At 49.5% G+C, this 263,893-nt stretch overlaps 79 protein-coding genes across 79 annotated transcripts; 39 read left to right on the top strand and 40 right to left on the bottom strand.

The window, feature by feature from the left end:
• Positions 1 to 665: 665 nt before the first annotated feature.
• Positions 666 to 1,958, top strand: ABOM_006383 (putative C2H2 transcription factor (Crea); the record flags this gene model as incomplete). Its single annotated transcript, XM_022533512.1, has 1 exon — positions 666 to 1,958. One exon carries the CDS (start codon positions 666 to 668, stop codon positions 1,956 to 1,958), a length of 1,293 nt encoding a protein of 430 aa, XP_022389162.1.
• A 1,428-nt stretch (positions 1,959 to 3,386) lies between these two features.
• ABOM_006382 (uncharacterized protein) lies at positions 3,387 to 4,280 on the top strand (the record flags this gene model as incomplete). Its single annotated transcript, XM_022533511.1, has 1 exon — positions 3,387 to 4,280. One exon carries the CDS (start codon positions 3,387 to 3,389, stop codon positions 4,278 to 4,280), a length of 894 nt encoding a protein of 297 aa, XP_022389161.1.
• Positions 4,281 to 6,099: 1,819 nt separating this feature from the next.
• On the top strand, positions 6,100 to 6,874 carry ABOM_006381 (U6 snRNA-associated Sm-like protein LSm1; the record flags this gene model as incomplete). Its single annotated transcript, XM_022533510.1, has 4 exons — positions 6,100 to 6,265; positions 6,349 to 6,417; positions 6,488 to 6,603; positions 6,701 to 6,874. The coding sequence occupies 4 exons, from the start codon at positions 6,100 to 6,102 to the stop codon at positions 6,872 to 6,874; spliced, it is 525 nt and encodes a 174-aa protein (XP_022389164.1).
• Positions 6,875 to 7,717: 843 nt separating this feature from the next.
• ABOM_006380 (mRNA-binding protein RRP12) lies at positions 7,718 to 11,605 on the top strand (the record flags this gene model as incomplete). Its single annotated transcript, XM_022533509.1, has 3 exons — positions 7,718 to 7,780; positions 7,830 to 9,737; positions 9,797 to 11,605. The coding sequence occupies 3 exons, from the start codon at positions 7,718 to 7,720 to the stop codon at positions 11,603 to 11,605; spliced, it is 3,780 nt and encodes a 1,259-aa protein (XP_022389163.1).
• Positions 11,606 to 12,771: 1,166 nt separating this feature from the next.
• Positions 12,772 to 13,885, bottom strand: ABOM_006379 (uncharacterized protein; the record flags this gene model as incomplete). The annotated part of the gene is made up of 3 exons (XM_022533508.1): positions 12,772 to 13,260; positions 13,328 to 13,493; positions 13,551 to 13,885. The coding sequence occupies 3 exons, from the start codon at positions 13,883 to 13,885 to the stop codon at positions 12,772 to 12,774; spliced, it is 990 nt and encodes a 329-aa protein (XP_022389169.1).
• Positions 13,886 to 23,365: 9,480 nt separating this feature from the next.
• ABOM_006378 (60S ribosomal uL3 domain-containing protein) lies at positions 23,366 to 28,853 on the top strand (the record flags this gene model as incomplete). The annotated part of the gene is made up of 12 exons (XM_022533507.1): positions 23,366 to 23,540; positions 23,618 to 23,821; positions 23,878 to 23,960; positions 24,020 to 24,199; positions 24,258 to 24,350; positions 24,400 to 24,556; positions 24,619 to 24,863; positions 24,920 to 26,345; positions 27,506 to 27,563; positions 27,634 to 27,790; positions 27,862 to 28,535; positions 28,598 to 28,853. 12 exons carry the CDS (start codon positions 23,366 to 23,368, stop codon positions 28,851 to 28,853), a joined length of 3,708 nt encoding a protein of 1,235 aa, XP_022389178.1.
• Positions 28,854 to 29,312: 459 nt separating this feature from the next.
• On the top strand, positions 29,313 to 30,168 carry ABOM_006377 (uncharacterized protein; the record flags this gene model as incomplete). Its single annotated transcript, XM_022533506.1, has 2 exons — positions 29,313 to 29,796; positions 29,894 to 30,168. The coding sequence occupies 2 exons, from the start codon at positions 29,313 to 29,315 to the stop codon at positions 30,166 to 30,168; spliced, it is 759 nt and encodes a 252-aa protein (XP_022389183.1).
• Positions 30,169 to 34,855: 4,687 nt separating this feature from the next.
• ABOM_006376 (SKN1/KRE6 family beta-glucan synthesis-associated protein) lies at positions 34,856 to 37,103 on the top strand (the record flags this gene model as incomplete). The annotated part of the gene is made up of 6 exons (XM_022533505.1): positions 34,856 to 35,493; positions 35,550 to 35,730; positions 35,783 to 35,884; positions 35,938 to 36,460; positions 36,517 to 36,994; positions 37,052 to 37,103. 6 exons carry the CDS (start codon positions 34,856 to 34,858, stop codon positions 37,101 to 37,103), a joined length of 1,974 nt encoding a protein of 657 aa, XP_022389184.1.
• Positions 37,104 to 38,442: 1,339 nt separating this feature from the next.
• ABOM_006375 (uncharacterized protein) lies at positions 38,443 to 39,431 on the top strand (the record flags this gene model as incomplete). Its single annotated transcript, XM_022533504.1, has 3 exons — positions 38,443 to 38,575; positions 38,697 to 38,857; positions 39,015 to 39,431. The coding sequence occupies 3 exons, from the start codon at positions 38,443 to 38,445 to the stop codon at positions 39,429 to 39,431; spliced, it is 711 nt and encodes a 236-aa protein (XP_022389185.1).
• Positions 39,432 to 40,439: 1,008 nt separating this feature from the next.
• Positions 40,440 to 41,886, bottom strand: ABOM_006374 (alpha-ketoacid dehydrogenase kinase family protein; the record flags this gene model as incomplete). Its single annotated transcript, XM_022533503.1, has 4 exons — positions 40,440 to 40,819; positions 40,882 to 41,437; positions 41,532 to 41,680; positions 41,775 to 41,886. The coding sequence occupies 4 exons, from the start codon at positions 41,884 to 41,886 to the stop codon at positions 40,440 to 40,442; spliced, it is 1,197 nt and encodes a 398-aa protein (XP_022389198.1).
• Positions 41,887 to 45,904: 4,018 nt separating this feature from the next.
• On the top strand, positions 45,905 to 47,484 carry ABOM_006373 (uncharacterized protein; the record flags this gene model as incomplete). The annotated part of the gene is made up of 5 exons (XM_022533502.1): positions 45,905 to 46,212; positions 46,289 to 46,470; positions 46,594 to 46,899; positions 46,973 to 47,397; positions 47,458 to 47,484. The coding sequence occupies 5 exons, from the start codon at positions 45,905 to 45,907 to the stop codon at positions 47,482 to 47,484; spliced, it is 1,248 nt and encodes a 415-aa protein (XP_022389179.1).
• Positions 47,485 to 48,606: 1,122 nt separating this feature from the next.
• ABOM_006372 (adenylosuccinate lyase) lies at positions 48,607 to 48,973 on the bottom strand (the record flags this gene model as incomplete). The annotated part of the gene is made up of 2 exons (XM_022533501.1): positions 48,607 to 48,857; positions 48,922 to 48,973. 2 exons carry the CDS (start codon positions 48,971 to 48,973, stop codon positions 48,607 to 48,609), a joined length of 303 nt encoding a protein of 100 aa, XP_022389180.1.
• Positions 48,974 to 49,097: 124 nt separating this feature from the next.
• ABOM_006371 (exocyst complex protein EXO70) lies at positions 49,098 to 52,913 on the bottom strand (the record flags this gene model as incomplete). Its single annotated transcript, XM_022533500.1, has 10 exons — positions 49,098 to 49,180; positions 49,230 to 49,302; positions 49,352 to 49,468; positions 49,602 to 50,248; positions 50,305 to 50,391; positions 50,453 to 50,505; positions 50,948 to 51,146; positions 51,219 to 52,295; positions 52,355 to 52,572; positions 52,630 to 52,913. The coding sequence occupies 10 exons, from the start codon at positions 52,911 to 52,913 to the stop codon at positions 49,098 to 49,100; spliced, it is 2,838 nt and encodes a 945-aa protein (XP_022389181.1).
• A 483-nt stretch (positions 52,914 to 53,396) lies between these two features.
• ABOM_006370 (putative phospholipase A2 (PlaA)) lies at positions 53,397 to 55,880 on the top strand (the record flags this gene model as incomplete). Its single annotated transcript, XM_022533499.1, has 1 exon — positions 53,397 to 55,880. One exon carries the CDS (start codon positions 53,397 to 53,399, stop codon positions 55,878 to 55,880), a length of 2,484 nt encoding a protein of 827 aa, XP_022389182.1.
• A 329-nt stretch (positions 55,881 to 56,209) lies between these two features.
• On the bottom strand, positions 56,210 to 59,304 carry ABOM_006369 (putative phosphatidylinositol-3,4,5-trisphosphate 3-phosphatase; the record flags this gene model as incomplete). Its single annotated transcript, XM_022533498.1, has 3 exons — positions 56,210 to 57,822; positions 57,900 to 58,101; positions 58,906 to 59,304. The coding sequence occupies 3 exons, from the start codon at positions 59,302 to 59,304 to the stop codon at positions 56,210 to 56,212; spliced, it is 2,214 nt and encodes a 737-aa protein (XP_022389202.1).
• A 1,194-nt stretch (positions 59,305 to 60,498) lies between these two features.
• On the bottom strand, positions 60,499 to 62,657 carry ABOM_006368 (pentatricopeptide repeat protein; the record flags this gene model as incomplete). Its single annotated transcript, XM_022533497.1, has 2 exons — positions 60,499 to 61,929; positions 62,004 to 62,657. 2 exons carry the CDS (start codon positions 62,655 to 62,657, stop codon positions 60,499 to 60,501), a joined length of 2,085 nt encoding a protein of 694 aa, XP_022389201.1.
• Positions 62,658 to 63,042: 385 nt separating this feature from the next.
• On the bottom strand, positions 63,043 to 65,263 carry ABOM_006367 (U6 snRNA-associated Sm-like protein LSm4; the record flags this gene model as incomplete). Its single annotated transcript, XM_022533496.1, has 3 exons — positions 63,043 to 63,213; positions 63,264 to 63,455; positions 65,054 to 65,263. 3 exons carry the CDS (start codon positions 65,261 to 65,263, stop codon positions 63,043 to 63,045), a joined length of 573 nt encoding a protein of 190 aa, XP_022389210.1.
• A 192-nt stretch (positions 65,264 to 65,455) lies between these two features.
• hat1 (histone acetyltransferase catalytic subunit HAT1) lies at positions 65,456 to 67,200 on the bottom strand (the record flags this gene model as incomplete). Its single annotated transcript, XM_022533495.1, has 5 exons — positions 65,456 to 66,138; positions 66,201 to 66,430; positions 66,499 to 66,763; positions 66,830 to 67,105; positions 67,182 to 67,200. 5 exons carry the CDS (start codon positions 67,198 to 67,200, stop codon positions 65,456 to 65,458), a joined length of 1,473 nt encoding a protein of 490 aa, XP_022389209.1.
• A 722-nt stretch (positions 67,201 to 67,922) lies between these two features.
• ABOM_006365 (putative 3-hydroxyacyl-CoA dehyrogenase) lies at positions 67,923 to 68,915 on the top strand (the record flags this gene model as incomplete). The annotated part of the gene is made up of 1 exon (XM_022533494.1): positions 67,923 to 68,915. One exon carries the CDS (start codon positions 67,923 to 67,925, stop codon positions 68,913 to 68,915), a length of 993 nt encoding a protein of 330 aa, XP_022389208.1.
• A 2,080-nt stretch (positions 68,916 to 70,995) lies between these two features.
• ABOM_006364 (Mn(2+) transporter ATX2) lies at positions 70,996 to 72,317 on the top strand (the record flags this gene model as incomplete). Its single annotated transcript, XM_022533493.1, has 3 exons — positions 70,996 to 71,045; positions 71,114 to 72,073; positions 72,134 to 72,317. 3 exons carry the CDS (start codon positions 70,996 to 70,998, stop codon positions 72,315 to 72,317), a joined length of 1,194 nt encoding a protein of 397 aa, XP_022389207.1.
• A 1,947-nt stretch (positions 72,318 to 74,264) lies between these two features.
• On the top strand, positions 74,265 to 76,418 carry ABOM_006363 (F-box/WD repeat-containing protein; the record flags this gene model as incomplete). The annotated part of the gene is made up of 4 exons (XM_022533492.1): positions 74,265 to 74,684; positions 74,782 to 75,407; positions 75,470 to 76,181; positions 76,236 to 76,418. The coding sequence occupies 4 exons, from the start codon at positions 74,265 to 74,267 to the stop codon at positions 76,416 to 76,418; spliced, it is 1,941 nt and encodes a 646-aa protein (XP_022389206.1).
• A 1,714-nt stretch (positions 76,419 to 78,132) lies between these two features.
• ABOM_006362 (putative C6 transcription factor) lies at positions 78,133 to 79,567 on the top strand (the record flags this gene model as incomplete). The annotated part of the gene is made up of 2 exons (XM_022533491.1): positions 78,133 to 78,708; positions 78,761 to 79,567. 2 exons carry the CDS (start codon positions 78,133 to 78,135, stop codon positions 79,565 to 79,567), a joined length of 1,383 nt encoding a protein of 460 aa, XP_022389205.1.
• Positions 79,568 to 80,317: 750 nt separating this feature from the next.
• On the top strand, positions 80,318 to 81,505 carry ABOM_006361 (putative mitochondrial phosphate transporter Pic2; the record flags this gene model as incomplete). Its single annotated transcript, XM_022533490.1, has 4 exons — positions 80,318 to 80,408; positions 80,566 to 81,216; positions 81,280 to 81,403; positions 81,454 to 81,505. The coding sequence occupies 4 exons, from the start codon at positions 80,318 to 80,320 to the stop codon at positions 81,503 to 81,505; spliced, it is 918 nt and encodes a 305-aa protein (XP_022389204.1).
• A 648-nt stretch (positions 81,506 to 82,153) lies between these two features.
• Positions 82,154 to 82,970, top strand: ABOM_006360 (uncharacterized protein; the record flags this gene model as incomplete). Its single annotated transcript, XM_022533489.1, has 2 exons — positions 82,154 to 82,534; positions 82,614 to 82,970. 2 exons carry the CDS (start codon positions 82,154 to 82,156, stop codon positions 82,968 to 82,970), a joined length of 738 nt encoding a protein of 245 aa, XP_022389203.1.
• A 559-nt stretch (positions 82,971 to 83,529) lies between these two features.
• On the bottom strand, positions 83,530 to 85,154 carry ABOM_006359 (YagE family protein; the record flags this gene model as incomplete). Its single annotated transcript, XM_022533488.1, has 2 exons — positions 83,530 to 83,606; positions 83,669 to 85,154. 2 exons carry the CDS (start codon positions 85,152 to 85,154, stop codon positions 83,530 to 83,532), a joined length of 1,563 nt encoding a protein of 520 aa, XP_022389165.1.
• Positions 85,155 to 85,961: 807 nt separating this feature from the next.
• On the bottom strand, positions 85,962 to 87,096 carry ABOM_006358 (uncharacterized protein; the record flags this gene model as incomplete). The annotated part of the gene is made up of 2 exons (XM_022533487.1): positions 85,962 to 86,460; positions 86,519 to 87,096. The coding sequence occupies 2 exons, from the start codon at positions 87,094 to 87,096 to the stop codon at positions 85,962 to 85,964; spliced, it is 1,077 nt and encodes a 358-aa protein (XP_022389166.1).
• Positions 87,097 to 87,503: 407 nt separating this feature from the next.
• ABOM_006357 (CTD kinase subunit gamma) lies at positions 87,504 to 88,272 on the bottom strand (the record flags this gene model as incomplete). Its single annotated transcript, XM_022533486.1, has 2 exons — positions 87,504 to 88,052; positions 88,114 to 88,272. 2 exons carry the CDS (start codon positions 88,270 to 88,272, stop codon positions 87,504 to 87,506), a joined length of 708 nt encoding a protein of 235 aa, XP_022389200.1.
• A 655-nt stretch (positions 88,273 to 88,927) lies between these two features.
• On the bottom strand, positions 88,928 to 91,876 carry ABOM_006356 (chloride channel protein; the record flags this gene model as incomplete). The annotated part of the gene is made up of 7 exons (XM_022533485.1): positions 88,928 to 90,400; positions 90,458 to 90,549; positions 90,597 to 90,711; positions 90,765 to 90,917; positions 90,970 to 91,073; positions 91,133 to 91,671; positions 91,728 to 91,876. The coding sequence occupies 7 exons, from the start codon at positions 91,874 to 91,876 to the stop codon at positions 88,928 to 88,930; spliced, it is 2,625 nt and encodes an 874-aa protein (XP_022389167.1).
• A 299-nt stretch (positions 91,877 to 92,175) lies between these two features.
• On the top strand, positions 92,176 to 106,913 carry ABOM_006355 (AAA family ATPase midasin; the record flags this gene model as incomplete). Its single annotated transcript, XM_022533484.1, has 3 exons — positions 92,176 to 94,722; positions 94,785 to 97,291; positions 97,334 to 106,913. The coding sequence occupies 3 exons, from the start codon at positions 92,176 to 92,178 to the stop codon at positions 106,911 to 106,913; spliced, it is 14,634 nt and encodes a 4,877-aa protein (XP_022389186.1).
• A 240-nt stretch (positions 106,914 to 107,153) lies between these two features.
• Positions 107,154 to 108,389, bottom strand: ABOM_006354 (PRCC domain-containing protein; the record flags this gene model as incomplete). Its single annotated transcript, XM_022533483.1, has 1 exon — positions 107,154 to 108,389. One exon carries the CDS (start codon positions 108,387 to 108,389, stop codon positions 107,154 to 107,156), a length of 1,236 nt encoding a protein of 411 aa, XP_022389187.1.
• A 951-nt stretch (positions 108,390 to 109,340) lies between these two features.
• Positions 109,341 to 110,276, top strand: ABOM_006353 (uncharacterized protein; the record flags this gene model as incomplete). The annotated part of the gene is made up of 1 exon (XM_022533482.1): positions 109,341 to 110,276. One exon carries the CDS (start codon positions 109,341 to 109,343, stop codon positions 110,274 to 110,276), a length of 936 nt encoding a protein of 311 aa, XP_022389190.1.
• A 353-nt stretch (positions 110,277 to 110,629) lies between these two features.
• On the bottom strand, positions 110,630 to 111,904 carry ABOM_006352 (legume-like lectin family protein; the record flags this gene model as incomplete). The annotated part of the gene is made up of 6 exons (XM_022533481.1): positions 110,630 to 111,058; positions 111,107 to 111,367; positions 111,423 to 111,504; positions 111,561 to 111,631; positions 111,719 to 111,742; positions 111,803 to 111,904. 6 exons carry the CDS (start codon positions 111,902 to 111,904, stop codon positions 110,630 to 110,632), a joined length of 969 nt encoding a protein of 322 aa, XP_022389191.1.
• A 564-nt stretch (positions 111,905 to 112,468) lies between these two features.
• On the top strand, positions 112,469 to 112,859 carry tim13 (protein translocase subunit TIM13; the record flags this gene model as incomplete). Its single annotated transcript, XM_022533480.1, has 2 exons — positions 112,469 to 112,588; positions 112,641 to 112,859. The coding sequence occupies 2 exons, from the start codon at positions 112,469 to 112,471 to the stop codon at positions 112,857 to 112,859; spliced, it is 339 nt and encodes a 112-aa protein (XP_022389188.1).
• Positions 112,860 to 113,761: 902 nt separating this feature from the next.
• Positions 113,762 to 115,347, bottom strand: pkaC (cAMP-dependent protein kinase catalytic subunit pkaC; the record flags this gene model as incomplete). The annotated part of the gene is made up of 4 exons (XM_022533479.1): positions 113,762 to 113,789; positions 113,850 to 114,224; positions 114,292 to 114,545; positions 114,610 to 115,347. 4 exons carry the CDS (start codon positions 115,345 to 115,347, stop codon positions 113,762 to 113,764), a joined length of 1,395 nt encoding a protein of 464 aa, XP_022389189.1.
• A 1,961-nt stretch (positions 115,348 to 117,308) lies between these two features.
• Positions 117,309 to 119,210, bottom strand: ABOM_006349 (Sin1 family protein; the record flags this gene model as incomplete). Its single annotated transcript, XM_022533478.1, has 1 exon — positions 117,309 to 119,210. One exon carries the CDS (start codon positions 119,208 to 119,210, stop codon positions 117,309 to 117,311), a length of 1,902 nt encoding a protein of 633 aa, XP_022389133.1.
• A 134-nt stretch (positions 119,211 to 119,344) lies between these two features.
• On the bottom strand, positions 119,345 to 119,997 carry ABOM_006348 (stress activated MAP kinase interacting protein; the record flags this gene model as incomplete). Its single annotated transcript, XM_022533477.1, has 2 exons — positions 119,345 to 119,882; positions 119,975 to 119,997. 2 exons carry the CDS (start codon positions 119,995 to 119,997, stop codon positions 119,345 to 119,347), a joined length of 561 nt encoding a protein of 186 aa, XP_022389132.1.
• Positions 119,998 to 120,598: 601 nt separating this feature from the next.
• Positions 120,599 to 124,103, bottom strand: ABOM_006347 (replication factor C subunit 1; the record flags this gene model as incomplete). The annotated part of the gene is made up of 5 exons (XM_022533476.1): positions 120,599 to 121,224; positions 121,278 to 123,691; positions 123,753 to 123,843; positions 123,897 to 123,918; positions 124,011 to 124,103. The coding sequence occupies 5 exons, from the start codon at positions 124,101 to 124,103 to the stop codon at positions 120,599 to 120,601; spliced, it is 3,246 nt and encodes a 1,081-aa protein (XP_022389137.1).
• A 331-nt stretch (positions 124,104 to 124,434) lies between these two features.
• Positions 124,435 to 125,266, top strand: ABOM_006346 (mitochondrial 54S ribosomal protein uL16m; the record flags this gene model as incomplete). The annotated part of the gene is made up of 3 exons (XM_022533475.1): positions 124,435 to 124,492; positions 124,561 to 125,025; positions 125,094 to 125,266. 3 exons carry the CDS (start codon positions 124,435 to 124,437, stop codon positions 125,264 to 125,266), a joined length of 696 nt encoding a protein of 231 aa, XP_022389136.1.
• Positions 125,267 to 126,351: 1,085 nt separating this feature from the next.
• Positions 126,352 to 127,696, bottom strand: ABOM_006345 (replication factor C subunit 5; the record flags this gene model as incomplete). Its single annotated transcript, XM_022533474.1, has 6 exons — positions 126,352 to 126,376; positions 126,429 to 126,484; positions 126,543 to 126,641; positions 126,695 to 126,863; positions 126,920 to 127,542; positions 127,610 to 127,696. 6 exons carry the CDS (start codon positions 127,694 to 127,696, stop codon positions 126,352 to 126,354), a joined length of 1,059 nt encoding a protein of 352 aa, XP_022389199.1.
• A 625-nt stretch (positions 127,697 to 128,321) lies between these two features.
• ABOM_006344 (cytochrome c oxidase assembly protein) lies at positions 128,322 to 129,244 on the bottom strand (the record flags this gene model as incomplete). The annotated part of the gene is made up of 4 exons (XM_022533473.1): positions 128,322 to 128,371; positions 128,429 to 128,870; positions 128,934 to 129,003; positions 129,054 to 129,244. 4 exons carry the CDS (start codon positions 129,242 to 129,244, stop codon positions 128,322 to 128,324), a joined length of 753 nt encoding a protein of 250 aa, XP_022389197.1.
• A 5,246-nt stretch (positions 129,245 to 134,490) lies between these two features.
• ABOM_006343 (uncharacterized protein) lies at positions 134,491 to 135,593 on the bottom strand (the record flags this gene model as incomplete). Its single annotated transcript, XM_022533472.1, has 2 exons — positions 134,491 to 134,613; positions 134,766 to 135,593. 2 exons carry the CDS (start codon positions 135,591 to 135,593, stop codon positions 134,491 to 134,493), a joined length of 951 nt encoding a protein of 316 aa, XP_022389195.1.
• Positions 135,594 to 137,875: 2,282 nt separating this feature from the next.
• On the top strand, positions 137,876 to 139,275 carry ABOM_006342 (basic helix-loop-helix domain-containing protein; the record flags this gene model as incomplete). The annotated part of the gene is made up of 2 exons (XM_022533471.1): positions 137,876 to 137,939; positions 137,999 to 139,275. 2 exons carry the CDS (start codon positions 137,876 to 137,878, stop codon positions 139,273 to 139,275), a joined length of 1,341 nt encoding a protein of 446 aa, XP_022389134.1.
• A 735-nt stretch (positions 139,276 to 140,010) lies between these two features.
• On the top strand, positions 140,011 to 141,023 carry ABOM_006341 (uncharacterized protein; the record flags this gene model as incomplete). Its single annotated transcript, XM_022533470.1, has 5 exons — positions 140,011 to 140,267; positions 140,358 to 140,442; positions 140,493 to 140,657; positions 140,712 to 140,816; positions 140,871 to 141,023. The coding sequence occupies 5 exons, from the start codon at positions 140,011 to 140,013 to the stop codon at positions 141,021 to 141,023; spliced, it is 765 nt and encodes a 254-aa protein (XP_022389135.1).
• Positions 141,024 to 142,159: 1,136 nt separating this feature from the next.
• acuM (gluconeogenesis transcription factor RDS2) lies at positions 142,160 to 148,429 on the top strand (the record flags this gene model as incomplete). The annotated part of the gene is made up of 15 exons (XM_022533469.1): positions 142,160 to 142,373; positions 142,941 to 143,123; positions 143,185 to 143,942; positions 144,008 to 144,049; positions 145,990 to 146,077; positions 146,135 to 146,186; positions 146,238 to 146,273; positions 146,319 to 146,544; positions 146,594 to 146,721; positions 146,767 to 146,912; positions 146,961 to 147,239; positions 147,300 to 147,436; positions 147,493 to 147,585; positions 147,690 to 147,977; positions 148,052 to 148,429. 15 exons carry the CDS (start codon positions 142,160 to 142,162, stop codon positions 148,427 to 148,429), a joined length of 3,048 nt encoding a protein of 1,015 aa, XP_022389196.1.
• Positions 148,430 to 151,498: 3,069 nt separating this feature from the next.
• ABOM_006339 (uncharacterized protein) lies at positions 151,499 to 152,229 on the top strand (the record flags this gene model as incomplete). The annotated part of the gene is made up of 2 exons (XM_022533468.1): positions 151,499 to 151,944; positions 152,010 to 152,229. 2 exons carry the CDS (start codon positions 151,499 to 151,501, stop codon positions 152,227 to 152,229), a joined length of 666 nt encoding a protein of 221 aa, XP_022389192.1.
• Positions 152,230 to 152,651: 422 nt separating this feature from the next.
• Positions 152,652 to 154,982, top strand: ABOM_006338 (Zn(II)2Cys6 transcription factor; the record flags this gene model as incomplete). The annotated part of the gene is made up of 7 exons (XM_022533467.1): positions 152,652 to 152,800; positions 152,857 to 153,149; positions 153,208 to 153,521; positions 153,573 to 153,653; positions 153,731 to 154,338; positions 154,389 to 154,571; positions 154,628 to 154,982. 7 exons carry the CDS (start codon positions 152,652 to 152,654, stop codon positions 154,980 to 154,982), a joined length of 1,983 nt encoding a protein of 660 aa, XP_022389168.1.
• A 135-nt stretch (positions 154,983 to 155,117) lies between these two features.
• Positions 155,118 to 157,066, bottom strand: ABOM_006337 (putative 3-hydroxyacyl-CoA dehydrogenase; the record flags this gene model as incomplete). The annotated part of the gene is made up of 3 exons (XM_022533466.1): positions 155,118 to 156,226; positions 156,285 to 156,920; positions 156,982 to 157,066. 3 exons carry the CDS (start codon positions 157,064 to 157,066, stop codon positions 155,118 to 155,120), a joined length of 1,830 nt encoding a protein of 609 aa, XP_022389150.1.
• Positions 157,067 to 157,904: 838 nt separating this feature from the next.
• Positions 157,905 to 159,373, top strand: ABOM_006336 (cytochrome b5 reductase; the record flags this gene model as incomplete). Its single annotated transcript, XM_022533465.1, has 2 exons — positions 157,905 to 157,980; positions 158,043 to 159,373. 2 exons carry the CDS (start codon positions 157,905 to 157,907, stop codon positions 159,371 to 159,373), a joined length of 1,407 nt encoding a protein of 468 aa, XP_022389151.1.
• A 1,667-nt stretch (positions 159,374 to 161,040) lies between these two features.
• On the top strand, positions 161,041 to 162,827 carry ABOM_006335 (cytochrome P450; the record flags this gene model as incomplete). The annotated part of the gene is made up of 3 exons (XM_022533464.1): positions 161,041 to 161,173; positions 161,233 to 162,069; positions 162,139 to 162,827. The coding sequence occupies 3 exons, from the start codon at positions 161,041 to 161,043 to the stop codon at positions 162,825 to 162,827; spliced, it is 1,659 nt and encodes a 552-aa protein (XP_022389152.1).
• A 1,305-nt stretch (positions 162,828 to 164,132) lies between these two features.
• On the bottom strand, positions 164,133 to 166,299 carry ABOM_006334 (carnitine O-acetyltransferase CAT2; the record flags this gene model as incomplete). Its single annotated transcript, XM_022533463.1, has 4 exons — positions 164,133 to 164,265; positions 164,331 to 165,993; positions 166,082 to 166,127; positions 166,210 to 166,299. The coding sequence occupies 4 exons, from the start codon at positions 166,297 to 166,299 to the stop codon at positions 164,133 to 164,135; spliced, it is 1,932 nt and encodes a 643-aa protein (XP_022389153.1).
• Positions 166,300 to 167,456: 1,157 nt separating this feature from the next.
• On the bottom strand, positions 167,457 to 171,765 carry ABOM_006333 (uncharacterized protein; the record flags this gene model as incomplete). The annotated part of the gene is made up of 4 exons (XM_022533462.1): positions 167,457 to 168,498; positions 168,580 to 168,913; positions 168,976 to 170,280; positions 171,321 to 171,765. The coding sequence occupies 4 exons, from the start codon at positions 171,763 to 171,765 to the stop codon at positions 167,457 to 167,459; spliced, it is 3,126 nt and encodes a 1,041-aa protein (XP_022389154.1).
• Positions 171,766 to 173,753: 1,988 nt separating this feature from the next.
• Positions 173,754 to 174,884, bottom strand: ABOM_006332 (uncharacterized protein; the record flags this gene model as incomplete). The annotated part of the gene is made up of 1 exon (XM_022533461.1): positions 173,754 to 174,884. One exon carries the CDS (start codon positions 174,882 to 174,884, stop codon positions 173,754 to 173,756), a length of 1,131 nt encoding a protein of 376 aa, XP_022389155.1.
• Positions 174,885 to 177,146: 2,262 nt separating this feature from the next.
• ABOM_006331 (uncharacterized protein) lies at positions 177,147 to 177,468 on the top strand (the record flags this gene model as incomplete). The annotated part of the gene is made up of 2 exons (XM_022533460.1): positions 177,147 to 177,334; positions 177,408 to 177,468. The coding sequence occupies 2 exons, from the start codon at positions 177,147 to 177,149 to the stop codon at positions 177,466 to 177,468; spliced, it is 249 nt and encodes an 82-aa protein (XP_022389156.1).
• A 1,679-nt stretch (positions 177,469 to 179,147) lies between these two features.
• Positions 179,148 to 180,802, bottom strand: ABOM_006330 (MFS transporter; the record flags this gene model as incomplete). The annotated part of the gene is made up of 4 exons (XM_022533459.1): positions 179,148 to 179,276; positions 179,342 to 179,420; positions 179,490 to 180,611; positions 180,681 to 180,802. The coding sequence occupies 4 exons, from the start codon at positions 180,800 to 180,802 to the stop codon at positions 179,148 to 179,150; spliced, it is 1,452 nt and encodes a 483-aa protein (XP_022389157.1).
• A 3,459-nt stretch (positions 180,803 to 184,261) lies between these two features.
• On the bottom strand, positions 184,262 to 189,056 carry ABOM_006329 (uncharacterized protein; the record flags this gene model as incomplete). The annotated part of the gene is made up of 5 exons (XM_022533458.1): positions 184,262 to 186,503; positions 186,564 to 186,648; positions 187,583 to 188,019; positions 188,080 to 188,830; positions 188,912 to 189,056. 5 exons carry the CDS (start codon positions 189,054 to 189,056, stop codon positions 184,262 to 184,264), a joined length of 3,660 nt encoding a protein of 1,219 aa, XP_022389147.1.
• Positions 189,057 to 189,548: 492 nt separating this feature from the next.
• On the bottom strand, positions 189,549 to 191,099 carry ABOM_006328 (acetylornithine transaminase; the record flags this gene model as incomplete). The annotated part of the gene is made up of 3 exons (XM_022533457.1): positions 189,549 to 190,616; positions 190,683 to 190,916; positions 190,971 to 191,099. The coding sequence occupies 3 exons, from the start codon at positions 191,097 to 191,099 to the stop codon at positions 189,549 to 189,551; spliced, it is 1,431 nt and encodes a 476-aa protein (XP_022389146.1).
• A 376-nt stretch (positions 191,100 to 191,475) lies between these two features.
• ABOM_006327 (succinate dehydrogenase assembly factor 4) lies at positions 191,476 to 191,928 on the top strand (the record flags this gene model as incomplete). The annotated part of the gene is made up of 1 exon (XM_022533456.1): positions 191,476 to 191,928. The coding sequence occupies one exon, from the start codon at positions 191,476 to 191,478 to the stop codon at positions 191,926 to 191,928; it is 453 nt and encodes a 150-aa protein (XP_022389141.1).
• Positions 191,929 to 192,537: 609 nt separating this feature from the next.
• On the bottom strand, positions 192,538 to 193,676 carry ABOM_006326 (hydroxymethylglutaryl-CoA lyase; the record flags this gene model as incomplete). The annotated part of the gene is made up of 2 exons (XM_022533455.1): positions 192,538 to 193,335; positions 193,422 to 193,676. 2 exons carry the CDS (start codon positions 193,674 to 193,676, stop codon positions 192,538 to 192,540), a joined length of 1,053 nt encoding a protein of 350 aa, XP_022389140.1.
• A 341-nt stretch (positions 193,677 to 194,017) lies between these two features.
• Positions 194,018 to 195,390, top strand: dph1 (2-(3-amino-3-carboxypropyl)histidine synthase; the record flags this gene model as incomplete). Its single annotated transcript, XM_022533454.1, has 2 exons — positions 194,018 to 194,168; positions 194,231 to 195,390. 2 exons carry the CDS (start codon positions 194,018 to 194,020, stop codon positions 195,388 to 195,390), a joined length of 1,311 nt encoding a protein of 436 aa, XP_022389139.1.
• Positions 195,391 to 195,650: 260 nt separating this feature from the next.
• Positions 195,651 to 198,431, bottom strand: ABOM_006324 (uncharacterized protein; the record flags this gene model as incomplete). Its single annotated transcript, XM_022533453.1, has 1 exon — positions 195,651 to 198,431. One exon carries the CDS (start codon positions 198,429 to 198,431, stop codon positions 195,651 to 195,653), a length of 2,781 nt encoding a protein of 926 aa, XP_022389138.1.
• Positions 198,432 to 200,746: 2,315 nt separating this feature from the next.
• Positions 200,747 to 201,334, top strand: ABOM_006323 (uncharacterized protein; the record flags this gene model as incomplete). Its single annotated transcript, XM_022533452.1, has 3 exons — positions 200,747 to 200,793; positions 200,858 to 200,947; positions 201,046 to 201,334. 3 exons carry the CDS (start codon positions 200,747 to 200,749, stop codon positions 201,332 to 201,334), a joined length of 426 nt encoding a protein of 141 aa, XP_022389145.1.
• A 783-nt stretch (positions 201,335 to 202,117) lies between these two features.
• ABOM_006322 (FAD-binding oxidoreductase) lies at positions 202,118 to 203,760 on the bottom strand (the record flags this gene model as incomplete). The annotated part of the gene is made up of 3 exons (XM_022533451.1): positions 202,118 to 203,053; positions 203,120 to 203,526; positions 203,583 to 203,760. 3 exons carry the CDS (start codon positions 203,758 to 203,760, stop codon positions 202,118 to 202,120), a joined length of 1,521 nt encoding a protein of 506 aa, XP_022389144.1.
• A 2,070-nt stretch (positions 203,761 to 205,830) lies between these two features.
• Positions 205,831 to 207,444, bottom strand: ABOM_006321 (amidohydrolase; the record flags this gene model as incomplete). The annotated part of the gene is made up of 1 exon (XM_022533450.1): positions 205,831 to 207,444. One exon carries the CDS (start codon positions 207,442 to 207,444, stop codon positions 205,831 to 205,833), a length of 1,614 nt encoding a protein of 537 aa, XP_022389143.1.
• A 2,315-nt stretch (positions 207,445 to 209,759) lies between these two features.
• On the top strand, positions 209,760 to 210,410 carry ABOM_006320 (class I SAM-dependent methyltransferase; the record flags this gene model as incomplete). Its single annotated transcript, XM_022533449.1, has 1 exon — positions 209,760 to 210,410. The coding sequence occupies one exon, from the start codon at positions 209,760 to 209,762 to the stop codon at positions 210,408 to 210,410; it is 651 nt and encodes a 216-aa protein (XP_022389142.1).
• A 1,168-nt stretch (positions 210,411 to 211,578) lies between these two features.
• Positions 211,579 to 213,161, bottom strand: ABOM_006319 (putative feruloyl esterase; the record flags this gene model as incomplete). Its single annotated transcript, XM_022533448.1, has 2 exons — positions 211,579 to 211,899; positions 211,977 to 213,161. 2 exons carry the CDS (start codon positions 213,159 to 213,161, stop codon positions 211,579 to 211,581), a joined length of 1,506 nt encoding a protein of 501 aa, XP_022389193.1.
• Positions 213,162 to 215,326: 2,165 nt separating this feature from the next.
• Positions 215,327 to 218,896, top strand: ABOM_006318 (uncharacterized protein; the record flags this gene model as incomplete). Its single annotated transcript, XM_022533447.1, has 8 exons — positions 215,327 to 215,473; positions 215,581 to 215,674; positions 215,734 to 215,851; positions 215,903 to 216,002; positions 216,061 to 217,507; positions 217,561 to 217,657; positions 217,708 to 218,493; positions 218,551 to 218,896. 8 exons carry the CDS (start codon positions 215,327 to 215,329, stop codon positions 218,894 to 218,896), a joined length of 3,135 nt encoding a protein of 1,044 aa, XP_022389194.1.
• Positions 218,897 to 220,215: 1,319 nt separating this feature from the next.
• On the bottom strand, positions 220,216 to 221,244 carry ABOM_006317 (F1F0 ATP synthase subunit 5; the record flags this gene model as incomplete). The annotated part of the gene is made up of 4 exons (XM_022533446.1): positions 220,216 to 220,329; positions 220,388 to 220,477; positions 220,567 to 220,878; positions 221,080 to 221,244. The coding sequence occupies 4 exons, from the start codon at positions 221,242 to 221,244 to the stop codon at positions 220,216 to 220,218; spliced, it is 681 nt and encodes a 226-aa protein (XP_022389173.1).
• A 445-nt stretch (positions 221,245 to 221,689) lies between these two features.
• ABOM_006316 (Mob1/phocein family protein) lies at positions 221,690 to 222,729 on the bottom strand (the record flags this gene model as incomplete). Its single annotated transcript, XM_022533445.1, has 3 exons — positions 221,690 to 221,931; positions 221,980 to 222,258; positions 222,330 to 222,729. 3 exons carry the CDS (start codon positions 222,727 to 222,729, stop codon positions 221,690 to 221,692), a joined length of 921 nt encoding a protein of 306 aa, XP_022389174.1.
• Positions 222,730 to 223,699: 970 nt separating this feature from the next.
• On the bottom strand, positions 223,700 to 226,323 carry ABOM_006315 (putative intracellular protein transport protein (Sat1); the record flags this gene model as incomplete). The annotated part of the gene is made up of 3 exons (XM_022533444.1): positions 223,700 to 224,583; positions 224,644 to 225,717; positions 225,786 to 226,323. 3 exons carry the CDS (start codon positions 226,321 to 226,323, stop codon positions 223,700 to 223,702), a joined length of 2,496 nt encoding a protein of 831 aa, XP_022389171.1.
• Positions 226,324 to 227,148: 825 nt separating this feature from the next.
• rrg9 (mitochondrial ribosome assembly protein RRG9) lies at positions 227,149 to 228,003 on the bottom strand (the record flags this gene model as incomplete). Its single annotated transcript, XM_022533443.1, has 1 exon — positions 227,149 to 228,003. One exon carries the CDS (start codon positions 228,001 to 228,003, stop codon positions 227,149 to 227,151), a length of 855 nt encoding a protein of 284 aa, XP_022389172.1.
• A 1,789-nt stretch (positions 228,004 to 229,792) lies between these two features.
• On the top strand, positions 229,793 to 233,057 carry ABOM_006313 (WD40 repeat domain-containing protein; the record flags this gene model as incomplete). The annotated part of the gene is made up of 3 exons (XM_022533442.1): positions 229,793 to 230,332; positions 230,392 to 230,663; positions 230,717 to 233,057. The coding sequence occupies 3 exons, from the start codon at positions 229,793 to 229,795 to the stop codon at positions 233,055 to 233,057; spliced, it is 3,153 nt and encodes a 1,050-aa protein (XP_022389160.1).
• A 1,407-nt stretch (positions 233,058 to 234,464) lies between these two features.
• On the top strand, positions 234,465 to 235,747 carry ABOM_006312 (inosine-uridine preferring nucleoside hydrolase; the record flags this gene model as incomplete). Its single annotated transcript, XM_022533441.1, has 4 exons — positions 234,465 to 234,642; positions 234,700 to 235,208; positions 235,262 to 235,508; positions 235,572 to 235,747. 4 exons carry the CDS (start codon positions 234,465 to 234,467, stop codon positions 235,745 to 235,747), a joined length of 1,110 nt encoding a protein of 369 aa, XP_022389170.1.
• Positions 235,748 to 240,599: 4,852 nt separating this feature from the next.
• ABOM_006311 (uncharacterized protein) lies at positions 240,600 to 241,652 on the bottom strand (the record flags this gene model as incomplete). The annotated part of the gene is made up of 3 exons (XM_022533440.1): positions 240,600 to 240,754; positions 240,829 to 241,222; positions 241,314 to 241,652. The coding sequence occupies 3 exons, from the start codon at positions 241,650 to 241,652 to the stop codon at positions 240,600 to 240,602; spliced, it is 888 nt and encodes a 295-aa protein (XP_022389158.1).
• A 3,462-nt stretch (positions 241,653 to 245,114) lies between these two features.
• On the top strand, positions 245,115 to 247,005 carry ABOM_006310 (putative MFS multidrug transporter; the record flags this gene model as incomplete). The annotated part of the gene is made up of 2 exons (XM_022533439.1): positions 245,115 to 246,591; positions 246,650 to 247,005. The coding sequence occupies 2 exons, from the start codon at positions 245,115 to 245,117 to the stop codon at positions 247,003 to 247,005; spliced, it is 1,833 nt and encodes a 610-aa protein (XP_022389159.1).
• A 1,625-nt stretch (positions 247,006 to 248,630) lies between these two features.
• Positions 248,631 to 249,441, bottom strand: ABOM_006309 (4a-hydroxytetrahydrobiopterin dehydratase; the record flags this gene model as incomplete). The annotated part of the gene is made up of 3 exons (XM_022533438.1): positions 248,631 to 248,813; positions 248,885 to 248,947; positions 249,076 to 249,441. 3 exons carry the CDS (start codon positions 249,439 to 249,441, stop codon positions 248,631 to 248,633), a joined length of 612 nt encoding a protein of 203 aa, XP_022389149.1.
• Positions 249,442 to 250,859: 1,418 nt separating this feature from the next.
• Positions 250,860 to 251,339, top strand: ABOM_006308 (short-chain dehydrogenase; the record flags this gene model as incomplete). The annotated part of the gene is made up of 2 exons (XM_022533437.1): positions 250,860 to 250,935; positions 250,984 to 251,339. 2 exons carry the CDS (start codon positions 250,860 to 250,862, stop codon positions 251,337 to 251,339), a joined length of 432 nt encoding a protein of 143 aa, XP_022389148.1.
• Positions 251,340 to 255,086: 3,747 nt separating this feature from the next.
• Positions 255,087 to 257,480, top strand: ABOM_006307 (peptidase family M20/M25/M40 protein; the record flags this gene model as incomplete). Its single annotated transcript, XM_022533436.1, has 1 exon — positions 255,087 to 257,480. One exon carries the CDS (start codon positions 255,087 to 255,089, stop codon positions 257,478 to 257,480), a length of 2,394 nt encoding a protein of 797 aa, XP_022389176.1.
• An 876-nt stretch (positions 257,481 to 258,356) lies between these two features.
• Positions 258,357 to 260,235, bottom strand: ABOM_006306 (Lectin C-type domain protein; the record flags this gene model as incomplete). Its single annotated transcript, XM_022533435.1, has 2 exons — positions 258,357 to 260,093; positions 260,170 to 260,235. The coding sequence occupies 2 exons, from the start codon at positions 260,233 to 260,235 to the stop codon at positions 258,357 to 258,359; spliced, it is 1,803 nt and encodes a 600-aa protein (XP_022389175.1).
• Positions 260,236 to 260,633: 398 nt separating this feature from the next.
• On the top strand, positions 260,634 to 261,936 carry ABOM_006305 (Sec62 family protein translocation protein; the record flags this gene model as incomplete). The annotated part of the gene is made up of 3 exons (XM_022533434.1): positions 260,634 to 261,090; positions 261,150 to 261,706; positions 261,763 to 261,936. The coding sequence occupies 3 exons, from the start codon at positions 260,634 to 260,636 to the stop codon at positions 261,934 to 261,936; spliced, it is 1,188 nt and encodes a 395-aa protein (XP_022389177.1).
• Positions 261,937 to 263,893: the final 1,957 nt, after the last annotated feature.

Here is a 263,893-nt window from a genome sequence, read left to right as displayed (position 1 = left end):
CTCCCCACACATAGTACATACTGCGTAACTTTTTTTTTTTATTTTTCTTTTTCTTTTTTTTTTCTTTTTTTTCCTTCTCTCTCTTCAAGGTCTCCGATTCCGATAACCCCCTCTACCACATTCGCCCTGCCTTTTTCCTCCCCTCCCCCGAAGCTCCATTTCTCTCTTCTTCCCCTCCATTCCTCATTCTTCCTCTTCCGTATTTCCTTTATATGTTCCTATCCCCAGACCGTTTCTCCAGATTTCTCTTTCTTCCCCCCCTCTCCCTTTCGACAGTTTGTTACTTGACTACTACATCCATCTCGGGTTACCTGCTTCCAGTACCAATTCCGGATATACTCTATCCCACACCCATCACCACATTCCACAATATCGTCCGTTTACTGGGAAAGTCACTCTTCCTTGAAATCAGTTACATTGCGTACCATCGCACCTTCTGTGATCGCAAGGCTTGTGATACTCCTTGCGGTGCTCATTTATCAACTAGTTCTTTGCCAAGAGCAAGTCTCCGTCTTGTCGGGTGGTGATCGACTTTCCCCCGATTTACCTACCCCTGTTGCGACGAATCCTAATTCGCCTCGGCTCTTCAGCCCTCCCGAGCTTCCTTAAATACAGGCTTCGTCCCCTCTTTAGCTACACCTTTCGGCTAGGTTAGGACGAGTCACATGCCACCACCGGCTTCTTCAGTGGATTTCACCAATCTGCTGAACCCTCAGAATAACGAGACTGGTTCTGCACCTTCCACGCCAGTGGATAGCTCAAAGGGTCCCTCCACCCCGTCTAGTACTCAGTCCAACTCTACCATGGCCTCGTCTGTTAGCCTACTACCGCCCCTCATGAAGGGTGCCCGTCCCGCAACGGAAGAAGCGCGCCAGGATCTCCCCCGACCATACAAGTGTCCCCTCTGTGATCGCGCCTTCCATCGTTTGGAGCACCAGACCAGACATATTCGCACACATACGGGTGAAAAGCCACATGCTTGCCAGTTCCCTGGCTGCACAAAACGTTTTAGTCGCTCTGACGAGTTGACCCGCCACTCCAGAATTCACAACAACCCCAACTCTAGACGGAGTAACAAGGCACAGCATCTGGCCGCCGCCGCTGCCGCTGCCGCCGCTGGACAGGAGAATGCAATGGTGAACGTGACCAACGCGGGCTCGATGATGCCCCCGCCAAACAAGCCTATGACCCGCTCTGCGCCTGTCTCTCAAGTTGGGTCTCCGGATGTCTCTCCTCCTCACTCCTTCTCAAACTACGCCGGTCACATGCGTTCCAATCTGGGACCATATGCTCGCAACGCCGAGCGGGCATCTTCGGGAATGGATATCAATCTACTTGCCACCGCTGCATCTCAGGTTGAGCGTGATGAGCATCTTGGGTTCCATCCTGGTCCACGTAACCACCATTTGTTCGCCTCGCGTCACCACACCGGTCGAGGCTTGCCTTCCCTTTCCGCATATGCCATCTCGCACAGCATGAGCCGTTCTCACTCTCACGAGGACGAGGATGGTTACGCTCATCGCGTCAAGCGCTCGAGGCCCAACTCGCCCAACTCAACTGCTCCGTCCTCACCCACTTTTTCTCACGACTCTCTTTCGCCAACGCCAGACCACACCCCGTTGGCAACCCCTGCCCATTCGCCACGTCTGAGGCCATTGGGAGCCAGTGAACTGCACCTTCCTTCGATTCGCCATCTGTCCCTCCATCATACACCTGCCCTTGCTCCAATGGAGCCCCAACCGGAAGGCCCCAACTATTACAGTCCCAGCCAGTCCCATGTTGGTCCCACCATCAGCGATATCATGTCCAGGCCCGATGGGACACAGCGTAAGCTGCCCGTTCCACAGGTTCCCAAGGTCGCCGTGCAAGATATGCTGAATCCCAGCGGTGGATTTTCGTCTGTTTCCTCATCGACGAATAATTCCGTCGCAGGAGGTGATTTGGCAGAACGTTTCTAGCCCGGTGCCGCTGCGAAATCCTTTCCATGTATAAAATTGTGGACTCAAAAAATTCTTGACTGTCATACGCGCTACGAAACGAATAGACTTTGTGCATTTACAGTGTGTGGTTCATGGGCATCCTTGGTGTCGGCTGATTGGCTTTCTTTGCTTACTTTGTTCGAGTACTTTTTTTGCGAGGCGTCCATACTGATAGACGGGTGGGATATTCTTGTGGCTTTTTCCGTACTTGTGCGATTCTCCCCTTTCGCTATCCTTCATGAAAAATACCTTATCCTATAACCATCATTTGTTTCATTACCCCAATGGGAATTGGCTCTACAGCTACTATTCATTTTGTCTACTCCTCTCCGAGGCCGGGTCCTCTGATAATTCCTGGTACTACCATATGCATTTCATCTCGGCTATGTCACTTTTCGCTTTTATTTAGACCTCGAGCAGGACGAGAGGGTTCCTCAAAAACGAGCCAAAAAAAAAAAGGCTAAAAATATATAAATAAATAAAAGTTTCAATAATCTCGGTGTTTTACTCTGGCATAAATCAGTAGTCACTACTCCGTACTTTCTGAACATAGGGAAAATGTAGATAGTCATCTCTCATCACTTGCCCTAACCTCCTGCCCATCTGCCAACAACGTGCTGTGAGCCGTAAAGCCATCGTCATATTTATCCGAAACCCAATTCACTGAGATAGATGGATTGACGAATAACGATTTGTTGTCCAGCGACGTGCATGATACATACGTACGTACATATATACTAGTAGTAGTGTCAGACCAGTTCATCGCATCCTGGTCTAGGATCTTCAAGACCGGAAACGGGGGAATGCGTAAGACTAGGAGGGTTTAAGAAAAAGCAAAGACAAAACAGAAAAGAAAAGAAAAGAAAAGAAAAAGAAAAAGAAAAAGAAAAGGCCAAAGTTAGTGCTGGCTAGCGCTCTCTCTTTTCGTCTGTGATCAATGTTATTGTTGCTGGTACACTGTTCATTCAGTTGTGGACGTGGCTCCAGTCAAGTTGTGAATTATGATAAGGATATGATTGACTTGACAAGTTGATCCTGATGGAACATGCTTTGATTCTTGCGACTTCCCCCTTTGCCATTGCCCAAACACATCCCCCCGCCGGATTCTGACGCTTTGAGGCTCTCGGATCGAATGAACAACTCCTCCCTGCACCACCACCTCAACCGATGGACGCGTGATGCTGGAGACCAACCAACCCAAACGCCAAGGTAGGACGGAGGATAAGTTTGCTGAAAGGCAGCTGATACCCTAAGGGAGAAGACGAAGAAGGTTAAAGGCCGCAGAAATCATTTCAGTAAAATGGCATCTTCTCCCACCAATCCTTAACCATTTTTTTTCCTTTCAAGCTGTGTTGCCCCGCTTTAGTGCATGGGCTTGGGTAGTGCGGTCGCAAAACTACTAATTTAATGACCGATGCTGCTGCTGCTGCTGCTGCTTTTTCACTCGCCGCTCACGGACTAAGCATGTGGGAACAGGATCGCCCCATCATTTTTTCAGATCGTGTCGTATCAAGGTGTTCGCCCGGTGCTGCTGGCACGGACGCCGGCCATCCAAAATCATTGTTCTCCTTCGAACTGGGCGGCAGACGTCTGGCCGCGGACGTAAGCACGAAGAGTGTGTATAGTGGTGGGAGTGAAGCCGTTGCCGAAACGATGCCGTCCTCCACGGCCGTCCCGTCTCTATCGAGCGACGCCGCATCCGCTTCATCCTCGTCACCGGGCGTATCTCTGGAAACAAGATGGGCGGAAGGTCTCACCGGCCAGGAGATATTAGAAGATGATGGAACGGGCGCGCTCGTTGTCCCACCGTCCCGCCCTGCTCGTCAATATCATCATCACACCTATATCTGTCTGTTCTATATCTTAGATTGTCACCACACCTTCGACGACGTCGAGCAATGGAAGACTCATGTACTGAGCCACTTCCGAACCCACGAACCCCCGCGAACAGCCCGATGCCCGCTATGTCCGGGTGAGCGGTTCAGCGACACTCCCGAGCAGAAAGGATGGGATCGCATGCTCGACCATGTCGATGTAGCACATTATCAACGAGGCCAGACCCTAGCCGGAAGCCGACCGGATTTTGAATTGATGCAGTATCTCTACCGCTTGCGGATTATCAGCGTGGACCAGTTCAAGGTGATGCAGCTGCCGCCGCCGCCGTCTAGCCCTGCTTATCATCGATCGCAAGAGCCCGTCCGGGCAAACATAGGCTCCTCAGATGAACCATACTGTGCTCCGTATAGTCGACGGCGAGAACAAAGGATGCGAGGACAGCGTCGAGGAGTCAGCGTCGGATGATGTCGTGTGCTTCTTACCAGTCCACAGACTGCGTGGCGTGACTTCATGTAATGATGGTCTGTTTCACTGGGAACCAGTGGGGCCTTATCCCCTTCTTCTTCTTCTTCTTCTTCTTCTTCTTCTTTGAGTAAACTGACTCGGGATGTTCTATCTGGTCTCTCTTTCTGTCAGCTTTCTCCTTTGTTTCTTCCGGACCTTTCTGTGTTCCTGTAACAACTTTTTGATACTGATGGCCACAGGACATGTTAACGAACAGACATAATGTCTCACGACAGATTGTGTATTATCTCTTCTTCTTCTGCAGAGTGTCATGAATAATGTTATCTAGCGAAAAAGTCAAAAGCGAACGATAGCGATCTATTTTCTTCTATTGCTTCATGGAGTAATCCGAGATGCAGTAGAATGCTTCGCGAAGCAAGGCCACTTGCATATGCGAAGAACCCAAGGTATCTTCAGGAATTTTATAACCTACATAGTACCTACTCTTATCACTCCTTGTCTCTTCTCTTCAAGGGGTAAGAGGATATTCGGTGAGTCTATTTTTCGATACATCGCATTTCCCCGCATGACTCGTAAACTGCTGCATGGTAGATGCTGCAGGGACAAAAGTACCACCCCCCCCCCCCCCCCAAAGTATGGACCTTCCTCTGCACATAATGGATGGGAGTACGGAGTATGCTCTGCTACAACTCATATGGATGATGAGGTATACTGCGAGCAATCTCTGTACTATGCTTCGTATATTGTGAGCGGCTGAACTAGCTGTTCTATCATCGTTTTCATCGTGAGGCTGTTCTTAGGTATTCAGATCACACCGTTTCAGAAGTCGAGAATTAAAGAAGTAAAAATAGGAGAAAGAGAGAGAGAAAGAGAAATAGAGTATGACCTAGGTTTGACTACTGTACCATTACCTGCAAACTCCTTACAAATATCGAAGTATAACAGACAATCTATGATCTAAATGCTGCAGCTCATGCTTGGAAATTATGTAAGGAAGGATTGTAACCTCACTACTTGATACTAAATATACATAAAAGACGTCTGGAGTAACTATGTTAGCTGGTACACTCTGCAAACCCTATCCAAGTAAGTGGGAATGGGATCAAATCTCTTGTGGGCAAACTCTGAAGGACGAGATCATAAAGGCATCGGAAACGATTTGAGAGAATCATAAGCCACGCTTCCAAGATCTATACTAGTAGTACTATGCCATAAGTAATTTTTCCCCCCCGGAAATGGAAGACAGTTTTGGCAAATTAGCCAGATATTCTGTCTCTTGGGGTATCCTATTTAAGATCTTAAGATCCTGGGCAATAAGGGTGTCAGATAATTTGAGGGGCCGGCTGGCAAGACGATTTAAAACTAGTGAGCCCATGCCTAGGAATACCATACTGCAGTCGTGAAACCTGCTCTAAAACTTGTCCTTTATGGATCATGTTAAGAGCAACGTTCAGGTATATTGCCCATTAGATCTAGACTAGGGCTACGGAGTAGACACGGACCCATTGTGTCATGAACCGGCGGCGGTTGACAAACAGAACAAACATGCGGTCCAAGCAGCATCCATATTCAATCATTCATTCCCACCACATCGAAGTAATTCAGCACGGGGTTGCTTACAGAATAACCCACACTTTTATTTCTTCTGATAATCACTATCGCAGTATGCGATTATCACCGTTTGTCTATTGTATTTGAGAGTATCTTACCAGAACCAAGCTTCCGAGCCTCGTCCCACCGCAATTGGCAGCGGAATTGTCACCTCTCCCTCCCCCACCCTTTCATTACCTTTCCCCAGACAGCTCGTGCCATAGAAGACATGGAACGACTCTCGATTAATGACCCCTCTGGTGGTCACCAGCAAGGAAATGCTCCTCCAGGGTTCCCACCGCAGAATAATCTACTGGGTCCGATGTCACAAGGTCCGCCGCAGTTACCGCCGCAGATGTTCACGACCGCTGCTCAATTGCTAGATTTGACGGATAGTATGTCTGCGTTGCCTTTATCGTTTCGCCGTCGATTGTATGGCAACTATGTTTTGTCGGGGACACGGATTAACAACGATCAGAGAAACTCGTCCTAGTGCTACGAGACGGTAGAAAATTGATTGGAGTCTTGAGAAGTTGGGATCAATTCGGTATGGGTTAATTAAATCGGCTTCAAATGCGATCGGTGATCTAACGCGCTCCAACTCTCGATTTCTGCAGCCAACCTTGTCCTCCAGGATACTATTGAGCGGTTGTATGCTGGCAATCTCTATGCTGAGATCTCACGGGGTATTTTCTTGGTCCGAGGAGAGAATGTGCTGCTTCTTGGTGAAATTGTATGCTGCCCTCGGAGATCTCTACCTTCTCCCTTCTATAGTTCTACATTGGCTTCTTCCATTCGGAACTTTACTTACATGGGTTGTGCCGCAATAGGACCTCGATAAGGAAGACGATATCCCGCCACATGTGCAAAAGGCTCCATTCGAGGAAGTCTTTAAACTAAAAAAGAAGGAAGATAGTGAGCGAAAGACTGGGGACAAGAAACGTCAGGGCAAGCTACAGGGTCTCGGCTTCGAGGCTGAACATAGCGGGGAGATCCTGTTCTAGGCTAGAGCAAGGGCTTTCTGTCGGTTGATATCTGTCTACGGTGCCTTTTGCTGGGACAAAGACAGAACGAGACACTGTTTGCTCGTGAAGGGGAATAGAGCAAAGGTCTCGAAGTGGATTGATTTGATATGTCGAGGCTAAGAACAAAAGGGCCTTGCAGCATCGTCGTGGAAGCCAGGCTATTGTTCTTCTGGGCTCATCGCCATACGGCGATACGATGAAGAATGCGGTGGATGTAGCGGCTTTCTTGACTTTCCTAAAGCTTAGGAAGTGACCTGTTCTTGAGTTGACGGAGTCACTGGAACTATTGGACTAAATATGGCTGGTATGATGGGTGGTTGAGAACAAGATGCAGGCTCAAGCCTGGTCAAATGATTGGATGATAGCGGCCATGTTTGACGACTCTGATGTCTCATTACGCTTTTCTTTTCTTTTCTTTTTTTTCTTTTCAGTGTTTTATTTCAAATATACGAACAAGAACTCTTTGGCGGATGAGGCATGATACAGTTTGCCTTGTCGCCCGGACTCTCAGGAAACCATGAAATTCAAGTCTTGTGACATCCCTAGATAAGTTTGCTGAATGGAACGCGTGTAGTTTGGTTCACTTCATAAGATGAAATTATGGACATGGGTTGGGAGCTGATAGTTATCGATAGCTATCGATAGGGCCCGCCAAGAATTTATCTCCGTACCTTTTTTCCCAATTTTTTACTTCACCCAAAAAACCATTCACCACTCCAAAAAAAAACTCCGCTTTCACCACACATCTTTCCCACTTCCTCACCTCACGAGTCGCAATTTTTGAAGCGACTTCTCTACTTCCTGTCGGTTGATCCGCCCACCATGGCGACCCTGGCGGAGAAGCTCGAGAAAATCAAGTCTCCCAAGTTGCAGAATCAGCACCATGTAAGTCCCGCGCCGTCGTGCCGCAAAACCATTGCTAACTTGGTATAAGACGGCTGTGGTACTTTCTGCAGTGGAAGACACGCTCCGGGATCAGAACGCAGACTTTTCACCTACAGCTTACTTCGCAGCGCTACTTGCTTTGCTGTCGCAGTCGATCTCTGCCGAGCAGGGCATTGTCAACAAGGATCTGGCAACCTCAGTGGTCTACCTCCTCGACATTACTACCGCCTACGCCCCCGCCCCAATTCTCCGTTCCAAGTTCGCCCAGATTCTTACCAGCCTTGCCCCCGCTCTCTCGTTGCCCGAATCCGAAGCTCCGTTGCTTAGACCGTCGATCGGCTGCCTCGAGTCGCTACTCATCGCTCAGGATGCCGCAGCATGGAATCTCCCCCACACCCAGATCAGCCCGCGCCGGGCCACTGCGGGCTTGCTGAGCTTGTCCGTGGATCACCGCCCTAAGGTACGCAAGAGGGCCCAGGATGCTTTGATCAAGGTCCTGAAGACTCCTCCTCCCAGCCCGTCGCTTGATCACCCGGCGGCAGATATGTGTGCCGAGTCCGCACTCCGCACATTGGGCGACAGTATCGCCGCCGCAGCCAAACAGAAGCGAGGCCGTAACGACCCTCACACACATAACCATGATCCGCTGGTCATCCACTCCCTTCAACTGGTGAAGACAGTCGCGACCGCCTCGGGAGGCTGGCCGAGCAAGAAGATCGAGCCGCTATGCGAGTTGCTGATGAATGCTTCCCGGTCGAGCAACGAGTTCATCACAATGGGTGCGTTCGAGGTGTTCGAGGTTATTTTCTCCAGCATGGCCGATGATTTCTCGTCGTCAAAGCTGCCCCGTCTTCTTGAGGCGATTTCGGAATTGAAGCCCGCACAGAACGATTCGCAATTGCTCCCTCCATGGATTGCCGTTCTGTCCCGCGGGTACGATGTGTCTTCGCAGATCAGCCCCGAGGATACCTTCGAGAAGCTGCCCTCCTTGTTCGACATGATCTCCAGTTATTTGGCATCGCCATCGAAGAACATTAGGATTTCGGCATCGGAATGTCTGGTTTCATTCATGGCCAACTGTATTCCTAATAGTGTGATCATTGAACCATCGGTCTACGATGAGAAAACGCTCGAGAAGTTAGCCAAGAAAGCGACAAATCTGCTTTCCGTGAAGTTCCAAGCGGCTTGGGCAGAAGTGTTCAATGTGTGCTCGGCAATGTTCGATAGCTTCAAGTGGCGGTCCAGTCCGTTTTTGAACGACATTGTGAAGACTGTGGGAGAGCTCCGTAGTAACGAATCCTTCCATGGCAAGAAGCAAGCCGATCAGGTTCTCGGCAGTGCCGTTGAAGCCATGGGCCCTGCGGCCGTCCTTGAGATTCTGCCTCTTAATATTATTGAGCAAAAGGCCGGTCAACCGGGTCGCGTTTGGTTCCTCCCTGTGCTTCGAGACCATGTTACCAACACAAACCTCGCTCATTTCCGTTCCGAGCTCGTTCCTCTGAGTGAAGCTCTGTATCAGAAGGTTATGGCCTTCACCACCGCAGAGAAGCCTGTGGAGACAAAGATCTTCGAAACACTTGTTCAACAGACCTGGTCCATTCTTCCTGGATACTGCGAGCTGCCTTTGGATCTAGTTGAGGCTTTCGATCAGAGCTTCGCCGAGCTTCTCTCCAACGTGCTCTACAAGCAAGCTGATTTGCGTGTGGACATTTGCAAGGCTTTGCAGAACCTAGTGGAGTCAAACCAGGCCATTCTGTCTCTCGAGGCGGAGGGTGACGACTTGGTTCTTCAGCGAAGAATCACCAAGAAGGATGCGGAGAAGAACGTCGCCCATCTTGCCGGTTTTGCCAGCAACTTGCTGGCTGTGCTTTTCAACGTGTACAGCCAGACACTTCCACATTACAGAGGCTACATTCTGCAATGTATTAATGCTTACTTGAGTATCACTCCCGAGAAGGTTAGTCGAGTTCGCTTATCCCACTACTCTTGAGCTACATACTAATTGATATGTTACAGGAGCTCAATGATACGTTTACACGTGTTACTTCTATGCTGGAGTCATCGGTGGCTTCGGAGAAGGAGGCTGCAGAAAAGCAGGGCCATCAACAAGGTGGTGCTGGTGACAAGATGCCTCCCACTTCTCACACTTTGATCGACTTGGTTATCGCCATGTCGATTTATCTCCCTCGCTCCAGCTTTGCAAGCCTGTTCGCCATGGCTGCGGCTGTCCTAAATGGACATACTAGTGATCAGCAGCTGATTAAGAAGGCATACAAGTTGATTCCCCGTTTGGCCACCACTGAGACGGGTGCTGCTGCTCTCCGTGAGCGGAGTTCCGAGCTCCAAACCCTCATCCTTTCGACAGCGGATAAGACACCAGCCTCTGCTCGCCGTGATCGTATGCTTGCCATTGACGAGCTCATTACGTACCTCCCAACCTCTGACCTGCATTTCATCCCCTCTGTCCTTTCTGAGGTTGTCTTGGGCTGCAAGGAGAGCAACGAGAAGGCCAGGACTGCTTCCTTCGATCTACTCATCCACCTTGCGAAGAGAACTACCGACTCTGAACTGAACCCAGCTGGAACCAAGATTCGCAACTCGCTAGTACCCCACATGCCCGACAATGCTCCCGATGCTCCTGCAACCATGGAGGAATTCTTCACTATGGTGTCTGCGGGTCTGGCAGGTAGCTCGCCACACATGGTTGCTGCATCCGTGACAGCCTTGTCTCGCTTGTTCTTCGACTTCCACACCGAAATTCAACCAGCTGTGCGCTCCGACCTGGTGCAGACCGTGGAGCTGTTCCTTACCAGCAACAACCGCGAAATTGTCCGATCTGTGCTCGGCTTCGTCAAGGTTGCCGTTGTCGTGCTTCCCGATGATGTGCTTCGTACACGCATCAACACTCTGGTACCAAACCTCATGGTATGGAGCAAGGAGCACAAGGGCCGTCTCCGCAGCAAGGTCAAGGGTATCCTGGACCGCCTGATCCGCCGCTTCGGTGCAGCCCCGATTGAAGAACTGGTTGGTGAGGCCGACCGGAAGTTAGTCGTGAACATCCGGAAGCAGCGCGAGCGTAGCAAGAAGAAGAAGCAGGCTGAGAAGGGTGATGACGACGAGGAGGACGAAGAGGCCGCCGACAACAAGAACGCCAAGGCCCAGTCTTACGGCAGCAACGCCTTCGACAGAGCCGTCTACGACTCCGACTTCTCCGACTCTGACGACGACGCTAGCGAACTTGATGTCGACGAACACGGCGACACCCACGCCATCAACAAGGGTGGCCGCAAGGGCAAGAAGCCCAACAGGCAGAGCGAGCAATACATCCGCGAGAACGACGACACCCCGCTGGATCTTCTCGCCCCTGACGCCCTGGCCAGTATCTCGACCACCAAGCCTAGCGTCCGCTTCCTCAACACTGGCCCCGGATCCCGCCGCAAGCACTCCGCCAAGGTCGACGCAGAAGGCCGTCTCCTCCTGGGCGATGATGACAACAACGACGTCGAGATGTCCGGTGGACTTGACGGCAACGCTGAAGGATGTGACAGCGCCATCAACGCCTACGTCGCGGCCGTTAGTGGACCCGACGCCGTCCGTCGTGGCCAGCGCGGCAAGTTCAAGATGGCCCAGGCCCAGAAGGGCAAATCCAACCGCGGAGACGACATGGATGTGGACGAGGGCGACGAGCCCGCCCCATCAAGAGGCGACAACCGACAGCAAACCGGCCGCCGTGGTCTTGGAATGCCTAAGAGCCACGGACCCAGTGGAGGACGGATCCAAAAGCGCAAGCCCATGCGCGGCGGCCGCTTCGGAAAGAGGAGATAAAAACACATACACACACACACACACCATCCCTTCCATCTCACATAATCAATTCAAAACTCCTCCCCACATCCGTTCTTCCTTTCCCATACTTCCCAATTCACAAAATAAAGACATATCTAACCTGTATGAATTGATGTTGATGAAACAGGAAACTGATGAAGTTCCTAAGTTACAGTTTTTCTGTATTTGAAAGCATGGCTGGACAAAATTGAATCCCTTTCTTCTTGTTCGTTTGTGGTACAGTTTCAGTTGCACTGCGCAAAATTCTCTCTGGTTGCATTGGAAGTTTCTCTGTAGTTGAAAACTTATTGCTTTTTTTTTCCCTCCGGCTTTTCTTTTCTCCCCTGGTGATTACGTACATAGGTATCTTTATACCCTGAAGTTGCTGAAATATTATTGGTTCTTGGGAATGCGCTGTTCGTATCGTGGAAGGTGGTGCAATTGATGCAGTTGTGGGTAATTAATTGGGTGGAGGAATATGAACTATACGAGGGAAAACTCCTGCTGGGTAGACATGTCAGATCGGCAAGTGCACTGCGTACCCGACGACGACGACACCAAACTCTATTCCATCGGTCCAGCCGCGGTCACTTGGTCTAATTGGAGATCACATTCTGCACGGGAAGCCAAGACTTTAGATTACGGGTCGCCATGGATTGTGTAAAGTTTAGATATTTCAGAGCAATAGATGGACGCATCACATAAAGAAGCAAAGGGTATGAGACCAGCCCGGGTATCAATTCGTGTGAATAGTAGTACAGTACACAGGATTTCCTGATTCGTGATTCGATGATAATCCCTGTTGGCCTGCATATTAGCTGAGGCACCGTGAGCACTTCCGTCAGGAGCCGTCTTCCGTTCTTTCACAGCGCACATTTGGATATTGGAAAGGAGGGGGAAAAAAAGTAACCAAAAAATGAAAACTGCTCCTGGCGCCTATGCGACCAACCCAACTCCTGTACACATGAAGTATCTCATCAAATCGATGAGAAGGCGAAACAAAAAGATATAAAAAGAACAAAGCCCCTCAAAAATCATTCCACATATCCCACATATTGGTATCATGTCAACATCGAAAAGAGTCCAATAGCCAAGACGGGATCACGCTTAATAACAAAGAACGGAATAAAAGTGGGAAAAGGCAACAAGGATAATTTACAGACAGGCTATTCGCGAGGCGGTTTTCGGGCCTTGCGTAGCCATATCTGCCACCATCGACAAACACCAAGTACAGCAGCACGGCCGTCGTCTTTGCGTTCGGTGCCATCGGGATTGCCAAGTACCATGGCGAAAACCCAGAAGAAGGCCGCGGTCCAGACGAGGAGGAGAAATGCGATGGAAAGAAGTGATGATAGCAAGAGGACCGCAATCAATCCAAAAATGGAATAGTGTTCGCTCGGGTCCGAGATGGATGACCCATCGGCGTCATTGTATACCGATCGAGTCGCGGAGCCCCGCAAACGAACTAATCGCTCATGAATATGCAATTGAGGTACCAGAAGATGGCACAACTGCTCGCGAAATGACGTTGATCGAAAGTATGGGATGCAGGGACAAAGGCGGAAAGGTGAGACGAGAAGAACGAAGAGTAACCCGAAGACGGTATACAAGGATGCGCAAAGGGAGAAGATGGGCACCGGGACGGATAATCGAAACTATAATTGCGAAGTGGTTAGCCAGGAACAAGAAAAAAAGAAGAGGACATGAAAGGCTAATCCTTACTAGCATCAGCAGGGCATCCTGACTATCATCCGCCAAGGGTTCTTCCGTATGAATCGCTCGTTTCTGAAGGCGGGTTACTCCGAGATGATGATTGTCGCTCGACATGTACGACGAATGATCCGTCCAACTCCTCCGGCCACGCTCTTCTTTACGAGCCGCTCCACCACTATACGAAGTTTGTGTCAATATGGAACCGTTGTCCAGATAGGGCGAGGATACGAACGTCATCGGGGCCACGATCGGCACCTCAGAATCCGGATAGATTGACTCCACCGGAGGCTGACGGTGGGGAGGCTTATGGGCTTGTTGAGAATGTCGACGGGGATGCCGAGAGTAGGTATTATCCCATGAATCGGGGGGATAAGCGTTGGGTATTGTATCCTCGACCGAATTGAGTTGCGGATGACGGGAATCATGCCCGTGATTAGGCAATGATGGGGGCTCCGGGGGAAGATGTGCGGCCGCAGGAGCAGGAGTCGAATCGTGGAGATATGCCGTCACGCGATGGTCCTGGTCCTGGTAATAGGCGGGAGAATGGGACATCTCCGGTTGCCTCATCTTGGAGCGGATGATATGAAGGGAGACGAAAGAGTCGGTGGAGAAATCAAGGGCGTGATAGCGTTTCGTCGACCCCCTTCAGAAATGCGACACAGAGTGGTACAGAATCGTACACAGGGCGACAAGGTTATGCTCACCGCATGGCTCGCAGCGCAAGGGGCATACCCGCTGATAAAGACCAGTGACGATCCCACAGCGAAGGTGGGGGGGGGGGAGGTAGTGTGGTAAGAAGGGGGAGAGAGGATGAGATATGGTGAGGAGGGCTGATCGGAGGAGGGATGGAGGCGACGGACAGAGGAGCGGAAGAAGGGGAAACTTATAAGCATGCCATGGAGAAGCAATAGTAGGACAGAGCGGAATTCCAAGACAAGGACAAGAAAAAAGGCAGAGCTCAAATGCAGCGGAAAGACTCTCCTTCTTCTGCTTTTTCTTCGCTGCCAAGACGCCCAGATGCCGAGCCCTTGGCACCCTGGACGACGTCAATGGATGCTCACTGTGTTATTTTTTGGGTCTTTTCTTATTTTTCCTTTCACTTGTCTTCCTCCCCTCAAAAGTTATGAGGATATCAACAAATAAGGAAGAAGACATGTATATATATATATCACGGAGGTGGACTGAAGTCCATGGCCCGGGAGAAAGGACAGAGGAAGGATCCTCGGGGCTGAGAGAAGACCCGCGCCATTTGGGCGATACAACGAAATGTTGAAGATGCTGTGTTCGTGTCCCGTCGAGTAAAGAATGAATGGGGGTCAATACCGTAAACCCATGGAGTCATACGGGCCTCGGTCGTCACTGCAGTATTGGCACTTTTCCTTTTCTGGCCACTCCGCCAAGATGCCAAGAGCCCTGCGGGGATTTCAACAACACCTGCAGACACCGTCATTGGTTGTCTGAACAAAGGAAAGTGTCTATGATCCGCGTTCGGAGGTGGATGAGCGGCTTGGCAGTAATACACCAGATCTTTGGGGGGGTCTAGTTTTCTTACGGCGTATGCACCATTACACACCCTAATACTTTGGTGGTTTTTTACTGATGTTTCGTTTGATTTGTGTCTTTCATTTGTTGAACCTGTTTCATCTTCCCTTTCGAAATTGATTCCACATTGTTGGTTATCTTGCACATATTGACATGGATCTCGACTAAGACGTCCCCATTGTGTGGTGGAGCCCCTTTCATGATAAGCCAAATCTCGTGATTGCATGAGAGTTACGAAGTCGATCGATGGCTGAAACCCCAAAGAACGACTCGCTCTTCCCACAACCATGCCGAGCCAATTGCCCAGAGTCGCCGAGAGATTGGCAATTGTCCCCCCTACCTCATCACTTTCTACCGTGTGCATCGTGTCTAAAGTGGCGCAGTAAACGATCAATATATTAGGTAAACAGCAACTGTACGACTGCTTTTGTGTCCCGGATTGTCAGACGTGGCCTGTCTGAGATCGTCCCAACTACTGCCGCCGATCGACAAGGAGAGATATTTTAATAGGGGAGTTCCGGCGGTAGTGTACCCCGATGGGGCTCTCCTACAAGCTCTTTATCGGAGTGGACTGCTTGCCAGCTTGCCCCGAGAAGATGTCGATCCCTGGCAGTATCCGACCAGCTTCTCCTCGGATCTCCCACCGGCTCGAGCACAAATGACATGTGGCGCTGCACGGCATAGAATTATAATCGCTGGCACTCACAATGAAAATCTTGTCCCTTCATTGTGATCAGCATTCTCTGGGCAGCAGTTGCCGTTGGCTCGTTATATCTCGCAACAGTTCCAGGCGCCTTGGCCACACTGCCGAGAGAGCCCCAAGGATGAAGCGCAACCTCGTGCTCTTGGCCAGGAACATGTCATTTGCCATAACTGTGCCTCCCGTGGCTGGAGCGGAGTAACGTCTGGGGAAGCGGGTATGACCGCTCACGATTCCTAATGTTGTTACCTATAGAGTGTGTACCACAGAGCATACGTACTCATAGCTTGGCAGTAGGGTCTCTGTAAAAGTGGCGTGCGATGGGGGTTCGTTCTTACCAGGGTAAAACCGAACCAGAGATATGACAACCTACTCATACGTAAGTATACTAACTATATCAATATATCTCGGTGACAGTTGTGCACAGTTCATTATATGCTGCTGTAACACGCCATCAAGCCACGTTATATTAAAGTCGGGTCAAATACATAATTCCGTCAATCTTGGCGCCGATAAAATCTCAGTGAAATGAATGCCCAACCCACTACTACTAGTAGTAGGATCATCATCAGTCTTGCGTAGCAGTTGGCCTGCCTGTACTCCGTAGCGGTGTCGGAAACCCCACGATAAAGATGGGCATTTGATTTCCGACCCCTATTATTGGGCCATACATGGCTATGAAATCTACATAAATATATTTCCTTGAATAACCGTCCGTCGGATCGTGGGTCATGTGCGTTATAGGAAATCTCGCTGCAAGTCCAATTGTCCAACTTTAATTATATTCAAACGGTTTCGATACACATTAGCGACGCACTTAAATAGATTGTCAGAATCGTTTGACGGTGCCGGTTAGCCGAGTGGACACATGAAATCTCGCGGCCTTACCGGGCTGTCCATCAACGATCCCCACTCTGTGAAAACCAAGTGTTGGACCGCTGTCTCAGCCTTAATGCAATGATGGACACCCTGGTTCACCCCACAGGCTCGACCGTTTGTGCAAGTCAACAGCAGATGATGATCATAAGTGTCTCCCAGATCTACTATATAAGGATCATATATCAGATAACAAATGAGCGATATTCATCCAAATGATCATACCCAGGCATGCAGATCTCCGCCGATGGGTATGAGCACGGATTGTCTTCAGATCTGCATATGGGGGCCAATCGCGGTTATCCCGTACACCAAATGGCCCGAGGTTCTTCCGCCTACGGTGTACATACATCGACATGAAATGGTAACATTATGTATCTACCCCTACATTGAAGCAAGATTCCATCTAAAAATATCATCACTTACTTGCAAGTGTACATATATATATATATATATATATATGCACATGACGCCATACACATAACACAGGCGAAGAGAACGAGAGGTATCTACCAAGAAAATAAAGACATACCTCAAGTCCCGCCACACCACAAGAGCCATCGCCACCCCCCCCAGCTTAATACATCCACTGACGCAGATTAAAGACCTGTAGAATGTTGTCATCCAGCGATGGGTTTACTCTGTTTACCCACCTACATACCACGAATGCTCAGTCCACATGCAAGGAGGCAGTGGAGCCGATAACACATCAAACCCACATATGTATGCGGTCCCCTGCATCTGAGAATGAGTACGGACCCACCCACCGAAGTAGAAAAGCAAAATCAGCTTCACAGAGATACCATAAAGATAGCCCCATCATAGGGCTCTCGTTGTGACAATATGTGATACGGCAGATGTCATGTTCCTTGTTTTTTCCTTCTTTCCTTCGGGGGTGGTTTGGGGGAACTATTGATTTTATTAACTTTATCGTGCTTCATTGGGCTAGCTTGAGGCCGATCGTAGCGGGCATTTCTGATCCGTTCTGATCGAACTGGCTCGTTGATCTTCATAGGGTTGGTATGTGTCTGATGGGTGAGTGGATGGTTGAGTCATGGAACATTCCTGTGGGTCTGATATCACCCGTCATGACGGAAGGGGATATGGAATGGGTCTACTATTGTCCTGATTCCGTTGATCTCTGAAGTTTCACTTGCGATATGCCCGTATATATTGTGCCGAAGTACCGCGATTCTGTTAAGGGGGCATGGTAAGTGAACCAATGGCGTGAGTGGTATGGCTGGTTTATTGACGCCATATGAGACGTGTACAAAGGCAGAATCTCGGACATGGATTCACATACGTTCTGTGGCTGGACATTCTGACGACGAAACTTGGCAGCAACTGGGGATTCGCTGAATGCATCTGGCGGAGCTTCTCTAGTCACGTCATTGGTATGAACCGCCGACAATGATAGATACCAAGTATCTGTCAGATTGTGGATACTACTGAGAAAAGCCTCCGGATTGCTTGTGACACTCTGATATATGAACCAGCGCGGGCTTAATGTACGAAAGGACTCAAAGCCTCATACAGATCAATTTCAATCCCCAAAACGAGTCAACAATCTACTCAAAATACCAAGTTCAGAACCCATACACCAATGCCAGATAGAGCAAGCTCAATATAAGGTCTAAGTACTCCTTCAGAAATACCCCTTCAACGCAAACGCACGATCCGAAACTTGGATACCAAGTTCCTCCCCCCTCTATTCCACTTTTTCAAAACGGCTATAGGGCTGGAATGCTAGCAAGAGGTTCCCAGATTCCTCGTATCTAACATTCCACGTCGCTCTGGTTCGTACGTTCCCGGACATTCCTGTCCCTTAAACCGGCATCGCAAGAAACCTGGCCCATTTACTTTATCCTCACGATTTCCGTTGTGGCCATGCTTCCCGGCGACATTTGACATTTACTAGCGGATATATATTTTATCGACTTACCCGATAAACACCTGAAAATATAAGTTCCTCTTAAAGTAAAAGGACAATAAGACGTGATTACCGGAAGTAACCGATCGAGATCGCCCCGGGCTTTACTTCCCGCCATTAATTGAATGCCACATTACAAACCCCGAGCTCACTTCAATTGTGGAGTTCCCGAAACAAGTGCAGCAGAAGCAAGGACCATCCCGATCGGTCTTTACCCGGAAGACTAGAGCGCAAGAAGGGGAAATGTAAAAAAGGGTAAAGAAAAAGACGGGAAAAGAAATGGGCCCTTCCCATGGCAACTGTCAAATAGTCCAGAACAGACAAAGATCCCGAAGATGAGATAAATATGTGCAGCGGTGGAGATTCCAGTGGCGTCTGTAATACAAATGTACAGTAGGGACCCTTGCCCAGCGCTGTGTTAGTTGCATCCCTGGAGTGCAGTTCGATGCAACACACGCACACACAACAGGACAGATTGGAATCCTGATGGGTGAACTGCAGGCTTTGTTGTGTAACTAACATACAACAGTTAATAAGCGGGAGACGAAGAAGAAGCGGGAAGAGCAAGGAAGAAGAAGAGGAGGAGGAGGAGGAGGAGGAGGAGTAGACATTCAAGGAAAAGAAGGAAAATGACACCTGCCTTTTTCCATCTTTCTTTTATTTTTTGAAGGTTACTTTTTGCTTCAGACGAATTAGTGAATTAGTGATAACGTTAATAATAGCGCGCCCATTTGTCTTCTCGCCCGTACGCTCGCATATATGCAGAATCAGCAATCAGATCCTTTCTGTCAAATGTACCCGAGTGACACGGAGATGGGCAACTGGACCGTCGACCTTCCAATCCCAGTCCGCAGACATGCATTGCATTGCAGCAACAGGTGGTCCAGAACAGCAGGGATGGGCGTTACATCCTTGCCGATGGGAGTTATTCCCATGCTGCAGTTTGTAAAGCTTAAAAAGATTTGTTGGGGGAGGGGGGCGTGTGCCGTTTATGCACCTCTCAATTTCGTTCGGAGGAGATTGGTTTGATGGGGGGGGGAAGTGACTACGAGGTCCTTGGCATTCATTGATCGCCATTCTTGTATTCGGTCAGTTCGATTTTGGCTCGGATGTGCTGGAATCGACTGGACTCCGTTTTCGAAACTTTTTTTAGGACCATCTGTTTCAGGTGCGTGGCTATGCTGGACTTGGCTAGGTATGTGCTCGGCATAGTGGATGTTACATTGCCCCGGAGCGGGCAAAGAAGAAGATCAGAAGTGTTATCTAAGTATGAGGGATGGTGCATAAGTGTCAATATATAGATGGGTATGCTGGGAGGATGCAGTGTTGGCTCTATTGTTATTGTTACCAGCATCTGTAGTGTGATAGGGGCATCTGTATATTTCAAGCACTTCCGCCCTGCTCCGTTCTCAATCAAGATCGTCGACATGCTCACAAGTGAAGATCTGAGACTAGCGCGATCCTTTGCTATAGGTGAAAATAGAGAATAAACAACCTTTGGGCTTAACGGCGCTATGATGGTTTTAAAGAGAGACCACTAGTCCTGATTAAAATAGAGGTCGACACACCCAGGCTATGGCAGATTGCTGTCATGAGAATTGCATGGTTTGAAATACAGTGCTGACTATGGGGGAGCCAGTATATGAATAGTATGGTATTACTTTCTGACTCTCCTCGTCACGAATCTGGGCTGTCCGTCGGTTATTGTTTGGGGCCGGTGTAGCTGTCACCTGAAGGGTCATCACGTGATTTCAGTACACGCAGTCCAAGAATGAAGGCATTCCCCACGAGCAGAATGTTCTCGGAATGGGAAACTTTCCCCCGGCTACGTGTTCTTATTCTTATCTCTATACTACGTACTCAGTATATCACACAGAGCACTAGATAGCTTGAATATACTAGTGGGGTCGATCATTCGATCATAGTCAAAGTCTCAATCCCTGGAGATGAGATGGATGGTGCTCATCGCTGTTCAGGGATTCAGGGCTGAGACTCGGCCCCGAGAAAACGGAGCGCCGAGATATTCAGTATAGGGGAGCGTGAACGACGGAGCAGACTCACGCTAGGAGACCGCTTGCCCCCTAACAAGGGAAAGGGTTAAGGATGTCGGGTGGCCCGCCTAAAGTTAATTAGGATTCCCGGCGTTAGAAACTTCAAAGTTAGTGACCCTCTGGTGGGAAAAAAGCACTACTAACCTAAGCGAAGGAATGGGAAATAGTGTGGGTGTGTGGATGTGCTAGTGGGGAGTCTGGCATCTTTAGAACGGCCCATTATTCATTGCTGTGGAAGGGGGGTCAATCACAGAAAAAGGAAAAAGAAAAATAGTAAAAAGAAAAGAAAAGAAAAGATCGGCCCACTCAGGTGATGTATCAAGTTATCAAGATCAACTGAAAGCCGACGGATCAGCATCGGAAAGGCCCCACTTGATGGAATCTGTGGCTGCCGCCAGGGTGGCTGGTGGCATTTCCTGTGCGTTGTCCTGTCAGGTGACTAATGTATTAAGTAAGCACGCTTGCCGCACAGTCTCAGTGATCCATGACGGAAGAGGCAAAGTAAGAAGCGAGTGAGGAAAGGGTAAAGGGGGAAAAAATTTTAAAAAAAGAAAAAAGCTTTGGGTAGTATCAACTCCTGTAGCCGCCTGCATCGTCTTTCTAAAGGAATCGCGACGTCTTGGTGTGGATCTGGAGCCAAACATAGAGCACAACTACCACTATCCCCATATTATGGACCTAGCGACTTCCTCGTACAACTTCCCAAGGCCATAGAGAAAAAAAGGGGAGGGGGAGTTTAGATGGCAAACAAGAAAAAAGCCATATCAACATATGCAGCAGTCCCCTGCAAGCGAGCACTGACCGTTCACCTCAACCGTACCCCATCACCGGGGATATGCAGGCCAGGTTGACGTACTCTTGTATGCCAGTGTCAGATGGTGGAGGGGGGAAGAGACGTTGAAGGAGGGTGGAGGAAGAGAGGGGTTGGCCCGGATATTGGTATTGAGATCCGTCAGTTGTTACTCGCTCCTGAGTTTGGGAGTATGGGGATTGGAGAATGGGCCGCAGAGGGTCCTACTCCATATGTGTGTATGGTCCGGCACAGTCTAAGATGCAGACGGTTAGTACGGAGAAGGGAGGCCAGTTTCTGGGATTATTGGGGGCCACTGCAACATTTGCAGGTGGTCCAAGTGGAGTCTGCCTCATGCCTAACTAGGCTGCCGGGAGCTTAGGTAGTTGAGCTTATGGCCATACGCCAGTCATGTATGTCGGTTGAGGACCCACTAAGGCAGTCAGGATTTATTGGTGGCACTTTCGTAAATACTGCAATATTTTATTAAATAATAAATAATGGCACGGGGAAGAGAGGGTCGGTGGGTCCATGTTCCATGGTCCACCCGCAGCCTCTCGGCGAGTCACAACCGGGGGTTCGTGCTACTCGACTTACGTCCTGCAATCCCTGGAGTTGCTTTTCTGGCTCCGGCGCTTGCATCCTCGTCAGACACTGCCCTGTTTCGGGACGGTTCGACTCCATTGAAACTAAAATAAAAAATAAAAATAAATAAATAAAAATAAAGATTTTTGCTGAAATTTTCTCTCTCTCTAAACCCGCTTAAATCATACTGACCTACTCCGTTTTCCTACAGTTAATATTTTAGTCTACGTTGTCTACTAATTTTAATAAAATTTAATTTGCTACTCTTCTCTGCACTAAAGTCCATGCTCCTATTTATCACACTTTGTGCCCCGCTTGCCAACGTGAGCCTCCTCTTTCCATCCCTCTCATACTCCTTTGTTGGAAAAGCCACACGAAAATCTAGAATATTAGAGTTGCTGAGTAAAATATATATATATATATATATATAATGGTTTATCCGCAAGTCGATGGAGTCGCTGAGATCATAATGAACGTACATAGGAATAGACTGTCAATGGAAGACATCGGGCTTTGTAGAAAAGAGACAGAGAGAAAATTAACGAAAATCCCCATTCGTGTGAAATTAAATTTGTGCACTGACTCGACTGGGATCTATCAAGACCTTGGGTAAGACAAGTCAACGAGGGAGACGATCTTCCCTGTACCCTGTTGTACTTTGCTCCTGCATTCAAATGCGCACACCTGAGATTCCGGTGCCCGGAAAATATTAACTGTAAATACCCGCGGACACGACTCCAGATTGTCCCCACCCACTAGACCGTTCCTGGTCGTAAGCTGTCTGTCTTCGGCTTGGCGCCGGACGACCGCCATCTCACCTTTTTCCGTGCTTTCCTTTGCTTTCGCTGACTGCTCGAGAGCTGCACAACCACTAGCGCCGCTTGGCAAATTTCGCCCTCTACCACCAGCCCCTCGACCTTTCTCTCCTCTTCCTCTTCTTCCTCCTCTCTCGCTTTCCTCTGCTTCTTTCCTTTTCTTTTCCTTTTTCTTCGCTTTTTCCTGTTGGTGACTTTCCCCTGTTTCCTATACATTTCCTTGTCTCTATTTGCATCTCAATTCCTTTCCTCTCCCCTTCCGTTACCCACCCTCCCTTTCTCGGCTATTGGGTTGTGCCTTACTCATAGCGCCAACTCTTGCCGGCCGAGGCCCTCCCCCTTTTCATATTACCTTCGCATACTCTCACAATCTTTCTGTCCCACAGTGCTGGCCTTCCAGCGCTACGTCGGAACGATTGCCTGTGCGCGGCCCTTAGCGCTTCCGTCTTCCGTACATCAGCTTCACTCCCGGCGAAGCGCGTAAACGGAGCTTTCTACCATTCTGGTCAAGGCGCCAAGGCTTTTTTTTCAGTTGACAATCTCGACTGAATCACGGTTGTCATCGATAGTGGCCTCGAAAAGAAAAAGTCGCGCTTGCGGGAACCGTTGGGCCTTGGTACGCGCGAAGACATACATCGTGGTTCTGTGAGTGACACGGACTCGGATTGCATCATTGTGTCGCAGGTTTTATGGGATCCGGAGCTACAACATCTCGATATTCGGTTGCGTTGCGATTCATCTAGTGTTTGACCCTCGCTATGGCTCACACCCAGCCGTCGCCCACAGGCGGCGTCACACCTCACCATGGCCATATTGCTGCTCACCCGCAGGTTAATGGCCACATGCCTTTGCAGTCGCAAGGCCAGAAGGGTCCTCCCATGAGCACTGCTCAAAAGATTGCCGCACTGAATGAACAGGTGTGGCTTCAAATTGGTATGTTGAGACATTGCGCGGGCTTTTCAATAGCCACTTTAGTTTATCCCGCGACGTACACTGACCGCTTCTCTTAGGTGGCCTAACTGAACTCATGGGGGATCTTGACGGCGCCATGAATGCGTATGAACAAGCTTTGCGGCATAATCAATGGTCTATTCCTGCAATGAACGCGATCTCCTGTATACTACGGACCAAGGAACAGTTCCCAAAGGCGATTGAGTATTTGCAGAATATTCTGAAGCTGGACCCAACGAGCGGCGAGACATGGGGCAGTTTGGGTATGTGCTCACTAACGACATGCCTGCAACGAGCAGTTGACTGACTAGCAGCCCAGGGCATTGCCATCTCATGATGGATAACTTGCAAGAGGCGTATACCTCTTACCAGCAAGCGCTCTACCATCTGCGTGATCCGAAGGTATGTTAGCCCAATTTGTCATATGGAACGACATGCCTAATCCACGATCGTCTTTGTAGGAACCCAAGTTGTGGTACGGTATCGGTATTCTTTACGATCGCTATGGTTCTCTCGATCACGCCGAAGAAGCCTTCTCCCAGGTTATGAGAATGGCGCCTGATTTCGAGAAAGCCAATGAAATCTACTTCAGATTGGGAATAATCTACAAGCAGCAGCAGAAGTTCAATCAGAGTCTGGAGGTTAGTATCCATGCGCCAAAGTCGCCATTGGGCCAGTTTCCTGATTCTTCAATTCTAGTGCTTCAAATATATTGTCACCGATCCCCCACGTCCTCTTACGGAGGAAGACATCTGGTTTCAAATCGGTCATGTCCACGAGCAACAAAAAGATGTGAGCTTCTTAACCCACCATGGTTTTAGACTCGGGCTAACCTTGGCAGTTTGATTCCGCACAACAAGCCTATAGACGGGTTCTTGATCGCGATCCCAATCACGCGAAGGTCTTGCAACAACTTGGGTGGCTGTATCACCAACAGAGCAACAGCTACGCCAGCCAAGAAAAGGCAATCGAGTACCTTGAGAAATCAGTTAGCGCAGGTAGGTTTCTACTTGGTTTGAAACGCGAATGTGAAGAGTCTAACGTTCTGTGCTTGTGATAGACAACACTGATGCGCAGAGTTGGTACCTGCTTGGCCGATGCTACATGTCCCAAGCCAAGTATCCCAAAGCCTACGAGGCCTACCAACAAGCCGTCTACCGGGATGGTCGGAACCCAACTTTCTGGTGTTCCATTGGTGTGCTTTATTACCAAATCAATCAGTACCGCGATGCGTTGGATGCTTACTCGCGTGCTATTCGCCTAAACCCTTACATCTCAGAAGTTTGGTATGACTTGGGAACTTTGGTAAGCTCACAGATACCTGAGAATACGCCAATAGACGAAACTGACTTTGTATCTAGTATGAGTCCTGTAACAACCAAATTGCGGATGCTCTCGACGCGTACGGTCGTGCTGCCGATCTGGATCCGACCAACGTCCACATCAAAGCACGCCTGCAGCTCCTTCAGAGCCAGTTGTCGGGTAGCAACCAGAGCAATGCCCCGGCTCCTCAACCTCAGGATGTCCATCCCCAGGCCTATCAGACTGGCGTTGGAGGTCCTCCCGCTCCTCAGTGGGGTGCGCCGGCACCGACTGGGGGTCCTCCTCCCCAGCCCCCTGCTCCGCCGAGGCAGATCGCTGATTGGAATCGTGGAATCAACGAACTTCAATCTCAGGCTCAGGCCCAGGCGGCTAATGGATTTGACCACAGGGATGCGGTTCGAGCTCCCGCAGCTATTCAGCAACCCAGCCCACGCCAGGAGCCAGGGAGGGGCTTCCCCGATGCTGTCCGTCCTCCGCCCACAGCAGCTCGTTCCCCAAAGACTGCATTGGCCGGCCCAGGCGTGTATGCGCCTGCACATGCACTTCCTCAGATTGCCAACCCGCCTGCGCCGTCTCACGAGCGTGCCCCTAGTGGTGCTGGCGGTTTCCCTTCCGCCACTCGAGGACCGTTACCTCCTGCTCCCGCAGGGCCCCCTCCTGCTCCAGGTGCGCCTAATGGTGCTCCTACTTCTGGCGGCCCTCTACCCCCTTATCATCGCCCATTCACCCCTCCGACTGAGATTAGGCCTATTCGTGATGAGCGGCCCTCGTCTCCTGGTTCCACTTACCCACACCAGCAGTATCATCATGGTCCTAGTGTGCCTCCTGTACAGGGCGCTGGTAGCACTGGAATTGCGGGCGGTGCACCCCCACCTCCATCTGCGATCACTGCCGCTGAGGCCGCTGCTCGCGAACGTGAAGATCGTCCCGCCTCTGCAATGAAGCGGGGCCGCGAGTGGGAAGCCGAGTCCGCACCCGTTAAGAAGATTGCAAATGAGGAAAGCCGAGCTCGTCTCGACGAACAGCTTCCTCGTCGTGTCACTCCCCCAAACCGCATGCCTTCCCCCGGCGAGATGCAACGTCGCAGCTCGTCTGAAGTTCGACGCGAAGACCAACGTCGTATCAACGAAAGTTACCATCCTTCCGAGGCCGCTCATCACCCTCCAACACTTCCATCCATTCAACACATGCCACAACACGCCTCTGGCTCCGGCCTTCCTCCAATGGCTGAAGGGTCTGCTCCGGCAGCCAACGGACCACAGCCTGGACCTTCTGCCCCTGTGCAGGTTAAGGAGGAGCCGGCCCGCAACGAGCAACCCCCGGCTCATGAACCAGCTGCGCGGAAGATGGACGTGGACGAGAACTATGATGATGATGGCGATGATGATAAAAGAGCCAGCGCTGCTGTAAAGGGTAGCCCTTCTGCCAGCGGGTCGGGCAATGCCAATAATGCCACCAATGGCAGTCAGACTTCACAGTCAAAACCGGAGTCTACAGCCTAGGATACCACTTCAAAAAAATGAGTTTCCTGCTGTTTCCTTTGATGAATGTACCATGTTGCCTATGGACTGAGCCTAAATCCAAAAGCTCACATGAAGTTATCATTATGAGACTTCCTGTTGCCTTCGCTTACTTCTACTTCGATTTCTTTTTCCATTTTTTTTTACTATCTATATACTTCACCCCTTACTTCCCCTTTCCTTCATTTCTCTACTTTTGGGCCTGCCCTTTCCTGGTGGCGTTCATCCTTGTCTGCTATCTTAGCCACTTGGTCTGTATTGTATGACTCCGAACGGCACAGTAGGAAGGCGATGCACGTTTCCCACTCTGTGCTTTTGTATCTATTCCATTTTCTAAACGTTCCTGTTTTACATTTGTATGCCCTGCGACAACCCATCCGTTCTCATCTCTTGTCTTAGTCTTTTAACTCTTGATGATTGAAGGTAGCAACAACAGAAAATGGCAAACTAGGTCAAGTAAGATACTTTCATGAAATAGTAGTTTTCGAGTTCACGCGTAGTAAGGCGGTAAGATGTGGTGGTGGATGCTACTGAGCCTTGTGCACAACCCTTAGGCTGTGTTTGGAGCGCCTGGAGCCGATTCTCCATGTGCTACGGGAGAGGTACTAACCTAGTGGTATGGTACTGGTAGAGCTTTCACTGGAGAAACAACGTTACGGGGGGTCAGGAGGAACCGCCGAAGTTACTAAGAATGGAATAGTGGCCGAAATATTATCAATGCCTCAGGCACACATGGAAGTCGCTTACCCTCTCGGCGGTACCTAACCTGAACAGGATTAGCGGTGGCATCGCTTAGGTCAGCCCACACTCGTTAAGCGGTGCAAAATATGACTTTGCGGCCGACTCAAGAGATAGACACTGTCACTCACCACTTCGACGACTAACGACAACAGGGTCAAGATGTGAGTTCCCACGCTGGCGCAATGCCATCATGACCTCACAAGAATCAAATCGCTGATTTTCATTCTCTGTAACAGGAGTCACCGGAAGTACGAAGCGCCTCGGCACGGTTCGTCAATCTTTGTTCAGTTTCTTTCGGACGACCTCGAATTTTGAGGTCGTGGGTGTGTTTTGTGTGCGTCCTACTGACACAGCTCTGCACAGGCTCCCTTGCCTACCTGCCCCGCAAGCGCGCTGCCAGACACCGTGGAAAGGTCAAGAGGTTAGTTTTGGATGAAAATTTTCATGTTGAATTGGGATATTGGAAGGCAGGATACTGAGACTCGCGATAGCTTCCCCAAGGATGACCCCAAGAAGCCCGTTCACCTGACGGCCTCCATGGGTTACAAGGCCGGTATGACCACTGTTGTCCGTGACCTTGACAGACCCGGTGCCAAGATGCACAAGAAGGAGGTTGTCGAGGCTGTCACCGTCATCGAGACCCCTCCCGTATGTTTCACCTATCAATCATTTCGCCCGAGTGGGCGCGGAAGTGCCACGTACTCACGAGTTTCATTTAGCTTGTCGCTATCGGTGTCGTCGGTTACATTGAGACTCCCCGTGGTCTCCGCTCTCTCACCACCGTCTGGGCTGAGCACTTGAGCGACGAGGTCAAGCGCCGCTTCTACAAGAACTGGTACAAGAGCAAGAAGAAGGCCTTCACCAAGTACGCCAAGCAGCACGCTGAGGAGAGCGGTGCCTCCGTCACCCGCGAGCTTGAGCGCATCAAGAAGTACTGTACCGTCGTCCGTGTGCTCGCCCACACCCAGATCCGCAAGACCCCTCTTAAGCAGAAGAAGGCCCACCTTATGGAGATCCAGGTCAACGGTGGCTCCGTTGCCGACAAGGTTGACTTCGCCCGCAACCTCTTCGAGAAGACCATTGAGATCGACTCCGTCTTCGAGAAGGATGAGGTGATCGACGTCATTGCCGTCACCAAGGGTCACGGTTTCCAGGGTGTCACCAGCCGTTGGGGTACCAAGAAGCTTCCCCGTAAGACTCACAAGGGTCTGCGTAAGGTTGCTTGTATCGGTGCCTGGCACCCTAACCACGTCCAGTGGACTGTTGCCCGTGCTGGTCAGATGGGTTACCACCACCGTACCTCCTGCAACCACAAGGTCTACCGTATCGGTAAGGGCTCCGACGAGGCCAACGCCTCCACCGAGTTCGATATCTCCAAGAAGCAGATCACTCCGTAAGTACTCCTGTGGCACAACCTCTGTGTCGATTGACATGCCGTGACTAACGATTCCGCAGCATGGGTGGCTTCGTCCGCTATGGTGAGGTTAAGAACGACTTCGTTATGCTCAAGGGTTCCGTCCCTGGTGTTAAGAAGCGTGTCATGACCCTGCGCAAGACCCTCTACCCCCAGACCAGCCGCAAGGCCACCGAGAAGATCGAGCTCAAGTGGGTCGACACCTCTTCCGAGTTCGGCCACGGTGCCTTCCAGACCCCCGAGGAGAAGCGCGCTTTCTTGGGTACCCTCAAGAAGGACCTTGTTACTTCCGCTTAAGGTGTTTATGGATATGATACGGTGTAGTGCAAATTATTTATTTTTTCAATAAAAAAGCGAATACCTTCCAAGTCTGGGGTCCGACTGGAGATCGTTAGTTTCTTTCTATTAGCTTTACGTAGCTGCAAGGCAATCTCATGACATTCAAGAGAACGGAATCGCAGAACACAAAATTCTCCTGTAGGAATGTCAATGTCTGGCAACTTGTACAGTAGTGTATCCATTTGCCATTTGTGCGGCGGGAAAGCCTTGGCGTTTCTCTGGCACAAGTCTAGAAGAAATGCCTTTAACTTTAGAAGACATGGCTTCTTTCAGGCCATTAACTCCTCCCTGTTCTAGGGTAGCGCTCATCATCATCGAACTCTGGTGGCCGTGCTTGGCCCTATAATCTGACCGTCCCCAGCCCCGAACTTCTTCCGTGGCAAAACTCCAGTACAACTGCTGCAGCATCCAATCCCGATGCCGCTCAGCCGCCGAGGGCATTGCGTCATTGATCGCATCTGGTGTTGGGCTTCAATCTCATCGCCAGAAGTCCACAAACTCCCCCTCCGCCCTTCAGTCATCCGACTTCCGCTCCAGAACGGTCCCCAGTCCTCCCGCCAAATCCACCATCTTCATAGAACACTCTTCGTGAGCCCTCACCGAACACGCGACAACACCACTGTTTCACCACCTGCCCCTCTCCGAACCACCATCTCGCGCACCATGTCCGACGACGCCTACATGAACTTCCTGAACAAGGCCAACGCGGACTTGGCCACCGCGCGAGCTCAACAAGCGCAGGACTCCCCCGCCGTCCGTACTGAAACAGTCGAAACGGGTGTCCACGTCCCAGCTCCACTGACCTCAGTTGACGCCTACTACATCTCTGAAACTGACGAGCCATTCGAACCCGTCGCACTGCGATGGGAGGGCGCGTCTCAAGGAATCTTCCCTGATCCTTGTACGTGAGACTTCTGATTTCCACAACCTCAAAGAGCAGTCCACCGAAAAAAGGCATTTCCACGTGGTTCTCATGCTAACTACTTCTTCTTCTAAAGCGCATCTATCCAGGCTGATCTCGCCGAATGCGGATCTTTCATCATCGATCACTACTCTATCACCATCCTCTTTTGATCCGAGGAATCAGTACCCGTCTGCGCTGCGCGCGGTTCGCGCCGCCGTCGCGGAGTCGTCGGGAGGGGATGAATCGGCGGTGGATGTGAAGGTTTATCGGGTTGAGGTTGGGTCGTCGCTGATTGAGTATTATATCCTCGCGGTGGATGCTGAGAAGTCGTTGATTGTGGGATTGAGGACGAAGGCTGTTGAGACTTAGTGGTGCTCTTTTACTTGGTTTGTCTTCGCGGGTATATGTGTCGTGGATTGGGGAATCGTAATGGCTGAGAATTATCTATGGGAATGAAATTGTATACTTACACCTTTTGAGTCATGTTATCCTCGTTGCCCCCTCTTTCTAACAGACTGTCTACGGTAAATCCGGGCAGGGACAGAAACATACCATTGAGTCCCTTAGTACTCTGGAACCATCGTAGGGGGAGAAATCAACATTAAACATGGTATCCTCTAAACCAATTGGTGTGGGTCGACTATTATATACACTACATACTAAATCACCCAACACCAACACAACGACCAAAGTCTGTTGGTTACTTCTCAACTTTGTCGATCCTCCAAACAAATCATGAACAAATACGCACATAGCCTATAAATAAATAAATGCACCACTAACAAGTCCAAACCACAACAAAAAACAAAAAAAAAAAAAGAAAAAGAACTACACATCCGACCGACGAGTAGGAGTAGACGGAACCCATACCAGGTCCCCCCAAGATATCCATAACGACACACACCCTGCTAATACTACCTAAGCAGCCCCAACCAGCAGCAGCAAAGGCCCGAGCCACACTCATTCATGCATTTAATTTAGTACTGACTACTACCAGGAACCCAAGACTCGAGACACCCACCTACCCCAAAGCCCGCAGCACAATTATTTCCAATCCCATTCATGCAATTCCAAAGAACCACCCAAGAAGAAATACTCGAGTACTACCCACACCACAGTCAAGATAGCCTCGTGGTCCGAACAGCGCCATTGTCTCAGGGCGCAGTATATTTAGCGCCTAGACAGGTAGAAAGAAAGGACAAGCAAAAAGCAAAAGAAAGGATTCCTTCCCCACCGACGGAAAAACAAAAAGCACGGTTACACACGAACGAGGAAACAGATCTTTATGTATGTTCTGCACTGTGCATTAATGGCTTAGTCTCTTGGATGATAAAAAAAAGTTGTTGTTGGATGTGGTACTGTGTGTGTGTGTGTTTTTTTTTTTGTTTGGTGCGGGTGGGTGACATGCATGTAACCCATTGATTTAAGTACTTAGAACTGGGGTTTGGAGGGCCTTTGAAGAAACCCCGTGAAAGGGGTCCTGGTGGGTGGATGGATGGATGGATGGATTTATGTATGTATACGTATGTGTGTACTCCGGTGTGGAGTTGGGGTTTATGGAGATCTGTAGGGGTTGGGCAACTAGTTATGGGTTTCTATTACTCATTGTCGGTGCCATTGGAAGTCTTTTTGAGAGAGGGACAACTGATATTTTGTTGTTTTATTCTAGGCATCAATAATGCTGTTGGCGTGGTTGTGTAGCACAGAGAGGGAGAGGTGATAGGCAGAAAGATAAAAAAAAAAGTAGAATAAAATAAAATAAAATAAAATAAAAGAGAACAAAAAAACAATAAAAAGAGTAAAATACAATACTAAGAGAAGATATGAGCAAGGGGCGGTTCGTCGTCCCTGTTGTTGGTGCAGGATAAGAGAGGGAAGAAAGAATATTCTTTATGTATTTTATTGTATTTTTGATTTATTTCTGAATCGCACATGGAGTACAATCGCATAGTGCTGTACAATTTGCACAATCAACAACGCAAGCTGTCTCAGGCGAGGAAGGAAAATCTGTACTGGAAACAAAATCAGCCCCACAGGGAGGGAAAAGCGCTGCTGGTGTTATTTTTGTTCGGACGGTTGTTATCATGGCGCATGGGACCATCGAACTGGGGCATGTCTCGGGATGGATGGGTTTAACACGCGTCCCCTGCCAGGCTAAGTATATTAGGGTTGTCCTGCTAAATTACCAGGGTAAACGGCGAGCCGCGCTAAGGTATTGCTTTGGTATGACCGTATATTGAAGGACGTGACGGTGCAGGGGAACAGGAGTGCTTAAATACTCATGTATACCAAGAAGCCAAGCATTGTTGACCTCTGATCATTACTGGAAAGGATTTCAACTGCCCGAATGGTGCGGACGGTGATTGGGTCGTGGGTGTTCTTCCCCGATGAATGAATGCATCTCAAGCCGTTGCCGACGCTGCGCTGTTCCGGTCCCCAGGAAGGTTTGGGAACTGACACATCATCCTTTGGAGGCTGATCGAAGTGTTGTAGCTTATTTGCAGCTCACAGGTGATTCGGTAGATGCGTCACTGTCATCTGTGTAGTAGATGATGTGGCTGACATCAAACGCATCTCGGGTGATCTGCTGATGATCTTTTGTCTCAATTGACAGGATGAAAGATCACTACCGTACTTTACAGGTCGTGACCACCGGTGTCAGTCAAAAGTAATGATCCAAGGAAAGCAATTGAAGTGTCCATGGAAATCTCTTGGTCTTCATACTTCTCACCTTGTTTTGAGGGTTCTAGCGGGGTGACAGAAGGTCACCAGGAATGGCGGAAGGTTGCTATGAGCTTTGTCCGATGGAATGAGGGGAAGAGGAAACAATGGGTTCCAAGATTCCGGAACTCAGACAATTAGCCATGGAGTATGCTATACATTTCCTCCAGACTCCACCGCTATTCAGCCTCATTGCCTTCCTTCTTCTGTCTTGCCTGGTAGCCTGTCTGTTGCGATGACGACAGGGTCGTGCTTTGCCACTGGGGTAGATCTGATCTATCCAAAGCCTTAAGGTTAATGGCCAGGACGCGTGTTCAGGAATGATTTATATATAGGAGCATCCATGTGAGGCACTCATTGGAGAGAATATTTTCCACCTTGTGTTTCTTTTTTCTTCTTTGTCTTTCTTTTCTTCTCCAAAAGATCGATCAGTGGTCGTCCAAGAGCGAAAACGGAAATAGGTCTAGGGTTAGGTTCTTCTGGAAGGGGGTCTCGGCGTGTCAATCATTGAATCCGAGGGTTGGATGCAAAGGAGACGTCTTTCAGAACGATCTCAAGAGTCTGTGAATAGAGGGCTCACTTGATGATTGGTAAATAGTAGGGGGGGGGTGCACCAGTGTACATCAGTGTACTGTACATCTACCATATCACCGTCGTAGTACTGTAGTAGTACTCTGTAGTAGTCAGTCTTTAGCCGGGACGATTACCATACGATACCGAATCCACCGGGTTGATGAACCCTGCACTAAAAGCCTTCCATATGACGCTAGACGGTCAAATAACGCTTAGTTGCCGAGTCTTAGGGTTCGCCGGTCCACTTGACAACGATCTTGAGATTCCCTGGAACAGGCTCCCATTTCTCATGGTCTGTAGCAACGAAATTCTTCCTGAGCATTCCTGAAACTCGCTTGGTGGGGTGGATGCTTCGGTTTGAGGCAGCTATGAGATATCCCGGTGAACCACCCAAGGGGTTCAACGGGAGGAGAAAACAAACGGTGGGAACTGGAAGATTTCCCCTGAAGGGTCAAAGTCTAGACCGCCGAGGAGACAAACATACTCGCCGGGCAGTACCTGCGTTTTTTCTCGCCGCCGTCGAACCAACGTTAGCCAAAGAGGACCTGCAGACGCCACCGGGCCACCTTCTGTCCTCATTTCCCTCGGTCGTCAATCGCCTAAGAAAAAAATGGGCGACGATCTCCACCTGCAGGGGTCCTAGTGGCCAATGATCCCCAGAGGGGACCTATTTTAAAGCATTCTTGTGGTCTTGTATCTTTTTGATAACAACAGGACCGTCGGTGGTGCCTTTCATGCCGATTCCTGCTGTCTTTGGATGGTTTCATGATGGTCCAGTATTCTGCTATGGATTTTTATTTGTCCTTTTCATTCTACGGCCCTGCCTGTATTATTACTCTGGATGATAATAATTATTATTCCCAAGATCATTACTGGTAACGGTTTAGGTATAACTTTGGAGAAGGAAAGTAAACCTTTTTTTTTTTTTTTCTTTTTTTCTTCTGATTTCTATTTTCTGAAAAAAATAATAATAATAATAAAAAAAAAGCTTTGCCATGCTATGTAGGAATACGCCAAACAGGGATTGGCATTGACAACCTGAACGCTCTCCACTCCCTTTCCTTACTGTGCTTCTGTGGTAGTTTAGGTCTTTGTGGCATCCTGACCTTCATTCCATTGCGCCCGCTGGTGCCTTTTCTTTGTTTCTGTCTTCTTTTCTTCTTCTTCCTCTCCCCCTCCTCTCCGTCCAAACGTCAATCTGCCCCTGCGCTGTCGGCCATCACCGCCCATCCATCTCACTACATGCACGCTCTCTAACCCTGTCTGATTGTTTTGCTTCTGCTACACTAATACCGCCTGTTCTCCTATCCTCCTCCAGCCTTCCAGAGACAAATGCGCATCGGGATCTAGCGTCCCGTCCACTCGTTCGTAGTCTTGTTTCCCTCTTGATACCCATTGCGCATCATTCATCGCTCTTTTTCCGCTTTTGTCTCGGAGCCAGTCATTACCGAGCGTCGGGGTGTATTAATATTTAATTAATAGCATCGGGGCACGACTGCAGTCTGCTGGTACATATCTGGATGGAACCCTGGATGGCAGCTGTGTGATCGGTTGTATACCAAGGGCTTAGGGATATACTGGTCATCCAGAGCGCGCATCATCGATATCGTTTGGGACGAGGCCAGGATTCACGAAGAAGCACTGTCAAGACTGTGGCCGGTGAATTAGGCTCCACCTTTCCATTAATTTTCCAGATTCGCGTGGGCAACAGCGCAGCGTTTACAGCCCACCCTCAGCGCCATCTCTACGAACGTATTGCAAGATGTCGGACAATCCAATGGGCCAATCGGTGCGAGAAACCCCTCATATTCGACTCAATTCGGGCCAGCATGATCCATTCAGTGATCCAGACGAGACCTACCCTCCGGTCCCTAGCCATGCGGGCATTGGACGCGCGTTGACACCGGGCATGTCGAATTCAACGTCCACAGGGACATTCATGACCATGCAGACTGGGATGGGCTCACCGACCCCACAGGATTCAACGGATTTCTTGTTGCCGCCGCGGCCACAGAGGCACCGGGAACAGTATGAAGGGTTTCAATCTCCGGATTTGTCTGCGCAATCGTCGAGACGGACAAGTTGGAGCTCGGAAGGTGGGAGTGAGAGCAGAGGCTACTTCTATCCCCGTTATGAGGACCTGAGATCTCCCTCACACGGAGAGGGTGATGGGGAAGATGTGAATACACAAACGGTTACAGAAAAGTTCAATATCATGCCGTCAGAAGGTCTGCTTTTATTCCCAGAGGATGTGGAGAAGGACGATTATTTGCACAACCCGGATCCGAACGACAAAGAACGGGACTGTGACATCTGGAACCGACGAGGAATAATCAACGGTGGAGGTTTAGTCGTGTTGACGCTGGGTCTCCTGATGCTGTTCATTGGGTATCCTGTTTTGTATGATCTATAACTCCATTTTCACAGATGCTGGCGCAGAAACTAATCTTTTGTAGTACGGCCGTTAAAGGGATGCAGAACCAAGAAGGCTCCGTCTGTAAAACGGGGGACACGTTATGTCTTGATGTGGGAGAGAGGTCATTACTGAAAAATGTGCGGAGCGGGTTGATAGACCCGGACACTCCGGCCTCCGCCATGACGAAGATGTCGGCTGATGGCAAGGAATGGAAGCTGGTGGTGAGTTGAGATACTTTGACGAGTTGTCTGAATCTGTCCCTGATCATCATAGTTTTCGGATGAGTTCAACACACCGGGACGGACGTTTTATGACGGTGACGATGCTTTTCTTCAGGCGGTGGATATCTGGTACGGTGTGACGCAGGATCTCGAGGTTTGTTCTGCTGGATAGTTTCCTATGGTTTGTCCGCAGCTGACACCCTGCAGTGGTACGATCCTGATGCAGTTACTACGAAAGACGGTGTATTGGAGCTTCGGTTCGATGCATTCCCGAATCATGAATTGAAGTATAGATCCGGTATGGTTCAGAGCTGGAATAAACTATGCTTCACTGGCGGTCGTTTGGAAGCAAGCATATCCCTTCCAGGAAATGGTGAAGTGTCTGGCTTCTGGCCTGGTTTTTGGGCAATGGGCAATCTAGGCCGCCCGGGTTATGCCGCCACCACGGAAGGAATGTGGCCGTACAGTTACTATGATGGTTGCGATGCTGGAATCACGCCGAACCAAAGTTCTACAGATGGTCTGAGTTGGTTACCTGGAATGCGTCTACCTGCATGCGCCTGTGACAATGCAGAACACCCTTCCCCTGGCAAGTCAAGGAGCGCGCCGGAAATCGATGTCATCGAAGCTAGCGTTGCTGCTTTGAACGGTGACGCGGCGAAGATGGTAGGGTCGGTTTCTCAAAGTTTGCAGATGGCCCCATTCGATGTTTGGTATATGCCTGATTACGGTACGTGCTCGTAATGTATGGGTTGCGGAACTTGGGCCTTGCTAACGGTATGGCAGAATACGCAGCTGTGTACGATCCCAAGATCACAGAGATTAACACCTACCGTGGTGGACCCTATCAACAGGCCATGTCTGGACTCAGCAACCTCAATAACGACTGGTACAACGGATCGCAGTACCAGGTATACGCCTTCGACTACACGCCAGGAGCTCGTGGCAATATCACCTGGTATGTCGGTCAGGATAAGACATGGACTCTCGACGGTAGAGCCCTCGGGCCCAACGGCAACATCGGCCAGCGGACGATTCCCCTGGAACCGCTGTCTATTATCATGAACCTGGGTATGGCCTACAGTTTCGCTCCAGTAGATGACAACATCAAGAAATTTATGCCTGGGTACATGCGTTTCGATTACCTTCGAATCTACCAGGATCCAGACAACATTAGCCTTACCTGTGACCCACCGGGCTATGAAACAACGGAGTATATCGCGAAACACCCCAAGGCGTACCAAAACGTCAACAAAACTACATGGTAAGCCTACCGCATTCTGGAAAGTCTCGGGCGATAATTTTTACTGACAAGTGCAAGGTCTGATGCTGGATATGAGTGGCCCAAAAACTCATTCATGCATGAATGTTGAGTTCTATCGTTTCCCCTGCCAGCTATCGTATCCCTTCAACCCCCAAGACTTTTGCCTGAAACATCTTCACACCCTTTGGCTACACAGCGAGCCCCTTTTGTATCAAACTTGTCTCATCACTGTCTCGGTGGTGAATACTACCACGTTCCCTTATATCCCCTCTTGCTAAACGGCGTCTTTGGAACCTCACGAGTCGTTTTAGCGGCATTGTGCTTTGGCGTTCGGCGGGCATTATGATTTCCATTCTGCACAGAGCTGCCCGACCTGGAATTGGTCGCATTCGTGTGCGCGTCCCGCTCGGTCTGACGGACGCATGTCGGGCTGATTTGTTTTGTCTTCTTCACTCTGCATGCTGGCATTTACATGTGTATTATCGTTGCCATCTTCTGTCTGTATACCTTTCGACATTTCCCTCCCTTCCAACTTTTCCTTTTTGTTAACAGAACTTGTGGGGGCTCGAATCATTGCGCCCTTATTTTACGATAGAACACGTTGTCCGACGATTCATGGACCGTCTTCTTACCGACGAAAACGAGACTGTGGTATGTACGAAATTCAGGGCGCAAAAAAGCGCTTCGCATTTGAGAAAGATAGTCATGTTGAGGTCCCTACTCATTTTCGCCTTGGTTATGAAAATAGAAGCATAGTATTGAATTTTAAGCTGTACTCGGTGCAATTCATTTGATTCCATACTAGTACTACTACTAGTAGTACTAGTAAATCCCATGTAAACAAACGACTTCATCGCGATGTGATTGGCCATGACTAAGCAGCGTTGGCGTCACATGGGCACCACATCCATTTCTTAGCGTTTCTGCTTTATCCAGAACAAACTGACTGGTGGTAATCAAGAGTCGCCTCAATCAGCTTATCGATCTGCCCTGCTGGACAGCGGTGGTGTTTTCTTGTTCTCTTAACATATTCCCCCCACAACTTGTCCAACGCACGTCCCCCTTTCTTGTCGTTTCTGGTTCCAGGTGGAGAATACCATCTACTCGCTTCTTAAGTGTATACCGTGAGTAGACCATTAGTAGACTGGCTGTCTGTCTTAGCTTAAACTAATTATGAAGATATACAATCTACACTACATAACTGGAAATCTTTGCACAATACCATCTTGCGCACATCCCTCTTATAAACATCAAGCACTTTCCTAGTGCTAGCGTCCATATTGCGGAATTGCCCATCTTTCGCTGTGGAAGCCCTATCAGCCAACAGGCTACTCCCACTAATCTGACCATCTGCTGGCAATCTACTTACTACCCAATCTCGCACATCTCAATTTTGCATCGCACTATATCGGCCGTGCCAAAACTCGTTCTATCCCTCAACAACCAAAATGTTCAACCGCAACATCCCAGTTCCTGGCCCTCGCAGTCGCGATCCAATCGTGATCGACGACGAAAGCGAGGACGAAGACATGAACGTCGATTACGACGGACGCCAAAATCATCCACGTGGGATCGACCCCAGTAAGCCCCCCTATCTCCTTACATGAATCCTTACAGAGCACCCATCTTATCTTCTGGAGCCTACCACAACTTACCAACCACTATCGAACCGATAAAAAAACACACAAGCTAATCTCCCCAGGATATGACCCCGATCGCCTGCGCGGCCCACTAACAACATACCACACAACTATCGAACAGGAAAAGAAGGTGCGCAGTCGCCTCCGCGAGGAAAGACATGCGGCGCTTTGTGTCCTGATGGACCGAGAACTTCTCACTATGCAAGCGTTGGCTGCTCAAGAGGTGAGTAGTAGTGGAATTGGTCTCAAGTCATTTGTTTGTTTCTTCAATGAAGTTTCGTCCTCATTGGGAGGGTTTCGCCCTACTTGGAGAACTATACACGACTCATTTTGTCAGATGGTTTAATGTCATGATTTGTCTCAATTCTAACTATATACAGACCCTTCCACAAGCGCGCCGTCGCTTCCTTTCTAAGCTCATTGCCCCGGAGGACCCCGAGGTAGCAGCTTCTATTCGCAACGACCTCTTCATTGTCCAGAATCACTCTTCTCCATCTCCAAGTAATCCACCTCTAGTTGTGCACCGGAATGTTGTTGATGTCTACGAAACTGATGATGCGGGGTGGCGACGCCCCGCCGATGCCGGTGGGTTGTCGTCAGCGTTCTCGTCGCCTGCTTCGTCGTCGAAGAATAAGGGGCGTTTGTCGACGCCCGATAGGACAAGAGGGAAGGGGAAGGCGTCGACGCCGTCGAGTTCTGTTTCTGGGTCGGCGGGTCGCGGGCAGCAGTTGCGAGAGAGGGAGAGGAGGAGATGGAGTGGTGCGGAGAGGGAGGATGATGGAATTTCGTCGCCTTGAGTTCTTTCATATATCCCCCTTCTTTGGCGCTCGACCCTGTTGTCTTAGAAGTTCCTGAGATGCCGACTATGGATTATACGTCTCCTATGTGGAGTGATTTGATTGGGCGACTAACATGAATGAAATGAAATGAATATTCACAATGGCTCATGTATACATCCCTAAGACCGTACCATCCATAAAATATCCTGATCGTCCCATAATCTACTATACAAAAAAGACAGACAAAAGCATAGCTAAGCAAAAAGAGAATAAATAAAAGAATAAATAGGAAAAAAGCAAAAGGAGCAATATAGGCTCTACCCTCTATGAAGTGTAGATCACCAGAGCCACCTTTCCAAAATTATCTCCTGAATGGGTACCCAAGGGTATCAATAGACCAAACCGCCTCTGTTTCCATCATTCTCAGAAGGTCGTTCGTGGTCGTCAAATGTACCCGCATTCAGACAAGATTGACCAAATTTTAATCAAAACAGAGAACATACGCTTTTGTCTATCCACACACGTGTGACAAAGCAATGAGTAGTGAAGGCGATGGTTTCAACACTCAAAAGTGATCGACTCACAGGGAGCTGCCAATCAATAAAGCTCGCTGCCAACTGCGATTGGTCCACAGGTGTGCCATCGATGGGAGCATTAACACTTCCATTAGTGTTCGAAAGCAAGTGGTTGGCCTAGTTTCCAGGCCTTTCAGCGTTTAGACGGCTATCGGCATCGCCAACTTGCTTACGCGTAGAAACTTCCCTGTTATGCATGCGTGCACGCACGGCTCGAATGTTCATCGGCGTCAATCCTTGAGATGGTGGTGGATCCGGTTCTGAATAGAAAGGATGAAGTCTATGGGAAGTAGAGAACCGGACACGACCATCCCTCATGACTGGTAATTGTCATTGTAGGGGCTCCGAGCTCGAGGATAGTCGATTCAGATGAAGATAGACATCCGTACCATATCTAAACTAGTCAGATCTAGCTGGATAAAAATAGGTCGATAACGGAACGGAAAAAGACTTACCCTTCCATGCTGATTAACTTCAAGTCCCCACCAAAGTACCGAGCGTACAAACGACTGATAGGTAATCCATACCCGAAGCCGGCCATAGGGGCTTTGAAGTCGCTTTTGTCAAAATCGGGATCCAAATTGGGTGTTTGCTCAACCGTAGTGTACATGTACGTCCAAACCAAAGGGATGGCAGAACGGGGAATTCCTCCACCCTCGTCGGACACCTTGATAGTGATGTCTTCTTTTCCTTCGGCAATGATGACTTTGGTGACTGGGAAAGCTTCCTTGTCTGCCCCATGGGTCTCTACCACTGCACGCAGGGAGTTCTTCAGGGTTTCGAAAAGCATATGAGACAAGTGACCTGGGACGTACATGAAGTTCAGGTCATCTTTGCAGACAAGCTGGACTTTCGGAGCTTCAAAAAGACCATAGTAATCTTCACACACGAACCGGGCGTATCAATAGCTTCGAGGGCGACTTCACGAACATTTGTCTTCGTACAGATAATACCAACGTAGTTTGGATGGCGGACGTGCGTTTGTTCTGTCAAAGCAATATGTTGGCCAATTAACATACGTATACCTATCCGAGACATATAAAATCGATCGAGGAAGGACTGCACGGTCGAGTCAATCTGTAGTCTTTGGCGTTTACGCTTCCATTCCAGGATACCCTGAGCCACCGTGGTTACAACGCTGTCGTGTCGTCGTTTAATTTGCTGGAGAGTCTTCGCGAAGCGCTCGTTGTAGTCATTCAACTCCGGAGGCCAATTGCCTTGGTCATCGGAGGGTACAAAATATCTTCGAGCCGCGGCGGCGGCAGCTTTTCCATTTCCATTATGATTCAATGCCGAGGAGGGAGAGGACCGATATTGCCCTTCCTTGATACTAGGGTTCTGGGTGGTTTCCGAGAGGATCTTCGAAGCACCGCCGTTAATTCTTCCTGGCCGTAGCAGCCGGGATTTCACTTCCTGGGTAAGAGTTGGCCGAGGCAGGTTGATGATTTCCTTCATTTCACGTTAGATATAAAGAACACCAAGAGGGGTTTGCTTGGGTACAGGGCATTGTGAACTACGGAAAGGAGCGGGCGATGAGTCATACCTCGAACGATTGCGCATACCAGTCCTGGACCTTCTTGATGGAGGGCATTTCGCTGAGTCCATCAGGGAGTTCCCCCAGGTCCTGGACACGGTGAGCAAGTCGAATTGGGAGTTCCTCGGAGAGGAATTGGGATGCGCGAAACAGAGTCCCTACTTTAACAAAGAGGTCACGCGATCAGCACACAAGTCCACCAGTCATGACTTATGACATCAATAGGTTCCAAAGGGCAAAAGATGGACATACCAGTCGAAGGTCTGTCTCCAAATTGGACCATCTGCCGAAGCGAGACACCAGTGGCGGGGAAGCTGGCATAATGTCTGATGGTCTCCATCAGCCTCTCCGACGGCTTCCACATGGTGTCTGTAGGTAATCAGGCCAGAAGGCCCGAGAGAGTCACTTCTATAATCCCTGAATAACGTAGCAGAGAGCAGATCACTGCGTGGTATAGTGTATAGCTGACAATACTGGGCGCCTGTCGCTGGGAAGATAGGAGGCGTTTAAAGTCGGGATGACTACTGCCGAGGTAGACTCCTCCGCTAACGGATGGCGGAGTGCAGATGACTCGGGACCAGTGGAGTAGGAGATGAGGGGGTCGATAACTAATGAGCAAGACGAAAGGGGCAAAACCTGATAAATAGAGCGAACAAATTCAGCAATACATGTGGGATGAGCTTCGAATTCCCTAGATATATACTAGAAAGGTCGATGCAAAGGGCCGCAAACGAAGAAGTGGAGGAGCTTGGTGAATGACTCTTGTGGCCGTTGCGGAGACTCTCTTTCCCGGGGAGTCACGTGTGGGGGGGATTCCGTGCTTGGCCGAGGAACAACGAATATCATCCGATCCTCAGGCAATCAACCAACCGTCAGTCACCACCCGATTCACCCTTTAATAATAATGGACCTTTCTGCTAACTACCAAAAACAATGAATAATTTCCTTTGTTTTGGGTAGTACAGCAGGTAGACAGGAAACAAAGTGGCGGAACAATGGTGTTTTGAAGCGGGATCAACCCCAGATCGGACTCCGTGATGCTTATCGTCCAACTGGAATTGCCGATGAGAATGTGAAAATTGGTCCGGGTTTTTCCCCTTCGCCCGAAAATCATTCGACTTCTCCTCACGGATGCTCCGATAGGTCTGGATCTTCCAACGGAGATACGAAAAAGAGCCATATAATCGAATCCTCTCTAGTTCTGACAAGTCTTCGTCAGGCTGAGGGACAACGGGCTTTTAGGTTTCTCCCACCCGCGGTAGGGTTCCTCCATCCGCGGTTCCCCCACGATCCAATAACGCCCATATCAAACTCCTGGATTATGCCCAAACCGAACGACAGATGCCTTGATGGAGTCTCCCATGTTCTTTAGTTGCATTGTGTGTTCCGGTAGTCAAATGTGTTGCCCTTTGGGGTTTACTTTCAGAATCCGAGGGGTGACGATAGTTCCTCAGATCGGATTATACTTTCTCTCAGCGTGAAACACATTGCCCTTTCAGCTTATATTCGTTCTTGTTAAGGGTATGACAAGCCAAGAAAAACCGAACCTTAACCCCATTGCATTCAAAGAGCGACAGAATGGCATTGGCGAATCTGTCTTTCGCGGGAGAGTCCGTAATGAGACTAAGTAGATCGTACTATTGTCAGCGACAGAGTGTTGACTCTTTGTCACCTGCATGTGTCCCGTGACACAACAGCTGTGAGATTAAACCTAATCTTAATGGGGATGAGGAGTAACTACTAGTTAACTCGAAATCCATGATGACATAAAACCCAACCGATTGCCGTCGTGTGCCCTGTTTCCTGTCCTTTTGGGTTCTTGACAGGTAAAAGATGGTTCGTTTCCCTTTTTTGTGTAGGTAGCCTAACTGGTTCTAGAAGCCCAACGCCCCCTCCAACACCTAGTCTATTGTGATAGGACCTACTAGTACTAGTATATAACATCCTAGTTTATTACTACTGACGTTGGGAGGATTTTTTTTATCCTTCTCGGAAGCCGGCCCAGATACCGATCTCTGGCACATCTGTTCAAACACCTGTCTTTGTACTGTATACCTGGTGCTATGCACAATGCAATGGAACTAGAACTCTGTTTCACTTTGATATTTCTGCTCTAGCAGAAAATAAGAGAGAACTTGGGCTGAACCATTTCCCTTTTACGAAATTGAATTTCTCGTACCTTCCACGACACCTCATCCAAAACGGAGCTTCATACTCCTCATCACGAAGTAGATCAGGCTCTGAAAAAGAGGTATTCTATATTTGGAAGCGACAGGGCTCAATTGAGGGAAGAGTAGTGTGTCAGTAGTATATTGGAGGCGTTGTTCTGGAAGAGACCAATCTACAGGGTACATTACACGGAATTACGTTGACATCCTTCATTTGAGGAAAGTTAGTACTAAGAACTACGAATATATTCCGTAGTTTGGGGTTAGTAATAGTAGTAGAAGCCCCAAGGGGAGAGTCCTTCATGGCGATTGCCATACTGATGGCATAGATCGCAATGTCATCATTGACAAAATTGAATGGAGACTTGGAGTTCTCTTATTCGTAGCCTTGTCTCCCCTTTTTGTGAGATATCAACCGACGATAGCATCATGGTGAGCAGATCATATTCCACACCGCTTCCACGATCTAGATGGCTTCCATTCCTCCGATGCGGCAACTTTGAACCAGGGGTTTAGCGAACGGTTTTCCACGCGACGAGGGAGGTTGCGCAAAGGCAGCGTCAGCGTCTGTAATTCCGACCTGTCAGATCACAGTTGTGGTGTTCTTCCCCGAATGGAGTCTGAAGGAGAGATGCAAGCTGGCTGGCCAATAGGAAGAATCCGCAGTCCAGCACACAGTTCGGAGGAACTGTAATTTGAAGCTGTGGAGAACAGCTGGAAACGCAAACTGCTAAGCCCTAGTTGGCCTTAGTGGGCGCCTGTCAAGAACACGCTCGAGGGCACGATTCTTCGGTGGAGTTTGTCGCACCACGACGATCACCGCCGGCAACCCGCTTAGGGCAGCACTGCCCATTTGCCAGAACCGGAACGAGGTACTTAGGGAAGGTTCGCTGTTGTTGTTGTTACATGTGGTTCGGAAATGAATGAGTTGTCTGGATTGTACTCCGTACCGGATAAACCCAAAAACAAAAAAAGAAAAGTTTACAAATCTATCGAGATATAACTAGATCATTATACCTCCTGCTGTTATATCAATGGCCCACTAAAATAAAAAAAAAGAATTGGTTGATCAAAGTTAACTTGTACTTCCGAATTGATGTTTTCTTTTTCCTTTCTTTGTATTAGTACCGATGTGTGTCTCGCCTTGTGGATTGTCATCGAAAAACGGTGAATAAATGAATGAATTAATGATGATGCAAACGTTGCTGGCAATCCCCAATTTTTAAATGGGTTTTTGTATTCGTGTTATTTTCCTTCCCAGGGTATTTTTCTTTCCCACCAATTTTTTATTCTTCTTTGCTCCGTAGTTTGAGATTTTAAATTGGGTTGCGTTTAATTTTCTCGGTTGTAGTGTAATCACTAATGTAATAATTTAAGGGCGAGCCGATAGTTTGGAAATAATAATGCAAAAAAAAACAATATTTGACAGAGAGATGAGGCAAGAAAAAAAAAAAAATTAAGGGATCCGCAACACTCCATGAGATTACCTTTTTCGCCCTCATGCTGGCTGTATGCCATTTTTCTACCCGTCACTGGCTCTCTTCCTGAACCACGGCCCCTCTCGCCGTTTTTTTTCCTTTCCTTTTTCTTTTTGTTTTTCTGTTAGTCTTTTTTTTCCCTCCATTTGTTCTAACTGTGTGGATTTGTGTATCGTTCCGTATTATCGTGGCGTGGCTGGGGGATTATAATCAACGGTTCTGCTTCGTTAATCTCCTAGGGTCGTTGAAAACGTGAGGATTTAAAAGGGGGAACCTGCTTACAGTCAAGAACAAGGACCAAAAATTTCTACTTAGAGTCGCAGATCTGGGAGAAGGAAGTGGAAAGGAGGTTGAATTAAACAGAGACGTGAAAAAAGGACGATTTGAAGACGAAAGTTCCCAATTGGGAAATGCCAGAGGACAGTGACTGAACCGCACGACTTCCTTATTGAATACTTTCCACCAAGTGCCCCTCCCCCAGTGTCTTCCTCTCACGTCTAACGATTCACGACAACGATTACACCCCTCCTCTGCTTTGGCCCCAATTTCCTCCCCTCGGTTCCTTTTCCTTTTCATTTCCCTTGTGTATTCCTAAAATTTTTGCCACTAAAGAAGCCCTACTCCTGAACAGATGCATCATTTCTAAGATTGCATCTTTTTTTAACTCATACTTCTGCACGGCCCTTCTTCCCCCCCCCCCCCCCCCTCCATTCCAGAACTGCACGTGCATATCAACATGCCGGCTATGTCTCGTCGCCGTACATCTCATAGTGAACCAATGGCTTCGTCGTCGGCGAACGAGGCTTTTGCATATCCATTTACAAGTATGCAGCAGGGTAACCAGCCACAGCGGCGTGGTCCAATCGAAGGCCCCAATGGACGCAGGTTGGTCCGGCGAGTCACCTGGCGGTCCTCTACTTACAAGTTGATGGCATCCCTCTGGGTCCTCGGGGTCTTCTATATCGTCTGGCTCATCCGTGATATTTTCTTTCTTCCCTTCACCTCGACCCAACCCAGTGTGATCGTCACCGGCACCTCCCAGGAGTGAGTTTGATACCCGTGAGATCCTGAGAATCTAAGAGCTTCGATAAAGAATCGAACTGACAGACCTTGCTGGCAGTCTTCTGGAGCAGTACGTAGGATACCAGGAGTGTGGCATCTCATCGTCTGCTCTCTACCAACCCCCTAAAACGGAGGGCCAGGGGTCTCTGAGCCATCCGTACTGCCAAACTCGAGATTCGTTGCTCAATGCAATGAGTAATGGCGGAAGACATGGCTTTGACGAGGCATACATTTCCAAAGGTGAGCGAGACGCTGATTGTGGTCTGCTAATGCCACGAAGCAGCGGTCAACCACAGTAGCTATTTCCTTATGTCCCTTTTTTCTTCCTTAATGTCAGGAAACCGACTAACTCTGGTTGTTCAGGCTGCTTCTATCGCTGGTACAGTAACGCTGAAATATGTGAAATTCTGCAAAAATTGGGCGCTCTTGTTTTCGTTGGTGATGAATCTCTCGCCGATATCTACGCCGGGTTTAATATCCTTCTTCGAGGGAACCTAGCAACTGGTGCCCTGAGAGAGTCGGAGATGACCAAGGGGCAGATTGAGAAATGTAGATGCGGCTCACAGTTCACTAGCGCCTCCTGTCTACCGCTGAGAATTACCTCTAGCGAGCAGGCGGAGAAGCAAAACGACGGCGAAATACTTTCAGGCCCAAATACCTGTTCATCTTGTGAGCATACACCCCCTTAATGGCCATTTCAAGGTTTGTTCTGCCCCAAATGCTGACCCCGTCTACCTTGCAGCTATCCCCCACTCTTTCGTGACAGCAACGAGCTCGCCTGCTTCGAAGAGCGCCCAAGAGAGATTCCGCCAGCTCATCAACCGAGCAGATAGTCAGGGAAAGCCTGTTCCCGTGATCCAGAGTCTTTCTCTTTCCACTTCCTACTCACTAGAGATCGCTGGAAATAGCATGGATGAATGGCTAGCATTGGCACAATCTAGTAAACGTGATATGCCCTTCCTCTGGATAGGCCCAACTGCACCGGGCCACCAAAAGCATTCGGGTAGCAACATCCACGCGAGTAGTTGGCAGTACACGCTGGATACATCTGAGGCGGCACGAACCAGAGGGATGGAAACGTTGGGAATGTACAATGCAACGCTACAAGCAGATAGCTGGGATGGGATGCACTATGGTGAAAAGGAGGCACTGATTCAGGCAATGATGGTAAGTTTTCCTACCTTTCATTGAAGCAAGTGCCTAGCTTAACATAGTTACTTTTCTTAGGTCATCAACTGGTTGTCGATGCTCTAAACGGTGGAACTGGATCATAGTGTCATAGGCGTGATACGGCATGCTAGACGACATGTCAAGGACACATGATTTCTGGGTTCCATCCTGCTCTATATATGGCGTGGTGAGTTATGCAAAACCTCTTCCTCTACGGGTGCAACTCCCTTGCTTTTTCATCTTTCTCTTTCTCCGTCTAGTCATCTTGCTAAACTATTTCCATAGTTTACATAGATTTTTCCTTATACGAGATTGACGCAGTTAACGACAACTTGATTTCTGCATGCCTGTTGCTTCCTAGCGCTACTCATCCTGTCTCTTTTGATTCCCAACATGTATTTTCAAATAAGTTTGAACAGAGAAAAAGTTAGAAAGAAGGACCCGGACTCACACTTTCATATTTGAAACCTCACATAGCATATTAAGACACCAATGGTTGTTTGGACTGCGATTTCCCTTTCTGATTTTCCTTCTCTCATGTACATTACCAATTTGTATCTTACACATCAGATTTTGTATTTGTAATACAGCCCACTCGCATTTCCTTGCGTGCCTTTTTCCTTTACATTCCCTTGCTTGGTCTTACGAGTACCCCTCATTCCGAAAGTGGGACGGCGGGGTCAAAGTGCGAATAGACTGTGTTATGGTTTACCTTGGAGGTAACACCTAGTGGATCTTTGCTTACCATCAGTTGGTTGGGTACTTTTGTGCAGCGGTGATGGCCGTTTGATAGCCCTAACCTAACACACACGTATCCATAATCCCACTTAGTGCAACCGCAAATGAACTCAAGGCTCGACCCGGCGTATTATATTACAAGTACTGTAGATACCTAGACAGAAGGTAATGCGCCATGAAAAGAAGAAGAGTGCAATAAACGTCTCAGTCATCGATTACTATATACATAATTTGGTGTTCCCTTTGGAAAAACTGAAAACTTTTGCGCAATGTGGTTTAACTCTATGGTTTTTTCACATGTGGTTGCATGAGACAAATAAACCTCCTCTCATGCTGGTCACATTGTCTTCATACTTCACAGTAAGGGGGTGCACAATTTAGTAGGTATCATTCCCCTCCTTGGAGTCTGGCCCGCACTTTGAGGAAAAGCCATGTATGTATGTGTTATATGTATGCATGTCTGCAACCTTAAACGCTGAGCGTAGAGGTCTCGGCCTTGGCAACGGCAGAGGCATATGGCTCAAGGGCCTTCTTGACCTCAGTGGAGGTGAACTTCTCGACTTGCTGGGGGGCACGGCCGACGAAGGTGCTGGGGTCGAGGAGGGTGTCGAGTTCGCCCAGGATGGGGTTGAAGAATGCGGTGCGGCGGATGCGCTCGAGCAGGTCGTTGTCCTTGCCGTGCTTCTTGACATTGTCTGCTGCCTGGTGGGAGAGGACACCTGTAATGGGATTTGTTAGAGGGAGTGAGGGGGCACAGTGTTCTTGTTCATAAGAGTCACTTACGGATCTCCTCGTGGGCGTCCTGGCGGGAGAGACCCTTCTTGACGCAAGCCATGATGACCTAGATTGGTTTATTAGTATATTGTTGTGTTTAGTATATGTGATCGTGGATAGCTTACGTTTTCACTAGTGAGATGGTTAATATATAACATCTTGTATTTAGGGGGACATTGGGGGACTTACGTGGCCATGAAGGGGAGCTCGTCATTGACACGACGCTTGATAACCTCGGGGTAGACAACGAAGCCGGAGGTAACGTTGTCTCGAAGGAGTTAGTTATCGTCTCGAGAGTGTCTTTGGCTTTCACTTACTCAGGAGGATGAGACAAGCATCGGCAGAGAGATAGAGCTCGGGAATGCTGATACGACGGATGGCGCTGTCGTCCTGGTGATTGTTAGTGAGAACTTCTTCGGCGTAAGGAGTGTTGTCTTACCAGAGAACGCTCGAACCATTGCGCGGAGTAGGTGTCCAACGCATCCTTGGGGAGGTTCTGGAGGTGTCTTCCGAGCGAGCACAGACGCTCAGAACGCATGGGGTTACGCTTGTAAGCCTACGATTCGGTCAGATGAAAGAGATCTTCTTGTAACCATATAAGCCACTAACCATGGCACTGCTGCCGATCTGGTCTTTCTCGAAAGGCTCCTCAACCTCCTTAAGCATGGCCAAATGGCGAATGTCGATACCGATGCGCTCGCAGGTGGATCCGAAAGAGCCAGGGCGTTGCCAACATCAACGTCGATCTTCCGGGAGTAGGTCTGACTAGAAATGATGAATGCGGAATCGAAGCCGGCCTTCTGGGTAACAAGCTCATCCAGCTGTTCAACCTTGGAGTGGTCTCCGTCGAAGATCTGGAGGAAAGAAGCCTGGGTACCGGTGGTACCCTTGACACCACGGAAGCGCAAGTCATCACGAGCCCTCTCCAAGTTCCTCAAATCCATGAGCAAGTCCTGAATCCAGAGGCAGGCTCTCTTTCCGACAGTAACAAGCTGAGCAGGCTGGCCGTGAGTGAAACCAAGACAAGGCAAGTCCTTGTACTGCTGAGCGAACGAGGATAGCTTGTCAATGACGACAGCAAGCTTGGGAATGAGGATATCGAGACCATCACGGAGGAAGATCAGATCCGCATTGTCAGTGCAGTAGCACGAAGTGGCACCCCAGTGAATGATGCCAGCAGCGGCGGGTGCAACCTGACCGTAAGCATGGACGTGAGCCATGACATCGTGCCTGCGACGCTTTTCCTCCTCGGCAGCAACCTTGAACTCTTCGTCCTGAATGGTAAGGTGGGCCTTCATCTGCTCAATAGCCTCATCGGAGATAGACAAGCCGAGTTCTACCACGGGTTAGGGGGGAAGCATCATCTGGCGCCTGGACTATGCAAGATTATACCTTTCTCAGACTCAGCAAGCCACAGCCACAGCTTTCTCCAGGTGGAGAAACGGTTTCTTGGAGAGAAAAGGTATTTCATCTCATCGCCTACAAACCCCGCGGTATTAGTACGAGCCGCTGATGTGGGAGCATATTGCGGGGCACTTACTCGCATAACGCGAGTTGAGAGGGGTCTGGTAAACATCGTTGCTCGAAGACATCCTGCCAGAAATGAAATTAAAGCACTGCCACAAGGAATTGAAAGGCAGGAAGAGAAGTAGAAGGAGGTTTGGGGGTAGGATGTGTGCGTGATCGACGGAAATTTTGCTTGCGGTGGCCAGACTTAGCGGGGCTCCGCTTATCAGTCACGTTATGAGTTAAATCCGGAGGGGCTATCATCACATGATATTTGACAATATTTGGGGATGAAAAGATAAGCGGATACTCTGTATCTGTAATTCAAGAATTATAGCATTAAAAAAAATAGTAGAACTCTCTCGGAATCCTAGATATAATCAAGTATAGACATACTAACAACGCTTTGAAGCGCAGCGCATTCGAAACCATCACATCGTCCAAAATGCTAAGTATCAGGACGTGGATTTAACCCAGGTATACTTATCCCAATGCTGCTAGCTGCGCAGAAAGGCTTCCCTTGTCATACTTGACGTACTTGCCTCTTCCTTTATCGATTTCATGGTAGCGGTCCCAGAAACGCGCATACAAGGGCTCCAGGACAGTCTGCACCTCACGAGACAGGACACCTCGCACTTCTCGCTCCATATACAGAGCCTTGTGACGAGAAACCAGGTCATCGAAGCTTGTATTGAACGCCTTGAACTTATCTTTAATTGCGTCTTTATCTTTTGATGAGAGAGATTTGACTATGGCGCTAGAATCAACAATGCCCCCAGACGTTGGCCTAGTTGACGCACCGGCACCCCGAGATGTGTATTGCACATCAAGCAGATACTGCGAAGTCTCCTTCCAAGAATCCAAATAGGTCGAAGTGGCGCGCTTGCGAAAGGTATCTATCCGCGCGATACTGTCAGGAGAGCCGAGGTATCGTGCTAGTTCGCCATTCGACCGAATAGCGCGGTCAACATTGCAAAATACATTCGATAGGAAGACGCCCTGGACAGCTTTCGTGCGATGGAATGCCCGGCCCCGCGACTCCAGGGCAATCATAAGGGCTTCGATCATGTCAAGAATGAAGTGCGATAGAAGTGTTGAACTGTCTGGGCTGACATCTAAAGGAGCAGTACCCGACGTATTAGTAGTAGAGCGCCAGTTTCCATCTCCTAAGGAAGTTAAAATAGATGCCAGCGGTCCAGAATAAGCAGTCAACGTGACCAAAGAGCTCATGACTTCGTTGACAAGAGGCACGGACCCACCATCTGGTGGAAGAACCTGGATGGATGCAGCTTTTCGTTTCGTCTCTTCAAGCAATTCTGAGAGGGATGACTTTGCGGTTTCGCGGATAGGCCTAAGAGCTTCAATAAACATACTCTTAAGCTCGCCTGTCTTTGAATCAACACGATAAGACATTGCTGTAATAATCTCAATGATTTCGAAAGCTAAAAAGCAGTCTGTCATGAGATTGGCCTTGATATATTGATTGAGCTCACGCAGAGTCTTCGAGAATTCAGCCATAGCCGACTGACATGTCGCTTGTAGAGCCAACCCTCGCTGATCTCCAGTAAAGATTCTTGAGATGATATCGTGCTCGGCGTATATGAAGTTCTCCAAAGCATTCGAATAAATGCCAATTCCATTGGTGCCTTGTCTGTACGGGCCATCATCAGCTCGCCTCTTAACAGTATTCAGCGATGCAATGGCAAGATTTTGCAGGCTTGAGGTAATATACGGTGCCCGGACACCAGCATATATTTTAAGGGCGGGATTTCCGCCGTCGCCATGTTGTGGGCCGTGGATTGCTGCGGAGTTGATTGCGGCACATATAGATCCCAGCTCTGTAACAGTTTCTTCCGGAATCGAAGGAAACGGCAGTTCTATATAGAGATATTATTATTACCAATCGAAGGGACGCACACATGATGTTGAAACACACCTTTTGTTAAATAATGCAAAGGCTCAATAGTACTGACGTCGTCGCTTAGCTTGCTTCGTAACAAGTCCTGAAGTCGAACGGTCCCGGTACTCAACAAAGCATTGAAGTCAGAAATAGCCTTCTGGTTCGATCTCAAGTTTGTAGAGTTTAGGTCGACGAGGGCCTTTTCTACACGTTTTATTGCTGCAAGATATTGCGACAACTCAACATTTTGCGGCCTGACACTGGGTTAGCTAGATTGTTCACTTTAAGAACATAGCAAGACATTCGCTTACCCAGAACGGATGATGCCTTCCTCCCGACTCTTTGCGTCGAGCGGTTGGCGCAGACGGTCAATAGCGTCGTTGACCTTATCAATGTTATTGTTGGTGATTTGAAGCGATTGGGTATTACTGTAGATGGGCCCAATGGCGTGTTTCACGACGTTCCCTCCAGTCTCAAGGCGGACAAGGGAACCTTGGATTTTCTTGGTAAGAACTTTAAGCTTCTCAAGATTGGCATACAACACCTCCACCTCCGCGCTCTCCTCTGCGTAAGCCGTGTTCCTTGGGGCTACCATGGTCAGGGAGTGCTGGAGCGGCAGGTCCCACAATCATGAGAGACAATCAAGAAACTCGAAAATATGACAGTTTCACTAGCGCGGTTCTATCCAAAAGACGTCATGTCTTTCTGGTCGGAGCCAAAGCAATATTCCAAAGTAAGGGCGATTCCAAGGAACTGAACAGCTGGCCGATGAGGCACCTGGCCTCATGGAGCGAGCATAATTAATTAGGTTGACGGAGCTTTGTTACTCCCCAGACCAACAGCAGCAATTCATAGGTTGCTTTTCACACTCCGCAACCACCGCTAGCCCCAAAGAGGCATGCAGCCGGTCCGTCTACTGCGCCGAGGAATGCACGTGATATGATGTCACCCTACCTGCAAGTCGGGTAAAGTCGAAAATGCTACGAAAGGGATCGCCGTGGTCTGGCCCACTCGCCATGGCTTTAAAGGTTGCATGCTGCCCTGTGCCTCTCCTCTCCTGCGCGGTACCTGTCACAACATGGGTGCTGCGAAGGCATTGCGTCTTCGCTGGACTGTCCCTCCAGCTGTCCTGATAGCTTTGGGCAGTGGGGCACTATACACCACTAGTGGTCAGACCCGTTACTACAAACGCCCAATACTACAGACCGATCAAACAGCTCAATTTTCCACTTCGACGACCTATCAGGTCGACGACCGGTCCGCAAAGTCGTCATCTGCTAGCCCACAAAAAAGCCCTTGGGACTGGAGCTCTGAACACAGCTCTGATCACGGCGACCCGAACTCAATATGGACTAACATCCTACATAAGTTCGACGGGGTAAAGCAGACGGTGGGTTCAACCGACTGGATCGAAATCGACAGCCTTAAGAACTATATCATTCCGGACTGGACCCGACTGCTTCCAGCGACAGTGCAAAAGCTCCAGCGTGAGCTCTCAATGGCCCCCGGTTCCCTTGCAGATGATATCTGGAAGGAGGCTCACGACCCGGATATCAATCCGGAAATATTACGGGATGCAAGAGTCCGTGTGGGAGGCGATCTATGCCGTGAGGAGCTGGAGTTCAGGCGGAAGAGGAGGGAGCATGGGGTGAAAGCACTTGCATCGTACTTGGGAATCCCTGAAGAGGATATCCACCCAGACGACGTCCCTATCATTGCTATGTGCGGTTCAGGAGGTGGGCTGCGAGCGCTTGTCGCTGGGACTGGGTCATACCTGGCTACGCAAGAAGCTGGCTTGTGGGACTGTGTGACGTATACTGCTGGCGTCAGTGGCAGTTGCTGGCTACAGACACTGTATCATTCATCCATTACGGGGCGCAATTTCCAGAAACTGGTGGACCATCTAAAGCATAGGCTTGGCGTACATATAGCTTTCCCGCCGATGGCTCTCAATGCATTGACAACTGCCCCTACGAATAAATATCTTCTTAGTGGGTTAGTTGAGAAGTTAAAAGGCGACCCTGGGGCAGATTTCGGACTGGTAGATATATATGGGATGTTGTTAGCCGCGAGATTGCTGGTACCCAAAGGAGAGCTTGGAGTCTCAGATCGAGATCTGAAATTATCCAACCAGAGATACAACCTCACCGATGGGGCTCACCCACTTCCTATCTACACTGCCGTTCGACACGAGATCCCAGTCCTTGAGAGCCTTGAAGAAGGCCATACCAACAAACAGCCGACACCTGAGACATTGATGAAGGAGGCTCGGGATGAATCGTGGTTCCAGTGGTTCGAGTTCACGCCTTATGAATTTTTCTGCGAGGAGCTCGGGGCGGGCATACCCACATGGGCTTTGGGAAGGCATTTCAATGGAGGGGTCAATTCAATTCCCGAGGGACAGTATCCGATCCCTGAACTACGTGTTCCAGGCCTCATGGGAGTTTGGGGGAGCGCTTTCTGTGCGACCTTATCTCATTACTACAAGGAGATACGACCACTGGTCCGAGGCATTACTGGGTTTTCAGGCATAGACTCTTTAATCCAAGGGAAAAATAAAGACCTGGTCCGAGTTCATCCAATCGACCCTGCCACTATACCGAACTTTGTGCTAGGTATGAAGGATGTCTTGCCACCTTCCTGTCCTGAGTCAATCTTCCGAAGCTCGCATCTGCGGCTAATGGATGCGGGAATGAGCAACAACCTACCCATATATCCACTATTACGTCCCGGCAGAGATGTAGATATCATCCTTGCATTCGATGCTTCAGCTGACATAAAACAAGAGAACTGGCTTTCAGTTGTCGACGGGTACGCACGACAACGAGGTGTCAAAGGCTGGCCATTAGGCGCCGGTTGGCCAAAAGCGGATACAAAGTTGAAGGAAGCAGAAGAAAAACTCCGAGAAGCACAAAACATCTCCGAAGCGGAACTCAACTCAAAGATCAGGGAAGCTCAAGACAACGACAGAAACCCTGCGAGCAATGGACAAACCCCATCCACGGACCCGGGACAGAACCCTAGCAACGGAGAGACCGATCTAGATTACTGCAATGTCTGGGTCGGCACCACACAAGAGAGAGTCTCCGATGAAGAACCACCGCCATCAAAGCGTCTTTTCCAACCTAGGAATAAAGATCACAAAGAGTCCGATTTCCACCTGATGCGCCCTGATGCAGGTATTGCGGTCGTATATTTCCCTCTCATCCCGAACCCAGATGCCCCGGAGCTGCCTCCCAGCTCGTCGCTGAAAAGGTCCCCAGCCCCCGCGCAACAGAAGGAGACAAAGTCCTCGGTGAATGTTACCGACCCAGCGAAACCGCTAACACCGCATCCTGGCTCCATTGATCCGGACATTGACGACTTTCTCTCCACCTGGAATTTTGTGTACAGCCCTGAACAAATCGACTCGGTCGTTGGACTTGCCAAAGCAAATTTCGCTCAAGGCGAGGAACAAGTCAAGCGCGTCGTCCGGGCCGTTTATGAGCGCAAGAAGTCTGACCGACTACGACGGGAGGAGGAAGAGGCCCGACGACGGATGGAGGGGTTTGTGCCTCTTTGAGATTTCTGAGTGCTAATTCTGTCCTTGAACAGACCTTTACGTCCAATTAAAGTAGCATTAGAATACTGGTTGTGTATATATCTAATTGTCGTGAAATTTGTTACAACTTTGTGCCTTCTAGTATTAATCATAATAAAGCTTTTGTATGGGGTATGTTATATGTACACGAGCATATATATAATGGCCCGAAATAAATATCTCCCAAGGCAATTGCCATGAAACCGGTTATAAGCAGCTTCAATAGAAAAGGGGGGAAAGAACAAAAGAGTAGAAGGAGATTCGTATATCATCCAGATCACATGCTATCTACATGCCAAAGGACGGGTACATCACGAAGCTTTAGTGGTCTTCAGGGAGCTTGTAGCATCGTCTTGATCGCCATTTCCAAAGTAAGATTGTACGCCTTGGAAGTCTTCACTTTCTGCTCTGCTCAGGGCTTGTCTTTTCTCGTCATCGCCTTCCTGCTTCCGGTGAGCTAGCACAGACTCATTGTCGTCACTTTCAGCGAGACTGACGTCTTTGCTCTCGTCCGTCTGTCTTCTCAGCCCTAGCTCCTTACTTAGCATCTGCACCGAAGTTGTAGCAGCGGCAGTTGCGCTACTGGTGGCAGTACTGAGGCCTGTGAGGATCGGATTTGCATCCTCGGTTTCTTTTTGGTGCTCTGGGACGTCAGGGGCCCGCGTTGGAATGTTCTCCTGATCTCGTACAGCTTTCTGCTCTCCCAGGTCATGGCCTCGCCAGTCAGCAGCATGGCCTTCGAACATGGGTTCGCCGGGTTTGGGCTCGGTGATGATTTGGCCCGGCGTGGGGGCCGTCTCCAATTTCTTTGTTCCAGGTTCCGAAGGTGGGTATCTCCATACTACTTTAAGCCGGTCGAGAGCTCTAACCCCTTTTCTGGAGGTGCCCTTAATCCCGTCTAACGTGTCCCACTCTGCTTCGAAGACGCCTGAATCTTGCTTGTCGCCTCCTTCGAAGTAAGCGTTGAACCACACATGCGCAATGGATGTCACCATTGCCCAATCTTTGTAAGCTTTGCTTCTTCGTTCAAAATCGATGTTTATATCGGATGTTGGGAGGATGAGGGGCTTGCTCGGCTTGAAGAGGACGGCCGATGTGCCCTTCTGGGTAGTTGAGTCCTCATCGGATGAGGCCGAGCTAGATGAGCTGGATGAACTTGATGAATCTACAACAGATGAGAAGGCATTTTTGATGCCGTGTTTTTGGCCATTGGCGTTCTTTTTGTCCGTCTTCTGTGAAGAATTTATCTTCACTCTTCCATCGTCCACAACGATGCGTTCACTGCGTTTGAATAGGTGAAAGTTTTGAATCTTCTTGCCTCCATCGACGAAGCCTTCCACTGCAACCTTGACGCCATCTCGCAGACCCCACACATGAAGCTCGAGGATCTCCACCGGTCGTTCGATGTACTTCTTGCCCATTTGGTTCACCCAGCGATCGACATACCCGACCCAGCGCAGCTGGCTCGGGATACTCACTCCAGGGCCAAACCCAGACCGCATTCTCCGTTCGGTAAACCGTTGCAGAGCATCCTCCATCTTCCATCCTTCATGCGCCATCAAATAGCTACACGCGACCGTTCCACTCCGTCCCTTACCAGCCTTGCAGTGGACCACCGCAACTCTCTTCCGTGTCTCCTGTGCCTCCCCCTGAGAATCCTTGCTATCTAACCCATGAAGCCAGTTATACATACACCCCATGAGTGAGGGGATAAGCGCAAATGGCGGGGGATGGTGATCCGGGAATGGGTAGTGATGTATCCTCCCGTAGACAGCTTTATCGGGGTACCCTGTCCCCTCAGCCCGGAACTCAAAGACACACCAATCCTCGCCATGTTTGGTATCAAGGTATTTCACTAGATCATGTAGCGGGTTTCTGTAGGCGCGCTTCGGATAGCTAGGGGACGGGCCAGACGTTGCAATCACTGCATGGTACCGAAGAAAAGAGAACGCGTTAGCGACAGCGAATAGCGTGCTATCGGAAAGACTGTGAAAAACTCACGGTTATCGGTGACATAGCATAGATCTAGACCTGCTTCTGGGTGCTGTAATCTAGGACCAGCCACTATTTGTCGTAGGATCGACGCCTGCGTTGGACAAGAAGCCAAGCGCCAAATGTCAGTCTCGGCAGTGGGCACGGGGAGCTTTATCTTGACGAGGTGATCATACCATTGGCTTTGAGTATGCAGGTGTGTCTGCAAGGTCTATAGGCCTGTCTCAGTGAATGTAGCTCCTCGCGCTAAACTGCAGGACCCGAAAAAAAAGTGTGGATGTAAAATGTTGACCGATACGTTCGTGACCATTTGCAATGACCCGCCACGATGGAATGTGCCAAGACTCCACACTACGGCCGATAAGCTTTAAGGGGTTCTCTGGGGAAAACACTGGACGTTATGGGCACGGGAAATTAAAAAATTGCTTCGACTTTCCTGCCCTTGCGGAACGTTGGATTATCAAGGAGAGTTGGAAATTATGGCCGCTCCAGTCCTTCAAAAGGGTGAGGCGATTTACTTGTAAACGGGATATGATGTCACTGGCACGGGAAGCCACAGAATTCCAGGGAAGTAAACAAGCCTTAATCTTTTATCTTAATCAGATAACCATCCAGCTGACTCTCCTTTTGGGTTTGGTATGCTTTTGCTTGCAAAACGAGCGTCAATTAACTATTCATCATAGAACATGTCATAAATGAGTGACCGCCATTAAAGACCAGACATTAACATTATAATAATACCCTCTCATATGTCCTCCGAGTCATCCGTATGATACAAAGACGTTTCATGTCGCTTTCACTCCAGAAGCTCCTATTCTTTGTTCCTTTTCCCTTCTTATCTTGTTGGTGTAGCATTTTCATTGTGGACATATTCAATCCGGTCATTCTCGTGATCGTGAAACCTGTCAACCATAGCGGATCGAAATGATAATCGTCCCCCCCTTTTTCGAGTTCTCACACGGCCTAGTCAGGGCTGATCACCTAATAAATTCCGGATTCATGCGACTCCATAGACCTCAGTCACAGGGATAGTGAAGTTCTTTTGAGTAGATGTGACGTTTGCATGGCCAAGAGCATAGAACTCGGCCTCGCCTTGGAACCAGGCGTGTTGTACATGGACCGTCCACACGGGGTATAGTTGAGATACCACCTTCGCCTTCACGTGCTTGTCATCACAGAAAGCGTAATCATCTTGGACATTGGTACCCGAGCAATGGGTTTGGAATCCGGGAGTGTTCGGGCTCGCGACGCCAGTAATATTGAAGTTATACACGCAGCCGCCTGGGGAGCAGCCAGTGTTGAAGTTGGCGACGTGCCAGGACAGAGCTGGACTGGTGTTGAGGCGATGGAGAGGTAAGGCAGAGGCAAAGTTGAGAGAAGCAAGAACGACCGTGAAGAGCGAAGAAAGTTGCATGGTGGATATACAATAGGTAAGTTGGCTGAGTATGAAGAGAGTATATAGTATATAGGTAGCAAATAGACTTTTGGAGGTAGAGATCAGAAGGGCAACGGATGTGCTTATATAGAGATTGAACAACTAGTTGTAGGGGGAAGTAGATGTTCAGGTCGTGAATGCAAGGTCCAAACCATCAACCATATCAGAGGGTCGCCGTGCTTTTTAGTAGTACCAATGGATGAATGGAGGTCGGGCGCAGGAGCCATTCGACCCCGAGAAAGCGAAGACCCGACCGGCTGTGGAGCACTTCGACCAAAGTGAACCACCAAACTAGCATCCTGTCGATCACTAACTTCAGTGCAAAGATTTTGCCGGACTACTCCGTACGGAGAAACCTGAAACCTCCATCTCATGAGAGGCAAAGTAGAGGATATCGTAGCGGCATCGGCATCATCCCTTCGTCATGAGTGTAACCCCGTTCATGCTAGGGGTGAGGTGGCAGGTACCGCGGGGCTGGTTATATATTAAATATCAATGCAACCGGAATAATATCTCGATCTTGTGCCCACGTCCCTATAGTAAATCTGTATATGACTATCCTCCGCGATGCAAGAGCTGATGCAGTGTGTGCCAGCCATCGTTCGGTGGACGATCGCAATCTCGATACCTCCGTGCTGTAGCGAGGTCAATTATTTATAGAACCACCGATGAACATTGTATCCGTACTGTAAGGAGATAGCTAATCACGGAACGCATGGAACGGAACTGGAACCGTTCGAACCGTAGTTCAACCTAAGACTTCTCCCAGTGGGACCGACTAACTTGGATCCCAAACATCAGACTCTTGGCTCCGAGATAAAATAAACCCGACGATGGTTTGAGGGTCGGTTTGGTGTTGCATTGGGGGTCTCAGTGTGAACTCTTTCGGCTGGATGAGATGAGAAACATTCCTGGTGTGCTTCTCGAGGGTCCATGCATAGAGATGTGGTACTGTTACTTTGCAGCGTTTGATTTTTCCTGCATCAGGTCGTTGTCGATGCTCTCCGCGGACGTTGGCCTTACGATTGCCTCAACGTCAGGTGGCCATTGACGTCAAATCTCTGATCTGTCACATCCATCATGGATGATTTTTAAACCTCAAAGCTACCGTTAATATACGTACACTAAACTACAGTGGCAGCAAATATATTGTACAATGTAACGACACCCAGTTCAACTGGATGGCGAATTTACATCGGCCTTGACCTGATCCTCGGGGATTAGTCCGCCGGGCTCGTAATCCTCCCATCCTTCTTCCTCTCGGGCCCTTGCAATAGCTAGCCGTCTTCTTTTCTGTTTCCGTTTCTCTTTGCTTTCAGCCCGTCGCTCCTCTTTGCTTATGGTCCTCCGCGGCCCCTGTCTAAAACGATTGGCGTATTCCGGGGGTGAATCAGACGGCACCTTCTTGATGAGACCTGCGCGGACTTGTGTGGGATCAAAGCCATCCGCTTGTCTGCGCACTAACGCATCCCTGATCTGCGGGTGATACCTCAATTGAACAGCATACTGGTCGCTCGAACCGGTACAGAGATCTCGGATCTCAGCTCGCGCATCTTCGCTGGGGGATGCATCTCGTGCCAGCAGATCCTGGAAGTACATGTATGCCGATTCAAAGTTACCAGCATCTAAACACATGATGATGAGATGCTCGAATGTCGTGGCGTTCGGTACCACACCCAGTGTGGCCATTTCCTTCACAACAAACATGCCGGCATCGGTATTTTTAGCCCGGCGGCACATGCCAATAAGGGAGTTGTAGACCGAGACATCCGCCTTCTCCGAACACAACGCATAGAGTTGCTTGTAAAGTGCAAGCCCATCGTCCACCACGAAGGGATCGTTAATAGCTTCGTGCTCGCACATCTCGAGCACTACTAGAGCGCAACGAAGGGGAATTTCATATTTCAAAGCTTTGAGTTGCTTGAGCATAGACCACGCCTCACGTGGATTGGTTCTTGATTGTATCATGTAGGTTAGAATGGCGGCAGTTGAGCTTGACTCCAACGCAATATTGGCTTTATGCATTTCGCAAAGCACTTCAAACCCAGCGTAAAGGTTTCCAGAGATCACATGGGCCTCGGTAATCTTTTCGTAGTCTTCCACACTAAGAGGTACGTCGGCTTCGGTCAGAAAGCGAGCGACCGACCCAGCAAGCTCAGTATCCCCTGTGCGGGACGCCACTGTCAATACATTACTGCAGACTCCGTATGATGGGTAAAGATACCTCAGTTCAACCATTTGATCCCACACGAAGCGTGTGGTCTCATGGTGAACGGCAGCACTCGCCACATCTAGTACGTAAAGCCACAGGTCTGTCGTCATGTCATACCCCTGATCAACCCGCGAACGCATCAACCGCACCACCTCGTCAAACTCCTCAAATTCGCAGAGGTGGTAGATGAGCATACTGTGCAACCAACTCTCAACCGGCATGTCCTTTCTCTCCATGTGCGCAATATGATCCAGGGCTAACTCGAATTGATGCTCCCTCACAAGGCCAGCCACCACATAATGCCAACCATCCGGGCTCAATGGAAGCCATCGGTCTCGAAGGGTACGCACAATTTCCTGGCGTAGTATATAGTCCGGATGAACTGCGATAGCCTATTAATGAGAAGGATTATCAGCCAAAAAGATCCTGCAAAGTGTAAGGAAGAAAACCACTGTAGGCTGCATACCTGTAAAGCTGTATGCAGCGTTCCAGAATCCAGTGTAAATCCATTCGCCTCCATCTCTGCTAGTAACTTTCGAACTACTTCTGGCGATCCACGCTCTGCATCAGAATTGGCGCGTAATAGTGCCCTATAGTGCCGTACCTCGGGGCGTACATGACGATCTCTGATCAGAATGCGCAATATCTGGCTCGTGCTTAGGACCCTTGGGGCTGAGGTCGTGAGCTCTTGAAGCTTCTGCTCCAAAAATGATGTCGGTTTGTGTTCAAGAGTTTTGGGAACTCCAGGTGGGCGCTTGTGGGTATACTCTGTGCCAGAGATCTCCTCTTTCAGCGATGTGCCAGCATCTTGCCCAAGCTGCTTGTGGTTCACATCCAATTGATTCGGGGCTGTGTGCTGGTTCGTTGGTTCGCTATATCCATCTCCCAAAGACCCATCCTCCTTTGGCGGATCAATTCCACCAACCTTTCGAATAGAAGCACTGCTCAAACATTTTCGCGATGTTGACACAGGGCCCGCTAAGAAAGCCGTATATTGACCGGGTTTAGGAGCTCGTTTACCCTTTATAAGAGGGATACCGGGGCGCTTGAAGGTGTTGAGGCTGAATGATGGACAGAGGCAATACCAAAGTCCATCTGCAATAAGTGTCTGCCGTGGCATGTCGACCCTCTGGGTAACCAGAAACGTCGGCCTTCCCATCTAAATTCCCATGTCAAAAAGAACCATATCATCACGTGACATCGGCTACCATGACTGGATACGATAATGGACGAAGTGAGGCCAGCATAGTAGCTGAGTAACCCAAATCAGTACGATGGCTTTCCAAGTATTCATTGGTTGGACTCTATATAGAGAAGCTATCCGGTAGGAAATAAAAAAGCGGTTCATATGGCACATTTCCCATTGAAAAAAAAAAAACAGAGCCAGATACGCCAGGATCATGCTCGACTAACCCGCCCAACGGACCTCATGAATTACCTACATCATCTCCTCGGGGTATCTATCTTTCTCTCGCATCACTTGTTATCACGCTTTAGACATATCTTTAGCTGCCACCTCGGCCGCGGCCGCGGCCACGACCACGTCCACCACGACCACCCCGATCACCTCTGTCGCCCCGGTGAGAGTGTCCACCACGATTGCGGTTCGAAGGCTGGTTCTGCTGTTGTTCCTTGACCATCTCTATAATCTCTTCAGGGATCCGTAGATATTTGATCTAACACACATTAGTACTCGCCAAAACCACTTGCGCCTTAGACAACCTACGTTGTTTCCTCTGATATAGACTTCCGGCAGCCTAAAGAACCGATCACCCTCTGGACTAGTCTGAACAACCTCTTTGAGTATTAAGTTCATCCAGTTATCGCAATTGGCAAGATGTCCGTTCAGTGTTTCGCCGTTCTTAAGTTCCACGAGCATTGGATGGCCTTGGGCGGCCGTGAGCAGTCCTAAGGGTAACTATGGGTAGTATACCGTCAGCAATCGCAAATAAGAAGACCAAGCTGGTCAGCTTTAGCGTGGCGGGTAAATACCATTTCGCAAATTTATCGGTGTGGGTGATATGAAAGGTTGGCTGATATCCGAAAGTGAAGCGGGCGATGGCTTAGATACAGTTGCTCTTAGCAGAATCAGGTATCCACCAATAAAGCGACACCGAATAATAGCGACAAGTATGAAACAAAGCGTTTTTGAGGGGAAGAGCGGGCCCTCAGTGTGTTGAATTCGATAACCAAGAAGCTCCGCACGAGCTTCCAGCGGCGGCGGTGATCGCAACCTGGAGATCCGGAGAAAAGCAAGTCCGAGATCCGTCAACTACTAGTAGTAAATACTCCAGCCCTTAGGCTAGCCGCTTGAGCTGCACGTCTATGTAGCGAATCAAGCTTGTGATGGGACGGGTCTATCTCTTCATGGAATTGAGTTGACTCAGGTCTGGAATGATATCCATGACCACGGATCCGGGGTAATCCCGTCACTTCTCGATATTTACGATGGAGTACTAGCTGCTAATTGGCAAAAGCGCTTGTATCTCTTCTGGAGACTCGTCAGAGGAGCCAATCTGTCAATTTCTGACAGTCCAGATTGACCATGTCGACGGCCTTGATGCTCAAGATGTCTTCGGCTTTACTGTCTTGTATACGCTAGCTGAACGACCAGAAATCCTTTACCTGCTTACTGAACCATAGACACCAGTAGTTGATATCACGCTTATAGACTATTGTATGGACTTTGAGGTATACATATGCCCAGAAGCCCAGCCGGACACTAGCCATGCCAATGAAGATCAATTAAAAGAAGATCCTGAATGGCGTTAGGCCCATTCACAGCAAGAAATAAACCAGGAAGGGCAAGATATTCGCAAGACATTACTCCATGATAGCACTGATTTCCAGGCAAACTGGAGAAACTGCAGAAGTCTTGGTGTAAGGTCAACCTCCGCTTCATGTATATCCCTGCTGCGATCCGCGGAATAAGATACAGATTTGGTCCGTTCCCTGGATCATGGTCCTGGCACTTCGTATGTAGTCAATATACGGAAGAGACAACCCAACCGCCGGAGGCAGTACAATATATAGGACCGAGCGATACATCCCATTAAGATTTACACAGCCCTCTGTGGTCAGATCATTCTATTTTGTTACCCCCGAGCAGGTTGCGCCTATTTGAGAGCCAAATATCTCACCTCAATTCAGTGCTAAGGGTTTTGCCAGAATCTGTTTGGTAGTTATCATTGTGGTTCTTATAATCGCGCTGATATACAGAATCCGTCACTATACCATGTACTACTAGTAGTATTGCCGTCGATGCCGAGCAGATCGAGCCACACGGAGCGAAGAAAGACGTGTCCGGTTGGCTTATAGGTCCGCAGCACGGAGGGTCAGATGGCAACAATGGTGGGAAGGAAGAACTCAGGGACCCGACTTGAACTCCGTCACTTAGCCATAACCTCCCGACAACCGAAGCCGACCCTGCCATCCACTGAAACCGGCTCTAGTCCATACCCTAAGCCAGGGCTCATGCAGGTTGGGCTACAGGATTTCAGGCGAGCACTTGAATACGTCGGCGAGCTTGCTGGACAACCAAACCGCAGCACAGGAGAAGCGCCCTTCCAGAAAGAAGATGAATCCTAAGGTCGCCGGACATCTCGGCGTACGAAGCACAACACCGAACACGATAGCGCCATCGACAACTGGTCTCTCAATGGCTATATCGTTAAGAATGAGAAGTCTGATGAGCCTGGATACTACTTCATCTATGACTGTAGACATACTGGAAGCTATAGCCCCTGATCCACCCAGCTACCGTGAATGATGCCATTCATTAGTAGAAACAATATACAAATGATAGCATAGATTTGACAACTCGTGAGCGCTGATATTACATTTATCGAAGTTTCCTTCGGACAATTTAAGCCAGATGCGCCAACTTTGGAAACCCGAATAGGGAAAGCAGTTCGTAATTTACACCTTCGGACGCTTGGAAGCTTCCGGTTCACCCTCTTCCTCCTCATCCTCATCCTCTAATGTGAACTTTCTCTTAGCGCGCTGATCCCTGGCGGGAGTATCACCGGAACTCGTGGCTGAGTCTTCTGAAGCTGCAGTTTCAGGCGATTCACCAGACTCCTCTTGCTTAGCCATTAGAGCCTCCTCTCTGGCAGTGAAGACCTTGATTAATGCTTCGTATCCTTCCTCCACGTTGGTCACTGTTTCCTCAAGTTTCTCGATACGGTCGCTCATCTCTAGCTGGATGAGAATATCACGAGAGCGCTTGAAGAGACGTTGCTTAACTAGCATGCGCCACCAATAATACCGCCTCTCATTCGGATCCGCAGCATTATGTTTCTTTATCAATAGACGTGACATATTTGCGCCACCAGCATGACGATTCTTGATGGGAATCTCGCCCAGGAGAAACATCTCCAAGACATGAGCAAACTGTGTTGAGGCGATCTTATAAGTGGAACGGATATCGTGGAGAAGCTTTGTGGGGATGAGGGCAGATGTTGGGACACGACGAGGGCGCTGTGTCTTAGGGAGTGCTGCGTAGGGGTCGGGATTGATATTCACGTTGTGTTTAAGGAATTCTGGGCGCAGGATGTGGAAATCTGCGGTATCGCGAAGCGCGTCAAATGCTTCATTGGGGTCTTCGACCGTCAACTCGATAATTGTCGAATCATTGAAGCAAGCGGTATGGATGGTCGTATACAGATGGGTACCATGTCCCGAGCTTGGTGTGGAGGGAGGATCAGGAACTGGGCAATCCGCAGTCGGGCTGGTAGCTGTGCAGGTCGAATCTCGGGGCCTGGGAAAGGGTCATTCGTGACCGAGGCTTTCTCTGGAGAATCCCTCTGGTAAAACCACCAGCGATATGTTGTTGCATATCCGACGATGGAATATTGTGAAGCATTGTGGGTAGGAGGCTTCACTTTCTCGTACCTGCGATCATCGGGTTGTTGTCAGCCATACTCAGAAATGTCTTCTCAGACAAGAAAGGATTCTCATACACGAAGTAGACCGTCCAGCGCTCAAGGGTCCATTCGGGATCCTCCGTTTCTAGGGGTGTTCCAGCCTCGATGAATAGTGACACGAACACCTGAGCCCGGTCCAACAGCCGCCGCACCTGAGGATCAGCGAGAGACCCCGCCCAGATCTCATATGTTCGTCCTCGAGTGACATAGTTATGGACAAGCTTTCCTGGCGGTACAAAGTCCTTCGCATCTTTGTCTTCTTGGACGGCGTTTTCATAATCAGGAAGCGTGGAGAATGCCTCTGCAGGTTCGCACGTTCGTCAACGATGATACAGTGGCTTCACCTGACTCCAGACTATATACTGACCTTCCGGGATAAATGGGTTCAATGTCTTGAGCAAGTCAACTGCTGAGGTGTCGCCCACGGTCTTAAACTTTTCATCGTAGGAAATATGCATATGCGGACGGAGGTCATGAGCAGCGAATCGTAGACGGATGATCAATCCCTTGTATCCGAAAATTGTTTCATCATCGCCAAAAATTGGGTAAGTAAACTGAGGATGGAAGCTAGAGAGCGTCTTCGGTTTTTGTTCACCAGGCTGGACAAGAGTGATCTGGACGGCGTCATTAGCGTCGCAGGTCCCTAAACGACATGATTCTTGTCAGCTGGACTGGAGCTTAAATTATCGGATAGGGCGAGGCATGAGAGGAATAATTACAGTCGCCTTCGCTCGCCATATTGCCTAGGAAAAGAGAAAGTAATAAATCCTTAGTTTGAGGGTGGTAGCTGAATGAAGTCAGTCTCTTTCTGATGACGGCGCGTGTTGAATCGCGTTGCGCGAACCTCAGGTATAACCGTTTCGGGTTTAGCTCCTTTGGAGAGAGACACTCTGGAGGTATGACTTCAACACAATTCCCCATTCTCCGAAGTTCGTGTCTCACACTTGCTCGCAGCGAGATTCGAGAGTCAATCCTAACACAATCATGCTAACATAAAAATATTGTTGAATATGTACTTATCCGAAACAAACCGGCTATGATGAACACCAAGAAGTATAGGTCGTCTCAACTTTGTATGCTCATTGAGGATACGATCAGTACTTCTACAATAGTTTTTGTTAGGAAAGCAAGTCAAAGACACTGACTGACCTATCATTGACGGGGCTAGTTAGTATGACCCAATGGTCAACCATTTACTACTAGTAGTAGTACTTAAGTTGTTTATGTGCAGCGGTTGACCTCGGCTGTATGGGTAGTGGTACCCCATACAAGGCGGCTACGGGCCGCCGTCAATAGCGGGGAGACTAGGGATTTCGACTATACTCGGTACTTGTTATGAGACCCGGAGGTCCACCCAGTTCTAACCACTCCGGGGTTCATTTTACCATTGTGGGTGTAGTTTGCGCACTGAATCGGACTGAACCAGCACAGATCAAGAGCTCTATCATACTCGCGGAACAATGTCGGTCACTGACCCGCAGAGGATCGCCTTGATCGGCTTGGGAACCATTGGCATGTCCATGGCCGCGTTGCACTTGTCTCGTGAGAATGTGACAGTCGACGTATTCGACACAAGACCAGATTTCGACCAGTACCTTCTCAGCACTTTGCCAAATTTCCTGGATCAAGGCCCATCAGCAGCAGTGGCTTCATTGATTGCCTCCGGCCGTTTACATATCCACACCTCACTAGAAACCGCCTGTGCGTCTGCCACAATCGTTCAAGAGCAAGGACCCGAAAACCTCGAATTCAAGCAGACCCTTTGGGCTCAAGTTGAATCATTGGCCCCACCATCTGCGCACTTCTGGACCAGTACGTCTGGTATTGCCGCATCCGCCCAGCAACAAAAGATGAACGACAAAACTCGCTTGCTTGTTGTGCATCCTTTCAATCCACCGCATATCATGCCACTACTAGAGATTGTACCCTCACCTGATACGTCGCCAGAGCAGGTGGAGTTTGCGCGCGAGTATTTCTCCGTTCCTGGTTCGAAGCATCGACCTGTGGTACTTCAAAAGGAGATATCAGGGTTTGTGGGGAACCGTCTGGCATTTGCGCTACTACGAGAGGCATGCTATTTAGTACAAGAAGACGTCGTGAGCGCAAAAGATCTCGACACAATCCTAATGGCTAGTTTAGGGCCAAGGTGGGCGGGCAATGGTGTGTTCGAAAGCTATCAGCAAGGAGGTGGTGAAGGTGGGATCCAGGCCTTTCTGGACAAACTAGGTGGCACTATGCAGGTAGTGTGGGATGACTTGGGCAAAGTAAATGTGCTAGGAAGTGAGGAGACAAGTTGGAAGGACAAGGTGATCTCGCAGGTCAACGAAGCTTATGGGACCCTGACGCCAGGACAAGTCCGCGAAAAAGAAGAAAGGCTGAAGGACTTTGTGGCGATACAGACCAAGAAGTACGGGCATGATGTAGCCATGAGAGACTCGGCTAGGATAATGTAGCACAAGTCTCAAAGCCCAATGCGAATATGACGTCATTCGGCGCATACTAGTGGAAGCGTTTGAAGAGGTTGTCGAACAAAGCACAGTGTCATTTGCTTCATGCAGGTGAAGTAAAAATACCAGTTTATGCAGCTATACGTCGAGTGCAACTTACATTGAAATGGACACTTGCTGATGTAACATGCAAGGAATAGTTCTGTAAACCATATAGTACCTGCCCTTACTCTGTTATTTTACGTTTACACCACTAAAGAATTATCCAGACGATTGACTTAGGGCTATTTTAATATTTTCCTTCATACATGTACAATGCGATTATTATCGTTCCCTACCATTGGGCGGATAGGAGGTGGGGAACGGCTTGCGCGTAGGCGGCCTTCCAAGTTCTGTATTTGTTTCTCCCCGGCAGTTTAAATAAACATCAACCTCCACAATCTCTCCATCTGCAGGTCTGAAGGGCGGCATGGCTGTTACCTGTGGGCCTGATCCCGATAACCTATGATTCAGAAGGATTCCCCTTTCGCTGTTAAATGGATAGTATTGAGTTGGATAATACATCACCACGCAGGAAGGTTGTCAATGACGTCTCACGAGAAGATTCAAAAGTGCTAGACTGTAGTGACGGAATTCATACAATGCAGAAAAGAGATCGCTTGCGCAAGTGGTGGTTGACCAATATCCGCCCGGAAGTAGCCGCCGAAGATGGAGACCCGAGAGACTTCCTTGGTATGCCGTTTCGAAAAGATACAGCAGCTTGATTTCCACTTTACTGACCAATAAGTACAGCCCTTGAAAGAACATTCCTAGCGTATGTTCGTACGGCAAATGCACTTGCTTCGTTTGCGATCGTCGCAGCTCAGCTGTTCATCCTTCATCATGATTCTGTCGTGGCTGGGAAAGTACTGGCTTGCCTATCGCTTGCATTTGCTATATATATCCAGCTGGTGGGTGCTGTGCGGTATTTTAAGCAGCAAAGGTTGCTTCAGCGGAGAAAGTGCTATATATGGAACCCAGAGAGTATCAAGGTTGCGTTATTATTCTTTGTGGTAAGTGTTTTATATCAACTTTGCCCTTTCGTGGTTTATACTGAGAAGCCTCTGAAGATATCTACTGTAGCCCTAGTGTTAGTGGTTGTGTTTGGATAGCCCCGACGATGGAAAGCAGTTCATGTGTTGGTTTGCACGCTCTCCAAATATTAGCTTCGTCTGAAACATATAGCGTATATAATCCCTCTAGAAAGTTGCAGCCGCAGCACAGCAGTTTCCAGGTCAATTGATCACTAACGAGCTTTTGATCTTATGCTTGAATGAATTGCTTGCTAGCTCATATACCTACTAGCATATGGTGTCAAGCTCAACTATCTTAATGCGGGCCTCTGCTTCATTTTTCCAAGAAGCACTAAACGTACAAGAGATAGACGTAAAAGATGATCGTCATTGTCGAGGAGATTGAGAGCGTTGCAACCAAGAACAGGTACTAACCTACTTTGAGACTGTCAAAATATTTTTCCTCCGCAAGCATCACGAAACAATGAATGCGGCAGGCGACGCTTTGCCTTACGGCCTTAAGGTTAGGAAGAAAAAATCAAAAATTAATTGCGGTAGAGGAACGTGCATCGGAATTAGGAACATTTTCGGTAGACACCCATGAGCCCTGTAGAAACTTTTATAGAAACAAGCTCAGGAGGTGCTAGCTCTCAATGTTCGGTATATTATCCACTGTTGTTTTACATTCGATCTATTTATTTCACTTGATTCCGGTCAGTCCCCTGGTGCTGTGGGTCTTCCCGCGGTTCCTTTTCCAACTGCGGCGGATCGCAATCTCTCCAACCACACGCCACGTCTTCAGCCCGACCTTGACGCTATCGCCGAAGGGATTGTTTGTTGCGCCGATTCTTCTTATTCTCCAACTTATTCGCCGTATTGTGTTGCCCGTCCCACCATACCACACATTGGCCGAGCAAGGGCGTTAGAAAGGTGTGTGCGGGAAACAGCAACAGCCTCAGTTATTCCGCAATTGGCATCATGATTGAAGTCCTCTAGAGAATCCGAGACACAGCTCTGGAATAAAGAGGCCGACCATGGAGGGACTTTTCACTTTGCTCGCATTGAGCATTGTGATGGCAGTTACGTGAGTTTATTCCCTTTGATTGCCCCACTATGTGAGTGCTCGCAAACTAACAGGCCCATCTCGCATAGATCTTTCGTTGTGGGCTCGTTACCACTTGCATTCACGCTTTCTTCCTCCCAGTTGCGACTGATATCATCCCTTGGCATGGGAGTCTTGGTCGGGACATCCTTGATTGTGATTATCCCGGAGGGGGTAGAAACTCTATACAGCGCAAACTTACCTATTGACCGAAAAGCACTCAGCAGTCGTTCGACCGGGGCGGTGACCTGGCAAAACCGGAATATCCCGACCGTCGCTACTGCTATGATCCATACTCCTGCAGAAATTAACTCGGTTGATGTCCCTGTATCCTCTTTCGCGGATAAATCTACACTATCGCCCACTTCCGACTCCACGCCATATGTCACACGCCGTGGGGAGAAAGGAGAGGAGGCATCAGATGAAGAGAAGAAGAATACACACGATGACGAAGGGAGCTCGCCACATGCCTGGATTGGGATCGCACTCATTAGCGGTTTTATCCTCATGTATCTCATCGACAAGCTCCCGGAATTCGCAGCGCCGGCCAAACAGCAACGGACGCCATATCATATTTCTCTCGATAACCTAGGCTCCGGATTGCGTCGCAATTCATCCCCCTCACGGGAAGGGGGGCTGCTGGATGCTGGAAATAGCCCCAGGAGCAGCCACAGCTTCGCAACAACCACCGGGCTTGTTATCCATGCGGCTGCTGACGGAATCGCTCTGGGAGCGTCGAGTTCCGATACTGGCCTAAGCTTCATTATATTCCTCGCTATCATGGTCCATAAGGCCCCAGCATCTTTTGGTCTTACGTCAGTCTTGTTGAAGCAGGGTCTCTCCAGCCGCGCTGCGAGAGCGCATTTACTGGTCTTTAGCCTGGCGGCGCCCTTGGGCGCGTTGGCGACTTTCTTATTTGTGCAAGTAATGGGCTCAGGGTCTAGCAATGACTTGACTGCTACTCAGTGGAGAACTGGGGTCCTTCTGTTGTTTTCGGCCGGTACATTCTTGTGAGCCTTCCATAACCCAGATTACCTAAGAATATACGATGACTAATGGTCTTTTCGCAGGTACGTAGCCATGCACACAATGCAAGAGAACAATCCAAGTGCTGTCTCGCGTGAGACACAAGGGAACGGATATGGCGACTCAAGAGACCTTCCGTCCAAGTCCAACAAATCCATGAGGGATTTGATTGCTTCTGTTGTCGGCATGATTTTGCCGCTGTTTCTGCAACTCGGCCATGCCCACTGACATCTTTTTTCACGGTCATCTACTATCCTTACTACTAGACTGGACCTTTCCACAGATTCTAGCGATCACATACTCAGCTTCATACCCACGGTAAAATGTTTGTTTGCATTTGCATGGAAACTTAGCGTTCAGATTGGGAATATAGACTTGGAAGTCTTCTGGTGACGGGGCATGTCTGTCTATCTACTGCTTCATGGCTCTCGTATATGCTGCGATTCATGTATTCTCTTGTTATATGTATTGGAAGGCTGTATTGCTCTTGCTGCTTCAAAGTTCTGCGCCGCTGGGTGCCGTACAACCGTGCCCGGCCTAGACCACGCGACTGGATCCCTTTTTAGACGTTTCTGCCTATTGTATTATTGATTTGCTTGTGACCATCTCGGTCATCATTGCATGCTCTGACCGGGATCAGATTGACGTAGACCTGGAGTTAAGCAGTTATATAAAGCCTGGGGGGGGGGGGGAACCAAGCGTGTAGACAATCCCAATTGCCCCGACTTCGCCTAGACCGGTAATTGACTGGTGATGCAACAATTTGTCAAGTCTGACATACCTTGGATCTACACAGGTCCATGGTCGGACGCTGCATGCCGTTCGCTTACCCAAGGACTTGGGGCAAGTAGAATCTGGGACACGACTAGTCGATCCGAAAAGGTTAAGTTATTGCTCCTTTGTGTGTCAGTTACCAAAACGTAGTGGGATTGAGTGGGCAAGAGAGAACTCTGGCCACTGGGCATATTTGTACCCAAACAAAGAGGGCTTGTTGAATGTAAATTTGCTGACTGTTCCTGCTTTTCATATTTTCCTTCCTTTTTATTGCTTCTTTCCCTCACCATCCATTGTCTTTTTCCTCTTTTCGCCTTGTCCAACCGACACCGTCCTCAGTTGATCCCTACCATACAGGATTGGTTAGTACCTACTGCTTAGGTAGCAGTATCCTCAAACTACTCAGAAGGTGCTCCTCCGCAAATTCTTCACAACCTAACATAAGGTTACATGCTCCCAATTGGTACGGGTGGAGCGATAACTGAGAATAAGTGTTTGAACAAAAAGAGAGAATTCCAGTGGGACCGCATTAAAGAAAAAGAAAAAAAAAACAGAAGAAGAGAAAAAAAGAATACACAGGAACCCAGACACAGACACGCAATCCGTCTGACGGTTTGAATGCCAGTCGAAGATACTTTGCCCGTTGACACATACCTATCATCATACCCACGAGGTCTTTTTTTTCCTTTCCCCCGTACTCCGTACATTCATCAAGTACATGTACGGAAAGTGGATCAACAAGGCACTAATCAGAAGCGTCGACTGCTTGGCGGGTCTGCTTTCCAATGACCGCACCTGACGAACCCCATCAACGAGTCACGACATTGCATGATTATTCGAGATTAAATTAGGTACTCGTCAGTCTTGTTCTTTCTCCGCTTGCTTGTCTGGTGAGGACCCGACTGCTGGCATCTGGATGGCCTGGAGAGACGTTCAAGGTCGTATGTAGTTCTTTCCACAACCATTTCTCATCCCCAGTCAACCTGTGTCGCCTTTCCCTCTTTCTTCCGTCTTCTCTTCCCTTATTCTATTCCTCTTCCCCCTATTTCCGGGCTATCGCCAGTCACTTTCCCAATCCGACCGTCGGAGATCGTCCGCTTATTATATCACTATTTTCCTGCTCCTTCACCTAACCGGCGCAACATCGTATTACTTTCCTATAATATTGGTTTTCTTTCTTTATACCCCCCTTCCTCGTTCCCATACATTCTCTATATCTCCCTAATACACTCGCTCTTCCTTTCTTGATCTATGAACGACACAGAGTCCGGAGGCATTTGTGTGAGGCGAGATCGATATTCGTGAAGGTTGGGTAGTGTCTGGTGGATGATATAACCGCCCTACAGCGCGCCACTTCCTCACACCTCGGGACGTTCTTTTTCGACTCGGTTCGCCAACGGGATGAGTCCGCGGAGTGTCCCTGAACAGCCGGCGACAGCCCATACCCGAACGTGTTCGGCCACGGATTCGGTCGCTTCGCTTTCGAGTGCCCATTCGAGGTCGTTATCCTCGAACAAAACTATCACGTCGATCCCCCCAAATCTTCTCCCTTCAGCACCCGCATCGCCGCCTACCCCTGCTCCTAGTCCCACCCCTCAGCAGAGACCTCCGACATGGCTGTCGGCCGATGAAGACGATGACGCTTTCCTTTTAAATGCCAGGATTCATTTCAGTTCCCTGTCCAGCTTTAAAAGGCAGAAGTTCTTGGAGGGTATTCTTAGTTTATGTGATAGCCAACATCTCAGTTTTGTCTCTAGTTACGTCAGTCCTCGCCTGAGAAAGGACCCGTTTCTGGTCTTTCCGACTGAGTTATGCTTGCGGGTATGTAATATGGACTTTCGGCCGTGCGGCTACTGGCGTGTGGCAACTCGCGATCTCCGCTGACTTTTGGCGTTTTCTCCTCCGTCGCTTCGCCTAGGTACTTTCGTTCATCGATGATCCGAAGACATTAGCAAGAGCATCTCAGGTATCGAGGCGGTGGCGGGAACTATTGAACGATGACATCACATGGAAAAACCTCTGCGAGAAGCATGCGTATGCATCTCGTAAGTCTTCGGAGGATGACCGGGATTCCGTAGACCACATGCATACCGTCTCCAGCACAAACTCCCTGGCTGGGTCGAGGAGTTCGCTCACTTCCAGCTATCAGTCTCGGGATGGCCACCCCGGTTTGACTCGCTCACTGTCGGGGGACTGGCTTGCGTCAGCAAGTTTGTCGTCACGAAAGCGGAGAGTCCGGCCTTTGTCATACAGGACCCATTTCAAACAGAAATATATGGTGGAATCCGCCTGGAACAAAGGCGGGCGATGCACCCAACGGCATATCCTGCCCGATCAGGGAGTCGTTACGAGCCTGCATCTCACGCCCAAGTACATTGTGGTTGCTTTAGACAACTCTAAGATTCATGTCTATGACGCCAATGGGGGTAATCAGAAGACGCTTCACGGTCATGTGATGGGCGTATGGGCCATAGTACCCTGGGATGACATACTGGTGAGCGGTGGCTGTGACCGCGATGTCCGTGTCTGGAACATGGCTACTGGGTAAGCCGAGTCCTTCACATTGGCATTCAAGGGCAGAGATACTGACTTTGCATGTGAAACAGAGCCGGTATCTATCTATTGCGTGGTCACACGTCAACTGTGCGCTGTTTAAAAATGTCTGACAAGAATACGGCTATCTCGGGGTCTAGAGATACCACGCTGCGGATATGGGATCTGGCTTCAGGAACTTGTAGAAATGTCCTGGTTGGACATCAGGCTAGTGTCCGGTGCCTAGCGATTCATGGGGATATAGTTGTTTCTGGAAGCTATGATACCACTGCACGCATTTGGAGTATCTCCGAGGGGCGATGTCTCCGCACGCTTTCGGGCCATTTTAGTCAAATTTATGCAATCGCCTTCGATGGCAGGCGAATCGCTACCGGTAGTTTGGACACCAGTGTGCGGGTATGGGACCCGCAAAGTGGCCAGTGCCATGCTATCCTCCAAGGCCATACATCTTTAGTGGGGCAGCTGCAGATGCGGGGTGACACACTCGTCACTGGTGGCTCAGACGGGTCTGTCCGTGTTTGGTCTCTGACCAGAATGACCCCAATCCACAGGCTAGCGGCCCATGACAATAGCGTGACAACCCTTCAGTTTGACAGCTCGCGGATTGTCAGCGGTGGTAGTGACGGCCGTGTTAAGGTATGGAGTCTACAAACTGGACAGTTACTCAGGGAATTGTCTTCACCCGCAGAGGCGGTTTGGAGGTTGGCCTTCGAAGAGGAAAAGGCTGTGATCCTGGCGAGTAGATCAGGCCGGACAGTCATGGAGGTAAGAGTTTCATCTGGTTAACTCGTGGTCGATTGATTGACCATTTATTTGCAGGTTTGGACTTTCTCTCCTCCTCCGGAAGAAGATACCGATGAATTCGTGCCACGAAGTTCCTCAAGTACACCTGGGATGCGTCCTGCCCAAGACGATAGCCGGCAGAGAGCGTACCATTCAGACCCTCCACCGATACCCCTGGGCAACGATGATGATCAACTAATGGCGGATGCTCCTTCCTAGCACACTCTTCTCCCATGATTCGACGTTCGCACGATCCTATAATCTTCCCCCGCCTTATTATGACCGAGAGTAATAATCAGAGTATCTACTTTGTTTCCGAGGGCGTCTAGGATCTTGTCGCATCCGAAACATACAGTCATCAGTTTTGAACAGCCATCACGGGCCAGGATTTGCATTATGGGTGTTGGTGTTTCTTTTGCTTTCCAACCGTACCATTGTTCGACCCCACGAACTACAACGCAGATGGAGTTTCAGGTGGGACATTGTCTGCTTTTATGCAACCGCCGGCGTACCAGCGTGATTTGTTTTGTTAAGACTTATTTTTATTCTTTATAATAGGTTAGATGATATCCGCCTCAGGAGGTGATGGATTCGGGATCTAAAGGGATCTGTGGCTTCTAACTACATAAAAGCGAAGAAAATATATGGGGTCCCATCCCAACAACATATACACACTGTAATGTCATGAGTGAGATCCCCTGTTCGATCCGAGGTTGTACACTCGATTGCCGTCGGGACTTACTCCTTTGTATGTGGTAGAAGTTTTCGGTACTGTACGCTACAGTAATTATCAACATCAACTCACTAACGTAGTCGGCGGTCACTGCAAGCCAGCGGCCAGCTCTTGTATTCCATACAAATTGGCCCTTTTTAATACTGGAATATCTCAACCAGAAATAGTTAAATTTTAAAACTAAAAATATAATATAAGAGTAGCCAAGTAAATCTATAGCTTATATTTAAATTTCTTTTTCTACTTTCTCTAAGCTCTATATCGAGATTGTCAAAAATACAGCTGTAATATTGAATACTAAGTAAACTGTCGATTGTATTAACTTATCTACTTTGTATATAGTATATTATATATAATTATTTAGTCTCTTTAAGTTCCATATCTCAAGTACTTCTGGTTGTTGAGATATTCCAGTATTAAGAAGGGCCAATTTGTATGGAATACAAGAGCTGGCCGCTGGCTTGCAGTGACCGCTCGCTTACCGGTTACGTTACATCGTAACTAACTTAAGATAACTATGAAGCTTTGTGATGACTAAGCCCCATGTGGCATTGGTTTCTCCGCATCCCCGCTAGAGGCATGGGAGGCACTCACTATAGTGCGTTTTTAAACTGTTCGGGTTGTCGTTGGAGGTAACATCACATCAGAGTTTTGCCAAGATAGACACCTGACCGACCAGATACTCGTATCCTAGGTTAAGCTGTACGCATTATGCTCAATGGCCTGGCAGGTACAAGGTTCTTGAAAAAGGCTTTCCGACTTTGAACAAGTTCCTACTATTCCTTCTCATCTTCGCTTCTTTCGTTTTACTTGCTTCTTGGAAGCACTGGATCATTTGCTACTATCTTCTGCTATATTTGGTTCACTCAGCGGGCCGAACTTACTCAAGTTATAGTACGTGAATATGGTATATGGAGGGAAGCCGAGCACGGGATGCTACTTATGCCGCAAACGGAAGATTAAGGTAGGATTGTAACAAGAACCTTGCTGTCTTAGCCTCATTCTCACCTTCCTTACCCGGCTGGACTCTATGGAATCCAAGGGTTCATTCATCTTGATTCGGACCACGAAGCTAAGCGCAACTTAAAGTGTGATGAAGCGCTGCCCGGATGTCGAAACTGCTCTGTATACGGGCAACCATGTCCAGGATATCGACCAGATACGATCTTCCGGAATGAGACCCAAAAAGTGGAACGGCTGATGAGGAAAAGAAGCATCACGCCCACTGATAGCCAGCGCAGCAGTCGGAGTACCTCCGTCAGTCATAGCAGTCCGGAACTGCCGCTAATACTTCCCCATGTCGCCGACTCCACATGGGAGGAACGAGCAGTCTGCCACTTCTTTGATCAGTTCACGTGTGTTAGTGATGAGTCTTTGAACCACCTGGGGTTTTTGCCTTCCCTGTATGCTACGTGTCGTGACAGCAGGCAAGATGATCCGGTATCCTCCTGCCTAAAGCTGGCAACCGAAGCGACTGCTCTCATTACGCTAAGCAACCATGTGAAAGCGCCTTCGCTTCTGCTTAAAGCAAGAGGGTACTATGGATTGGCGCTCCATGGGCTTCGACGCTTACTGGGCACACGGTCTCAGGCAGTCAAAGACGAAACTTTTGCGACGATGGTCATTCTCTCCCTCTTTGAAGACATCGCCGGAGAACGAAATGGGCTCTACAGTTCACATACAAAAGGACTCGGGCTTCTGATGACGATGCGAGGTGAAAGCCAACTAAGCCATGCACAAGGTCGAGACTTGTTCATTTGTGCTTATGCACATACTGTTAGTTTTAGTTTGCCTGAATATGTGCGGAGAAGACTGACGAGCTGCGTAGCTTATTGAGAGCATAGTCCTACGGACACGGCCCCGACATGGTAGTATTAGTACAGAACTGATTGCCGGGCAACTTGACGGGTCCGAGCCAGTACTTAGGCTAATACAAACGGCATCCAAGATTGGTCAGCTATTTGCCGAAAGTTCTTCCCACCAGGGGTCATTAGACATAGATAATATTACACAACTCACTACATGGATAGAGACCGGCAGTCTCTTAGCTCTGGAGATGGCTAACTGGAGTCAGCATTTGCCGGATCACTGGCTCCCCCTCGTCGTCTGTACGGCTACGGGTGGGTCGCTCATGACTTATCAGAATGCATCGATTGCAGCCATTTGGACATATTACCGCGCGGCCCGGATTAGCCTCCAAAGACATCTACTAGATCTACGCCAGGCCCTTGCCTCGCTCGTCGGTGACAACCAGGCCTGCGACGTCCACTGCCATGCGGCGCTGGAGGAGATTCAGGAGATGACTACTGACACCTGTCGGAGTATTCCATTTTCGTTAGGGGATGTCGATACATTTGGGCAATCAATCTCAACCTCTACCGAGGGGCGACCTCCTGTTCGCGCTCTTTACGGGTATCTGATGCTGTGGCCGCTATGGTATGTTCTGACTTTCGGCATGGGCACGGCGGCACAGACGGAGCAAATGCGAAGCGCCCTGGGCAGTGTCGGCTCTGTGCTGGGCATTAAGCTAGCACTTATGCTGGCGCAACAGGGAAGCATGTCCCAAAATGCAACTGCATTGACCCCTAACCCTTCCCGTTTTGTACCATCGACGGGGTCAACCGCTTGTACATGAAGCCTGTCGTGTGGGCACCTGTCAATATAGGTTACGATTACCGTGTATAATGCTTACGAATTCCTGTACTATTGGCGAAGGTGGTGGGCCTTTTTTCTTTCTTCTTGTGTATTCGAATTATATATCCTGTTCCTAGCCTCTCTCTCTATGATAGACAGTGTTATGATGAAGCTCCGGCTGTAGACGGATATAATGACGTCATTGATATTGACTCCACTTTTGGACAGTGTGGGAATGTCCACCTGTGACATAAACGAACAGGGAATCCATTCGTAGTCGAGAACTCCTGGTGCATAAATCCGGGCCGAATATCAAGCCTCTTTGCACATCGGCACTCCACATCCGAGATGGGAGCGTGTACAGCTCAGGGCTGCATGCCGGCTTAGCCGTTCACGGACCCTTGAACTACCAAAGTCAATGTCCTTTGGCAGCCAGTTACTGGTCCAGACCCCGAGATAAGCTGTGATTGCTGACGACATTGTCCTAGCTTAGGTTCTATATAGCCTAACCGAATACCCCTCGGCCCACCCTGCTTTATATCTACACAATCTTTGGGGAACTTGGGACGATCCCCCCTTCCTCCACCATAGTCAATTGATTCTGTTTACCAGCCTAGAATACTTCTTTCAGCTGCATTGCACTAAATCCAGCACTTTTCAGCCTTGCTTTGTCGGTCCGTTCAAGTAACCACGCTTCTCAGTTACACCAGTTGCCGTAATCTTTCCAAGACTTCACCAGACCACCGCCACTATGGCTACCAAGGAACGCAGCCTTCCCATGGGGAAGATCGAGCCTAATACAGGCAAATATTTCGTTAATTGTGCCCTAGGAGGCATTATCGGTGGGCTTCTTCCGAATGGTTGCCATATACGTGAAAGTGCAAATGCTAACATATCTCTTCTTCTGCCTTTGGTCGTGGTGTACAGCTTGTGGTAAGTGCTTCAATAGACCATATTGCTCTCTGCAGGCGCACTCTAACATTGTAATCATCTCCGTAGGACCTACCCATACATCTGTCACACCACTTGATCTGGTCAAGTGTCGCCGTCAGGTTGATCCCAAGATCTACACCTCGAATATCTCAGCATGGCGCTCTATCTTCGCGAAGGAAGGACTACGCGGAGTATTCTTTGGTTGGTCTCCAACATTCATCGGGTACTCCTTCCAGGGCGCAGGTAAATATGGATTCTACGAGTACTTCAAGTATCTATACGGCGACCAAATGTTCCCCAGCATGAACCGCACGGTGGTATACCTAGGTGCCAGTGCATCGGCCGAATTCATCGCAGACATGGCCCTCTGCCCCTTCGAGGCGATCAAGGTGCGCATGCAGACGACTCTGCCGCCCTTTGCGCAAACGATGCGCGAAGGCTGGAGCAAGATCGTTGCCCAGGAAGGATTCGGCGGTCTGTATAAGGGACTGTATCCACTTTGGGCGCGACAGATCCCTTACACTATGACCAAGTTCGCGACCTTTGAGGAGACGGTCAATGCCATCTATAAGACTTTGGGTAAACCGAAGGACAGCTGCAGTGGACTGCAGCAGACGGGAATCAGTTTCATGGGCGGTTACATTGCTGGCATTTTCTGTGCGATTGTCAGCCACCCGGCTGATGTTATGGTTAGCAAGCTTAATGCGGATCGTCAGGGTGAGTTGGCTCTGATGAGCCTTGACGGGTTGTCATTGTGATTGGGTGCTGACTGTATCTTAGCTGGTGAGTCAGCCATGAAGGCTGTATCCCGCATTTATGGAAATATCGGATTTTCGGGCCTATGGAACGGTCTTCCCGTCCGTATCGTCATGCTGGGTACACTGACTGGATTCCAATGGTTGATGTAAGTGGTCCATCATCTTCTCTGGCGACAATGATTGACGGATTTTATAGTTATGACTCGTTCAAGGTGTTCCTTGGTCTTCCGACCACTGGTGGGCATTAATTTCTCACATATCGACCGATCTAGATACCAATGCTATGAGCTTAGTAGATAGTCCACAATGATTAATGTTCATGATGCACGACTTGGATAGTTCGTCGTAGGGTTCATATACCATAGGAAATTAGGAATTGTCTAGACAACAAGCGCCGCTGACCGCCTCCGATCACGATCCGGCAGAATGGCAGCCGCGATTCCAATCCATCACCAGTCCAGTAATCAGACACCAGCGATTGCGGCAGAATTCGGTCATTTGAACTCGCGTTACTTGTTGCAAGACTGGCTTTGACTCGGAAGTAATCTTTGGTTTCAGTAAACTCAAAGATCCTTGTGGTCTCGTGCCTCGCCGAGGAACCTTACCGATCCCGTGGAAAGGGATCCCCGACGACTTTCGCATCCTCGAGGCGTACACAGCACGTCTCACTCGCCGGCCCTTTGTCCCTGAACCACTCTGTCGACTGGGAGTCCGAGACCAAGTGTTACTCAGCGCAACCCCCCATTAATTCCGCAACGAGACCTCAACTCACCCATCCAAACCCTCATCTACGAATCATATCACCTCTCACCTTGAATCTCGACTTTTACCCTAGACCTCGACAACAACAGCCCAATTTAAATCACAACGAAAACCGCCATATAACACCAAGCACAATGGAGCCCTCTGCCAACCAGTCAACATCAATCGAGTCCTCAAACCCCCCGAGCGTCGAGCATGCCTACAAACGCAAATGCGTCGCTCTAAAGAAGCGCTTAAATGAGATCGAAAAAGAGAACGATCTCATGCGCGTCCGTAACCGCCGCGGCTGGCAATACATCCACAAGATGCGTCTCGAGTCATGCATTCTGCTCGAGCGTCTAGCTAAGGTCACCGGCATGGCAGAGGAGGCCCAAGCAGGCGTCAACCCGGAGCTACGGGCCCGCGCCGCGGCAATGATGTCCAATGCGGCGGTTCTGGATCCCGGTGACAAGGAGGGTGGTGGTGCGTATTTTGCGGATGATACGGAGGGGAGCTCGGATGAACAGCCACCTACTGTTAGTATTTTTTTTTTTCTTTTCCCCCTTCTTCCCCCCCCAACCTCCTGAATGGATGGATTTAACTATGTTATCACAGCCCCAAGAACGGCCCCTCCGTGTGAAACGATCCCGGAAATCAAATGTCGGCGACGGTGCGGATGATGATGCTGCCCCTTCTGCTAACAATGCGCCTGAGTCTTCGTCCGCTGCTGGATCAGCCTCGCTTCCGCGGTTAGCGCCTGCCCCGTCGCAGGAGGACATGACTTCTTCGTTCCGCATCCAGGCGGGCAACGGCTCGGCACAAGATAAAGAGAATAATACCGGCTCTGGAAGTGACCGTGGCGGTAGCCAGAACCCGGAGTCCGGGTCAAGAGAGCCTGGTCAAGGAGAGGTCTCTGTGGAACCGACGACGCCTATGGACATGGATACTAAGGAGCCGAAGGAGGACAGTTAGTTGTGGGGCATTCTTTGGGCTCAGTGGATGATGGGTTGCGGTGTCGTATCTTTATTGTCTTATATTCTTAGTTCTTTGTGTGTCGTTTTCCATCTTCTTTTCCTATATCTACAGGGGGGTTCTCGGGGTTCTTGTTTGTTCTTCACTAAAATTAAGATTAGGGAGTTTGTCTTTTTAATATCCCATTTTTGTCGTTGGATGAGGTGCGAAATATACATTCTTGTTCGTGGGATGGGAATGATGGGTGTCGGTTACGTGGTTGATGGCAGCTATCATTACGAAGTTGAAGTTGTATCTTTGATAAAAGAACAGCGTGTGCTGTTGTATATGGTGCTGAAAAGCTGTTCTTGTTCGGTCTTTTGCACCTGCCTGTGTAGCTAATGTCATATTGTATTGTACATGAGATGGTTATACGTAGCTATCATAGCAATGCGATCTTGTCCGTTCGCCCTGACGCCAGTTCCAGTACAATGCAATGGGAAAAATGATTAATGAAAGCGGAATGTAGAGATAGAACAGTGACCATGATGAATTAGATGATCATCCGATGACTGGGACTTTAATCAACGCCAGCGTATAAGTCGACCACGATATTGATGGCTGCAACGAGGATCTCTGCAGCGATGAGGACGATGACTGGATTTAGATTAGTATATGGTAGTTGGAAGGCTTTCAAGGTAGTGAAGGTGGTGGCTTACCAATCCATTCGAGATACTCACCGTGTCGGTGAGTTAATTGGTCTTTAAGGACGGCCAGAAGATCCGCAATCACGTCTAGTCGTTCGTTCAGGAGACTGACTCGTTGGTCCATCTCAAGATAGCTCCGCACGGCCTGATAGACAGGTTCCAACTGTGGTTCTGCCCACATCAGTTCTGGACTGTCTAGAACTGAGCCCTGAAGATGGATGTTGATTCGTAGAATGAATAATTCTCCGACTTGCATGTTAATTTGGCGCCGTGTGAGATTGACACTTCCTGTCTGTGCAATTTGGGCAGGCAATGGTGCAGTATTCGAGATAGTTTCCGAGACGAGATCCTCGAAGAGAGAGGTCTTCACTGATTGAGCGAGAGCATGCGAGATGGCCAGTTTGATCATGTGGTTTCGCGGTTCGCGCAGAGAGATGAAGTCGTTGTATATGCGCGCTTGGTACTCACGCGCATAGTAGAAATTGAAGTTTTCGACCTGTGTATCTTCAGGACTCAAGATGGAGGCTGCGAATTTAGAGATATCGGACAGGAACCGGGACTCTTGTGCGGGCGACATGCCCCATATAACGACCGTGCCATAGTCGAAGAGGAATACCTCCGGGGTGTGAATTGTGGTGTCGAAGTCTGGGGTGTCAGATTGAGTTTCCGCCACGGCACTCTCGGATTGGTGAGCTTCTGAGTCTCGAAGGTCGATGAGGTCTTCCCTCCGGGATTTAGTATTATCCTCGATTTCAACCACGCTGTCGGAGAACCTGCGCTCAGTGGATGGTCTCTGGAAGGTTTCCCTCGTGCCCACATTATTCATGCCAACATTGTTTTCTGATGTACTTCTCTGCTTTTCTTCGTACAGGTAGTCGAAAGGCGAGTAGACACACTCATCGTAGAGTTTCGGGTTGGCTCCACGGGTTTTGGACCTTGATTTGAGAAATCTGATCGCCCCATCTAGTCGATAGGAATTGGCCGTACAGTATGCTGTCACGCGGGGTAGTCGTTCTCTGTCTGCCTTGCCCAGTCTTGCAGCATGGCTTCGAGCAGTGGGCTCCTTAATTCGTGCGATTTGTGAGTAGACGTCCGACGGGAATTCACCGTCAACAGCCTCCTCGGTTATCGGATCAGGGAGAAGTTTCAATTTCTGAGCCTTCTTTGTCGTTCTTTGTGGGCCGACTTTGGGTGCCACAGGCATTGAGGGCGCTGTACTATAGGGCGCTCCATGGCTATTCCGGCGACGGAGCTTGCTGTTCAACGCGGATAGTCCAGTCGGTCGTTGCGGGGTATCCTGGGAACTCGGGAATGAGGAAGGGCCGGAATATAGTGTTCTAACGGGAGCGTTTGTAGAAGTGGTATCGTGGTATGTGCTGACCGTGGTGAGAGGGTTGAAGGTGACTGTCCGCCGGTTCGCTCGCGGTGACGTATTGGATGTTGCGGGCTGCTGTTGGTGTTGGGGGAGCAGGGGGGTTGTTTCCGCGGTGGAAGCCATGTTGGATGTAGTAGGTGAAGACAATCATGAAAAGCCTGCCATTGATGGGCAGGTGGGCGTTTAATAATGAGCAAAGAATCGCACCGGAAGATCTTTCCGTCGAAATGGAGGTGAAGAATGGATTAACCAAGCTCCAAGCTTTCGCACGTGCGCCCACCAGAGGCTAACCTGCTGTAGAACAAGCTTGCATCCACTTCGACTTCGCCAACGGTCTAGGCTATCCTACTTATATGGTTGGCACTGATATCTTTTGTACACATCTCCTTTCTCTATCCCTTCCTCGTTCCTTTTTCCTTTGTTGCGTTACTTTTCCTTGCAGGTGGGATATAAACAAACGGGACTAAGCCCAGGGCCATTTACTTAAAGAAGATAATAGTAGAAAATCAAGAATACTAATAGAATCCACTTTTTGCAAGCGCCTTGTACCCAATACTCAGACGCCTAGACAACAACACTGAATAACTATCTACCGTAGAACATTATGTGTCTATACAGGATATTCGGAATTTTTTTTTTTTGAAGTCAAGTCCAGCGGCATGAATCATCGTCTGCTTGCTGTATCCTTCACACTGTAACCTGCTCCTGGGGGCAAGGCCTGCCTGGGCCCTGCACATTGCGGAGAATGCGAAACCAATCCCTCGACATTGGTGTGTGGCGATATATAGAGAGAAGCGAAAAGGCATTAGTTGCCATTCCTGAGATGATTCTCGAAAGTGGTCGGAGGGACAATTGGTTCAATTCGCTCTTGATCTTGGTTTAGAAACTGCTAGCCACCGCAGAGCCGCTCGATGGTAATGATAAGACTTTTTACTTGCGTACAAATCCAGAGGAACCGCCGGCTGTCCGTCTCAGACCATTCACATGCCCAGTACTGCGGCTGCGGTCGAGCCAAGTCTGTTTACTATTCCGACCGGATTTCGAGGCCTTCGGAGGCAGGGCCGATTTGGCTCTCTTTTGTGGAATGTCACCTAATACTCGAATCGTCACGTCGCCCATTTTCACATCCTTGGGGCGCCTCTCGGACTTTTCCAGGAATTTCAACTTGGTCGGCTTCTTGTGAGCGATGTTTATTTCTTCCGCGGGTGGCGTAGGCGGTCGTGTAACAGGAGCCGCATTCAAAATATCGTCTGGAAGAAGTGCTGGCAAAGCCGATCGCCGTGCATCTTGTGTGTTAGAGCCCTGGAGTGTCTCCGTGCTTTCGGATAGCAGATCATCAACTGGCTTGTCTTTCTTTTTCGAAACTTTCGCTTGTGATTTACGCAGCTCATCCAACTGCCTTCTCTTCTCGCGCTTTAACTCTTCTTCTCTGTGGGACAGTTAGTAGGACGAGCTATATCGGGGAAATAACAAAGGCTATTACTGACAATTGTTTGGCCTTTTCCATTTTCTTGGCCTGCGCTCTAACCTTAGATAACTGCGCTGAGTTATCAACTGCTTCCGGAGCCTCATCATCACTGCTGTCATCGCCGCTGTCCTCCTTTGCCTGTTGTGTCTCTGCTGTTTCCTCTATCTGCATATCCAACGGTACCTCAGGTTCTTCGCTGTCAAATCTGAAGTGCTTCTTCGGAGCAGGTGCCGCTTTTCCCTCCTCCGGTTTGGAATCCGTTTCCTGGGCATCGTCTGAAGGCTCTTCGGGAGTCCCGCTCTCACTTTCTGCGGCTTCAAGACTGGCTCGCTTTCTCCGTTTATTGCGCTGGGTTTCCGTCTTCCCAGAACCGGCTGGCCCGGATTTGCGCTTTCCGTTCACCTCCTGTTGTCTATTGATCTCAGCTTCCTCTTCTAGAACAACATCGGAAATCTTCCGCCGCCTAGTTGTGACCATCTTTGATTTGCTGGCGATTGTGTTGTCGGATGAGGTAGTGGTAAATTTCTTCGATTGTGCTTTGTCGGTATCCTGTCGAGTAAATAGACCCTTTGCTGCAGTGACAATGTGGGAAAACATAGAGGATCCAGAATGATCCAATTCAAAAAATTAGCTACCAAGCATCTATGGAGAAATGTTATTGCGTCCAAACTCGGCGCTTTTTTCAGGAAATTCATTTTCATGATCTCCGCGGGGCCACTTTTCTCCGAAGGCGGAAAGGTGTCATGTGGGGCTACTAAAGCACCGGGTAGCCATTCATTAGTACTATTGAGCAAGTAGCTCAGCTACCAGCTTCAAGATTGATATACAGAAGAAATGTAAAATGGAACATGGTATCTCATATGCAATTCACGTAAATGGTATCACCCATACCCATGACCCAACTAGTAAAGGAACGTAACGCCGAACCGAACACCTGCTGTATATACTCTTCAAAACGGTCGAAGCTTCAAAAGACTAGGAGAGAACAGTTAATGCAAGCATATTCACTTAGCATTAACCATCTGTCTGCGCTCCATAAACTCCTCATTCGCAGCCAGGAAATCGTCTTCGCCAATATCGCTGGTCTCATCCCAAAATTTCCCATGCTCATCACCATCGTCGCCGCTGACTGTCCACATACTCTCTCGTAAACGCTTGTTCCTCTCACGGTCTTCTTCGATTCTCTGTTCGATCTGTCTCTTGTCTACACGGACACTTCCCCTAGAGCCCCGTGGAGTGCCAGCCTTTGCTTCCACCCCCTCATCAGCCTCCAGATCAAGATGTGCTGGATGTGTCTCACGGTCTTTCAGACCGGCATTGATCTCTGCCACTGTTTCCGCAGAAAGAATTTCCTTGGCTTGTAATCCGTTGAGAACCCGACGAACATGCTTCACATTCGCTGCCCCCGAGCCATCCGGTGGTGCAACGGCATCCACTACGCGTAAAATATCCCTCTGAATCATGCGGACGTATGGTGCATGATCCTCCTTCGTAGCCATTTCACAGAATTGTTCGATGAAATACATGATATTAGCTCGGTTGTTCATGTTATTCTAAAGAAACCATAAAAGTTAGTAAATGAAGTCTTACAACTGGCGGAATCAGCATGCGTACCCTTTCAAGCTGTTCCAGTATACATGAGTGAAGATCCTCGTCCATATCGCGGTATTTGAGCGCATAATGGGCAGCTTTTTGCGAGGATGTAATGGATGCATTCAGGTGTTGTAGCTGCGCGGTAAAGCGCATGCGAACTTCAAACGGATCTGCCATCATTGTTGCGGATTTACAGCTTAGATAGGGAACTGGAAAAGATATAGCACGCGATTTGAACTGAGGGTTTTGTACTTGTTTAGGCTGTCGCAAAGAAGTCGGGGAATTATCATGGGTGGGGTGCACCTATTGGTCGGTGAAGGGCGGTCAGATGGATTTTGCTGGCAGAATATGTGGGGTTGGCCTGGGCAGCTACTAGTACTAGTACTGAGTATTGAATGTATATTTGCTAATAGGTATGCTGTTAGTGTAGTAGCTTTGCCCACTTGGTAGGGAAGCAACTGGTTCATCTAACTAGTTAGGCTTGGGTATGGAGGTAAGAACAAAAAGTCCTCTCTTAGAAGGGAAAAAATGATGCATAGTATTCACATAGCACAGAGTACATGGATGCTATATATATATACTACAGGACGAGGCGCTGACTGTCAGTCAGGCGACTAAAAACAGGGAAAGAAGGAGGAAAGCCAACACAACGCCATTGAGTATCTACCAAGGAAACCAGCCCTATCCCTTACCAAGTTCTATTAGATTTCAAAACCAAGTCAACGTGATTCGCGTGATGGGTCTAAATATAGGCACAGTCGGATGTGCCGATCGTAGGGCACGCAATATCGGACTCAAGGATGTTCCGGTATAGCGCTATTTTCTGTACAAGAAATCAGAGCGATTGGCGCCTTTCTAGAGAACTGGCCAGACTAGTCACATCATCGTTCTCCAGGAGTCCAACCTCTTCTGCCGTATTCACTGGGCGGGCTGCACTCTCTCTAGAGAATCCGCCTTTTCGGAACTCTGGTCCGTTGATGACCGACCAAACATCTTTCTTAGTGAGCAGGCCTTGGAGAACTCCTTTGTCCGAAAGTAAGATGTAACGCAGTCCAAGCCTCTGGAACATCTGAAGCACTAGCGAGAATGTCGTACTGCTGTTCAGGGTGATAGGGGTCTGGTCCATCCATGGACGAAGATCGAGCGTCTCAACCGGATCTGCAAAAGGTTGATGAGCGAAAAAGACCTGGGTTTCACCAGACAATTCTCGGTCTGTAGGCGACTTCGAATACTTCAAAGCGAACGAAAGTTCGTTCCGAGATATATAACCTAGAAGAACAGGATTTGACGTATCGGTTACGACGGGATATCCACGGTATGAAGTGGTCAGGAGGAGATGCCGAAGGCTGTCAATTGTATGACCCACGGCGATAATGACTGTTAAGTCATCCACGGTTGTCATGACTTTATGAGCAGGCACATCGGGCGGAGTAGTATCATCACGTTGGTCGAGGAAAGGATACTCATTCAACTCAATCCATGACTCGTAAATGCCACGTTTTCCAAATATGTCGCCACACCACTTCGATAGCATGACTGCAATCATGATTGGGATAACGTAGGTGAGGGCACCAGTGAGTTCAAACATGATGGCCACTATTGACACAGTCATCCTAGTGGCTCCACCAAGAGCCGAAGCCGCACCAACGATTGCATATAGCCCGGGGGTGACGCAGGGGATATCTGGCTCGCAGTTTCCGAAGAGGAAGACGTTGGGATAAGCTTCTTGCCACATCTTGAAAGTCGTGCCTAGAGCACGCCCATATAAAGCACCAATGGCAACGGAAGGCAGGATAATACCGGCGGGCAGATCCAAACCAAAAGTCATCGATGCAAGGAAAAAACCAAGGATCGCAGCCATCAGCAAAAGAGCTATCGTAGTAACGGATGCAGCGCCAGTCTTGCAAAGACCGAAAGGATCTTCACCCCCATTTCCACATTCGGCAAATAGAGAATGAACAAGCTCAGAGTTTTGAGATCTCATAAACAAGTTCGGATAATTGATCAAAGCGCTTAAAAGAGCTACCAACACCACCTCTGCAATTGGCCGTGACCAACTACGAGATCGCCGCCATTGAGCAATTTTCATATTCAAGCGGATAAGAAACGCTCCATATAGGCCGCCTAATATGCCAAGGGTAACAAACGGAATCATCTCAAAGCGATGCCATCCGCGTGTATACGTGACTTCGTAAAGGACAATATTGCCCGTGCGGAAAGGGTTTAAGGCTTGTAACGTCACTGCAGCAACCATGGCACAGACAAAGCTTTGCCACATTGTCTTGTCGGGAAAATAATAGGATAATTGCTGACCAATATTAGCAAGTGGTCGCCTATGAGGGAAGGTGTTTCTAGGAGGTCATACCTCCAAACTAAACAAGACACCCCCGATTGGGGCCCCGAACGCAACAGAGATGCCTGCAGCGGCGGCTGCGGACAGAACTTCGCGTTTTCTCGCTGCATAATTAGCTTATGTGATTGGCAAGGCTATAAAGAGTGTTTACCTTCGTTATGGTTCAAACTTTCGAAAGGCTTCATTATCACGCTGGCACAACAGCATGCGACATGGACAAGAGGGCCTTCTTTACCCAGCCACAAACCAGATGCAACGGATAAACACTTTGAAATTGTCAGCTTAGATATGCATATTGTGTATTTTGAGGGAAGCCCACTAATCCCAAAGATTTTATCGCAAGCGTCCAAGGCCCCATAAAATGCCTTATCACGAAGCCACCGAGAATCGTCTTGATCTCAGGGATACCGCTGTGTCTCGCATAAAGCGCATAGGTCCTAACCAAGACTGTAGCGCATACAGCAAACAGTACCTATGAGTCTTTGTTAGTATGATATAAATCATAACGGACAAGACCTATGTACAGAGTAAAGGACGTAGAATAAGTATTCAACCGTGAAGACACCACTGGAAGAGGTAACACCTAGTGCTTTCCCCCAGGGTGTCCAGTCTAGACAATTAGAGATCTCTAATTGATAGATTAGTATAGATACCCCACAGTGCAACCGCGGTTCGAAAACAGCTTACCATCGTGACCCCAGCAACAGAAGCTTTTATTTAGGTAGAACCTGCCTCCCCCAGCCCCATTCTTGCAATACCCAGTTTTCAAATCCCCTAACCAGTCGCTTGCAACATCAATAAAAGCTGCAATGATCCCAACCAATATTCCAGTAGCGATCAACACTATCCAGACATTACTGGCGTCGAGAAACTTGAATACATATCCTACAGCCCCTTGACCATGGGAATATAAATGCCTCTTCCTCTGGCGTTCCTTTGTGTACTCAAATATCCAGTCGATTGCGGTGAGGTCATCATAGCCTACTCGTCGCCCTGGGCCTTCCACATACCAATCAAGGAGACCGCCATCTTTTTGCGCAGTGACATTTCCATTGCTACTCATCGGACGATCCCATGAAGATGATACGGTTTCATGGAGCCTTCCATTCCGCGTGTTCGAAGACGTGAACGCTGTGTCTCCAGCAACGGATTCCGTAGTATTATTGGAAAATAGATTCGATAAGCTAAAACCGGATCGCTGCTTTTGTTTGCGCTTAAAGGATATACTGTACACGTCTTCCATTAGAATCATATGGTTAGCCCAAATAAATTGGAACCTTACGGCTCATGTAAACCTCCGGTGAGTGAATTATTCAATTCGTACGGATCCGGTGAAGATAGGTTGCTGTCACGGCGCTGTATCGGGGAATGTTGTTGACTCCGCGACTCAGAGGAGAACGAGGAGGCCCCAGCTTCGCCTCCCGGATGCATAGTGGGCACAAAAATTTATGTACAAGTGTCAATGTCCACTTTGCAGGAAGCCATATCCTTTGTTGACGATCCCGCAGTTCTATACCGGTCTCGACTTACGACAACTGGTCCTAATCTCGGAGGTGTGGCTTAAGCTCCGCTCCGCGACTCAACTGAAGGCGGTGAGAACACTAAGTGTGGGGCTGCGCCACATATAGCGGCAGAAAAGGGCTTGGAAAAAAAAGTTACTGCTATCGGCATCGACAATTTCATTCTCTCTCTAACTCATTATAAGAGTTCCTCTGCAGGTAGGGTTGAGCATGGAGACCAGACCTGCCTATGAGAGGACTCTTGAAGAGTCCCAGCTCTTTGAGCATCTTCCGAATGAGGTAGCGGAACTCATTCGCACATCTTCAGGGACTCAATACCTGAATGCGCTTGCGGTTGGTGCATTGCGATCAAAATGTACAGAAGGCTTTTTCTGCCTATATGAGCCGATCTTTGTGGATCTGGCAGCAAGATGGCTTGCTTCAGACTTTCATAATAACCAAGTCGACATTATCTCCGCTTTTTCACGAATCCTACCGTTTGCGCCATTTCTTGCTTCTTTCGCAAGCCAATATGCTAGTTCTCGGGCTGGACCTCTATCCGCTTTGGCTGCATCTGAGGAGGCAACGCTTCTGCAATTAGATGACACCACTATTCGCACACTATTATTGTCGGTCTTCAGACTTCTCTCATATGACTTAGAGACTTTCTCGAGTACCATCTCGCCGTCACGCCTTCAATCCCTCTTCCAACATTCAGACCCGTCCATACGGTATCTTGCGATTCGATGCTTTGCCTTGTATATGCACGCAGCGGATGCTGCCACTGAGAAAATGGTTCAGAAGTATATTGGAGCCGACATTATTGAAGGTGAATGGGAGGGTATCGTGATCGACTATCGCTGCCTTGGTTTGTGGGAAGAGCGTCGGTGGAGTACTCTGGAGAAACAGACACGGATTGCACGGTCAGGTCGGTCAGTTGAGGACAGTCTATCACAAGTTGAGAAGCTCCGGGAATATTTCACCCCCCGAACCGCTGAAGTCTGCGGTGTTCTTATTCCTCGACTAAATGAGATGTCAACCCCAGCATCTTCAATTGTGAAAGCGCCCACCGCTGTGAGGAATCTTCGTAGGATCGCGGCGGCGCTGACTTCCTCGAATCCCTTGCTATTAGTTGGTTTACCGAATTCTGGCAAGACTTCTTTGGTCAATGATGTTGCCGCAACCATGGGCCAGTCTGAGTCTATGGTTACCTTACATCTAAATGAACAGACGGATGCTAAGAGTCTTCTTGGGATGTACTCAACGTCCCCCGCCACTGGCTCATTTGCGTGGCAACCAGGTGTATTAACCAAAGCAGCCAGGGAAGGCCGATGGATTCTAATCGAGGATTTGGACCGTGCACCTTCTGAAGTTATCGGTCTTATCTTGCCTATCATCGAGAAAGGAGAATTGACTATAGCAAGTAGAAAAGAACGGATAAAGTGCGCTGAGGGGTTCAAGATCATTGCAACCATGAAGTCATCATATAATATCGCAGGTGAAGAAGTCGCTCCAAGCACCACAATCCTGGGAAGCAGATTGTGGCAGAGGGTTCACATTGAACCTCTCTCAATTGACGAAATCCAAGAAGTCATTACGCAAAAGTTCCCGCTCCTTGAGTCTCGGGTACCAACTATCATGAATGTTTATCAAAGGCTTTGCTCTTCTTTCCATGGAAGCCTTGCGATCAAGAGCTCTCAAGGCCGGACTCCAGGTCTTCGTGATCTTATCAAACTCTGTAGCCGGATGCATAGGCGACTGCAGCGTCTAGGAGCTAAGACTGGTTATGAAGCTATGCCGGAAGGTGCTGAGGATGAAATCTTCTTGGATGTTGTGGACATATTCCTCAGTTACATCCCAGAGAAATCATTGGCAGAGTCGCTTGCCCTAGTTGCCGCGGAAGCGCTTCAGATATCACCACAGCGAGCACAGTTTTGCCTTAGTGAACGAATTCCCGCGTATTCCGATCAAGGTAATAACATAGTGCTCGGCAGAGAAGTCTGCCGAAAGATCAAGGTACCCAGCGGTTCAGTTTCCAAGTCATCAACGCGTTTTGCTTCAACCAGAGCTGCGTTGAAGCTTATGGAACAGGCTGCAGCTGCCATCCAAATGGCGGAGCCTATGCTCCTTGTCGGAGAGACGGGTATTGGAAAGACAACGGTGATTCAGCAGCTTGCTACCCTAATGCGGCAGAAGCTCACAGTGGTGAACTTGTCGCAACAGAGTGAAAGTAGTGATTTGCTAGGTGGTTTCAAGCCTGTTAATATCCGTACAATGGCTGTCCCTATGCTTGACGAATTCAATGCTGTGTTTGAGTTGACGTTCTCAGCAAAGAAGAACCAGAAATTCTTGTCGTCCGTTGCAAAAAGCGTCGCTTCAGGAAACTGGGCACGGTTGGTACATCTTTGGCATGAAGCTGTTCGGTTAGCCGATGGCGTCTTCAAATCTAGTAACGGCCCCTCCCAAGAAGGTGAGGAGCAACCCGCGAAGAAAAGGAAATTGGACTCGCCCAAGTACCAGCATTTGCGGCAGAGATGGGAAAGGTTCGCAGGACAATTGAATGACTTCGAGGCTCAGGTGGCTCAGGGCGATGCCAAGTTTGCCTTCGCTTTTGTACAGGGAAAGATTGTTAGGGCGTTACGAAATGGCGAATGGGTCCTCCTCGATGAGATTAACCTGGCCTCACCGGACACTCTTGAGAACATTGCTAGTCTTCTGCACCATGGCACTGAAGGCTCACCATCTGTCCTGCTTTCCGAGGCTGGCGATGTTGAAAGGGTATTTGGGCATCCGGACTTTCGCATATTTGGCGCTATGAACCCTGCTACAGATGCAGAAAGAAGGATCTTCCTCCTGGTCTTCGCTCCCGGTTTACTGAACTCTATGTACACTCCCCGGACAGTGACCGGGATGATCTACTTGCCCTGATCCAGAAGTATCTTGGTGATTTGACTTTAGGTGACATGAGAATCGCGCCAGATCTTGCGCAGCTCTATCTGGAAACGAAGAAGCTTAGCAACGAGAACAAACTTACAGATGGGGCTGGACAACGTCCACACTTTAGTATAAGAACTCTTGTTCGTGCCCTTATATATGTCATTGACCACGCGCATGTCTATGGCCTACGCCGAGCAGTTTTCGAAGGATTCTCCATGAGCTTCCTGACTGTTTTGAGCCAAGAGTCGGAGAGGCTGCTGCTGCCACTTCTTGAGGCACACCTTTTTAGCAGTGCAAAGAACGCTAGAGCACTCCTCGGCCAGACCCCTAAGCCTCCCACCGATGGCTTCGACTATGTCCAGTTCAAGCATTATTGGATGCGACGTGGGCACTTGGTTCCAGAGGAACAACCACATTACATTATAACACCTTTTATAGAGAAAAACCTCAAGAATCTGGTCAGAGCAAGTTCAACGCGTCGGTTCCCTATATTGCTGCAGGGCCCAACCTCTGCTGGAAAAACAAGCATGATTGAGTACCTGGCGAAGGTTTCCGGAAACAAATTCGTTCGTATCAACAATCACGAGCACACAGACCTTCAAGAATACCTAGGATCCTACGTCTCTAGTGATGACGGCACTCTTCGCTATCAGGAAGGTGTTCTCGTTGAGGCACTCAGAAATGGGTATTGGATTGTACTCGATGAACTCAACTTGGCACCGTCGGACGTCCTGGAGGCATTGAATCGACTTCTAGATGATAACCGCGAACTTTTCATACCAGAGACCCAAGAAGTTGTTCACCCACATCCAAATTTCATGCTGTTTGCGACCCAAAATCCAGCTGGTCTTTATGGTGGTCGTAAAGTTCTGTCCCGGGCTTTCCGGAATCGTTTTCTCGAGTTGCACTTTGATGATATTCCAGAGAGTGAGTTGGAATTCATCCTCAAGGAACGCTCCCAAATTGCACCTTCATTCTGTGCTAGAATAGTGTCTGTCTACCGGAAGCTGTCTCTACTGCGCCAAGCCAACAGACTCTTTGAGCAGAAAAACAGTTTTGCTACTCTACGTGATCTCTTTAGATGGGCTCTCCGACGAGCAGATGATCGTGAGCAGCTAGCGATAAACGGATTTATGTTGCTTGCAGAGCGAGTTAGGAACCCGCAGGAAAGGGCAGCTGTGAAAGGTGTAATTGAAGAGGTCATGCGAGTTCGTATAGATGAAGATGTGGTGTACAGTGCTGCCGAATTGGAGAAGCGTGCGCCTCATCTTCCCACCGGGGTCGTCTGGACCAAAGCAATGAGGAGATTGTTCATCTTGGTGTCCGTTGCACTTGAGAACAATGAACCAGTTCTACTGGTAGGAGAAACCGGTTGTGGAAAGACACAGCTCTGCCAAGCAGTCGCAGAAGCCTATAAAAGACAGCTGCTCATTGTGAACGCCCATGTGAATCTTGAAACAGGCGATCTCATTGGTGCTCAACGGCCTGTGAGGAACAGGGGCGCTATTGAACACCAGCTATCGAGTGATCTTCAAGCAGTTCTTAATGAAATTGAACCTTCGCGACCATTGGAAGAGATGAAGCAGATGTTTAGTTCACTTACTGCGGATCAGTTACAAGCCTGCGATTCGGAGCTTGTCCAGAGGATCCAAACGAACGTTGCTCGCTTGAATGCTCTCTTCGAATGGTCAGATGGTAGCCTGATTACTGCCATGAAGACTGGGCAATACTTCCTCCTGGACGAAATCTCCCTTGCAGATGACTCAGTATTGGAAAGACTTAACAGTGTTCTAGAGCCTCATAGGTCAATTTTGCTTGCAGAAAAGGGACCAATCAACTCTATGGTAGTTGCCGACGCTGGGTTCCAATTTCTGTCTACAATGAATCCTGGTGGTGACTATGGAAAACGCGAACTTTCAGCTGCTCTTCGTAATCGAATGACTGAAATATGGGCCCCTCAACTCTCTGAAGATGAGGATATTCTTCCTATCCTCCAGAGAAAGCTTGAACTGGAGTCAGAGCACATTACCAAAGCAATGCTAGAGTTTGCCAAGTGGTTCAAGTGTACCTTCCAAAATTCCTCCTCCACATCCCTTTCTCTTCGTGATCTTCTCGCCTGGGTTGATTTTGTCAACAAGTGCCGAACTGCGGATCCTCTGTTCGCGGTAGTGCAGGGTGCTGCTATGGTGTTTATAGATACATTGGGTGCGAATCCAGCAGCAATGCTTGCGACAGCGCTGCATGATCTCGAGGGAAATCGTCGACTGTGTCTTGATAAGCTCCGCGAACTCTTTGATGTCGATGCTTCAACTATTTACTTGCAGAAGTCGACCATTGAGATTGAAAACGGTTCTCTACGCGTAGGACCATTTGCCCTAGAAATGAACGGCAGCACAGAACCAGACCCTCAGTTCATCTTGGATGCACCCACCACGATAGCTAACTCAGTTAGAATTGCTCGTGGCTTACAGCTTTCGAAACCTATCCTGCTTGAAGGAAGCCCCGGTGTCGGCAAAACTACACTTGTGACTGCCCTTGCTAAGGCACTGGGAAAGCCTCTGACACGTATCAACCTTTCGGAACAGACAGACCTCACAGACCTCTTTGGCTCCGACGTCCCTGTTGAAGGAGGTGATGTCGGTCAATTCACTTGGCGAGACGCTCCGTTCTTGCAAGCAATGCAACGCGGTGATTGGGTTCTCTTAGATGAGATGAACTTGGCATCCCAATCCGTTCTTGAGGGGTTGAATGCTTGTTTGGATCATCGCCAAACGGTTTATGTCGCTGAATTAGATCAATCTTTCAAGAGACACCCGGACTTTGTCCTCTTCGCCGCACAAAACCCGCATCACCAAGGTGGTGGCAGAAAGGGCCTTCCTGCCTCATTCGTTAACAGATTTACAGTCGTTTATGCTGACAGCTTTACCGACACTGATCTGAAAAGGATATGTGCAAAGCTCTTCCCTGGAAGTCCATCTTGGCAGACAGACAAGCTAGTTGATTTCGTGTCGTTGCTGAACAAAGCTATTGTCCATGAACGCCGATTAGGGGCTGTAGGTGGTCCATGGGAAATCAACTTGCGAGACATTCAAAGATGGCTTCAGTTGGCAGACCGTGGGATCCTACAGGTATCGGCCAATAGCTTCCTTGATGTGATAATATCACAGAGATTCCGCTCTCAGGATGATCGAGATTTGGTTACTCGCCTGTATAAGCAGGTCTTCAGCGAGGTCCCCGCGCCCGACAAGAGCTATTACCATAACCTTACGCCAGAATACATGCAAGTTGGGCTTGGTATCATGCAGAGGGATCTATATCTCCAACGAACCCAAGAATCACAGATGAAAATACTCCCAAGAGACCTCAGTGTCCTCGAGTCCCTTATGCTGTGCATAGAGCAGTCGTGGCCCAGTATTTTGGTGGGACCGTCTGGATGTGGAAAGACCACCCTGATCAGGAAGCTCGCAGCTGTGAATGGTGCAAGCTTAGTTGAGTTAGCTCTCAGTGCTGATACCGATACGATGGATCTGATTGGTGGCTTTGAACAAATCGACTATCGAAGGGAGGTTTCGTCTCTCGTTCATGATGTTTCGCTGTTCCTTCAAGAACAAATTCTCTCCATAAATTCAGCAGGAACAACTCTGCATGAGACTCCTATTGTGTTGGAGATATTCGAGAAACTGCAAAGGCCGGATGCCTCTCTGGAAAACATTTGTACATTCCTCACGATGCTAAGCCAAACGTATCCAGAAACTGCTTTTGATGATATGCTTCTCCGAGCCCAGACTCTACTCGAAACAACAAAGCAGTCGGATAAAATGAAAGTCGGCTTCGAGTGGACGGAGGGAGTCCTGACTCAAGCTGTGCAGCACGGCTACTGGGTTATCCTGGACAATGCAAATCTGTGCAACCCATCTGTTCTTGACAGACTGAACTCTCTCACTGAACCAAAGGGAGCTCTTATACTGAATGAACAGCGCACTGAAGATGGATCAGCCCGTATCATCACACCGCATCCGAACTTCAGGCTTTTCCTTACGATGGATTCTCGCCATGGGGAATTATCCCGCGCCATGCGGAATCGTTGTGTTGAAATATGCTTTTTGCCACAGGAAGACGAGTCTACAGTCACCACGTCTGTGCCTGCCTACACTTGCGAATCCTTCTTATACCGCCTTCGGCCTCTTTGGAATATCAATCCTTCGGCGAGTCCCGACGATGTCTCAAGGCTCCTCTGTGAAGTTTGCTTAGATCATCTTTCAATCATGGACCTTGCCTACTTACAGCAGTCATTAAAGTACTTCTTACCTTATCACGGCAAATCAGTGGGCGATGTTCTTTCCTCGGCAATGCATCGATATGTATCGGTCATTCATGGAAACTCACATTGGAAACCCATTGAATCTACCAAGAAAGCCATTGAGTTGAGCCGCGCTTCCTTCGCTATCCAAGGCCCTTCGCAGCCCCTTCATCCTCTTGTGAACGAGCCGCTTGTCTCACTATTGGCCAATGAAGTGCCCTACACTTCACTAGTGACCATGGCACATCTACAGGAGTCTAAACTTGACCTACAACTTCTAAAGCAAGGTTTATTGCAGGCGGATGAATCCGGGAAGCTTCTCAAACCCAGCCAGATGAGTCGCTTAGAACGTTCTTTAGCATCGACACGGATACCTTCATTGATGAAGGATGCAACACAGCCGATTGGTTCTTTCCTATCTGACTGTGGCCAGGCAATGTACGATATGATTCAGAATCTCGGGCAGGATACTCTTCAGAATCCTCAGATAGCAAACGCTCTTCGAACTGTTCTCAACTTCTGTATGGACATTTTCAGACTGACTGCGGCGAGGGACATCGACGAGGGCGAGTTTCAGGTCTATCTTCAGATTGGCAGAGAGCTGTGCGCTGCGTTGTCGAGCTCTTTCGAACCTCTAAAACAATTAGCCGTTGCTCTGTCTCAAGCGCTGAGTCGATTCCAAGAGAGCTGGGCTTTGAAAACCGGGCTCAGTATGCAAAGACTCTGGGAGTCGTGGAGACCTGCAACCCCCGCAACTGGAGGCCAACTGAAGTCGATCCTAGACTTGGAAAGTGTGGCCTCCGAATTTACGAATATCGCGACCAAGACTCATCTTGATCTATCTCAATTAAGCCAAGTGCGCAACTCTCTGGTCAATGCTCAGCAATCTATTGTCCTGCATGGTGCCGATGAAGGGCAACTAGTACAGAATCTCAGACAGACAGTTAGCGAGCTGGCAAGCGTTGTACAACGCTCTGATATAACTGCAGCCCCATACTTCTCCAACGAATTCGAAGCCTTGTGCCAGTACCATGACATTTTCACGCTCATGCATAACAACAAAGCAGGCGACAATGTAATAAAGTCCATCTTACCATTACTGGCTGGCCGTGATGCACGACCATTGAATGTATCGGCTTTCCAGACACAAGTTCCCGAAGTCCTCCACAGACTTGCTTTGTATTCCGGGTCTGAACGCTCATCAACATTCGGTTCAGCCATTAGTGGCACTTTTTCTCTTTCACTGTTAGAGAAGCTGACAAATGTCGGTGTTACAATCCTGGGTCAAATGGACTCTCTGGAGGTGGAAAAGCAAACTCTTTCCAAGGCCTTGGCTCTATCTTCTTGGGAGATTGCTATGGATCAACATCTTGTGCTGAGGCAGGTATCGTCGAGACTAGCTATGGAGCTAGTCATCGCCCATAAGGAATTCTTCGAACCTCAGTCTTTGGAGAAACTGGTCACTATTCTCCGCACTGTTGAAGAGCAAGGCTACTGCGCCGATCCTGAGTTGCTAAATATCTGCTTAGAAAAGAGTCTCCCAAGCGATCATTACTTCAAGAGCTTTGCAGAGCAAGAACTTCCAAACCTCGTCGCGTTGTTGGCAACTAACTCAGTACAACGGAACGACAAGTCGATTCAGCATACTGGAGCAGCCGTAGTCCAATTGGCTGCCATTCTCCTGCAGCTTTATGTTCCAGACAAGCCATTTGATCCATCGCTGGGATTAGTTGTCCAAAGGCAAAGACATAGTCAACGTTCTTTAGAACTTACTGATAAGGCTAACGCCATCGCTTCATTCGAACGGGCGTTCTCTGGCCAATCCTCGAACATCCGGCATGACCTCATTCAGGGTGAATTGCGTGACCTTGGTTCTGCTCCTCCTCCTTCATCAGTTACCCGACCTCAAGTCTCCGAGCTAAGCATCCTGCACGGCGAATTTACCAGTGTGATCAAATCGGTTCTTGAAAGGCTCCCTAAAGACATGGTTGGCGCAACGAGCGAGAACTCTTCAGAGACTCAGAGTCTGGTGAATTTACTCCGTGATAATATCCGCCAATTAAGTCGACGTCTCAGCACCCACTATAGATCATATGATGATATAGTCGTTTCCGCTGTTCGCTTTCTTCAAATCCTGGACCTGGGACTTTTCCTAATATCCGGAAGATCACAGCAGTCAAGCGATGTGCAGGCAGTGGATGCAATCAGTGGAAGCACCCCATTCCTTGGAGGCATTCATCACCCTCTCTCGGATCAGTACCATCAGAATTCGAATATAGACTCAAGACATGCAATTGACATGTGGTTCCACGAACTGTCATCGTTGAGAGTGGCCGAGAATGCAGATCCGGGAATTCTTCACACCCAGGTTGGGCGCAATGCTCTTCGCCGCCTGTTCGAACAGTTCCATGGCTTATGGAAAGCGAAACTACGGGAAGATCAGGAAGAAGAGGCAAAGAAATCGAGCCTTTACCAATACCGAGGATCCTGGGAAGACAGCGAGGAGGTTGATGAGAATGAGCTGCGTGAGCTCTTCCCTACATATGAAGAGGAGCCCCTTGATAATGGTAGAAAGCCAACTCGTCTTGATCCCAAAAATATCTCGATCCGGCTAGCCTCACTTCACGCAAAGCTCTTCCAACCAGAAGACCCTGGACGAGTCCTGACAGCCTATGTGAAGCAGTCTGCTCAGCTGTTGGCCTCACTGTGGTCCGAGGGCGATTCTTCAGTACCACAGGTGCATCCTAGGGATCATCTCTCTGGTGTTCTTTTGTTGCTCGAGGATGCTGTACACAAGGAAAATGATTCCAAGAACACGTACAACTTCTATGTGGACGCAAATCCTGATGAAGGCAGAAAGCTTGTATCTTTAACAGTGGCAACAGAATCACGTTTCTTACAGATCCAGAGCGCCTGGCCGGAACATGCAGTCCTTGCAGATGTCATACTTTGCTGCAAGGAGATTCTCCAATTCAAGCATGCTGAGCCTGTCGCAAAATTCCTTACCAAGGTTGAAAAGCTTCATAGTCTTGTCCATGAGTGGCAGCTTGTTGCAAGCAGAGAGTTCTCAGCTGCTGGTGTCTATGATGAGATCACGAACTTGATCATTAACTGGCGACGTCTTGAATTGTCGACCTGGGCAAGGCTTCTGGATCTCGAGAAAGAAAAATGCGTCCAGGATGTGAGCCAATGGTGGTTTGTGGCTTATGAAGCCATCATCGGAGCCCCTGTCCAACTGGCAGAATCTGGTCAAACGGACCTGAGTGAACATACTCAAGAAGTGATTGCCACATTGGAGAACTTCTTCCGCTCGACCACCTTGGGTCAGTACAGCGAGCGCCTGCTGCTTGTCAAGAACTTCCGATCTCTGCTGTCGCTTTACATTCAGGACTTCCCTTGCTTGAAACAATTGGTGTCCGCACTGGACAACTTTATGCAGCATTACACACAGTTCGGACCGCCGGTGCACAAGCTCCTCGTGGAGCGGAGGTCGACGCTCGAAAAAGACATCAAGGAACAAATCCAGCTGGCCAGTTGGAAGGACACAAATATTGTGGCGCTCCGAGAAAGTGCTAAAAGATCGCACCATAAACTGTTCAAACTTGTCCGGAAATACCGAGAAATCTTGGCTCAGCCTGTCCAGCATATCTTGGAACAAGATATGCCAGATGACAATGAGGAACCTGGCTCCACTGACCAAGCATTGGTTCTGCCTTCAGCAAGTTTCCCCGAAGCGCTCGCCTTGTGCCAAAAGGAGAACAAAACCTGGCAAAACAGACCGCCTCGATTCAGGGATCCTGACGGCACCGTTAGCAACATGACTCACATGTATGTGTCGATCTCGACCGAGTTTGACGTTTCGGCGGATCTCGATGGCTTCATGAAGTACTTCTTGGAAAGCATCAAGGAGTTCCGATCACAAACTCCGAAGACCTTGACTGAAGAAAACAAAGATGATGTTCAACATCTCAAGGTCCAAAAGCGCCGGTTCTATGCTGATACTTTGCGCCGGCTGCTAGAGATGGGTGTCAAGCGTAATGCTAGCACTAGCTTGATTGAAACACAAGCATCTGTTGCACAAGTTCTTGCCAGCAGTCCGGCTCTTGAGGTTGGCTCTGTAACAACCACTGTCGTCAGAAGCGCTGATCTCTATTTCCACAGACTTCTGGACATCCTTCCTCGGGTTCGCCAGGCGGCGCATAATTACTCGGAAGACCTTAGCAATGTTGAAATCTCAAGAAGCTCAGGATCCGTTGAGCATCTGTTGCATTTGGTTAGGAAACAACGAGCAGCCATATCTCCAGCCATATCTGGTGTGGAATCGTTCCAGTCAACACTCGTCAAGATTTCAAACCTTTGGAAATCTAACCCTACCTCGGTCCTCAAGTCACGCCCCCAATTTTCGAATGAGGTTCGGGATGTGACCAGAGCTGTAGCCTGGCTGACCCCTATACTTGGCCTCGCCATGACAGTTGTGGAACTCCACTCCAAGTTCTCCGGCATCAACTCGTCGAACATTGTGGATGGCCTTCGCTCCTGGAAAGAAGTCTTCAGCAGGCTGCAAAAGTCACTGGGCAGTTTGCCAGAGCTACCCCATGGCGTAACTTCACAGCTACACGTAGAGATGCTGAAGGAAGCATCTTCCTCCTTTGATAAGCTGAACACTGACCTTACGGTCTGGGCCGAGAGCCGACCTGATCTGTCATTTGTCCTGATACAGATAACTCCCTGGGCCCACGTTAGTATTGAGCAATCTGAGGTGTTGCAGTCTAAGAATACTCTCGCTATCGAGGAGTTTGATGGCAGCCTGCTCACCGCAATTGACAAGATCCTCATCAGTCTCCAGAAGCTGAGGGAGGTGCCATCACTGATCGTATCCCCGGGCTCATTGTCACGGAGCGACGAGTTCTTCACCAGGGCTTTGAAGGCTGTTCATTTGTCCGATATCACAAGATCCCTGGAGTCGGTTTTGGATGAGCTACAGGGCCTCAAGACACGTTCAAACTCCGGTCTTGTTCCTGCTGTCGCATTAGTCGCAAGCTTGCTGCCTATCATGAATAAGTATCGTAACATTTGCAAGGATCTCGTCGATCGCTACCTGACCGTGCATCGTGAGACATGCAAAATGTCCTACTTGCTGGCCAAGTCATTCACTCAGGTCGCATCTGAGGGATTCTGTACTCCCGCAGAAGCGTCGACGGAAGAAAACAAATCTGGGAAGCTGGAGAGTGGAACGGGTCTCGGCGAAGGACAAGGAGCTGAAGATATCAGTAACGATATTGGTGATGATGAAGACTTGTCGGAGCTTGCTCAACAGGAACAGACTGAAGAGCCTAACGAGGATATGGACGAGTCAGGAGATGCAGTCAACATGGATCAAGAAGAATTACGCGGAGAGACAGGCGAACACAAGAAGGAGGAGGATGAAGAGGACGCAAGCGGCGACGAAGAGGATGACAATATTGATGAGGAAGTAGGCAGTGTTGACGATCTTGAGGAAACTGCAGTGGATGAAAAGATGTGGGATGGCGCTCATGATGAAGAGCAGAAGGAGTCTGAGAACCAAGAAGGCAAGGGACAGTCTGAGTCTGATGAACAGACTGCCGCACAAGAGCGCAAGGAGAAGGAAGGAGAAAAGGGAGAGGGCAAGAGCGAAGAAGACCAGGAGGAAGAGGAAGAGGAAGAAGAAGCTCCAGATGATGAAGGCGAGGCTGTTGGGCGCGAGGAGATGGATGTCACAGATCCTCATGCCAAGGAACAGGATGCTCTCGACCTTCCAGACGAGATGCAGCTTGATGGCGATGAAATGGATAAAGACGAAGGCAACGAGAGTGACGATGGCCTCGATGATGGCCTCGACGACGATCTCCCTCCTGCTGAAGATGAGCAGCCATTCGATGGGAAAGAGGAAGAGAATGTTGAGAACCCTGATTTGGATCAACCAGCAGAGGAGCCAGAGGGCGTGCAGGGTGATGAGGAAGCGGCGGCTGAAGATGAAGAGATGAAAGAGGCCGAAGCCGAAGAGACGAATGAGCCCGGGGAAGAAGAACCAGAAGAGGCTCAACAGGATGATTTCTTAACTCAACGCGATGAAAATGAAGAGGCTGGCGAAGAAGTGGCACCAAGCGAGGCTGTTAATGGTGGACTCGGTGCGGACCAAGATCAAAATATGGATCAAGGCACATCTGGCAATGCAGAACAGGAGAGTGGTTCAGCTGACCAGTCTGATGATAAACAACAAAAGACTGGTGCTGCCAACGAAGGAGAAGACAATGAGCGGCATAGAGACGCAGGCGGCGGAGATGATGCCAACCGCAGCGATCCGCAGCTGCAGGCCTTCAAGAAAATGGGTGACATCCTCGAACAGTGGCATCGCCGGCAAAAGGAGATTATGGAGGCCTCTAAACAGGAAGAGGACGAGTCAGATCAGCCGTTGCCTCAGGATACTGACATGGCTGATGCTGATTTCGAGCATCTTGCAGACCAAGATGATGTTGCTGATACCCAAGCACTTGGCCAGGCTAATGAAGAGCAAACACAGGCTCTTGATCAAAACAAGGGTGTCGAGTCGGATGCCAAGCATGGTGACAACGAGCCTTTGCCGGTCGATTCTGACGAGCCCCAGGACACCCTCGAGAACAAGATGCAGGATGAGATGCAGCTGGATGCCGCTAGTGAGTCCAAGGACCAAACTGCTGGTGCATTGATCCCTGGCAGCTCGCATACCCAGGAGCGCACAGTCGACGCCGCTGGTCAGCAGGAAGCCATCGAAGAACTCGATGAGGTAGACGCACAATTGGCAGCAATCCATCTGTCTTCTTCGCTTCCTCCGCTTACACCTCGCGATGAAGCTCAACGGCTCTGGTCGCATTACGAATCCGTCACCAACGATCTCTCACTCTCGCTAACAGAACAATTGCGTCTGATCTTAGCGCCGACCATGGCCACCAAGCTGCGCGGCGATTTCCGGACAGGAAAGCGACTTAATATTAAGCGCATCATTCCATATATTGCCTCGCAATACAAGCGAGACAAGATTTGGATGCGACGGTCAATTCCTTCGAAGCGCAACTACCAAATCATGCTTTCTGTCGACGACAGTAAGTCTATGTTAGAGAGTGGAAGTGGTCAATTGGCATTCGAAACGCTTGCACTTGTCGCCAAGAGTCTTAGTATGCTTGAAGCTGGAGATCTATGCGTCCTTGGATTCGGAAACGAAGATCACGTTAGAGTCGCACATGAGTTCGGCAAGCCGTTCTCCTCGGAGGCTGGCACACAGGTGTTCCAGCACTTCAGCTACCAGCAGACAGGTACAAACGTTCGGAAGTTGATCGCCGATTCCATCGCTCTGTTCCGCGAAGCTCGCTGGAAGCAATCGCCTGGCTCGGGCAATGCTGATCTTTGGCAACTGGAGCTCATTATCTCCGACGGTATTTGTGAAGACCATGAGACTATCCAGCGTCTTGTGCGGCAGGCTCAGGAAGAGCGTATCATGATTGTGTTCATCATTGTCGATGCTGTCAAGGGTAGCTCCATCTTGGATCTCACCCAGGCAAGCTTTGAGCCTGATACGGAGAGTGGCACTGGGGAGATGAAGTTGAAGATGAAGAGATATCTAGAAGGTTTCCCGTTCCCTTACTACTTGGTTGTGCGCGACGTTCGGGAGTTACCCGCTGTTTTGGCTACGGCGTTGAAGCAATGGTTTGCGGAGGTTGTTGATGTTTCTTCCTAAAAAGTTGCACATTGATGTTTTGGTTTTGGTTATAGAAAAGAGCGTTCCTTTTGTTACATGTATATATTCTTCGTGTATGTGAATACTTGATATAAATTAAAATCTCATTTACTTTCAAAGCACCTCTGAACAAAATCGGGTAGTACCCATAAATCCAAACTCCTATTCTTCCATGCGAATTGATTTGTACATATACAACGTTGGTATCCGAGTTGAGAGACACAGAATGAAATGCATATTTTACCAGCCATACTTCGACCCAGCCTCCTTCTTGTTCCTTCGCCCAGATGCAAAACTCTCCTCCAAAGCTTCCCGCTGAGAACTCGCCGCATTGACCAGCTGTTGCAGCGTGTGCTTTCCAGGAGCAATGGCGCGAACCGGGTTGTGCTGAAGCGCCGCCATATCGGTCTGGTGTGCCATCTCCTGGTTGGCAATGTACTCCTTGTCGGTGTTGAAATGAAGGATCCGCGATTTCGAGGCGTCCGCATTGCGACCAAAGAGGTGCCGTCGCTGAGACCGCGAAAGGTTCAGATCATCCGCAATATTATCCAACGTCTGCGCCGTCGCCGGCTCCGACGACACAGCTGGAGCCTGAGGCTCACGTTCTACCTCCGGACCGGCCTGCGGTGCATCCTTGTCCGCAGTATACACCAACGGCTCATACGCCGCGCTCTGCGCCTGAAGACCCGGAGCGACGCTCGTGGCGGACTCACTCGACCCGAGCGAGAAAAGACTCACTTTCGGTTTCGGCGCAGGAGGCTGCACAGGAGCAGAAGCAGCAGTAGCAGCAGCAGGCCTAGGCTGTTCCGAGACCGGCTCCTGTGCAGCAGTCTCGACCGGTTTCGACGAAACAACAACTTTCTTCTTCTTCTGCGTCCCCCGCCCAACAGACAACGGCTTAAACATCATCGGGTTCCCTTTCAACTTCACCTCCTCCGGCTTCTTCATCTGCAGCCCACCGTCGCCAGCCTCCTCCCTCAAACTCCCAGCCTTGGGAATCGTCCCATCATCATCACCACCAGGAGCACTACTCGAACCCGCCGCCTGTTCCATAGCCCACTCATTCCGGCTCTCCTCATCCAATCCGCGATCAAACCCCGGCGCAGCCCCCGTCTTCAAACTAAACACCTTCCGCCCCGCCGCAGCAGCACCCTTCTTCTCCGCCGCCGCCGCAGCAGCGGGCGCAGCCCTCTTCGGCGCAGGCAAAAACGAATTGAACCCCGCGAACGCACCCCCACCGCCTATCCTTGCTTTCTTCCGCGCGGGCCCATCCTCGTTGTTGTCATTGGTATCTTCGGGTTTGAGGTCCAGCGCGACGCGGATCTTGCGCGGGTTGCTGCTATCGACGAGTTTGGGTTTTGCGGCGGCGGCGGCGGCGGTGGTCGGTTTTGTGCTTGTGCTTGTGGTGGTTGGCTTTGTGGTGGTTTCGGGTTCGGAGTCGGAGGCTTCCGAGTCGGAATAGGATACTAGTGCCATCCTTTTTTGATTTTCTGGGGTTGTTGGATTGGAGTGGAGGGTGGAGGTTGATGGGAGTTAAAAGTAAAATAAAGTAAGTAAAAGTAAATTGATGATGGCGATGATGAAAGGCGGAAGGATGTTGAGATATCGGGGTTCTAGTACCGTATTGGCTGTACTGCACGGGCCATTGTATTTTAAGGTATTGACGAGGATCGATTGCGGAACCCTAATTTATGGATGTTGGCTGCGAAGGCTTGGGCTTTGGAATGGGGGGGTTTTCCTTCAAGAAAGAGTCTTATTTGTCTATTACTGGGATTGATAAGGCTGGTTTCATTTGGTTTCTATGAGGGTGCTTGAGAATTGCATGGTGAAGTTACTGATATCTTGGTTGAGCTTGAATACCTTGGTAATCGTATGCTATCTCCAAGGCATATCCTCATGATGTACAGAGTATGATCTATCGTAAGGCATACATTCATCTAGGCCAGAACTGACAAACGAGGAAAATAAAGAAATAAAGAGGAACAAAGCAGAACAGCAACGGATATAACCACTGCAACTGCAGTCTGATCATACAGTTACCCAAACCAAGACTAGCCACACAATATCCATCCATAAAATACTCAAACCAGGCCAAGCCAATCTCAGTCCCGGCAGACCCCTAAGTTACTTAAGACTCAAATCCCGAAACCGAGAAAAACACAAGTGCCAGACAAGAAATGACATCATCCAAGTCAGTCCCGTCTCAGCACTGATGATCAGATAAGATAAGAAAAAAAAAGCCCCCCCCCCCCCCCCGGCTTACTCATCTCTTTTCCATCTGACATTTCAGCGGCCTGCATGTTTATTACATACATCGTTCCTCCATATATTTCATTTCCCTCCCTTAATCCATCCTACTTTTCAAACAAAAGAACCATGCCATAAACGAATCCTCACCACCATACACCCTCAAAAAAAATTCACACAATGGACCCCCCAGAACCACAACCCGACAAGCAACCCAAACCAGGCAAATTCCGCTTCAAATCGTCAAAAGCCAAGTGCAGTTCGCGACGAGACGAATCCAGCTCCTCCCACCACCATCACAGACACACCTCCCACCGCCACCGATCCAGACGCCATCATCGCCGGCGCTCGGCTTCCCCCGACCACGAACAGCAACCAGGCCTCAACGCCGACGCAGCCTTCCGGGAATCTCTGTTCGATGCGCTGGGCGACGACGAAGGCGCCGCGTATTGGGAATCGGTGTATGGACAGCCGATTCATAATTATGCGGTGCCGAATGTACCCAGGGGCCCTAATGGGGAGCTGGAGCAGATGGATGAGGAGGAATATGCCAGTTATGTGCGGACGAAGATGTGGGAGCGCACCAGGGAGGGGATGCTTGCTGAGCAGGAGCGGTTGAGGGCGGAGAAGGCGAGGCAGAAGAGACGGGAGGAGAGGAGGGAGGAGGATGTTCGAGAGAAGATGCGGTTTGAGAGAGCGATGGAGGAGAGCTTGCGGCGGGGGAAGGAGAGACGGAGGGTTAAGGCTTGGGGGCGCATTTGGGAGGAGTATGTCCGGTCCTGGGGGGAGGTTGATCGGACGGTTGAGCAGGTTAGGGATACTGGCGGTGGTGGTGGTGGCGGGGAGGGGACTAGGCTGAGGAATTTGATCTTCTGGCCGGTTGAGTCCGGGAAGAGAGCGGATGTAAGTAGGGAGACGGTTGAGGAGTTTATGCGCCATGCACCGGGGGAGGATCTGTTGGCGGTTTTGAAGGCTGAGCGGGTGAGATGGCATCCCGATAAGATTCAGCATCGGTACGGGGCTTTGGGCATTGACGAGGTGGTTATGCGCAGTGTTACTGAGGTTTTTCAGATCATTGATCGTCTATGGAGTGAGGTGAAGGAAAAGCAGTCGTGAGCTGGTGTTGCTGTCTTGATTGGTGTTAAGACTTGCATTATGATGGCGTTCTGTGTTTATATGTGATACCCTGATTGAGAATTGGACGCATGTCTTTGGACCTTACTACTACTATTCAGGTTGCGCCTGTTCATGGCATTCATGACAACGCATAACTGGCATTGAACTGATATCAAGCTCCAAATTCGCATACTTCATCAACGGTAGGACTCGTGAAACTTTTGTTCGTCACAATATATTGGAATCTCCAAGTAACAACACGGCTATGCAATCACGTAGAAACAGAACACCATACTCAAATTTTTTTGGGGGGGTTTTCTTTCTTTTTCCTGAATATCTTCCCTCACCACCTCTTAGAACCTCGAGTATCTCTGCTTGTTCCGGTAGACGGTGAACCCAAAGTAGCAGCCCACAACAGCAGCAATGAACAGAACAGTCTTGAACAGGAACCCGCTCCAGCTTCCCTTTCTCTTCTTGGTCTTCTTCACGCGACCGCTGTCTGTGTTGGGTCCACGGCTAGAGCGGCTGGAAGGTCCAACGCTGTAAAGGTTCTGTGATTTCACCGAGACGATGTCCTGGTTGTCGCTCAGTTCACCGGTCTCGCCCGAGAAGCCCAGGTACGCGACGGACGGGATAGCGATGTTAGTCTCGGGTGCGGTCAGGGTGAAGCAGTTGGTCCAGCTGTCCTCAGACTTGTACTGCAAGTCGAGAGTCAACGACTTGTCCTGAAAGTACGTCAAACGGGCCTTGGTGGGGATCGAAGCGCCTCGCAGACCACGGGCCTAATCTTATTAGCACACATCTGCGTGATTCTGGTCTTAATCACTTACGGAACAACCAGCCAATTCATTGGCCTTGCCGTCATGCGCCTGGTCGTAGCTAGTTTGTCCGTCGCCCATCATAGCCATCACGTAAGGGAACGAGGTGCCGGGACGGTTATTCTTGTAGGTGTCGAAGAAGATACCGAGACCCTCGAAGTTATCCGTTGATCCAAAAACGGGACCCTGCGTGGCGCGCTGCTTGGTGAGCCACATGGCAAAGCCATCGCCGTGCAGATTACCATTTCCATGAAGCTTGAATTCGAGCTCGATCTACACACTTGTCAGAACCGATTCTCGATCATGATAGCCGACGGCATGAACTGACCTCCCAGTTGGTCGCAGTAAGGGGAACCCGGGAGAAGATCCATCCCTGCTGCGAGGGTCGATCGGCCGTAAGACGGATGTATCTGCCATTGTTCAGCCCTGGCTCCTCTGAGACCGCAGTGGGGGTGGGGTTGAGTACTTGTCTGCGCGGATTATCGTGTCACCACCAAAATCGAACCAGCGGCTTTGGAAGTCTGAATCCAGGTAGGGCTGTCATTACGTTAACAGGGCTGTGTCTAGAGCGCGGAGATCGACCTAGTCGAAGTTGCTGTGAATGATTTATAGGATGGAACCCACCGGAGCGAGACTGTGAGTGCGAAGCTATTAACCCGGTTAGTTAGTGCGCGATCGTCATACGGTCGAGTGGGTGTGCGGGCGTACTGGGATGCTCTTGATGTTCTCGTCACCGTCGTAAGCATTGGCCACTGGCATAGTCGCCAGGCCGGCAAGACACAGGAGAGAAGAAAGCCGCGGGAGCAGCATTGTGAGGCAGGAATTGATAATGGGCTAGAACAGGTTGCAGAGACAAACGACCGTGAAAGCAGGTAGATTCTGATAGTTATGAACGACAGACTGCAGCTAACAAAATTGGGTTGCTCTCCACCAGCAAGGCGTAGTTCAATGTCACCGGGACATACACAAGCTCCGAGCGCAATTGCAGGAGACGGAGGACAAGGTCAATCGAACGGTAGGTCGACGACCGGAGAATAATAGGGAGGAATGTCAAAAAGAGAACGAAGGAGTGAAGAACGGAATGGAAGAAGAGCGGTGCCGAAGCAAACTGTCAGAAAGGAATACAATGTAGACTGGTCAGAGATCGACGTCAGTAAACATGCAAACAAGTGTCCACATCGCAACTGTGGCGCAGTCAGCCCCCGGACGGACGTGCACCAGCCACAGGTCGGATATCGCCCGCGGACTTTGAGGTTCAGATCCTGTGGCCGGCCCGTGACCTCAACATTTACTGTATCGCTGATTTACCTGTCCTGCCAAACGTTTTAATTCCGCCACTCTTCCCTTCGTCTCACATCTCTACCCATCACCACCATGGCCCTCTTCGGTTCCGGCTCCAACAATGCTTCTGGCAACCCCCAGGAGGTCAAGACTGCCATCATCAAGCAGCTCCAGCAAGAGGCTGCCATGGCCAATGCTCGGAATCTGATCGGAGTATGCCCACATTGTCCTTGCGGCCAGCGTCTAGTTTCTGACAACAGTATAGAAAGTGAATGAGCACTGCTTCGACGCCTGCATTCCCGCCCCCGGCTCCTCCATCACCTCCAAGGAAGAGACCTGCCTCTCTCAGTGCATGGAGAAGTACATCTCCTTCTGGAACACCGCCAGCCGTACCTACGTCTCCCGTGTCTCCCGCGAAAGCAAGCGTCTCGGCGGTGCTGAGAACCTCGCCATGATGGCCACCCCTACCGACACCGGTCTGTAACTTAGCGTCGGAGTTTCTAGGAAAATGGAAGCATTCTATAGATGGTCGTCGGAAGCGCGATCGATTTCTCCAGTTTTTGTTATGGACAGCAGCCTAGGTCTCCCGCAAATTTTCTTGTCACCCTTTCTCTCCTTTCATGATTTGGGGGATGTATTGTTGGAATGGTGTACGATACCGGCGCACGTTTTGTGGTAGATTAGGAGTCCCCTATCCGACGAGTTGGGCGGCAACGGCAGCGGATCCGTGGTGGCAGACAGGCGTCCACAGGTAGCCTGTCTGGAGTATACTGGTAGATGCGGTATGCACCGATCCATAGCCTACTTTTATTGCATTGGAAAGATATGTACATTATACAGGTCTCCAAAAAAAAGAACTGAACGAAGCAACTAAGTAGCATCCCAATACTTGCAACTATTATCAAACCATGACACGAGAAACAAAACAGTCCAGTCGATGCCAACGATCGACTCGGCGGAAGACCCCGGAGTAGAACCAACCCCGAAAGCACCTGATCCTTATTCATAACCAAACACAAGTACTGGAGATTCAGTTGCCTCGATGCTCGTGAAAGCGATCCATATCCATGGAGGCCGAGGTACGTGGAATGCGGAAGCGCGGGAAGCCCGCGCCAGATATACAAAGGTAGATGCTCCTAAAAACGATGAAACAGAGAAATCCAAAGGTCAAGTCGGCCAGCGATCATCCAGACAATCGAACCGATCGAGAAGACAATGTGTAAGGGTAATAGCATGGTTGTTTTTTCACTGCTGCTATTTCTGTGGCCCAGTCAACAGGGCGATAAGATAAGGCGTCACCCCCGCGTCTTTGCGGCGAGGTCGTGCATTGCCTTTACTCTAGACAGCTATGGTGAAATGATCATTTCATCATGACTCGTAGAAAAGTTAGAAGTCGGGGAACAAATGGCCGTGACTAGATTAAATTGGGATCGTCAGTAATGCGGAATAAATACACCGAGCAGGTGGCACATACAGGTCTTCACCGCCTTGACCGTAGGCTTCCTGTTCTTCCGGATAGCGGTCATACTGGCTTGCATCACCTTGTCCTCCCCGGATCGGTGGTACATAGGGAGCATCGATGTCTTTCCTGGCCAGCCGGTCCCAGGTGACCTCGGCGAACCACGGATGATTCTTGACGTCTTCCGGACCACCGTGTAAGTTACCCAGCCGCTTGGTGAGGTCTGCCGTGATCAGTTGCGAAAGTAGATCCACAGCATCTGGGTGTAGGTACGGTGGGTATTTTACCCGACCCCGGAGAATGTTCTCATAGATCTTGACCGGCGATCCGCTGTCCCAGAAGGGTGTGAAGCCACACAGCATTTCGAAGATCAGGATTCCAAGGGACCACCTTTAACCATGTCAGCGTGGCTCCCTCTAGGCGGGCTCCCAACAGGGGATCGGAAAGGAAGACTTACCAGTCCACCGACTTGTTGTAACCCTTGGAAGAAACAACTTCGGGAGCCAAATAATCGGGTGTGCCACACAGGGTCCAGGTGATGTCAGGCACTTCCTTTGCAAAACCAAAGTCGGTGATCTTCAGGTGGCCATGCCGGTCGAGAAGTAAGTTCTCCGGCTTCAGGTCTCGATAGATAATCTGGTGAGTGTGCAGGTATTCCAGCGCAAGAGTGACTTCCGCGGCGTAGAACTTGGCCACGGGATTAGGGAATCGCTAGACGGGGACCCCGCGGATCAGCGCACATGCTGGAGCAACGAAGACGGGGAGGATCACCCACCTGAGACTTGCGAAGCAGACTGAAGAGTTCACCTCCCTCGACAAAGTCCATGACCATGTACAGATTGCGCGAATCCTGCCATGTGCCCCACAAGGTGATCAAGAACGGATGCCTGACGCGATTGAGCATTCGTCGTTCGTCATTAGTGTGCTCGATCTGCTTCATCTTGACCACCTGGGCCTTCTTCAAGACTTTGATGGCATAGAAGCGGTGGTTGTGCTTCGACTGCACCAGATGGACTCGACCAAAGCTACCGGTGCCCAACGTGCGCTGGAGACTGAAATCCTCGAGAGAGTACTTGCCCTTGGTGGTTCGGGTCTGCGATTGTTGAGAACCGCCGCCGACCGACTGGCCGCTCTGATGGGACGAGTGAATTATGTTCTGTATACTGGCGACATTATGCGAGTTGGTGTGGTGGTGACCATGGTGATGGTGGGCCGAGGGAGATTGCGTCACGGCGGATTGCATGGAGGATGGTTGACCCTCGGGGTGGCTTCGATTAGTGCCTGAAGAGCGATTGTGATGATCGTGGGACGATTGGTGAGGTTGCGCAGAGGTATAAGCAGCGTCGGGGGAAGCGGCAGTAGTAGTGGGATGGGATTGGTGGCTGTGGTGATGCTGGTTTGGTGACGTCTGCGTCTGGGCCGCGGTGGGTGACGAACCGGCTTCAAGCTCTTTGCTGAGGGTCTGCGAATCCTTGGTCCGCCGCTTCTTCAATAAGCCTCCTAAGCTCGGCATGGAGAACTAAAATAAAAATAAAAAAATAAAAATAAAATTATGACCTGACTGTGAGATCAGGTAAAAGAAAAAACAAATTGAGGCAAAGAGTTCAAGAAAAAAAAAGAATCAAAATGAAACCCCAAAAATTTCGATGGGGTTTTTGGTGAGATTCACGCAAAATGGGTAAAAGGACAAAGAGGGTTCAAAAGACAAGCTCAACCCCTCTTTCGACCTTCCCTTATTTTTCTTAATTTTTTATTTTTTGGCTTCCTTGCGAAGGAGGGGAAAAGCCGCCAGCAACGAAACGTTACGCCTCTGTTTTTTTGTACGGGTTCCGAGCTGCGGATATCACGGGGGGGGGGGAGGGAACTTGGCCGTAGCTACCGAGAAGCGGTCAACCCCCAAGCTTGCACTGGGAATCCAAACAGATTTCGAGACGAATTGGTGTCAAACGGTTCTAGTGGTTGCGTTTCGTCGTCGTTCGGTGTTGGTTTGATTTGCTTCTTATCGTTCCAACCCGGTGAAACTTTCAGCCAAGACACGAGAATCGAGGGAGGGGAAATTGAAACGTCAACGTTCCGTAGGGGAAAAGAGGAAGAGTAAATGATTCGAGATGCAGTTAATTTAGTTTGGTTGTTTGGGCGGAGAGCAAAATTGACCCAGAAGAGCAAAGCGCGGGGGGGGAGGCGATTTTAATTTATCGGAAGTGAACTTGTCTACTCCTACTAGTAGTAGTAGCATCTGGTCTCCTCTCTTCTCTCTCTCTCTCTCTCTCTCTCTTCTCACTCTACGTCTCTTGCTTGTCTCTCTATACCTAATCCGTATCATCTTACATACATCTGGCGATCAATGCTTTTCCTTTTCTTTTCTCTTCTTTTTTTTTGTTTTTTGACTAACATGAGTGATGCATGGAAACCCCTCCCACACACAATCACCTCTTTAACGATGAGAAAAGCAAATCTCAGATCAGCCCCGCTTTTTTGCTTTTTATCCAACTCGAAAAGCGGAGTTTAAAATAAGAAGAACGGACAGGAAAAGAAACCCCTCTCAGTAGACGGATGTTTCATCAACCATCCCCAAAAACTGTGTTGCATTAGTCGTCGAGAATCACGACACCCGGGGTTGACCACTCGGAAGAGATCCAATGAACGCTGCGTTCCCTTTGTTGGGGGGTCATTCATATCCATTTCCCATGAACGGAAGTCAAAATCAGAGACGGAGAATCATCGATAACCAGAGATCATGAATCATCAAGATCACGGTGGATAAGAGAGACCCTCAAGCTTTCCGCTCCCCGGCCCTATGAGATCACCACTTTTCTCGTACCCGATGGAGCGCTTGGACAGAGTGCAGAGTATAATACTAGTACCTCCTCCTCGTAAGTCGACCAGTGTCGTATCAAACCCACGACGCGGCAGAGAACTGCCCATCGTGTTGGATACCTAATTCATGGTCAGACCATATCCTCCTCCATACTATACTAGTATACGTAGAACCGCGTGCCCGTCCATCGGCGACGAACAAATTGGGCACCGTTCAGGAAGTACTAACCAGATGGGACTAGTCCTGCATCGTGACCTCATCATTCACGGACAAGTGGATCAGCGGAACGCCCCGCTCGCTTTTCGGAGATTTCCCTTCTCGGCCGTTGCCTCAAATTACCTACTGGTCGTGCTATACGTAGCAGTACTAAGGTTCGTCGGAGCTTGCGTAGTGTCAAACTAAGTAGCCCGTAACAAGTGTCTGCAAACGAAAGAAGCCAGATATGGACAAAATACATAATATTGAATGTCGCTCTTTCACAAGCGGGGTATGGTATTCCTTCTGAAGGAGCTACGAAAGGTTACGCCGGTCAGGTCTGGCCTTGGATCGTGTCTGGGGTATTGCCTGTCCCTATGCAGCACATGATATATCGTGTCACAATATCAATCGTCTCGACATCGCCCTCAAGAGGCCCCCAATCGAAGTGGGAAAATAGGCTAAATCCGATAATGCGCCATGTTCTTCTTAATCTCATCCACAATCTCCACGGCTTCCAGTGCGTTCCGCGCCTCAAAGTCATATCGCTTCTGCTCGTTCGCATCGTTGCCGCGAAGCACGACCACCCGGAAGTTCTTGGGATGGCGACGGCTCACCTTGCATCCAACAACGTCGTTGAAACTAATCGACCGGGTCTTGGTGTCCGATCCCGTCTTCGCAGTATCCCCCGGCATAATATGCATGTAGTCATTGTCAAACGTGAGGATCTTGTGGTTCGAGGCGGTGAAAGACATGGATTGCTTGCGGAACACGTGGTACCGACGGTAGTAGCCCCCAATGAGGTCCTGCTGCTGCGCCAGCGGATGTAACATACGCGGTCCACCCTTCTTCCCTTTCTTGCTCGACGGCACGGTGCCGCTGTCAATTTGAAGCGGTGCATTGGGCGAAGAGCTGCCCGGAGAGCCAGTCAAAGACTGCGGCCCGAAGCGCCGACGCACGAGATCCAGCTCGGTAAGGTTTCCCAGGGCTTCGACGGTGCGGTCTAAGGGTGCAATCGTATTGGATCCCATCACCTTCAGGAGGTAATTTCCCTTATCCAAGCCCCAGCGTTTACAGACCGAATCCAAGATCTCCGCGATGTAGCTGTCGGTGGACGTGTTGAGAGTAGTGGCCTGCGTAGAGCCCTCGATATTGACAAACCGGATCTTCAGGGTCTTTGAGACCCCCAGGCGCGGCGTGGCATGCGACGTTGGCACCGCAGGCCGATCGGCCGGTGTGAGCGTATTGTCATTCAGGGCCGACGAAAACGGTTGCCCTAAGATCGGATTGAGCCGGGGCGCTTTGTTTTGAGAAGCTGGTTGGGGGGAGGGAACATTGAGAGCGGAAGCTGCATCATTGGTGTCTTCAGGAGCAACTGCTTGGCTCTCCATTGGGAACTGGCGCTCATTCTCTTCAAACTCACTATCGGAGGCTTCCACCAGGGCAAATTCATCATACTGTTTCCCTCTGCCTCGACCGCGTGCCCCAGCTGCTCGATTGTTATTCGACGTAAAATCCGTAATATGTGACGCTCGTCCTAAAGCGGGAAAGTCGTATTCCACTTCACCGTCCTCCACCATTCGAAGCGCCCACCGGTTAACCGTCAATTTGTTACGTTCAATGGCGGGTTGGCGACCTTCTTCCGAGTATCGCCAGAGCGCTAAACCGATCGCCTCAACAACAGTGACGGGGGCTGGTTGCTCCGCGAGTTTAGATTCCCGGGCAATAGGAAGGTCGATCGGCTCGTCTGGGTCAGAAGAAAACGGTAGGTATAACTTGATATTCAATGCATCGTTAAGACCTTTACCCGAGAGCACCGCAAATTTCTCGACTGGATTGGTCGGGGCGCGTTTGCGCGCGTTGAGTGCCTTCGACAGCAGACTAACAGGTTGTACTGTGCTAATAGGCCGCGGCGGAGGCAAATCTTGCAATTCGGGGGCCGGTGTTTTGGCCTTCCTAGGAGATGCCGTTTGAGATCCTGTTCCATTCGGCAACTTGTGCATCATCATAGGTGACGATGAATTCAAGCTGCCAGTGATACCGACGCCTACCAGGAGTGATGCAGAACCAGCCGTGGCATCGAAGTCCGACGAAAGTGCCGAGTCCTCGGACTCAGCTCCTGAATCCTCTGGATGCTCATCTAGTCCTCCAAGATCCCTATTTCCCGCTCCCCTGCGCCTGTGACTAGCCAACTCTATAACCTGATCCTGACCAGAAAACTGAATCTGCTTCCGTGAGGCCAGGGAGCCCATTTCATTGTCTGACGACATGTCGCTGCTGGCGGTAGTAGTTGTATCTCGCCGTGGCCGCTCGTTCACACTGACAGCGGTTCCTAGCGATCCCGTGCGGTAATGCATGCCCATTGTGGGGTGAGAAGGAGAAGTGACCATAACTTGTGGACCTTCTTGACGATCTATGGACCGTATTGGAGAGGACCCGGCTCGTGTCCGTATTGGCAGTTTAGGAAATTTGATCTGTTGGGAGGCTCTACAACGGATTAGCACTGGAATGCAGTCTGAGAATAGAAAGCCTTCAAATCACTAGCATCGACCAACCTTTGACTATCCACATCATCGTCGCTCTCATCACTCAGATCACTGCTGTCATCCTCTTCCGCATCTCTTTGTTTATAAGAATCGTTTTGCTGCCGCTCCTTTCGATGAGTTCTTTTCCCAGCGCGTCCATGAGGTCGGCGTCCTATCACCTCCGTAGAGCTTTTGCCCGTCACCATGCCCCCTTCATCTTCCTCACCATCCTCCCCCAAACCAAGTCTCTGGGCTTCGTTCGCATCCCTGGAAACACCCAGTTGATAATACTCCGAGGTAACCGCAGCGGTGGTGGGAATCGGTGGGGAATATGTCCGACGAATATGGGCTGCTACGCTTTGTGCGCTGGGGTTTGTGGAAGCTGATGACCAGCCCGCCGCGCGAAATCCAGGAGTATTGAGCACCGAGTTGTTCACGTTGATGAGTCTGTCGCCTATTCCGTCTTTTATCGTGGACAGATAAGAGGTGCGCAGTTGCCATATCGTAAAACTACCATTCTTTTAGCACTGGATTCATAGTCGGAAGGGCGATCGCGGGGAAAGTGGCGGGAGCAGTTGCGAGGTGCACACCACTAGACATACTCTTCATTGTGAAGGAGAGACATCTTCCCACGGTTATGAGCAAATGTTGAGACGTTATAGATATCGAACTTTGGTAGCGATCGGGAATATCGTAGATTTAAGGCAGACACCGTGACGTCGCTGGTGGTACTCGTCTGGGCATGATTCTAACTACTGCGTTGAGAGCGAATAGATGCGCTGACCGTGGTCAGCAACAGAGTGATCAAATGAAGGTTCGTTCTCAACCAGGACCAGCCCGATGTAGAGTAAAGGGAAGATAGAATCAGAAAGAGACAGTAAGGTCGTGAAGGGAGTTGGTGGAGGTTTCGTGCTGAGTAGCGGAGGAAGAGCAGCAAATTGCGGGTTCTCCCAAGACAATCTCCGCAGATCAGCCAAGAAACATGGATGGAGATAATGCGCCGCCGATCCTCCGTAGATTATTTGTTTGGCTTATTTCGATCAACTGCCACATTATTGGCACAGAATGATGCTTTTTGGTTCGACATAGTCATCGTTCAATATAATACTAGTACAAGTACCTAACTAATACCCATTACAGACATTGCCCATTCCCCCCCGCTGCAGTTTCCAGAAGGAAGGAGAGATCTATATCACCAAACGTCCACGATCAAAGAGTGAAACGTGCTAAGTCTTAGTTTTTCGACCTCTCCCTTTCTTCGGCTTCTCGTCGTCATCAATAAAATCATCGTCGGCGGCCTTCTTAGCCTTCTTCCCTTTGCCTGAGCCACCCTTCGCCCCAGATTTCGCCGCAGACTTCGCAGCAGATTTCTTCGGTACGCGGACATATTTGTCCTTCTTCAGGTCCAGTTCTTCGCTTTCATCGTCCTCTTTGGTATCATCCTCGAGCACTTCATCGTCCGACTCATCGATAGCATCTTCGATATCGGGCTTCTCCTTTGGCATCTTCTTTGGCGCAGCGACGCTGCTGGCCTTCATGAATGGAAGTGGATGCGAGCGCTGATTATAGAGACGGGTGAATGTCGCTTTTGTCTGTGTATCTAGCTTCACCATCGATTGGTCCATAGGGCCAAGGCCGAGCTCGACCAGGGCATCCCAGTCGTCCCGGGTGAGGAAATAACTGTCCATGAAATCAATGACGTCCTCAACACCTTCTTTTCCATCGGTCATCAACCGGCGAACGAGCTTGTCCCAGATGAGGGGTAGATACTGTTGTCTGATTTCGTCACGGTCCCCAGAGGCACGAAGGCGCATGTGGCCCTGGATTTCTTTGGTGCTACGCCAAAGTTTCCCTGTAGTTATTCTGTTAGCAACATAGATATATATGGGGTTGAAGGATACGTACCTTGTTTGCTGTTCTGACCTAGCCAACTAGTGAAACCAGCTCGCTCGGTCATATTGCCATAAGTGAAACTGGCGGGTCGAACAAAGCTGAAGACAGCATGGGTTGGCATCAGACTCCATTGCTGCTGTGTTCCATGGATCATTTTGTCGACCAGGTCACCGTCACTAATGCTTGACGCGGCGTTGTCCGCCAACTCGAGCAACTTCAACTTTTGCTCTTTGCCTTGATAATTATTAGACAAGGCGGGCCTTGTTCTCAAGTAGTTCTCTTGAAGCATCAAGTAGCTGAACTCGTGATCATTGAAATAAAGTTCGATCTTGTCGTTTAACGTTGCTTTGGAACTTGGAGAGAACATCTGAGCGCTGAGAATTTTGGAAACAATATCCCAGGGCTTTAGGATCACATGCTTTTCCCAAGCCTTGGACATCTCCCGTCCCTTCTCAAAGTTCAGATTTTGTTGATCCAGCTTCACGGTCGACAGCATGTTAATAACTTGACGAATGTCGGCATGCGTTCCTTCGATGAGACTGTCAAGAACAGGGGGTGGGATCTTCAGACCCTCTCGGAAACAGATCGTGGAAAGTCTGGCTCTGATCTGCTCCGCAGTCGGACGTCGAAAGGGTAGCTCATACGTGACGTGATCGAAGGGCTTCATTTTTGGAAGCCTGCGTTCGTTACATATGAGGATGAGTGGGATGTGAGTTTTCTTTGCAATAGCAGCCAACGCCCCAACACCGCCTCGGTCTCCAGCTGACATCCCATCTACCTCATCCATGATCAATACCATATTCTTCCTCTCACTGTGCACCTTTTGGCCGTCAGCAGCAAAATAACCTTGCAGGGACGTTGTATCCAAGACACCCAAAAGACCGGTTTCAACGAGTTTCTTGCTCCTCGTATCACTGGCATTAGTTTCGACAATATCGTAGCCTTCCAGCTTCGCCACAAGATGTGCTGCGGTCGTCTTACCGATTCCTGGGGGGCCGTGGATCATGACTGCGCGGTAAATTCCAGAACCATCCTTACCAGGTTTCGAGAAGTTCCCCTTAGCATTCTTGTGCCAATCTCGAAGCCAACTTTGAAGTTTATCAACAGAAGTTTTATTGCCACAAATCATGTTCATTGACGTTGGTGCGTACTTTGTGGTCCAGAGCTCATCCTCAGGCCTGGGACCTTGAGAGTTCGATGGCGTCTGGGATCCCACGGATGCCTTAGCTGCCGCCATACTAGCAGCCTTCGCCTTGCGCTTCTCTTCCTGTTCAATTTCAGCCGCCATGGCTCGAATTTTCTTTTCTTCTGCCTTCCTCTTTTCTTCATGCTTTTCGGCGGCTTTTCCGTCACCACCGTTGGCTGGCAGTCTTCGGATGAGTTCGAAGAGACCTTCCTCATTGATTGTTTTCAGGTTATGATCCCTGATCGTCTTAAGCTTCTTGGGACCGGCATCACCTCCGAGGACAACATAACTTGTCTTTGAACTTGGAGCACCAGTAACTTTGCCACCGTATTGTTTCACTAGGTTCTGTCCTTCTTCACGGCCTAAAGTGTCAAGGACACCCGTGAAAACAAAAGACAACCCTGCAAGACAGTTTTCAGCCCCGACAGGCATTTCAGCGGTTCCGGCTGCTGCGGGAGAGCGCGTTCGTGCGGCGAAAGGGTTAAACTTCTTTTTGTCGCCAGATTCGGGTGGGGGTGAGGGTGGCCGGACAGTTGGGATACTGTCAAAGATGTTCTGGATTTCCTTGCTTTCGGGCTGGTCTTTCTTAGAAGGAGACGCCTTTGGTTTCTTAGGCGCACGAGCTGCTGACGATGTTTTCGAATTTGAGCTACCCTTCTTAGGGCTTTCCTGGGGTTCATCGCCCTCCTCCTTACCCAGTGCTTCCGATTTCCGTTTTCTTCCAGGTTGTGAAGCTGCCGATTTCGTTGCTCTCCTCGGCTGTTTTGGGGCATCCTCCATAACCACATCATCATCGTCATCATCATCTGACTCTAACTTCGAGGCTGGCTTCTTACGTCCAGGTCTACTCGAAGCTGCGGTGGCCGGTTTCACTGCAAGTACCTCGAAATCGCTATCCTTTTCACTGTGCTCATCCTCAACGTATTCATCATCGCCTTTCCCTGGCCTTGCAAACTCCGTTGCAAATATGTCATCACCGCCAAGGTCTTCATCGTCTAGGACAGTCGTAGCCTTTCTCTTCGATTCGCGCGTTGGTCGCTTGGGGGTCTCCTTCTTTTCGGTCTGCTTATTCGCTCGCGGCGATTTGCTGGCTTTGGCCTCTTCAGGAATGGCGTCATCGGGAAGCTGGGTTTCCTTAGTGGGCGCCGCAGTACTGGCTTTGGCCGGCCTTCCCTTCTTCTTGCTAGAGGCGAAGTAGTCCGAGGTGGTCGTTACCTCCCCTTGCGGCACCTCGGGTTTCCTTCATAAAGATGGTCAGCAGGTGAGGCGTAGCTTTGAGCAGGTAGTTGTGCATTGCATACGGCTTTGTTGGCGCTTTAGCTTTGGGGGCTGGTGCCTTGGTCGCTTTGACATCGTCCTCATCATCACTGTCATCCACAACTTTCCTCCCGCCTACATGACTGGTTAATGAAGGCGCAAGTAAGTAGAACGGTTTAACGTCTTACGCCTTTTCCTGCCAGCAGGTTCCTAAGACAAGTTTCACATTAGTTCGATTCAACAAGGATGTAGCTTAAATGGCAGAGGCTGGGAGGTGAATTTGGCAGTAGAGCCTTCTGTACCTCTTTCTTTGCAGGCGGCTTCGCAGGAGAGGCACTAGAGCCCTGACTGCTACTCGGCTTGCCGCCAAAAAAGCTCCTGATATCAGCAGGCATGATGATTTTAAAAAGTTTCAAAGCATGCCATGAACAGACCAGTGGTGGATTGGTGATGATAGGTGCGAAATTGAAGCAACCAAGCGCTCTTAAATTAAATGACCATGATAGGCAACTAGATCGGAAAACACGACGCGCGCTGCCTTGAGCTCTTTGTCGCCGACGTGATTTAATTGGCTTACATAAGGAGCCCGCGCCTGGTCCGTGCCCCAGCTCGTTTTACCCGGTTGGGACTGGGGGAAAATCGGACTTGCAGATACGCCGATAGTCTGGAAGTCTTCATCCAACATCGCTCATTCGCTACGAAAAGGGCCTGGCATCAGATCTCACCATGGCCTCCACGATGAAGATGTTCGCGGGGCCTCAATTGGCCCTTTTCCGGCCCACCTGTATGTTGGATTTCTTTCCATAAGAATTTTTCTCTGCAGGGCCGGAAAGCTGACCGTCTCAACATTAGGTTTATCCACAACTTTTACGGCCTCTCCGCTATCACGATGCTTCTCTACGACCTCCCCGGCTCTTGACTGGCTTACTCCCAAGTTCATGGAAACGTCGAAGTCCCCCAAGGGTCGCCCACATGTTGCGACTGGCGGTTCTTCTCGCGGTACAACTGTCGTCTGGGGCGACTACGGCTTGCGTATGAAGGACCATGACCGCCGACTGCCGGCTTCGTCGCTCAAGATCGCGGAGGAAACCATTAAGAGACGGTTAAGAGGAATGAACTATACGCTCTACAAGCGTGTGAGCGCCAACATCGGTGTGTATACCAAGGGTAACGAACAGCGTATGGGTAAGGGTAAGGGAAAGTTCGACTACTGGACGGCCAAGGTCGGTGTCAGCAGAATCGTGTTTGAACTGAAGGGCGATATTCACGAGAAGGTCGCAAGGGAGGCTTTCAGATTGGCTGGCCACAAGTTGCCTGGTAAGCAGAGCTCTCGCTCTACAGCTACGCTGGTAACGGTTCCATGCTAACAACGCAATCCGGTCTAGGCCTCTGGGAGTTCTGCAAGAAGGGCGATCCCCCTGTTGTCGGCTTGACGAAGCTCGGCAACGGCGTGACTCTGGAGAGCCTTAAGCGCCCCCGCCGCAGCCCAGCCCTGGGCACGGCAAACATGTCTACGCCGCCCAGTTCGACATCGTCTAGCCCCTCTGCTTCTCAATAAATGAATCGCTTATATTCAATTTGACCGCATTAACTACATTATCTGCGCACAGCAATCGCTAAGCTCCGACGCCGGAACCAGGTCCATATCCCTGCTGTCTCCTACACCTCGCTGCTTCTGCATCGCCATATTGGGTTTCGGGCTTGAGGTCTTGTGTATATTATCATCAGCTTTTGGTTCTTTCTTGAATGTTTTATTCCCACATGTGTCGATGTCTTATACACGGAGTTAGATTGAAGGAAACCAAAGATCAACTGTACCTTTATCCACTTCTCCCATGACACCACTTTGTCCTGAGAATCTCCTTGCCCATTCGGCATCCTCATCTTCCGCGGTGGAGCTAGTATCCGGATCCAAGAGACGCATCATTTCACTCCGCGTATGTGGTGCATTTCCTTAGACTGGTCAGTTCCAATATACTCCCAATGAGATACGGTGTTCCCGCCAAGCAGAACCACCATACCACCTAATTGCCCAGTTTGCTTCGCCGGTGTCACCGTAAATTCTCGAATAGATTCATATCTTGATCATAAGTTAAACAAAAAAAAAAAAAAGCATGAAACGGAGAAAAGAAAACTCACTGGGTACTCTCACCACCCGGTTCGGTGTCCATCAGCCTAGTATCCGACATGGTCTCCAAAGCTTGATATAATATGCAGTAGAAAAGCTTCAGGATATGTTTCGGTTGGAATTGTACGTTCAAAACTGGTCCAAACTTTATAAAGCAAAGTAATTCGGCCGTGGCTGGTCCTCCCAATTTATAGAGAAATTGTATGACGTAGTCTATCATGTCCGTTCTTCGACCCGTTCCCCATGGGGAAGAACTTGGTTCACAATAACATTCTAGACTACGTAAGGCCCGAACTCAGTTCCTAGCGGAGCGCAGAAGTTCTCGTTTGCAGAAATCGCCAACTTATTTTGTTATATCCTACAAAAACGCCAGGGGAACTCGTCAAAACCAGCGTCTGTATCCCGCCGCAGAAACCATCGATGCAATGAGCGCCTTCTAATCAAGGGTGCTGTCACATATTATACAGAACAATCATAAATCGTGGATTACTAATTTTTCTTTCTTTTTCTACGGTTTAGAAGTCCATGCCCATGAGGTAACTGTGTATTGTTAGTGTGCATGCTCGGCTGTCATGTGGTCAAGGAGTCAAACCTTTCATAGATGCGCATGAATTTGGCGACGAAGGCCTCAAGGTGGAAGATTACTTTCTGTAAGGTGGGTCAGTATCCGTAAATGATTGCAGCTGTTTCGGTCAGGGACTCTTACGCTGCCTTGTGTCACTCTGTGCTCGTAGAATGCAGACCATCTAATAACGTCGGGCTTCAGGGCATCGTCTAGTTTGGCGATGAGCTTGAAGGTGAGGGTCTAGAATATAGTCAGCGTTGGCCACAACATTCTCTATCGCTTCATAGTCAGACCTTGAGGATAGTAGTCGGCGGTATGCAGTGAGTCAAGAGATCGTACAAGCGCGCCCGGACTTGTAATAGTCGAGCTGGAGACCGCTCAGCCAGGATCTCATCAGCCATAATAGAAATGAGCACCTCCCAGTCCGGAGGTGGGATCGGAGTGTTCTCCGTCACCTTCTCACTGTTGGTAGTATAGGGTCAGTCTAGAGCCAAGACTGACGGACAATACGATCATACCTCTGAGCATAGATAGCTTCGAACATGAGTAACGCGCGTCGGAGATTGCGTCCACTCTCCTTCGCTATCCTCTGATTAAGTCCAGGCGCCTCCGGCCAGCCTTCCCTCTTGCCCGCAGCGCTGAGCACAGAGCAGATCTGGTCTTCGCTTGGTGCCGCAACCCTGACCAGCAGGGTTCTGGAACGAATCGGAGCAATGATATTCGAAGTGCTATTGGCCAACAGAATGAGTCTCAGGTTGGGGCTGTATTTCTCCATAGTCCGTCTCAGAGCTGCCTGGGCGTCACGGCTCAGATGATCTGCTTCATTGATAACGACAACCTTGAACCTTTGCTTTGCGGAGAGATCGACCTGCTGTGTTTGCGCAATCTCTTTGAGCAGCTCCTGCACGACGACACGGTCATAGTTTCCGACGTCCGAAGGTGTGATTTCCAGATGGTATACAGACGATACAATGTTAAATTCAAGTTTCCGGTTACTCGTCGTCTGGAAGACTCGGGCATCGATTTTGATCTTCTCCACACCCGCACCGTACAGTTCTTTTAGCGTTGCAATTGTCCGGGTTTTTTTGCCTGCACCCGATGGTCCGTACATGAGTAGATGAGGGAAATCTCCACTCTGTGCCTGGAACAATAATATAATGTCAATTGGGGCTTTTTCTTAGCGAGAATCTGGCTCCAGGCTTTATTACCAGTGACTTCAACCGCGCGGAGAGTTCATGGTGGTACGACAGGGCATCGAGCGAACGTGGTCGCAGCTTGTCTACTAGCAAAGCCATCTTTAGCGGTCTGGTATCTGCTGTGGTGGCGTGAGGCTATCGAGTGCTTCTCACAAATGTAGAGATAGCTTAGTTTGATCGAGAGCAAGACGCGTCGGGAAGGTCGTGACACGCGAGCTTAATTGGTGGTCCGTGCACGGGTACTGATACTAAAACCGGTACAGGCTGCTAGTACCTACATAGACCATCAGCCACTCAATGTATAGATAGTGCCACAAAACTTTGCCCATTTAGGCGCTACCGCTGAGAAAAGAGTCTATGCAGCGTCATTACGGGCAGCGTTCACCCTATAAATCTGCAACAGCCTACAATTGGTGCCACCACGCAGCAAAACGTAATGTACAGATATCCATTGCTATGATACATATATGGGTATTCTTTTTGGAGAGGAGATATAACTTCCCCGTGAGCTCAGCAATCTCCCGATATGGAGAAAGGTTACGAGGGATTTTCGCCAGAGCTTCACCTGGCGCTTCACGATTGTTGTGCTGCTTGGGAAACCTCATTTCGTCGACGCCATTTCAGACTACCAGGCTTTCGACGTGGATTTGTCTATAAAGCTAGGGTGTGGTCAATCCAAGCGCTGCTGTCTCGATGGATAGAAAACAGTAATCTGCTCGTGTAATCAGTTCGTTGGTACCGGCTTGAGAACGCCGTTGTCATCATATCGCGCTTCTGTTTTGTGTCAGCAATCCGTTACACGTTGATTCTGCAGGCCAGCCGTTTCCTTACTGAAGAAGGTGTATGAGAGTGTGATGGTGTCAATGCCCTTCATTTGGGGATCTTTCGTGAAGTCCGGATCAATATAGAAGAAAACAGGCATGTCGACAGATTCACCAGCATTCAATTTCTGCTCTTCAAAGCAGAAACATTGAATCTTACTAAAGTACGGGGCAACCTGGCCTGGCGTGACGCTGTATGTTGCAACACCAATGATATCCGAAGGACCCTTGTTCGTTGCGGTATAGAAGGCAAGCGCCGTTTCACCAGGTAGGACCCGGACTTCGCGCTGTTGAGGCGTGAACTTCCACGGCAAGACATCGGAGACTGAACCATTGAACGTAATCCGGAGTCGACGAGCGTCTGTTACTGGCGTCACACGAGCTGCGGTATCGGCGTCTCCTCCACGATGAGTAAGGATGGGCTGACCGCCCCAGCCAGTCTGTTGGCAAATCTACATAATCGTCGACTTCAGCTCCTGCTGCGGATAAGCGAGCGCTTGGTGCTTTATACGCACCATTTTATATAGAGGGACGGAGCCGTATGCGAGCGCAACCGTTCCGAGAATAAGACTCGCAGTATAGTACCTAGATGCCGTCAGAAACGAGTCGCAATAGGCACAGTGCAATAATAATACAGCGTGGACGCATTCCGCTTCTGAGCTTGAGGCGTATTAAATGGTGCGGAGGCATTTTGTCCTAAAAACGAATTGCGGGAGAAGTATCTCTTCCCTGGCTCGAAACATTTCGCATTTGTAGATGTCGGTAGCCGAATACCGGTCCCCGGTAGCGTAAACCGGGCCCATGGAGAGATTATGCGACCATACATGGCGATAGAATTGATGCGTAGTCGGATGTATGCGGAGAACTCACCATGCAATATCGAAGGGCCAGTTTCTACACGTGATTTGGCCTTGGCGATCAGACGTTCTTATCGATAAGGCCGAACTATGATGCATGTCACCAACCAATTAGCAACAAATTCATTCAGTAACTGAGCCCTAAGGGACTAGTTCTATAGTGAACGGTTCTTGTGCACTTGCCTAATACGGGTGCCGCCGCTTTTGTGAGGACACCACATGAGTGCTCTTTGAACACGTATCCACTGCTCCGGCTGCTCCTGGAGCAATTACACTGGCTTCCAGTTTTCCCTCTGACTAATCTGGGAGTAGTTCATACTGCTGACTGTAACCTATCACGTGATAATACTGTGGTCTATAAACCGTGTCACACTAAACTCTTAAGGTCTATAGGACTCCTACCACCACTTTCATCAGCCCTCATAATAACCAGGGCCAAACAACTTAGCGCGAACAATATACATGATGTTCTCCTTTTTTTTTTTTTCCTTTTGGAAAAAAAATTGCAACCCTGGGTGGGACCCTGAGAGAATGGATAGAGTCAACAGCCAGAGAATACGTAGGCTAGAGTTCTTAGCCCTAGATACGTAGGATAAATTGAGCATGCATCCCCCGAGGAGCTTTCACTTCAGAACCCTTTTACTCCATCTATCCTATCAAAATTAACTTCATTCTGTGATATTACTGATTTCGCTGTCTCCATACTCCTCACACGCTCTCTTTATTCAAGATGCGGGAACGCTCGAACTCATGGAACGCTGCCTAGCAGAAAAAGAAAAGGGAGACACGTCGTAAACTGCGTGAAGATAGAGGTTATAATCCAGATACTCATCGAGAGAAGGATACTGAACGGGCCACAGATAGGGTATCGAAAAAGATAAAGTGTACAGGAAGTATACACGCAAATATAAGAAGTACACTTTTATATCTGTTCTGTATAGCTATATCTATTGACAAATATTGGTAGATTCCTTATGGAGATAAAGAATATGTATAAAGACTTTAGACTCGAAGAGGGATATCTAGCCCCAATACTCGAAGAATTTAAGCAATATATATGTTACGGACCCCGGCCTAGTGCGGCACCAACAGATAATATACTGGCTACGGTAACGATAGGAGCGGTGAATATTATCAACGGCAGAATATTACCCAAGCAATAATATCCCAGCACGTGAATATTATTGAGCATAGAATAGTATAACCACGATAATATTGAGGAACTCAATATTGGACGAGCCATAATAATAGGACCTTTCGATATTAGCACGATAAACACCGACTCACGCGTCAGTTAATAAACTCAGGCATATCCTTTGTATAGTATAACCAGAGCCCACAGACAGACACCCACGGACATCACATGACGAAGTACCAACTAAAGTACCATAAATAGTATACAGTATAGTACCCGGGATACCAGCAAGATACCACAGATAGTATACAGAATAGTATCACAAGTTAGGATATATATAAGGACACTTATTTATATACTTAGTTTAGTTCTTCGTGATCAATCTACTCAGTTACTTGATAGCTATATTCAAGATTTGTATCAGCTCAACTCATTCACACTATCTAACAATTGAGTATACGTACTCAATTGGCCTGGCCTTCTTATCTTGGACTGGTTGTCATCGCATTGTCATTACTATTCGGACCATATCAGATCACTCGTCGCCGTTGGTCTCTAGTAGATTCTAGTCAACCGAGTAAGTCGCTTCTAACCAAGATAGCTAACTGGTCGCAGAGTCCTTGGACGGATACCCGGGCGTAACATATACTTGATAAAGATTAATAATTTTGATATTAAATACAGTTAATCTAGATTAACTGTCCAATTTTTAGCTTAACTATAGTTAAATATAGAAATTCTATTAATCTAGCTATAACCTAGCGGTTAGGTATAACTGACCCTATTAATTTAACCTAACCTGGCCAAATACCAGTCTAGTTTAGATCATCCGGATTCTTATTTTTTTTGCTCTTAAACAAATTTTCTGCTTTGGAAGAAATTATCTAGAAGTATTTCTTCTGGGAAGTATCTTGCTTGTCTAAGAAACTTAAGACTATTCGCAGCAATTTTCTAGATAATAAAAATAACTGGGCCAGTATTATACAACTGACCAATAGTAACGGATATCTGACCCTATTTATCGATTTAGCGAAATCGCGACTTCGTCCGGGCGGTTTTGAGTCCCTTTAGAAGCTTTTTAACGCGTCCTATGTTTCCCTGCTTGGCGACGAACGCTAGTGCAGACCCTTGGTAGTACTGAGAGTTATATTCATAGAGGAAATCGTATAGTGTATGATAGAGACGACGGTTTGTCTGTACCGGTGCATAGACACCTTGTTGACAAGGCAGATACGACGCGATTGAAAACAGTGTCTCATTCGGCAGGCCAGTAAGGTGCATTGCTTGAGAGGGAAGTTCTCGAGAGGGGATTAAGGGGGCAATGATGGAACGGAGCCAAAGAGCCTTCGGATGGAACTTTTTAACCTTTGCAACAAAGAACTAGACCAGGGTGTTGGACAACACGGGATCTACTCTTCTCGTTAGTGACATCGAGTCGCTTGGTCCGTGGATGATCTAGACCACGGAGATCGGATTTATTTGGATTTTGTGGCCACCGACGGCCCCACAGTGCCGGTGATAATCTTGTTAGATCGCTTACAACGATGTTGCTGTCGTACCAGCTATGACAGTTTCTAATGTTGTGGTTCAGGGACTGTCAATGGTGTTAGGAGCGATTGCAGTAGGACGGTGTAGGCGACAATATGGAAAACCGTCAATACATATAAAATACACAGCGATGCATGTAGATAACTAGTAGTGGAGAAGAAAGACAAGGAATGCTAGAAAGCAGTCACAATGAGATAGGGCACTGAATAGCAGATTTCAATAAAACAGATACATTAATGGATGTGCCAACACAGCAGGTGACTCAGCGCCGATTCACAGAATAGTCTTTCTATTGGACTCTTTGTACCAGGATGCCCTTTTCTGCTCAAGCAGCTGCCGCGGTGTCTTGCCCGCTGCATTCGGCTGATCCAAACTGCCTCCAGCATTCTGCAGGACCCCAATCATTGCATCTTGCGCCTTGATACGGTCGTCTAGAGCCACATACTCATTTCCTTGTGTCCAGATATCTCTCTTCAAGAGCACTCCGCGCCCCGCTGCTTCGCATAGTGGGGTGTCTCCCTTCAGGGTTTTGGCATTGACATCAGCTCCTCTGTGAATAAGAAACTGTGCTGCCTTAACTTGTCGCAAGTTCCTTGCCATAATATGCAAGGCAGTAATGCCATTTTTATCAGGATGGTTAACGTTGGCACCATGTGCAATCAGGAGGTCTATCACATCAAGATCCGTAGGCTCACCGTATACAGACCAAAAGGCTAAGATATGCAACACAGTCTGTCCCTTGCAGTCCTGGAGGCTTGTATCTGCACCACTTTCGCATAGAAACTTAACTATACTGTATAGATGATTTCGGTCACCTGATGCGTGTGCTGCCACTGCATAATGCAAAGGCGTTTTGCCTTGATTATCCTGGACATTAATGGCGATGGGATTGCCGACCAAAAGTAGTTCGAATGTATTCAAGATTCGTTGGACGATAGCACCTTCAGGGATTATAGCTTTATCAGAATCTCCCGCGCCCGCGGCAGCCCAGTGAAGGGGTAGGCGTCCCAAACTATCACGAACAGATACCATATCTGCAGTGTCCACATCCGTCCCTCGAAGATCAAATAGCGCTTGTACTCCCTCCACATTCCAAAACATGCTTCCGTAGTGAAGGGCGGTTGTATCTCGGAAGCTAGCATGCTTTTCCTTAAAGGTGGGTCCCCCTATTCCCAGGCACTCCTGCCTTGTGTGTACATTTGCTCCTTCATCTACAAGGCGTTTCAACAATTTGTAGCCGGCCCGGGAAACAGCCAGGCCAAGAACGGTATGAAGTGGTTGCGGCTTGGCTTCAGCGATATCCTCATCCGGGCACATGGTGACATCGTGAACAGAAGCTCCTCTATCAAGGAGGATGTCAATCAATTGTTCACTCCGAGTAAGGCGCTTATCAACCCAATCAAGAGCCTCATTTTCATGATACTGGAGCTCGTCACTCAAGTTCCAGATAGACTGCGCCGCGCTAAGCAATGCAGTTTCACAGCCGGGCATGTTGGCGCCAACACTCCCCAGCGGAGGTTGACTATCCAGCAGGAAAAGTGCCGTCTCTAGCTGACCATATTCACAAGCGACATTCAGCAACACGATATCCCGCTCCTCGAGAGACGCTGTCTGACCGAGATTGTCATGATAATGCTCCAAAAGCACACGAAGAACATCTGTACTTCCATGCCTACAAGCGACGAAGAAAGGGTCCATTTCGCGTGCTTCTGATGAACAAGTAATACCTCTTGGGTGTTTCTCCTTGTACTGATTTAACATTGGGACATCGTTCGACTCTATGATTTTCGCTAAAAGTGACCCGAATTCGTCCTCGTGCAGTTTGGACCCGTCCGTGTCGATAATGGCCACATCGTACCCCCAGGGTTGAAATCGGCGAAATTCAACATATGACATTCTCTTTGGACTTCACTAGAGACGACTTTCGGTGCGAAGAAAAGATATTGGTTGAGATGTGGAGTGAACGGAAAACCACATGGGAGGTGAGAGAATATGGCGTATTTACGTCGAAAATGGATTGTAAGAGGTAGAGCCAGGGCACCCTATTCCACAAGGCCAAAAGGTCATATAATTCGGGATCAACGATCCCGAATGCCCTGGGGGCACCTATATAGTATACCGCCGTTACATTTGGCTTAACTATAGTTAGATATAGAAATTCTATTAATCTAATTATAATCTAGCAGTTAGATACAACTGACCCCATTAACCTAATCTAACCTGGCCAAATGCCAGTCTAGATTATAGCTAGATTACAGCGGTTAGGTTATGCCACTCTAATCTAATTTATTCTAATCTACAGTTAACCGCGGTTAAGGGATTAATTAATCTTAATCTAACCGAGGCCGGTTAGGTTAGGTTATGGCTAGGTTACAGCGGTTAGGTTATACCACTCTAGGTACAAGAAAGCTCTATATAGTCTTCTAATAATACAACAGAGAGAAAAAAAAAAAAAAAGCCCCTTCAACGCCGTCCTGGGCGTCGAAGAGGAGCCTTGACATGATGGATCGTCGTGGCAGGCTCTATTATTCTTTATTTCAGGACGCTCGTTGCAATCCTGCCAAAAACGCCTCTTACCAAGCCAGGTCGCTCTTGAAGACAAGTGAGAAGAAGGGCAGCGCTAACAGCGAAAGTAATGCGCTCTCGATATTGGTACTAAAGACCAATTAGCATTCATAACGTTCTGGGATTACACAAGGTACGACGGGGAATAAGATCGCAATTATAAGATTGCAACACAAGACGAGGTGTCACACGGGAATTGGGGAATATGTAGGCAAGCAACAAAAGGAGTGCGTGAACCATACCTGCTTATCGTAGAACCTTGGGAGCACAGTTGCAGCAGCTCGAGGTGCCACAAACAATGCTAACTCCTGCCGTTTCGATGGGCTTTCTACAAGTATACTCCAGCCGCACATCAAACATCCAGCTCCAACGCAAAGCCCGGAGTCCCACATCATGGGGGTTACTACATCTCGTGGGAATATCTTTGGTCCGATTCTGGTTCTTGCGAGGCACACGGAATAGTAAAAGATACTCACAAACGAAGCAAGGAATGCAGATGAGCGCAAGGCGTCAGATACAGCCCGGCGGAGTGACGATGCCGACTTCAATCTGCGGAGCCGGAAGGCAATTTGTAAAGGTATATAAGTTGCACAGGCAAACCCAAACGTTCGAACGAATCGAGATACGGCATGTTTCTCACAATTAGGCCCACAGCTCATGTGTACCATTTCGCAGGGAATAGGAATTGTTTTGGCGGGATCTCCCCATTCGATAGGCCAGCCGTAGTCCTTGCACATGGACTGGAGTAGAGGCGCTTGCCCCGTGTCTTTCCCATACACGAAGACCCCTCTCCTGACTCGGCGAAGTGCTTCAATCAACCGGGAATCCACCCTGGCTACCTCTCCAATCCATTTTCCGTAAGACTTTGGCAACCTTTCGGGTAGGTAAAACCATGCCCACATCACGACTGCTGCACTAGCGGCAAATACGCCCGAATCCGCAAGCTTTGGCGCCAGAGACTCTGCGCGACTCCAGCGACCCCGAGCGCTCCGCCACCGTCGCCATCGGGCCCATATGATGCAGGCTACTAGATCCACTGCTCTAGTAAAGCTAAAAAGCGTTAGATCCATCGTCCTGCCCGCAAACGGAGGTCTATTAGGTATTGTGTTCTGGCACCCTTGCTGCTTCCCAGCAGCTTCGTCGTTTCCGTTGTCAGCAAGCGCCCCTTCATCTCCTTGCAGCCTAATGGGCTTTCGATTCAGCAGCTCAAAGCTCAGCCAAGCGGAGACAAAAGCACAGACTAGTCGGGATAAACGCAGCAAACTGGCAGATTCTAATCGACTACACTTGAAGTCAATTCTTTGGCTTAAGAGCTCAGCCAGCCGGAAAATCGCTAGGGGAAACACTGTTGAGCCCCCAACGAGGGAAGCACAGAATGTGGGGAAGCTATCCAATCGTATCGCACTCGTCAGTGCACGAACTAGCTGGTATCCAAATATTAGTCTAGAGCTTCTGTCGAGTTGTGTAGTTGGCAAGTAGATCACAAGGCGCAAGAGTTATGGATGGGTCAAGGAAGGACAAATGTGGAATGATCAATGAACACTTCCAAAAATGCAAGTATCTACCAAGGGAACAACCTACCACTGTTCGCTTCTGTTGATAATTCAAGTCATTCCTCCAAATTTGCCGTAAAGACGCTATAACCCTTGGAGTGGTGGAGGACAAATAACCAATGACATATGCACGCAAAATGCTGTAATGATACACAAGCAGCAGTCCAGTCAGCAATCTCAGCAGCACCCCAGAAAATGTAACGTGTACCAGCGTTCTAGATCGCATGCGACTCCTAGACTGTATCAGAGTGAAGGTACTACTTACGGTTTTAGGAGTTGATTTTTATTTCGGCATTTGCCCGTGAAGCCTATAGAATCCATGGTCTTCAGAGCTCCATTCAATGGCAATTTTCCATGGCCACTTGTCGGTAGTAGAAGATGGCAACCACACCAATCAATATAACCCTAAGCTATCTGGGGGCGTCAGGGATTGCTCCTAGCTATGCATAGCCGATCATTGTACGTAAAGCATGGGCAGTGGGACACACCTTTCAAATCAGGTGTACCTCCTCCTTACGGAGAGCTTAACATGGGATCGTTGGGTCAATCCAGATCTCTTTGAGGCAACAATAATCGACGGAGACCACGTAAATTGGACGAGATTACGGAAATACAAGATGGGAAAGCTAGCACAAACACCTGCTGTGGCAGCAGCTCGAATAATTCCTACCTGATACCGGTCTATTGGCAGCGTTGGTGTGACCTAGCGTGGAGCCGTGCAACGTAATCTTGAACCTCGGTCCTTGAGGGCCTCCAAAGCACGTCTGTTAAGGCTGGTTCAGGGGTAAGACTAAACCCTTGGTGGCCGATCCTCCATCTGTCAGCCGCAAAATTGAGTGGTACGTGAATCGTCCCGCGGGATAAACCCCGTGGGCCTCCGGGCCGTACGGAGTACACTGGGTTGTGGGCCGAAGAAAACGGAACGAGGAAAAGAGAGAGGATGAACAATACACCTCCCCTCCCCCCAAAAAAAATAAGAAACTAATATATACAAAGTTTCTTCCGATTAAGAATGCGAAGATAAAGGGGAGCTGAGAGGGAGGGGTCTGCAAGGTGTTATATTGGCCTGAGTTATGGACCAGGAGGAAGGGTAGTAGTAGAATGAGGGAAAGAGAGACAGCAGAGTCGCCGACAACAGACAATTCATGCAGGACATGGATTTGAGACCCTCTTCTAGCGGGATTGGGAAATAGGACCGAGCGTCACAATACCCCGGTATTACGGAAAGTCGAACCACTCTGATGGACGACAGTGGGGTATTTTTGGTATGGTTTTTACGTCACGCGACCTTTCTTTCTGTTCGAGCGCGAGAATTTTTGCATGTGATCGAGTCGAAAAGACCGACGGTTTCCATTCCAATGCTACTGACTGCTCTCTCCACCATCGCATATCCCCAGACTACTAACTAACCCTTTTCTCCCTCTTTCCCATATGATATCAATGCGGGGGCCTTTTTCCTACCAGGCCAACCTTGTCGTCGTCTAATGCTGCTGCTCTGTATTGTGTTCGATTAATATCTACACTCTCAACTCATATCTATCTGCGGTTCGGGTTTTCCAACTAAAAAGGCTCTTGCTCGTACGTCCAGGACAAAACGAACCCGTGGACTCCACTTATCTATACCCTTATATGACCCCGGATTTTGAGGGTACGAGTCCAGACCATTGGCCGATCAAGGCATGCTCACGTTGCTCTCTCGACGTCGCTCTCAACGATAGAGTAGCGACACAAGCGAAAACCACTACCCCTCCACATTCCACCCTGTCGTTCCTTTCCCTTTCGCCCTCTTTCCCATAAAAATGAATATGAACGCCCCCCAGGCTCGCAGCGGACGGGATAGCCCTCAGCCGGGACCGTTTGGCTGTATGTATAACCGAATTTTGACACATGAAGACCTCAGTCTAATCGTATTTACTCTGCAGATTCCTTCCTATCGCCTATGGATACTCCTTACGAACCGGCACCTGCGCCTCCTCCCGGGCCAGCTCTTCTTGATGATAATGAGTCTAATATGCTTGATAATTTTTTCACGACCATGAATTCCAACCATTTCACGAACGACTTCTGGCTACAGGGCCAGCAGAATAAGTCACTTGGGCCAACAAACTTTGAGTGGTCAGATGAACTACCTCCGACATTCGAAGGCTCCACAACCTCTCTCTCACAACCCTCACTTCCTCACCGCGGCCTTGATAAATCTGGGATGGACATTTTACCTAACCATTCGAATTCGGATATTTTTGCGGCTGCTTCCATGCTCTATCAAAACGGCATGAATGGGACAGGACTCGTTTCTCCTTTTGCACATCACCCGTTCCCCTCTTTCTCGGAGATGGACTACAATAATGCCCGTATGAATGGTCGCGTAAAGCCCCAACAGCCACAACCAGTGTCATCCAAACAATCGAATACGTTCACTGGTGCTCGTACACCGATGGCCTATCACACGTCGGAAATGCTCTTCGATGTACGAGATCCAATATCGCCAGAGCAACAGGCCACTGCCAAAGTACGGCCCCTTCATTGGGGGTCTGATATCAGCTTTATGGACCAAGGATATGTGGCGCCACCTGATCAGCCAAACGTAGAAGAACAGACGCAAGAGTTGCTTCGCCATCTTGAGTCTCTCGAGCCTCAAAGCAGTGCTGCCAATACTCGCGCACCAAGCCCGGAACGTATCACCGGCCACCACAGTGCTCACTGGGCAGGACCGGATGCGACCGGGCCACTCAGTGACTTACGTAGGGAATACAGGGATAGCATGGAAAATTTGTCGCAGCCTAAGAAACGGCAAAGGACCTTGATCAAGGAAGAAGAAGACGAGAACTCAGAGGATGATACGAAACCGAGGTCAAGAAGATCCAAGAGTACGAGCTATGGCAAGAATCGGCGGATGTCAACTGAGACCATCCGAAAATCTAAAGTCCAACAAGGTGCCAAGCCCACAAGAGAGAATCTCACGGAGGAGCAAAAACGGAGCAATCACATTCTGTCGGAGCAAAAGCGCAGAAACTTGATCAGGCAGGGGTTCGATGATTTGTGCACCCTTGTACCTGGGCTGAAGGGTGGGGGCTTCAGCAAAAGTGCCATGCTCACGCAAGCTGCAGACTGGCTAGAGGAGATACTCCGTGGGAATGAGATTCTAAAGGCGCAGCTGGCTGACATGAAAGCCATGAATGGCTTAGTTATGCCTCGATAACGCGTATGCTGGTTATGCAACCATGACATATCCTTTCCTCTGTCTACCCTGTTAAACACTTTTTTTTTGGGCACAGGCAGTTTCACCAAGTTCTCTGAGCTGAAGCGATTAGCGAGTTAGGTGGTGTACATTGTGAAAGTTTGATTCACCGGGCGTTTATTCTCGACGATCATGATCTATCCCTAAGATATCTATGTGTTCTCTTTCCCTCCCGTTCTTTCAATGTCTGTCTCATTGTTGCTACGATGTGCCTCATGCCTTATAATACCCTTGATTGTTCAGGCCTAAGAGCCGAGCCTTATGTTTTGTGTCTTGTATGCATAATAGGAAGCTGATATATATATTCGGCTACAGAGAATGCATGCCCTTGCATTTGGGCACGGGTATCAAATGTGTATTTATATGTAAAGGCTTTCACAAACAAAAAAAAAAAGCTTTCCAAGTCCTTATCCCAAGCAAAACAATTAAGAGAATCATCGCCCGGGCAGCATTTATCGGAGGATGCGTCACGATAGTTCCAAACGTACCTGCAGCGGGAGTGCTCCACGGGGCGCTTAAACGAGTTTAGCGTCATTCTGTTTCTATGGCATGTGACGCTGCAACAAGATCAACAATCCCCGTTGATGTTGACATCGATCCCCATTACTACGTACAATAGCTTCGTACCTTTTCCTTATCATCACTCACTTTGAGCCTCATTCAAGGGTCTCTAGCTCCTTGATCGATCAAGTCGCAATGCCTCCGAAACGAAAGAGCCCCGGTGAGGGGCATGACCAAGACAACACGCGCAGGAAGCGATTTGCTTATCTGAAGCCCCAAGTTCGTCGGGTCTCTGAACGAACGATCAAATCTAAATGGTCCACACTCCCAGAGCCAATGCAAGAGAAGATTCGCGATATGTTTCGAGCCCTCGAGCGCCCGGTCATAATGCGTCAACAGAGTGAGCGAAAGCGCATTGAAGCGCAAGCAGCTGTTCAGGCCGTAGTGAAGAAGTATGCATCTCGGATCTTCCTATGTTTTCTAATTTTATTCGTTCTGTTCCTGGTAGAAAAAGGATCTAACTTTCAAAATTTTCTCTCAAGCCTCGGAAAGCGCCTACCTAGAATGCCATTTCCACCCGTGACGAAGGATTCGGTTTTCGAATACGAGGCTGCACTCAAAGAACATGTACGAAGCGTCCTCGACTGCTTGCACAAACTGATACTGATACTTGACAGTGTTCCCTGGAGGCGAGCCTGGCTACCGTCATGGACAGCACTGATCTCTTGAAAGCCGAAATCGAAAAGGAAGAGGCATTACTTGCGAAGGAAACGAAGCAATTGCAGGAAATGGAGAAGAATGCTAAGCGGGCGGAAGCAGAACGGAAGAGGCAACTGAAAAATGTAAGCTGTCTGTGTTGCTCTGAAGCCGCAGAATTCGTTCCTGACTTTTGAAAGGAACATCCCGTACTTCGGCAGCTCAGCGTTCCTGGCCAACAGAGCCAGGATCACACTCAGCTCGTAATCTCTGGCGAAAACGATTTGCAAACTACGTTTGATGAGGTAATTATCCGACCTCCTTCCACTGCCGGGCTGTCACTAACGTGCTTTCTTCAGCTCGAAACCGACCCCGAGGTCGCGGGCTTGTTAAAGCAGCTGAATGGGCATCTCAAATCCATGCAGGGTAATACAGCCCCTCTGACAGGCTTAAGTGAGGCGATTACACGGTCCCAGACAGCTTTGAGCCTGACTTGCCGACCTGAAGATTGACCATTTCAACTTTGGCCTGCATTGGGATTTCATCAAACTTGATATCGGATTACTTCAGCCACGGCTAAGTCTAAGGCAAGCTAGCCTCTCATTCCGTCGAAACCTTCCTGTCCGTATTGCAGATTCATGACTGCGACGGCTTGACTCAGGGGATAGACCTTTGAACGATTGGCTGATTCCTGAAGAGCCATTTCAGTACTACGCATGTGATGGGCGTACTGTTCTCTTCGGCTTGGCTATGTGAGCATGCTATAAAAACGCCACCAACAGTGCGCTTAAGAACCTGCCATCATACGGTTCGGGTCCCTAATATTTACACAGAACGCATGGTTCGATGGTGGTTGGAAAAAGTCTTAATCTCATAGGGAGATTAGTCAGGGAACTTGGCCTTGTCTAGATCATGGGAGTCAATTTGGCGCACTATGACGAAGTGGCTGTGCGCCGAAGCATAGACTCGTACTAGTAGTACTACTGGTACTACTAGTAGTAGGTACAGAGGAACTCCCGATGTGGGGGTCTGAGCATATGTTTACATTAGATGTGATATGTTTGTTTCCGGTGCAGGTAGAATGATAAATCTTGGAGTATATGAGAACGTTCCGATTCTGGAATAGTAAGAAGCGCAGTTGGCATGTAATTTCAATCCAACCTGGAGGATAAGATCCATGGATGAAAAATATTCTAGCCGAGGTACGAATGTGTCGCATATGGCCCTGCAGAACAGCTGGGTTGTCAAATATCAAGAGTTGGGGTTCCGAGGGAGAGTTGGGGAGGTTGAGGAAATGTATTGGCGTCAAGAGAATGCATCGGGACATCTTGGGGTGTTTCCCGCAGCTGAAATGCGGAGGAGCTCGGGAAAAGATACAGCCCGGTTGGGAGTCCCGCACACCAGCGGGGAAACCTTGAGAGTCGATCGCAATCGTCGTTCGCCCCGTATCATCATACCATACATACATACTTTGGCGCCGCGACAGACACCCCAGGATTACTTTTCTACAATGCATTTGAGCTTTCTCAGTCTATGAGCGTTAGTTGATGTCTGCAAGTTCCCACCGGACTCTTATCTGTGTCCCCCAGTCGATAGCGACAACGAAACAGCCGTGACTCTGCGCAACCGCTTTTGCGCCCAGTGATCAATGACCGAGAAAAACGCTGCGCAAACGGGCACGAGACCCGAACAACCCGGCAATGGTACCTTAGGGAATCTCAAGAACAATATGGCCGAGGGAGACGCTGTCAAACAGGACTCAAGCGCCAAAGACAACTCGCGAAATTCTCCAGCGTCCAAAGGTGAAAACGCTGCCGCGGGGACTCACGCCAGCCCCAAGAAGCGTCGCAAGGTTAATCATGGTAAGCAAACAACCTCGCCATGCATTTGTACAAGGATATTAGCAGCGGATCCTCTCACACTCCCCTTGCCGTTCCCGCGGGCATCAAGTCCACGACGCTAATCCTGTTGCCACTCTTTTAGCATGCGTCTACTGTCGGCGATCGGTAAGCCTTTTTCTCTTGACGCCCCTTTCAGCAATACTCGTCGTCTGTCCGGACATCCCATTTGCTTCCCCCATTGCAAAATCAAAGCAAGGAGTAAAAAACAAAAAAAAGAAAAGAAAAGGAAAGGAAAAATCCTCGAAATTCATCTGCTGACGAAAGGGCAATTCTTCACGTGGTACAGCATATGACTTGCGATTCGGTACGACTTTTCCTGAACTTTATCATCACAGCTCACCCTTGTGAAACCCATTACGGTTGCCTTCCACGAGAGTACTTGCTGACACTTGTTTTCTTTTCTTTCCCTTTGGAAAATAAAGGAGCGGCCGTGTACACGATGTATAAAGCGCAATATTGGCCACCTGTGCCATGACGAACCTAGAGAGCCTTCAAAGCGAGCTCGGAGTGAACACGAACATTCTGTAGCAGATGACGAAAGTGTGCAGAACAATGACTTTTCGAACGTCCTTCAAAGTATGACTAGCAATGTCGATGTCCCGGATGCTGCCGGCCAGCAAATCCTCCCTAATGGGCTTCCATCGTCGTCTGTGCAGCACGGCAGCCTCTCCTCCTCTTCAGGCCCAGGCCCCGGCGCAACTTCCCAGCCACGTAAGTCTCCAAGTAGGTAAACGTTCTCCTTAAGGTTGCTGCTGACTCCCACCCCATCAAGTTCTCGGTTACAATGATTGGCTCGGTGGTCAAAGCCAATTCCAGGATATGCACACTTTTCATCCTTCGTACATGTTCAATGCTCCGGAGGTCACAAACGAGTATAACCTTCTTGGTGACTTCCTGAGTAACAGCCTCTTGGATGACGGATCTATGTTCCAGAACGATGATCTGCAGGGGATTTATTCTGACCCGACGTTGATCAGTTCGATGACAACACTCGGTGGGGGACCTAACGCGGCGCTACTCCAGCAATCACAACCGCCACATTTGGCCCAGAGCCAACCATCTCAGGGCGATTCACTCCAGGGTCCGACCAGTGGAGCGGTAAATGATAAAGCGCGTGAAACGTATTACATGACGGCAGCAGATCCCTCCGGGTCTGACCCACCGGAAGAGCGAATGAATAAACTTCTCAAGGCTAAATACGATGCCGGCCTTCTCAGACCATTTAACTATGTAAAGGGCTACGCCAGGTTAAACCAATATATGGAAAAGAATCTACAGCAAGCCTCGCGCCAGAAGATTCTCCGACAACTCGATAAATTCAGGCCCAAGTTTCGGGAGAGAATGCAGAGTCTGACGGATATCGAACTCATCCTTGTGGAGATGTGGTTTGAGCGGAGTTTGATGGAATACGATCGTGTCTTCGCTAGTATGGCGATTCCCGCTTGCTGCTGGAGACGTACGGGTGAGATCTTTCGAGGCAACAAGGAGATGGCAGAATTGATCGGAGTCCCAATCGAAAGTCTAAGAGACGTAAGTGCAGTGATGGTGGTATTGGTCTTCTTGAAGGAATAAGCTGACCCGTCCTCGTGCACTAGGGCAAGCTAGCCATTCATGAAATTATTGTGGAAGATCAGCTTGTGAGCTACTGGGAGAAATTTGGAGCAATTGCTTTTGACAATACACAAAAGGCAATGCTCACAAGCTGCACACTGAAAAGTCCTGACTCTAACGCTTCTGGCGATGGGATCCCCTGCTGCTTTTCATTCACAATACGGAGAGACCCGCACAATATGTAAGTGAATCTTATGCCGCTGTAGTTCCCCTATCTGATTTGCAACTTAGCCCATCTCTTATTGTTGGGAATTTCTTGCCATCTCAACGAAAGAGTAAATGAATACACGCTTCGTTTCCTTGTCTCGATTTGCTATCGGCGTCCGGCTGTTCGGGTTTTTATTGATTGGGAATGGACATCCTTGGCACATACGTCCACCTAAGCGCTTTAGCAGCTGAACGCGCTGAAATGTTATGCTCATCTCGTACATTTCATTAAAATTGTACCATACTTCACTCTTTTCTCCCTAACACTCATAACGGGAGCAACAATGGGTTGGGGTTTGCTTGCCTGAATTTGATACCTGAATAACGTGATGGAACCCGAGTTAGTCTCATCATGTGGATGGCCTTCCGAAAAGAAAGATCTTCTGAAATTGTAGGGTGTAATATAATCCGACTGGTCAGAGCCACAGAAGGCCTCTTGTTATTAGCTCTCGGGCGGAAATATCCATTTTTCGTTCTATAAACCATCTTAATTGACATTTAGACACGCAAGATCATCTACTACAAGAACTAGACAACCAAAATCGAGGACATGGCGACAACGTCAAGCAGTGCTGAAGTCAAAGCCGAAACGATATTAGGTGAGCGGCCTTGGGAGTGCTTCTTTCACTGATTGCTCATCCTGGCCGATTCCAAAGAGTTTGCCGAGAAAATACTCCAACACATGCAGAGCAATACTAATGAGGGTGCGATCCCAATGAGCGATGTATTCCACTCACTCGATGAACATCTTGGCCGCCTCCCTCTACTCACGTCTCCCCCGATTGCTATCCGTCGCCAATTAGCCGCCATTGGAGCAAGGTTGTGGAATATATCTGCCCAGATGATATCGATCTTTGGAAACGTTACTCATTACAAAGGTATGAGAGATATGTCTACATTAGCGACACCATCTGACTCGTTATAGTGAGCGCCTTTGCGTTATTCATGCTTGATTGCGCTGCGCCAAGTCACGGCTCAGGTAAATTGATACATGATGTGTTGCTGATTTCTGGAGGGCACATTCTCATGAAAAAATATAGGAAGCCAGAGAGTGTTAGAAGCAGCATTGAAGATTGTCCAAAGTTGCACAGGTACTCCCCTGTTGTATTTCCGTCTTTCAGCCAGATGTTGATCAATGGGGCTAGAGCATGGGATTATCGAACTAAGCCAAAAGATCGTCGAGATAGTAGCTGTACGCTTGGACAAACTTGAGAGATCGACAGATAGCTCGGATAAGGCACAAATAGTATCAGCTACGGCGGGGTATTACATAGTTCGAGTCAAGTTGGTAAATATGCGAGCCTTGAGCGACGATATTCAGCGCTGACATGCTGAGACAAGGCATGGCTGCAAGGGAGGCCCGATATAGCAGACCATTTATTTTCGAAGATACCGGCAATAGTTACTGCACATGACCAGAGACGTGTTCTTGAGTTATGCTACAAGATCGGAAATTTTGCTCTCGATGACCGCCACTATGATAATGCAGCGAAATGGTTAGAGAGGGCCTTATCAGCTTGGGAACTTTACAACAGTAATATGGCGCCGGATGTTGGGAACGATGCACTGCCCATTTTACACGCATCTAGTAGGGTCCAGCCAGGTTGATGCCCCATGTAAGAGTTAACGTAGCGTAGTTCGAGCAAACCTTCACCTCAAGAGTCCACTCGCTAAGGACCGTCTCGAGAAAGCCCTCGACCTTATTGAAAAGGCAAGGAATTGACAGTTATCTGATCATTGGTTCTGACCATGCTTATAGAGATATCCCCACACGTTTGCCGTCAAGGCGCTTCAGCTTGAAATTCTAAGCAGAGAGGGACACTCGAATGGCAACAAGTATCTTCAAAGTGAGTGAACACGGAATATAAATAATATATATTTTAATGCTCATGACCAGCTTCAAGTAATACGAGATATGCTTGATATACTGAATCCCAACGAGACAGAGTTGAAAATGTATGTGACACCCCGTGGCTTATGGCATGAAATCATCTAACAAACGCACAGAGTGGTGTTCTTTCTCCAGAAAGCTCGAGATCACGAGTGAGTAACCACTAAACTATGACTTCATAAGCTGATAGAGAGCAGGACCAGTTTCTATGTGCAAGGACTACAGCGGCTTTTGGTCGAAAAGCTTGCTAATTCCGATCAACAAGAGTGGACTGAGCGGATCTTCATTCTCTTGGTCTGGACACTGACAAATAATCGTTTTCATATGCAGAACAGTAGCAGTATTCTGTGTGATACGATGAAAAGGATGGCCAAGTGTGGTCGAAGTCTCTTGAGCGAGGACGCAACAAATGCTTGTCTGATTGTAATGGCCCTATGTGCTGTGGGGTCCAAGTCACTGACATGAGTTACAGCTCATATGGAAATATGTCGATGTAGTGTCATCTGAAGGCAATCTTCCCGTTGCAGAACACTGGTGCTCCTTCGTACTAGAAGAATCGATGTTTCAAATTTCATCGGAAAATAGAGCGATTTTCATCAGGTAAGATATGATCAATATGACGCCTGGCAGGTTAACAGGGAGTAGAAGATATATAGCCTTCGCATCGGATAATTCAAATGCGTGCGCGGCGTACAAGCTGTTTGGCAATATGCCAAATGAGTATAGGAAATGTCCTTCAGCACTATACTTGATATACAAAGCGGCGTTGAATGATAGAGACTTCAGTCAGGGTAGGAAACGGACATTCTCCGTATATACCGTGTCTAACTATGACCAAGGGCACTCTTATCTCCATTCGCTCTGTCAACTGGGCGCAACTGGCAGAACATACCTCTTGCCATGTGCAGCAGAAGCCCTTCGATCTGGGCAAACACTGTTGGCAGCTGAATGTCTCCGGCATGTACTAGATAATTTAGATGACAGCTTCCTGGAAGGAAAGTACATTGCAAGCCTCTTCATAGCTGCAGGCTGCCTGGTCTCTGCACAATTAGGGGAAACGGGAAAGGTGAAAGAGGATGATGAGCTTTTAGCTCAGGTCATACGTGTACTCGAAGCAGGTGCGTCGTGAACTAGAGAGCCACAGCACTTAATGCTAAGTATTCAAACCCGGGAAATAGCATACAAAAGTGGACAAAACACCGTGTTTTCGGACGTTGAACTTGAGTGGCTTTCGCAGAGGAGCTACAACATCGCTGTTCAGGCACGCTCGTGCGATTCCAGGCTAGTAGTACAGCTACTGGACCTCTCGATACAGGTGTGTTACTGCTGCTCGGTTAAACTCGTTGTGAGTTGCTGACATTGGGTTCCCAGTTCACAGCCTTGCAGAGGAAGACTCCAACATGCGAGAAGCAGTCCAATCTTTGGCAACATTATCTGCACTGCGATATCATCAAGGCTTTTAGAGTCATCACAGAGGCTCGAAAGGAGACGGAGACCAGTTTGAAGGCTTGCTTGACCCTATTTCCTATTTACCAAGCAATTTTCTTCTAGAGGCTAATTGAAAGTAGCAACAACACTATGAAAATGCCCACAAATTTGCCCAGCACTGCCGAACTTATATTCAAAGCCGACCACACCCGGAGAATACGACTGATGAAAACAGTGAATGGCTCCAAAAGTATCGAAGGATCTTGTCAATTGACCTAGAGTGCACTTTATTCTTCAACCAATGGGATTGTGTGCCGTCCATTATTGAGGAGTCGAAGACCCTAATCGATGGTGAACTCAGTTCGATATTTCTTGATTGTGTCCTTCGTTGCGGAGCTTCAGTAACACATATCGCCAAGGCTGTTGAGGTATTTGTCCATTAGACAATACTGCAAACTCTACCAGCTATGATACAGGAGCTAACAGAATATTTCCTCTTAAGACAATCGTACTGGTCCTCCGCACCAATGCGTCCCCGTACCTAGAGGCCGCAACAGCCCGGGCCGTTCTTCCCCGCTACATCCATACCTTCTTCCAACTGTCCTTGGACGCATCAGAATACTGTCTCGCTGAGTCGGCCCTTGATCAGGCTTTGGCTTCAGCTTGTGACCTTTGCGGTACGGCCTTGTGCTACCCAAGCGATGAGATTCAGTGGATGGCGACGGTGGCATTTAATCGAGCGGTGGATCTCTATTTACTTTCTGAAAGCGGCGAATGCCAGCGGTGGGCAGGGAAGGCCATCAAACTGGCCGATCTGGGCGAGAAGGACTGTAGGATGTTGGGGAAGCTATTGAGAGAGAAACTTCAGAAATTGTCCTAGTATATTGTATTTTCTGTGGACTAAGCCTCCACCAATATCGACCACAAATGGTACCCACAATGGGCATAATGTACGGGAGATGGTTGCAAGTGCTGTGAGACTATGAGGTCCCGATTAAGGAAGGATAAGATGCTTTTGCAACAACCCATCGAGGGAGATGACCAGCGCTACGTATTCAGGGTCACCAGAATCTGAAGGCTGAACCTGACATACCCAGAAGGGAGGTCTAGAACAGAGGCAAGGTTTTCACCAGGGTGGCAGATAGTTGGACCTTTACCCACAGTTTTCGGATCTTGCACGAACTCCGTCGCACATCAGACTATTTTGCTGAGTGGGAAGGTCCTGTTAAGGCCACCGGCTCTGGGTTCTCAATGTCGGATGAATCATCCATGACTGGGATAGGATTGGACCTCCTGTGACCTATTCGGATTGTACATTGACTTTGTCAGAGTCTGTAGATGTAGACGTTAGGTCAAGATTATGTTTGATGTCGATGAGAACTAATCTAACCAACTAGAAGACCTGGTCTCTATGCTTCTCAATGTTGATCTCTGGTCGGCATACCGAAAACCCTGCGGACCACTCGAATCTTGATATGATATCGAGCAGAAGGAGAGATCCTCGCGCAATGAAGGAAAATGAGCATCAGATCCTTGCCTTCTACGGAGTCTAACCTCGTAGTCCCCTCGACCACGACGAGAGACGCGGGAATAGCCTGCACGCGCCATGGACTGGGATAAACTACTATTCAATACGGCGGTCTGTTTCTGGTGATGTATGTGGCTTTCTTGATCCTTGAGTTTACTGTGTATAGAAGATGAATATAACGTATCAAACGACCATGCATACACAATGGACCTGGTGTACAAGGCATTCAAAGGGATCCCATGGTGTCGAATAATGAGAGAATTAGGTCTATAGACAATGGATTTTAACTCATATCATAATCATCAACAGCGTAAACACAACATCTGTATCTGATATAAAATTAGGGTTTACACGCATCATGCGTCCGGGTTCTATAAACAACTGACATTTTCGATCATTCGAATTTAGCTTACCAATGATATAATACTTCGTGACACCACGTATGATTTGGATTGACGTACATCATCTTGAGTACTTGAAGAGAATCCGAGATGATCGACGAACGTGGGTGGTTTCCGTCTTTGCCCTGTGAAACGTTGAAGCGATATCCCTTCTACGACACGGACAACCTCACCTGAAGAAATAACCGCCGATTTAGCACTTACAGCTCGCGTACAAAACGAAGTAGTGCTTCAATAATCTACACAAGATAGTATGTGTGGTTGACTCTGCCGTACCCCTCACCCTTTCTTCGCCCTTTAGCCCTGGTAGTGCATGCTATGGGATGCCGACATCAACTAGCAATCAAGACGGGAAAGCACTGCCCACTTGGTACCACATTCTGCCGCAATAAGTCTCACTGTGTTCCCTAAGTCGAGAGACAAACCAGAACCGTTGTAAGTAACTCCCTAAGGCTGGACAAGGCTGTTGCCCGGCCGTGGAACCAAGTCTCTGCAACGTTTATGGAGTAAGTGACACCAAGCTCGTAATAAGCTTAGGCCTTTGCTGTGATACCTTCAAGGACCTGGAGGCACCACAAGATTGCCGGCTTCCTTTCCTACTCGTCCACGTTTTGAATCACAGTCCTCGATTCTGGGGGCTGCCCTCAAATGTCCCTGCATCTGTGCACTTTCTTTCGTAATCTGTCCCACGTATTAAGTGAAGGTCTCCCTGTCTTTGGAAGGATATCTAGATTGCTATGTTGTCTTCAGCTGTAATATATGATATATGGTGCGTTATCAACATGCTCTAGTGCTGTGGGTTAGATAGTGTGCCGGGTGGTTCTTGAGATCGACTTTAGCCCGAATCCTAGTTATCAATTATATCACACCTTTTTTTTTTCATTCCAACTGAAATCAAACAAGCCTCTCGGCTGGGTTGGGAATATGAAATGATGCAAGCATGAAGGGCAACGGTCTCCGCACGTTTGCTAGAAAGTAGAAAGTCAGAGAGAACGAGGCGAAAATAATGGACTACTAGTAAATATAGATGTACATGGGTGAAAATATGTGGCCCCTTGGGGTCAGAAAAGCCGTGGAGCTGAAAAAAAGAGTATTCTAATAGATGATATAGCGATGAGGCGAACAGCAGAGACGGAACGCATCTGGGTTACACTGCCTCTGCCTGGATAAATCAGTCAAGCCAATCTCTGGGAGTAGACGACTTTGATTTGCGTAGATCCCCCTCTTCAGTACGTGATATCACTTGCAGGGTGATTGTGTGTGATCCGTAGTGATTAGTGAGGCTTACATGGATTCAGGCTATCGCAGACTTGAGAGTAGTATCTTATCTGCAGATGTGGCTTCTATGGCGCTTATGGACCAAGGTATCTTTACTACTTGGGCTGTAGCAGGTTTTGAATCTACTATGTGTGCCGTGGAGATGATTGGAATCTCAAATGCAGCACCATATATTAAAAATCTGCTGGCGTTGTATGTATTTAGTGAAGGAAAAGAGTCGATCATCGAGCCATGAACCCTTAGATAGGAGATACTCAGAGCAAAGTAACAATGGTAAAATAAGGACGATTCTGAGATCCAAGGCTCGTGCAACTATCTATATCAGCATGTGCATTATCACCCTGATTGACTGCGAGTTAATGTGATGATATATCTCGATCTTGCCTTCATGTACAATGTTGAGTGATGCGGTTACTTACTAGTAGTGCCAGGCACTAGACTAGGACACCTTTAGCCTGTCACTATCATTGGCTGCCCTGGATGGCCTGCATTAGCCCCTCCGAATGCAGGCCTCGAGGTGCTTCGGAAATTCTAGCCTAGTGCTTCATATGCGCGGGATGAGGGATCATCGGATATGGGTTAGGTTTGTTCGAGGCTCAAGGTTAAGGGATTATAATTCTATATAAGTAGGGCCTGATTAACCTTCAAGATGGCAGTGTCTGTTCGACCCGAGGTATTCTATCCTTCGTCTCTGCATGTGCCGTTCTATTGTCGTTGAAGTACCTTCTCAGGTGTCCCGACGATGTGGCCCTCTGAGAAGCATAACTTAGGTGATTATAGTCTCTTTCATCCAGAAGGCGATCCTATCGACCAGGACCTGGAATATCAGCAGGTTACTATACCCTTTGTGTCAGTCGGATACGAGAGTCCAGAACAAACCTCCAGACCAATAGATCTTATCCCATACAATTGCTTTCCCAATCTCGACAGAGAATCATGCCGTCGAACTAGTCCGGAGCTCGCAGTGACCAATGTCAACCCAATTCTGTTGACTGCATTGGATCACCCTACCAACGTTCCGGGGTGTAATGGCACACAGGCAATTTCCAACCAGGGGGTCCATACCACCCGTAGGACAGGCGTTCTAGATCTGCAAAAGCGAATGCAAAAATATCCAACGATAACTGGCGATGGCACGCCTGCCCGTAATAGGAATCTCTGTAAGGGACGTAAAATAACTGAACGCAAGTAAGTGATCTACAGCTTCTAGTAGTTCCAGTCTATATTATCTCATCTAACATTATACGCTCTAGCACCGGCCGCGAGTACTCTACGAAATATCGCTGCGAATGGGCGGGATGCAGATATACTGGTGTCTTCGGACGTAAGGAAGATTTGAAGCGGCATATATTCAAAATTCATGTTTCGCCGCGCTCGTATGAATGCCCTGTGGGGAACTGTCGGAGGGCTTTCAACCGGAATGACAATCTGCAGAGTCATTTGAAGAGGGTGCACCCGGTCCCATGGGGTTGATTTTGGTTTGGATACATTTTGTTCCTTGTCTCTTATGCTGCGTTCCTGGTGTTCATGAAGATAGGTATTTGATGATTAGGCAGTGAAAACTCCCGTGAATTGCGTCCTTGGTGATGAATATGAAGGATTACATGTTTGTCCCCTACACTGTCTATAATGCGAATATCTGTCATTTCGGTGAACTGATAAATATAGTACACCAGGTGGTACCCCAACCATTGCGATGTGTATAAAAACTTAGGGCTTGATGGTTGGATGAGATGTGGGGCAAGACCTGCCTTCCACCAATCGGAAAGTAGCAAATTACTACCCGGAATGTTCCATGAGAACGATTCCGAGGTACTCCGCTCGAAATAGACGCTCTTCCCCAGATTCTCGGTAACTGTTCATATTACTTGATCGCAAAAGATAACCGGTCCGTCATGTCGGCACGTCGCCATCGATCAGCAGTCGCATGTCAGCATTGCCGCCAGCGTAAAGTACGCTGCAGCTATACGGTTACTGGCGTACCATGTATTGGTTGTACGCAAGACGGCACCGAGTGTATTATCCCCCAAGGAAAAACGCAAACGTAAGCCCGCAAAGTCACAACTCTGTAAGTAAGTACGATGAGCTGAGCGTGAATAGACCTCGGATCCGTCAAGTTGTACCTCATATGCGGCACAATGGCCCGGAGAACAGCCCTCGGAGTGCGGAGGAGTCTCGCAAGTCGATGCCGCCCCGGCCTTCCGCTCCAACAGATGCGTTCATTGCACCGATTACCCCACAAATAGAACGCCCCAGGTCAGTGGGAGGTGCTACTGAGATCAATACTTCGCCAGAAGAGAACAGAAGTCTTGATGAGGAACGCACTGGGGCAGAGATTGCAACTGCGGCCCTAGGGAGAAACCAGAGAGCGGGCCAGGCGCCATTTTATACTGGTTTGTGTCCCAAGGCCTAGGGTACCCCCAAATGTTGAGATAATTGACTTCTTACTAGGCGAGTCTCCGGGATTCGGGAGTGTACTGGACTTATGCTCGCCACCACAGCAACCTGTCCAACGGCATATTTTGCTGCAGCCCAAGAGATCGATTCCCCTCTCTGTTGAGGACCGCGAATACCTTCAGTACAAAGGCGTTTTTAACCTGCCCCGGAGTGATACGTGTGACGAGCTTCTCCGTGCCTATTTCCATCACGTGCATCCTATCCTACCAGTCGTCGATGTGACCTCAGTGCTCAGCTCTTATCCGGGTGGAGAGAGCAACCAATGTAACCTCCTGTTGCTGTGGAGCATGTTCTTTGTTGCAGCTAATGTATGCCAAGCTTCCCTGCTCAATAAACCCTTCTGCTAATATCGGTAATAGTATATTTCCACCGACACGTGGAAACAGGAGGGCTACTCATCGAGAAAGGCAATGAAATACGATATGTACTCTCGTGCCAAGGTACGTATCCTGCAGGTTGGACCTAAGTTGAGTCTATTGGATTTATTGGCTTTTCTAACTGGCCGGTTGACCTCCAGTGTATGTATCATAACAGTGGCGAAACCGACAATACTCTTTTATTGCAATCGGCTCTCCTCTTGGGATTCTATCACTCGGAAGTCGATCTGCATATGCAGCCGTGGTATTGGACTGGCAGCGCAATTAGTCTCTGCCAGATCATGGGTCTGCATCGTTGCCCGTCTTCGGCTTGGTTGAATTCCTCAATACCTGAAAGACAGCAGCGTTTGTGGCGTCGTCTTTGGTGGACCTGCTTCTTTCGAGATCGTTGGCTGAGTCTTACAATGGGGAGACCCCTCAGAATCGACATACGCGACTGCGACACAGTAATGCCATCTTCTGTCGACATGCTGAGCGACATGACCGGGCTACCTGAGGCAGTGGCCAGTGCTTACATCCCAACCGATTTGCCGCGTTTGGCAGACTGCTGGGTGACGATGATTCATTTGAGTAAACTCTTAGGCGACGTCCTCAGCCTGAGCTACCGGCATTTTGGACCATATCCATCGGTTCAGCAGGTACAAGCAACGGAGGCAGAAATCCTACTATTTCAATTCCCGGACAACCCCGGCACGGACCGAAGTCGTCTAGCAACCTTTTATGCGTATCATCTGCAGTTACACTATCAGTTCGTATTTTGCTGATTTATATTCTCGACTGCAATTCTAACCATGACAGAGCCTTACTCATTACGTTTTATCGCCCTTTTATCACCAAGGCGCCAGAAGGGCTACCGGCGGCTCAGCAACAGGCATGGCAAAGCCAGATACGAAACAAAATGGACGCCGCTGCCCTACAAACGAATTCTATTGTTGATAACCTGGCTCGTGAAAAGCTGCTAGAATTTGGGGGTCCAATGACGTACGTCCCTTGCCTCTCTTTCCTGATCATGAATCTCACCCCTGATTTTCATATAGACCTCCATTGCTCGTACCAGCTATGCAAGTACATCTTCTCAACTGCAAGTCGCCCGATGATTTTATTCGGCGGCTAAACCTCAACAAGCTGGAACTATGTATGATGGTCTTAGAGCAGATGCAGCACACTTATCCATCTGCATCCATCTTTCGAGGCGTCTTTCTCGGTGCAATACGCCAGGTCTTCCCTGACTATATGACTCAACAGCCCAAGCCAGAGACAGCGTATCCTGTCCCGCAAGATACCCCTCTGGATGACCCAGCCGAGTCCATGGTGGTCAGTGACGACGTTATAGGAGCACTTATGAATGAAGCGTCCATCTACAATTTCTGGGAGACGTTTAATTGGATGTAGCTAGAACCGCGTTGTATGGAGAGGCCGTTGTTTATCGTAAAACCTGATAATGATGATTCTAATTAGGTAAATGCAAATCTAATAACAAGACAAATCTCTAATATCTATATACAGTCAAGCACACATTCTATATAATCACAGAAGAGCAATTCCAGTAAACGCCCGGTAGTCGTCGGAATGGATCTTCTCCTTATGGCTTCCATCCAAGTTACAGCGGTAAATGTTGCCGCCGAGGTCGGTAAGGTAGATGTGACCGTTACTGAGGTCCAGCTTCAGGCCAATCGCTTCCTTCAAATGCCTTGTCAACACCTCATATTTCGGATCCGATTTGGTCGATACCGGGAGACCAGACCCATCCAGCTGTGCCCTGAACAGCGCGTTACCCAGCGGAACCTCACCGCGGTCCGTCCAGTAGAGCGTTTGAGACTGCTCATCCAGCTCAAGGTCAATCGGCTCCGGGAGGTCACCGAGCACCAGCTGAATATCGTCCCTTGAGGCTCCTGATTGTCCCTCGGGGGCGGTGATGTTGGCACAGAAGATGCGACCCTTGCCGCCCTTCGAAGGGCCCTTCTGTGACCAGTAGAACTTGCCCAAGCTCGGGGCTACGGTAATACCAACACACCAGTCGGAAACTGCATTGTCATTCGCATCCCTCGAGGTACTTCTGTCGATCACGGCCTCGAGGTCGGAGCCATCATAGCCACAGCGCCAGACACGGCATCCTTCACGGTCACAGAAGTAGACCTTCTGCGCCTCGTCATCGACTGTCAATTGTTTTGGTGTGTTGACTCGGCCCTGAGGGACCACCGTCTGGATACCACTGCCGTCTACATTGGCGGAATATACCGCGCCATCGTCCTTCCCAGGTACCCCCATGCAAGTCCAGAACATCCGGCCAATTGTGGTGTCCACGGCAATGCCATCAGGCAGGGACTGCTTTGGTGCAAGAACTTTCTGGATCTTGCCATCTGGTGACAGTTTCAGCACCTCGCCCGACGTGGTGGTCGGGTTGGCGGCGGAGAGTCCGATGTCCAACACCAATATTTCGGGCGCTGTCGACTTGTCGTTGACGGTGGCTTTCTTTTCTTCCGCGGGAGGGTAGAGACCACCCTTGAGAGACTTGTTACCCAGTCTACCCTCATCCAGATAGTTCCGTTTCAGGAAGTCAACGGTCTTCTCTGGCGAGAGTCCGCGCTCCTCAACATAATGACCCTCGATAAAGGCAACGGTATCCAAACCAACCTCTACAAAAAGCATACATCAGCAATGCACCAAAAACCCTAAAGCCCAGAAGCAACTCACGGTCCATAGTCTTGCACGGCAAATTGCGTGGCTTAATAAACATCTCCGTCCACATGGAATCAATCTCCTCCGGGACGGAAACGCCCTCCGCCAAGATGGTCAAAACCTCGCGCTTAACAGCAGCCCACAACCTATTGAAGATAAACCCGGTCGACTGTTTCCTCGCAACATAAGGCAGCGTGGCAGCCTCCTTCGACCTCTCAACCATAAACGGGAAGACGCCCTCGTCCGTAAATCCATCCGTCATCAGCTCGACAATCATGCACCCGGGGGGCATATAATAATGCATGTTGAGGATGCGGGCCTTAGTCGCGTCCGAGACTTTCTCGATCATCTCCGACGATTTGTACGAGGACGAATTCGACGCCAGAATACAATCTTCTGGCGCGAGGGCTTCCAGCTCGGCGAATGTGGCGATCTTCAGCTCGAGTTTCTCGGGCACAGCTTCGATGACGAGCCAGGCGTTGGCGACGGCTTCTTTCATGTCTTGGTGTGCAGAGTATTTGCCGGGCTTTTGGCCTGTTTTCTGCGCGTATGCATCGACGTTCTCTTGGATGTAGGCTAGGCCGTCGGCGCGTTGTTGTTCGCTTGGGTCGCGGATGCGGACTTCGTAGCCGGCTGAGGCCCAGATACAACCTATTCGGGAAACCGTAATGTTAGAGCTTGGGAGGCCTAGCAGGCTGGTGAAGTTGTGTACCTATCCGACGTCCAAGTACACCCGCACCGAGAATGACAACCGGGCGGTTGCGGTAATTCTGGGGTGATTGCCACGTTAACTGCATTGCTATGTATGATAGAGCGAGGATACGTGAGTCTGCTGTAGAACAAAAGTGAATAGTCTAGTTAGAAGTAGATGGGTTATTCAGATGAACGAGCCACAATCAAAGCAGGCGAACATCCCTGTATTTGTACAAGATTCGGCATCCCCGGGCCGCTCCCCAAGCCTTCCGTAATCAAGGAACTCCTTCCATGGTACAGGAAAACCACATAGTGACAGCAAGTATCAGACTCCGGCCCAAGAGCAAACCAGCAAATCAGCAACTGGTGCGGCATTTACCTGTTCCTTGCCGTGGAATTCCATCATCGGGCCACGGATAAAGACGCAGTGCCGCTAGCCCTCATGGCTAAGCCAGCCTTCCTATGCCCTAAGAGCCGCGGGATCGAGTCATGCTACTAATGCAGCGCAGATCGTTTTAGCGGTCTAGACAAGTCCCACTAAACAAAGGCTTGTTTCGGCATTGATTCGGAATGCCGACCTCTGCTGTCTGGGTATGCCGTGTGGAGAGTCGGGTTGCCGAGGTTGCGTTACCTCGGAAAGGCCCACTTAGGGCTGCTGGGATGAGGTAGTATGGGATTCGCTGGGTGTATGCATCCTCTTCCAATCATAGTTACGCGGTAGATAAGCCTTGAAATGGAATTGCTATTTTTGTTAAGTCGAGACTTAGTATAAAGGTCTTTGCTCGTGTTCCAGATTCACTAAGGTCATCACTCGCAAGCTGAACTACCTACATCGCATGCGCTCACGGCAAGACTACATCTGAAATTGTCTCTGACATATATTCTTCACCTTGGTCTTGTTTCTCATTTGCCATTAAGCTAGCATTGTGCCAAATAGCGAATATGCAAGAATTCACTCTGCAGGATGTGGCAGCCCACAAAAGCAAGGATGATCTGTGGGTAGCTATTCATGGCAAAGGTAAGAAATGAGTCGGTGAAACCCCACACTATACAGACAGTATATGTCTAACATACACAAAGTCTACGACATAACAAAATATGTACGCGACCACCCCGGAGGAGCGGACGTGCTCGTGGATGTCGCCGGAACCGATGCGACAGCTGCCTACGAAGACGTTGGACACTCGGAAGACGCAGATGAGATATTGGGGACATACCTGCTCGGCACCCTGAAAGACGCTCAAGAGTTCAAGAGACCCAAGGCAGTCCGTCTGGTCCAGCAAACGCCCTCGAAGCCCGAGACTAAGAGCACCAACAAGTCCACGCCCGCCATTAAAACCCTTGCTCTTACCACAGGGTCCCTGGGAAGCGCGCTCTTGCTCTACATATCCTCGCGCAGCAATGCGGCTCTTAATGAAGTGCTGTCAAAACTTCCAAAGTTACTTCACCAATTACCCGAGATCCATGTGTCGTCCGGCGGCGTCTTACGTGGGGGGTTCTCGAGTGGCTTTGTCGCCGCCAGCATCCTTTGCGCAGCAATCGGCAGCGTAGTCGGGTCGAAGCTCTCGAAGTTCACACGGATCGAGTCGGGCTTTACGCGGTATCCATCGCGCATAAAATCCCGCGGTTTGAAGAAACAGAACCCGCACCTTGCGAAGGGCTTCCTCGAGCCAAAGGATTACAAGAACCTCCCTCTGATCCGGAAAGACCAGCTAGCACCGAACGTTTATCGTTTCGTCTTCGAGCTCCCCGGTCCACGGGACGTCATCGGTCTTCCTATCGGGCAGCATGTCGCCATTAAAGCCAACGTCAACGGCGCAGCAGTTTCGAGATCCTACACACCCACATCGAATAACCTGGATCTGGGCCGCTTGGAACTAGTCATCAAATGCTATCCCGACGGCATCCTCACGGGCCAATACCTTGCGAACCTGCAAGTCGGCGACAAGGTGCAATTCCGCGGTCCGAAAGGCGCAATGAAGTACCACAGCGGTCTATGTAAAAAGATCGGAATGATTGCCGGCGGAACCGGGATTACGCCCATGTATCAACTCATCCGGGCGATCTGTGAAGACGACACCGACACCACGGAAGTGAGTCTGATCTATGCCAATCGATCCGAGGAAGATATCCTGCTGCGGAGTGAACTGGAAGCGTTCGCTCGCAAGTATCCAAAGAACTTTAAGCTCTGGTATATGCTTGACCACCCCCCGAAGAACTGGGCTTATGGTAAAGGCTATGTTACGCCGGAGGTTATGGCTGCGAGGTTGCCTGGGCCAGCGCCTGATACAAAGGTTATGCTTTGTGGTCCCCCCGGCATGGTGAATGCTTCAAAGAAGGCACTCACTGCTGCTGGATTTCAGGCTCCAGGCGCTGTGGGGAAGATGACGGATCAGATATTCTGCTTCTAGGGTTGGTTTCGTATTCTACGTTGTCGGTTGTGGGTATTTTTCCTTTTTTTGTTATGTGCATTCTGTTGAATAGACTTGTATAGACCTGAATAGACATTGTATATTATCAGTGAGTGGTTATTGAATGGGGCTAAAGATCAAGACAATAATTTGGGAATGAGTTTGAAATCTTAAATATAGTCTAATTTATATATACCCAAATGCCTGGAGCAATAATCTTATAATTCTGGTCGAATAAAGGAGTTGCTACAAAGAATATGCAGTATTAATATATTTTATATATTCATATACAAGGCACCTATTGCTGCAATGCCCATCTACAACAGGTAGCCACTATTCGCCCTGGTTGATGCTTGCGTCCGTGCATGACAGCAAACAGCCTAACATAGTCCAGGCTAAGACTTCTGTCTGGGTACTTAGGGGTGTTAGCTGAAGCTATTTAATCAGTGTTACAGGCCCATAGTATGATTCCGTGCATATTTACGGGCTTGCATATCCATGTATCCCTTCGTAATCACTACAATGTCAGTACCCATCTAAGAAGGTCTATTTGCCAATATCGTCTGCATAACCTTATAGCTTTGCGCGACTACCAGCCCGAAAGACAATAAAGCTCCTCCGTACCCTAACCACCGGCTTACTCTATTCTCTAGTCTTTTGGCAGAAGGGTAAAAGTGAAGCAAAAGTGAATAACCAAGGTTTGCTTGCAGGCGCATGGACACCGGATTTAGTTGGGTTCCTTGAGTATAGCTCTATGACCTTCCGATGCTCCATTCCCATCAAGCGGGCGAGACCAATCACCAGTATAATTCTAGAATCATGCTGCTAAGGTTGCGCTCTTTACCACTAAAGCGATAAGATAACCTTCCCAACACAACTAAAGATAAACTAACACCCGGCCATTTCGCTTTCATCCGAGTACTGTGTCATCATCTTGTATCCTGAAGTGCCTCAGGATAGTATGTACAAACTGGGTGTTGAAGACTCTGGTCGATGGTTGAAAGTTTTCTTGTTCGATGTATACAGCATAGCAAAATCATCCTGGTGAAAGAACTCAATAGCTACTGAGATCAATTAGTGTACAAGCGGGCGGGTGGTCTGTCCCATTTTCGAACAATCTGTATATTGGCTAATCATAACTCAGTTCCATTATCCATATCGCGAACCCGTGGAAATCGGAACTCATAAGGCGTTCAAAGGGGTTTATCCGGCTCCAGGGCGTTAGTTTAGCCATATGGGTAAAGTGCCTTGACACGTTGAAAGCCCACATTTAATTTTCTGAGAAAATCCCTCTCTTGCCAGCGTCATCTTCTCGATTATCGTATGTACGTTATCTTTTGGAAACCGTTAGGATTCGAGGTAAGACTACCGAGTGATCATCAATCACCAATCGGAAAATATAAAATAACATTTGAACCCCACTAGCCGAGGAAGGTGGTATCGGGCCCACCACCCGCTTGTGGGTCGGCATGCCGAGTCAGTAGACCCAGGCGCAGGGCTTCCCGAGTTATTCTAGAAGGTGTCATACTGCGCGAGCCAGTCAGAGGAGAATTAATTAATTATGTTTATATATAGATAGTATGATCGCGCTTTTGAATATTCTCGATCATGTACAATACTCCTGTTAGTTTGAGTTGTAATCTCGATTCACTCGTACTTTCTTTCCAATGCCTATACAACAGTTCTATCTCCTAGGGGAGCCGATCTCCTCTGCGAGGGAGATTGAGATCGAATCGTCCCTCGACATTGAGGGCCTCCAGCATCTGATCGCCGCCCATTTCGCCATTGTCGAGCCTAGTGGTTAGTTGGAGTTGCTATACCCATGCCACGATTCTGATTGACTTGCTCACGCCAAACAGGTATCGGCTTCCAAGCCAACGACAACACACTAAACGACATACCCGAAATCACCTCAAGCAACGGCCCGGTCGCAATTACAATCGACGGGAAAGAAGTCCGCGAACCACCAGGTCCCAAGGGTCTCCCCGTAGTCGGCAACTTCTTCGAAGTATACCCAGACCACCTGGGAAACCACCAACGGCTGTTCGAGCAATACGGCCCCATCATCAAGACCACCAGTCTGGGGCGCACAACATACCAGACCAACGATCCGGTCTTGTCGTCCATTGTGTTCGCCGAGTCCGACTTCTTCACCAAGAAGATCAACGAGGCCCACCCTCTCTACGCACTGAAGCAGCCCAGCGCCGGTGTTTTCCTGGGCGACACCGAGACGCCGGAATGGAAGGTCGCGCATAAGTTCTTGCCCCCGGCGCTGGGCCCGAAGGCGGTCCGTCACTACGCGCCTACCATGCAGCAGACGGTCGAGGATGCCTTCAAGGTGTTCGATGCGTTTGATGAGCAGGGCGAGGCGTGGAATGTCTACCAGTATATGTTGAAGCTGGGCTCGCAGGCCGTTGGAAAGCTTACGCTTGGGCTTGACTTCCAGCATTTTGCTTCTCCCGATGCGAATCTGCACGAGATGGTCAATCTGATCGCCGAGCTGCTCTCGCTTAACAAGAAGGTCACGTCGAAGGGTGACTGGTACGCCAAGTTGCCTTTCGGTGATCCCCAGAAACTCAAGCAGATCAAAGCGCGCATCGTGGAACTGGTAGACGAATCTGTTCAGTCGGCGGAGCGGGGAGGTGTCGTGGATCTTCCTCTGCAGGATGCGGCATTGCAGGCTTCCAACATGGTCGGTAAGTAGACATTCCTCTGTCCGTTCCCATAAGAGCCCCACGCGTGTTCATTTCACTTACCATGCACAGACTATGCGGTGCGTGCCACCGATAACAAAGGCGAAAAGCTACCGAAGACAAGCCTCGTCTGGGCTCTTACCGTCGCAACCGGAGCCGGCTTCACGACCACCAGCTCCCTCCTGTCATGGCTTATTTACGGTCTCGTCACGTATCCCGATATGCAGGAAAGGCTTCTCCAGGAACTGATCGACCATGACATCGATGAGAACACCCAACTGACAGCCGACATCACGGATCGTCTTACCTTCCTGGACAAGTATATCAAGGAGACGCAGCGCCGACACAACCCAAGCTTCCAGCCGGGCCGAACAGCGAAGGTGGACCTCATTTTGCCAGGAGGGTACAAGATACCCCAGGACTCGGTCATTATTCCCGCACTGCACCACATCCACAACAACCCCGACCTCTGGGACAATCCTCACAAGTTCAATCCTGATAGATGGGATACCGAGGAGGTGAAGAATAGACACAAGGCCGCGTACATCCCTTTCGCCATGGGGCCGCGCATGTGTATTGGATTCAACTTTGCCCTGCAGGAGATCAAGGTCTTCCTGCCTAAGCTTGTGTATCGGTACAAGTTCACTCGGGAAGGCGATGGCCATGTTGAATACGACCCCATGTTCCAGTTGATCCGGCCGAATAACTTGTACGTTCGGGCAGAAAGGAGAGTCAAGTGGCCACCGAAGACGGAGAACTGAGTCTGTTCTCGCCAGAGAACAGAAAGCAACAAAACGATAGATCAGCGTCATAGAGTATATGTATATAGTCGAGTTTGTTTCTTGGATAGAATAGACAGCTTTGGTTTTAGCTTTCTCGTTCATGCCCGGGGACATATATACCCTGAGTCAATAATATCAGCTTATCCTGTACCCAATGATGAAAGGGATACGAAACTGCCCTTGTCCGAAGCTGCCCCTCAAGTCACTGAATAGTTCGTTCAGCCGTAATGAGGTCATTCATAGAAGGATAAAACTCTGAAACTTAAGGAAACGTTGACCCAAATTCGCAGAAATGCTCGCCTCAAAGAGCTTCTGGTGACCCGCTGTCCTAGGGAGTAACCAGCCTTTAAAACCACCCAACTCAATCTTCAGCTCGATCGTTTTATTAGCGGAGTATCTACCATACGACACGGCTGCTCGGACGCATAGAGACTAGGTGTAAACATAGGTCTTTCTAGCTATTCCCGTGCGCTCAAACCGTTCAGAGACACTATTAATCAGAAAATGATGTACGTAGTATCGGGATGGAGTAAACTAAGCGCGTCATTGACAGAGCCATTGTACGATAACTAGCCCAATATTGTCAAGTGATTCATCATATTGCTTCCATGTCCTGTGGGCTTCTAACTCGGCGTGGATAGTGCCTGGTAGTATCCAGCTTTGTACGCCATGAGTGCAGACAGTAGAGCACGAGACCTTGTTAGAACAGATGGGCCACCTGCCTCCGGACTGATATCGAATGACCCTGGGCTTCCTAGTGTTAGCATCTGGGACCGCCCAGAGGGCCAATGGCCCAGCAAAACGATCTTTCCATCTAGATCTGGCTTCAAACGTGGGATGCAGCAACTCCACCTCGCCTTGTATCGCTGCTCATGACTGTGACGGGAATTAATCCTGCTACTGCTCGTCTCTGAGAAGGTATTGGCCACTCTTAGTCCTCCAAAGCAATGCCCACGTAGAACCCGCTGGGTAGGCCAAGGTAGTACTCGGAGTCGAACAGTGTACGCAGCATACCCGAAAAAGTACGCAAGATATGATATCCAGAGATTCAAACAAGCCTACTTCCAATCCTGCTCAAGCTTGCGTGTGAATTGGTTATGCGTACGGAACTCCTAGGTATATGTTTTGATGATACTCAAGGTACTCAGTTGAGAGGTCAAGACGGGTGCGTGTACAAGTCTACGCATATGATACCATGAACAACCAACAGGTGAAAATCATAAGAAAGAAGAAAACCAATCTATGGTTCTGTCATTTACATATCTATTATATTCTACATGCGACTTAAAGCTTGGCCTTCTCGGTCTGGGCGGCCAGGTCGGGCATCAGCAGATCCCGCAGGTCTGAGGCAGCCTCGTTCAAGTAGTAGCTCATGCGCTCAGCGCCGATGCGCTTGCAGACGATGTTGAAGTTCAGGCTGTTCCAATACGATTAGCATAGGGCGTTTTTAAAACCTGTTCAAAAAAAAAAAAAAAGACTCACCTGTTCTCGTTGATCATGTAGGCAATACCGAATCCATCGTCAATCACCTGACTCCATCCGTATCCGTTGAAGAATTCCGAGCTCAGCTGGCTGGTGGAGAGGTACCACGAGCCGCTGTAGCTGTAGACCGGGTCCTCGTACAAGGCCGGCAGCTGCTCACCCTCCTTGAGCAACTTCTTCAAGCCAAAGAGGTGACGGTCGACACCGCGGCCGTCGCTGGCCTCTGCGGTGTACTTGGAGTGGGAGGCAAGGGCGGTGCGGAAGAGGCGCACAACCTCCTCACGGGGCACGGAGGGGTCGCTCTGGGCCTTGCAGAAGGCCACACTGTCGTCGGAAACGCTACGGATGGTCTCGGTACGGCCCTCCTGGAACTTACGAGTCGTGGCAGATTCGTAGGTCGGGCGGTTCTTGCCGTACATCTTGAAGTAAGCCAGCTGGATGACCATCTGCACATATGCATCTGGGCTGCACTTGAACTTCTTGATGAGACCCTTGCCGTAACCCTGGTAGGCCTGCACCTTCAGCTCGTGCGAGCTAATCTGCTGGCGGTGCTCCTTGGAGGCGGCGTCAATTGCCTCCAGCACCTCGTTGTTCAGGTGGAAGTTGATGGGGCGGGGATCGGACAGGCCGGAGCGGACAGGCTGCTCCGAAAGGTCGATCTTGTTGTTGAAGATGAGGTTGTTCAGGTGGTCGTTCAGACGGCTGGTGGGGCTGCCGTCCATCATGCTGTGCTCACCCATGAAACCAGCGGTGCCGTTGTCATTGATGATGAATTGCAAAGGCTTGTCGAACCAGCGGTTGGCGCCATCACCGTGCCAGTACTGGTGAGCCCGCTCCTCCAGCGTGACGGGGGTAGCATCGTCAAGGCAGATCAGGAAGCCGCTGGACTCGATATCCCGCAAGGCCTGCTCATTGGAGGGGTGCGCCGCAAGCAGCTTCTTGCGGGCATCCGTCCAGAGGTCACGGTTCGCCGCAGTCAGTGTACCGACGGCGGGGGACTTCTGGGCAATCTGGTAGATACGCTCGAACTGCTTCTCCAGCTCCGACACATTCAGCTGCTTACCGTCCACAACCAGAGGCACCTTGAAGAACTGGTTCTTGCGCACAACCACAATGTGCTCGTTCTCCTTAGCGGGGTACTTCTGAGGATAATCCGCACCGTCAGCGGGAATGCGGCAGCAGTTGAACATGTATTCAAACGAGCTCATCGCAATAGGCTGGGCGCGCATGTATTCCGGCTCCAGGGAGCCATCGTCCACCTGGCGCTTGAACTCGAGCGCCGCGGTAGCGACGGACGCGGCACGCTTGGCGGGGTTCCGGCGAGCGCGGTCGTCCTTGTATGAGTAGAAGTAGGAAACGTAGGGGACCACCGGGTCACGATAACCCAGGTATGCGGCGTGATTCCACCATTCAGTAAGCCAGTTCTTGTGCTTGGGGTCCGCAGCACGGGCCAGAAGTCTTTCCTGCAGAGTCTGGCCTTGGCCACCAGGGCGAACGAAGGCCTCCACGGCCTTCTTGGTGTTTTCATATTCGGCTTCGGAAACCACCGCATGCACCGATTTCAGGTAGCGGCGGGCGGTTTCTTCAAGAGTGGGGACCGGCAAGCGGGGAAGGGAATCTTCGAATCTGAGCATCTTGCCCTTGGAGAGGTCCTCTACGTAGCCTGAACGATGTTAGATCCGAAAGAATGAGACTCCCCCTTTGTGGAAATTTTTCCATCAGGTCAACGTGGTGTATGTGATTGAACTCACCCTCCGGGACAGACGAAGCCTTACGCCGAGGAGCCATGGTGGGTGCCTACATCTGCCAGTTAGCATGCCATTCGAATCCATATCGGGGGCGCCAAAAAAAAAAGGGGGCACAATTGAGCGAGTCATACCACAGCCGATCTAGCAAGAAGAGAGTTGGTGGGAGAGAGACGGGGCCGTGAAAGTGTGGAGAGACGGCTTCGAGCAGAGGCCGTAAACATCCCTCTGGACTGTGACGGGTGTCTAGTAGGGGAAGGGTATGAGGTGGAGAGGTGAGTAGATTAGAGAATTGAAAATCTTGAAGCGATCGAGACCGGGCAGAATAGTTTAAAGTAGAGAAAGAAAAGGGAACAGGTGGACAGGAGCAAGAGAACAACCTCGGTTGGAAGGAGAAGCGTTTCGGCCGACCTTGGGGGTCGGTATGATACCGTACCACTAGGTCCTTTTAGTGGGGAGGCGCAGGCAAGCTCTACGGAGTTCTCCGTAATTTGAGGGGTAATACGGAAACCGGAGGGCGGAGCACGGAGCACGGCGTATTGAAAGCGTGTCGACGTAATTCCCCCAGACTTTTCCTTGGGCCTCGGCACATGATCCCAATCCAACTTCACGGCACGGCACACCGGTCAACCTGAGTATCACCTCCGGAGCCCTAATCAGGCAAGTGCCGGCCCTGATTCGAGGACCGGACGCCAAGAAGCATTCCACTCGCATCGATGTGGCTCTCCAGTGTCCACTTCACGGGGAATCGTATCCCGTGATATCTATAGCATACTCTGGACGAGGCACCAACATCTCTCTCTCTCTCTCTCTCTCTTTCAGGATCTTCCCGTTAACATGTGGGATACTCTACCGAGACACCCATGATCATGTCTCCTTCTGGGGACAACATACCCATGAAACAACTCATGATAAATTCTCCCTTCATCCGTCCCGCTGATCCGATCTTGTCACCTGCCCAACGGTCAGATGAACCTTGATGGGGAATGACATCTGATTGGCGCCGGCGGCGGAAAGGCATTCGGGAAGTTTAATAAGAGTACTAGTACCTAAGCTTCGGTTCCAGTACTGGGGACATGGATATAATTATACGCAGGACGTCCCTGCGATTAAGCAATACATGGCAAGGGATTTACTCGTAATAGGAGCTTAGCCACATAAGATTGAATTGAATTCATCAACTCAGACAAACACGACACGCAGAGAGGTAAATTCAGAGGAATGATCAGTTTGCTCCACGCCTCGCTAGAACAACATATACATCTAAAAGCCGTGAACACACCACGAAAACAATAGGAAACGCCCACCCAAACCTAGAAATTAGTCGGTAGAGAAAAAAAAAAAAAAAGTATGCACAACGCATGAACACTCATTACAAATATCATGATACCGTCTGGACCGGTGCAGCCGGCTGGGGTTCTTGACTCTCCATGGCCTTCGTCTTCTGTCGCGTGATCTGAATGCCATTGCGGAGGTGCTCCAATTTCAACACGCCAGGACCGGTGCAGATCCGACCGGTCTGCATCATGTTGCGGAGCCGTTTTCGCCGTGCTTCTCCACTACGCTCCTCGCCGCGACCAACGCCCTCGTCGACCCACTCAGTCCGTAGCACTTTAAAGCTCATCCCATCATGCGTTCCATCCCAGGGACGTGACTTGAGGCCAAACAGCACGCTCGAATCATACCGTTCCAACCGGGGAAGGATGAGAAGTATAATATGTAGGTCCTTGTCCGACGGAGGAACCGGCGGAACGCGAGGTCGATCGCCTTCCGGCAGCCCAACATCTTGGGCCGTCTTCGGTGCATGTTGATAGGCATCCTTGATTTCCAAGTCAAGCATGTCGGCGTCGATATCCTCACCCCACGCTCCGCGCATGAATCCCGAATGAATGGCCGCCGCAACAGGATCCGAGTCGTCGGTGTAGATGCCGGTACCCCAGAGCGCACGCCGAGCGCAAATCTCCTCGCGATGGCTGGAGTCAATGCGGAAACGCGGGACTCGGATGGTAAAGGTGCAATTTTCCTTGCCTTCAAAACGTGGGAGGGGAAGCGGAGTGGTTGTGTAGCCAAACTTGGCACTCTCCAGGGTCGCCTTCTCTGTAGGGACGCCAAGGCGGGGAGCGTATAAGGTTGACCCGAGATGATGGCGCGGGAGATGGGCCACGCTCGACAAAACGGGTTCAATATTGACCACGGTCCTGGGTTCACGCATCGGCGTCACCGCCGGCGGGTTGGCTGTAGCAGGGCGTGGCGTATGATGGTGGTGAGGGTGATGGTGATGGTGATGGTGATGATGGCCCATAGGCGTCGTCGCTGCATCGGCCTGCGTTGAAGCCCGCTGGAAGTAATTCAGTGAAGCGACGGCACGATGGGCGCCCAGGGCGCCTGTTTCTTCGTCGGGCTTATGGCGATGATGGTGATGACTGTATGGTATTGTTAGCATAAGCTAATTGAGATATCTCTGTGTGCAAGAACAGAGATAAACAGGTGGAGTAGTAACTTACTGATGATGGTGATGGTGAACGTGACGACCCCGACGACTACCACGCGCCGAGGCAGCCAGCCGTGCATCTGTACCGGCCTCAGTCTCCGCTCTACCATCGTCGTCCCGGGACTTCCTTGGTCTTTTGCCATTTGCCGACGTGGGTCGACCGATCCGGGTCTCATCCGTAGTTGGCTCGCTATTGGCTGACTTCGCAGTGACGCTGTCGCGCTTGAAAGGGCTGGCAACCATTGGGGTGGAGGGGCCGCTGCCGGTGGTGGCGGTCACGCCGCCCACACCGCTGCCAATCCCGGAGAAGACTCGACCCAGTTCGCTCTTGATCCCGGCCTCGCCGGCTGGCCCAAGGATCTGGCTTGGGCGCCTTGTACCGCTTGGGGTAAAGGTGACGCTCGCCCACCTCGTTTGGCGTCGAGACCGACCCCTAGAAGGGTTCTGTGCTGGAGCAACTCATCGCTACCCTTCCGCCGTTGGTCATCTGATGAAGCGGAACGAGCCAAAGATGACGGGCCAGCGGACGGGGTCGAGCTAAATAGACGCTGTTCGGTTTGAAGTTTGCTCAGATATGGCTGCTGCTCATGAGGGGGAGGAGGCGTGGGTTGACCCTGGCGGGGCTGGATCGACAGGGGAGGTTGTCGTGAGCCTCCCAATTGAGAGCCCAAAGATTTAGTGTAGCTTTGAATTGCGCCGAACCCGAATCCGGAGCCTGACTCAGGGGCGGGGAAACGCTTCGCTTCCGGTGACGGTGGCTGCGAGCGACCAAGCTCCCACGTCGCTGCCGTCTGCTGCCGGGAGGCTGCCGGGTCCCGTTCCCCGTACGGACCATACCGCGATTGAGAGTGTGTCGCCTTGGACTCTTGGTCGTGTGCAATGGCTCTCTCTCGTTCTCGGTGCGCTTGTTCTTCCATGTGACGATCCACATATATTCCTCCAAACCGGCTGTGCTGAGACTCCTGGCCCATGTATGACGCTTGCCGCTGGTGCGCTCCTCCAAAGCCCTCCCCACTGCCCGGTGCAGCCGCCGATCGTGCAAGTGGACTATACCCTGCCGGTCGCTGAGGCGCCTCGAGGTGCTGGGGCTGGCTGTTCGGTCGAGGAGCGGGTGCGCTGAAGCTGAATCGACGCGTCTCGTTGTATGGAGGCTCGGCGGACGACACTTGGGGCGAATGATGCGCGGAACTGGGCTTATCGGGATACTGCGACGAGGGCGGGACGCGCGACAGGCCTCCGAATTTGGTTTGTTCCGCCACGGACGGCTGAGACATCCCACCCGAGCTAGATCGGTATGGCCTCCCCGGCGGGGCCTTCGAAAACGACTTCTCCGGCGTGTGGGATCGCCGGAAGGACGAGTACTCAAGCGGAGAGGGTCTCGCTGGGGCGGTGGGCGGCGACATTGCACTGGGGGCCGACGGCGGAGGCGCGCTGCTGAACGGCGCGGATGACACTGGAATACGCGAAAAGATAGATGATGAGCCTACATCCCGGGCTGGACGGTCAGCGTCCGAGCCAAGCATTGCCGATATCGACATGCTGCTACCAGGACGATGATGAGCCGGGTTGCTGGGAGGCTCACGGGACGAAAAAGCTGTGGAAAGAGAAGAAGCATTTCCCGATTGGCCCCGTGAGGGGTAATGCTGTGGTGGAGACGGAGGAGGCATCCGGCGAGTGCCTAAGGGTGGTGCGGAGGGCTGTTCTTGGGGTCCTCCTACGCATGATTCCGAGGTTAGCGAACAAGTTTGCCAGCGTCACTGTAAGCAGCAACAACGAGAGAACAACACAGAAAAAAATAAATAAATAAATATTCAACAGCGGTAAGGAGAAAGTTCAACAATATGTGCGATCGTGCATAGTTGGACCCATGGGGCTCTCACGGCGCGTGAGAGCAAGGGCGCCTTCTGGCTAACGCCTGGCACTCACCAGGAAACACGGGACTGCCACTGCTGCCCAAAGACCGCCGACGGCTTGGGTCATGCGATGGGGGAGGGTTCATGTCGCATTCAGGAATAGAAATCAAAGATAACCGAAATGAAATACAAGCAAATAAGACGTGGCGGGGAAAGGGAGACGAAGAAAGGAAAAGAAACGCGCGAGAAAGGGGAGAGATGATCTGATGCTGATGGAGAAAGCGCAACAAAAGAGTTCCACGACTGGGGCAGAACCCGTGACTCTGGGACTTCCGAAAGCTCGGCCAGCGCTAGACCCGTTCAGACCAAGTCGCCCTGAGAGAGGGCGCTAGGCCCGAATGGGGATAGCGCTCCCGAGGTCGCCTGGGCTGGAAGTCGATCAGGCGCCACAAACGCGGCTGGTGCAAGACCCGTGATTGGCCATCGATCTCTGGTCTCAAAGTTTGGGTACCTTTCCTTGATGTAAGGTAGGACGGGGTAAACAATGAGCCTGCATGGAGACAATCGACGAATCTGCAGGGCGACTTCTCCCCCAGGTTATGCCAACAGGAAAAGAGGTAAAAGTGGCAGAAACGAAGAAAGGAGAAACGAAACGATAAAATAACAATAAAAAAAATAATAAAAAAATAAAAAAAAATAAAAATGGAGAGTCTTTTTCTATCCACTGTCTCCGAATGACCACCGGGCGATCGCAAATGCGACCAGCTGGATCCAAGCAAGGCCCAACCCCCCTGAAGTCTGCCATGACTCAACACATCGAGCAAAATAGAGAAACAATCAAGCAAGAGTAAAACAGCCGAAACTGACGGACAACTTGAGAAAATTCGAACGTGTTTCCTACCTTCACGATACACCATACGACGATCATGGTTGTTGAGCTGATTAACATTATAACTATAATTATGACGATTATTAGACTCCTTTAATCCTCCGTCCAGCGTATGCTTCCTCATCGAACCAGGGTTCGCCTGTGATACGTGATACCCGTTGCTCTCTGGTCGATATGGCGCCGAGACACTCTCGTGGGCATATGAAGCGGAGGCAGCAGGCATCGATGGGGCAGCAGTCGTTGGATAGTGATATACCGGCACCGCTCGAGGCATCTCGTGTTCGCGTCGGTTATACGCATCGTAATACACGCGTGCTGATGGAGGCGGTGGTGGTGGTGCGTAGGCACGAGGTGGCGGCGGAGCAATGAGGCGAGGATCGTGGGACGCGCCTAAGATCGCCGAAGGATGCGCATGATATATTGGATGGGAAGGATGTTTCTGGAAATCCATCATCATCGTGGAGGGGGTGGTATTCGAGTCGTGGTCGAGGTTTACAGCATCCACGTTGGGCGAGAGGTTTCGTGTTTGGGCGATGGGAGAGAAAAATTGAACCCGTTGATGATCGCCAAATGGCGGTGGAAAAGGGAGAGTTGAGTGAGTCGAGACCAAAGCTTGTTTTTATGTAACGATATCCAGCGGCGCGGATGACGGAGGAAAATCAAATAATACGATGTCGAAAATAAGAATAATAATGGGATCCAGCTCGACAAGTGCGAGGAACAGAATCCACGGAAGAGGAAAGTGAAAACTTCCACAGCTCTCTCAGATAGCTCGGGCAGGAAGGTGGATGAAAGGTTTGTGGAGAGACCAGGGAGAAAAAAAAAAAAAAAAGAAAAGAAAAGAAAAAGCAGGAAAATCGGTGAGAAATGGAGTAGGGGCACAGGACGAACATGCGACAGGCCCAACTGTCGAGTTGGCGCAAAACCATCGGAAGAAAAGCGGCGCAGAACCAATCAATTGAATGCAGAACCGCTACTAGTTGGGTCGATTAACGACCAGCTGCAAATCGTAGTGGCCGATGGGGCCGTCGTGGCAGCGGGGAAGCTGGGTGGAGCCCTTTTTGGGACTGGATTGTGAGTACGTACGTCTTGATTTGATTTTCTTTATTTTAATCTTCATTTTAACATTTGATATACACAACGGTGTCATCTCTCTTCTACTACTGTCATGTCTTCTATTTATGGTTGCTATGAATTATCCTTGGCTTTCTCTCTTTATTTTATTTTGTTTTGTTTTGTTTTGTTTTGTTTTTCTTTTCATTTCTGTGATTTTTCTACTCTGATTCCCTACGAAGAATCACCCTACGTTGGGCGCAAGGAATCCCCGACATGCCTGTTGGTCGGCATTTATGCATCACGACGTGTCATGCTCATCATTACCAGCACTTGATCTGCGGCCAAACGATTAGTCTCGTCCCTCGGTTCCCTCCTTCGTTTCTACTATCAATTGACCCTGGAACTCGTGTCTGAGCTTCCCTTTCGGTTCATAATAGCGGTATTATTACTATTCTTCTATATAAAACTCCTCCTTAATAAGACAAAAACTCCACCAGACCAGATTCAGGAGTAAGACAGGAAGAATATTAAAACAAAAATATCAGAAATTAATTGAAAATAAATAAATAAATAAATAAATAAAATAAAACACAACAACAAAAAAGAACAGACAGAGAGAGAAAGAAAGAAAGAAAGAAAGAAAGAAAGAAAGAAAGAACACCCCCGATAATCTTATGCCCTCCCAAGGGACGATTTTCAAGAATTCCAGCCAGCCTGATGTCATCCCCCAGCGTTAGATCCCCACCATTCAGGCACCGCAGAGTAAAATCCCAATGCGATCCAGTTACACCGCGACACCGCCTCCCGACGACTTTTGAAGCAGAAAAGGAAAATGAATTATTAATAAATCAAACACCAACGCGAGAAACGACACCCTTCAAAAGAACCCTTATTCGTAGCCATGGAAACTGTTATATTCTCTTGTTCTACACGATCGGCCTGGTTACTTCTTCATGTGGCCTTAATTTAATGTTTGGCCGCTGAAACGCTTCCTCAGTGTCACCCAGAAAGGAACGAAACTCAGGCTGTGCATCGTGAGAACAAAGATAGGCGGCGTTTTGATATTCATTGTTGTACCGTGGTACATGCTCCATACATGCGCATACATACCTCATCCCGATCCCCCTTACGTCGTGGCGAAGGTGGGCTTGATGCGACACATTCCTCTTTCCATGGGTTATCTATCAGAGGCCTGTCGAGATCTGGAAGGGCGCCCATGCCCTGGGTGGTTGTGAAGTCTGGGGCTGACAATTTGCTTGAACTCTCATCCTCGGTTGCGCTTATTTGAAGATGATGAACCTTTCATTTAAAATGATATACATGAATATGTCATACACTCACGTGTACGTCATCCGCATCGTCGTCTACTGCCGAAAGGATCCTGCAAAGTTATACTTTCCCGGTATCTCCCTTCCGACCGCTGCATTCCATGCCTCCGCCGACAAAGTATCGCCCCCACCAAGGAATGTCACATCTTCTCCCGTCAATCTCGATCATATCCGCACCCTCGCGCACCAAAATTCGCCAGATCATCCGTTGGACTTGTGGTGGATAGTCTGAGGCCCCCTCATATCGCGCGCGAAGACCGCGCCGGTGAGCGGCTCGCACTTGGGCGCGAACGCGCTCGATCTGTTGCGGGGAGAACCGACCGCCACGGTGAGGGAAGCCGATTGATCGGGTAAAGCTCGCGGTCGCAGTGAGGAGTTGATATGAGGACTCGTGGTGCTGTTTGAGACTGCTTCCTGTGTCCGCCTCGGTTGGCGCAGGATTGCTCTCTCTGACACTATGGGAGGCCTGGGATACTCTCAAGGCAGAGCCATAGTCCTCCTTCAGTAATTGCTCCAGCGAGGTATCGAACATGATACTTTCCACGATGCTGTCATGCTCAGGTCCAACCACATCGCCGAAGTCCAGGCCCTCCAAACCGGTGAGGACGACGGTAACAGGGCGGAGGACCACCTGTGTTCCGTTCCGATAGGAAAGGTAGCCTTTCCGCTTCAACGGCATGAGTTGAGAAACGAGATGCGGCCACGCCGCCTGGACCACAGTGTGAAGCTCCAGAAATAACGTAAATGGCTGTGCTGGGTCTTTATCAAACAAGCCGATTGGCCCAGACTCGTCGGTAGCGGCTGGAGAAACTTCGGCAGAGTTTCTGGCATCTAACTTCTTCATAAGAGGGTCGATATATAGTTTATCAAGTGTACCGGAAACCTCTCGATTGGACACCAGACTGTCCACAAGAAGCTCACCCCCTTGTGCCTTGAAACCCACCTTAACCCCCGCGCACCCAGCATCTATAGCATACTGGATAGCATCATGTGCCTGTGGATTGTAAAGAATGCAGGTACTCGGTTCCCGGCTGAACTCAGTAGGCCACTGAGCAAAGCCTTTTTGCCCCTCAATTCCACTACGGAATACGATGTATGAGAACCCGTACGGCAGTGCCGCCAGAAACTGAATTACAATCCTGTCAAAGCAGGTTAGCTTTCCACAGTGCTTGGTCTCAATTAAGGTAGTCATGCGTACAGGAACATCAGAAAGAGGCAAACTAGTGGGAAGACGCGTTCCGTCCATCGTTTTCTTAATATAGCCGAATACCTAGCCACATAGGCGGACAGGCCAGGAATACATTCAGTCGGATGGGACCGAAGCGGATGGTCATCGAGTAATTCCCAAGAATATGAATCGTACTCCTTGTCTTGTAGCGATGGGGTGCTATTGAGCGGGTCGGACTCCTTTATCGCTGCCATTTATCTGACGACGACTCTTTCCGAGCCGTCGATAAGCATGCAATGCGGATTTTCAGAATGATCGACGGAAGGAATCGACGGCGCCCCAAGGTGGGGAAGTTCCTATCGCAGAGCCTGGCTGCAGGAGTCAAGGCCAGGAACGAGGTTTAACGGACAGATTCTAAATATGAAGGGGGATCACAGATAAAAAGAAAGCAGAGACAAGGGCATGCATGGTCGCGTGCCACATTGCGTGGATAAATAGGGGAGACATGCAAGGGATGGTGGTGATGGTTCCAGAGCACGCAATTGCCGGTTGGGATGGTTCACAGTTTAGCGAAAACGCCATGAGAGACGCAAATTGTCGGTCGGGGATGATCACTTCGTATAAAACTGCCCAGCTTGAGAATTTGCCTGTTGGACCACGTGAAGCCGAATTTCTCGACCTCCCACGAATATCCACACTGCGGGCATAGATTATTATGATATATATGTTGCCGTATACTGAGGCTATTGGACAATTCAGCTGGTGAGTACTCCGTCCTTCCTTCGCCACTTTCGGGCCGATTCAGCTGGAAGGTGTGGAGATGAAGCAATTAAGGACGCGTGCCGATTCGAAACTATCCCAGACAAGCAATGTCACGGGCGATCCCCTGATTACCGGCAGCCCTATCATCCCCGGTCTTCCTCAGAACCAGGATGCACGTATTCTACTTGAAACATATTACATAAGTTGCTCCGAAGACATTTCGCCTATTACATGCAGTATCAAGTTGAATTCCGAATTTCCAAGAGGATGCCGAAGTTTAGAGACTACTATTGTGGTGAGACGAAGCATCACCGATATCGCCGCTGATCGACTATAACAAGGCCCTGGCGGGGACAGATGTGACTCGAACTCTGACTACATGCCAAGTCGACAAGTAGGAGGTCTAGACTCGACAATTATTTCCAACTGATGGACCCCCTTGTCATATACAACCTTTCATTCGACTCGTTCGGTCTGTGGGTGAGATGCCGAAATAAATCTTGATCGATTGACGATGGGAATGCTGCTTTAGGATCTCTGATTTAAAGGGCTGCTCTCTTCGCGTCCAGATGATGCTCGAAAATGGGTAGTCAGTGCCAGACCAAGGACAAGTCGACGTTGCATAATCAAACGAGGACATATCGTTGAATGAATGAAGCAAAGCGACTCCGTGGTAGGTTCACGGCAGTGGAAGGCGAACCCATTCTATTTACCCTGTATGCCTATAACAACCACGACCAATGCATCAGAGATGATAGAGCCAAAGGTAAATTGGCAGGAAAATACCCGCAGCTCACAGATCACAGCAGAGGATTCCTCTTCCACTTCGATTTCCTAGTTGTTTGCACATGGCGTCCCACCCTCGCTGTGATTGGTATAGCAGCAGATGTCTCAGCCCATATTCCATAATTGAATGGGGCTTACGCAACCTCCTCCATGTCGAGTCGCACAGAAGGATATCCTTGATTGAAATTTAGCACTGTACGACAGGCCCGTTAAGCGTAAGCCTAAATGGAGGTCGAGATAAAACCCCCTCGGAGCTTACCCAACCACTCAAGCTGATCACAAGGGGTCCAAAGATAGTAACGCTGTGATACAACACAGCCACCCAGAAAGCTTGCGTCGAGGAGATCATTGAGGTAATTGGGCACAGGCCGTCGGGGCCAGGTTACGCCAGGGAAAAGTTGACATGGCTGCCTACGCACTACCGGGCGGACGGACAAAGAAAGGGAAATGGAGGAATGGCAGCCAAGCTGGGGGGGGGGGAAACAACAAAGAGTGGGAGTGAAGTTCAGGGTCCAGGGGAAAGGGGACCGGTTGAAGTTGTCTGCGAGTGCATAAATACTCGTCGTCTTCCCCTCATGCTGGTGACACAGGAGAATCATCCGACCATATCTTTCTCCTTAACCTCCTCTCCATCGACATCTCCTGTCGCTACCATCTTGTTGACCACCATCGCCAGCCTGAGGACCCTCTCTGCTCTGGATACCATCATCAATCCATCGTCCCCAACCTTCAGTCAACATGCAGATCTCCTGGTTTGCCATTATGGCGGTTCTGTTCACTGCCGTCGCTGCCAAATCGACCGCAACCACTACGACTGCCGCTGCGACTTCGGCCAAGGAAAGCTCTAGCTCGGCTTCTACCAAACCAACCAAGAATGCGGCTGCCGGAAACGCCCTGAACAACCCATTCGCATTCCTTCGAGAGTTGTAAGAAGATATGGCCAGGTACGTCGAAGGTCAACGTGACTGAACTGTACCCAAGCGGCTGATAATCCTACAGACACGGAGGCGTTGATGGCAATGGATGTTATTTAAGGAGGAAGAGGGGGATTAATGGCTGAGAATGAGAGAAGTAATAGCCTACGGTTGTTGGACCTTGGACCCGGGTTGAGATCTGGCATACCTTGATTGCTTCCCAGACCCCAATGTTCCATGTAGGCCGAGGCTTAGCAGATAACGGGGACTATCTTTTCTTTGGTGACATTCGAGTGATGTATTGTATGTAGGACGGAGTAGCCTAATTGAGCTTGAGCTTGGCTTGGTCCATATATACTATCAGAGGGGTTGTAGTGAGACCCAGAACTCATGGTCCCCTATTCGCATCTAGACGGCTACACCTTATGATAACAGTAACTATATAATGCCATAGAGTAGTGCCGACAACGAATCCCACACTGATCCCGAGGGAGGAAGGTATATATCTGTAACAAGCTTAATCAACAACTGACCAGACATAGATACATCATTGGCTCATGTGTCCTACAGCATACGTTTCCCTATCCTACACACTGATCTTAACACTGCCGTATCCATCTGTGGAAGGGCTATAAGTATCCAGACGTCGGCACTGAGAGAAGCTTCACAAAAGCGCCCCAAGTCCCGGCTCAACAATACAACAATACAAGAAACGACCAAATAGACACAAAGATAACCAACCACTCATTCCAAACCACTCAACAATCATCCAGCCATTCTCCCACTTACACATACGAGCCAACCACTCTTTGATGAACCACATCTAAGCATACAATGGAGCAGAAGAAGCAATACAAGACAAAGAACACCCATAAACGAGCAAAATATCTTAATAAACTGAAGACCAAACCCCCAGATAAAGATAAGATAGCACAAAAACATACCCCTTCTCCCCCCCAGAGAAGATAAAAGCAATTTGTAAGCCCTCGATCCTACAAAGCAACGAGACGAACCACAACCACATACCCAAGCTGCTACCTTACTCTACCTTAGTCCGAGCCTGGTACCCCGGGTTCTTGCTAAATATAGGACCAATATGCACTTCTTGACCGTGGCCCTGCTTGGAGCCTTTTTATTTGCAACTGCGCTAGCTGTGCCGAAGGATATACGAGGGTACATGTCCGTGTGTACTGAGGGTGGTTGTGATCCGGCGTTCTTTCTTTGCAAGGTATATTACTTTGGTTTATTGAGCAAACTGATGCTGGAGCTTGGGCCTGCTGACCGGTGTGTAGATACGGGAGGGCGAAAATCAGGGCAGATGTTGCTATATTCGCAATGGGCTAGGTGGACCGTGTTGATCATTTGTATTTGGATCTTGCATATGCTGTTAAGACGCGTTTCTAAGGCAGCGTAAGGCATCGATGGATGCAGCATTGATGCTGGAGGGGGTTTGTATATGTTGTATTTAGAGGCGAAAGTTGACTCTGAGAAGCATTCTCATCAGTGTTGCTGTAGTAGAACATATTCGGTTTCTACGTTAGTGCATTAGAGAGAAGAAACCAAGTCTCATCTACTAGCAACTACAGGCAAACATCTCTCTACACTGAATACCCAGTAAAGAAGATCATTCATCAGTCATCATTACCGTCTATAGCACAATAAAGCCAACAGACGACTCAATTAAAATATTAGGCAAAACCGAAACGAGTCCACGCCAGACCCAAGCGACAAAGGTATCCTGAAAACTAAAAACAACGCAGAATGGAGGTACTATTACTTTTTGATCCGCACTGTACGCCAGCGCAGACCAGGAACTGAAGCCAGACTATGCTGAAAGCCCGCTTCTGGCTCGGATCCGAGCGCCGAAGATGTACAGGAGGAGGGGGATAGGGATGAGCAGGGCGCCGACACAGCCAAGAAGGGTGCATGCCCACTCTACTCCGAGCCCGTCGAACTATATTCATGGGCTTGTTAGTGGACTGTGTGATTGCGGGTGTGGGTAGAGTGTACGGTACTCACCATTTGGGTTGCAAACAACGGGAATGCGCCTCCGGCTGCTGATCGCAGGAATGTATGTGCTGCGATGGCTGATGCGGACCTGACGGGGGGTTGTCAATTTTCTTTCATGTCCGTCAAAGACAACACGGTGGGAGGCTAGTGTACTTACTTGTCACCACTGGCTTCTACGAGATACGCCAACGAAGGCAGAAACATCGTGAGCAATCCGAAGCCCGTTAAGAGCCCGGATGCCGTCGGGACAATCCAGTGAATGCTGCCCTTATACCCAGACCATCCCAACCAGAACAGCCCGCCAGTAAACAGAACGGCACCAGGAATAGCAACCGGAAGACGCCATTCAGGCATCATCTCACCGTTGTTCTGCTTCAACTTTCGCAGCACCCAAGGCTGGGTGGCAGCGGTGGCAGCAGCGCCAAAGAGCGTTCCAATAATCACACCGATGTAGGGCAGCCCGCCAACTCCTGGGTTCATTCCACGGGTGATCTGGAAGACGTACGGGTAGGCAGTGAGGAAGAGGTAGAGGAGACCGTAGACAAAGGCACCGAAGATGCACATGCACAGGACAATTGGTTCCTGGACCAGCATCTTTAGGGGCAAGCTCAAGTTGTCTCGGACGATGGACCGGAAGTCGAGATGGATTTCCTCTTGCTCGGAGTGGAGGGACCAGTCACCCGTTTCCCGGCGCAGACGCTCAGCTTTCCGGGTCAGGATGACGGGCTGGAACGTTTCCTCGAGGAGCAGAGTCAGGACGACGAGAGCGGCGGCTCCGAGAATTCCGGGGATGTATGCTGTCCAGCGCCAACCTAGAGAATGATTCATGATGATGAAGCCCCCTGTGAAGGGACCAACCAGAGGGCCGATGAACACCATCAGGCAGAACATCACAATGGGGACACCACGTTGCTGGGGCGAGAACATATCGGCAAAGGCTGGACCGGCTAGCGTAAGGGGACCGGACCCAAAGAATCCGGTGAAGAATCGCAGAATGAACAACGATTGGATATCTTTGGAGACGGCGGTGGCGAATGAGAATATCGTGAAACCGAACATCGACAAAACGAGAGGGACATATCGTCCCTTGAGCTCTGAAAAGGGACCGAAGACCAAAGGACCAAAGGCAAACCCAAAGACATACAAGGAAACCCCCAGCGTGGCTACTTCCTTGCTGACACCATGAAGAAGCATCACGACTGGTATGGCCGGGGCGAATATACTACTGGCAAAGGCCACAATCATCGTGCTGAGACCCAAGATGGCGCAGATATACACCCTAGATTTGCATTGCTGCCGGTTAGCTTCTCTGACCCCGAGTTAGGGTTTTCATGGAGGGCACGCTTACTTCTTATTTTTCGGCCAATTGAGTGGATTGAGGGGATCATTGGGACCGTCGAAGTCCACATGATGTTGGACAGTCTTGGTGACCCCTGAGCTAGCAGAGCTGACGACTTTGGGTTCTTGCATGGTGCATCAGTAGAGCAGGAGCGTTTCCAGATGCCGTATACTATAGTAGGAAGGGATGCGTAATATTCCAGCTAGCAAGACCTGTGATAGGTATACGAGCAGGACAGGACAACGAAAGCGGAGGGACAAAGATGAAAGGCTTTCTGAGGATAAGTTATTATATTAGGGTTATCAATGAAAAATTATAGCACAGAACAGCAAAAGACCGGACCAAGGCATAGATAAGTACCGCCACCTCTTCGCTATTCATTGTCCAGCGAAAAGACCCATCACCCTTTTTTTTATTATTATTCACTAATGACAGTATACCCACTCAATCATGCGGAAACCTGATCCTTCCACCTCGCACCACCAGGGAAACCAACCCAGCCCAGGAGCACCAAGTTATGCCAAGCCAAGACAGCGCTGAAGAAAAATATAGGGCCGGTGGTCGACCCATTTCCGTCCGAGTGGATACATCGGTTTTCACCGCGCCTATCGTTGGACCACGCAGCGGCGAGGCGGATCTCAGGGTTGATATGTTGAAGCTTTCCCGAGTTAGGCCACAATCCACAAGGCTACCAGATATCTAAGCATTTATCTCGGCGGAGGTTCGGAATGCCGGGCGCTTGACACTTGACAAGGGCTGTCTGACAATCCGGAAGCCCAACTGAACGGTTCCTATTCTACACGACTTCGGGGACCATAGGAAGATGGGCCTAAAGAGCGAGATAGGGGGCGTCAGTCACTCGGGTGGGATCAGAAAGAGGATTGGATAGAACTTCGGTGATATTCTAATCAAGCGGATATCATGATCCGGCTTCGACTCCTATCAGCATTTCAGTGCGTCAGGCGTGCTCTCTCTGCTTGGGTTAGGCATACCCATGTCCTAGTCTGGTAGGGCTACGAATGGAACTACAGGTAGGGCAGTATTTTAACCTCACATAGGCCCGCAGTTGGTTTAAAATTATGATCCGAATTGTTCCAGAACGGAGCTTTCGTGCAGACCCTGAGTAAGTGTCTATCTATCACATGAATATCACCTTTATGAACAGTTTTCGACCATCATTAGGTAAGGAAATTATGAACCGTCACGGGTTCAGAACTTAAGATTGTCCTTGAGCAAAAGCAAAAGAAAAGAAAAAGACCCACCCGTCTGATGGAATGATCAACGGCTCGGGGTGATTAGAATGGATCTCTACAGTAGGCTCGACTGTAGTAATCGGCCCGATCAACGGCAACCCGAGTGCGGAACCATACCTCCAGTCCACCTCCGTTGTATGCATCAAGGCAGGGGTTCCAAACTTTGATCGTAGGCTCAAACTGGAGATTAAATATCGGTAGACCAGATAATGCAGGAAACCACAGAGAATTCCTGAATGGTTGAAAGTTCGTTAGGGCTCCGAGAATGAAATTCGGAATTCAAACGGGAATGCTTCCGACACGCTGACGTCAGGTCCACAATCACATGCTCTACCGTCGACTGTCACATGCAATATCAGATGTTCTTTCTTTTTTTCCTTTTTATTTTTATTTTTATTTTTTTTGTTTATTTTTATTTTTCTTATTTACATTCTCCCGTTCTAAAACCGGTGTTTCTGTTGGTTCACAAAAAAGTCAGTGATGAGTTGGCAGACCACGTCGCTGACTCACTTTGGGGGCTATCTTCGACAAGGGTCCAATCTGACAGCAGTTGAGCGTTAAAGCAATTCGATCGGAGCCTCAAAGGCTGTGCTCTAGACCCCCTTCCGCAGAAGCCAGGACAAGCCAGTGCATCCCTGCCGACGTCTGGGGATAGGAGGATACCGATATCTCTCCTCTCGTGCTATACATCCATTCACTATGCGCCTTTCTCCCACCGGAACGGTACACTGGACACATCGGTCTTCTCTTCGCTTTTGCGTGACGGAAGGTGTCAACCACTGAATGGCCTTGCACGAATCAGGAGCAATGTTGACACTCCTTAGTACCTTCAGCCCGGACCCAAGATTAGATGTTAGGTAAAAGGGGTCCCGACTGGAGCTGGTGCCTCCGATAATGGAGAGGAACCCGGAGCCATCCATTCTTGGCTTGGGTATCAATCGAACTGGATTCTCCACATCAAAGGGGGCAGGGTGGATTGCGTCGTTCAAGGCTTCCCGTGGTCAATGATCTCAAGCACAAACATAGCCTTGGTAGTCCCACAGTATCCTAAATGCGACGAACCCCTGATTCTCGAGCTACATTCAATGCACACTCAGCCTGTGCTCGCTGAACTCAAATCGACTTGTACCTGACAGGTTATGTGCAACAATTTTCGACTTATCAATGAGTGCAAGGACGCCAGAGTATGCAGGCTCACGCAATACCCGTCTAATAACCCCGTCAAGTATAAGATGGAAAAACACAGATACGCACGTCTGTCTAGACTGTTATGGCATCATCATTTCTGGTAGCCCTCTTAGCCGCATTTCCCATCTCGTGTTACATTCGTCACCACGAGTCCCTGTTGAACCATACCAGGATTCACCTTGCCGAATCCCTCCATAGCCCTAAGGCAACCTCCCCTGCCGACTAGACCAACAGACTAAACCCAGCCTTGTGTCATCCAGTGCATACCATTCCGTATATCAGGAACACATAGTAAAGTGACTCACGTCTACGCACAGCCACAGCACCCACATATAATCTCCGAACTAATTGATATTCTAATGCAGATATAACGTTGTAGGTAGCATGTAAGTAACCCTATATGGTGGCCATACGAGGGGAGTCTGTAAACAAGCCCATGCCTAGATGTCTATACCTTCTTGACATCCAGGTGCACCTCTCTATGCCATTCAGCTGTGCGCAGTGTCCGGGCACTGTATTCTCTGTCTTAATACCAGTACCTCAGGCTCGTGATTACCATCCCTCTAACGACACATATATTCCCACCGTTCCTGCCTTCTGGGAATATGTTCTACTGGTCTGGAATTAGTTGATGTGATCTCTCTTGCGGACTGGACTGGACGATCAAGGCCATATCCCAGGGTAGTCATGGTCATGCTAACGTTAACTAAGGAGTAAGACCCATTCATGTCTTGACGATCCCTTTTGCGCATTAGTGTGGTAAGCAAGTGGCGATCTGCAGAGAGGGAGGGATGTGATTTCTCTTTGTTTTTCTCTTACTGGCGATGTGAATTGGTCCCATGATCAGAGTGCGTTTGACTACATAGTAAAAAGCATATACCACTGAACTGTTGGGATAACGCTATTGCATCATGCATGGATGTGACAATTCAGGGCTAGCTTTTTTCCAGTGGTGAATTGATTGGGTTCATGGATGAGAGGTCATTGCACGAAAGGTCTTACACTAGAATTAACCACGCGGTATGATTGTGTTAAATATATAACTTTCATATTGCTTGTGACATGGTCATTGCGTAGTCGATACGCGATCTATCCTTATAATCAACGTGTATATTCATGAGTATCATTCAAACCACTATCCGGCCATTCTCACGGTGTCCGAGCTCCCTCTCCTATCCCCATTAACCCGCCAGCCAACCCATTCATCCGACGATCCAAGAGATCCTCCTCGCTAGGAAGGCTGCCAATGCTTCTATCCCTGCGTTTGGGGGGAGGGGTCCGCAGGGCGTCTGAGATATAGTCATGTACCGGAGGCATTGTGAGTTTCGTGGGCGCATCGCGTCGTCTTCTGCTGAGCCCTTTGGGCCGGGAACGGCGACCGCGGGAGGCACCGAGACCCTGATTGCTGCTTGCAGTTTGAGGGTCATTGTCATTCGACGCAGAGGCTTGGAGATGAACATGACTCGTCCCATTGGACGATTTGCCGCGCATCTGACTGGTACTCTCGTCCGTGGAATTATTCGGGTGCAATGGTGTCATCCTGCCGAGGCTCATCTCTAAGGGTCTATCCTCGTCACCTGACGATTCGCCCGTTAGGCTGCGCTTATGGTGACGTGGGCTGCTGCGATTGGCGTCCGCCTTCGGAACCTGGTAGTATGGCGCGCTGTCGTGGAGTGACTGCAGCAAACTGGACGATGACTTCCGTCTCTCGGCGGCCTCGAACAAGTCCTGGATCCAGGCTGCGCACTTGTTGATATGTTTCCAGCTGTCGGGAAAGAAGCCGGCCATCTGCAGGAATCCGTGAGAGATCCCAGGAAGTAATGACACCTCCACGTGATCCTTTTCATTAAATGTTCGGTGAGACTTCTCAAGGCCCAGCTCCTGTCTTTCCCGGAATTGATGTAGCTTGGCCTGTCGCAACCTCCCAGCGAAGATTACCGTGTCGTCAACCAGTGGATCACGCTCGCCTGTGACAATGTATGTCTTGGGGAACCGTGCGAGAAGGGCCTCTGGGGCTAGCACGGGAGAGAGCAGGAAGTCCGTGCTAAAGTCAGGGCGATTGTGAGGTCCAATATAGAGGATGATCATTGCCCTCATCATCTCGGGGGTCAGGATCCGATCATGGACATATGAGATCATTGAGGAAACGGCTAGACGGGTACGGATTTGTTTCGGGTGGTGGCTCTGCGCAATGGCAGCTGTCTGAGCTGCCAGGTTGTCTGCCTTGAGCGTTTCTTCAAGTTTCTTGGAAGCACCCTGAGCTACATCCTCAGCTTCAAGATCCAGGTCAGAAGTCGAGTCGCGGAGAAGGTCTTCTGTGGAAGGGCCCGGAGATGTGAATGGCGTCAAACGCTGGTAGTCCATGTTCTTCTGTCGGAGGACATTTTCGTTCGTCCGGCGCGCGCTCTTATCTTGTATAAGTGACATTTGCTCCTCCGTCATCCAGCTTTCCACCCTCATGTTCAACGCTGGATATGCCAAAACAAGCCCATCTGGACGAGGGAGCATGTGTTCACCTTGCCAACGGGGAGCATCTGAGCTGCCGGATTGGAGGGCCATCAGGGTAGTGCCCACTGCCAGATTTCCACCGGCACTATCTCCTGCAAGCACAATACGCGGCCGCACGTCCCCGCTTAATCCCAAGCAACGCCCGCGCGTAGTGACAATGGTATGGTAGACATCATAACATTCATTGAGGGCATACGGGTAGGGATACTCTGGTGCCTTTTTGTAATCAAGACTAAGGATCGGCACCTTTGTTCTCCCAGCCCAGGCAAGCAGTCGATCTTCTGACGTTCGGGGGCTCATGGCGACATATCCGCCCCCAGGGATATCCAAGATAATACAGGTCTGGTCCCGTAGCGCGCTCAGAGGACCATCAAAGTAAAGCCATGCATTAGTTGGCTCTGTATAGCTGGACTGCGGGGGACGAGGAATCCGTATCGCACGAGGCGGATATTTTGTAAGTCGGGGCCGAAGCAGACTCGCGAGTGCCCACAGGTACGGTGTGGTACCTTTGTTCCAAGAGACTCGCAGGTGCTCTACGGTTAGGGTTGCTCGAACCCGGCGAACCTTTTCATCTGCCTGCTCCGCGGCGAAAAGGTAGTAGACTGTAAATGCTAAGGACGCGATGTCTTGTAGCCACTTCGGCTTGACTTTCATTGCAGTCCAGAAGCCAGCGTCGAGGGCCGTGGCGATCCATGTTGCCCGGAAGAAAGAGCGTGAATATAGATTGGCTAGTGGTTCCGGACACTCTAAGCCAACAATCTTTGCAAAGTTGCGGCAGATGTACAACCACAGGAAAACGCCCACGGTAGTTTGCCAAACGCTTAGCTTTGTCGACAGGCGAGCCGAGACGTTGCGAAATATAGGCGGGCCATGTTTGTTTCCTCTGCACAACACTGTTTAGCTACGGATTACCCGGTTATAGCCACTTGTTAGGGCACCATACCTGGCGAGATATGTAGACCAGAAAAGGAAGACAGCAAGGACCTGAATCTTTCGAAATTTGGTCGATGGTCTTCCTAGCACATGGTCTGGAGCTTCCATCAGTGGCTGCTGGGCTCATTGGTGCCATTATAGAGCTTACCTATCATTGCCACGAGCTCACCGGATAGTGTGAGGGCTTATCTTTCCGTTTGTGGCCTTTTCCTCGGCAAGATCCAAGTTGGCTGAGTGGTGTAATATAGAGAGATACGACTCACAGGCACAGAGGGGTAGTGGCAACAGTTGACAAACTGAGGTCTTTCATATATGAATAGATAGCATGTACAAAGACCGAAGAGAATGCGAGGTTTATTTGCAGTCAATCTCCAACTCAATCATATGCCATGGTATGCAACCAGACAAAGAAATTTCAGAACGCCGATATGGGAGACGCCGAGAAAGAAATGAAGTAGGGAGTCACTCAGACGCCACAGTCTAACCAACTGGAAAAGTAAACAAGCAAGAGGGAAGAAAGGTAAAAGATGACAATCGGTTTAGGGACTCCCTGGCGTGAAGAAGCCATGGATATAAGCTGGCGGATGACGGGGTCAAGCATGTGAAAGTCCCCACTACTCCCCACAGTGCTGATTGGAGCAGAGGAATGGGGGGCTGAGGAATATGGAGTAGTAGTTGGTCCAGTGATCCGGGGCAGCGTCGCCAGAAGCATTGATCGACCAGAAGACGATCATTCTTAGGGTTCTTCGTTTGTGTCTCTGGAAGGATGATCCTGTCATTGTCACGTTGCCGCCCTGTCACATGTGAGCCCCGTGACGCCATCACCGAATTCATCCATCAGTCAAGTGACTTGGCTCCAGCCAGCCCTACCGTATATTAATTGCTTACATGGAAGTTGCATAAGCTTGACCATTGATTCTCATATACCGAGTAGTGATAAACTACAAACCCGAGTGAACTATAGCTTACGGCAATAATCCCTTCCGTGCGCGTCTTGCCAGTCACACAACCAAACCTCAAAGATCATACTGAGGAAGCCTGCGATACAGATACCCCCAGAGTCGCTGACGGTTGTTGCGCCTAGGGAAAATTCCCGATCCTCCTTTGGCACGCGCTCCCCTATCTCAGCGAACGTATTGACATAAACCAAGCCACCAAGGAGTCCCTCCCAGAAAATGATCGCAAAGATGATGTACACGCTAGGGATGAAGTCGAACAAGGAATGAAGAGTCAGAATAGCCAGATTCACGACCTGTAAGCATGATGGAAAATACAGATCATGGATGCGAAAGAATGGAGTCGACGAACGTGAGATGAACACGCCGACCTGGTAAATTGCATTATACGCCGGGTAGAAAGCACGGAAATGGGCAAAAGGAGTCTCGCTCAGCGGAAAGAGTAGCGTGGGGGCCACTCCTTGATTGATGGTATACTCTGCGACGTAGACCAACAGTAATGGAAGCATACTAAATGGAAAACTTGTGAGCCCAAACTTCTCAGTCCTTTGGGTCCGGGGGTGTGCTTACAAAGGGAAAAAAAGCCCTTTTGCACGCTGCAGATTTTCTTTGATGTGTTGCCATTGAAGACTTCCACTTCCAGTCTGAGTTGCTTTCGGGTTCTCAACGGAATACACCGAAGAAGCGAGAAGATCATCAGCCTCACTGTTGGCTTCGTCACGCTCGTAACTAAATGCCTGCTCTTCCGCAAGCCTATTGTGCGTTCCGACAGCGCGATAGCCAGCTTGCACGGCCGACAAGGGATGGTGCATAAGGGATCTCGGCAGGATGGTAAAGAAGCTCACCACCATGACAGCTGGTAAACATGCGGATGCTAGGAGGGTTGTCTTCACACTAAGGCCGAAGGACGTAGTCGCTAGTGCATAGGCACCAGCACCGACCAGCCCCGCAGCTCCAGTTCCGCTTCCCCAAGCTGCCAGACTAAATGGGCCGTAGAAGTGCGTCAACCCGAGGAAGCTTAACTCACCACCTCCGCTAGACACACTGGCTAGGATAATCCCAGCAAGCTTGGTAGAGATCGTGCCACCATCCGTGTAGCCAGGGCTCAACGCAACAAGAAGCATTCCGATGGCGGAGAGGAGCACGAATATCACCACCCGTACCGAATAAGGTACTGCCTGGATAAAGTACGGCGCGATGAGCTTAGTCCCAAAAGAGGGGATGACATCTGCGAGAAGAACAACGCCTTTGGGCACACCAGGCCCGACTAGATCAAGAGCAGCTGATAGGATGATGACATAAAGAACATTGTTGATCAAGCCTAGTTTCCCAAACGGGTAAACACAGCAGGTTAGTAACTATATATTCTGCTCCTTGCTCTACTTCAGTGCCAATGGCTCACCAAACAGCCAGAATGCAACACAGACCCGGGGGTCAGCGCCACTGAATAAAGCACTTAGTCGCTCTCGGAATCTAGCCCAGGAGGAAGAAGGGGCTCCAGGGAGAGGTAGCATTGGTGTTTCCTCTGATGCAGGGGTTCTAGGCATAATGGAAAAAGGCGCGAGGGGGAATTGGATTGGAGATTTGTCAATACTCTACTAAGCGGAGTAAAAGGTCATACAGGCCATCAACGTTGATATGGACATGGGATCGGCATCACTGCTGAATTGTGTACTGGTAGCCTGCTCTTGAGGATGTCAAATGGGAAGGAAGAGTGTCGAGGCGATGGCAAGCGGTCTGCCGCCAATCGATAAAGGATGGCAGGTGAGCGCGTGACCCGTAGCTAAGATGCCTTGCTGCCTGGAATCTCTGCCTTAGGATATTTCTACCGATATGCCTCAATCAAGGGTAATTCGAACACTTCTTAATCTCCCACAGTCTATTCTTAAGGTACATCGAGCTAGTTGCCTTCTATCGTTACTCAGAGGAAAACACAGGAAGAGCACATGGTATATGAACAGCTAACATTCATGAGTCAGTGAATGTGACTTTGTAGACTGAAATGTCCAACTTTTTTGCACGAAATAAGACTTCATCCCCTATGCCTTGGTTATGACGGCATCCAGAGCCTGCTCCAAGATCTTCAAGGCGGTCTTGATCTGATCCTCAGTGATGGTCAGAGGAGGGACAAAGCGGAGGCAGCCATCACCAGCAGTGATGATCAACAAACCGCGTTCCCGCGCGGCAGTGATCAAGTCCGATGCCTTAGATGTGAATTCCTGAGAGAGCTGGGCTCCCAAAATCAACCCGCGACCGCGGATCTCCGAGATAACACCGGGATACTTCTCCTGGAGAGCCTTGAGCCCCGAGATGAGTTCCGCCGATTTAATCTCGACGGAGTTTTGCAGCTCCGAAGTTGCGAGGCGCTCAACAATGTGGTGTGCCACGCGGCATACCAATGGGTTACCACCGAAGGTGGTTCCGTGGTCGCCAGCCTTGATATGCTCCGCAACAGTCTTTCCCGAGACAATGGTCGCGCCGATAGGGACTCCGTTGCCCAGCGCCTTAGCCGAGGTCAGGATATCCGGGTGCGCAGCTTCGCCCGACGCGGGGGCAAGAGAAGGGTGGGCGTGAGCCCAGAAGGTGCCGGTACGAGAAAGACCACATTGGATCTCATCGAAAATCAAAACGGCCCCGACCTCGTCGCAACGCTTGCGGAGAGCTGCGAGGAACTCGGGAGTAGCAACGTTGACACCACCCTCGCCCTGGATCGGCTCCACAATAACACCACAGGTCTTGTCCGTGATAAGAGTCTGAAGTTGTTCGACATCGTTGTAGTTACCGTACTTGAAGCCCGGGAGCATGGGGGAGAAAGGTGTCTGGTATTTTGGGTTGGGGGTAGCGGAGAGAGCGCCCATCGTGCGGCCGTGGAACGAGTTGTGGAAGGAAACGAATTCATGCTTTGCGCCCGAGGGGTCGAGAGACTTGCCGACCTTACGAGCGAACTTGATGGCCGCCTCGTTTGCCTCTGTTCCCGAGTTGGAGATGAACACCTGGGATGCATCGCGCATGGCGCCAGACTCCCGTGTCTTTGTGATCAACAACTTGCTGAGAGCGCCGGTCCATGCATTGTGGTAAAGGTTTGAGGCGTGGATGAGGGTCTCGGCCTAAGGCAAATCAGTCTTGAATCAACAACGGACCCTAGGTTGTATCGCGACGTAGCCTATACACACCTGCTCAGCAATAATCTGTGCGATCTCGGGGTCACAGTGACCAAGAGAGTTCACGGCAATACCAGCTGTGAGATCAAGGTACCGCCTGTTCTCCATATCCCATAAGTAGCATCCTTGACCTTTTACCATCATCGGAGCAGGGCGGACGTAGGTGGGGACCATAAAGGGCGCTCGTTCTTCCACGAAGGACATTGTTGCGGAATCGGCAACCGGGTCGGGATTGGGGAGCGATGTCTGCCACGAGCTGTGTGAGTTTTGTAAAATATGCAGCTCCAGGTCTCAGCATACCTTCGTCTGAGACTTCGCATTTGGACCTGTTGCGGCGGATGCGAATCGTCGCTGAAGCGGTGACTCAATGGCAGGGACCAGCTTCCTTGCGAGCGGCAGTCGCCGCGAGGCCACACGTACGAAGGCCATTCGGATGGTAGTGTATGGAATGAAATATAGATAGATGCAAGCAATTGAGGTCAAGAGGGGGATATTTAAGAAGAAAAGAGGGAATTTCGGTGAGTCACCGAAAGGAGAGAAAAACGAAAGGACGAAATGTACGGGTCAAACAAATCCCGCGATATCGGGAAACCCAGAAACGACCAAGCGGCTTATCTGATCACAAACTGTATTGTGATTTGCTCTCCGCCACTCCGCAATTAAAATCATTTACCTAAAGGTGACTGACTCTCTCTCCCTCTCTCTCTCTCTGGCTCCTCTGCAGTCATCTTGGACGACAATTCTTCCACCCCTCTCGTGGCCGTCGCAGCACTTTGAAAAAAAGAAAAACACTCCCACACCAAGCATGGCTTTCTCACTTGCTTCTCGCCGGGTATTCAGTCCCGTCAGGACCATGCGCATCTCCACCCGGGCCTTCTCGAGCCATCCGGTTCGCCGCAGCTCCGACGACAATCCCGCCTTCGCATTTGGACGCGGCCCAGCTCCTCCTCGTCTACCCAAGGAAGAACAAGAGATCTTCGAAGACCTCCAAAAGAAATCTACCGGCGCCTTCAGTACCCCACGGACGACCCCTCAAATTAACCAGTCACCCCACTCCGAACCGGCCAACGAAAATCCCGAGTTTAAGGCGTCAGGAAACGGGGAGGAACTTCACCCAGATCTGCGAGGCGGTCTTCAGCCTGAATTTGAGGGGGAGCAGAACCCTAAGACAGGCGAGGTCGGTGGACCGAAGAACGAGCCATTGCGTTGGGGTGCTGAGGGTGATTGGAGCTATGGAGGTCGCGTCACCGATTTCTAAGTGACGGGGGCAATGCATCTTATCAACTAGTTGTCGGTGAACAATTAGCTGAATATGCAGAAGCTGTGAATTTCGGTCATTGCATCAGTCGGCGTTGGGTACTACGATATCAGATGTATATATCATTTAGGCTATGGCAGCCTCTCCTCTCATATTTCCCTGTTTCTTTGTGATATCTCTCGAGCAAATGTACAATATCGTCGACAAAGTGAAGAGTTAGATGTCTTCGTCTGTAGTACGTAACTATTCGATCCAATACGAGCTCAAATTTCAGGGGGACCTTTTGGTCGTGTGTCAAGATAGATCACCTATGTGCTGGACAAAAGCTTACGACTACAACCTAATAGTGCCGAGACATTTTACATGGTACAACCCGATTTATATTCAAGATATCCGAATCAGGAGATTCATACTATAGTAGATGCTCAGACTTGGGGGCTATAGTAGCCTTGTATGTCATGGCGGAGACACGGTATTTGCATGAGCAGCGGAGCTTGGAAACCCCACAATCCACAGCATGTGTTTTACATGATGACAAAAAATGACAGTTCCCCGAACACATGTTTAATCGACGAAGATACTAGGGTTCTTCATGCGAACGACTGGCCCTCACTCTTGAACCCTTGCAAGGGTTGCCTTCCCGGCTCTACTTTCGTTAAACCGATCCAGCTCGCCGCTGATCCAACCGCCGATCTTAGCCATCTCCTCCAGGTTGATCCCAGTGTGCATTCCAAGACTATGAAGCGTATGAACCAGGTCTTCTGTCGAGATATTGCCAGTGGCGCCCTTGGAGTAGGGACAGCCACCGAGTCCGCCCACACTACTGTCGAAAATCCGAATGCCATGCTCCAATCCCACGACGGTGTTAACCAGGGCTTGTCCATATGTATCATGGAAATGAAGTGCAAGATCATTGTTCGCGATTCCCGCCGCTTTGAGCGCTTGTAGGAGCTCCATCGTACGTGGGGCTGTTCCCATACCCGTAGTGTCAGCTACCGACACCTCATCGGCACCCATCTCGAGTAGGGTGGCCGTAATCTCGGCCACCTTTGATGGGGGGACATCCGGTCCTTCGTACGGACATCCCAGAGCGACGGAGACATATCCTCGGACCCGAATGCTTTTGGTTTTGGCCAACTCAACAATGGGCCGAATGCGTTCCAATGACTCCGCAATGGTACAATTGGTATTTGCTTTGGAAAACGCCTCCGTCGCCGCAGCAAAGAGTGAAATTTCGGTTGACGTTGATGTCTTAGTATTCTCTGCAGGGACACCGGCAGTGTCCATGATCTTGACAAGATTCTCAAGCCCCTTGATATTAGGAACCAAATAGTTATATGCAATGGCATTCTGCGACTGCGGCGGGGATATGAGAAGCTTTTCACATATTTCCGCCGTGCTTGCCATCTATTTGAGGAGAAATGACGTTAGTTCGCTATCGTTCAAAGACGGATGGCAGCCGTTTCGCATCCGTAAAGCCGGGGGGTGTATACCTGAGGCACCCATTTCGCAGGGACAAACGATCCAGCTTCAATTGTTGTCACACCGGTTTTTGACAGCTTCTCAATTAGCTGAAGTTTGGTTTCGAGCGGTATGGACTTTTTCTCATTCTGCAATCCATCTCGTGCCCCTACTTCGACAATGCGAACATGGTCCGAAGTTAACCGCGCCTCTGTCGCAAAGCGTCGAGTGGGTGGAGCAGCTCGAAGGGCAGTGAATAGGCTCAGTCTGGGTCGGAACTTCATCATGGTGGAGGTGGCAGGTTGCTAGGCTAAGAGGGAGGAAGGTGATTGTCGAGAAGACAATGACAAACAGGAAAAGGAGGAGAAACTGGAAGGTTAGAGAAAACCATCCGATCAGAGAGCTTTTGGAGATCAACCGACGAAATGCGGAGAAGCGACCACGGGTTAGAGTCGGCGGAACCCCCACCTGACCTCACTAAACCCGATCCACGCCACTTTTCCTTAGTCAGGCCGACTAGACTAAATTCTGCAAGGTAATTAATTTGCGTTGAATTTCATCCCACTTCCAGATTGTCCCACGCACGTACACACGGAGTGCGGGACATTCACAATTGGGCAAGGACAAAATGGCGGAAACAAGCGCAAATGGATCGCCTGCTAACGGCAACTTGCGACAACCCAAGAAAAGATTCGTCGGACGACGCACAGCGGACGCCCAGGCGCAGAAGGAACAATCGTCCAGTCAAAATGATGTCGAGTCAACAAGCATCCAGACAGGTTGGTGACATGACCTCCAGGGTCCTAATTCCTCCAAAACATTAGCTGACAATGCACCCAAGCTGCTCCCAGAAGAACACCTCGAACCCTGAATCAAGTCCCTCCCGAAATCCTCGAAGACCCCGAAATCCAAGCCGCGATCGAGCTTCTGCCCAAGAACTACTCATTTGAAATCCCCAAGACAATCCACCGGATACGCTCATCCGGCGCAAAGAGAATAGCTCTACAGTTTCCCGAAGGTCTACTAATCTTCGCCACCACCATATCCGACATCATCACCCAGTTCTGCCCAGGCACAGAGACCCTCATCATGGGAGACGTCACATACGGCGCCTGCTGCATCGACGACTATACCGCGCGCGCCCTGGGCTGTGACCTCCTCGTCCACTACGCCCACAGCTGTCTCATCCCCGTAGACGTCACGCAGATCAAAACCCTCTACATCTTCGTCGACATCAGCATCGACACCTCACACCTGATTGCAACCCTAGAGCGCAACTTCCAACCAGGCAAGACCATCGCAACCGTCGGAACCATTCAGTTCAACGCCACCCTCCATGGTCTGAAACCCGTTCTCGAGCGCGCAGGCTACAAAGTCGTCATCCCACAAATCACGCCCTTATCTAAAGGTGAAATCCTAGGCTGTACATCCCCGCAGCTGTCCTCCGACGAGATCGACCTCCTCCTCTACCTCGGCGACGGCCGCTTCCACCTTGAATCCGCCATGATCCACAACCCCTCCATCCCCGCCTACCGCTACGACCCTTACTCGCGCATCCTCTCCCGTGAAACGTACGTGCACGATGAAATGCACACTCTCCGCCGCGACGCAATCAACACCGCCAAGTCTGCCAAAAAATGGGGTCTCATTCTCGGATCCCTCGGTCGACAGGGTAACCCCAATACCATGGCTATGATCGAGAACCACCTCAACGAGCGCGGAATCCCGTTCGTCAATTTGCTTCTCAGCGAGATCTTCCCGGGAAAGTTGGCGTCCATGTCAGATGTTGAATGCTGGGTGCAGATTGCTTGTCCGAGATTGAGTATTGACTGGGGTTATGCATTCCCGCGGCCACTGTTGACGCCGTATGAGGCGCTGATTGCTTTGGGCGTGAGGGAGAGCTGGGACACTGCCAATAAGGGCGTTTATCCGATGGACTTCTATGCGAAGGAAGGCCTTGGAAGGACGAAGCCTGGCCAGGCGATACCCGGCGCTGCCTAAAGGCAAGAAAGAAAAGAAAATAAGTTGAAATAAGTTGTGGTCATCACGATATAAGATACCACTCTCGGCATTATGATTTTGCATGACATGTCCATATGAATAACGCAGAAAAGTCGTCATATATAGAAGCTTGTTCAATCGGTTAGAATATCTTACATCACCGCATGACGTCCCCAGATAGATCAGGCAGAAAGTAGGTTTCTTCCTAATGGTTACTAGTATTACATACAATATCCTGAATCGTTACATCGACCGTTTCATCATCCCTTAACTTCGTCGGCGCTATCCGTGTTAAGGTCACTTGCGCTTCCCCTGCGAAGCGACAGAATGCTCTTGCTCGCCAGTTCATCGGCAGTTCGTTCGGCCGCGCGCCATCGCGTGACCGCCTGCTCAACATCTTCGAACATTTCTACCGTGTCGTTGATGATACCTCCTTCGTCCAACTCCGGAACCTGGGTGCTCTCTCTCGACCCGCTGTCGCTAGTCATCGGAAAGGCGGGTCCGAATCCGCGTTGAGGGAGAGGATTGAACATGACGGCATTGGTGAACATCCGGATTAATTCCTTCTCCAGCTGCGCCGAGTTGACTATTCCTTTGGGAGGAATAACGTCCTCGGTCTTCTGCAGCATGAGAACCGCATTCTTCGATGGTGTTCCGGCATTCGGGGCCGGAGATTCACCGTCCGCGACGGGTGTGTTTGCGGCTTCCGTAGCAGCAGCCACAGCTTTGCTGCCTTGATGAATGGATGATTTGATGGATTTCAGATCCTGTGGCCGGTAGATGAGATCTCGATACCCCGGGGCATCGCGTTCGGTCAATGGCTTGGTAAAGATGGACGCGTGTTTATGAGTAGTCACATCATTCATGATCGGAGCACCCGTCCTAGGGAAGTTACGAGCACAGAGAACATAAGATGTCGTTTGATTCGGGTCAATACGGCTGATGTGGTTAATCTCGGGGGGTAGGGTTTCTGCTTCCAACGCTTCACTGGCACCGCGCTTACGTTTCGGTCTGCCTCTACCCGGGCGGTCCTCTGAAGCAGCAGTACCTTTGCGGCCACTAGAAGGACGAGGTTCGGGTTCGGCGGCCTCCGAGATACCAGCTGGCGTGCTAGGCATCTCATGTTTGATCTTTCCCGGGTATACAGATTCAGACTCCTCGTCGCGGGACAATACAGAGCGCCCCCGACTTCTAGACGAAGCTGCGCTCCTATCGCGGCCCTTGCCGAGGTGCTTCTCTGGCTTCGGCTTCAGCCCTCCCTTGCCGTCTACATCAGCCCCTGCCACTTCTGAATCTCTGCCTCGTCCAGAGCCCTTCCCTTCATTCCGCCCACGCCTCCGAGGTGGAGGCACAGGTTCCTCCGGCGTCGCTTCGCGAGACCCCATCAACGAAGGCGCCTTCTCGCTAATGGGACTTACATCCTCCCGTCGCGGCCGTTCTGGCGAACGAGGAGATTGTGGTATGCTCAGTCGAGGAGTCTTTTTCCAAGGCGTAAGAGAGCCAGGAGTGGCGATGGTTAGACGGAGACGCGCATTTCTGGACTCCGAGTACAACAGAGCTTGTGCAGCTCTAGCTGGCGTCTCATAGCCAGTACCAATGCTGCTAGGTGCTGGCGACTGCTCAACGGTAGAGAGGGGCTGCGGAGTTGATGGGATGGTTGTTGGTTGAGGTGTCTGGAAGGCCGCTTTTGTCTCTGGCTTCGGTAATGGTTGAGGTGGATGCGATGGGAAAGGTCTTTCAGTAGTGGTCTGACCAGAGGGCTCTGGGGTCGGGTGCGAAGAAGCGGGTCGTGGTGTTTGAGGAGGTGGGTTCAACGACCACTGCTGGAAACTCGATTGAGGTGGAGGGCGAGGAGCCGTAGCAGCTGGAGTCTTTGGTGGGCCTTCTTTGCCAGCTGGTCTGCCGGTGGAGATTGGCTTCTGAGGGGCGGGAGAAATGGCCGGGGCATTTGCATTTAGCGGGACTTGCGAGGGAGTTGCTGGAGGAGCAGGTAGAGTACCAATGCCCGGTACTGGGGTAGCGGACGGAGGTATAGGTTTCTGTACTGTAGGAACATTCGTTGGAGTTTGACTGACAGAAGTATCTCGGGGCGCTAGGGGAGGTTGTTTGGGTGTTGCAGGTGGCTTTCCGCTGAGGGCCTGTGGTTGAGGTGGTTTGGGAGTTGTTTGTGGAATGGGCTGAGGGCCAGAGGGCTGTTGCTGCGGTGGTCGCGGCGGCGGAGGTAATTGTGACTGGACTTCTGTGGACACCGGTCTTTTCTGCGGCTGCTCAACCGGTTGTGTAGGAACGCGTTGCGCCTCCACTGGTGTTGGATGCGACGTTGACACCGGGGGCTGTTTCGGGATATCCACCTCTTTGCCTTGCGGCTCTACCTGGGGTTGCTTGGTATCGACCCCAGGCGCTAGTTCAACAGAAGGCTTGTTCGCAACCTTGGGCTGTATTTGAGCGGACATCTCCTCCTTGGTGTCCACATCCATCGGCTCTGGTTCGGGCTCGAGTTTCGGTTCGGGTGCTTGCGGCGTCGGTTTCTGGATAGCTGGCGTTGGCACAGGCCCCTTGGGTGTTTCGCGCTCTTCCTTCTGTAGTCGCTCTATCTCATCCTTGATCTCCTTATACCTCACCTCCTCATTTCTAATTTCCCGGGTAACAAGCTCTTTGTATCGGGCATACAGATGCGACACCAGATCCGGTATGATCGCAGCATGGTTCATTGCCTTATCAGATAATCCATCTGGCCGCGGGCTCGTAATCTTCCGTTTCTTGGGGTTAGCACCGTTGCTTTCCACATGATGGCCGTTGGGTTCGAGGGAGGGGATGATGTCGGCGGAGTTCCCACCATCCCGCATCAGGGTTGTATACAATTCCTCGAGAGCCTCCGGGGCAAGCCGCCCCGCATCGAAAGCACCATTCTGACGGATAAACGGGTTGTTGCGCAGTACATCGGAGATGGAAACGAAACTGGTGGGGCGGCTATCTAGGGCGGCGAGGGATTGAAAGAAGAGGAGCGACTCAAACGGAGTGTAGGCCGACAGAGGAGGCATCCCCCATTGCCCGTTTGATCGGCCACTGGGGGGAGAGGGTCTGGGGATGGGGGCCACGGTGATAAAGGTTGCGCGATGGTTGGCCCGTCAGAGAGTTGCAATTGGGACAACCAATGGATCAAGAACAGCACAGCAAGTGGTCCGGGTCCAGGTCCAAGTCCAGGTCCAGGCCTGAGGAACGGGCAGGAAGCAGGTGATCGGAGGATTACGTGGAACCAGTCAGACCATCTGCGCAGAAAAATGGACAACGGCCGAAAACGGGAACAGGGAACAGAAAAATTAAATCCAGGAGCAAGACGCGACCGTGTCACGTCCACGGGGTTTCGAGAGCTTCAAAAAATTCTCGGAAAAATCGTAGAAATTTGAGACAATAAAATTAAGGGCGCGGGTGGGATGAAAAGGATGACGATCCGGATGGGGGAGGGAAGAGGACAAGTAGACGATAGGAAGGGGGGACTGAAGATGGGAAGGGCTCACTAGTGAGTGTTTGTCTGGATGAGCGCAATCGTTCAACTTTTGGTGGTCGTCCGCCTGCCCCGACGGAAAGAGAATCCCAGCGACCAACTTTTCCCGGCCTCCCCAGGGATCACGTGAGGGAAGGCGATCGCCCGCCAAGGTGATGTTATGGTACTGTATGGGGCCTCAGTGCCCAGTGGTATGGATCCGTACTAGTATTTATCTGCTAGTCATGCATAATGACGACAGCCATTTTCCGGTTGCTGGGGGGCCATGACGACGGTGGTATTACATCGTAACGATACTCATGGAGTGAAAGCTTACTCCAACAGTCGGCCCTGGACATTCCAAAGTCAATATGAGAGGTAAAATATGACTCCCCAAATTAAATCCCTCGCGGAGAATTCTAGACTCAGAATTAACATCGGAAATTGCTTAGGGACCGTTAACTGCTAAGGTATAAAAGATAACGACCTGTAGGCACTCACTATGACCTACTCCTGGCACTTTGTCTACTACTCTGTACTATGAGTATAAAGAGAATATACTTACAAAACAGTACATCAATACAATACAGGACTACTACCAACCACTGGCACGAACCCCACGCTGTCAGGGGCAAGGTCAAATATAAGAAAAAAGAAAAAAGAAAAGGAAAGAAAGAAAAATCAACATTAACCCCTTTCTGGTTCTTTCTTACTGGTGGACGGACACACATGATTCTTCAGCCTCCATGGATTCAGGAGGTCTTCCCCCCCCCCAATTCAGCAGCATCAGCATCCATTGGGAGTCTTGACATTCTTACATACTCGTACTAGTAGTACATTCATACAGGACTTATCTGCACAACCACAACGCTACTACTAGTACATATTGTCATGAGCACTACAACGTGCCTTGGCATTTGAATGATGCGGTCGAGTCTGTCCGCATCATTGACTTTTTAGTACCTTTGGCTCCTTGCTCGGTGTAAGACTTTAATTGCAAAACGTTCCGGTGGTCGGGCAACCCTTTGATTGTGATGGAGGGCAAGATTGATTGGATCTTACATCCTGGTATTATTACTGGATTTGATTTAGATTTTCATGAATTTTCAATTACGATGGAGTCTGGTGGAGAGGCCTGTGACTATTGACCCGACTAACTGGCCTTACCTAAACTACCTCATTTTATTAGTTGAGTCGCTAGTATCACTCTACAACCCTTTTTCTCTTCGTGTTTTGCCTCTCTTCTGTTCTCGGAGATCACTTCCTTTAGGTACGGTGACAAAAAAAAAAACAACGGGGGAGTTCGTATAGACGTCTGACTCGTCATCGTGGTGCCCGTGGATATACTCTTTGATCCCAACCCCTCTCACGAAGAACTACTTCTACCTCTCTTGAGACCGGCTGATCTTCCCTCCCCCCGAGCGTGCATTGCCCCTATCACCCCCGTCCGGGCTTTGATAACTACCCACTAAAAGTGGTCCCTCCTTGGCCCTTACCCATTCATTAGTGCGACAAGTTTCGATCTCCGGCCTCCTCAGTCCTGAGATCGATCAAACCCCCCTACATTTTCCCATAGATTGCTCTCAGCTGGTTCTGATCTTCTCACCATCATATATACCTTTAGCCCTAATATCTTAATCATCCGCAATTTGACACTCTTCTGATTCTTCTGGAACTGTACCTCAAGTTCCACATCAACCTTGCCTTATACCCACCCTGTTCACTGACGCACGCGCGCGCTTGGGAACGCTCCTTTTTCTTCCCCTCAACACCACGAACGAGCAACTCCTTGCCTTTCTTCAACTTGGACCTGTTGCCTTACCACCTCGTATCTCTTCACCTCCACACACACACTCGACTAAAAATATAAAAATGTCGGACGCAGATCAGGGCTGGAAACCAAACGGTCGTCCTCAGTCGTTCGTATCCACCATTTGCGCTCCGTGCAATACCTGAACGTTGACATTGACCGATACATGACAGGACCATGGCGCAAGCCTTCTCAAGCACACTGGATAGTCTCTTCGCACTGGACTCGGATGTCCACCACCTTGAACAGACTGTGGATGAGAGGTATGTCGTGTAGCCGTTGCGAACCCCACCTCTTTACCCCCAAACTTGCGCCGAGATCGAAACAACCTGGAAGGCTGACCGCAGACATTCATCGCTAGGAAATTTCAAATGATAATTCAAAACCGAGAACTGGAAGAGCTTCAGGCGAAAATTCGCGCGACCGAAGAACGTTTGAAAGCACGAAAGTCTGTGATCTTCGATGGAAGTGGCCCCAGGAGCAATGTAGCACAGAGCGACGGCGGATACCAATCGACAGGTAAGGCGTTATCTTGTGTGCCGGTGTATCTGGCGGAAAAATTGTCGCTAAAGCTTCTTGATACCTATAGAATCCGCGTCATCGGCAACATCTCCAACGGACACGGCAGGCCACTATTCCAGCGGGGATGAGCAGCGGCAGCGTAGCCAGACACGCAATTCATGACTTGATACCACTGGCCAGAGTCGGCTGCAATGGACACGTTTGGGTACGGAATGGGGTTATGGATTTAATTTCTCTTCTATTGTTATTCCAAGGCGGGCATGTCTGGGAAATTTGGTTTATGCGATTTGTCTTCCCTTCTTCATCTTTCAGCGCTGTATCAATCGTGCGTTGATTGGAGACGGGCCTTCTTTTGGTATAGCTGACGTTCTTATGCATTTTTGGCGTCTCTCGCACACGTTGATGCACATGGTCGAGTCCGTGTATGCATGTGCCATGTCTCGAACGCGTGGGTCAAGAGACTTGATTCTTTTTTGTTGCAGTGGTTTAATATATCTCTTTTACCCGTTGAATAGTCAATGTGTTGGATGTCCACTGAAGGGAGGGGGGAAGAAGTATTTATGGACGGTGGTTTTGTTTCATTTAAATTCCTGCATGTCGCGGGCACATGTTTGGTGTGTGTGGCCCACAATGGGATGGTCACACTGCAGTCCAGATGAGGCATAGCTGCATCGATCATGAGACCCCCTGGGATCTTCTGCATTCATTCATTCAATTTTTTTTTTTGCTTCTCTCTTCTTGCTGGGAGTTTTTCTACGGCGTACATGCTCCATGCTAACATCACACATGTGGGAAAATGTCATTTCACTCCAATGATAATTCCAGGGGACCTTCCAGTCTTGTCCAGTTAACCCAATCCCACCATTTACACAGCTCCCTCAGAACCTATTTTTACCGACGCAACGTCGGTGTCACGCGACCTTGAATCCTCCCGGCATCAGATCGGTAAAGATTCTGTCCGGGTCATATTTAGACCGGATGCTCTTGAGTCGCTCAAGGTTCTCTGGGGGGAATGTGCTAAAAACATCCTGGGAGGGATGCGCATCGTTCAGATAGATAAATTTGGCCATTTCGATCCCCGCGGCCTGGAGGTTCTTGACGATTTGACCATTAGCCTTTTCATAGAACGCGTCGACATCCTCATCGCTGACAATCGCTGCAGAAGTGATGCTCTCTTCCACCCAGATGTATGGCGCACCATTGACATCCAAGCTCTGTGGGTCTCCGCCGTTGACAGTAGATGCAGTGATAAATTTCTCGGTAACGGCTGGGAATGCTAAAGCTGCAACCAATACCCCAAGAGGCAAGTCCTCTCGTGCCACTTCCATGAAAGTGTCATGAACAATAGAGATTGCCTGCTTGTTGGAGGCGTGGATATTCAACACGTAGAAGCGCTGCTTACTCCCCTTGAGAAGCGATAAGGCTGGATCAAGCTCCTTAGACCAGTCACTCATGGATCGGCTGGAAAAGGTACTGCTGGTGGCGTTCAAATCGGAACCTAGGAAGTTCCCCAAAGCAGCAGGGTTCTCATTCTCGCCATTATAGAAGAGAATGGCGCTATAGCTAACCGCTCCTAAGGCCGGGATATACTCTGCCATGGGGATTGTAGCCGCCTTAGGGTCTTTCGAACCATCCACAGTAAAGGCATGCACGGCATCGATAAACTTCTCGGCGACGTCGGATCCATACGATGCCATACCAACCATTACCTTGGGGGCTTTGATTGTTTTCAGTTCGAAATTTGTGACAAGGGCGAATGAGCTGGAACCGCCCCTTAATGCCCAGAATAGATCCGAGTACTCATTCTCTGGGGTCACTTGGACTACTGTTCCATCTGCTAGGACAACCTAATTTGTATGGATCAGCGAGACTGCAGGTGAACGACGAGGGAGGTACTATGCTGTACAACGCACCGTAATACTAGCAACATTCGCGGAGGCCCAACCATACTCATTGCTGAAATAGGAGACACCGCCACCGAGGATGTACCCAGGGACGCCGACGTGACCGAGTCGGCCACCAACGACCGTCAGCCCGTTCGGCTCAAGATAGTCATAGATATTGGACCATCGATTTCCTGGGCCGACATTGACCGTCGACTGGTCATCAGACAGACTGAGCTGGGTAAGACCGAAGCTGGAGAGCAAAACGCCGGACGAATTGATATTCGCTGCATTGGCAATTGGCATATGGCCACCACCCCTGATTGCGAAGGGGGATTTAACTTCCTTGAGTATCTGTACCGCATCGCCCATCTGGGTGCTATTCAAGGGCTCAAAGACACAGGCTGGCCCCAGCCATGCACTGGATGTGTAGTATTCTGGGAAAGGGTAAGTTGAGTGTTTTTGCTAGAAAGTCGCAAACACTCTCCCTCACCTGTATTGGCATTGATATACCTCGGGTGGAGCTTAGAGTACGTGATATCAGGGTATTTGTCCTTTAGCCTGCTGCAGGCAATCGATGCAGCATCATCCTCGCGGGAATTGAGTTGCTGAGTATCGCCGAGTCCTCCGGGGAGGACCGCTAAAGCAACGAGTACATATCTGAGTACCATCTTCGCACTTTTTCGGTTTAGAATCGAGATGAATGTCAACCAGCCCGCAGGAAACGGCGAAGTATTTAATCCCCCTCCCCCTGCCTCGTAAACAGATTCACATGGGATTTAGCGCTTTGGCTCTCGACCATCTTTCTGTGAAGACGGGTCATTATCCCAAACGATTCAGATGACGGTAGATCAACTTTGCGGCGCGTTTGAGTCCGGAGTAATTGCTGCATGTGGATTCTACAGAGGCTACTACTCGGTAAACATGGAACGGACCTCTCCTGCCGATCATCTGAAGTGCCGACCCAGGATAGAAACTTAGCTCTACTTCTTTCCCCGCAATTAACGGCGCAATTTCGAACGTGGATCACATATTAACCCATCTGTCACTATGCATCATATGCACGCCATGTACATGAGCGTCTATCCAACCCCTACCACATTCGAGAAGCGATAGACTACTACAAAAGCTCCGGTGCCTCGGCTGTGAGACAGACACTATGTGCCAGATCCAGTCACGAGCTCAATTTAGTTCATGCATCAGGGCCGAAATATCACCCTTAGCTTGAAAAGTCGGTTATGCCAGGCTCTGTACAAGAGGTGCGGCCCATTTTTGAGGGATCTGCAATGTCGTATAGCTTCGTATTCAGGGACCGGAGACAATCTACGTTTCTAGCCTGGAGCTTTTCGATATTGCTGCACCAATTAAAATTCGCTTTCAATGCAACGGCTGAGGATGATAGTGTATAGCTAAGGATTTAGCCGGTCGCATAGTGATCTTTGCACTGGCCTAGTTGCTCCTCGCTGATCGCCGAACAATATGTCCCATCCTTGAGTGCTTGTGACTGTCACACCATGCAAATAATTAACAAATTCTGCTTGGTGTGTGAGACCCTCCAATTAGAGTCCCATCCAATTTCGAGATCTCCCTATCGACATTAGGCAATACTAATTGAACCTTGCGAGCCCCTACACAAAGCCAGGGTACCACATATGGTATACGTTGCCTTGTTGCTCGTCTCCAATCCGTTGTGCCCCATGGAACTCCGTCCTTGTATCACGAGTACAAGCTTCCTGCATAATTTCTACTAGAACACTGGGCATGCTGAAAGAGACCGGTGAGCCAGGATATTCCTGTGCCGTTCTCCTCCTTTGAGGGACATTGGCTGCATCGTGATTTGTCGTCGAGACAACATCTGCTCATGTAACTCACATCCCCACTGGTTGCATCCAGAACATTTACACTTTAGGGAGATTATCCAGTCGGAGAAGATTTCAGGATGTCTAATTTCATAAACGGGATCTGCTGCCACTCGCGAGACAAGATATGTTTTTGTTAAGTCCACCATTACTTTTGGATATACGTTCGTCCTGTCAACGAAGTATAGAAATATAATCCAGGTTTATTGCAAGTAAGAAGTCTATCTATCTGGTCTCTGAGGTGTCTTTTCTCTTGTTATTGCTATGTCGATATACAATATCTATAGGTACAACATTGGTGGATAGCATTTATCACCAGTGTTTATATGGCATATACTACATAGAACCCGGGCATATTCCTGCAGAAAAGATCCTTCACTACGGTTGTTGTGTCGAACCTTTCTAAGTTTAATGGATGCGACTTTCTCTTTCCAGCATAGGGCTAGATCAGAGCCGGAGCCATCTAAAAGTAATTTTAAAGTGATTTATAATTACTTAGCTCATGCTAACTACTGCTAAAGCTATTATGCTTTATTTCTTATTAAAAGAAAAGATCTGGCTTGTCTGGATCTCCTCTTATTATATCGATTGACTAATTGTCTCCGTTTTCTTCGACACGATGAACAGTCATATGGATTCTTTGATCATTCCTACTTGGCGCACCCTGTTAGCTTATTATTGGTGGAACCAGGGTTAGCTCTTTACAAGATATGCACAGCCTTCTACATAAATAATGGGCGAGAAGGTAAGGTAGTATGTACAAGACAGGCGGACGAGTATCATGCGAGATCGCCACAGCTCCCAATTTGATCCGACGTGGCTCCTTGAAACACCTGAATGCTAATTTCGCCTTTGGCTGGAAGAGTAGAGGCTCTTGTATAGCTAGGCTTCTGCGGCCTGACTGGCGTCGAATACTTTCTTCCCCCGATACCAAGTCTGGCATACCTTGGCTTCAAGAAGCGTCTCTGGTGCCCAATGCATACTGACGACTAGAAAATCAGCCTTGAGTCCCGGTTGCAAACTTCCGGTCCATGACTCTGCAAAGCGTGCATATGCTGCCCCTGCCGTCGCAGCACTCGCCGCGTCAGCCAAACTGATGCCGAAATGCGGGTTGACGGTGTCGGTGGTCTTGGGCTCGAGTGCCGATCGCCTGGTTGTCGCGTTATACAGGTTAGGGAAGGGCAAATGGCGCGCAGTCGGGGCATCCGTTCCAACCGCCAGAGGTGCACCCCCATCTAGGAACTCTTTGTAGGCAAATGCGCGCTTGCATCGATCTGGTCCGATCAGGTTAGGCCATGCTTTGAACAAGGCGGGATCAGAATGAACCGGTTGGATGGAGGCTGTAATCCCCAGTTGACCCAAGCGCTTCGCATCCTCGGACGTGGCTAGTTCGAGATGCTCAATTCGGTGTCTCCGGCCGGGCGTTCCAACTTGTGACAAAACATCGATGGCTTGATGGATAGCGCGGTCGCCAATAGCATGAATGGCGCACTGGAGCCCGGCTGAATCAGCACGCTGGACAACTTCGCGAAGCTGATCTTCAGGCCAAATTGGCTCCACTCGATCGGACTTTGTATTGTATGGTTGGAGTAGAGCAGCAGTGCATCCATCGACAACGCCATCACAAATGAGTTTGATACCAGCAATGCTGAAATCGGGTTCCTTGAACTGCTCGCGCAGTGTCACTGCGCGATCAACGCAACGGAAATGGGCCTCTTGATCATCCACATAAGGCACGAGCCAGTGGGCTGCAATATGGAATGGAATAGGCTTCTCACGGCGGTACTCGTTCAGAAGCTCCCAAGTGCCTTCCTCCATAGCCATATCCACCATGCCAGTGTAGCCAGCGACGGTGTAAGCGTGGACAGCTGCGTCCAACGCAATAAGCTTATCTTTCTTGGATAAGAGGCTCTCCACATAGGGCCATGCCAGGTTCGACAAGGCAGATTCATCCAAGAGACCAGAAGCCTGCCCGTTCTGATCACGGTGAATACAGCCACCAGGAAGGTCTGGCGCCGTATGGGCCTTCATTCCATCGAGGGCCGCCGAGTTGCACCACATCGAGTGCAGATCGAAGGAATCGATGAAAATCGGTCGTGGATCAAGATCGTCGAGCATGCTCGCCAGTGCAACGCCTTGGGTGGATGACTGGATCCATCCTCGACAAAATATGTGCGGCACCGATGGATTCGCTTCGGCGTAATCTTTGATTTTTGCACGTATTTGCTCGAGAGACGTGCATTCAATCAGATCAATCTTTTGTAGAGACTGGCCATAGGCCAGAATGTGTACATGCGCATCGATAAAGCCAGGGATTACTACGTGATTCTCCAAATCAATGACGTTCGCATCGGCGGGGATTTGTGCATTGTCGAGGGAGCCAACATATGCAATACGATCATCCTGGATGATCATACATTCGGCGAACTCGTTGGCACCCCTGGCCGAGGGGGATAAAGGTACACAAATGCGACCATTTCGGAAGACGGCAGTCATTGCAGAGGAAGTGAATTTATTCATTCAGTCAGTCACGAATGGAGGGGAATCAGAGGGTGGCTTTACGAGCTATTAATGAGTCCTTCTAACGTCCCTAATGTCTCCCGAGCTTTCCATTTGCAAGGATCCAGCTTGGTGGACAATGGGGTATTTGGTGAAGCAGCATGACCTTATGGAGAAGTTCCATGCGAGATGTAGTACCCGTTCGACGGCACTTGAAGCTTTCGTGTGGTGGATGTGAGATACACGGCACTACTAGTAGTAACTAGTGACCCCATGTTTGATATCTTGGCGGCGCAAATTGACTCAATTGGTCGGTTCTATCGGTCAAGACTCCAGACATCATGGATGGGGCGGTAATTTACCGCCTCGAGAGGAGTTATACCACCTTTCCTTGTATTTGGTGTAGTCGTTTGGTGTAGTCGTTTGGCATTTCGGCTGTCTTAACAACCGTCGACCTCGGCCATCGATGGGGGATTTCGTGCGCAACCCTTGCATCCAAGATTGGTTTTTTTGGTCCTACCATAGATCTTATTCGCTGCTAGGATTGCTATTCAACTACTAGTGGTACTAGTACCCATCTGCCATCGCTTCAAGCTTCCCACTTGAGAGCGAACGCCACACCCTATTAGGGTTCATGAACGCTGGAGCATCGTTCATCCTCTACATCCAATGCTGATAGGAACGATACGAGCACAGCGTACAAACTCACAGTGGAGTTCCCGGTTGATATGAAGACAAGATACAGAACATACATCTCCCATCCGTAAATCAAGGAAATGTACGGAGTAGTGTGGCATCCATTGCTCCACTCGATGTAAAGTCAACTAAAGTACCTAACCCCGACTTGGGAATTCTTCGCAATACCCGGTGAGCCTTCCCAACGTTCCAGCAGAGCCCATATGTGAACATTCCCAAGATAGTGTACATGATAGCCAATCGTCTTGATACGCCAAAGTTTCATTTGGCTGCAGCCTTCTTTGTCGGGCCTTCCACAGATCTGCACTGTGGTGTGGTATAGGATCACTATCAACCCGCGTCCAGGCACCAATCGATACGCGGCAGGCAACCACATTTGCATCCGGGCTTTTTCGAGAATGGCAGGCCGTTATCTGTGTGCATACTATGGTATGCATGTGGACGTGCGTTCCAGCAAATAACTACAGTCTTTTCAGGGCCGAAATGAATAAGAACGGTCAATGTGATGATCTGCGAGACTCGCACCATCTGAGTGTGACTGAGAGCGATCCAAGAACGTAGGCAACAAGAAGATCATGTAAATAAGGGTGAAACATTACCAGTCCATCTTTCTCAGCGCCCCACTCCGGTTATTTTTAAGGTTGATAAGCTATATAGAAGCACCTTTTCAAGCCTGGACCGTTGGTGGGCCCCGGAAAAGAACGGGAATCTGTTTTCGCAAGTCCCGGTAGATATACCGTACCAGACTGGATCTTTTTGGAAGAGATTCAGATAGAACAATGCCTTGAAAGCTCGCCTGCCAGATGTTATAACTTATATCGTCCTTGGGAGAAAATATTAGTTATATAACATAACTGACAAAACGACGATCCAGTCTACCATGAATGCAGCTAGGGCTATTCCCCGCACAGGCGGGTTCGACCTCAAAATTTTGATACATCTGTATAGACGATCTTGATAGATCCGGAGTATTTTTCTGCCTAGAACTCGGTCCAATCTCCATCCACTCATGGTCGTGAACGGCTGCCACCCAGAAAGGTTATTAGGATAAAGATACAGAGGTATTATTATATGAAGACGGCCCTGGGATCAATCTGGAGAAGTACGTACTTCGAATTGGCGGTTGTCTAAATCCTACGCTATCGCTGTGAAACCCATACCCCCTTACCAGGGACCAGGGACCTATGGCATTTAGTCATGCACCAGTGGATCCAGAGTGGCCAACCGGGGAATGTTGCAACTAGAAAGTGAGCCGTGATGGTATCATGTTACAACCAGACAATGGGACTGAAGATGACTTTTCACTGACAATGCATTGGGCCAGACTCTTCCCGATCGGATCAAAAACCAGAAGTGACTAGTACTTGACCGATGCATATACCGATGTAGGCCTCCTCTGACACTGATATCTCAGCGGTTCCTGATGAGGAGCAGAATTCTGATATGCAAATGGGGTCCCTGTTGATGAGGGTTTCCTGTTTAGGCCTAGTCTCGTACTAGATAGCCAGACTCCGTAGTGAACGAACAATCTCCACACATCTCCACTGTCCCCTACCACGATCTATCCACTTCCGCCGCCTCCTCCTGTCCATCTCTACCCCTGCTCCCCCGGCAAGATGTCTGACACGCCGGAAGGTATTGTTGAATACGCCTACGACAACATCACAGAATGGTATCTGCAGTGGGTCAAGAGCCAGAAGTCGCCGCGAGAAAGATACACCCAGATGCTCCTAGACAAGCTACCAGAGCCGTCACCCTCCATTCTAGAGCTTGGCTGTGGGCCCGGGGTTCCCATTATGAAGATGCTTCTGGACCACGGCGCGCAGGTCGTCGCCAATGACATCTCAGCCAAGCAGATCGAGATGGCCAAGGCCCGTTGTCCAGGGGCGCAGCTGATCGCGGGTAACATGACGGCCCTCACGTTCGAGCCTGCCCGCTTCCATGGGGTAACCAGCTTCTATACGCTGTTCCACCTCCCGCGGGTGCAGCTCAAGGCCATGCTCACCAAGATCCATGGCTGGCTGAAGCCCGGGGGGGTCTTTGTGTTGAATCTGGCGACTCTCGACGAAGAAGAAATCCATGGCGAATTCCTGGGATATGGGATGTTCTGGAGCAGCTATGGGGTCGACGAGAATCGGGCAATGCTAGTGGAAATCGGGTTTGATGTATTGCAGGTGGAGGTATTGCACGCGGGCGATGGGACGTTGGAGGAGGGCGATCCGGACTTTGATGCCGAGTTTATGTGGGTCATGGTACAGAAGAAATAATCTGAAAAAGTAGATGTATAGATAGCGTTCGATTTTGATTTAGCGCCTGCGCGTCTCTTTGTTATATAGTCCCCTTGAGATAGATCAATCAACAAACCCCGTAGGAGTCTAGGAGATGGCCATCGACATAGTATACTCCATGTACAAGCCAGTAACCCAAGGCAGATTGGCGAATGGGTAACAATAGCTTGACCAACTATGGCCGAATCCAGTCTACTCTGAAGTATAGCCTAACTGACCTAAATTACCTAGACGACTATCAAAGATCTCGGCCTTCAAGGTTGTAGACGGGCCTGTCCTTGAAAGGCGCATCGCCCCACCCTGTATAGCAAAGAGAGCTTGGTGTTAGATATCACCAATCAAATCTATATACTCATCCATCCCCTTGCTCTTCTATCTCGTGGCAATAATCAGTGTGGTAGGGGGTGAATACACAGTAGTCGCCATACTCCATGGCCCACGAAGTACGAATGCGAATGAAACTTTTGCCAGAAGATTTTCATGAAACTAAAGCGCCCGAACGGTCAACCATACATTGGGACTCAGAGTCTAAGACGAAAAAAGTCTCCACATATGGAATTTGACCTTAACCTTTCCGGGGCCCTGAAAATAGTTGTCTGATCGGTTGTGTTATCCTGCACACATGAGAGTGTTCGGATTCAGTCATTTCTGCCCGGAGACGAGGATAGGATAGGATCGGATCAGATGCAGTCCACGATGGGACCCCCTATAACACCATACACCTTTAAGCTGGCGCGCAAAAAGCCACTGCAAGTCTCGTCTTGGTTGTCAGAACTGTAAGCGGCGCCGGGTCAAGGTTAGTCAGTCACTTTGCGATCTTTCTTGTGTCCAAGACAATAGCAGTGAGAGTGTGCTGTCTCAGTGCGACGAGAGAAAGCCGCAATGCAGCAATTGCATCCGCCACGCAATTGATTGAGACTTGAGTCCCCAACCAGGGGAGTATCTGGGTCATGGCGATCCTGGATAGTATATTGTATGTCTAGATTCTAGTGTTTTACAACGTTATAGGGTCGGATAGTTTCAATGAGATAGGAAGCGATAATGGTGATCTTGTATTTATTGAAGTTATATCCTCTTGTCCAGAACCGATCATGGCATAGCCGTTGCATACTACTCTGGTCCCTGTACAGTAACAAGGAACAGCACTTTAAACACAACGGAAGCTCTCAGCGGCCGAGATGTCCCCGCCTATATACTTGGCCTGGGCGGGATAAGGACACACGATCCGATGCAGCGGACCACCCTGGGACCTGGCATATTCGACGGGGAGGGTTTCCGGGGCAGTGCCGTTCTCGACCCACCCTCTCAACGCATCGAAAATCGTAGTCGGCTGGCCGCCTTGTCCGCCCGAGCAATGCCCGAGCCCCGGCGACTCGAAGTAGCGATAGAAGTCCTGGACATCCGGGAATTGCTGTTGGACGGACTTGTAGTAGAATTCGGTGCCCTTGGTGGGGATGCTCTCGTCGGCCTGTGGGTTGGGTTTAGTTCAAATTGGACGAATTGGGGCAGCTTATAGGGCTAGAAGGAGGGCAGGGGAGGACGAACCATGCCATGGTAAGTGAGGAGCTTTCCGCCCGCCTTGCGGAAGGCAGTCAGGTCTGGGTCGGCCGCGTTCATGGTGCTGGCATATTCCTGGGTGCCGAGGTGGAAGAACTCTTCGTACAGCTCGGGACTCATGTGCACGGTGTCAAACCTGGCATTCTTGGCCACGAACAGGTTGAACCACATGTCGGACTGTGAGGCATTGACGCCAGGCACCGACCCGAACTGGCTGATGTCGGCCCCCGGGTTCACCCCGTACCATAGCCGCTCGCCGTCCGTGGTCTGTGGTCCTGACCAGGCGGCGTCGGCGATGAGCGCGGCACCGGGACTGAGCGCGATCGTTCTGTTCAGGGCGTTACAGGCAAAGGTCTTGTTGACAGAGGTGTACGGGCTGTAGTCGCACGCCGTGAGGTTCGAGATCAGCCCGTCCACAACCCCGTCCTTCGCGTCGCAGGCCGCGACAGCCTCGGTCGTCAGGAAATTCAACTCGCAGGCCAGCGGGTCGACTCCGTGCCACTGACGCATCAACAGGGGGTAATACAGGGCGGACACAAATTTGGTCCATGATTGGGCCGGGGCCGAAGCGGCGATGCCGTCGTACGCGGTAGGGTAGCGCTGTGCCAACATGAGACCCTGTCGACCACCCTGCGAACAACCGCTCCAGTAGGAGTAGTCGGGTGCGCGGCCGTAGAAGGTATGGATTAGGCTCTTGCCGATAATAGCTTGATCATTCAAGGACCGGGAGCCTAGGTTGTTGAGCGCAGCATAGTCGACGTTGCCGGGGCTTTTGAGCGCCCACGAGCTGGGCCCGGCCTCTCCTAAGCCAGCATCGGTGGTGGTCGCCGCATAGCCCTCGCCGATTGCACCGCTCATGAAGAACTGGGACAGCACGAAGCGTCCGGCATTCCAGCCGCCACCGCCTGTGGCTTGGAGTCGGCCGTTCCATTTGGTCTGCGGCGGAAGCCAGGTCTCGACTGTGATCTGGTCGTTGTATCCCGGGTGCGTGTAGGTGACGGTGATGTTGCAGAACTGCGCATCGTGCACATCGACGTTGCCATGGTTGTAGTTGAAAGTAGCCGGGACGTTCAGGGTGTAGTTGGTGACCCACGAGGCTGACAGGGAGAGAATCTCTGCCCCGAAGACGGTGGGAGTTTGGATTGCTGCAGGCGAGCAAGATGTGATATTCATCTTGAGTAGAGGGCTCGCTCCGCGTGGGACAGTCGAGGGTGTGGTGAGTACTCTGATAAACAACAGCAGCACTGTTCTTCTTTAAATAGCTGCATAGAATCTGATACGAATGCGAACTTCCCTGCAGACAGTCTATCCATCTTGCAACTAACGGGGATTTTCAGGACTTACTACGGAGGATGGACTATGGACGAATGGCCCACTTGCGTACACTTTACCGGTTCGGGCAGTTCGTGTTCGGGTCCCACGGTCAGCAGTGGATCTACCAGAAGATCGCTGTAACGATGCTCTAGTCAGTGGCAAAAGAAGAAAATACGTAGATAAAAAAGAAAAAAGAACAAGGGGAGAGATACGAATCCCCCATATTACCCTGAGGGTTTCCTCAGGCTCATCCTCATCGACTTCTCGATTTGTTAGAATGGTCTGTCACATCTCTATAAATATCTTCTATCTCATCTGCGGAGTCCTTAGAGATCTCAGATAGAGAAAAAGTATAGATACTAGTCTACACATCTAAGTTCTTTTCAATATTGAGCTGTTAGTTGTATCATAGTATAGTACTTCTTCCCTATCCTTCTATATTCTATAGCTGTAATAAAAGGCCAGAAGTGTTGTCAGGAATAGGGTTCGTCAACCCTATGATGAGATCAGGTGCCACCAACTAAAAATAAAACTTTTTTGTATTTAGAGATCTGTGATATTATATTAGTAGTTATGGAGATATATCATGGTAAAAACTGTTAGTTCTATGGAACCTGTTCATATGCGCGTAATATATGCGCAAGAGTTTATGCAGTGGTGACAATATCTAGCGGTCCTCTCCCAGCATTCCTTTTTATATACACCTTTGGACGCTCACAACTTCTTGACTACCTGCATTCCCTATTAGCAAAGATGTCTGCACCATCTCGAAAAGATACGTGTTGCAAAGGATGGATGAGACAGAAGAGACCTTGCCTCTGAGCCGGAGTTCCTGAAAGCCCTGTCGCGCTCGACTCATGGCTATATATTCAACGTGCAAATTCGGGGCAATAGAGATGCTATGGAGTTGGTAATATTTTTTCAGCCTATTCTTTCGCGAGACTTGTCACTTACCCACCGTCTCAACCAGGTCGTCATTGGTGAACCCCTTTGGCCACGATTCGAGAATACCGCACTATCGCTGGACCATTTCATCGTCGAATGCCGGGTCTATGATTACATTAGAGAGAAAGTTATCTGGCATGGCTGGCTCACTACGAAAAGCAAGAACATGGAGGACTATTACCCGTCCAGCCCATCATGAAAATATGAATCAAACGAGCAGGTAAACGGATATGGAAGGGGTTTCACCGGTTACCAGATAATCGGGCAGATCCTGTTGATGGTCTTCTACTTGAATTCGTCGATGGTTGAAAACGCTGGATGGACGAGAAGAGAGCGCTGGCGGACTGCCTTTTTCGGCTCCAAAAGGTTAGGCATCTTCGTCCCTATATCTTGGTTTCTATTTTTGCTTATATGAAGCAGTTGAAACAACGCCAAAACCCGACATTTCCTGGCACTCAGACTAGCGGAGAGGCGTATGGCGAGGACGTTCCGAACTTCATTAGGGCTTTGATCGGGACTTGATTGAGTGAGCATGTTTGTTCTGCGCTCATTTTTGAGGCCCTAGTCGAGGCGTAATGTGAAGGAAGTCAATCGAGCCATTCTCCGGTCCTCGGTGAGGTTCCGTCTACATGTGTAGGTTAATTATTTACCGGTCGTTAGAAAGATATCTGCGATGATGTCAAGTCAGGTGCCACCAGGTCAGCATAATTCGAACGGTTGACGGGAGCGAGTTTAGTATCCACCCTCAATGTTGATGGAACGTCCGAGCGACGAGTCCAGACCGTGGAGGCCAAGTCAAGAAATCATGTTTCCGGTTTCTTTCTGGTCTTCTGATAAGCCAGCGATCGGATCGCTGGTGAGTTGTACTGCAGCTCTGCGAACAGGGTTCAGGAACTGCCGTCCTTTATCTTTCGCTCCCCTTCTTTTCTTTCTCTTCCCTCCCCTTCCCCTCCAGCGTCTTTCGCTTTCTTTTTTGATCACCCCTAACTCCCCGTTCATTGCCTTGATTCTTCCTTCGGCTCACTTCATTTCACTTCTCCACTCTTCTCTCGTCCTCGGTCGATCCCCGCCCGACTAGAATGGTCCTGATCGACAAGCACGTCCACACCTCGCGGGAGGAGGAGCGATTAAAGGAAGATCGTGATCGCATTCGCTACTGGAAAAAATGGGGTCCATACGTGGCCGAAAGGCAATGGGCAACAGGTGTGTTCCTCCTCCTGGACTTGGTTTGATTTCGTTCTTATTTCTTGGTCGCGCGTTCGTTGCGTGTTTGCTGTGATTTCCGATGAGGGGCCGCAAAAAACTAATGACCTCATTCTCGGGATCCCCGCAGTTCGAGAGGATTATTCGTAAGTCGTCCCCAACCAGAATTGATGAACGAAACGAATTGACGCGGTTGCAAAGTGAAAATGGCGATGCGTGGAGCTGTAAGTTCTCTTTGCTTCGCCATTCTCTTTCGTCTGTTAACCCCAAATCCGCGCCATAGACTTCTCCCATGAGCACGCTCGGTCGCGAACATATCGCTGGGGCGAAGATGGCATCGCCGGTGTCTCCGACACTCATACGCTGCAGAACGTTGCCTTTGCTTTCTGGAACGAAAAGGAGTATGCCCCCCTTTCGTCCTACATTCCGACCACGATCTCATTGTGTCATAGTGATTTTCTGAAGGAGCGTCTATTTGGCTTGTCAAACCCTCAAGGAAACCATGGAGAGAGCATCAAAGAAGCTCATTTCCACCTTGATAACACGCCGACGGTAAATCGATCCAAGACGAAGGCTGTTCATATTGCCCTTTCTGACCGCTCCATTCCAGCATTCCTACATGAAATACCTCTACAAGTACCCTCAGAAGAAGTTTCCCTACGAGGATCTCAGAGACGAGAATGCGCGCCGCTCGAGATTGGACCGCGAATATCAGATCCTCGACACCGGCGCGTTCGACGACAATCGGTACTGGGATATTTTCATTGAGACGGCCAAGGAAGACGATGACGAAGAGGAGCTCCTGTTTCGCGTTATTGCCTACAATCGAGGCCCGGAGCCGGCTCCTTTGCACATCATTCCCCATGTGTGGTTCCGGAACACCTGGGCCTGGGGCTACGAGGATCAGTCTCATAAGCCTTCCATCGAAAAGGTCGCCCCGCTGACAGCCAAGTCCTACCACAAGAAGCTCGGCCAAAGATATGTACGATTCTCCCCCTCGCCAGCAGCGGGCAGCAACCAGGAGGATATCCTGCCAAAGATGCTGTTTACGGAAAATGAGACGAACTACGAGCTGCTCTGGAAGTCTGAAAACGATCAGCCGTACGTGAAGGATGCATTCCATCGCTACATCGTCAACGACGAAAAGGACGCGATTAACCCTGAGAACAAGGGCACCAAGCTTGCTGCCTGGTATGCTTTTAATGAGGGTGAGGGAATCCCCCCAGGCGAGTGTGCTGTTGTCCGTTTCAGGCTGTCCCGAAAGCTCCAGACCTTCATTGACGAAGAGGAACTGGACGACACGATCGAACAGCGTATAGCAGAGGCCGATGACTTCTACTACCACATCAGCCCCCTGCCCATGAGCGACGATCTACGAAACATTCAGCGACAGGCATTTGCGGGCATGATGTGGACCAAGCAGTACTATCATTTTGTCTGGGATCAATGGGCAAATGGTGATCCCGCGATGATCCCGCCTCCCCCTGGTAGGAAGCATGTTCGAAACCAGCAGTGGAAACACTTGTACATGGACGACATCCTCTCGATGCCCGACTCCTGGGAGTATCCGTTTTTCGCGGCGTGGGATACTGCTTTTCATTGCATACCTCTAGCGATGATCGATCCCGATTTTGCCAAAAAGCAACTGGATCTTCTCACTCGGGAATGGTATATGCATCCCAATGGACAGCTTGCTGCGTATGAATGGAACTTTGGCGATGTAAACCCACCCGTCCACGCATGGGCCACGTTCCGGGTCTTCAAGATCGAGCGGAAGATGTATGGTCGGCAAGACCTAGACTTTCTCGAACGGGTCTTCCAAAAGTTGCTCCTCAACTTCACATGGTGGGTTAACCGTAAAGACTCGGAGGGAAAGAATGTCTTCGAGGGAGGCTTCCTCGGCTTGGATAACATTGGGCTATTCAATCGGTCCGAGCCTTTGCCCACTGGAGGTGTTTTGGAGCAAGCAGATAGCACTGGCTGGATGGCATTCTATTGCTTATGCATGCTCAACATTGCCTTGGAATTAGCGAAACATCGACGGATCTATGAGGACAGTACGTTGAAAACTTGGCACTTGTAGCATGAAGAGGTCGACTAACAGTCCCAGTTGCGTCCAAGTTCTTCGAGCATTTCATCCTAATTAGTGATGCTATGACATTCAGATCGGGAGGCGAGGAGACCTCTTTGTGGAACGAAGAGGATGGGTAAGAGCTACCCTTGAGACCAAACCCGATGATGATCTGATGTGATTTAGGTTTTACTACGATGCTATTTCTTACGGCGAACCATGGACTCAACAGCTCCCCGTGAGGTCCCTTGTTGGCCTGATTCCGTTATATGGCGTTCTCACACTCGAGCCCGAATTGATCAATCAATTCCCTTCCTTCAAGCGCCGATTGGAGTGGTTCATTGAGAATCGACAGGACGTTGCCGAGCGCAACATCGCCAGCATGAAGCGTCGTGGGAAAGGCGAGCGTCTCCTTTTGGCACTGGTCAGCAGAGACCGCCTGGAAAAGATCTTGAAAAGGATGCTCGACGAAACTGAGTTTTTGTCGGAGCATGGTATCCGATCCATGTCTAAATACCATGGCGAGCATCCTTATTCTATGACGGTCAATGGTCAGGAGTTCCGTGTCAATTATGTTCCTGGTGACTCAGACAGTGCTCTCTTCGGAGGAAATAGCAACTGGCGCGGGCCGGTCTGGCTGTGCGTCAATTTCCTGCTGGTCGAGTCGTTGCTGCGCTTCTACATGTTCTACGGTGATAAATTCCAGGTTGAGTGTCCCACAGGGTCCGGAGAATATATGCATCTTGGGCAGGTTGCCGAGGAAATTCAACATCGGTTGCAGCATTTGTTTGCCCGTAACGATGAAGGCCGTCGCGCGGTACACGACAACTCCGACCTTCTCGACTTCGACGAGCACTGGAAAGATTACATGTGGTTCCACGAATTCTTTGACGGTGATACCGGACGGGGCCTTGGAGCATCTCACCAATGCGGCTGGACTGGCTTGATTGCCAAGATCATCCACGACACTGGGTAAGTGCACCAATTCAGCATGCTTCACTGTCAATATAATCTAAACTGTTGGTACAGAATCAATTGCCGCATTCCGCACACCCCGCGCTCCCCGTTCGCGGCGGCATCACACTACTTTGATGATATCTTCAGCCGCTCCCGAGCACGCGGCAGCCGTCGACCCAGCATCCGTCGATCGTCCACGAGCCGCTCCATCGGGAACCGAAGCGACTTCGAATCGGCCTTTGGCGACACGACCGCTGCAGAAAGTGTCGTCGACGATGAAGAAAAAGACCCCGGTGTAGGCGACCATGTGTCACATTATGTCGAGAGTCAGCTGGAGCGGGTGAGAAGCCAGGTGTCGATGGGCGCATATGAGGATGAGTTTGAGACGCAAGCTGATCGGAAGCCGAATGGACATTGATTGGTATCTAGGCAGGGTATGGGGGAGATATAGGCTGAGAGATTGTTGACGGGTAATTACTTACATGGGTTAATACGCAGTAGAACCATGGTTATAGCTATAGAAAGCATTGACTTTAGTTAGCAGTAAGTACATTGACAGCCATATGCAGAAATTTATTTGTGAACATTTGGATTTGGATTTGTGGTTGTGCTAAATTACTATCTATGTGAAATAGCACATCATGGAAGACGGTACACTGTGCATGGAGATATATATACCACGGTACATGCCAAGTAACCAATCGACAAAAACACCTCAGCACCTGGATTTATTTTGTTTGATTTTATTACTTCCAAAATAAATAAATAAATAAAAATAAAAAAAATTCTGAAAAGAAACTCAACAAAACACCTCGGACTCATGCACAAATTCTACACTTCTCTGATATTATACAACCCACAGCATAACTCCACCACTACCCGAGCATCCCTGCAAACCAAGCCCCAGCAATCAGACAGACAGACAGAGAGAGTCAAGGCGAGAAAAGAAACCCAGAAATAAGAACTCCAAAACCCAAAACCCAAGACCATCTCTCAATAACGAATGGATAATAACTGAAGTTCCCTGCCTAAGCTCTCTCTCTCTCTCTCTCACTCACACACACACATTGGTTTATTTATACCAATATAGGGGTCCAGATTAGTATGTTGACCCCTGCGCAAGAGGGAAATGCATGTATATTCTATGCACAGATTCAGATCTTGTTCTTGTGGACGGATTAGTAGAGATGGCATTGTGTTTTACTAGTAGTTGAGGTGTCGTTTATAGTTCCTGGGTAGGAAGTGATTGTACTGAGCTTGGTGTCGGTTGGGCTAACTTGGAGTAGATAGATAGTCATCGTGTATTTACGGTGCGTTGGTTCCTGCTGTGCCATTCCGTTGTATTGATTGGCTGGATGATGGGTTCTGTTTGGGATAGTACTACTAGTAGTAGGTGGGTGTTATGTATAGACTGTATAGGTTGATTAACTTGCTTTGATCGGAATGCTGAAGGTGTTTTGCTTTACAAAGAGGCCTTGATTTGGGTACTGTATATAGAGGCTACACTATACAGGCTACGGAAAACAGATCAATAAGATATGTGCATGTCATGTCATGGTATGGGCAAATGCTACTCTCGATACATTGGCAAAGGATGGAGGGAATAACTCAATTCTGTCTATCACTCAGATCGAGTCATGCGAAATGCCTCAGGTCCAAAAAGAAAAGGAAATAATAATCACTACTGGTCATGGTAGTAGTACGGTACATGGGGTCGGAATCAGAGGTATATCTAATTTACAGGGCATCGGTGAGGGCCTTGTTGAGCTTGGCGATCTTGGAGGAGACGCTGAGGTCGATGGTGCGGTCACCGATCTCGACAACAAGTCCACCAACGAGGTCAGGGTTGACCTGGTTCCGTTAGTACTGAAAAGTGGTCTAGCATAATGCGGGGACGAAAGTGAAATACCTTGGTGACAACCTTGAGCTTCTTGCCCTGGCTGATCTGGGATCCAGAGACGGCCTTCTCGATACGGTTGATGCTCTTCTTGTCAAGCTCCTGGGATTCTCGTCAGGACCGGGTCGAAATGATATCATTTCCACACAGATGGAAGCAGAAAAAAAAATGCATAGTATGGAGGGACATACCTGAGCGCTGGTGATGTTGAGGTCGATCTCACCACGGTGAGCACCCATCAGAGTCGCAAACTTCTCGCAGACACCCTCCAACAGACCCAGACGGTTGTTCTCAGCGAGGGTCTCGAGGAAGTTCTTGACAATGTCACCCTTGTCGCCGGTAAGCTTCTGGAGCTCCTGGACGATCTGGGACTTGTCGGAAGCAGTCAGGGTGGGAGCGGAGATGAGACCGGTCAACTTGCGGTCGGCCTTGAGGGTCTCGCCGAGAACGGAGAGGGCCTTGAAGGTCTGGTCAAGGTTGGCGGACTTGGCGGAGGCAGTGAACTGTTTGTTGTCATTTAGTTAGTGACGGACATTCGAGCTTGAAATGTGATGTTTGGGGAGGGTTCGCTGCTGTCGGATTGAGGTGCAGTCTCCATGGCTCGGACGCGGTTTTGAGGGGATTTTCAACGCCTCGGGTCAATGGAAACCACAACAGAACCCAATCCCACCCAACCCATCCCACTCGATCGGTAAGGCACATACCAGAGCAGTAGCATAGGTACCGTCAACACCGTACAGAGACACAGGAGGCTTGACCTCCTGGGCCGGGGTAGCGTAGGTCCTCAGACCGTTGACAGCGGCAGTGCGAGGAACGGAGAACTGCTGGGTGGCACGGAGGCCGGCGCGGGCGAACCGAGTGGGCATCATTGTGGCAGATATCTAGAAAGAACCTCGAGGGAGTGGAGGAGGGAGGGTAGTGGATGCGAGACGGTGCGAACGTCGGTCGGAGAGGGGAGCAAATGGCCGGTGGTCGTGCTGAGATGGAGTTGAGTTGATGTTCCGTCCAACAATTCTCGCCGGTCACGTGAGTATCCGCACACGCCGGGTTTTTCGGCTACACTACAAAACACTTCGACTAGAGATAAGATCCTCATTCCGAACACACTCAACACACTTAACAACACAACGCCGCTCAATGTGATTGTGGGAACCATCTTTCTATTAAAACCATGACAGAATGCTAAAAAAAAAAAAAAAAAAAAACTAACCCCCACCAAACGCCGTCATTCAGTGCATTGGTTGATTGGAAGCCGACTATCACCGTCATGCCCAATCTAGATCCTCAATTTGCCAAGTCAACCGAACAACTCCGTTAATCACTCCGCAGCATGCTCTCAACCAGATCCCCCAGCGGACCCCAGAAGTCTTTCCCGCTCGCCAGCCGATGTTCGTCGATAAACAACACGTAGTGTTTGAAGCTTGTATTCAGATGCGGTTCGAGTCCCAGGTGCACGATGACAGGGTAATGGTGGCAGTAGATGTGTGCGTATACCCGGTATAACCGCTTGAAGATCTGACGGATGAGGCTGGTAAAGGCTTTGGGGAACGGAACGCCTAGTTTGCATTAGCGAAGTCTCACAGAAACTATGGCTATGGACATACCCAGTCGGCTGGGAAACATTTGTTCATTATCAATATTACTCTGCACCCAGCTCATCAAGTGTTCGATGTACTCTGGAGCAGACATCTTGGTCGGCCGCTTAAAGTGCTCCGAGTCTTGCCAAAGGTACTCGAATCTATCTCCCATGTCAGTCGTAATCCAGACAATCCCCGGGCAGGTTACGCACTCATCTGTGGCTTTCATCTCCGGGCATGACTGAGGCGAACAAAACTCTGTAATAGAACCATAGAGAAGATTGATCTGATTGTAGAAATCCACCACTGCCGAGGATGGTGTATTAGCGGCGTGCGACAAGCACCCGATCGCACTGGCGACGAGTCCGAGAGCTCACCATTAACTGCTAGCCACTCATTCAAGTCCTCCCCCTCGGGTAGCATCACGGCCTTTCTGAGACTCCCACTCCCCAACGTCGCCTCTGCGAACTGTCTCAACTGGTAGCTGCTCGTGCCTTTGGCCGCGGACCGTGGCTTAAACGGCGCGCGTGTCCGCGCATTACTGGGAGGGGTTAGTCCACATGTTTCATCTGTGAGCGCGCACACAATCGGCGACAGGTAAGAAGGGGGTTGTGTGAGGGGGGCATCGTTGTAATGGATCGAGGGACTCAGTGGGCGGGGCAACGGGTGAGATGATGCTGAAAACGATGGCGGGGCAAAGGGAGTAGCACGAGTGGTGGTAGAAGCAACAAGAACAGGGGTGATGGGAACCGACATGGTGGTGATGAATGAAGCCATTCTTCTTTCTCCTCCCGGTCCTCCTTTTCTCTTGTATGAATCCTCCAGATCAAGCGCGCAAAAAAAATGCCCCGCTATCCGACCTCCAAGCACTCGGAGCTGTACTGATTTGACTTTGTTGCGGTGGGCTGAAGTGTTGAAGTGTGCGGCGTGAGTGATCGGGAATGCGCCTACATTCCAGAACCAGACAGGCAGGGGTTAGCTGGTCGTCGGGAAAGCGAGTGAGAGATGACAGAGGGACAAATCTCACTTTTCACGGAAAATGCTCAGGAACTGCGATAAATCAATCAGGTGACGGTGCGGCTGAGGGCTCTCCAGGCTAAGAAAATCAAGAAGCGGTGGGCAATCGAAAGCTCTCCGATCAACACAAGCTCAATTCCGTCATCGATCACGGCTCCCTTTTAGTCTCCACGATTTAACCAGAGCGGAACCTCTAAGTGCATGTGTTCCATGGATGCCAAAGGCACCAGTCATGGCCAATCCATGGGTTGCCCCGGTGACATCCACCGCCCTTTCACGGAGCCACATTCAAGGGATGTATGGCTGCAATTTATTAGGAATGAGTAATGGTCCATTTACATGGTTATTATTGCATTTAAATGAGGCAGTAAGGGGAGAATAAAAAAACGAGAAAAACGAGAAAAAAGAGAAAAAGAGAAAAAAGAGAAAAAGAGAAAAAAGAGAAAAAGAGAAAAAAGAGAAAAAGAGAAAAAAGAGAAAAAGAGAAAAAAGAGAAAAAAGAGAAAAAGAGAAAAAAGAGAAAAAAGAGAAAAAGAGAAAAAGAGAAAAAGAAAAAGACCGAGCCATCTTGATTGCGCTTCGTTAACAATGTCTTGCCAATAACATACATACATTTATTTACCCCACGCATGGGGAGGATATCTATGAGAGTCATTAAGGAAGGTAGGCAGTACTTCCTCCCATACAGGTAGAGACCGCTGGGGCATGTCCATGCCCATCACAACATTATTTATATAGAGTATCCTTCATTCTCCTCGGGGAGTCTTTCTCGGACCGTCTCCCCATATACCGTGAGCGGGATCGCAATCTCAAACGACTCACACCCGATGTTCTCTAAAGCATTCATAATCCGTCCCCGGTCGTCTTCATGCACGGTTTCGAGTAATGTAGCGCCCGACGGGCCGACCCCAGAGTCGGGGTGCATGGTTGGCGTCACAAACTCAAACCGTAATTCCCACTCATGGTTGACTCCAGTGGTTAGGATCGTAGGAGTGGCAGAGATGGGGATCGCAGGGCTAAAGACGACTCGCGTGGAATACAGGGTGTTTTCGAAGAAAGAAGCATGTACTTTTCGAGTGGCACGTCGGATGCTTGCGCCCGACCGCACGGCTAATGGCCCGGTCACTTTCTCCGACGTCTCTAGCGTGGCTCGAATCGCATAGCAGGGGAGCGCGGCACCGGCAAAGTTCACCGTAGCAATGATAGTTTCTCCTAATCGATGGGCTGGTCGATTGAGCACCACAACGGCAATCCGACGCCCATTGCGTGCAATCTCAAATCGATTGGGGCTGCGCGACGAGTTAAGAGCCTGGTTGCTTCGGAGAATCGCGAGATCAATAGCATCCTTGCAGGACAGTGGGCCCAAGGACAGGTCGAGGCTTGGGCGCTTTTCTAGAGGTGTCTCAGGGGGCTGTAGAAGAGCGCCCTGGGAGCGTTGTTCGAGAATATCATCAACATAGCCCAAGAACTCAGGCGCTGAGTTCCACGCGGTACCGCTGATGCTCTTAGTCTTGGTAGATGGCGGCGGGCTCGGCCCAACCTTCTGTACTCTAGCTTCATCTCGGAGAAGCACATAGGGGTTCATCAAGTCATGGCCAAGGATATCCCCTTGACCTACGATACATTAGTTGCGCTCGATGGAGAGGAAATCATGAGCTAGGGGGAGCTACTTACCATCGACACCGGAAAATACCCGAAATGGTATAGTAATGCGATTGACACGCTGGGGTTCATTACGGACACTTGGTCGTTGTGTGCCAATGACGAGGTTATAGGAAATTTTTATGGCCTTTCCCTTGTGGCTAGCAGGGAGGCCACGGGGCAAAGTGAAGGAAAATGAGTAGGATTGCTCTTCTCCGGGTGCTAGTCGGAGATCCACGAAGAGAAGCGACTGGGATGTGGATAGTAACGGTATCGATCGTGATGAGGTGACACCTCGCATATCGCGTAGGCCATCAAGCTCATTGTTGGAAAGTAGACCGCTGATGGACTCCTCAATCGCGTTCCATTTAAAAGCGCCCCAGAAACCACCACCTTTACGATTCTTGTCGCTGCTTGGAGCGCTTCGTCCGTTGGACATACCGGCAGCATTCCCTTGGTCACCCACTACGCCTTTCCTTTTGACTTCCTCAAAAGCCGACTGGTTGATTAGTGACCCATCCACTGTAAATGATGCACTGATCTGGGCATAACCCATGAGCAACGTCTGACCGTTGGGCAGCCAGGCCGCAGAGTCAACGCTGGACATGTGTCGCCCGTGTCGAGAGACAGGTGTTCGTGGGACTGTCATAGAGTAGTTCGTGTATTCCGACTGCAAAGTTTCCGAGGAATTATTCCCCACAGAGTAGAATTCGCCGCTGCTTCTATGGCTGCCACTCAAGCTCGACGTCGACATAATCTTAGTGAGCTGCGGCAAGTGGCCTGGCGCAGCTAAGGCAGAGGCCTCTTTACCATTCGACTTTGCTACCGTTATTGCGTTGCCATGCTCCCCGGCCGGTATCGTTGGTGATGCACCGGGTCGTGGATTGCTCGTGTCGCTCGCGGGAGGTGGGAATTTGAAGTCCATTGGAGGCAATTGAGGTCGACGCGTAGGCCCTCGCGGTGATTCGGCTGATTTAATCGGGCTCATCGTACCGGACCTAGAGCGACTAGCCCTGGCCGCCGCGTCCACATCAACTCGTAGACTTTGTGGAGAGGCGTTCATGGAAGATTCAGGAGGTGGGACACCCCGCGTGGTATGACGCCCGCCTAGGTTGCAGTCACTGTCAGTGCAAGTTACGAGATATCGAGCGCCACTGCCAAAACAAGTGACATACCCTTGGGAAATATGTCATCATAGCCTTCGAATCGCCTGGGTACCACCTGCAAACTCGCAGAACGCCCATGACCTCTGGCTGGCCTCGAGCGGGTGAAGGGCGAAGACGTTTTCGGGGTCCTATCCCCGCCTCCTTCGCTATCAATTGATAATATCGAAATGGATCGCTTGTGCTTGTGACCGGGGGGTGGGCCATTGCGAGGTGTCGAAGGAGGCGGAAAGCTATGGGAACCGACCAATGGTGAACTTAAGGATGAAGAAACGCGATGGGATGGGCTTCTCCTGGAGAACGTCGTCGAGGATCGGCGATTTGGGTTGGAAAATAGATTCCTCGGCGATTTCAGGGAGAAGAAGGAGTCTGAGTGAGGCGTGCTACTGCCCGGCCGAGACGATTTCCTTTGAGGTGAGAGCTGCCTGCCATTGTTGCTCTCCACGTTTCCCTCCGCAACGTTCTTAAAGGTGATGGTACATTCCACATCCTCACCGGCGAATATTGTCTGATCTTTCCATTTCACAAAGACTTGGATGTCCGACGGCATGGCGAGGGTCGCAAGGTGACCATATGGGCGGAGAAAAGCAGCAGGAAGCAAGAAGCTTGGGGTAAACGGTGGGTACCAACAGCCGCCACCAGAGGGTGTCCGCTTCTTCTCCGTTTAACGCCGCCGAGGTGATAAATGAATAGGATAGATGGGGAAAAACAAATTGACAATAGCCGGCTATGGCATGCTGTCAGATTGGATGAGCCATCATAAGTGAAAGAAGGACGAAACAAGAAAAAAGAAAAGAGAGAAAAGAGAAAACGTGAATGAACGGGCCAGAGTCGCGTTGCATGCACTTTTGTCGGCCAAATCAACGGAGAGTAACCGTCCAGGGTAAGACACTTTAGAGTTAGCGTCGTTTCTAGTCCACCGGAGACTTTTCCATCTCTTTTAGTCGTCTCGGTTGGGGTTGATAAGACAAGAGTTTATGAAATGCTCCGGATGACACTTATTTTATCTTTTTACTTTTTTCTTTTGTTGCATAGCCGTAGCATGGAATAAAAAAAATAGGGCTTGTTTTACGTGATACAGAAGAACCACTTGGTAAAACAAATCTCCACAAAAGGGGACACATTAATTATGGACTAAGTACTCTGTAACTCAGGGTTTCTGCACAATGCTGGCGATTTCAAAAGACCAAGGGGTAAGGAGAAAATGGAAGAAGAAGAAGAAGAACAAAAACAAAAGAAAGAAAAGGGAGGGGGGAAGATAATAAAAGAGAAGCAGTAACAACGTAATTTCGGGTGTTCTTATGTACTATTAGCAGTATATATGTCTCTCCAATATGCACCATGCTTTCATGATTCTCTAAAACACAACAACAGATTACTCCGATGGTTTGTTGCCTTCTTCACCCTTACCATACAGTATATTTGAATCATCTAAGGCCTCTGTGCGTTTTGTTTTCGGTCGGAGACCCAGCTCCGATAGATGACTCCAGATTCGATCATGTCGCTTTTCCCATCGCTTGCGCCGATCCTCCATTTCCGTTTCAGAAGGACGCCATTTGCTTTTCAGAATACGCCTAATAGCTTCTGGAGATACCTGGAATTGCTCGGCAAGAACAGGAGTCGTAAACTTGTCCGGAGCAACGGCATGTAAGTGGCGAATACCCTCAAGAGCGTCGGGCGAAAGCTTTTTTGATGGGTTCCATCCGTCCTTGAATTTCTTCTTCAAGGCATCTTTCTGAATTTGCCAGTTCTCCTTTTTCTTCTTGGGTTTGTAATCCGGGAAGGTTCGGTCACTGCGCTCATGTTTCTTATCGCGAGAGGATTTGTTGGAGTTTGCATCGGGTTCTGCTTGTGATGAGGAAAACTTCGTCTTCTTCGCCTTTCTTGCAGGTTTGTTTGGGTCCCGTCGATCACGATGGACTGCTGCATCCTTTTCAGAAGCTCCACTAACAGAGCCATCTTCAGCGGCATCTAGTTGTTCTGAACTTGATTCTGTAATGGCCGGCTGCGAAGGCGGTTGTGAATTCGCATGCGATCCTGGTTGGGAGGCAAGTAGCCTCGAGAGGGAAGCAAAACCCCGGCCATTGTTACAACGCTGATGGGAGTGAGGCGCCCGGCGCAAAGAGATGAGACGGGAGGAATGAAGCTCAGAGGCAAATTCGGAGCGATAAACGTTGCGGAGAAGTGTAGGTAGAGCTAGTCTAGCAGAGCTAGCACAGAAGGCTGCCATGGCCAAGCCTCTTCAAACAACTATAGAGAAGCAAAGTGAGAATGTTGCCGATCTTTGACGGGAAGAAATTCGATAGCAGAGGAATCTGGAAAAGATCCAGAACAGTTTCCACCTCAGGCGACAGCAGTAACCACGTGACCTTATCGGAAAGCGATAAGAATGACGTTGGATTTTGGGGAAAGAATATGTTACTTAGGTAAATACAAAAGGAGCCCTCAATGATGCTGTCACAGAAAACTAAGCCCAAGCCCTCTGATAAACGCAAGGGCAATGTATGTGATTCACAAATGGAGCTCTGTGGAGGTCTAACCAAGGACTCTAGTCCTTAATTCATCCATAACATCAATCACTTTCTGCCGTGATACCCTGAAATCTATATTTCTCTAGTTCGGCGCTGTGGATATAGTTCCTTGCTATAGGTGAGCTGAGAGAAATGATCCTATTCTAAGCTCGCCAGTATTCAATACTCGAAAACCCAACACTATCAAGCACTTGCCAGGTGTTTATACAGCTGCGGTTCAGCTGTACTACAGTGCACATATAGCTACGTCTTCTGTCCCCTATCACCATCCACCGGCTGTCCTTGTCCCAGAGACGCGCTGAGGTGTTGGCATGGCCTATGGTGGAAAGGATTCTCTGTCCCCTTTTATATTCGAAGATTCGAACGGGGGCTTTGTTTAAGGATTCGCTGGATTACCATTTTAGGAAGAATGATTGGCATCTCCACATCCGATATGAGACTAACTAGAAGACTAGACCACTTGGTGCTCTGTGACTGACCCACAAGGGGAGTTCAACCGCTTGGTGCCCAGTCAAACATGCTCCTTTTTTTTTTTTTTTGCGTCTCTTTTGTGGTATTTCTTTTTTGTTTTTCATTTTCCGACCTGGGTTCAAAATTGGCCAATTTCCCCCTCCCTCCCGGAGGATTTCCCGTATGTATGGAGGTGACCCTTCATTTAATTTGCTTCTTTCCAAATAAACTTAAAATCGGCGGCGCTCGCCCAAAGGAGTTTAGGGTTATCAACTCCCAAATAAAGAACAAAAGGAAGCTCTCGTTCAAGTAAATGATCTCCCTTTTAGTTGATGGATCTTAAGATACCCTTAGCTTGAGAGCTAAAAGGTTTGTCTCTTTCCCTCTGTCAGATCCTCTCTCTGCGCCAAGGGTTAAGGGCTGAGAGAGGTTCGCCAATCTTTCATTTATTCATTTATTCCTTCGTCATTCGTCTCGTAAGTTGGTTTCCTTGGGATTTTCTCCGCCCGTTGGAATGCCGCAAACACATCTTGTTTACTGACAGACAGACACAGTTGTGCTCTCTCCTTCCATTCATGTTACCTTCACTTTCTACCTTCATTCTCTCATTCTTTTGCTAGTTCTCTCTTTTATATTTTCTTTCCCTCACTCTTTCTCCCTTCCCATCACAACCTATTGGTCGCTCCTTTATACCCGGTCCACATCGACTGAGCTTCTCTCAGGGCTCCCCGAGCTCGGCCATTCCTTCACCCCTCCCACATTAATGCTGTCACCCACAAAACGCCTCTCCTGCCGAGTTCAGTCTATCATTACTATAATCTAGAGGCTTGCCACTGCAAAGCAAGAAGACATATTCTTATCTATTTGTTTTTCCCCTCAGCTTCTCCCGGTTGCGAATCACTGAATGGCACCGAAATAGCTTGTTAAAGCTGTCACCCGAAAGTGCGAGCAAAACTCTAGTCGAGATATACGTTTGAGACTCGAGCTTTTCTCCATAAAGTTCTTGAATAATTGTGACCAGATTCAGCTGAAATGGTCATGGCGTACAATTCATTGAATGTGAAAAACAAAGCAGTTGGCGCAGGCTCGTCCCTCCGAATCACTCCCACCAATTCTCCAGGTTTAAGACCCCCGCGGACTCCAAACAAGGCACCACAACACCAGGCGACCTTATCCCTACAGACCGTGATCGGTACGACTACAACTTCTCCCCATGGATTTTCCAGTCACGATCAAAGCAAGTCGTTTGCCCTTTGCGCCGGTTCAGCAGCCATCCTAGCTGAATTAGACGAGGCGGGCAATGTGAATCAACGCTTCTTCCGAGCACGCCCCTCCGCCTCGAGCGTCCATCCCGTCAGTTCATTCTACCATCAATCCACCCCTCCAAGCACACCCGACACTCGCACCAGGCCATTATCGGGCGTCAAGTCCACAGCGCATAGCGCCATTCTCAATGGCTCCCCGGCGAATGAATTGGCAGAAAGTAACAGCAGCCGTGCCTGGTCTTCACGAGAAAGAGTAAAAGCAGTCACAAGCGTCTCAATTAGCCCAAATGGGAGATTCCTTGCCGTGGGTGAGGTGCGTGGCGCAAACCCCCAACCCGATCAACAGTATAGGGTTTGCTGATCTTCTTCTAGACTGGATATGGCCCCAGAGTCTTGATCTACTCAACTGCAAAAGACGCCCCTTCCGATGTTCCACTATCCATTCTTACTGACCATACCTTCGGGGTCCGCGGGCTTGCTTTTAGCAGTGACTCCCAGTACCTGGCTACGCTTGGTGACACCAATGACGGCTTTCTGTTTGTTTGGTCGGTCAGTCTGAAAAGCGGAGCGGCAAAGCTCCATTTAACCAACAAATGCACGTCTTCGATAAGGGACATGTGTTTCATGGGCCAAACTTTGATCACGTAGGCCTTTCCAGACAATCGATAACATGATATGTGGACTAAATCATATATAGGGTGGGAGTTCGACATGTCAAAGTCTGGAGACTGCCAGAAGCTAGACCAGCATCGCCTACGAAGACTCGTCACAACATAGAATCCGCCCCTAGTTCGCCTAGTTTTGCTCCGCGAGCGCTTTCTGGAAGAAACTGTTTACTGGGATCTTTAGCTGAGAGCACGTTTACAAGCGTGGCAATGGTTTCTGATCATGAAGCAGTGGTAGGCACGGATACGGGTGCACTGTGTTTTCTCAGTGACGCAGAGGGCTCCCAGAAAATAACTCTGGTGGAGAACGTGGGTTTCAGCATTACCTCCTTAATGGTGGACTCGGATCGCTCCTGTGTATGGGTTGGCGGTCGAGGCAGGCGAATGCAGAGGTTCCCAATTCAGGTTCTACAATCATCTTCTGCTCCCTTGTCGCCCGGCCTTTCCGAAATTCCCTCCGATGAACAGAAATGTAGGGGGCCTGCTATCACATGCATGGGATCCCTAACAACCCACGTGGTTACAGTTGATACGACCAGAGCCATCCATATCTACCCATTTGATGCCATGGAGGATGAACAGGGCCATGTGGAGACTACCATGCCTGCTCATCAAGATGCGGTGCTTGGGATCGGCCCATTGAAAGTACCGAATGACCTCGAGGCCGACTTTTTCACGTGGTCATGTAGGGGCACAGTGAACTTCTGGGACACTCATGGCAAGTGCCGGGCTTCTCATGTTATCCCTTTGGAGGAAGTTCCGGGTGTAGATGAAGAAGCCTCAAATGAATTGAGGGTAGTGAGGACCAGCAATGGGATGGATCTGTTCGTTTCTGGCGATAAATTCGGTGTGTTACGAGTGCTAGAAGGACAGTCTTGGAAGTGCATGGATCAAGTTCGAGCTCATGGAGCCGAAGTCACTGATATTGCGTTGAACGCAGCTTCCGACTCTTGTCTCATTGCCACTTGCGGTCGTGACCGCATGGTTCAGCTTTTTCAAATAACAGAAGACAGCCTACAGTTAGTCCAAACGATGGATGACCACGTAGGCGCTGTGGGACAGGTTCTTTTTATTAACGATGGGGAAAACCTTCTCTCATGCTCTGCTGATCGCACAGTGCTAATCAGGGAGCGTGTGACCCGAGAGGCCGATGGCGGTGTTTCTATAGCTTACATGATCTCCAAAGTCATAACATTAAAATCGTCCCCGGTGTCTATGACCTTGTCCGCAGATGACGCAGACGTCCTTGTCATATCCACCGCAGACCGATGTGTACACCAATATGAGATACCGTCCGGTCGCCATCTGAATTCTATCCGAGCTGTCGATTCCGATTCAAATGATGCGGTGGTAATGGGTGCATTGACAGTAGCTGGGGGAATCTTGGGACACAGTCCCAAGCTATTAATAGGAGTGGCCAGCACTGATAAGTCGATACGTGTGTATGACTTGGACCGTGGTGTATTGCTCACTGGTGAATTCGGCCATACCGAGGGTGTCAGTGACGTGCAGTTGCTGGAAAGGAGCCCTGGTCCGTCCAACGGAACCGTCGTACGCACCTTGATAAGCTCAGGTATTGACGGTGTTGTCATGATGTGGAACATTTCGGTGCAGCCCCTCCAAGCCCAAGATATCACAAGAACCACGTCAAAAGAGGAAGACGAGGGTCCAAAGGAGATGGCCCTTTCCAGACCTCCTATACGGAAGATCTTATCTAAGAATGAACTTGCCGAATTTCGACATGAACATGGGACAGGGGCCTCTACACCAATGCGCGAGCAATCTCCACCGCTCATACGCAAACTGTCAAAACTTTCTCTTGCGCCCTCATCGGCCAAGAATGTAGACGCCACACCACGGACGCCGACACCAGCATCAGCACGCTCCAGCTCGCGTCTAGAGAGGTCGCGTAGGACACCATCACCTCCCAGTCCCAAGTCAACCCCCGCGAAAAAGACCAGCCACTTGAGCCACAACAATCACCGCTCACCACTAGACGTCCGATCCCGTAGTAGGTACGGCGGAAAGACTGAGTTTGGCAGTCTTAACATGTCTACCGAACAAGTCTGCCGTACACTGCGAGCTTACAGAAAGAAACTTAATGGGACGAAGGATAATCTGCCCTCTCAAAAAGAGCTGGAGCGGGAACTCGGGCTTACGCTACGGGCTTTGCATTCTCGAACAAAAGGCTGTGAAAGCACTGAAACGGAGACCGACAGCAGCGGGAAAGAAAATGGAAACTTGAACACAGGAGCGCCCTCGGTTCGTAATCTCGATATTCATGTCCCTTCTTCTTCAACTGCTAATATGAGTCAGAAGCCATCCCCGACTTCTTCCAGGAGTCACTCGACCGAAGAAGATGCGGAGGGATGAAATGTATTCCATGTCGCTCTTTTACGCCATTGAACGCTTTTTATAGTCTTGTTCCGGTCGTTTTTAGTTCAACTCTTTCGTCACCTTTTCTACATTGCATCTTTTGCTGCGAAAATTTTCAGCCGACTGGGTACTACCAGTTTCATTTTGCATGGGAAAAGCGAAGGTTACTTTATTTTGGGTTATGTCAGAGAGTGATCTCCCCTAGCATTGTGGTTGTTTAGCTGATCTTCTTCCTTCTCTTTTTCCTTCTTTTGCTTTTGATGGATTCTTTAGCAGGTCCAGTGGAGTCTTTGGTAACGGCGCCCTATCTTACTCTTCGGATTTTTGTTTATTTTTTTTTTTTTCTCTTCTCTATTGCATTTGCCATTACAGCCCTTTGCCCTGTTGGTAATTCAAAATCTCTGCCATCGCTTTTCACCTGCGTTTCCTTCTCTTCCCCTTCCTTTGCATTACTTTTCTTTTGGCTTCACCGACGCCCTTCTTTGCTTCTCCTGCTCGAGTTAAAAATGATACCCAGTATTTCCCATGGGTGGTGGGGAGGCCTTGTTGATCGCAGGTCCCCCCGAACCCTGTTTTTATATTGACAGTGTTTTCCATACACCACTCAGATCTGAATGAAGCCTGTTCGACATTATAGTGATGTCCGTTCCCTATAAAACCGTTCAAGTTTCTTGATATCTTTATATTAAACACGAGCATCTGGACCTCATGTTTTCCAAGCTTGCCATATTCGCTAAGCTTTCAGTTCTCGGGACAAGAAGCAGTGGAACCAATGACTATATAATAACTCCGAGCCTTTTTTTTTTAGCGTGATATTGCACTTACCGTTGTCGGTAATTCCTACAATGAAGATAAGGAACTGCCGAATTTAATATGGTTATCGGCAGTCTTATCTCTTCCAGTCTCACGCCTCCGAATCTCGCTCTGGGACATATGCTATGATACCATTACGCCTTACTACGATCGAATTCAAGGCCAGACGGGTGGGATATTCTTTATGGAATTAAACTTTCGATAGGACACCACCATGATGCTCTCTACATTGGCTCTATTTGGCCATCAAGTTCTGGGAGAAGACATCTGCTTATTACTTGAGAAAAACTTGAATCGCAAACACCTACCCGCATGGGAAATGTGGACGCTGATCGTTATCTATACCCACCTTTCCTTTCCGTTAAGGTCATAGCCAACAAAAGACTATCGTGTGGTGATGAAAAACCGATAGGCGCTATGGTGCACGATAAGGTGATGGCCAGGAGAATGGCCGAACTTCAGTGAGGAGTAGTCTAGTTGATTGAGTCTAACCCACCACCGCAAGTACCAAGCATATAAATGCAAACCGAGCCGCCATGCGGAGAAACGATGCAACTTCGTACCTGAGACTCAAACGCGGCTTCTGCGAAGATGTGGCCGATTCGCTCTCTTTCATCGTTATTCTTTCTTTCTCTGGCCCTGTGTTCACCCGTCAGTAGCCAACCCGAAAAAAGATATGCTATCCTGGATAACGACTGGGGGGCGATTAGCTTTCTTCCATTCTTGATCGCGCTCAAGAACGACGTCCACGTTCTGGGATTAGTCTCCGGTGAGCTCCTTATGTTTTCTTATGCGGTACCGGCCACTGCTTTTAACACTTTTCTAGACACGGCCAATTCGTGGCAGCGTCAATGCGCATATCATGCGCTAGCCAACCTCGAGGTCGGAAACCTCAGCTGCATCCCAGTCTATGCGGGCGCTACCTATCCCCTGATCAATACACCAGAGCGCTTCCAGGCATGGGAAAGCGTGCACGGCAAACTTCCCTGGGAGGGCGCTTTCGCTTCAGAGAATGCAACGGCAGAAGCACTCGGTAATGACCCAACATCAGGTGATCCGAACCGGATCGTCAAGGGCGCTTTTGTTGAGGGATTCCCCACGACTAAGATCGACCACTCCACGTCTGCCGCCAATTTCATGGTTGAGATGGTCCACAAATATCCGCATCAAGTCTCCATCTACTCTGGCGGAGCGTTGACCAACATTGCCTTGGCAGTGCGAATGGATCCCAATTTCGCCTCCCTGGCCAAAGAACTGGTCATCATGGGAGGATACGTGGATGTGAACATGTATCAGGTTACGGGTGATTATTTGCAGGCGGACATAAACTCCGATGTAGGTACACTGACTTACTATTCCAAGAACGAAGCCAGTAACATCAACTACAGATCAACCTGATGATCGACCCGGAAGCTGCGAAAATTGCTCTCAATGCAGAGTTCCCCGATATTGTCATTGCTGGAAACGTGGCCAATCAGGTACAGTCGACGCAGGACTACCTCGATGAGGTCTACACAGTCAAGAATGAGTATACCACACTCTTCCATGACCACTATGGCACTGAGTTTCCTTTCTGGGATGAAACTGCAGCCGCCCTCATGGTTGACCGGTCTCTTGCTATTAACACCACTACTGGTCAGTGGAGTGTCTGGGTTCCGTATTGTTCAACAAAGGACGAAGTTACTAACTGATCTGTAGCCTATATCGACGTCGATATCTCTTATGGGAGCCCTAATTACGGAAACATTCATGTCTACCAGACCATGCTTAAGCCACCGGGCGTGCGCAACATCACCTATGTGAACCGTATCGACGGTGAGAAACTCAAGGACATGATGAAGCAGGCTATGTGGAATCCTCCCACTTGTTCTTAAGTGGATGACATTTGCCATGGCTATCTTAAGATAAGACTTCACCCGTGTTGAATATCGATATAGAACAAGAATACTATCTTGGTTATGGAGTAGAGCTCCATGCAATCCATTTTACTATCATCTGCCCTGAGTTGACCCTTGTGTTTATATCTTTCTCAACATTAAACATCACTGCAGTGACTGTGTCTTACTCCGCCAGGCCTTGAGGCGGCTTGTAGGTATCGCCATCAAGAACCGACTGGCCAGGGTTAAAGATTTCTTTTGTCAGATCAAACCTTTGTTCCGCATGTCCTAGGAGCAAACGGATGGTGTGTGTGCAAGAGAGATCGTCATGAGTGCGGGCTACCAGAGGCTTATGTATCAGTGTTCTTAACCCCGTCTAGTCCCGAAATGCCCCGTAATCCTTGCCTCGTGCTGCCTTATAGTTGAAACTACCTGTTCAGAGGCTATACCACCTACCGGAGTTCTGCGCTGAAAATCACACTTCGGGAGACCATGTTTCTCTAGAACTCCCCACGGATATTGCATTTGGCGCAGGTTCGTATTTTACAAGGTGAAAATATTCAGCCCACCGGAACTAATAATAAAAGACAGTCAGCTGCGGGGGCTATGTGGCATGTTTGATGGCGAAATACGCCGTCGTCCATGCTTCGAAGCATGAGACACTGCGAACGCAATCCAATATTCGAACCGCGTTGGTTCAATTCTATCGTCCGATTATTGCATCTAAGCCCGTCCAGATGCAGTTGCGCGAAGTGAGTCTCGGGAAAGCATGATCCACATTACGCGTGGAGACGTTTCAATCCGGGAAGATTGCAGCATCGGCAGATCTATGGTGGGAGAGAACCCCTCCCTATCCATCCCACTGGACTTACTTCCACATAAGTACTAATGTAATTCCAGGCTCTGTGACTTTAAATTGCCAGGCATCAGTCTCCGGACCGGCTGGCAGCCGACCCCCCGTCGAGTTGATTTATCCGTGCTCGAAAGGGACGGTGACCCTGAGTGGACATCCTACCAGACTGCGTTTCATCCCCATGGATTTCGACGTGGTCACTCCTATGTCCGAAACTTCATACCGAAGTCTTGGCCCTCGGATATCAAATTCACAGAGCAATGGATCCTGCCTGGCTGGGACTGCCTCCCTCGCGGATCCTGTGCAGTGCAGAAAGACGAGGATAAAGCACGATGGACTACAGAGATGATCCAGTTTGCGATAGATATGAGCCTCCCAGTGCAGGAGAACTTTTTCCCACGAACGAAGCGCTTACCCATGGGTAGTGTTGCTGCGACGCTCGAATTCGCGGCGGCCCAAAGGCTTGCTCGGATCCAAGGAAAACCGAACTGGAGGGAGCTGGAGCTGGATGGGTCGAAGGAGCCTATCACGGAGACTGTTAACGTAGCGTTGTCTATTTCGACTGAGGTGAAAAGAAATCTCCCACCGGGCGGTGTTCGATGGCTCTACTTGCGCAGTGAGGTCAAGCGCATTGTGGATGGAAGAATGGATATGGAAGTTCTTTTGTGTGATGAGACCATGGACTTAATTGCCATTAGTCAACATGCTGCACAGATCATCCCTTCGGCACAGAAATTGGACAAAAGAGGGGGAAATGCGAAGATATGACTGGATTGATAGCCTATTGTCCAACAGCGTTAAATGACAGTGAATAACAGAGCTTTTGTGCAGTACATATTTTTGGCAGGTGGTATCGAGAAGCTTCTCTGATATCAAACTAGTTACAATCTTCAAAGTAGACAATCTGGCAATCTGCCCAACAGTTCTAGCCTCCTACAGAATCCAGTCACGGTCCAAGTGGCAATTCTAGAATCTTATTCTGCAATACCTGTGTTAGTGGTGGATTATCCATGATACTTCTTACTATTTGGTTGGACCTGTCAGCTGCAGCTTTCTCCTCCCTCTAAGTCCCTTGATAGACACTGATCCAGTGCAGACTAATACCTAATATCTCTTACACTAGACAGCTTGGTGACATTGATTACCTTGAGGGGATCGCGTTTCGCTTTCTTGGCTATAATAAGCGGCCTTAAACTAACCTCTCTGATCTATGGGATATAAAAACTCTATTGTATAACCCCATCTTTAGTGATATAGCAAGCAAACAGACGGTCCCCGTATCCCACCCTTCTCTAGAGACTAGAATATATACTTAATGGAGATTATAGTATCCCCTTATATAACTTTGAGTCTAATTACCGAGGGTTCTTATGAGAACGGGTGTCCAAGCAAGTCCGTTCCCAACTGGGCCAAAAGGTTATCATACCTCTCAGACCCTAGGTCTGAGATCGCCTGAACCGCACCTTATATAACTATATACCGGAGCCCGCCATGACACTTACTAGAGAGAGAAAGAGGGAGAAAGAGACCGTTTATAAGAAAAGAATCCTCCAAGGATTAGCCCGCCACCTCTCTAGGTATACGTGATGATAACCCTTTAAAAGTAAGGTGGCTACCTACTAGTACCTAACAGGTATTGCTCACTAATGATCTTTTTTCTCCTGGACTTTAGCGTCGCACGAGCACGACACATAAGGAACAAGCCGATGACCGGAGGATAATTGATTTGGAATCCATTTTAGTCCGTCTCTGGGTTAGTAGTTCGTTGGCCAGCACGCGCTTTCAACACCCCAAACGCGGTGTGGGGCGACTCTGCCTCCGGATATTAGGCAAAGATACTGAAGCGCTCCGTCGAACTCATGGAGTGACAACCTGGAAAACAACGACTTGGTGCCTTAGGATGCTCCGATTTTGGCAGCGTTTGGTGCCTTGTTCATTACTGACCTAGGCGAAAACTAGTTCTCCTTGGACCTAGCTGATGATCATTGTCATTTGCGCGTAATCTGAGCTCCCCCAGTGCAAGCTGGCCAACGCCAAACGGAGGAGTTGCGGCTGCCGCAGTGAGAGCTCGCAAAATCAGTTCCACAGCTATGGCTTGATTTTCAATGTAGTCTTGGATACTACTGCTGTCGGGGCTGTTGTGTGTTTCTTTCTTTCTCCTCCTCGACTTGTTCTATATATATATATATATATAGTGTGAGTGTTTCGTGGTCGCCGTAAAGATGAAGGAAGGACTGGTTAGGCCATGGAGACGTTGATGTCGTCGTTTAAATTCTTAAGGAATGGATTAGATTCCTTAGCTATCGAGAAGTTTTCCAAGAATACCTTATGAAGACCTCGAGTGAGGCCATAGAGAGAAATGCTGAACTAGATCACATCTGTCTCCAACCTACCGGCACCACACCGACTTCCATGCATTGCTAGGAGCACAATTCTCCGGTGATATCGTATCTAAATAAGCCGACTCAATGTTCTGGGGCCTGGAGAGAACATGTAGTTGCAGGGCGCTCAGGTCCAGAATGGATGGGACATCGCACCCTCGATATCGATAAGGATATCTAGATGCAAGTATTCCGAGGCCATCGAAGTAATGTGCACCTTGTTTTAAGGACCGGAGTTCGACGTACCGGCGACCGTGCTCTATGTTGGTGTATATCCCTCAGGCTCGTCGTGAAACATGATGTCTGAATGAGCTGAAGATGTTAGATCTTTTGTCTACCATATATAGATGTGATCATGTCTGGTATGTGCTGATTTTGAATATCTGTCTCTGAAGAGACGTGCTATGTCTAGTCGGGATGTGAACGTATATGTTATGGAATATGTAAATATAGACGATCGTAGACCGAGGAAAAGACGTGTCGTGGACAAAGCTATAATGACTACAGATGGCCAAACGAAGAAATGATCGAACAAGCGTGCAACTGGACGGTGGGAAGGAAGAGATTACTAGTAGTAGGGAGCAAATGTGATTGCGGGCAATGATCCAGGTGAATCGTTAGTAATGGCGCCGTATTGCTGTGTCTGCCAGTTTGCTATTTAACATCAACTTCGGGGCTACCATGTGTTTTCTTGACAAAGAGTGTCTTGTGATATCTAAAGAAAATTATCTTGTCGTTGATTGAGTAACAGTTACTATTTTGAGAGAGACTAGCTGTAGAAGGCGCAGTAGTTTGTCAAGGGTCATTGGGCAGTGGGACTGTAGTTTGAAGACATCTGGCTAGTGAGTATCTTGATTAAACATTCGGGGTATGGGCTTTACGATGAAGCTAAGGAGGCGTGACTGGAATTTAGGCAAGGGGTAGAGTTAATAGTGTCGAGAAATTCGATGTAGAGAAATGTGGTATATGTTGAGAGCCGATGGTGTATTCATGATGGGAATTTTCTTCCTAGGGGTTGGCAAGACTGCGGGATATGTGTTGTGCCTGTTGTGTCTTCGAAAATATAATCTATTCACATTGGGTGGAGATTGCGGGCAATCCTCTAGCTACCTTTGCCCGGTTCGGATCGTTGCGCCTCTTAATAATCGGTGTAGTTCTGTGATAAAGAAGGGATACGAGAAGAGAAAGAAAGGAGTTGTTATTATTAAATTAGCAAACGCCTCTTATAACGGCTTTGGCCATCTTGGGCGCCCAATATGCACAATACAATAGTGTCTCGGTGTAAGCCGCCAATGCTGACGCCTCAAGGTTGGGGCCTCCTAGCCCTACAGTCAGAAATTGTGCCCTAAAGTTATTGTGATTAGGTGTGATGATTGTTCATATCCGGTGGGGTGACTGCAGGCTCGCGCTCGGATCGCTAGTTCGTATAGACAAACTTGAGATGGCACACATACGACCAAAGCGGGAGCCGGCTCAGAAAGGTAGACAATGCATATAACCTTGAACTGCGGTTGCCCGCTGTAAGAGATATGTACTCCGTATTGATCGTCTTGAAATCTGGAGAAGCATACCGTGAAATACTCCGTCCTCGAATGCAGGCATTACATTTGTCCAATCAGGTCTTATCTGTGGATTCACTGGTCGATCTGACTCCAACAGTCGCATGGGGATCGGCAGTTGCGCCGCCTTCTGTGGCAGGAGAGGCGGCGATCTCGCCCGACCGCACACCACCCCCAGTGGGCGAAGTAGTCAACTCACTCACCTGGCGTTCTTTGTTCTCTGGTTAACCAGGTCCGGGTGGGTGCGAAACATGACTAGTAAAAACTTTAAAAAAAAACACTCACCTAAATCCCGGATGCGCTGTCGCAAAATTTGGTTCTCTCTCGCAAGCATTGCGGCTTCGGCCTGGTAGAACGCACCTTCGTCGCGGCTGCTCCGTCGTGCCGGGCTCTCACTGGTGCCCGCGATCCACTCAGGTCCCTCCGGCCCGCGGGGTGCATCGGACAGCGGTCGGAGACTAGGCGACGCCGCCTGGCTCGACGGCCGTGAGGGTCGGCGGCTGGATAGCGATGAGGGAAACTGAGTTGATGTTCGACTACCGCTAGCTGAGACAGGTGGGATAGTAGGAAACGCAGAGCGGTCCGAATCGTCGATGGCCGTGCCCTGGGAACCCTGTTGCTGCTGCTGTAATTGCTGCAGTTGAGTTTGTTGGGTTCGGATCATATGCAAGAGTCGGTTCTGACCGGGATCCAGATTAGTTATCATGTATCGACAAGAGGGTGGCAATTTAACCGCCACGGAAATGATACGGTGGCAGTCGGGATCATACCACTTGGGCTTCTTGTTCCTGCTCCAGTTCTTGATGCAGCTCACCCAACGAGGGGGCACGTTGGTGATGCGGGTCCCCGGTCGCAATGATCGGGCTGCCTCCGAGACTCGATGGGCTAGACGTCCGAAGTCCATGAGGACCTAGTGAGGAGCGGTGGTCGGACGGGGCCATGGAGTCTCCAGTCGGCTCATTATTATTCAGGTTAAAGTTGGCACCGGCAGTGGACCGGCGTCGCTCTGGGCCCGGCACGCCCGCACGAGAGCTACGGGATGACCGACGAGGGGCCTCCGGGGTATGGTGATGGCTGTTCTGATTATTATTGTTGTTGTTATTACTCATGGTGGCCGATGCAGGGGAGAACCCGGACGAAGAATGCTGCTGGCTGTCAGAAGAAGTGGGGAGATTCCGTACTTGACGCGGGGAAGCAGAAGAGGAACGCGACGGGGACAGAGAGTTGATATCGGGGCACATTCTCCTCCAACAGGCCGATCAAAGAAGGCGATCGAGGGAATAAAGATCAAAACTATAGGCTTTTGCCTGAGAACCGAGGATCGATCGAGTTGTCAGGAACCAAGAGAATGTCAATAGTCCAAGTAACAAAACAACACTGATGACAGTCAGTTGGTGCCAAGTAGATGCAGTTGGAAAGGCGGAGTGCCCATGCGGCAGGCGGTCAAGCCCCGTTTCAGACGGTAACGGGTCACGAGCTTGAGTCTAGGCCGAGATTGGTATAGGCAGTCTGCCAATTAAATCCCGAAAACAGCCGGATGAAAGCGTCGATCATTTGGAGCCTGAATCTCCAAACCAAACTGTCATGCCTGGAGGCGTCCCACGTGATGCATTGGAATGTACATGAACCTTCTACAAATAAGGGCACAGAACCAGGTATCCATGATGGATAAAGTTGTCCTCCTATGCATAAGCTGAGTCTGATCAGCATCGCCCGTGCCGTGTCGGGCACTTTTCCATGAAAATTCTAGAAGCTGAGGGAATAATATAGTCGAAGATTATACGAACATGTCGAAGCGATAGGGTTCATTCTCGAACCGCGACGCAACTCTGTTTTCACTCATTAAAGCCGCAAACTTTCCTTCGGCCCTGCCCAGACAGGGGAGGAATACTAGCTCTTCCATGGGATCACTTGGCATCCGGCCTTGGCTGACCGAACAGAGGCCACTTAATTCCCTTAGCTTGAATCCAGCAGCGCCCAGGTTACCCGGAATCCTTGGCTAGCTATGCTTGTTCTCACCGAAATCGTACTCATGACTAACGTAAATAGAAACCGATGTACAAATACACACTGAGTGTTCTGGTTGTACATGAAGTCAATCGTATGTCACGCGACTTTTATACTGCGCAGTAAGCTACATGCATAACAGTATAGTGCTCGGGACGATCAGATTACTATTCTTCCAATGAGTGTATCTCAGATGCTACTTTGTGTCTATTCGCTGCATCACGTATGTGGCGGTATCAACCGCCAGTCATAACCTGGCTGCTATGATGGTAACGTATGACGAGATAACCGCTCTGTGGCAATGATGATCCTCGGTCTTCTTTATCATTCTCGGTGCTTTCTGTGTTAGCTTACGGTATAATTACATAGTAAGTCACACCTCAGGATTATCATCAGGATTATCTGTGCGGTGTTTTGACTATCTGAGACGTTGCATGGTACGTTGACTGGTGGAACCCCCACTATCCAAAGTATTTACGATTTAAGGGTAGAAAAGAGCGCCCGAGTTAAATGAAGAAACTGGACATGCGATGGATTATAAAGGTACAGAGAAACTAGGGCGAAAATTTTCCTTGACAGGCTTCGATATGGTTTTCTAGAAAAAAAAGCACTTCCATCATACTTGCAGGGCAATATTACGCACATCAGGCAAACCTCTTCCATTTTCTTTTGTCTCCTGGACGAGGCTATAGACTTTTCTTTCTGGCCCCTGGACGATGATCAACTTCCTCAGAGAGCAAATGTACTTACTCCGTACTGGTGGGCGGAAGGCCGGAGAAAAGCGATTGACGTCATTTCACGGTTACCCCGAATGGCCCAAGAACCCCCATGGGACAAGAGGAGAAAAAAAAAACTGGGCCCAATATGAGTGGACCTTCATTACAGGGAACGGCTCCATTTATTTTGCTCATTGCAATGTAATGAACAGGAAAATTCTCCCCATCAAATACGAGGTGTTACGAAATACTTTTTTCATGGTTGCTTATCATCCCGATCCAAATACATAAATTCGGTTTAATACCGACCGCCCATCGGGAAGCCACGCAACTCGTGGTTGCTGATGCCGACTCCCTTGCATCGGGTCACGACCAACCCAACCCTAATCTCATGGATCACAACCTTGTCCCGTCGCGATTCAGCAATAATCTCTTTCGGCTTACTTTCGAGTATCCTATAATTAAATCCCGCAGAATCTTAATCATGAAAGTACTAAAGCATTGCCGTTCGTATAGCCTGCATAAGTAATACTGTGTGTCCGATGTGGGACTCTCTCAGTCCCGTGCCACTTTTCACTTCTTTCCCGAAGCGGGCATTCCTCGACTCCCCCGGCCCAGAACGCTTCCAGTAATGGTTGCTGGATACCCTATCTGCGCTAAGGTGGAGGTACCGAAACCACCGGCCTCGGTTTTTACCCTGTTGCGGGATGTTTTTTTTACCATACCCGTGGGGACGGTCGCTGTAGGCCGCCAGTCAGGCAGGCTATGCGCCCATGATGTAGGGGGACTATCCGCCTCCGACTAGTGCAATGTCCGGGGGAAGTCAGATCTCGCAGCTTGGACGACAGACTTCGGCCGGCGTGGCAAGTGGATGACATTGGAGTCCAAGTGGAATGCAGCCCGTCTTCCTGATTCGGTCCTGGTCTGCAACCATGGGCCAACCATCGTCAAGGAGGTTCTTCCTTGATGCATGTCCCATGCGGTCTAGTTTCCCGTTGAAAGACGAATTTGGGCCATGAAATCAGTGGATGATCGAATTTTCAATGCATAAAGAGGGACAAATTAAAAATAAAATAAAATAATTAGAAAAGAAATGGAGTGTGTTAAAAGAAAAAGCACGCATTTCGGTTTCTTTCTCTCATCTGCATGGAATCAATTTCCTCGCGAGAAGTTATCTTCTTATTGGTCTCGTAGGTATAGAGAAAAAGAGAAGAAGAAGAAAGAAAATATAAAAAAGGCAAGGATAGGTAGATGACCAACAGGCAGGACGAGGGACAGGGAATACTGTCTATCTGGTAAGTTTAGGGTGAGGTAGTATTTCCACTTGGTTCCTCAGGCCTGTTCAGTGTTCCCCCATACTTTCCCTTTCTGGGTGGCTACCTGTTTGAGCTGCAAAGCACGATTTGGCTGCGTCTTTTCCTTTTCTGTCACTGCTTTCTCTCTCTCGGTCTTTTTCTTTTTCTTTTTTTACTTTTTTTCTTTTTTTCTATTTCTATATCCTCTCCTCCCTTCCCACCTTTTCATCTCCTCTTTCCTACTTCAACCACCCTCCCCCTCCGTTTTCATACTACGTCTATATAAGTTCTTATCTTCTTTCGTGGTACACCCTCCACTTACCTCCACTTGTAAACATTTGAACCTACTTGCACATCACTTGTCACTGTATTGGGAAGATCGCTATTGCCTACTCTGTAAGTCTCACTTCTTCTACACATCTGCAGTTATTATCACTCTTATCTTCCGTGGACTCCCTCACTCGGTTTGAGCTTCCATATTGTCAGGATACTACGTCCTTGCCCTCCCTGTCTCTCCCCCAGAGTTTCTAACCAGCAATTTATAGGATCAAATATGGCCCCTCTTTCGGACCAGGCCATAAACCAAGATGAGAAGCTTCATGAGTCGGGAGCTTCTTCCTCGTCTCAGGCCGATGGAATATTCGACCTTAGTGAAAAAGAGACGGGCCTGCACAAACCTCAACTGGGTTTGGCCAATGACCCTGCGGCTGCTGGAACTACCTTCCATCAGCTGGAAAACACTGCCTTGGACGGGGGGAAGATCGAGTTAACAGAAGAAGACTGCTACGATCAGCTAGGCTACTCTTTCCCAAGTTGGAGAAAATGGATGATCATCTCAGTCATCTTTCTTGTCCAGGTGTCTATGAATTTCAACACCAGTTTGTACTCCAATGCGCTGGGGGGTATTTCGGAGGAGTTTGGCGTGAGTATGCAGGCTGCTCGTTGTGGAGCGATGATCTTCCTTGTGCTCTATGCGTTTGGTTGCGAGCTGTGGGCTCCGTGGAGCGAGGAACTGGGTCGCAAACCGATTCTCCAGGCGAGTTTGTTCCTGGTTAATGTTTGGCAACTCCCGGTTGCACTCGCCCCGAATTTCGCCTCTATCATGGTTGGCCGTGCACTAGGTGGTCTTAGTTCCGCCGGAGGATCGGTCACGCTCGGTATGATTGCAGATCTGTGGGAAGCTGATGACCAGCAATACGCTGTAGCCTGTGTGGTCTTCTCTTCTGTTGGTGGATCGGTACTTGGACCAGTTGTGGGTGGCTTTGTTGAAACATTCCTGCCGTGGCGCTGGAACATCTGGATCCAGCTCATTTTTGGAGGGTTTGTTCAAATTCTCCATTTTTTCCTCGTCCCTGAGACGCGGACTACGATTATGATGGACCGGATTGCCAAGAAGAAGAGAGAGAGCGGCGAAAATCCTAACCTCTATGGGCCTAACGAACTCATCCCCTACAGGGAGCGTTTCTCTATGAGGGAAATTCTGGTCACCTGGATCCGTCCATTCAAGATGTTCTTGACTGAGCCTATCGTCCTCTGCCTCTCTCTTTTGAGTGGGTTCAGTGATGCCCTGATCTTCATGTTCATTCAATCCTTCGGTCTCGTGTATGCGCAATGGAACTTCAGTACCATAGCCTTAGGTCTGTCATTCCTTCCGATTCTCGTGGGTTATTTCATTGCATGGGCTTCCTTTGTGCCCGCGATCAGGAGAAACGTCTACGAACGCCGGATGAGGCCAGATGATGAGCATACCCAATACGAATCCCGACTCTGGTGGTTGTTGTATACTGCTCCCTGTTTGCCCATTGGTTTGATTGGCTTCGCATGGACCAGTCTGCCCCAGACGCACTGGATTGGAACTATGGTTTTCTCGGCGATCGTCGGTATTGCTAACTATAGTATCTACATGGCGACTATCGACTACATGGTCTGCGCATACGGTCCGTACTCGGCCTCTGCAACGGGTGGAAATGGATGGGCGAGAGACTTCCTCGCTGGTGTTCTTACCATCCCTGCTACTCCATTTTACCAGAGTAAGTGACACATAAAGATTGGCTAGAAATACAGCAAGCGCTAACTAGAGGTGTTCAGATATTGGTGGAAAATACCATCTGGAGTACGCATCTACGATTCTGTTCTGCATCTCATTCGTGCTTGTGATTGCGGTCTATGTGATCTATTGGTACGGACCGACACTGCGCAAGCGCTCGCCCTTTGCCCAGAAATTGTCTGATGCCCGCGTCGAAATGCAAACCCACGGGCGCCGGCTTTCGAAGATCCCCTCTGGGTCCCGGGCGAACTCCTTTGCTCGGTCCCAGCAGAACTTGCGCATCCGTCAAAACCTTGGGAGTCGTCAGGGCAGCTATATTGGATCCCGCCCTGCTTCGCATGCCAACTCCCGGGTGAATTCGCGCGTCAACTCCCGCCGGAACAGTATTAATCAATAGATGAGCACGTCTCGACATCTCTACAACATTGGCCCGGGGCTGATTGAGTTGTATGATGACGATGTTACGGAAACGATTGACGAAGGCTACTTTCCGCCAATGACCGACATGCGGTGACCCTTGTCTTGGTTACGTCCAGGGTCCTTTTGTGGATTGGCAGGGTGCGGATCTTCTCAAAAATACTTTTCTCTTTTCTACTTCTTGTTTCTATGAGGTTCTTTTTTTTTGGGTTTCACATTCATGGGGGATTCCACTGGAGGGGTGCAGATGTATGTACTTTGGAGTATCACGAACGTGTACATCTGTGTTGCAAAACGGGTGTTCAAGCTTGACGTGTGCGTTCGAGCGATCGTACGCCTGATTGCACGTTAATAGGCTTTAATTTCTTGTTTAATCTTCTTATTTTCCCAAGCCTCTGTTTTGTTCATTCTCTGTTCTTGTGTATGTATTGCATTTTGATTCCCAACCACGGTTTCTTCAAGTGCTGCTTCCGGCGATGTGTCGATGAGGCTGTAATACAAACTCAAATGTTTACCGGCTGTGCTTCTCTAGAGTCGTAGGGAACTTGATGGTTGGCGTGCCACTGACCGTTTCGTGTCAAGTCAATGTAACCCTCCGCGGGAAGTAGATACCATGCCGTCCACCCTAGCCAGAGTTATGTCATGATCCGGGATGTTATACGGGATGATCAGGATCCATTCCACATGTGTCCTGCGGGGGGAGGGGGGGAGATATTGGTACCGATCTGTGGGGGTGGGACCCCTTGATCGCATATCCTTAAAGCGTCTCTCACGGTATGACTCCATGATCCTGCCGAATCGCCGCATCAGGGAACCGTTCGAATTGAGTTCATTCTCGTATCCGGGACCTCAACCCGACAACCCGCGATCTCAAATCTCCACAGCTCCCTTTCCAACCAAACCAGGTACCATTACAGAGGAGAGGGGGGGTTCCGGTACTACCCCTCGCAACTCTATTCCTGACTCGCGTGCAGCCCACCCATGAGACCTACCGATCCTACCCAGATAAGCTTAAGGTTGGTGGCCGTTTTGGGTACATGGGGTACGTTAGTACTACTAGTGGGGCATGACTTCATGACTTCACTGACCTCATTGACTTGTGGGTTTGTTTATCTGTTTTGTTTTATCTGGTGTGGTCGTATTTGGTATTTGGTACGCCGGGGATCTCTGTTATGCATGTCATGCTAATGAGGCTATGGGGGAGTATCTGGACCGGCATCATTCTTAGGTAGCGAGCTACGGAATGGGGATGTCTGGATCTGGGAAGGATGAAGGGGGGTTCTTTGGGGAGTTCTAGATTTGTGGGCGGATTCTTTGGCGTGGGCATGTGATTTGGATTTGTTTGTGTTGGAGAGTGATGGAAGCTGGAGGGACTCAAGAATGGACGAGCCGAGACCCTTCGTCCGTCCGTCGTTACACTGCGTCGTCGTCGTGTGTGGCGTGTATGTTTTCATGTACTGTCTGTATATAGGTATATGCAGGGAGGATTGAGCGCGGATGCAGGTAGATTGTTATACATCATCCTACAGCGAGGGATATTCTGACTGGATAATGAAATATACATATACAACGATCGATTATTTCTAATATATATTCCGTTTGCGACTATAATCCAGGCGACGACGGAGTCGGAGAAGAAGGACCTGGACCGCATTTCTTCCCTTGTTCCTTTTCCACGGCGCCCATTAACTCCGCCGCCTCGTCGCAGTGTTGCGCCATCGTCAGGTCTTTATCCGTGAGACCGCGCGGCTGGTGTGTTGTCCAGTGGACGTCGACGGAGCCGATTCGCTATTTTGGTGGAATTGGACCCTTTTGTTAGGATTGATTTAGTTTTGTTGGGTTGGAGTTGGGGCACTCACGACCGTGATGGTGGGGTGGTGTTTCTTGGTTGCGCTTTGCGATGCGACGACGTTGACGAAGCTCTGGGGGTTTGGGTTGTTAGCTCTGGGTGGATTATAGACGGAGAACAGGAAGCTCTCTCTGTATGTGTGTATGTATTCAAGTCAAGTAGAAGCTTGTTGAGGAGAGGAAGAATGGCAAATGAACATACCACTGCCTTGAAATACGTCTTGAAGTAGTATGTCTTCTTCACGCCCATTCCATCCTCGTCCAGCGCCCATCCTTGTCCCAGTAACGAGTCCAGCTCCGGTTGCAATTGGCTTCCGTCTATGCCTCGGGCGAATGTCGGTGCTGCGGCCATGGCTGTTGAGCTGTGCGAGAAAGTTCGGTGCGCTTGCGAAGGTGCTGCTGGATGGCGGAGAAAAGATGGCGATGCGGAGCGGAGAGTCTGGTGAGAAGTGGCGATATAGGCGGCGGGGGATGGGAAAGATCGGTGGTGGTGTTGGCGGGCTGATCGGCGGAGGTGCGATGTCAGTGATCGACTGGGGCGTTGTAGCGCCCTGGACACGGTGTTCATGTTTGTTGTGGAGATTGATGAACTGGCGGACAATTGTATAGAGCTAGCTTAGCTGTTGCGTCGCTTTATTCTGCCGGTGAACGGACCATCTCCGCGTCTATGGGGCCTTGCCGCTTTTAGGGATATTCACGTGACTGTTCTTTTCTGAAGTACTAGTATGTTACGTCGGGATGCAATGATGTCTCATCATTTGGAAAGTTACTCGGGGTACTATTGGGCAATAGGGTGGTGTTAAGAATGCTGGTGTTGAAAGGTAAGCCAGTTATATATTGGCACTGAAAGCGGTTGGATTGCTATGAATCAGGTCTCAGTGCTATGCTTTGAGTCTTGACGCTTATACATTGGGTTCGTTATAGGTAGCGAAAGATGAGATACTCCCCTCTTTGAGCTCGCCATTTATTGGTATTCCCCAGGATCTTTGGGCGCAGCCATGAATGGCCCATCCCCATTCCTTTATAAACTTTCAGTCACTTCCCAATTCTGCGCATCAGATGGTTCGCCCCAGACCAGCAGCATATCGTCAGTTGGGTTTGGGTTCCAGAAGCTCAGTATATCTGCGCAGAGTTCATCATCGTACCGTTCCTGTGCACAGATAGGATTATCTCGCACTCGAGGGTGCGGAAAGAAATCTAGCCATGGATGGTGGTGACAAGAGCGCTGTGTGGCCAGGATGGAAGCGATATCACCATGTGTTGCTGATAAAGGCACGGTATACATTTATTCTAGTGAGGGACAGTAATTGGCCAACAGCAGGGCAGCCTAAAATATAGTAGCTCTGGGAAGCAGCCGATGCCAGATCTTCAAATATATGTCGCTCGACCCGGTCCGTAATGCCGTGCCAATCGTCCTTCGAATCGACATCGGGTTTGAGGACAGCCGCATCCTGTGCTACGGTTGACCGCATGGGATGATTTGGAATTGCCCTTAGATTCTAGCCCATTGTCTGTTTGTCCTCTGCATCCTCTTTACCTTTTCGTAGGGAAAGATGTATAGTGGGGTTTCCTCGCGGGGTTAGAAATGATCGGTAATCACCTGTGCGTGGAGTCTCCACCGCTTCCATAGGGTTGAATGGTTGGCCACCTTACGGCGTACATTGAGCCACCACTCGCCCTGGTCCCTGACTCAGGATTGTCCTGTGGACTTAATTGAGTAATCATTTAGTCTCCCCCGATCATCGCGCGGACTTGGCGGAAGGAGTCTGTTCGATTGATTGGCCGCTCAAATGATATACAGCTTTGGATGAGGAGCCCTGTGTCATGTCAAGTTGAATGATCAATGTCTGAAGTCAAGGCTGCAGCCCATTCCATGGCTATAAGTACAACACCATAGCTGACGGACTTTCTGTACATTGTCGTCGATCAGGAAAGCATAAAGGAGATCACTCTTCCCGTTGCAACACTCCTACAGTACATTTAGCCATGTCTAATTTTGGGTTTGATACTGAAGGCAAGTCAGTGGTCGAGAGATGGGGAAGCTTGATTGAAGGCAAAGTTGGTAGGTACCACAGCATCATATGCTGGGTTCATGCTAATTGGGAAGCAGTTGTGCTTACCGGTGCCAGTGAGGGCGGACTCGGAGGCGCTACTGCTCTTGCTCTGGCATCGGCACGGCCCTCACATTTGGTTCTACTTGCTCGCACGGAGAACAAGGCGCGCAATGTCATCTCTTTAATCAAAGAGATCAGTCCTGAGACTCAGCCTGCTTTCGTGCACATTGAACTTGACGACCTTGACTCCGTTCGTCGGGCCGCAGCAGATGTCCTTAGCATTACCTCTAAGATTAATGTACTGATAAATAACGCTGGTGTCATGACTATCCCCTGGAGCAAGAGTAAAAGTGGTTTGGAAAGGGCCCTTGCCATTAACCATCTCGGGCATTCCTCCTTACGAAACTGTTGATACCTTCTATACTGGACGCTGGCCCTGGATCTCGCATCGTCAATGTCGCCAGTACAGCTTACCGCTTGGCACCATTTTTCTTCGATGACTGGAATTTCTCAGTATGACTTTCGATCCTGATTCGCCTACGTACTGAAGAGATGGAAACTGACTGCTCCAGAACGGTCAAACGTATCACCCGTTGAGCGCATACGGACAATCCAAGACAGCGAATATCCTATTTACGGTTGGCCTGGCACAGTGCTATAAGAAGCACGGCATATTGTCACATGCGGCGCACCCTGGCTGTCAGTTGTTCACCCTCTGCACTGTTTCGATTAGGTCAAACTGATTCTGGTGTAGATATTCCGGGGACTTCCCTTTTCTCTCACAGACCCAACCTTGATCCCATGGATGAAGTATCCCGTAAGAACACCGGACTTCCATTCGGTCGAGATCTGCCGAAGTCTCTAGAGCAGGGCATTTCTACCACACTGGTAGCGCATTATTCCCAAAGTTGACGGACGCATGTGGCGCGTATATGGAAGATTGCCAAGTTTGCGAGGCAAGAAAGTACGCTAGGGATCCCGTACTGGCTGATTGGTTCTGGAGTCTAAGCGAGGAGCTCGCGGGGGAGAGCTTTTGATGGAGAGTCCTTCTGCTACGCGAGCTATAGATACAGTAGACTGTGTGTCACACCCTAAACTTGTGCATGTCAGATGGTATACCTTTTGACTGGGTGTCAAGGTCCACGAGGGCACTCACTCGATGCCTTGGTTTCGTTAATGTCTCAGGTGCAATAGATAAATATTCTATCGCCGCTTAATATGTCACTGTATGATAACTCTAACGATTCGATTACCTGGCTCAAGAATATATCGAGAGCTTAACCATCACAACGATCCTGAACTTTTGTGCAACATGGACAAAAGCAGGGTCGAAAGAGGATGAGAGGAATAAAATTGAATAAATCATGTTCATCACTTAGAATTTTAGTGGTACGAGTTTGCTTTCGCCCTGACGTGAATGGAACAAGTGAAGGACATAGCTATTGAAATCAGTACACTCCCTTCGAAAATCTATACAGGTCCTAGGGCTTGAAAATAGGTATCTAGCCGACAAAAACATGGAAAAGAGGAAGGGAAAGGAGAAGAAGTTCACCTAAGCAAGTGGTCTGTAAATAGGAGCCCCATTTGTACTCCATATGAGATAGCCTCTTAGGTTTCATCATGGGCATTGTCCGGGAAGAGCCCGCAATCGGAGCGGAGGTGCTCCTCTATGGGGGGTTTTAGCACGGTCATACGGATCTTGATGAGCGAAAAAGAAGGTAAAACAGACACCGCACCATCATCTCACGGCAATGAGAGCTTTATGCGTATGTGAATGTCACTCTTTGAGCTTGGCTATTTCGAGCGTGGTTAGTGTGGGACTCACCAAAGCCACACATGGTCGAAAGCTGAATTGGATATACAGTAAAAAGGAACACCTCGTTTCCTCAGGTTACTATGTGTCTAGTTCTCTCATGAGCAAACCGTATATCCAAATGCACTTGTTTTAACGGAGGATTATTTGCTGCCAGATGATAACACGGTGATTTATTTCGTTGGACACGATTGACTCTTCAACTGGGATGGGAGCTAACTTTCGTGAGTAGCACCTGAGATGATATGTCTGATGGCACTGATGAAATAGCCATTCAGGGGGGGGGGGGGGCTTAATACTTGTATTGTTAGGACTAGTACGTTCGTCACAAAGGTTTTGTCTTCAGTCCTTAATTTAAAAAAAAAAAAAAAAAGTTAATCCAGCATCCACAGAGTGAAAGAGGAAGATTCGGACCTATCATATTTAAACTAAGGCATGCTCATGAACAGTTAGAACTTCTAGAGTAACTTCATAGAGAGGGCAAAGGTTTAGGAGAGCTACCATCGGCGTTCCTACCCGCGATCCACCAATTTGGTGACATACTACATAGGACACGTACGCTGCTAATGAGGATATTTTGTGGTGTGCGTATGTGAGGAATCAATTGTGGATGAATCACCGCGATAGCACGACAGATGATAATTTCTTTTTCTTTTGTGATTCAAGTTGGAATATACGATTGATGGTAAATATCAAGTGGTCGATAATATGGAGTAGATGTTGCCAATATGACACCCACTGGTCCCTCTTTCTTTCTCCAACTCCCCACAGGGCGGAACCGAGGAACCGGGTTAATAACACGGACCGAGAGACTATAAGACGTTCATCTTATTAGACCTACTCGTATTTAAGTCTTATCGGCCTTTAATTAGTTATGCCATTAGGTCGGATTGGAGTTTACCGAGTCCAAGACCAAAAACGGTAAGGGGCTCATCACGAAGTTCCAAGTTAAGGGGGGGAATAGTTAGTCAGCGGCACAACCCTCCTGACGTGCATAAACGCGGGTCTCGTGCCGCGTGACAAATAAGGTTGAAAACCCAAAAAAAGAAAAAGCCAAGCTTATCATCCAAAAATAATCCAGAATTTCTCGATTCCTCCTCCGAGGCAATACGAGTTGAAACTGCCCTCAATTGTGAGCGTAAGGCATTGGTGGTCGAGATCTACAGGTACGCCACACGGGACCCTGTTCTGACAGCGATCGACGGCGAAACTGTGTGTCCAGGCTCACTATCGTTTAACTAACCAGCTAGCGATGATTCCATTCCCATTTCCACTATCCTCGGCCCAATCAGCGGAAAACCGTTAACCCAAGGTGGAGACCTTCGAGGGGCTGAATTTCAGGGGTATTCTCATCTTTCAGTGTGTTGGGGCTTGGGAGAATATTTACTCCGTACGGAGGACGGGCGTTTTCGTCATCTGGGTCGAAAGACGTTTTGGCATGGACTCGACGCTGAACTACGCGTCCGATCAGAAATTCAGATCGCAATGAAATCTGTGCTTCGTTTTCAATCCTCTTGTCTCAGAACGCTTCCGCTCTCCACTCCCAGTTTCGCTTGTCAGTCTCATCTGTTTCAGGTCTGCTCATCGCCAACACTATACCGCCGCGACTAAGGCAGCAGCTTCCTTAGCCACAGACTAGTGTGCATTGGTACGTCCGTCCGGTTTAATTTTTAACACAAAGGAAAAAAAATAAAAAAAAAAAAATTGGTCATGACTCCGTTGCGGCTGGATTCTCATCGCCCATCCAGACCTGGTCTTTTCGACAAGACCTCTTCCTCTTCTCTCCTTCCACACTCGACCTTCCCCATCTTACTTTCTTGACACTCACTTACCATAATTAGAGCGCTTTGGAGGACCATGGCTTCCGTCCAGTCGATAGAGTAGTCAGATTGCCCATTGATTTATTGTAGCGACCCCTCACTCAATTTCCTTCATTTATTATCCATTACGACACGATTTCGGGCCGTCAGACGATCATTATTGCTCTTGAATCGGTCTTGCAACTCCCATTTGATACCACATCTCTTTGGCTCTCCTCAATTGGTGATCAATGCACTATCTAGTAGACACCGTGGGTCCATCCGATACTGCAATGCCCATTATCCCACCGTCTTTTGTGGAGAAAGAAGGCCTACCTCGAACCGCACTTTCTGCTCATTTCGTCATTCCTTCGACCACGCTCTGTTTGAGTCAACCGTACACTCCCTACTAATCGCCTCTCTCATCTGACCAGTGGCTCATCTACATTGAAGCGCATGGCGAGAGGACTAACACATTTCTATTCGCACGATACCCAATCAGCTCTCGGGCCCGAGAAAAAGACAGCTGTCAACCGAAGACAGCAGAATGACAGTGAACACCGATCCGCCTAAATCATCGGTCAGCGAGCGCAGAGGCCAGATTCTAGCCCCGTTACAAACCAACTTCAGCCGCCCAAGCGCCCGGCCGACTGTGGTTGCAACTCGTCCCAATCGGCCACGGCCGGAGGAGTATCAGAATGATGGCGAGGCAGGCGAGCGCGTTCCATTACAGACCCCAGTCAAGCGGCAGTCCTCTAAATCCGGCCTGCGTAGCATCTTCAGCCGTGAAAGAATAGCCCACAAAGAGAGCACCGATTCCAAGCTCTCCGAAATTGAGGAAACGCAGGATCCTGCGGCACAGGCTGCCCCAGATCTCGCTGCCCCTCTTTCACCAACATTAGCTACGCCTAAAACAGCGTTCTCCACGCCGACAGTTATGACTTCGCCTGCAGCGGACCCTCCTAGGTCCAAACCCTCAAAATCTCGCCAGAAAACTAGTGAGGACAAGCCAGCGGCGGGTGAGATAGGCTGGAAACCTCCCCCGCTATTCCAAGCCTACCCACAGGCAATTAAACATGATAATCTTTCGACACCTTCTCTGTCTGCGGAATCCATTTTGCGGATCCAGGCCACATCTTCGGCCAAAAAAAGCAGCACTCAGAACGAATTCTCTCAAGCAGAAAATCCAGCGGCTCGGAAGAAGGAGGCCAAAGAGAAGAAAAAGCACATGCGCTCCTTGTCTGAGACGATCGGCAAGACTGACTGGTCTCCGAAGATTTATGTGTTGGTCACAGCCGGGTATATCTTGCAGTACGCTGGTAGCGGAAAGTTTGATCGGCTGCCGGAGAAGATGTTGCAGCTAGGTCCCAAGTCTGTAGCATTTGCGAGCGATGCGATCCCGGGCAAGCATTGGGTTTTGCAAATTTCCCAAATGAACGATGAAAACAATGCTGCATCAACCGACACGCACCGGCATCTATTCTCCCGCTTTGGTTTTCACCGTTCGCATGCTCGGCGTTTAACCCGGAGTCTTCTTCTCGTTCTAAACACCCCGGAAGAAATGAGTTCGTGGCTTCTAGCTGTCAGGGCGCAGATCGAGGCACGTGGAGGGAAGAAGTATGTCTCGGAGAAAGCGGTTGACGATGACACGGACCATCAACTGGAGTCTAAACCCAGCATCCGACAGTTGGTAAAGAAGGACCCTAACCGGTTCTCCCAAGCCTATCTGCATCCTCAGCCAGTGATCGGCGTTGATGATAAAGATTTCAGTGATCAATCTCGCCGAAGCTCATATATCTCATTTAAACGACGGTCGCTGGTTACACAAGCTACTCCCGAGTCACGCTCCGAATCGATGTCCACGACACAAACGGAGGTAACTTCTCCGGTCAGTGGTCAGACACGTTTCTACTCTCTGGGATTGAAGCCCGAAGCAAACGAAGCCAGTTCACCTCCGAATGGCAGCGCTATTTCGACGGTCCTATCTACCCTAGATGGCCCGCCCAGAAGCCCAACATTCTCGAGCTCAGTGAAGCGAGAGTCAATGCACCATTCGAATGCGCCAACAGTAGCAGAAACCTCCGACCTTTCCCGGTCCCAGCAAACGGTGCCTGATCCTATTTTGCGAAGTGCTTCGCCCCCAGCCCCGAACTTCAGTGTTCCATCTTTCAGCAAGAGATTCACGGCCAGAATGGGGCAAGGCCAGATGCAAATCCCTCGGTTCCCCTCCGCTCGCAGCGACGAAACCGACACAGACGAGGCTAATACTATCTCTGCCTTCCCGTCTCCACCGCAGTCTCCAATCAAGAGTATTACTAGCGTCGCAATGAGCGAATCGCATGAACAAGTCGTACCTTTCCGTGATTCCCCGAAGAGGAGGTCTTTGCGCATGTCCAACTCGGAGGATTCGCTCGGAGATTCTAGAAGTACGGACCCAAAGCTGCAGCATACTTCGCGCACCTCGAAGGCCGCCGCTGCAACATCAACCGCTGCGCAATCCTCGCGACCCCCTAGTATTATCGAGCATGAGCCTGCCCATTCAAAAATCCCACAGTCCCCCCCGGAGACCAGCTATCAAGCGTCTCGTCGGGAACAGCAACGCCACAGAGTTTCTGTTTTTCCGACAGCCACGCCAAATCGTCCTTCGACTGGGCCCATGCTGCGTCGCAAGAGTATGCCTGGACTTTCAGTTGGACCCCCGGCATTACCTCCTCCTGACTGTCCTTTACCAAAGATTCCTTCTCCAGTTGAGCCATCGCTTCCTGAAATAGCTGAGCAATTCCCGGAGCCCCGTATGTGCACGTCACCACCACCATCAAAAGGGGGCCGACTACGTCGGAAAAGCCTGGCCAGTGCCGCACCTCGTCCTGCTCACGTGCCTCTTCCACCAGCAACCCAAAGCCTTGGTTCTCGACACCCACGGACCGTCAACGGCATATAAGCCATCGTCCTCTGCTGTTTTTATTCAGCCATATCCCAGTCCTTGCTTATCGCATATGCATATAGAGAGCGACCTCTCTTCTTAACTAGATACCACTATTATCTTTTATCATCATTTTCAACTGCGCCAGAACCATTTCCTTCTTTGCCGGCTTTGATAGCCAGCAGTGTCTAACCAAAAAGCTTTATACCATACCATCCTGCATCAGCGCTTTACAGTTCCGAGCTTCTTATAACATCATGGCCTCCTTGCTTTTTCTTTTCTCCTTGATTTGCAAACCACCCCTCCTTCTCTCTCTCTTTTTTCTTGCCCTCGAACTATTATATTTATATCCATATAATGCCGTTACTCGCGACATGCTTTTCTCTTTTATTTCTCACAGCGATGAACGAATCAGGATATCCCACGCTGTCAATTGCTTACTGGTTATATATGACTGAATATTGTTCGTTTTGAACGTACCATGCGATACTATATATGCCATGTTCCTGTATATATCGCTGTAGACCAGGTTTTTTGTTGCGACGCAGGTCGCTGTTGATGCAAGTTCTTCCAATAAGATGCTCTAGAAGTGGGTTCTCTTTTGTTTATCGAGTATAACTAATAAGATCTTGTGAGTTTCGGGGGGGTATGAGGAGCTATAAAGAAACCTCGTTGTGGCATGTGATGCCGAGGAATCATCTAGATATTGTAAGTATATACATTCATCAGTAAAACTATATACAACCCGATGAGGTGAATTCACTTATATACATTGCTCACTATAAGGGTACATTGGGTATCAATAAATATGGCCTCATATCACAAAACGGCTTCCAAACGTTAAATTGTGTCGGTAGAATATTAGCATCAGATCTGGAATCAGATTTGCATACGTTAAGAAGGGACACCTTCATATTCCCACCCTTGGATTTTTCGCTTGCCTCGTCTCGAGTTGCGCCGGTTGGTGTTACACTTTACGAATAGTGTCAGTGCGGTGATGATGCAAATAACGATGCCTGCGATGGCAGACACCAGCACTGTTTTTTTCTCCAGTTGTTTAGGATCCGCCGCATATGGACATTTAGCATTAGGCCCACCAGTCACCCAGCATGACGTAATATCCCGGGAGTTGAAGTCTAGCCAAATCTCACGCTTAGCGGGGTCCGGAGACGTAGGATCGATAATGTTGCTCGGTTGAGTCAGGAGGTATCGATAGAGATACGTATTTTCTAGGCTTGTGCGAGGAACTCCCATGGTCGTGTTATCTGGGCAAGCATCCGTGTAGGCTTTGGTGTAGCTATGTGCAGTGCTGGATATCGTCCAGGTATATGGCAAGTTCGCGACTCGGCAGGCGACTCGGCGCACATCCGTACAGTTCGCAACGCGCCAGTGGCCGCCTAGTGACACGTCCAAAATTGCGCATCGGTCATGTTGGGGCGAATCAATATTGTCCCCCACATCGGCGCCCTGGGGTTCACCTTCTGCCCAAGCCCATGTAGAAGATAGAGAGATATTCTTATATGGTTCGACCGCCTGGTCGGCGGTTTTGTTGAAGAGGGTGTCATTGACAATTGGTGTCAACCCACACGCGGTTAGATTTACAACCCTGTCCGACAATTCACGCAAAGCATATGTCTCATTCAAGCCTTGAGGCGGAGACAGGCTACTTGAGAGCGCCCAAGAGGAGTTCACCTGAGATACCTGGAAGGCATCGGAGTCATAGAGACAACCGTAACCCAAGCCTCCTTCATCGGCCGAAGGCGCGAGCACTAAGGATGCTAGATATCTTGGAGGAAAGATGACCTCGCTCTTACCCGCGGCCAACTTGTAGTCCTCGAGTTGGGGGTCCACAGAGCCATACTCAAGAAAGAGACGGCGCTCCTTTGCAAGTTGTACATATTTTGAGGCTGGCCAGCCGTCCGGTGTACTTTGTGTACCATCAGAGAGTTCGTAAGTTGTGAAATATTCTGTAATAGGCTTGTATCCATCATCGACTTCATACCAAGACTCGTTTAGGTTACTGCGCTCGTTGGCCAGCTGTGACGGTGTGTAGATATAGTGAAAAAGACGGTTATCCATCAAAACATCAACTCGTTCAGCAAATGACGGCAACCCATCACCCGATACCTTTGATGCAGGCTGTTCCGGAGCGGCAGCGCTAGCAGCAACATGCAGGTTGAACGTTAGGTATCTGATGTACACATTCAACTGAGACGTTGTGTCTTTGAAATAATCCTGGAAGACATCGATGAGACCAGATAGTTCGAGATTCTCTGAGCACAGATAGGGACCTAGCTCATAGACCGGCCATCCCGATGAACTGGAAACGAGGGTAGCAGTACTTTGAGCAGCACTGGCAGTTGCAGTTGGGATCATTGTGGGCGTCGTAGAAACAGTGACAACAGGAACATTCTTTGGAATAGCCACTGGGCAAAACGTCCAAGCCCGCAAGCCCACCGACCAATACAGATCGACGAGAAAGCGTCGGTATCCAACCGATAACAGATTGGATATACATTTTTCAGCGGACTGCGTCTCGAATACATTGTTGCCAAAACATGCTGCTGTCACGGATACGCCAGAGCTGGTGATATAGTTGATTGGAATTTGGCCGGCGACATCTCTTTCGCTCTATTACGGTGTTTAGCTGATTCATTCTTTTTCTACTTTCTCTGTATACTTCCCCGACATGGGATGGGTAACTTACCAGAAAGATCGTTTCCCATTTCGTATTGATGAGGGATGGCTGGTCAGGGTTGTAATTTAATGACATGGAGCTGTGGAGATCCTATATATACGCATGGCAGATGGACAGTACTAGAAAGGGTCGCGCAAGGGCAGCCATTCGAGACAAGAAGAGAAGAGAAGAGAATGGAGGGGGAAAAGACGAAGTAAATGAACTGATAACACGAGCGATGACGGAGATTCCTCCGCCGCAGAAGGCGGTGCGGCGTGGCTTACGGCTTTACCCTTTTGAGCTGGAACATTTATTATCTGGCCACTTCTAAAGTTCCCGTCGATCCTCGAGTTCCAACTGCGACCATATTACTTTGTCCTCTAAGTCGCTAGACATTTTTTTCCTCCGTCAAGTTCGAGGAAATTCTCGAGACCCCCGCCAGTACTATTATTAATTGATTCCGACTCCATCTCCATCTTTCACATTACTACAAAATGGCGGCGCCTGGCCAGCCGTCTCCCCAGCAGATTGCCGCCATGCAGCAACAGTTCGCTGCTGAGGCCGCAAGGCGTGGCATGACTCCGGAGGAGTTCGCTAAACAGCAGCGCGAACAGCTGAATGCCGAAGCCGCGAAGCATGGCATGTCCACCGAGCAATACGTCCAACAACTGAGAATGCGAGCTCTCGCTGCTCACCAACAGCAGGTCGAGGCCCAACGACAGGGCCAAGGATCTCCACAGCCAGGACAACCGGGGCAGCAAGGTCAGCAAGAGGAACAAGGCCAGCAGGCACCACAACAGCCCCAGCCACAACAGACTACGCATCAAGTCCCTGTGAACCCATCGAATCCACCAGACCCCAAAGCCATCGCCGTTGCACAGTTCTTGCGATCTCAGAACTTGAAGCCGAGAACGTGTATCATGGATGGACAGAGGAAGGACATGTTCAAAGGTGCTTATCACATGAAACCTAGATCCGGTTGTCCGCAACACGGCTGATTTACCCTACAGTGAAACGTGCCATTCGCGCTCTGGAATCGCCCGCATACGCTAAAGCAGCCGGAAAGAAGAACTCTCTACTCCCTCCCGTAACGGACCGTGCATCAGCAGAGAATGTTTTCAAGCTCCTCCCTCTATCACTTCTTGCCTTGCGCGTATCGAAAGTCGATCCCCATGCGGGTCACAACCACGCGAAGCCTAAGAACCGAGTCAAGGGGCTGTGGACCGTCAAGATTGAGCAACACCAGGAAACAGACCCTATGATGCACTACGTATGGCTATACGAGGGACCTCAATGGAAACAGAAGGCTATGGCCGCCGCAGTGGTGGCTGGTATTTTCGCCGTTGTTCTTTTCCCATTGTGGCCCATGGTGATGAGACAAGGTGTTTGGTACTTGAGTGTTGGTATGATGGGCCTCCTGGGATTATTCTTCGCCATGTCGATCTTCCGTCTTATTCTGTTCTGCGTCACGGTCTTTGCTGTTCCTCCTGGTCTCTGGCTGTTCCCGAACTTGTTCGAGGATGTTGGCTTTATTGACAGCTTCAAGCCCCTGTGGGGTTGGCAAGAGGTATGTATTCCATCCCGACCTTATGTTTTTGACTTTCTCTAACATTCCTGTGACAGGGTAAGAAAAAGAAGAAGTCTAAGAAGTCTTCTGGCGACGCATCCAAGTCTCCAGTCTCTCAATCTGCCGAGTCTGCCCCTTCAGCGACTACAACGGCAACCGCGGCCTCAGATACTTCGGGTGCTGTGAAACGTGATCTGGCTCCTCGAGTTGAGGAGGTTACAGACGAGTAATGGTATAGACCTGGCCACTTTGGGCTTTTGTAGGTTCTTTTAGATCCGTGTTGCAGTGGATCGTTGCGCTAGGGATAAAGTTAACATTCTGCATCTGTATGCTACCTGGTATTCATTGTTACCTCTATTTGTCAGTTATTTCTTATCACCTGTTTGAAGGGTATATTTATGTTGGTTCGGGTTATGGGCGAAATGATTCCAATTCTGTATGAAGGTTTCAACATACAAAAAATGCAGTTCTGCTTTTCTATAGATGGCTTCCGCTATTTATTAAATTTCTTGGGCGCGATTATTCCAACAGAAATCAGTATAGGCTGACATTAATACTAGTAGTAACGAAGGTTGCAATTAGCTTCCTTAGACCGTACTCCCATGTAAACATTTTGGTCTACAGTGCCCTGTCCTTCCAATAGACAACTGACATAAATCCCAGTTAACCACGGTTAGGAGTTTAAGAATCCATCTGTCATATAGTCCACGGTCTTATCTATATTATTTTAGAGGCTGACCAATCCTTAATGTAAACAAGCATTGATACCAATTGCTAAAGTTCTGTTTCTAGCTAACCAAGTATATGGATTAAGTTGGATTACCTACAGTGGATAGGTTGTCTATTTTCCATGGTTAGGTAGGTTTTGACTCACGGAACAGGTATATACATTCCGTGGACATGGGGAGCTCTCCTAGTCGAGGAATCTAGATACCGTTAAAATAACTGTTTCTGGAGTGCTAGAACAGGGGTTTCTAACATATGATTCTAATCAAGTCCACGGACGCAACTTGAATATAGAAAAATGTAAGCGCTGTATAGTAGAGGCGCTTTCATATCACGAATGCTCCACTACGCTTGGATTTGTTCGATTAGGATCCATCCAATGAAGATAAGAAGCCACTCGTAGTGAAAACAAACCCCAGGACTTTCATTCATAAGTGATATAGGGAATTGGCAATGTAGGATGATATGCCTCAGTAGAGCCATGTAATGAATTATTACTGCCTTAGGAGACTTTCATTCATATATAGATTCAAAGGACATCTGCTGACCATTGCATCGAAATAGAACTCAGGTTCCCTAGTTAAATTGAGGTTTCAACGATGGAAGTTCTTGTGAAACCAAAACATGGCTATATATTTACTAACTTGTCTGTAGACCTGTCTCTAGCTTTCCAAGGTTTAGCTCTGTTCCGTCTGTAGAAGTCAGCTTCATCCACGGCAATCTGGCTTCTGCAGCCTAGGAGATGGAGTTATCAGCAACCTCCTTTGGGACGAATAGACTAAGTACCAGTTATGTCATATAAATTATACCGCTCTTGCCTATGTTTGATATAACCTACACAACAAACCATCTCCAATACTATCATCGACTATCCACAATAAACAGACCATGTACCGCGGCTACTTTTAACCGCTTGTGAAGCTAGATGGCCTTAGTTGATAATCTGCTCGGTGGCTAATAAGCTGTGAAACAAGATCTAGAGAGCTCCGAGCGAGTCGTTCTCCCTGACGAGCAAGTCGTATGCTCGAGATATCATCCTCGCAAAGCAGGATTTCCGCAGTGTGGTAGATCAAGTGGTGGATGATATGTTTGCGACACAGCAGGCACGGTAACTGTAGTCCTGTGCCATAACTGAAGGGCATTGTGGTGATTTGGTTTAGTAGAATCCTTTGGAGACACTGTTCCTCATCCAAGCCGGAATGGCGATATATCCCAGCGATAGTAAACTTGCTCACATCAAGCGAACGGCAGCGTTCTGCACGATCAACAGAGATCCAATCGGTTTGCAAAAAACGGGAATATAGTGACGACGTGGTCCTTGAGAATCCCAGTGGGGAAACAATAGTCGGCCGATAGGATATTCATCGGACTACTCCGTACTGTGTAGTACTTACTCCGTAAAAGCCGTAAGTGGAGTTGTCTGGGCCAAAGATTACATGGAACTGGATTCAAAAAAAAAAA

Source organism: Aspergillus bombycis (genome assembly GCF_001792695.1).
Source record: "Aspergillus bombycis strain NRRL26010 chromosome Unknown contig00042, whole genome shotgun sequence".
Lineage (NCBI taxonomy): Eukaryota > Fungi > Ascomycota > Eurotiomycetes > Eurotiales > Aspergillaceae > Aspergillus > Aspergillus bombycis.
This window is presented reverse-complemented; position numbering and strand designations above follow the sequence as displayed.